General features: G+C 43.4%; 6 protein-coding genes and 1 pseudogene across 8 annotated transcripts in view; 3 read left to right on the forward strand and 4 right to left on the reverse strand.

Annotated features, from left to right (window-relative positions):
* The window catches only part of LOC121548085, a 24743-nt pseudogene extending 20143 nt beyond the window's left edge, over positions 1-4600 (reverse strand).
* A 7105-nt stretch (positions 4601-11705) lies between these two features.
* On the forward strand, positions 11706-134547 carry LOC121548086 (inactive heparanase-2-like). The gene is made up of 12 exons (XM_041859474.1): positions 11706-11971; positions 15274-15428; positions 15749-15863; positions 86119-86288; positions 88784-88955; positions 92437-92484; positions 110264-110357; positions 112354-112460; positions 112672-112786; positions 120486-120631; positions 126340-126486; positions 134300-134547. The coding sequence occupies exons 1-12, from the start codon at positions 11706-11708 to the stop codon at positions 134460-134462; spliced, it is 1698 nt and encodes a 565-aa protein (XP_041715408.1). The 3' UTR covers positions 134463-134547.
* Positions 134548-160430: 25883 nt separating this feature from the next.
* Positions 160431-174690, reverse strand: st3gal7 (ST3 beta-galactoside alpha-2,3-sialyltransferase 7). Its single transcript, XM_041858191.1, has 8 exons — positions 174579-174690; positions 171225-171373; positions 170915-171035; positions 170413-170771; positions 169900-170086; positions 162194-162334; positions 160960-161109; positions 160431-160778 (listed from the first exon to the last, which is right to left on the reverse strand). Exons 2-8 carry the CDS (start codon positions 171365-171367, stop codon positions 160692-160694), a joined length of 1188 nt encoding a protein of 395 aa, XP_041714125.1. The 5' UTR covers positions 171368-171373; positions 174579-174690; the 3' UTR covers positions 160431-160691.
* A 987-nt stretch (positions 174691-175677) lies between these two features.
* Positions 175678-188934, forward strand: ankrd2 (ankyrin repeat domain 2 (stretch responsive muscle)). The gene is made up of 10 exons (XM_041858192.2): positions 175678-175747; positions 175922-175985; positions 182972-183076; positions 186394-186537; positions 186716-186823; positions 187296-187394; positions 187694-187792; positions 188183-188281; positions 188467-188565; positions 188687-188934. Exons 1-10 carry the CDS (start codon positions 175680-175682, stop codon positions 188831-188833), a joined length of 1032 nt encoding a protein of 343 aa, XP_041714126.1. The 5' UTR covers positions 175678-175679; the 3' UTR covers positions 188834-188934.
* A 2080-nt stretch (positions 188935-191014) lies between these two features.
* Positions 191015-202178, reverse strand: morn4 (MORN repeat containing 4). Of its 2 annotated transcripts, XM_041858193.2 has the most exons (5): positions 202020-202178; positions 200857-200935; positions 197039-197153; positions 196858-196967; positions 191015-196721 (listed from the first exon to the last, which is right to left on the reverse strand). In XM_041858193.2, exons 2-5 carry the CDS (start codon positions 200921-200923, stop codon positions 196573-196575), a joined length of 441 nt encoding a protein of 146 aa, XP_041714127.1. In that variant the 5' UTR covers positions 200924-200935; positions 202020-202178; the 3' UTR covers positions 191015-196572. The 2 variants fall into 2 exon arrangements, with proteins under 2 accessions (XP_041714127.1, XP_041714128.1); XM_041858194.2 differs by lacking the exon at positions 200857-200935.
* A 5212-nt stretch (positions 202179-207390) lies between these two features.
* LOC121547091 (titin) lies at positions 207391-255848 on the forward strand. The gene is made up of 10 exons (XM_045209725.1): positions 207391-207487; positions 224981-225046; positions 226884-226963; positions 229007-229139; positions 229371-229700; positions 231688-231784; positions 233821-234858; positions 247193-247476; positions 248108-248121; positions 248809-255848. The coding sequence occupies exons 1-10, from the start codon at positions 207391-207393 to the stop codon at positions 254116-254118; spliced, it is 7449 nt and encodes a 2482-aa protein (XP_045065660.1). The 3' UTR covers positions 254119-255848.
* Positions 255849-266099: 10251 nt separating this feature from the next.
* LOC121547092 (slit homolog 1 protein-like) overlaps positions 266100-288358 on the reverse strand; it is a 238691-nt gene continuing 216432 nt past the window's right edge. For both annotated transcript variants that reach the window (XM_045209881.1, XM_045209880.1), the window contains exons 35-36: positions 285318-285529; positions 266100-266968 (exon numbers count right to left, since the gene is read on the reverse strand). In XM_045209881.1, the coding sequence (XP_045065816.1) occupies positions 266730-266968; positions 285318-285529 (451 nt within the window). In that variant the 3' untranslated portion in view covers positions 266100-266729. The remainder of the gene's footprint in view (positions 266969-285317; positions 285530-288358) is intronic.

Consider the following 288358-nt stretch of genomic DNA (forward strand, 5'->3'; position numbering starts at 1 on the left):
CGCGGCTGTGCTTCCCTTTGTAGTCTGTAATAGTTTTCAAGCCCTGCCACATCCGACGAGCGTCAGAGCCAGTGTAGTATGATTCAATCTTAGACCTGTATTGACTCTTTGCCTGTTTGATGGTTCGTCGGAGGTCATAGCGGGATTTCTTATAAGCGTCCGGGTTAGAGTCCCGTTCCTTGAAAGCGGCAGCTCTACCCTTTAGCTCAGTGCGGATGTTTCCTGTAATCCATGGCTTCTGGTTGGGGTATGTACGTACGGTCACTGTGGGGACGACATCATCGATGCACTTATTGATGAAGCCAGTGACTGATGTGGTGTACTCCTCAATGCTGTCTGAAGAATCCCGGAACATGTTCCAGTCTGTGCTAGCAAAACAGTCCTGTAGCTTAGCATCTGCGTCATCTGACCACTTTTTTATTAGCCGAATCACTGGTGCTTCCTGCTTCAGTTTTTGCTTATAAGCAGGAATCAGGAGGATAGAGTTATGGTCAGATAACTGGTCAGATAAATCCCCGCTTTATCTTAGCTCATTGGTCACCATAGCAGCACCCACCCGTAGTCTGCGCTCCAGCAGGTATATCTCACTGGTCATTCCCAAAGCCAACACCTCCTTTGGCCGCCATTCCTTCCAGTTCTCTGCTGCCAATGACTGGAACGAATTGCAAAAATCTCTGAAGCTGGAGACTCTTATCTCCCTCACTAACTTTAAGCATCAGTTGTCAGAGCACCTTACCGATCACTGCACCTGTACACAGCCCATCTGAAATTAGCCCACCCAACTACCTCATCCCTATATTGTTATTTATTTTGCTCTTTTGCACCCCAGTATCTCTATTTGCACATAATCTCTTGCACATCTAGCATTCCAGTGTTAATACTATTGTAATTATTTTGCACTATAGCCTATTTATTGCCTTACCTCCATAACTTGCTACATTTGCACACACAGTATATATATTTTCTGTTGTATTTTTGACTTTATGTTTTTTACCCCATATGTAACTCTGTGTTGTTTTTATCGCACTGCTTTGCTTTATCTTGGCCAGGTCGCAGTTGTAAATGAGAACTTGTTCTCAACTGGCTTACCTGGTTAAATAAAGGTGAAATAAATAAATAAAATACATTGAAAATGTGAATGTTACTTTGAGCCACTCTACAAAAATACTTTTTATTGAGTAAGGCCCTCTTATCCAACTTATTTTCATAATGAAACCCTTCATTCTGAATTAACCAGATGACCATCTCTGAGCCCTCACGGTCAAGCCAACCGTGTCAATCTGAATAGCATATGAATTAAGCCCTAGTCCTTTTAAATAAGCTCTCATCCTAGTGGACACTGCTGTCTCCGTCCCAAAGCCTCCAGTGTGATTCCTGCTAACAGTCAGAGCACATCAAATCTACTTCTGTTTATCATGCAACACACAGGAGAGAAATGATGCCTGTTCATTTCACCCACTCAACAATCTACATTATTTTATATAGCTGCTAAGGATGTACTGAGTATACACACACACAACCTTCACACACCAACACATGCTCGAGCATGTGCACACACACACACACACACACACACACACACACACACACACACCTGCTTATTCCCCTGGCTGACGGCTGAACGCGATGATTCATACTCTGGTTGTGAAGAGATTATTCTAGCCTCCAGCTTCCTTCAACAGTCTTACATGGATGGAGACACTAAGGACTGTTTACAATCACTTTGTCAAGTCTCTTCTAGTAGCCTAGCAGTTAGAGCATTAGGGCAAGTAACTGAAAGGTCGCTGGTTTGAATACCCAAGCCGACAAGGTGAAAAATCTGTCGATGTGCACTTGAGCAAGGCACTTAACCCTAATTTGCTCCAGGGGCGCCGTACTTCTATGGCTGACCCTGTAAAACAACTTTCACTGCTTTTATAGTACGTTATTCCAGTTCTACTGTGGGATGTGCTGCTTCACTGGTCTCTTTCAACTCACTGTCATTCTATGAATCCCTGCGACGGCTAACAAACACAGGTTATCCAAAGTAAGACAGGAAAATGTACTCACAATAATTTGCATAATCTTGGCACCCAGAACCAAATCAACTAAAACAGTCACGAGCTAATATAATTTGGATAATCTGTAAAACATACAGATAACCTTGCTTCTCTCGCTAAACTCTCCCATTTAATTCCTGAGTAGCTTCAAGGAAGTTGTTTCATGGATTATGGATATGGCTAAAAACTGTTCTCTGACATACAGTAGCCTATACCACTCACCTCCACTTGGACCTGCTGTATCATCTTATATGACTGACTGTTCAGAGCATAACTGGATTTAAATACACCCTGGATTCTCTGCTTTTCAGGAAGAGGGAAGTGGTGTGATGGAATGGGTATGGGCTAACTTGAACACTGCACTTAGCTATAGATCACTTCTGTCAAACCAGCCAGCACCTGCTGAACAATATAATTGTTTTTTTCTCATAGACCATGTGTAACAGGGTGAAGGTGCCTGAATGGCAGTAATCATGTGATTTTAAAACGGTGTGCTCATTAGTCTGTGTGCTCTGATTGGTTGTAGGTATGACTCTGGAGAATGCACCTCCACCTGTTTCCTACAAAGTGATGGTGCATTTCCTACATATTTAACTCTTTATATGATACCTGATTCTGCATTTAAAAAAGTATCTCTACAACAATGTATACTGAACTCAGGTGTGAGTGGGATCTGCCTGGCCCAGGGGTGGACTGGGACCAGAAATCTGCCTTGGAATTTCTAACACACTGGAGAAAAAAGATCCTTGAGGCCCCCACACCGGTCCATTTTTTGTTTTGCCCCCATTATTAGCCAGATAATGATCATTTTGCACACAAAAAAACAAGTTAGACAGGCCAATGGAACAGCCTGAAATGCCAGATGGCCAGTCCACCCCTATCCTGGCCTATTACCTCTCTTGAACTCCTCCAGCATCACATCCAGTTTGGTGTCTCTGAACACACAGTGCATGGGGTGTTTGTAGAACTGGGTGATGGTCTTCAGCGGGGTGCAGTCATCCGGGTCCACGAAAGCCAGGTCTTTGACGAAGAGGATATCAATGATGTTGGACCTGTCGTTCTCATAGACCAGGATCCGGGTGAACCCGCTCTGCATGATTTCAGACATAGTACAGAAGTCTAAAACAGCATCTGAGGAGAGCATATAACAGTCCGCCAGCGGGGTATGAACTTCTTCTACGGTCTTGGTGCGTATCTCCAGAGCGCCCTGGATGATGTTTAATTCCTCTTTGACCAGGTCATGGTAGGGGTCTGTGACGCGCAGCATGGCCACCAGTTTCTCTCTGGTGTAGAAGTTACTGATCTCCTGGTGAAGCATGATGTCTAGGAGCTTGGAGATTGGGTAGGAGATGAGGAAGGAGACCAGCATTAGAAGCCAGGTGGCCCAGATGGTTTTGGAGGCAATGGCTAGGCTGTCTGGACGCCACAGAGTGAGGCAGGATCTCTCCTATGAAGAATATACCAAAGGTGCAGGTAACAAGGGAGGTGGGAGTCATCCCTATAATCTGGCACATCCACCCCACGAAACAGGTGTTGGTCAGCACGTTTCCCAGTACCACAGTACACAGGATGTAGTTGCCATGTTTACACACAGATTCTATCTTGTGCGCATATTTTTGTTCCTTCTCGGTGCCGCTGTTTTGGAGGACGCGGAGCTCGACGGGATCCATGGCTAGCATGCTGATGTTCAGCCCGCTGCAGAGCGCAGAGAGTCCCAATAGTATCACTGCCACCCCCAACTGGAGCCACACATCCGCCTGCGGGGGTTGCACCACTATGGCTAGCCAGAATTCTCTGGTGCTGAAATGCTCCCACTTCACCCCATCAAACGCACACATTGAGTAGTATTTGATCCGCTCATATTTGCACAGGTCTTTGGCGAGCAGCTCCACTATAGAATCAGAATCAAATTCCAAAAAGGTCATCATCAGACAAAAGAAAAACGCACAATAACATTTACGATTATTATTTTTTAAATTAAATCCATGATTCAACAACGACAAACACATGTAACTATTGACTAAATAAACTGACCTAGAACAGAGTTGTGGCTGGACGCAGACCTGAAAGAACCCAGGAGCTCGATGTCAGAACTCAGAGCGTACTCGTCCATGCACGGGTTCCGTTTGGGATGGACCTAAATACAAATGGATATTTTATCACGATATTTAGGCTATTTCATAAAACATATTTCATCTATAGCTTTAGGGGTAAATGGTCAATACACTAAATAAACTGACCAGTCTCTCCCCCTCTCCTCTCTCTCGCTCTCCACCTGGCTCTTCTATGAAGGCTATCCATGGTGCGACAGCGGCAGCTTCTGGTCTCCCACTCCCAGAGTGGTTGTTGGCTCTCTGTGTAACCGAGGATGCTGCATAGTAAACCTGCAGCATGAACCGCGTCCCCTCAGTCGCCTGGAGCAGCCCATCCTGCACAGACAGCTCTCTGGCTTTAGTGTCCTCTGGGCGGACACCAAGCAATCCCTTCGCCGGGGCTGGGAGAAAGAAGAGGAGGATGAGATGGGTGAAGAGGTGAAACGACAGCAGGCGGCAGAGGGACATTGGCAGAGGTTGGGTCACGTGGTCACGGTTTTTACGCGGGCTCTGCTTTAATCAGCATAACAGCTGGAGAGCCACCCACGGAGGAGAGAGAGAAGAAAGGCCAAGAGACACAGAAAGAAAGAAAGAGAGAGAGAGAGAGAGAGAGAGAGAGAGAGAGAGAGAGAGAGAGAGAGAGAGAGAGAGAGAGAGAGAGAGAGAGAGAGAGAGAGAAGAGTGTAAATGCACATTTACAGGGCATGTGCGCACCTTACAAAATCCCATGCAGTACAATGACATAATGTAATTTTGCTTGCCATTATGGTCTAAAAATAGAAGACAGGAAATGCCCTATCGTCAGAGCTACTTCCCAGTGTGACTGTCTGTCGCTCCGTGCAGGCAGAGATCCCAATCATAGAAACACACCAAATAGGCTACTCTACTGTACTGTACTGTCTGTGTGTGTGTGTGTGTGTGTGTGTGTGTGTGTGTGTGTGTGTGTGTGTGTGTGTGTGTGTGTGTGTGTGTGTGTGTGTGTGTGTGTGTGTGTGTGTGTGTGTGTGTGTGTGTGTGTGTGTGTGTGTGTGTGTGTGTGTGTGTGTGTGTGTGTGTGTGTGTGTGTGTGTGTGTGTGTGTGTGTGTGTGTGTGTGTGTGTGTGTGTGCAGTGGTGTAAAGTACTTCGGTCGGTCAAAATACTTTAAAGTACTACTTAAGTCGTTTTTTGGGGGTATCTGTACTTTACTTTACTATTTATATTTTTGACTACTTTTACTTTTACTCCACTACATTCCTAAAAAATATATGTTTTTATTCCTTTAATTTTCCCTGAAACCCAAAAGTACTGTTACATATCGAATGCCCAGGTAGGACAACAATATGGTCCAATTCACGCACCTATCAATAAAACACGTTGTCATCCCTACTGCCTCTGATCTGGCAGACTCACTCAGCACGAATACTGTGTTAGTAAATTATGTTGGAGTGTTGGAATTCGCCCTGTCTGTCTGTAAATTGTGCTGTTTGGTTTGCTTAATATAAGGAATTTGATGTATAGCATTTACTTGTACTCAAGTATTACAATTGAGTACTTTTTACACCACTGTACTCAAGTACATTTGAAACCAGATACTTTTAGACTTTTACTCAATTATTATTTTACTGGGTGACTTTTACTTTTACTTGAGTAATTTTCTATTAAGGTATGTTACTTTTACTAAAGTATGACAATTGAGTACTTTGTTCCACCACTGTGTGTATGTATGTAGTCTCGCTAACACCAGACTGAGTAATAGCGCGCTGTGTAGTCACGTGGGTCGTGCATCAGCCAGGCTTGTGTGTACGTGTACATTTACGTCATTTAGCAGACGCTCTTATCCAGAGCGACTTACAGTTAGTGCATACATTATTCTTTTTAATTTTCATACCCCATGGGAATCGAACCCACAACCCTGGCGTTGCAAACGCCATGCTATACCAACTGAGCTACCTCCCTGCCGGCCATTCCCTCCCCTACCCTGGACGACGCTGGGCCAATTGTGCGCCGCCCCATTGGTCTCCCGGTTGCGGCCGGCTACAGCAGAGCCTGGATTCGAACCAGGATCTCTAGTGGCACAGTTAGCACTGCGATGCAGTGCCTTAGACCACTGCGCCACTCGGGAGACACGTGTAGGTCTGTTAATTTTGTAGGCCTACTCAAAGATCAATGCATCACTGCTTCTCTCTCAGGGGATTTTTTCTCTCACAATCAGCATCCTCCTCATTATTAGAATCATTACCATCCTAATCATAATTATCAGCATCATCATCATCATCACATTGGGTCAGTTTTTCTAGAAACTGTTATACAGTATTCCACGAGATGGCAGTGTAGACTCCCCACCAGCTCTGCAGTCAAATTCCGCTAAAGAGGCTCTTCAGCTGAAGTAAAGTTGTTCATTTAGCCTCCTAATGTGAGTAATGTGATTAAATTTCACATTATAGGCTGTAGACATGAAAGTGATTTAATTCGTACAGTAATACAAGCAGGGTTGCATTTTAAAGCCAATAATAGGTTACGGTTCAATATGTTGGGCCTGAGTCAACACATTATTTATAATTTTCTAATTATTTATAACAACAATTATTATTTATAAATTATTTAGACTTTTCAGGAACCAACCACATTCAGGCCTACGAACAAACACAAACGACATTTTCTTAATTGTAGGCATGGTGCCAAATTCCATTTAAAATATGTTTTCAGATTTTAGTATAGCCTACATGTTAAGCTACTCTAAGCCATAAAACGAGAAATGTAGACAGATTTAGCAAAGCACGCCTTTAATTTGGTTTACTACTCGGATGAATACAAATAAAAAATAAGAACACGCGGGGGCTTGGGTTATGTTAATTTAATAAACAGTGTCGAAAGTTGCATATCAAAAACCATGAATAGAGACCATAGAGACGACAATATTCCTTGTTCCAAAACGAACAAGGAAAATTAATCCTTGTTCCAAAACGTTGTGTCCTGGTGAATGGGCCCGTGGCTGCTCTTTCGTCCAGTTGTAGGCCAACCTCTCTGCCTCTGCTATTCGTCTCCTAAACCAGTAACTTTCACACAAAAGCACGCTTCCCCTCTTCAGGTCCTCACACGTCGTCAATATTCCTAAACGCGAGCGTCAACCGTGCCTTTTAAGCGTTGACCCTTTTCTCGCCTGTTTGAGACAGTTTGCCTACAATCCTGCTTGTGGCGTGTCAGTAAATAGCCTATCCACCCTCGCCCCCGCTCCCTCGCTGCTACCATGCTCCAAATTCACTTTTATTTGCCAAAATATATTTTCTTTTGGAAGCATAATCGAAGTCAGATATCAATCCTTTAAAATAAAATAATAAGCCATATAACCAAAAAAATGTACAGGTCTTATTGATCTCTTAAATTCTGTTCAATTCTTAAAGCTACATACATTTCAACAATATACGTTTTCATATAGGCTATTATTGCTTCACTAACGAAATGGCTTTTACATTTTCGTCTCTGTCGATTTGTTGCATTTTCCAAATGGCCACGTTTTTACCAATAGGCTACAATAAACCTCTATTTTATTTGGTTACAGTTCAGGGGCCTTTGAAAAAGAGCGAGTTTAAATCAGATTATTATCCTTATGGGCCTGAGAAGACGTTAAAAGCTAATACATGTGTTAATGTACATATGGACGGATTTAGATTAGAGATAGAGATATGTAGGATTTAAACCAGATGTAGGCCTATCTTTAAATGCTATGCCATACAGGCTATACCCATCATCCCCTTATATAAAGCCATGCAACCGCATCTAAATGAATGGGAAGATAAACCTCTTGCTTTGCTTAACCCCGACGATAAGAGATGTGTTCGTTGTTCTACTGTCTGTTGCACTTTCCCCCCATGTAAATGACTGTTATTCGTTTATAATATAATATTATTTGGCTATTAGTGCTATTGTTGTTGTTGTTATTATTATTTACATAATTATTAGTATGTTATTATTAGGGTATAGTACTATGGCGGTGTTGTTTACAGTTTTTATTTATTTTCTCAGCTTTGATACAAGGCCAGGGCCTACTTTCTTTTTTTTTGATGAATGGAGTCTAAAAGTTATAGTTTTCCTAAAGTCATAATATTTAACATTTAGTCATTCTTTTGTCAAAACCTTCCGAAAGAAATTACTCAAAGTCAACGATAGGCTACACACACTTCTGATGGCTTATGTCACTGGCATAAATAGTTAGTACTATAAAAGGTGACATGAGAAAACGTTCTACATGTGTTAAAAGCAGCAAAAGAATGTTGGCTGGCCTCCATTATTTTCTAAGTCGAAACGAATTTGACACTTGGCTAATTTTCCTTGCGGTGATTAGAAACACGATAAAGTCAAGCACAGCTCGAGAAATGCACGTCTGTCTGAAGATAGCGCATACCGATTTTTTTTTTAGCACAAAAATCTTGTAAGATTTTTCTATCCTATAAACACTACTTTAATGTTCTTCAATTGTGATATTGTACTAACATAATTGAACTCCAATTGTTTGATGTGGTTTGAGGGTTAAAATTGAGCCAATATATTTCATATAGGCTACAACTTGTTTCTATAATGTTATTCAAGTCTCATATGACAAGAACATAAACAGTGAAGTAGGCTTATAGCGGGCCTTATTGGTTCTTCGTGTTTTTGAGGTATAACACAGTGAAGTAGGCTACTTATCTAATGTAAAGTACTATTTATATTATATTTCATTTAGTTGGAATTTCTGGAAATCTTACAGACTGTGGCTTTATCCCATCTATTTGAGTATGAGAACAATGTTTTTGAACTAATTGCATTCACCTTAGGCTATTTGTCTCCATATTGTACAAAGAGTGGGGCACTAAATAATTGCTATATTTCTCTTTGTGTTCTATTCAACATTTTAATAACAATTCACATGGAAAAAATCTAATCTTTTTGAAAATCACATGCTATGTATACCCCTCAATCCCAAACACTTTACACAATATGTCTTCGACATCTCAAAACGTACATCAAAAGACTCCAAATGACGTCTACTGTATATCTACCATAGACATGCAGTAAAAGACTGTAACTTGAAGAGGGATTTTGGTCGGTTGCCATAGGACCGCTACAGCCGCGGCGGGACATATCAAAGACTCATCTCTTCTCCTGGTGAAGTGATGGATCAAGCGAAGATACCACTGCGATATGGGGAGATTGATATATAGAGGTAGAGACGGTTGGAGAGGATGAAAAGGAGCCAGAGGTTTGCTCCGCGCTGTTAAAGATGCATATTTGGAATAGATGGACAGTGTTCTGTCTTATACTACCATGGGGTGCGTGTCTGATCTTACGCCACATATCTATGGACAGTTGATAAAGCTTTCTCATGATCGATGAATAGCAATAACTGGCTCGTTGCTTTCCAATGTCCAAGCAGCTTAAGGCTTTGTCATGCATGTCGTGTCCATGTTTGGTTCTCCGCATTTCCTCTGTATATCTATGGTCCTCTGTAGCTCAGTTGGTAGAGCATGACGCTTTCATCACCCGGATAGTGTGTTCGATTCCCGGGGCCATCCATACATACATTTTATGCACGCATGACTGTAAATTGCTTTGGATAAAATCGTCTGCTAAATAACATAAACAGTTGAGCCAGGCCTCACGCACTTTCAATAATTTATATAGAGATTTCTAAGAGTTGTTTGAATGTCTTAATGTTGCTGCGTTCAACATGAAGTTGGTCGCAGCAGTCACTAGTTCAAATAGACAATAGAACCTCTTGACTATAACAGGGGGGATTACACAAAGGTTTTTACATATGTTATACTTCCCAATCACAGTGCATCTTTCACTTTCTCCACAGGGAAGTAGGCTACAATCAGTGACCTCAGGCGACCAGAGTCATGAGGCTGAGACGAGCCAGGCCGAGGTGAGGTAAAGTTGTTGGAAAACCACCAGTGTGACCAAGCTGTATGTAAGCCCTGTGATCAAAGAACATCTGGAGAGAGACTTTATTTAAAGCTTTTATAGGTAGGCCTATGTTAAATCTGTAGGCTGTAGAGTTCTAAATTAGTTTTTTTAGATTTTTTTTGGAAGCGCACCAAGTACGGCTGAGTTTGATTGTGTTCTCAAAAGCTCAGGGTTGATCATTGTTAAGCCTGCAAAGCTCGATGAAGTCACGGGTTAAACTGTAAACATATTAGCACAGATCAAACTATGAGAAAACATTAGCCTAGTGATCGCAGCTGTTCTACTTTAATAAAACACAATTGAATACAGATTTGGCCATTACACAGCCTACTTGTGCGTAGAACCAACACAACAACACATTTTATCACATAGCCTAACTAGTCACTTGCCTTGTCTTGTAGGCCTTACTGATCTAGGACCGTACACCAAGGAATGCCCTTTTCGATCATAGTGTATAAAAACCGTTCCGTTCAAATGTTTAAGAACATCAATAGGTCTATTTTTAATGTATTTACTTTGACGTGTATTTGTTTTACTAGGCCTAGGCATCCAACTTTATTTTATAAGATATTTGTGATTCACAGATAATTGGAAAATATAAAATGTTCAGACTTCTACGTGGCCCTGCAATTGTAATTTCTGTGATCAATTAGAAAAAAAATCTACACAAATCCTCACTTATTTCCGAGATCCATGATCGACTAGTTTTTCGCCTAAGTAGGCAATTTCTAGAGAATAATTGTGAATACACTGTTTTCATAACGCTTGTTTTTAATAATTTCATTGGTGACTTATCAGAGAGTGACAAAACATTAAAATCTAGTGTTGGCATTTACAAGTAGGAATTGGCCTACTTTTTACTGGCAAAACGAGGAAATGGTCTTATGGCCTGCACCCTAGGCTAAATAATGCGTCCCTCTCCCAGTTTGTTTTGAAAAGCACCGTTATTTGACGTCTCTCCATTTAGCTTCTTCCTCTGTTGACGTTCTGCGTATAACCCAAGTCCCTCATGGGGAAACCATAACAATAACTTTGAAATCTAAAATAGGCCTACATTCATATGAATGTTATGATTTCATTAAACAATTGTTTTATACACAATTCAATCATTGCAACAGACAAATTGGAATTCAGATTTACATGAAAATTTATGTTTTGTGGCAGGCACAAAACATCAACATTAAGTTCACAAGTCATAAAAACAAGAAATAGTTTGAGTTGTTGAGTTCTGCGATACGCACTTAGAATATTGATAATCAGCTCCCCCTGATCTCTGTTTTCTCTCCTACACCTCAGGGTTAAGTTTGAGCCCTCATACAGTACCTCAGAAAAAAACACTGCTGAGTCCTGGAGCGGGGCGGTGCTGCCTCCTCTCCTCCCTCCGAATCCTGGCCCTCTCTAGCGGGAAGGCTGGCCCAGGGCTTGCGCTCCCCTTTCCAGCTCCCAAAAACACGGAGGGGCGGGGGAGGATGGGGGGGAGGGGCGGGGGAGGATGGGGGTGGGGGGGTGGGGGGGCGCAGGGGGAGACTGAGAGAAAGAAAGGAGAAGAACTCTTCACTCAAAGGAAGAGTAGAGTGCATTCGGACTATAAGGTATAACTAAAGCTTCTCTCACTTTCCCTCAAATCGCAGAGCCAAGCCAGGAAGATGCCCAAACCGACGACATGTCCCTTCTCAGGCTCCCCTCTGTGGCTGGCATCCGTTGCTCTGATGGTGCAGTCGGTGATCTCCACTTCTTCGACCTACCGGAGACCTGCACTGGGCGGCGGGGGGAAGAGAACAGGGTTAATGGAGAGGACGCTGATTCTGCTGGATGTCAACACCCGCAGTCCAGTTCAAGTTCTAAACGACAACTTCCTCTCTTTACAGTTAGATCCGTCCATTATACAGGACGGGTGGCTGGACTTCCTGAGGTAGATTCCCTTCCCAATCAGTCTGCTGTATCATGTTTGGATCAAATGCATTGTTTTTGGTTTAGAGGTCTCCGTTGAGCATGATCGGATTAAATTATATTACTATATTATGATATCAGGGAATCGTTAAACCATTTCAGATAGTTGGTTGATTTGTGCATCGGGCCTTTGTTTAGGTGACATTAGATATGGGGTATATGGAAATATGCAGTGGGGTAGAAATTGTAGCAGGCCTAACTTCATAATAACGTCGTCGAGCTTTACGCATCGATCACACCGACAGTGTCATTGCATTTAGGTACATCAGAAATTCATTCATTTCCAATTGAACGCTGCGTTTGCATTGCAGCATTGTATTGCAGAGGCAGTTGCAGTGCGTTCTGTGTGGTGCATATGTGGAATTTATCGAATGTATGTATCAAACTGTATGCGAAAACGGCTTGACAGAAATGGTAGCAGAAGGTGAATGTTGAACTTTTGTTGCATACATTTCCAGATGATGCTGCATACCATTTTGTGCAAGACACTGTCGGTGTTATCGAGGCGTTACCATTTTGTCTGTATAATATAGTAGCCTATTTTCCCACTTCAGTTTAGACACCTTTTGACACCTTACATCATTCTCCTGTGGCATGCGTGCATCAGCCTACCCACTGGGCACACACTGGCTAAATCAACGTCGTTTCCACGTCATTTAAATGAAATTACGTTGAACCAACGTGGAATAGAGGTTGAATTCACGTCTGTGCCCAGTGGGTACACAGTATGTAACTTATTAACATCTCTTTAACCTAGTGGTGTTAATAATAGGCCTACATAGTTGTGGAATAATACCACTTTCTCATTCGTATCAATGTTTCTGTGTTCTACACAATGTTTATGCGGAGAGAGAGAGAGAGAGAGAGAGAGAGAGAGAGAGAGAGAGAGAGAGAGAGAGCGAGAGAGAGAGAGAGAGGAAGTTCACTGCTGCAACGCACACGTTGGGTGTGGAGGGGAATGGTTTATATTGGTAGTAGTAGTAGGTCTACATGGTGCATATGAGGCTCCCTGAAGACTTTCCGTAAACAGAGGTTTCTTATTTCCAAAGAAAGGTCCACTGTTATTGTCTGGGAGGAGAGAACGAGGTCATGGCATTCTAACCTAGCTGTAAGATCTAAGTATGATTCATTAGAAGTGCAATAGAGTATCAGATTATCTTACTCTATATCGACATGTTTGTAATCATGAAAAACTGTCGGAATTGGCTTCTCAGATATTATTGGAGCCACAGAATGTGGTGCCCTGGAAGGAAACCATTTCAGCTTCCAATCAGCTTTGGCTATTGCGCAAAGTTCTCAGATTTAACCTTTACCAGTCAGTGGGAAACTTTGGGGTCAGGATTTTAGCAAAAATTTAATTCTGGGTTAACTAGATGAAAATTGTTATTCCCAGAAGAATGCTTTCAATCATATGGATCTATAACTTCAGTCGATGCTGTCTATTCAATATCCGTGTATTGCCTGTTTGATTTGTATTATGTCAACCTTCAGCAAGTAAATGTTGTCTGCATCAATTTTATAATAATAATGATAATGATCCTCATCATGAAAATAATAATATTCATAACAATCATAATATTCATAATATCAATAACACCCTCATGTGATTAAACAATTATAGCCTTCTAGCAAGTTTTTGCTTTACTTTGGTTCATACTTTTCACTGTTTTCCTATCTGTCTGTATTCACTGACAATTTCAATGCACATAAAAAAAGAAAAAAGATTCTCGCATATTTATTTATTTAAATTTAGTTTTGACGTTTATATCAACCAATATTTGAATAAACAGGCCTAGTGGAAACTTTGGTGATCGTCAGATCTGATAATTTACCGCTCAACCACCCTGAAGCCATAGGCTAAATTCTGTTTTTTTGGTCGGTCGTTGGATTTTAGAGACATAAAAAGGTATGGAGGGGAATACCTCTCCATATACAAAGCAAGGTGATTTAACTACTGCAATAGTCTACAATTATCATCAAAATTGCACTTTATCGAGTCTGCATGAATTCGGCTAAAATCGCAACATGGAATGCGTCGGCCTATATTCCGCATACAAAAACAACACAATAAGGTAGGCCTTAATGCTAATCCCATAAAATATTATTGAACACTGCATTAAAGCTACAGTACAATTTCCAGTAATTTAAATTAATGGGAAATATTCCCGTAATTTAGAAGAATGTGACATAAATAATATATATAGGCCTACTACAAAACGTTCCTTTTTCTCCATGTTTTTGGTCAAAGGAGATTTTGTAAACAAATAATGACTAGCTTCAAATCTTCTTTTAAAAAGTAGGCTAATGGAATGCCATTCCTTGACTACTACAGAAAACAAGTGCAATTTGTATGTGAAAATGTCTTGCATGGGATTTATTTGCTCCACAGTTTTTTTGGTGGTCCACTCTTGATGATATGCATAAATTACAGTGTGGCTTTGGTCGAAAAGTAGAATATCTCTGTTGCTTATTCCGTGTCCAGTTTGGTAACACAACAGTAGAGTGGAACGTAATCCTAAACACTTTTTCTATCCCAGAGCTGAGAGAGATATTATTGCTAGTTGGTTAACAGCGGCACCGTGAGAGGGTCATAAAAGTCCTGTTATAATGGAAAAGCTTTCATGTCCTACTTATAAGACCATCATGTAAATACGAGTAGGGTTCACTAGCTTGACTCTCAGAAAAACCTATAAGTGAGTAGAATAGTAAAAAAGTGTTTTGAAAGCCCAGTCCGGAAAGCCCATGGCTAGGGGCTTTCCAGATAGGGTAGAACATAATTGTATTATTGTGGGCACAGTGGCACAATCATATAATGTTGCCCTGTGACATCTAAATACCACTCACACCAGTCCTGTGATACATGAAATTGGCTGCATGTCTAGCTTCCTTTTGCTGAATCTGAATGCACAGGGCTAGCAAGCATGTGAATAAAACGGTCATTGTTTTATTACGTTAATTTTTTGTCTTGTGAAAGTAGTTCTCAGCCTCTGTTGAGTATGTCACTAGCGCTGGATATTGCAATGATCATATACCCACTACGGAAATTATTTTCAAAATAACACCAAAGTAAAAGTAATTTCTTCTCAGAGTTGTATTTATAGGTGGTGTATATGCATAATCTTAAATAAATTGTAATCATGTTGAGTTTTTCATGCACGTTTTTTTGATACAGAGCCTTACAAACTGTAAAATATTGTTTAATCAACAACATTTCAGATGTATTTGTGTAACATATTCTTATCAGTCCTCTGTCTCCCTGTGTAGTTCCAAGCGTTTAGTAACCCTAGCCCGAGGACTGTCCCCGGCCTATCTGAGGTTCGGAGGAAAGAGAACCGACTTCCTCCAGTTCCACAACCTGAAGAACCTTGCCAAGTTCAGAGGCCCCGGCCCAGATTACTACCTAAAGAACTACGAAGATGGTGAGTTAGGCATTATGGATTTGATTATTCATTTACAAAAATGTTAAAGACTAATTTTTTTATCTTTATTTCTTGTGTTGTTTTCCCAATTTGATTATAAAATGTTTTGAGATGTTTAAATGTACTTTAGATACAGTTGAAATCTTCTATGGCCATGTTTAACCATAGGCCTATACTTGTTCTGTAGCAATTGAAATTCAAACAAGCTTCATTAGCATGATAAACACATTTAAACTAGAATGAGCCATTCTTGGTCTCTGTGTCCACCCTCAGACATAGTGCGTAGTGACATCGCCCTGGACAAGCAGAGGGGCTGTAAGCTGGCCAACCACCCAGACATGATGCTGGAGCTGCAGAGAGAGAAGGCAGCTCAGATGCGTCTCGTCCTCCTCAAGGAGCAGCTCTCCAACATCTACAGCAACATCACAATAACAGGTAGGAGATCACACACACACACACACACACACACACACACACACACACACGCACACGCACGCACGCACGCACGCACGCACGCACGCACGCACGCACACACACACACACACACACACACACACACACACACACACACACACACACACACACACACACACACACACACACACACACACTGTGTTTAGTTACTCAATCTTGCCAGAGCACGGCGATGTAAAGCATCACCCCTCAGAATGACTCATGTAATTTGTAGAGAAGGGAGGAAGAGAGGAAGCAGAGAGTCCTGGCATTTCAGAATGTAAGGTCTGACTGAACCGTACTATGTGTGTGAGACTGTTGCTGAGTCCCAGTTTCCTTGGCTTCCCAGGGTGGTAACTGAGAACAGTTAGGGGCTGGCTGGCAGTAGGCTGGGAATACAGTATTCTTTTGTAAACACTGCAAATTAGAAATGAAATTGATACAGCTGCATTTAAAGTTTAATTGCGTCATTTTATTCCAGTGTGTGTGTGTGTTTTTATGTGTGCGTGCGTGTGTGTGTGTGTATGTGTGTGTGTGTGCGTGCGTTGGTGTTTATTAGAAATTGTGTGTTACAATACTTTGTGGTACTTACAATACCAGTTGTAGTTCCAAATGTAATGATGGTTATTTCAAAACAAACTATATACTGTAGTTATAGTTCGGTCATTGTTATGGAATTACCAATTTACTGCTAGAACGTCCAGTAAGATACTAAGTAAACAGCAGTCTATCAAAACAAAGCGTAACCCCAGATGCAGTCTGCATTTCTAACTTGTGTGGATCAGATCAACTCTAATGTAGAATGTTGAAGAGAGGAGAGATAAGGATGCAGCTACAATGGCAACTACAGCTGTTTGTGATTTATTAGATTAAAAAATGACTGCGAGCGTGTGTAAAACCCCCCAAGCTAGAAATGCCTGCCATAGATCTGTCTTGAGCAACACACACTGCAACTAAGGAGACATTCATATGATGAAATATCAGGAATATTAAGTGATTATTCAGAAATATTTACCCTTAGAGAACTGATGCCATGACAGATAATTCCACCATGTTCACTGGAGACTTCAAAGATATTAATGTGTACATTAATATGTTTCATATTTCATACATCTTCATATTATCCCAAGTGAATCTGCTAGAATCTGTCTGTTCATCATAAATGATCCACAAAGTGGATTTGCATGAATCAATTTTTACAGTTTTTGCCTATTGCTTACACACTTTTTGCAGAATTTGGCTCATTATGTCAAAACTCAACACACAAGCCAATCAGACATAGCACTTGGAGATTAACAACTCACATATATGCCAAAATGAAACACTGCAATCAAAACTTAACACTCCTTTCTAAAAATGAAATTCTTGCAACAAAACCATACACACACAAGCAACATTTGAATTACTCTTTCATATCACCAGCAACACACTGATGGGCTTTATATAAAACACTGCAGTCTTTGTGTTTCTATTTTTATTGTCATTTTATTGTCATTGTCTTCTGTAAAACTCAAAAGTAGAATTTCTGCAGTAATCAAACAGTATTTACAAAAAAGTTTTTACAAAAAAACTAACATTCTTACAAAAATTCTTAACATCAAATTTAGCAACAAAACAATTACTGGATAAATTGCTATTGGGGGAAAAAACATATACTTGTTTTGTGTGTGTGCGTGTGTGCGTGTGCGTGTGTGTGGTGGGGGGCGGGGGGGCTTATGGATCACGCCTTCTGTTCGGATCTGGCCACAAGACCTCGTCAACATCACAGGCGATGTCCTCGCGGGCTAGGCATCGGGGAAAATATCGCCTTGTGTGCCGAATCCACCCTTGGATTGATCCCACCTCAATGTCTCCACATGCCTCTTCCATTGCTTGCAGAAGAGTCATGCGGGCATGTGGTTGCCGATCATATACTTTCCACCGCCACGCTGAAAATAATTCCTCGACTGCATTTAGAAAGGGGCTGTAAGGGGGCAGGTATAAAACTGTGAAATGATTATGTTTGTTGAACCAATCTCGGACCAGAGCAGCCCGGTGGAAACTAACATTATCCCAGATGACAACAAACCTGGGCTGCTGTGGTCTGTCCTGCACAACTGCATGTAGTGCATCTAGAAATGCAATGATCTGTCCTGTATTGTAGGGACCTAGAGTGGCATGATGATGCAGGACTCCTTGGACACTAATTGCAGCACACAAGGTGATATTTCCCCCACGCTGCCCAGGGACATTTACAACAGCCCTTTGTCCAACTACGTTACGGCCCCGACGCCTGGTTTTAGCCAGATTGAAACCTGCCTCATCCACGTAGATGAACTCATGCGGCAGTTCGGCGGCATCAAACTCCAGAACTCTCTGTAACAGAAAATATTGAATAGTGTTACTGAAAACACATACAGTAACTACAATGTCTATATTTTCACAGAAGTAGGGGCTGGGTTGGGTGAGTATAGACAAAAACTACAAGCTACAGGCAGGGCAGGTGGCAGCATAAACCCTCATTCCCACATCACAATATATAGTATGTAAAGTAAAGTGACACATACCTGCACATAATCATGGCGCAGATCCTTGACCCTGACACTGTTCCTCTCAAATGGCACCCTGTACAGCTGCTTCATTCTGAAGTTATGTTTCTGTAGGATGCGACTTAGTGTAGAAATGCTGACCCTGTTGATATTGTTGAATTCCTTTCCATTTGCAATTATGCGTTGTTGCAACTCACGAAGTCGGATTACATTATTTTCTCGCACCATTTCAATGATGGTAAGCTCTTGTTGTTGAGTGAAGAGCCGTTCCCTTTCACCTTGAGGAGGTTGTCCAACCATTCTGTAGAAAATGATGTCATTGGTTAGGTTATTTTTCACATACTGTACTTTCAAACTGTACACAGTACTGCAACATCACAATGGTATTCCTTTACATATACAGTACTTCACAGCACTACCCATTTTTGTATAGTATAGTTAGTACAGTAATTCTGTAATATAATACAGAATCATGTGACACATACAGTAGGTACAGTCTGGAGTAGAAACTTGAAGATATACCTGTTCTCCAGTCGGAATGTCCTTATTATCGATGCTACTGTGTAGCGACTGAGGTTAGGGTGGACTCTTTGCCCAGCCTCCCTCATGGACAGGCCATGATTTATCACATGGTCCACCAGAGTAGCCCTGATGTCATCTGATATACGTCTCCGCACTGGTCCTCGTCCTCTTCCATGTCCTCTTCCACATCCGACTCCTCTCTCTCTTTGTCCTCCTCTTACTCTGACTCTCATTGCCTCCATGCTTGCAAAGTTCTAAAAATGGCTTACCTGAGGCCTATTTGTAGTGCTAAGGCTCAGACTGATTGGTGTTCTGTTTTCTGTGCAAGTGTTTTCAGGTGTGTATGTAAGTGCATACAATTGCCAGATGAGTTTTGCATTTTGAACAGAGTGTTTTCCCAATGATAACAGGTGATTTCGTTTTTGAACAAAGTGTCTAATGAAAGAAAACGTGTGTAGTGTTTCGCAATAAGTGTGTTACAGAATTGCAAAGTTGACATTGTGTTTAAGCTATGGTTACACTGTGTTTAAGGTATGCTACAAGAAGTTTAGGTATTGAGGCTTTGGTCTAAGCATTCGGTTTTAGTGTGTAAGCAATGGGCAAAAACTGTAATGTACTGTAGTTTATAAAGTATTTCCTTACACATTTGTACATTGATATGCCTAGATCTCCATGAAGTCTATGCAGATCATCCATCATTGTAGAAGTTGTTTATACATACACAGGAGAGGTAAAGCATTTGCATGAATGGCTTTTTAATGCATCTCCACTATTTCAAGTTCTGTATTATCAGACCCTGCTGCTTCCCTTTGGTGAAGAGGAAGACATTAATGGGGGATGTGTGTGTGTGTGAACTGAATGTGAGTCTGTGAGTCTGTGTGTGTGTTTGTGTGTGTGTGTGTGTGTGTGTGTGAGTGTGTGTGAACTGTGTGTGAGTCTGTGAGTCTGTGTGTGTGTTTGTGTGTGTGTGTGTGTGTGTGTGTGTGTGTTTGTGTATGAGTGTGAACTGTATGTAAGTCTGTGTATCATCAGCTGTGTGATTTCAACGGGGCTCTAGCGTACCAGTCAAAACATGGCCTGACTGCACCTATCTTCTAGCACTGAAGAGACACATGGAGGAGAACCATTTGTTCATGTTTAGGTGCAGAGGAGTTTCAGTTCATAAGTTCAGGAGTCACACTGTGTATCACCCTGTACGTTCTCTGTTGTAGACTTGTAACACTGGTCTTATCATGAGATAGTGCTACGACATGGACTAGCAATATCTTCTGGTCCAAATCAAAGGTTTTTCTTCCTTGCTTCGAAGTTGTCTTTGCTCTTTTCCACTGTTGCCCTACACTTGGTTTGGGGATGGATTAGGTCCCAGGGTTTTCTTAAACCTTCTGTGCCATGTCAGTTTGAAAAAAGCGCAGTTCAAATACGATTTGATCGATTGATTTATGATCATTCGTATTGATAAAGAAATAGCATCAGGAGACAAATTCCCTCCGGTTATGCACTACATGAACAAAGCAGTGAATTCATGAGACAGGTAATGACATAGAAATCCTACAATGGATAGTAATTTATAGTGAATTATAGTGACATTTATAGGATAATGATTGAATAGGACCCTATGGAGTGTTCCATCTTTATATATAATTGCTCATGAAGACAATGAATTCTGCAAAAAAAGTTCACTTTCTTTTACACATTACATAAGGAAATGAGTACTTTTTTACTTAACAGACTCTCTTCCCATAAAATAATTCAGGAGAAAGATTTACTTCCGGTCTCTCTCCCTCTACAGTCTGCTGTGTGTGTGTGTGGCATGCGTGTGTGTGTGGGATGCGTGTGTGTGTGGGATGAGTGTGTTGTTATTGAGCAGGTGCAAAGGCTGTGTTATCTCTGTAAATAATAGGCAGTAGAGGAGAAGCAGAAGGACTTTATTTGCTCTAAGCTGATTTACTTGTTCAGGACTTGCTCACAAACGTAACATTTTCATCGAGCAGCTTACAAACCTACTGGACCTTCTCACACAAATCACAGAGGCAAACATACTGGGCTTGATTCTTAAACACGATACTAGCTAGCTTATCATTGTGAAAATGGTATGGCGCTTTCTTCATTTTGCACCTTTCTGCACCTCTTTGCTATTGCTCCTGAACGGACAAATGGCAAATAGCTTGTTGGGGAGCACCAATAATTTCTGTAAGATAAAAGATAGATACAGTATTGGAATGACATCAGCCTTGTATATAGATCTATGTGAACTAAGTCCTCCTCTTCACTCTAGCCTGTGTGTGCTGAGACATGGCTTACATGCTGTGGATGTCTGAGGAATACTGGTTAAGTAAGACCTGTAGTGGTCCAAGTAAAGGCGCAATTAAATGACTTTTTGTTAAGTTTTTACGTTATATGCTGCCTTGAACTGAAAAGCTCATTTGTCAAAGTTTAATTTCGGAACATCCTTTAACTGTAAAGAATTGGAACAAGCCCTCATGGTTACCCTGTCTCTGTAGTGTTTTAGTGGGGATGATAACAGGGCACTGGGGAAGTGTTTAAATAAGGTCTGGCAACAATCAGCCCAACTGTGTGTGTGCGTGGGCATGGGTGTGTGTAGGCAGGTGGCGGACGCAGTCCCTTTAACAGCCCCTCTCCATCCTTTTCCACTCTACAGTCTGACCTCTGACCTCAACAAGCTCTCACAGTCTCACTGCAGAATTAGACGTTCATCACACATCACATTTCGAAGTTGCTCCAAATGTTAAATTTCCAAGTGTTTTTGTAGCTCGTACTGCTCTGTATTGTTCTATTTCTTCTAACATCAAATTTCGAAGTTACGTGTTAAGTTTAGGCAGTTATTCTGAATGGTTAGAGTAAGAGTTAAGGTTTGGGATAGGGTTAAAACTAAAACTAAAAAACCAGTGTCCACTGCTGGGATCGAACACACAACCTTCTGATTGAGAGTCACAGGTTTAAACCCATCCACCAACCTCTAGTAAAACGCAAGCCTACCTCATGATAATAGCGCTCACTGTTGCCCCTAGTGGCCGGGTTTGAAATCATTTCCAGACATCCTCAGGACATAGGATAGACGTCAAATTTCGACGTCAATCTTGAACGACCTGGCTGCTGAGCTAGGCTTGTTAGAGCTGTCAGTAATGGCACACACACACGCACACACACGCACGCACACACACACACACACACACACACACACACACACACACACACACACACACACACACGCCCTCTTGTGCTGTGAAAACATACCAGCTCAGACAAGGCAAGATCAAGGTCACCTTCACCCTTCATCTCCCCTTTACTCCCCCCTGGTCTGCCCCTTTGTCTCCCCTGGCAGTAAATCCAGACCGAACTTCCTCCGACAGTACAGACCCTCTCCTCTCACCCCTAACCTCCTGTCTCATCCTTCCCCCCTAGTCTCTATCTCTGTTAGTCTCTCTGTGTTTCTGTCTCTCTGTCTCTCTGTCTCTCTGTCTCTCTCTCTCTCTCTCTCTCTCTCTCTCTCTCTCTCTCTCTCTCTCTCTCTCTCTCTCTCTCTCTCTCTCTCTCTCTCTCTCTCTCTCTCTCTCTCTCTCTCTCTGCTCTCTCTCTTGAAATTGAATATCTCCACTAATGGGACAGACATATCATCTACTCACTCCCTTTCACATCTTCTGCCCTCTCTGTCCTTTCTCTTTTCTCTCTTCCCCTCTCTCCTGTTCATCCTGCCCTGTTCTTTTCACCTCCTCTCCTTGGCTTGTTTGTAGCTTGTTGTTCTTGCGTAAAAAATTCCATGTTCCAACAGTATGTTATAGGATTTAACTCTACTTTTACTTTAGTTTTGTATATCATTTTTATGCAGTGTTTAGAGCTAATTATTTCCTGTCATGCCACCCTCCTCTCTCTCTCTCTCTCTCTCTCTCTCTCTCTCTCTCTCTCTCTCTCTCTCTCTCTCTCTCTCTCTCTCTCTCTCTCTTTCTCTCTCTCTCTCTCTATTCAAAGGGCTTTATTGGCCTGGGAAACATATGTGTACATTGCCAAAGCAAGTGAAATAGATAATAAACAAAAGTGAAATAAACAATAAATAATGAACAGTATTTACAATGGTGTTTGTTCTTCACTGGTTGCCCTTTTCTTGTGGCAACAGGTCACACATCTTGCTGCTGTGATTGCACACTGTGGTATTTCACCCTCTCTCTCTCTCTCTCTCTCTCTCTCTCTCTCTCTCTCTCTCTCTCTCTCTCTCTCTCTCTCTCTCTCTCTCTCTCTCTCTCTCTCTCTCTCTCTCTCTCTCTCTCTCTCTCTCTCTCTCTCTCTCTCTCTCTCTCTCTCTCTCTCTCTCTCTCTCTCTCTCTCTCTCTCTCTCTCTCTCTCTCTCTCTCTTGACCAAAGGTGACCCTTTGCTTCCCCAACTTAACTTAGGGCCTTTTTACACTACACTACTTTAATGACATGAACTAGGCCTTGTATAGTGTAAAGAGACAAATCTAGATTCAAAGTAGGCCTTGTATAGTGTAAGGAGACAGATCTAGATTCAAATCTCTCTTTATGAGATTTCTCCCACACTAGCTCTATAAATGTAGAATAAATATTGTTAAGATGTGTATTTTATCTAAGCTAATGTACCTAAGTGTTATATCCCCCCCCCCCCCCACTGATGATTGTATCCTAAGGATCAATAATGCATGTGTTCTGTTAACATGGGGTTCCAATAGGGAGGTAAAGAATTAGGAGGCCTCGGTGCAGTGAACGTAGGTGTGAAGTAAAAACAAATACTGTTGCAAGTGCTACTGCTAGAAATGTCCCTTGGTTGGGTGACCTGCAGGGGTGGGGTAAATTACGCAGGAAATCAATAAAAAATGTACCTCATCACAGGTTGTGCAATGGCGAGTGAAATCGAAAATAAATCATCTGGACACGTCTATAACATGCCATTTACATCCAAAATACAGATTTGGTTGTAAAAAACTGTATTTCTCCTTTAATGGTTGAGTAATTTGCCATGTACTTTTGGTCTGTTTTGCCCTATAGTCACTGCCAGTTTGAAAGCCTGTTAAGGCCTCTAGGAGTGCAAGTGATAAAAACCACCAAATATTCATCAATATGCAGTAATATACACTGAGAATACAAAACATTAAGAACACCAGCTCTTTCCATGACAAAGGTGAATCCAGGTCAAAGCTACGATCCCTTATTGATGTCACTTGTTAAATCCACTTCAATCAATGTAGATGAAGGGGAGGAGACAGGTTAGAGATGGGTTTTGAAGCCTTGAGACAATTGAGGGGAGTGCAACTCAATATTAGGAAGGTGTTCATAATGTTTGGTATACTCAGTGTACAATTACCTAGCAGCCAACCTGCTTGCACCAATCCCATGTAATTACAGTAAAATACTGTGAAATACAAACACCATCTCCCCTCAATGATTCATTCATTCATTACGACAACAGTAGCATTTACTTTTTTAGAGTCTTGTAAATATACAGAAATGTACTGGCATCTGTGCTGTTTTTTTACACTCTTGCTTTCTCTCCAGATGCTCCCTTAGTTGATCCTTTCCTCTTGGGGTGCAGCGACCCTTTGCCATGCTCAGTGTTGTCCTAGCTGTCTATATTTTGACAGCACTTAGTTACGACTAACTAACTACTATTATTTATTATTATTATTATTATTATTATTATTAACTACACTCTTAGAAAAAAAGGTGCTATCTAGATCCTTAAAGGGTTCTTCCTAGGTTCCTGCCTTTCTAGGGAGTTTTTCCTAGCCAGCATGCTTCTTCAACTGCATTGCTTGCTCTTTTGGGTTTCTGTGTAAGCACTTTGTGACCTGCTGATGTAAAAAGGGCTTTATAAATAAATACATTTGATTCATTGATTGATTCTCCGGCTGTCCCCATAGGAGAACCCTTTGAAGAACCATTTTTGGTTGCAGGAAGAACCCCTTTGGAACCTTTTTTTCTAAGAGTGTATATTTAGTTGACACCTTGGGTTTCAGACACTTAAACCTTTGACCCTGAAGCGGCGTAAATTCCAGGGCTATGTCCGGTTCCATGTTTTAGGGTTGAGGAAGGTCTATGTTGGTGTAAAAACTTTATGGTGGGATGGTGTTTCTATAGTCTTGTTTCTGTAGGGAAAGAGAGATTTTTTGTGAATCGTCATGTGAGTATTTTTGGACAGCTTCCCGTCACATATTACAGAGGTGAGGGATGGATATGGCGGAACATGCAAGCGTGGGTGGAAAGCAATCATACCGAGTGCATCTGGTGTGTGTGTGTGTGCATCTGGTGTGTGTGTGTGTTTGTGTGTGCATCTGGTGTGTGTGTGTGTGTTTGTGTGTGTGTGTGAGACACAGATGTTAGTACCTGTGAAGAGAATCATGGCTGTTTTTGAAGATGTTAAAGACATTGAGCAGACCTACATTATTTATTATTAATTTAATTATTTTACAGTTCTTGTACACTATATACCAGGTTATTCAACCGGGGTCTGGAGGTACTGCAGGGGGTCTGGAGGTACTGCAGGGGGTCCGTGAAAATAATGAAGGAAAAGAAAGTAACAAAATATATTTTTTATTTCAATTTCTTTATGAATATCTCTAGCAACAACAGAATAAACACATTTTGAATTACATACCTACAGTAGAAAAGAGGAGAATATCGTATTTATTTCCTAACTCCTTATTTCGAGCCAATTACACTCACGCACCAAATAGGCTACCTGTGTGGCAAGAGGAACTGGCTGCTGGTAAGCTTTCTTGACATGGACATTTGTTTATGCCAACACATGGCTAACCATAGTTTAACCAGATAAACAGCTGCTCTTAGCGAAAATGTGTTTGGAGTTACCTTTCTAGCTAATAGGCTACATTAGAGTTTACACTTCGTCTTCCAATTTTATTGTGGGGAGGTCAAAATAATGAAAAACTATCTGCCAAATCTATTCATTTTAAAATGCTGATTACTTCTTCATTCACCTGATGATAAGACATTCATTTATATATTTTTTGCTAACATATGATGGGGTCACTGGGTCGCCAGTTTTCCTGGAAGGGGAAAAGGGTGAAGACCCCTGCGCTATATACATATACTGTACATGCACATGCACACGCACACACACACACACACACACACACACACACGCACACGCACACACACACACACGCACACACACACACACACACGCACGCACGCACGCACACACGCAAGCACGCACACACACACACACACACACACACACACACACACACACACACACACACACACACACACACACACACACACACGGGTGCGGGTGGAGGAAGCCCAATCTGAGCCGCTTCACCGTAGCATCCATCATCCGGACGTTCCAAAATGAGAATAGGTATGTACTGCAGATATAGGACATATCTACTACTTTTACTACTTGACAGGATAACATAAAGTACAGTAAAGACTATAGATTCCAATACACACTGTAAGGGGAAACAAAGTAAGTGTTTCATGTATTAATGTATGTATGAAATTGGGAGCTATACTACTTTGTCACATGTTTATGTTGTACACTGTATTACTGTAGAGTTTACTGTACTGTATGCTATATTGTTCTTGTAGAACTGAAAGACGACCACCACGCTGTGGTAGAACGCGACACACTCAGTGTCAGAGGGCCTTCCTCTGACACCAAGTGCTTAGCACTGGGATTGAACACGCGACTCTCGGAGCCGGAGCTCGCGGCTTACGCCTATCCGCCATCCCTGTCCACAAAGCCCTAGCAAACCGCAAGCCTACGTAATGGTAATAGCCCTCACCGTTGCCCCCAGTGGACGATTTTTAAGTCATCTCCCGACATCCATGTTACCTGGACGGATGTTGAATTTTGCCTGGCTAAACACACACACACACACGCACACACAATTACTTGCTTATGGTAGTCCATCGTATACGATGGTGACTTCCACTTCTGAGTAAACGGTGAGTCCAATCCGAGATCCACAAACAGGTGGGGCATGTGTAGTCTGTGTTGGTGGGGTCATGCATGGCTCTGTGTCTCCTGGGGGACATGGTCGTGCCAGGTGATTCCCAGGATGCGCTGTAGGCATCCTATATGGAATGGCTCGAGCTGCTTGATGTGGCGACTGTAGGGTCAGGACTGTAGAGTCAGGACTTTAGAGTCAGGACTGTAGGGTCAGGACTGTAGAGTCAGGACTGTAGAGTCAGGACTGTAGAGTCAGGACTGTAGGGTCAGGACTGTAGGGTCAGGACTGTAGAGTCAGGACTGTAGAGTCAGGACTGTAGGGTCAGGACTGTAGAGTCAGGACTGTAGGGTCAGGACTGTAGGGTCAGGACTGTAGAGTCAGGACTGTAGAGTCAGGACTGTAGGGTCAGGACTGTAGAGTCAGGACTGTAGAGTCAGGACTGTAGGGTCAGGACTGTAGAGTCAGGACTGTAGAGTCAGGACTGTAGAGTCAGGACTGTAGGGTCAGGACTGTAGGGTCAGGACTGTAGGGTCAGGACTGTAGAGTCAGGACTGTAGAGTCAGGACTATAGAGTCAGGACTATAGGGTCAGGACTGTAGAGTCAGGACTGTAGAGTCAGGACTGTAGAGTCAGGACTGTAGGGTCAGGACTGTAGAGTCAGGACTGTAGAGTCAGGACTGTAGGGTCAGGACTGTAGAGTCAGGACTGTTAGGTCAGGACTGTAGGGTCAGGACTGTTAGGTCAGGACTGTTAGGTCAGGACTGTTAGGTCAGGACTGTAGGGTCAGGACTGTAGCCGGACTGTGACTCTGGCAGCAGTTCCTCTGTGATTTTATCCACCAGCCTGTGTAGCATCACCTTGGCCAGGACCTAGCCAGAAGGGATCTCCCAGCTGTTACCGCAGATGGACCTGTAACCCTTGTTCTTATAGATGGTGAAACTGTTTAGATCTCGCCATTGTTGGGGGACGATATCCCGGTCCCAAACCTCATCGATATACTCCTGGAGTGTTCTGGTGCAGAAGTATCGTCCCTGCTTAAGGAGTTCTGCCAGGATGCTGTCAGCGCCAGGAGTCTTGTTGTTCTTGAGGGAACCGATAGCTGATAACACCTCTTGGAAGGTTGGCGGATGGTTGAGGTCTTGGAGGGGTGGACGGACAGGCAGTTCTTCCAGGGTGGAGTGGTCTGTTGGAGAGCACTGGTTGAGTAGGGCTTCAAAGTGGTCAGCTCACCTCGACAGAATCTGATTTTGGTCCTTCAAGAATAAGTCCGTCAGCTGTTTTCAAAGGTGTGACGGAGCAGCTTCTATGGCCATAGCTAGATTTAACTGAGTTGTAGAAGTTGTACATGTTGTTTTTGTCCGTGTAAATTTGGATTTCCTGTGCCTTGTTCTGTAGAGCATGCAAGGTTGTTGGCACTCAACATTGCTGGCGGAGGGTAGCAGATGTGGGGTTGTTGAGAGTAGCCATGTGCACTTTGTGCATATTGGCAAGTAAGGTTGTGATTGGAGTTCTCATCGAACCAGTCCCGATGTTTCCTACCTCTGTAGCCTATGGAGTGGGCCACTGTCTCATAGAGCACTGAGCTGACAGGGGCCCACTTCTGGTCCATGGGGTCCTCGGTGCTCAGGAGAGGCTCCATCTCCTTCAGCCTTTTAGTGAGAGGGCGACGGAACTTCTCCCTTACTGGTCCCCTCAATTTTGGTGTAAAAGCGTCATGGTGGGATGATGTTTCTATAGTCTGGTTCTGTAGGGAAAGAGAGATATTTTGTGAGTCGTCATATGAGTATTTTTGGACAGCTTCCGGTCACATATTGCAGAGGTGAGGGATGGATATGGCGGAACATGCAAGCGTGGGTGGAAAGCAATCATACCGAATGCATCTGGTGTGTGTGTGTGTGTGTGTGTGTGTGCATCTGGTGTGTGTGTGTGTGTGTGTGTGTGTGTGCATCTGGTGTGTGTGTGTGTGCATCTGGTATGTGTGTGTGTGTGTGTGTGCATCTGGTGTGTGTGTGTGCGTGTGCGTGTGTGTGTGTGTGTGTGTGTGTGTGTGTGTGTGTGTGTGTGTGTGTGTGTGTGTGTGTGTGTGTGTGTGTGTGTGTGTGTGTGTGTGTGTGTGTGTGTGTGTGTGAGACACAGATGTTAGTACCTGTGAAGAGAATCATGGCTGTTTTTGAAGATGTTAAAGACTTTGAGCAGACCTACATTATTTTATGCTACAGTTCACATTCTTGTACGCTATATACAGTTCATTCGGATAGGTATTCAGACCCCTTCCCTTTTCCCACATTTTGTTACATTACAGCCTTATTTTAAAATTGATCAAATAAAGAACTGGCCTCACCGTTGCCCCTAGTGGCCGGTTTATATGTCATCTCCCAACGTCCTGGGTACCTGGATGGACGTCGAATTTTGCCTTGGATCTTTAGCGACCTGGCCAGCACGCACACATGCACACTCACTCTGACCTCATATGGTATCAAATGACATGAAGGTTTACAGTGTGTAATCACTTGTTGGGCTTGTGTAAACATAGCTGTGAATATATGAGACACTAATACTTAAACACAGTCCCTTTGAACTAACACAGGAGTCGTGTGTGTGTGTGTGTGTGTGTGTGTGTGTGTGTGTGTGTGTGTGTGTGTGTGTGTGTGTGTGTGTGTGTGAGCGTGTGTGAGCGTGTGGGTGCGTGCGCTTGTTCGCGTGTGTGTGCGTGTGTTCGTGCGTGTCTGTAGAACCCACACACAACTAGTTGTCCAGATCCCGTCACCTTTGATGATCATTGTAGACATGTACAGTTCCATTACATATCCTCTTTGATAAGTGTTCTTCAGAACCAATCATGAATATCAGGTGATTGGACTAATCTGGAATACTGTCAACAGTTTACTATTGATAATCATAGCAGAATTAAAACACGATTAGTATTACAGTACTACACATGTTAGACAGTCAGCATCGTGGTATGAGCAAAATCTAGATGTGATTAGTAGTACAGTAAGTTAGTATTGCTGCAAGGCAGAGAGAGTGTGTGTGTGTGTGTGTGTGTGGGCGGTGGTGGGGGGGTGCATCTGTGTGTGCAAACAAGTGTACACAGACACACAGAAACAGAGATAGGAATTCTCACATCTGTGAACTGCTTGAAAATGTTGTGATCAAAACGAGTTGGCACTGTTTATGTCAGAAAGGCTTTTTTTCTCCACATGTGAAAATGAAAACATCTTGTGTTCCAGTTTGAAGCTTCAGCATGCTGTTTTCTTCTCTCCCTCCATCCTTCCATCCATCCCTCCATTTTTTTTTAAATCACACATTGTTTTACAAACTGTTTTATCTTTTCACCGTGACAATGTAATGTGACTCTCTAATCAACAGTGTTTTCCTCAGCTTATTGAATATGACATTGGTGGTAGACAGCGCAACCTTCCTCCAAAGCTCCAATAGAGTAGGGCCATCTAGTTTTTAAAGGGACTTTGAGATTCTACTTGTAATTAAAAGCACTATATAAAATAAATATATTATTATTATTATTATTATTATTATTATTATTATTATTGTTGTCTTGGACCGGCCCTAGGCTTCTCTTTGGCCATGGAAACAAAAAAGTATACGTTTTTGGAAGGAACATTGAGTTTCAGTTTGATTTGGACTACTATCTGGTTTTACCTAATCCAGATTCAGATCCCTATCAAAGATATGGAGATTAGAGTGCAAGAAACATGCAAAAAATCTCACACTTTATTTCAGCCGAGCGAGAGAGTGAGAGAGAGAGAGAAAAAAAAAGAGAGAGAGAAAGAGAAAGAGATTGACAGAGAGAGAAAAATAAAATAAAATAAAATTGTATTTACATTTACATTTACATTTTAGTCATTTAGCAGACGCTCTTATCCAGAGCGACTTACAGTTAGTGAGTGCATACATTTTCATACATATTTGTCACATACACGTGTTTAGCAGATGTTATTGCGGGTGTAGCGAAATGCTTGTGCTTCTAGCTCCGACAGTGCAGTAATATCTAACAAGTAATATCTAACAATTTCACAACATATACCCAATACACACAAATTTAAGAATATATACATATATGGACAAGCAATGACAGAGCGGCAAGGACTAAGATACAGTAGAATATTATAGAACAGAATGCAGTATATACATATGAGATGAGTAGTACAAGATATGTAAACATTATTAAAGTGACTAGTGTTCCATTTCTTAAAGTGGCCAGTTATTTAAATAGGCAGCAGCAGCCTCTAATGTGCTAGTGATGGCTATTTAACAGTCTGATGGCCTTGAGATAGAAGCTGTTTTTCATTCTCTCTGTCCCAGCTTTGATGCACCTGTACTGACTTCACCTTCTGAATGATTGCGGGGTGGCTCGGGTGGTTGATGTCCTTGATGATCTTTTTGGCCTTCCTGTGACATCGGGTGCTGTAGGTGTCTTGGAGGGCACGTAGTTTGCCCCCGGTAATGTGTTTGGCAGACCGCACCACCCTCTGGAGAGCCCTGCGGTTGCGGACGGTGCAGTTGCCGTACCAGGCGGTGATACAGCCCGACAGGATGCTCTCAATTGTGCATCTGTAAAAGTTTGTGAGGGTTTTAGGTGCCAAGCCAAATTTCTTCAGCCTCCTGAGGTTGAAGAGGCTCTGTTGCGCCTTCTTCACCACACTGTCTGCGTGGGTCGACCATTTCAGTTTGTCAGTGATGTGTACGCCAAGGAACTTGAAGCTTTCCACCTTCTCCACTGCGGTCCCGTCGATGTGGATAAGGGGGTGCACCCTCTGCTGTTTCCTGAAGTCCACGATCATCTCCTTTGTTTTGTTGACGTTGAGTGAGAGGTTATTTTCCTGGCACCACACTTCCAGAGCCCTCACCTCCTCCCTGTAGGCGGTCTCGTCATTGTTGGTAATCAAGCCTACTACTGTTGTGTCGTCTGCAAACTTGGTGATTGAGTTGGAGGCATATGTGGCCACGCAGTCATGGGTGAACAGGGAATACAGGAGGGGGCTGAGCACGCACCCTTGTGGGGTTCCAGTGTTGAGGATCAGCAAAGTGGAGATGTTGTTTCCTACCTTCACCACCTGGGGGTGGCCCGTCAGGAAGTCAAGGACCCAGTTACACAGGGCGGGGTTCAGACCCAGGGCCTCGAGCTTAATGATGAGCTTGGAGGGTACTATGGTGTTGAATACTGAGCTATAGTCAATGAACAGCATTCTTACATAGGTATTCCTCTTGTCCAGATGGGATAGGGCAGTGTGCAGTGTGATGGCAATTGCATCGTCTGTGGATCTATTGGGGCGGTAAGCAAATTGAAGTGGGTCTAGGGTGACAGGTAAGGTAGAGGTGATATGATCCTTGACTAGTCTCTCAAAGCACTTCATGATGACAGAGGTGAGTGCTACGGGGCGATAGTCATTTAGTTCAGTTACCTTTGCTTTCTTGGGTACAGGAACAATGGTGGCCATCTTGAAGCATGTGGGAACAGCAGACTGAGAAAGTGAGAGATTGAATATGTCCGTAAACACACCAGCCAGCTGGTCTGCGCATGCTCTGAGGACGCGGCTAGGAATGCCGTCTGGGCCGGCAGCCTTGCGGGGGTTAACATGCTTAAATGTCTTACTCACGTCGGCCATGGAGAAGGAGAGGCCACAGTCCTTGGTAGTTGGCCTCGTCGGTGGCACTGTGTTATCCTCAAAGAGAGAGAGAGAGAGAGAGAGAGAGAGAACAATAAAGAAGAAGAATGATAAGAGAGAGTGTTATTGGTAGCGACATGTTTGTACCCTAATACACCCATTATAATATTATAGAATTATTCTAGAGGAATATCTTGGTGGATCAGTTGTGATTTAATCTATCCAACACCATGGCCACAGGGCTTGTTAGATAGAGAGATAGGTATGTTTTCTCACAGAGTAAGACGTTTCACCCTTAAACATTATGGTTATATGATTACCAGGGCTTTGCTTCTACAGTATGCTGCAATAGAATGAAGATGTATCCGAGCCTGGCCAAGATGTAAGTTCAGCGTTTAGCACGATAGACTCTTGATTGCCTGATTTCTGCCATTTCTCTCTGCACATGTGTCTACACACAAAGCCATGCACGCACTAACATACACACATGCATGCACACACACACTTTCTGTTTTTCTTTACGTGGACAACATGCCCAAAGTGTTTATCACAAGTGGACTGAACATATAATTCCATGTGTTCACAATATGCACCCAGCCAGAGTTCCAGGACCCTGCAAATCAATGTCATTTTAATAGCCTCATGCATGTGAGATGTTTGACATGTTTGAAAAGACTCCATTCTCTCCTCATATGGTATAGGTCGCTTTTTTACTTCCAGAAGTATTCCAGGAAACACACTTTTTGTTTCAAATTATAAACAGTTTTTTCAGAATCCACTGAACCGGCATATCAATTTGGCAAGCATGTGGCAGGAATGAACAGCTCCCGGTAAAAGAGACCTGTGTCAATCAATAAAATGTGTTTCTACATTTCAGATGTAAGCTTTAGCCATTCAGTCTCGGGAATGATTTAGTTACTTGAATGAAATGAGCATCTGTTTAGATACATCTTAAAGGCAGAGACTCTCTAGGTCGAGGAAGTGTGTGTGTGTTTGTGTGTTTGTGTGTTTGTGTGTGTGTGTGTGTGTTTGTGTGTGTGTGTGTGTGTTTGTGTGTGTGTGTGTGTGTGTGTGTGTGTGTGTGTGTGTGTGTGTGTGTGTGTATCCTGAGGGGAAACATGCGTCCTGCATTAGGACCAGACACATTTTATTCCTCTAATGTGACCCTCAGCCTGTCAGCCTGTTATTTATGAGCCAGACCTGAACACCATGACTGAAATCACCTCAATTAACTCTACTGTTAATAATGAGAGGCATGTGCAGAGAGGAGTGGTAGTAGAGTGGTGTGGAGAGAGTATTAGGGCTGTGGTAGGATAAAGAGTGTAAGTCGGGACACCTGGGGCTATGGGGTATGGTAGTGTAGTGGAATGTGTATTAGGGCTCAAGTGTATAAGAGAAAGTTGGAAGAGTATGGTGGGAAGGGGACAGGGGAAGAAGGGGACAGTCGTAGGGATTTTGTGTGTAGAACCCTCAAATTCACATCTGAACCTCAACGCCATTTCCACAGCTTTTTTTCATTCTTCCCCTCTAATCAGAGACTGATTTAGACATTGGACACCAGGTGGGTGCAATTAAATATTAGGTTGAATAGAAAACCAGCAGTAGTCCAGACCGTCAAGGGTAAGATTTGAATACCCCCGGTATAGAGGAAAGGAGAGGGGACAAGGAGAGGGGATAAGGACAGGGGACAAGGACAGGGGACAGAGGGGACAAGGACAGGGGACAGAGGGGACAAGGAGAGGGGATAAGGAGAGGGGACAGAGGGGACAAGGAGAGGGGACAAGGACAGGGGACAGAGGGGACAAGGAGAGGGGACAAGGACAGGGGACAGAGGGGACAAGGACAGGGGACAGAGGGGACAAGGAGAGGGGATAAGGAGAGGGGACAGAGGGGACAAGGAGAGGGGACAGAGGGGACAAGGAGAGGGGACAAGGGGACAAGGAGAGGGGACAGAGGGGACAAGGAGAGGGGACAAGGATAGGGGACAGAGGGGACAAGGAGAGGGGACAGAGGGGACAAGGAGAGGGGACAAGGGGACAAGGAGAGGGGACAAGGAGAGGGGACAGAGGGGACAAGGACAGGGGACAGAGGGGACAAGGACAGGGGACAGAGGGGACAAGGAGAGGGGACAGATGGGACAAGGAGAGGGGACAGAGTGGACAAGGACAGGGGACAGAGGGGACAAGGACAGGGGACAGAGGGGACAAGGACAGGGGACAGAGGGGACAGAGGGGACAAGGACAGGGGACAGAGGGGACAAGGAGAGGGGATAAGGAGAGGGGACAGAGGGGACAAGGAGAGGGGACAAGGACAGGGGACAGAGGGGACAAGGACAGGGGACAGAGGGGACAAGGAGAGGGGATAAGGAGAGGGGACAGAGGGGACAAGGAGAGGGGACAGAGGGGACAAGGAGAGGGGACAAGGGGACAAGGAGAGGGGACAGAGGGGACAAGGAGAGGGGACAAGGATAGGGGACAGAGGGGACAAGGAGAGGGGACAGAGGGGACAAGGAGAGGGGACAGAGGGGACAAGGAGAGGGGACAAGGAGAGGGGACAGAGGGGACAAGGAGAGGGGACAGAGGGGACAAGGAGAGGGAACAAGGGGACAAGGAGAGGGGACAAGGAGAGGGGACAGAGGGGACAAGGACAGGGGACAGAGGGGACAAGGACAGGGGACAGAGGGGACAAGGAGATGGGACAGAGTGGACAACGAGAGGGGGCAGAGGGGACAAGGACAGGGGACAGAGGGGACAAGGAGAGGGGATAAGGAGAGGGGACAGAGGGGACAAGGAGAGGGGACAAGGGGACAAGGGGAGGGGACAAGGATAGGGGACAGAGGGGACAAGGAGAGGGGACAAGGGGACAAGGGGACAAGGGGAGGGGACAAGGAGAGGGGACAGAGGGGACAAGGACAGGGGACAGAGGGGACAAGGACAGGGGACAGAGGGGACAAGGAGAGGGGACAGAGTGGACAACGAGAGGGGGCAGAGGGAACAAGGACAGGGGACAAGAAGAGGGGACAGAGGGGACCAGGACAGGGGACAGAGGGGACAAGGAGAGGGGACAAGGACAGGGGACAGAGGGGACAAGGAGAGGGGACAGAGTGGACAAGGAGAGGGGACAGAGGGGACAAGGAGAGGGGACAGAGGGGACAAGGAGAGGGGACAGATAGGACAAGGACAGGGGACAGAGGGGACAAGGAGAGGGGACAAGGGGACAAGGAGAGTGGACAAGGAGAGGGGACAGAGGGGACAAGGACAGGGGACAGAGGGGACAAGGACAGGGGACAGAGGGGACAAGGAGAGGGGACAGAGTGGACAACGAGAGGGGACAGAGGGGACAAGGACAGGGGACAGAGGGGACAAGGAGATGGGACAAGGAGAGGGAACAAGGACAGGGGACAAGGAGAGGGGACAGAGGGGACAAGGAGAGGGGACAGAGGGGACAAGGAGAGGGGACAGATGGGACAAGGAGAGGGGACAGAGGGGACAAGGAGAGGGGACAAGGAGAGGGGACAGAGGGGACAAGGACAGGGGACAGATGGGACAAGGACAGGGGACAGAGGGGACAAGGAGAGGGGACAGAGGGGACCAGACAGGTTGAGTAGTGGACTTTAGGGAGCTGATGTGAACCTGTCTGTTCAGTTCACCACTACAGACTTTGACCACAGATTGAGTCTCTGAACTCTGTTCTCTCTGAGTTTGCGTGGCTTGCCAGGAACCTGCCTGAAAACCAGTAGAGTTATGTGTGAATACCCAGCAGACTCTTGCTGATTGTGTCGTCAATGTAGACCGGAGAGGAGTTGACTAAAGTAGATTTCTTTGCCATGTTTACAACAGATTCTGTATATCACCCTTTGTGTCAAGAATATGTTGACAAAGTTATGACTAACACTTGTGGTTTTGATATGAGGTCTTTCCATTTTAACATTTTAACTCATTAACTTGTACAGAATACGGTACAAAAAAAGAAACGTCCTCTCACTGTCAACTTCGTTTATTTTCAGCAAACTTAACATGTGTAAATATTTGTATGAACATAACAAGATTCAACAACTGAGACATAAACTGAACAAGTTCAACAGAATAATGTGTCCCTGAACAAAGGGGGGGTCAAAATCAAAAGTAACAGTCAGTATCTGGTGTGGCCACCAGCTGCATTAAGTACTACAGTGCATCTCCTCCTCATGGACTGCACCAGATTTGCCAGTTCTTGCTGTGAGATGTTACCCCACTCTTCCACCAAGGCACCTGCAAGTTCCCAGACATTTCTGGGGGGAATGGCCCTAGCCCTCACCCTCCGATCCAACAGGTCCCAGACGTGCTCAATGGGATTGAGATCCGGGCTCTTCACTGGCCATGGCAGAACACTGACATTCCTGTCTTGCAGGAAATCACACACAGAATGAGCAGTATGGCTGGTGGCATTGTCATGCTGGAGGGTCATGACAGGATGAGCCTGCAGGAAGGGTACCACATGAGGGAGGAGGATGTCTTCCCTGTAACGCACAGTGTTGAGATTGCCTGCAATGACAACAATCTCAGTCCGATGGTGCTGTGACACACCGCCCCAGACCATGACGGACCCTCCACCTCCAAATCGATCCCGCTCCAGAGTACAGGCCTCGGTGTAACGCTCATTCCTTCAGTGAAGAGCTCTCAGTGAAGAGCACTTTTTGCCAGTCCTGTCTGGTCCAGCGACGGTGGGTTTGTGCCCATAGGCAACATTGTTGCCGGTGATGTCTGGTGAGGACCTGCCTTACAACAGGCCTACAAGCCCTCAGTCCAGCCTCTCTCAGCCTATTGCGGACAGTCTGAGCACTGATGGAGGGATTGTGCGTTCCTGGTGTAACTCGGGCAGTTGTTGTAGCCATCCTGTACCTGTCCTGATGTTTGGATGTACCGATCCTGTGCAGGTGTTGTTACACGTGGTCTGCCACTGCGAGGACGATCAGCTGTCCGTCCTGTCTCCCTGTAGCGCTGTCTAAGGCGTCTCACAGAACGGACATTGCAATTTATTGCCCTGGCCACATCTGCAGTCCTCATGCCTCCTTGCAGCATGCCTAAGGCACGTTCACGCAGATGAGCAGGGACCCTGGGCATCTTTCCTTTGGTGTTTTTCAGAATCAGTAGAAAGGCCTCTTTAGTGTCCTAAGTTTTCATAACTGTGACCTTAATTGCCTACCGTCTGTAAGCTGTTAGTGTCTTAGCGACCGTTCCACAGGTGCATGTTCATTAATTGTTTATGGTTCATTGAACAAGCATTGGAAACATTGTTTAAACCCTTTACAATGAAGATCTGTGAAGTTATTTGGATTTTTACGAATTATCTTTGAAAGACAGGGTCCTGAAAAAGGGACGTTTCTTTTTTTGCTGAGTTTATATCTCCCTCCAAAATAATAATTTTCCTGTCTTAGACCAGGAAGACAAAATAAAGTTGCTTTCTCTTCTTCGGTTGCAATACAAGTTCACACTCTACAGCTGCTGCCTGCCCTGCCAGCGAATGCTCACACTCAATCGAAGGAGACATTTAACTCAGTGGGTCCTCTCATGGCAAATACCAACATATTAAATCTGCTCACCAGAAATGTGTGTTGCGTAACAGTCTGGCTGGTTGGGGCAGCGGACACCTGTGAAGCTGCAGTGTTATTTCATTTTTATTCCCTCCGTCTGTCTCCCTCTCTCCTCTTCTCCTTCTGTGGTTGTTGAGATTTTTCCGTCTTGTCAGTGGTCGTCCATCATTCCAGGGCTTCCTGCTGAGCCGGCGGTCTGAGGATGGAGGGATGTGTGAGAGAAGGAGAGAAGGAGAGAAGGAGAGAGAGAGAGAGAGAGAGAGAGAGAGAGAGAGAGAGAGAGAGAGAGAGAGAGTATGAGAGAGGGAGAGAGAGAAAGTATGAGAGAGGGAGAGAGAGAGCGAGTATGAGAGAGGGAGAGAGAGAGAGTGAGAGAGAGAGTGAGAGAGAACGAGCATGAGAGAGGCAGAGAGAGAGGGATGTATACAGGTAACTGCCAAAATAAAGGAAACACCAACATAAAGTGTCTTAATAGGGCGCTGGGCCACCACGAGCCATAACAGATTCAATGCGCCTTGGCATAGATTCTACAAGTGTCTGGAACTCTATTGGTGGGATGCGAACACCATTCTTCCACAAGAAATTCCATCATTTAGTGTTTTGTTGTTTTGTTGATCGCTATCTCAGGCGCCACTCCAGAATCTCACATAAGTGTTAAATTGGGTTGAGATCTGGTGACTGTGACACACACACACACACACAGCTGTGTTTTCATGAAAATGGCGTTTAAAAATGTTTAACTATTAAAAATAATTTTTTCCATAACCCCTAACCTTAACCCTAACCCTAACCCTATCACTAACCCCAAAAACCGTAAGCCTAACCCTTAAGTTTAAAATAGCATTTGAACAAATTCAGGCCCTGAAAAAAGTCCTGACTGTTCAAAAAGGTTATTGTTTTCCTACCTTTTTAGAACATTAGGGTTAAATGTTTGGACATTGGGGTCATGATGATGTAGGAAAAGAAGTGCACACACACACACACACACACACACACACACACACACACACACACACACACACACACACACACACACACACACACAGACACACACACACAAACACACTTTAAACACCTATGCTCCTTTGAGACCCCTCTTTCAAAGTCAGTGAGATCTCTTCTTCCAGCCATGGTAGCCAAAATAATGGGCAACTGGGCATTTTTATACATGACTCTAAGCATGATATATATATATATATATATATATATATATATATATATATATATATATATATATCACTACCGGTTGAACGTTTTAGAACACCTACTCATTCAAGGGTTTTTCTTTATTTTTACTATTTTCTGCATTGTAGAATAATAATAAAGACATCAAAACTATGAAATAACACATATGGATTCATGTAGTAACCCAAAAATTGTTAAACAAATAAAAAAATATTTCAGATTCTTCAAATAGCCACCTTTTGCCTTGATGACAGCTTTGCACACTCTTGGCATTCTCTCAACCAGCTTCACCTGGAATGCTTTTTTCACCTGGAATGCAGTCTTGAAGGAGTTCCCACATATGCTGAGCACTTGTTGGTCCTTTTCCTTCACTCTGTGGTCCGACTCATCCCCCCAGAATGCTGTCGTAGCCATGCTGGTTAAGTGTGCCTTAAAATCTAAATAAATCACAGACAGTGTCACCAGCAAAGCACCCCCACACCATAACACCTCCTTCTCCATGCTTTAAGGTGGGAAATACACATGCAGCGATCATCCGTTCACCCACACTGCTTCTCAGAAAGACACGGCGGTTGGAACCAAAAATCAAATATTTGGACTCTAGACCAAAGGACACATTTCCACCTGTCTAATGTCCATTGCTCATGTTTCTTGGCCCAAGCGAGTCTCTTCTTATTATTGGTGTCCTATACTAGTGGTTTCTTTGCAGCAATTCGACCATGAAGGCCTGATTCACACAGTCTCCTCTGAACAGTTGATGTTGAGATGTGTCTGTTACTTGAACTCTGTGAAGCATTTATTTGGGCTGCAATTTCTGAGGCTGGTAACTCGAATGAACTTATTCTCTGCACCAGAGGTAACTCTGGGTCTTCCATTCCTGTGGCGGTCATCATGAGAGACAGTTTCATCATAGCACTTGATGGTTTTTGTGACTGCACTTGAAGAAACTTTTAAAGTTCTTGAAATGTTCCGTATTGACTGACCTTCATGTCTTAAAGTAGTGATGGACTGTCGTTTCTCTTTGCTTATTTGAGCGGTTCTTTCCATAATATGTACTTGGTCTTTTACCAAATAGGGCTATGTTCTGTATACCCCCCTACCTTGTAACAACACAACTGATTGGCTCAAATGCATTAAGAAGGAAATAAATTCCACAAATTAACTTTTAAGAATGCACACCTGTTAGTTGAAATGCATTCCAGGTGACTACCTCATGAAGCTGGTTGAGAGAATGCCAAGAGTGTGCAAAGCTGTCATCAAGGCAATGGGTGGCTATTTGAAGAATCTCAAATATAAAATATATTTTGATTTGTTTAACACTTTCTTGGTTACTACATGATTCCATATGTGTTATTTCATAGTTTTGATGTCTTCACTGTTTTTCTACAATGTAGAAAATAGTGAAAATAAAGAAAAACCCTTGAATCAGTAGGTGTGTGCAAACTTTTGACTGGTAGTGTATATACATACACACACAGATAGTGTACAAAACATTACGAACACCTTCCTAATATTGAGTTGCACCCCCTTTTGCCCTCAAAACAGCCTCAATTCTTCAGGGATGCTGGTGATTATTGACTCCAATGCTTCCCACAGTTGTGTCAAGTTGGCTGGATGTCCTTTGAGTGGTGGACCATTCTTGATACACATGGGTAACTGTTGACGGTGAAAAACCCAGCAGCGTTGCAGTTCTTGACACACTCAAACCAGTGCGCCTGGCACCTACTACCATACCCCGTTCAAAGGCACTTCAATATTTTGTCTTGCCCCTCTGAATGGCATATGGATTTAACAGGTGACATCAATAAGGGAACATAGCTTTCACCTTGATTCACCTGGTCAGCCTATGTCATGGGAAGAGCAGGTGTTCCTAATCTTTTCTCTACACATTGTTTACAGTTCCTTCAGAAAGTATTTACACCCCTTGACTTTTTCCACATTTTGTTGTGTTACAAAGTGGGATTAAAATGGATTTAATTGTAATTTTTTGTCAACGATCTACACCAAATTCTCTGTAATGTCAAAGTGGAAAATGTGTAAAAAAAATTAAGAAAGATAAACCACTAATATATCTTGATTAGATAAGTATTCATCCCGCTGAGTCAATACATGTTAGAATCACCTTTGGCAGCGATTACAACACTGAATCTTTCTGGGTAAGTCTCTAAGAGCTTTCCACACCTGGATTGTGCAACATTTGTCCATTATTCTTTTCAAAATTCTTCAAGCTCTGTCAAGCTGTGTCACGATCGTCTATGTCGTCCAAGTATGACCAAGGCGCAACGTGTCCAAGAAACATGACTTTATTTAGCAAAGTAACCAAAATCCAAAACAAAAGACGACTCAATGAAGTCCACGGTACACAGACCAAAAACGGAACAAAAACCCACAACTCCCACAAGAAAACATACAGATTAAATATGGCTCCCAATCAGAGATAACGAGCCGACAGCTGACACTCGTTACCTCCGATTGGGAGTCATAGACCAAACCTAGACATGAACCCAACAGAAAGGCAAACCTAGAAATACACACAACAGAACTACCAACATAGAAATACACCCCAAATAACGAAAATGAACAACCCTGGCTCAACAATCAAAGTCCATGGAGCCAGAGTGTCACAGTACCCCCCCCTAAAGGTGCGAACCCCGGGCGCACCAACATAAGGACTAGGGGAGGGTCTGGGTGGGCGTCTGTCCACGGTGGCGGCTCTGGCCCCGGTCGTGATCCCCACCCCACCACAGTCACAACCTGCTTCAGTAGCCTCCTCCCAATGACCACCCTCCAACTAACCCCACCTGGACTAAGGGGCAACACCGGACTAAGGGGCAGCACCGGACTAAGGGGCAGCACCGGGATAAGGGGCAGCACCGGGATAAGGGGCAGCACCGGGCTAAGGGGCAGCACCGGACTAAGGGGCAGCACCGGACTAAGGGACAGTACCTGACTAAGGGGCAACACCGGACTGAGGGGCAGCTCCGGACTGAATGGCGGATCCTGGCTGGCTGGCTCTGGCGGATCCTGGCTGGCTGGCGGATCCGGGCTGGACGGCTCTGGCGGATCCTGGCTGGACGGCTCTGGCGGATCCTGGCTGGACGGCTCTGGCGGATCCTGGCTGGACGGCTCATGGCTGGCTGACGGATCTGGCTGCTCATGGCTGGCTGACGGATCTGGCTGCTCATGGCTGGCTGACGGATCTGGCTGCTCATGGCTGGCTGACGGATCTGGCTGCTCATGGCTGGCGGAAGGCTCTGGCTGATCCTGTCTGGCGGACGGCTCTGGCTGATCCTGTCTGGCGGAAGGCTCTGGCTGATCCTGTCTGGCGGAAGGCTCTGGCTGATCCTGTCTGGCGGAAGGCTCTGGCTGATCCTGTCTGGCGGAAGGCTCTGGCTGATCCTGTCTGGCGGAAGGCTCTGGCTGCTCCTGTCTGGCGGAGAGCTCTAGCGGCTCCGGTCTGGCGGACGGCTCTGAAGGCTCATGGCAGACGGGCGGCTTTGCAGGCTCAGTACAGACGGGCAGTTCCTGCGGCGCTTGGCAGACGGACAGTTCAGACGGCGTTGGGCAGACGGGCAGTTCAGACGGCGTTGGGCAGACGGGCAGTTCAGGCCCCGTTGGGCAGACGGGCAGTTCAGACGGCGTTGGGCAGACGGACAGTTCAGGCCCCGTTGGGCAGACGGCAGACTCTGGCTGTCTGAGGCGCATCGTAGGCCTGGTGCGTGGTGCCGGAACAGGAGGTACCGGGCTGAGGACACGCATCTCAGGGCTAGTGCGGGGAGAAGCAACAGGGCATGCTGGACCCTGGGGACGCACCGTAGGCCTGATGCGTGGTGCCGGAACTGGAGGTACCGGGCTGAGGACACGCATCTCAGGGCTAGTGCGGAGAGAAGCAACAGGGCATGCTGGACCCTGGGGACGCACCGTAGGCCTGATGCGTGGTGCCGGAACTGGGGGTACCGGGCTGAGGACACGCATCTCAGGGCTAGTGCGGGAAGCAGGAACAGGACGCACAGGACTCGGGGAACACACAGGAGGCTTAGTGCGTGGTGTAGGCACTGGTGGTACTGGACTGGAGACAGGAGGTGGTGCCGGAAATACCGGACCGTGCAGGCGTACTGGCTCCCTTGAGCACTGAGCCTGACCAACCTTACCTGGTTGTATGCTCCCTGTCGCCTGACCAGTACAGGGAGGTGGAATAACCCGCACCGGGCTATGTAGGCGAACCGGGGACACCATGCGTAAGGCTGGTGCCATGTAAGCCGGCCCGAGGAGACGCACTGGTGACCGGATGCGTGGGGCCGGCCTCATGACATCTGGCTCAATGCTCAGTCTAGCCCGGCCGATACGTGGAGCCGGAATGTACCGAACCGGGCTATGCCTGCGTACAGGAGACACCATGCGCTCTACTGCGTAACACGGTGTCTGCCCGTACTCTCGCTCTCCACGGTCAGTCCAGGGAGTAGGCACAGGTCTCCTACCTGACTTCGCCACACTCCCTTCTAGCCCCCCCCCAAGAAATTTTTGGGTAGTACTCTCGGGCTTCCAGCCTTGCCTCCGTGCTGCCTCCTCATATCGCCGCCTCTCGGCTTTAGCTGCCTCCAGCTCTTCACGAGGACGGCGATATTCTCCCGGTTGATCCCAAGGCCCCTCACCATCCAGAATCTCCTCCCATGTCCATGAATCCTTTATGGGAGTCCATAAATCCTGTGTAGGTAGGTCCTGTTGCCGCTTGACACGCTGCTTGGTCTTTTTGTGGTGGGTTTTTCTGTCACGATCGTCTATGTCGTCCAAGTATGACCAAGGCGCAACGTGTCCAAGAAACATGACTTTATTTAGCAAAGTAACCAAAATCCAAAACAAAAGACGACTCAATGAAGTCCACGGTACACAGACCGAAAACGGAACAAAAACCCACAACTCCCACAAGAAAACATACAGATTAAATATGGCTCCCAATCAGAGATAACGAGCCGACAGCTGACACTCGTTACCTCCGATTGGGAGTCATAGACCAAACCTAGACATGAACCCAACAGAAAGGCAAACCTAGAAATACACACAACAGAACTACCAACATAGAAATACACCCCAAATAACGAAAATGAACAACCCTGGCTCAACAATCAAAGTCCATGGAGCCAGAGTGTCACAAGCTGGTTGTTGATCGTTGCCAGACAATCATTTTCAGGTCTTGCCATAGATTTTCAAACAAATTTAGACCAAAGTCAAAACCGTCACTCGGCCACTCAGGAACATTCACTGTCTTCTTTATAAGCAACTCCAGTGTAGATTTGGCCTTGTGTTTTAGGTTATTGTCCTGCTGAAAGGTGAATTCATCTCCCAATGTCTGGTGGAAAGAAGACTGAAGCAGGTTTTCCTATAGGATTTTGCCTGTGCTTAGCTCCATTCCGTTTTTTTAATGCTGAAAAACTCCCCAGTCCTTAACGATTACAAGCATATCCATAACATGATGCAGCCAATACTATGCTTGAACATATTGAGAGTGGTACTCAGTAATGTGTTGTATTGGATTTGCACCAAACATAACACTTTGTATTCAGGACAAAAAGTGAATTGCTTTGCCACGTTTTTGCAGTATTACTTTAGTGTCTAGTTGCAAACAGGATGCATGTTTTGGAATATTTTTATTCTGTAAAGGCTTCCTTCTTTTCACTCTGTCAATTAGGTTAGTATTGTGGATTAACTACAATTTTGTTGCTCCATCCTCAGTTTTCTTCTATGACAGCCATTCAACTCTGTAACTGTTTTAAAGTGACCATTGGCTTCATGGTGAAATCCCTGAGTGGTTTCATTCCTCTCTGGCAACTGAGTTAGGAAGGACACCTGTATCTTTGTAGTGGTTGGGTGTATAGATACACCATCCAAAGTGTAATTAATAACGTCACCATTCTCAAAGGGATTTTCAATGTCTGCTTTTTAAATTTTACCAATCTACCAATAGGTGCACTTCTTTGCGAGGCATTCGAAAACCTTGCTGGTATTTGTGGTTGAATCTGTGTTTGAAATTTACTAAGGGACTTTACAGATAATTGTACAGTTGAAGTCGGATGTTTACATACACTTATGTTGGAGTCATTAAAACTCATTTTTTCAACCACTCCACACATTTCTTGTTAGCTACGGCAGGTAGCTTAGTGGGTAAGAGCGTTGTGCCAGTAACCGAAAGGTCGCTGGTTCTAATCCCCGAGCCGACTAGGTGAAAAATCTGTCGATGTGCCCTTAAGCAAGGCACTTAACCCTAATTGCTCCTGTAAGTCGCTCTGGATAAGAGCGTCTGCTAAATGACTAAAATTTTAATGTAAACAAGCTATAGTTTTGGCAAGTCGGTTAGGACATCTACTTTGTGCATGACACAAGTAATTTGTCCAACAATTGTTTACAGACAGATTATTTCACTTATAATTCACTCTATCACAATTCCAGTAAGTCAGAAATGTACATACACTAAGTTGACTGCGCCTTTAAACAGCTTGGAAAATTCCAGAAAATGATGTCATGGTTTTAGAAGCTTCTGATAGGCTAATTGACATCATTTGAGTCAATTGGAGGTGTACCTGTGGATGTATTTCAAGCCTACCTTCAAACTCAGTGCCTCTTTGCTTGACATAATTGTATAATCAAAAGAAATCAGCCAAGAGCTCAGAAAAAGAATTGTAGACCTCCACAAGTCTGGTTCATCCTTGGGAGCAATTTCCAAATGCCTGAAGGTAGCACATTCATCTGTACAAACAATAGTACGCATGTATAAACACCATGGGACCACGCAGCCATCATACCGCTCAGGAAGGATACGCGTTCTGTCTACTAGAGATGAACGTACTTTGGTGCAAAAAGTGCAAATCAATCCCAGAACAACAGCAAAGGACCTTGTGAAGATGCTGGAGAAAACAGGTACAAAAGTATCTATGTCCACAGTAAAACGAGTCCTATATCGACATAAGCTGAAAGGCCGCTCAGCAAGGAAGAAGCCACTGCTTCAAAACCGCCATAAAAATGCCAGACTACGGTTTGCAACTGCACATGGGGACAAAGATCGTACTTTTTTGAGAAATGTCCTCTGGTCTGATGAAACAAAAATAGAACTGTTTGGCCATAATGACCATCGTTATGTTTGGAGGAAAAAGGGGGTGCTTGCAAGCCGAAGAACACCATCCCAACCGTGAAGCACGGGGGATGCAGCATCATGCTGTGGGGGTGCTCTGCTGCAGGAGGGACTGGTGCACTTCACAAAATAGATGGCATCATGAGGAAGAAAATTATGTTAATATATTGAAGCAACATCTCAAGACATCAGTCAGGGAGTTAAAGCTTGGTCGCAAATGGGGCTTCCAAATGGACAATGACCCCAAGCATACTTCCAAAGTTGTGGTAAAATGGCTTAAGGACAACAAAGTCAAAGTATTGGAGTGGCCATCACAAAGCCCTGACCTCAATCCTATAGAAAATTTGTGGGCAGAACTGAAAAAGTGTGTGCGAGCAAGGAGGCCTACAAACCTGATTCAGTTACACCAGCTCTGTCAGGAGGAATGGGCCAAAATTCACCCAACTTATTGTGGGAAGCTTGTGGAAGGCTACCCGAAACGTTTGACCCAAGTTAAACAATTTAAAGGCAATGCTACTAAAATACTAATTGAGTGTATGTAAACTTCTGACCCACTGGGAATGTGATGAAAGAAATAAAAGCTGAAATAAATCATTCTCTCTACTATTATTATGATATTTCACATTCTTAAAATAAAGTGGTGATCCTAACTGACCCAAGACAGGGAATTTTTCCTAGGATTAAATGTCAGGAATTGTGAAAAACTAAGTTTAAATGTATTTGGCTAAGGTGTATGTAAAATTCCGACTTCAACTGTATGTGTGGGGTACAGAGATACGGTAGTCATTCAAAAATCATATTAAACACTATAATTGCACACAGAATGAGTCCATGCAACTTATTATGTGACTTCTTAAGCACATTTTTACTCCTGAACTTATTTAGTCTTGCCATAACAAAGGGGTTGAAAACGTATTGATTGAAGAAATTTCAGCTTTTCATTTTTTATTAATTTGTAAAAATTTAAAAAATATATAGTTCCACGACATAATGGGGTATTGTGCGTAGGCCAGTGACCAAAATTCAAAATGTTAATCCCTTTTAAATTCAAGCTGTAACACAACAAAATGTGGAAAAAGTCAAGGGGTTTGAACACTTTTTGAAGGCACTGTACTGAAAGTACTGAAATATCCTACTCAAGTAGAAGTACTGTTACTATAATAACATTTTACTCAAGTAAAAGTAAAAAGAAGGTAATTTAAAAAGTACTTAGAGTAAAAGTAATTTAATTACTTTTAAAAGAAAAACATTGACCTTTTCGCTAAGGTTATGTGAACGTTGTTACACATGATCTTTTCCATGCAATAAATAGAAAAAGTAAGAGAGGAAATACAAAAGTATGTGGACATTTGATAATACAGCGTAATGTTAAAAAAACAATACTGTAGCCGCTACACCAAAACATTTCTCTCTCTCTCTTTGTCTTGATTAATTATGCATCAGATCAGGTTATGGGAGCAGCAGGGAGGTTTAAGGGGGCGATCAATAGCTTAGAGGGAGACAGGAAGAGAGAGAGAGAGAGAGATACACTATATATACAAAAGTATGTGGACACTCCTCAAACTAGTGGATTGGGCTATTTCAGCCACACCCGTTGCTGACAGGTGTATAAAATCGAGCACACAGCCATGCAATCTCCATAGAAACAAATTGGCAGTAGAATGGCCATACTGAAGAGCTCAGTGACTTTCAACGTGGCACCGTCATAGGATGCCACCTTTCCAACAAGTCAGTTCGTCAAATTTCTGCCCTGCTAGAGCTGCCCCGGTCAACTGCAAGTGCTGTTATTGTGAAGTGGAAACGTCTAGGAGCAACAACGCCTCAGCCACAAAGTGGTAGGCCACAGAAGCTCACAGAATGGGACTGTCGAGTGCTGAAGTGCGTAGCGCATAAAAATGGTCTGTCCTCGGTTGCAACACTAACTACCGAGTTCCAAACTGCCTCTGGAAGCAACGTCAGCACAAGAACTGTTAGTCGGGAGCTTCACGAAATGGGTTTCCTTGGCCGAGCAGTCACACACAAGCCTAAGATCACCATATGCAATGCCAAGTGTCGGCTGGAGTGGTGTAAAGCTCGCTGCCATTGGACTCTGGAGCAGTGGAAATGCGTTTTCTGGAGTGATGAATCACACTTCACCATCTGGCAGTCCGACTGAAAAATCTGGGTTTGGCGAATGCCTGGAGAACGGTACCTGCCCCAATTCATTGTGCCAACTGTAAAGTTTGGTGGAGGAGGAATAATGGTCTGGGGCTGTTTTTCATGGTTCAGGCCCCTTAGTTCCAGTGAAAGGAAATCTTAACCCTACAGCATACAAATACATTCTAGACAATTATGGGCTTCCAACTTTGTGGCAACAGTTTGGGGAAGGCCCTTTCCTGTTTCAGCATGACAATGCCGCCTTGTACAAAACAAGGTCCATACAGAAATGGTTTGTTGAGATCGGTGTGGAATAACTTGACTGGCCTGCACAAAGCCCTGACCTTAACCCCATCGAACATCTTTGGGATGAATTGGAACGCCGACTGCGAGCCAGGCTTAATTGCCCAACATCAGTGCGCGACCTCACAAATGCTCTTGTGGCTGAATGGAAGCAAGTCCCCGCAGCAATGTTCCAACATCTCGTTCTGTGAGCTTGTGTGCACAATTTCACGGCAGAGCCGCTGTTGCTCCTAGACGTTTCCACTTCACAATAACAGCACTTACTGTTGACCGTGGCAGCTCTAGCAGGGCAGAAATTTGACGAACTGACCTGTTGGAAAGGTGGCATCCTATGACGGTTCCACGTTGAAAGTCACTGAGCTTTTCAGTATTGGCCATTCTACCTCCAATGTTTGTCCGTGGAGATTGCATGGCTGTGAGCTCGATTTTATACACCTGTCAGCAACGGGTGTGGCTGAAATAACAGAATCCACAAATTTGAATGGGTGTCCACCTACTTTTGTATAAACAGTGCATTCAGAAAGTATTCAGACCCCTTGACTTTTTCCACATTTCATTACATTACAGCCCGATTCTAAAATGTTTAAAGAAAATGTTATCCTCATCAATCTACACACAGTACCCCATAATGACAAAGTGAAAACATTTTTTTGGAAATTTCAGCAAATGTATTCAAAATTAAAAACAGAAATACCTTATTTACATAAGTATTCAGACTCATTGCTATGAGACTCGAAATTGAGCTCAGGTGCATCCTGTTTCCATTGATCATCCCTGAGATGTTTCTACAACTTGATTGGAGTCCACCTGTGGTAAATTCAATTGATTGGACATGATTTGGAAAGGCACACACCTGCCTATATAAGGTCCCACAGTTGACAGTGCATGTCAGAGCAAAAACCATGCCATGAGGTCGAAAGAATTGTCCCTAGAGATCCGAGACAGGATTGTGTCGAGGCATAGCTCTGGGGAAGGGTACCAAAAAATGTCTGCAGCATTGAAGGTCCCCAAGAACACAGTGGCCTCCAAGATTCTTAAATGGAAGAAGTTTGGAACCACCAAGACTCTTCCTAGAGCTGGCCGCCCGGCCAAACTGAGCAATCGGGGGAGAAGGGCCTTCGTCAGGGAGGTGACCAAGAACCCAATGGTCACTCTGACAGCGCTCCAGAGTTCCTCTGTGGAGATGGGAGAACCTTCCAGAAGGACAATCATCAGCATTGGTGCACAAAGGCAGGCTCACATATCCAGATTAGTGACCAGAAAGAGCTTGTTTTAATTTAAAGTCTATTTTGGGTGGGTTATAATTATATACCTCAGTGGCGGTACTGGCTATATGTCTAAAGATAGATGTAACATCACACTACCTTCAGTACTTAGCTAGGGTGAAGACGTAACATTTCCTGCAAATTAATTACGATATTTGCGCTGAAGAAGTCTATATCGGTCCGCTAATACTGGAGTAGTAAAGGCCCAGTGCACTACTTTTGTGAAAAAAGTTTACCAACATTTGTAACTTGAGTCTGATAATTATCTGTACAAAACAGTTAATCTGATAATACTTGTGAAATATAAAAATTATTGCTTGATATGTATTTTCCAGTTTCTTTAAATACTTTGCAAATGCAACTTATTTCTATGTGAAAACTGAAATGGTCTATTAATTCCTTCTCCATTTTGGTAGACACACTTACTCATAGCAACTTATAGTAGTGAGTGCATATATTTTCATACTTGTCCCCCATGGGAATCAAACCCACAACCCTTGCATTGCAAGCACCATGCTCTACCAACTGAGCCACATCATCATGTCACATCCTCACAAACCACTTGACGTCTCAATGTACTCAATTACTGTATTATGCATTGTTTTTCTTCATGGTGATGGAAAGTCTACAGGTACAAACCTAGACGACCAGCCTATGTACAATACAGTAGTGTACATTTACATTAAGTTGATTGTAAGGATGGTAAATTAATACTGCACAGAAAGTGGTTGTTTTTCATGTTATTTGATGAAGAATAATATTTAATTTGATGTGGATGTTTTGTGTCTTTGCCCATAACTTTGCACCTTTTGGTGTAAATGTTTGAGGACAGGATTTTGCTCTTTCTGTATTCCATTAGAATGACAATCACAGAGAAAGGGACAGGGCAATAACTCTTACAATTCCAACTATTGAATCCTGCAAGATTCTGTTCTTAATTATACAACTACCATTTTTTCCAAAGTGGAGATGCTGAAAGAACTGATATGTTTTTTTATTAATATATATTTCTTATTCAGGTGTTTCAGGGGGTGTTGCAGCACCTTCAGCACCCCTACTTTCAGCTTTCAGCTCAAAATGCAGGTGTAAAACATTTTTGGCTGTAATGACAGGTTACATTTGCGCAGCGATTGTGTGCACGTGTTCATCCTGTGCAAGTGTGCATGTGCGTGCACGGGGGTCGCAAGCGCTGAACCACTCCTTTTGGGGGGTCGTGGGTCAAAAAGTTTGAGAATCACTAAGCTAGCGAACAGAGTGCTGATTTGCTGGGCAGCGCAAACATCAAATGGTAGGGAGAGAGGATTGCCATAAATAAATATGCAGCTCCAAAAATTGTTAGGAGATCAAGAATATGAACTGTTTACTTTGCATGCTCACCAGCAATGGGCATCAATCAACAATTACTAGTATAGGCCTACTGGTCTTTTGGTATGCCAAAATTGCTTGAAATTAATAATTTACTTATGAAGCTTGCATTTGGAATTTGTTATTAAAATTCATTATTACATAATCAAAATGTCTTGTAGACAAAATTATGAAAAGTGCTGTCTGGTAGCCTCAAAAATAGACAAAGCTTTCGTGACCTTGGGACTATAAGGTTCTATCTGCGCAAAGCATAGTTCTGAGATATTGAGCATCCAAGTTTTCACATCCCAGATTTCAGAACAGTTTTGTAGTGAATTCTTCTTTCATAACCCATTAAGGTCCTCACCTTAAAGTTACCTAAAGTGCAGAGTATCAAAATCCTGAGACATTTGTAAATCATTTCTTGAAGGGGTGGTGCAATTGCAGATAGAACCTGAAATGTCAATCTGGGTTCAGCCATAAGGTTCTATCTGACACTTCTGAATTAGACATGTTCCGTTTTTAAGAAGACTGTAGCTATTTTATGAAGATAGCCAGAGCACATCATCAAATATATTAAGTAACGTATTTTGATCATCAGACAAAATTATTGTCATCCCTGAACAACTCTGTGATAACATCATTTACTCGACTTGAGACTCGAACCTTGTGACTTGAGACATGCTTGTGACTCGAATAATAGACTTGGTCACACCTCTGCTGTGTAGCAAAGTGAAAAGAAGGAAGTCTGTGTTAAAAAATCCACTCCAAGTCATCCATTCTGTTTGCAATAAGGCCATTCATTAATACTGCAAGACAACACGGCAAAGAATGTAAAAACTACAGGCTTGGGTCAAATCCAATACTACACAACACTGAGTGAAACCCTCTGTATTTTTCAGTATTATGGTGGCAGCACCATGTTATGGGTATGCTTGTCACCGGCAAGGACTGGGGAGTTTGTCAGAATCAAAAGGACCATGTAAAGGAGCAAAGCCCAGGTAAAAAGTTGTCGTCTGAAAACCTAACCCTGAGTTTCATTTTTCAGCTGACAATTCCACATATTTTAATGCCAAAGACACACCAGAATGGCTTTCCAAGAGGTGTTGAGTGTTGCTGGGTGGTCCAGTCTCAGTCCTTACTTAAATTGGCTGGAAAACAGAGGTTTGAATATTGCTGTCCATCAATTTACATTTACATTTTAGTCATTTAGCAGACGCTCTTATCCAGAGCGACTTACAGTTAGTGAACACATTTCTTTTTTTATACTGGCCCCCCGTGGGAAACGAACCCACAACCCTGGCGTTGCAAACGCCATGCTCTATCAACTGAGCTACATCCCTGCCGGCCATTCCCTCCCCTACCCTGGACGACGCTGGGCCAATTGTGCGCCGCCCCATGGGTCTCCCGGTCGCGGCCGGCTGCGACAGAGCCTGGATTCGAACCAGGATCTCTAGTGGCACAGTTTGCACTGCGATGCAGTGCCTTAGACCACTGCGCCACTCAGGAGTTAATGATTCCCACCATCTTGAGCAATTTTGACAAATACAATTAAATGTTGCCCTAGAGTTGTGCAGAATCTTACTAAAAATGATTCACAGCTGGAATGGCTGTCAAAGCTGCTTACAGCAAGTATTAACTCTGTGGTGTGAAGACATACGCAATCATCTTCGTTTTTGTCATTTTTACACATTTGTAAAATGTTCTATAATGTCTCTTTCACTTTGATTATATGCAGTAGGTTGTGTAGATCGGTAAAAAAAAAATCTAATTTATTCCCTTTTTGGATGTAAGTTTAAGGCAACAAAATATGAAGACTGTGTAAGGGGTGTGTAGACTTTCACTAGCGACTATATATATATATATATATATATATATATATATATATATATATATTAGAGCGAGAGAGAGAGAATGAGATGGGCTAGCGAGAGAGAATTCAGACCTGAAACCCACTCCCCTAAACCTGAACTCTAATCTGTTCCAAACATATGGGATGTTAGCACGGCAGCATGCCCATCCACAGATCCAGCGATCAAACAGAACAGTATGGGTCCTCATCCTTGACTCACAGAGACCTCAGATGAACTGTGATTCCATCCCAGACGTCTAACCGATGCTGACGGTTCCGAACTCTCAATCCAACATTGGATCATTGACGCTGTCTGTCAATGCTAATGGTTGACGCTAGGTCCAGTGGTTTCACTCATATATCTAGATCAACTGGAGTGAGAAAAACCCCAGTGACCTCACCATTCGAGCCAGAGAGAGCAGTCTGTTAGTCTTCATTATCATACCCCTCCTTCCATGTGTTGTCCTCTCCCATTACCATCATGCCTTTGATCCAAACTCATTTATCATTCTCCGCTTGCCAGGCACAACCTGATATCCTGATAGCATTTCTAGAAAGCTCCATCCTGCTCCGTCTCTGCTCTGTGTCCAGCTGGCTCCCTGTACAGGACTAAACTGTGTTAAAACTGGCACCAACGTCCTTCGCTAATGGCCAAGTCTGAAGCAACAACCATCCCAACAACTCAGCAGTGAGGACTCAGTCTCTCTCACTCACAGAGTTCCTGGAAATGTCCACTGTGATGCGCAGGTCTACTAACAGAAGAAATGACACTTCAGACCACAGGAGCCACAAGGCTGCCTGTCACACCCTGGCTCTGGGGACGCTTGTATGTTGAGCCAGGGTGTGAGTGTTCTTTGTTTATTCTAGTTCATGTATTTCTATGTTGGCCAGAGTGGTTCTCAATCAGAGGCAACGAGTGTCAGCTGTTGCTGCTTGTCTCTGATTGGGAACCATATTTAGACAGGCTGTTTTCCCACAGTGTTTGTGGGATCTTGTTCCTGTGTAGGTTTGTGTTTTGCACCTTTGGACGTCACGTATTGATTTGTTGTTTTGTTCGTGTAATCATTTAATAAATAAGTATGTTCACCTTCCACGTTGCGCCTTGGTCCTCTGTATCCGACGATCGTGACAGAAGATCCCACCAACACTGGACCAAGCAGCGTGTCCAGGAGCCAACGCCTGAGGTATCGCTAAAGGACATCAACCTCGACTGGGTCAAGCCGCGGGAGGAGGAGAGAGGCTGGACTTGGAAGCAGAGGAGCGAAAGTCTGGCGAGAGCTATGGAGGCCTGGCCCACGGGGAGGAGAGACCCCCAGATTTTTTTTGGGGGGGGGGCTCACGCCGTGGACGACGGGGCAGCAGGAGGCCGCGATAGAGCGGTCCAGCGGGTTTGCAGAGGAGGCCGCCAGGTTAAGGGGGCCACTGGTCACAGAGGGGAGGGAAAGTGTAGAGGCACGGCGAGAGGTACTGGGGTGTGTTACCAGTCCGGTTCGGCCCATTCCTGCTCCCCGCACCAAGCCAGTGGTGCGCGTCGTCAGCCCGGCCCGGCCCGTTCCTACTCCCCGCACCAAGCCAGTGGTGCGCGTCGTCAGCCCGGTCCGGCCCGTTCCTGCTCCCCTCACCAAGTCGGTGGTGCGCGTCGCCAGCCCGGTCCGGCCTGTTCCTGCTCCCCACACCAAGCCAGTGGTGTGCGTCGTCAGTCCGGCACAGCCCGTGCCTGTTCCACCGGTGCCTGGTCCGGCACCGGTCAGCTGCTCCACGCCGGAGCTAGAGCAATCCGCTCCACCGGTGTTCAGTCCAGCTCCGGCCAGCAGGGCCAGACCGGACCAGGGGTACTTTGGGGGGTTGGAGAGGGAGTGGGAATCATGCCCGGAGCCGAATCCGCCGCCAAGGCGGAGTGCCCACCCGGTCCCTCCCCTGTGGTATTTGGTTGGCGCGATCAGAGTCTGCGCCTTTGGGGGGGTACTGTCACGCCCTGGCTCTGGGGACGCTTGTATGTTGAGCCAGGGTGTGAGTGTTCTTTGTTTATTCTAGTTCATGTATTTCTATGTTGGCCAGAGTGGTTCTCAATCAGAGGCAACGAGTGTCAGCTGTTGCTAGTTGTCTCTGATTGGGAACCATATTTAGACAGGCTGTTTTCCCACAGTCTTTGTGGGATCTTGTTCCTGTGTAGGTTTGTGTTTTGCATCTTTGGACATCACGTATCGATTTGTTGTTTTGTTCGTGTAATCATTTAATAAATAAGTATGTTCACCTTCCACGCTGCGCCTTGGTCCTCTGTATCCGACGATCGTGACACTGCCATTATGGGCTTTAACTAAAGATGCACATAATGTTACCAGACAGTATCGCAGACAAATGAGTGAATTTTCCCATGGATCTTATAACAGTATGTTTTGTCTCTTTGTAGAATATTATGTACATTCCCATCAGGTCTGGCATGAGGAGTCCGATGGGAATGGAGCGGACTGTAGTTAATTTGTTTACGTTGGTTGTTTACAACCGCAAGACAACCTGCAAGGGCATAGTTGGCACCTGAGTTATAAATGCAAAGGCACGATTTGATGTGTGTTTTCTGGTTAGAGACGACAGAGCTGGTTAGAGACGACAGTATAAAAAAGTATACTACTATAAAAGAAGACACCTGTACCATGTCAGATATAGATTTGAAATGTATTCAATCTTGAGTTTGCATCCAAATATTTCACTTCATATACAGTGAGGGAAAAAAGTATTTGATCCCCTGCTGATTTTGTACGTTTGCCCACTGACAAAGAAATGATCAGTCTACAATTTTAATGGTAGGTTTATTTGAACAGTGAGAGACAGAATAACAACAACAAAAAAATCCAGAAAAACGCATGTCAAAAATGTTATAAATTGATTTGCATTTTAATGAGGGAAATAAGTATTTGACCCCCTCTCAGTCAGAAAGATTTCTGGCTCCCAGGTGTCTTTTATACAGGTAACGAGCTGAGATTAGGAGCACACTCTTAAAGGGAGTGCTCCTAATCTCAGCTTGTTACCTGTATAAAAGACACCTGTCCACAGAAGCAATCAATCAATCAGATTCCGAACTCTCCACCATGGCCAAGACCAATGAGCTCTCCAAGGATGTCAGGGACAAGATTGTAGACCTACACAAGGCTGGAATGGGCTACAAGACCATCGCCAAGCAGCTTGGTGAGAAGGTGACAACAGTTGGTGCGATTATTCGCAAATGGAAGAAACACAAATGAACTGTCAATCTCCCTCGGCCTGGGACTCCATGCCAGATCTCACCCCGTGGAGTTGCAATGATCATGAGAACGGTGAGGAATCAGCCCAGAACTACACGGGAGGATCTTGTCAATGATCTCAAGGCAGCTGGGACCATAGTCACCAAGAAAACAATTGGTAATACACTACGCCGTGAAGGACTGAAATCCTGCAGCGCCCACAAGGTCCCCCTGCTCAAGAAAGCACATATACAGGGCCGTCTGAAGTTTGCCAATGAACATCTGAATGATTCAGAGGAGAACTGGGTGAAAGTGTTGTGGTCAGATGAGACCAAAATCGAGCTCTTTGGCATCAACTCAACTCGCCGTGTTTGGAGGAGGAGGAATGCTGCCTATGACCCCAAGAACACCATCCCCACCGTCAAACATGGTGGTGTTTTTCTGCTAAGGGGACAGGACAACTTCACTGCATCAAAGGGACGATGGACGGGGCCATGTACCGTCAAATCTTGGGTGAGAACCTCCTTCCCTCAGCCAGGGCATTGAAAATGGGTCATGGATGGGTATTCCAGCATGACATTGACCCAAAACACACGGCCAAGGCAACAAAGGAGTGGCTCAAGAAGAGGCACATTAAGAACCTGGAGTGGCCTAGCCAGTCTCCAGACCTTAATCCCATAGAAAATCTGTGAAGGGAGCTTAAGGTTTGTGTTGCCAAACGTCAGCCTCGAAACCTTAATGACTTGGAGAAGATCTGCAAAGAGGAATGGAACAAAATCCCTCCTGAGATGTGTGTAAACCTGGTGGCCAACTACAAGAAAAGGGTTTTGCCACCAAGTACTAAGTCATGTTTTGCAGAGGGGTCAAATACTTATTTCCCTCATTAAAATGCAAATCAATTTATAACATTTTTGACATGCGTTTTTCTAGATTTTTTTGTTGTTATTCTGTCTCTCACTGTTCAAATAAACCTACCATTACAATTATAGACTGATCATGTCTTTGTCAGTGGGCAAACGTACAAAATCAGCAGGGGATCAAATACTTTTTTCCCTCACTGTACATCACAGAGGAGTGAAATATAACAAAACTGTTTGACATAGAAACACTGGATTTTCAGCGGGTTTAAAACAATTATGTTGATCAATTATGAAATAATGAAATATATTAATAACATTCCACGGGCTAGCCTGCACCAGCTCAACACAGGCTAGCCTTCACCAAGCCCACACCAAGCTCAAGATGAGCCAGCCCACACCAACCCCAGCACGGGCTAGCCCACACCAAACCCAGCTTGGACTAGGCCACACCAAGCCCAGCATGGACTAGCCCACACTAAGCCCAGCTACTTCATAATGTAGAGTTGGGGGGCTCATTCGAATATTTGGGGCGTGGTTTGCACACAGTTATTTTTGTGCAACCATTACTGAGAATGTTTTTCCAGTTGAAGTGTTCTGTTGTGTGATGCAAATGTCTTTTGATCTTGTACACTGCCAATGAGGAAGTCTTTAAAAAGGCGCAAATAAGTGCATGTGACAAATGAGAAACATATCAGTATCTCTTGTAAAAAATATACACTGAGTGTACAAAACATTACGAGCACCTTCCTAATAGTGAGATGCACCCCCTTCTGCCCTCAGAACAGCTTAAATTCGTCGGGGCATGGACTCCACAAGGTTTCAAAAGCGTTCCAAAGGGATGCTGGCCCATGTTGACTCCAATGCTTCCCACAGTTGTGTCAAGTTGGCTGGATGTCCTTTGGGTGGTCGACTAGTCTTGATACACACAGGAAACTGTTGAGCGTTGCAGTTCTTGACGCAAACCGGTGCGCCTTGCATCTACTACCATACCCCATTCAAAGGCACTTAAATATCTTGTCTTGCCCATTCACCGTCTGAATGGCACACATACTGTACACGATCAATGTTTCAATTGTCTCAAGGCTTCAAAATCCTTCTTTAACCTGTCTTCTCCTGTAAAATCTACACTGATTTAAGTGGATTTGTGGTGACATCAATAAGGGATCATAGCTTTCACCCGGATTCACCTGGTTAGTCTATGTCATGGAAAGAGCAGATTGTCATTCTGATACAATGTTACACATTCACTAAATATCTTTAATGCTTGAAAATGATTCAATTTATGCACTACATTAAATTGTAATTCTAAAATTCTTATTAAATAGTAGATAAAACTGATAAATTGGCATTGGGTGGGCAATAAACATAGGGACAATACCATAGCCCAAATGGCCCCAAAATGGGCAGCAGATCCAAAGAATGGGCTTATTTCAGGCGAGGTGAGGGCCGCCTGCTTTGGGGCCAATGTGGAGCTGATGAGTAATGTTGCATCGTCCCTATGTGGGCAGACCACATATTGTATCAGAATGACAACCAAGTTGTTACTATCAAACATACACTGAGTGTACAAAACATTAACAATCTGCTCTTTCCATGACATAGACTGACCAGGTGAATCAGTGTGAAATCTATGATCCCTTATTGATGTCATCTGTTAAATCCACTTCAATCAGTGTAGATGTTTTAGCCCTCATTGCTTTGAATAAAATTGGAGGAGGCCTGCAAGAGAGAACCAGGCCAGGAGCTGGAAAATGGGGATTACTAAAACAGCAAACAGCAGTCTGCCAATACTACATTCTAAGTAAACGAAAAGGAGTCCAGAATAGTAAGGTGGACTGTAGATCTATCCTTCATATCAAAAGAGAACACACATAAATCTGAGTTGAACTTCTGTTGTTTCAATCTATTTTTACTCCCCGTTTATGACCAATCGCCAAACGAAAACTTGTTTATTTTCGTCAGCTGTTTCCAAGGTTAAATCAGGTTATAGTAGTATACTGTTGTGTACTTTAGGTCTATAGCGGATGGCTATATGGAAATCCTGTACCAAGAAGTCACCCCGGATCCAGAAATTCCTTGGCTGAGGGAGACAGACAGGAGTCAGAGACAGAGCCCTTTCAGCCCAGCAAAACTCAGCAGGAGTACCAGAACATTAGACTGATGTTTGGATGGCCAGCATCTTGGGAAGGTATTTGTAAAGGAGGTGAATGTTTGGAAAAATCCCCTTTTCGCTTCTTAACTTTTTCTCAGAAAACATCTGGTGGAAATATGGGTCGCCAAGCCAACCCAGCTCTGTTCCTGGCCTTGTCATAAAGGGTTGCCATGGAAACCCAAACGGTACTGATGGGTATCGTGACCTGGGATTGGCCAAGGCAGGCCACCCCCTGTAGTTACTGGCCAATGAATTGGCAGGACATTTCTCTCTCCAGCTGTACTACACTCTGTGTAGGGACCTTGAGGAGTACTGGACTGGAGGTGATTGTGTAACACTACGGCAGCGATCCTCACACATTACTAAACCATAATTACTTCTTAAACATCTGAAATGCAGGATGGTACTTTGCTAACCTTTCGACCCTTAACCTTGCCCTGGTAATAAGCTTGCATTTACATAACTTGAACTTTAACTGAAGCTAAAATAAAGACTGTGGATATCTCTTGAGTGGGACATAATGATGATGATTAGAGTTATTATTCCTTGTCATTGTGTGTGTGTTGTGTTTGTGTATGTTATGTGTGTGTGTGTGTGTGTTTGGTTAGGAGGTCTGCTATGTACAGTTGAAGTCGGAAGTTTACATACACTTAGGTTGGAGTCATTAAAACTCGTTTTTCAACCACTCCACAAATTTCTTGTTAACAAACTATAGTTTTGGCAAGTCGGTTAGGACATTTGTGCATGACACAATGAATGTTTCCAACAATTGTTTACAGACAGATTATTTCACTTATAATTCACTGTATCACAATTCCAGTGGGTCAGAAGTTAACATACACTAAGTTGACTGCGCCTTTAAACAGCTTGGAAAATTCCAGAAAATGATGTCATGGCTTTAGAAGCTTCTGATAGGCTAATTGACATAATTTAAGTCAATTGGAGGTGAACTTGTGGATGTATTTCAAGGCCTACCTTCAAACTCAGTGCCTCTTTGCTTGACATCATGGGAAAATCAAAAGAAATCAGCCAAGACCTCAGAAATAAATGTGTAGACCTCCACAAGTTTCCAAACACCTGAAGGTACCACGTTCATCTGTACAAACAATAGTACGCAAGTATAAACACCATGGGACCACACAGCCGTCATACCGCTCAGGACGGAGACGCGTTCTGTCTCCTAGAGATGAACGTACTTTGGTGCAAAAAGTGCAAATCAACCCCAGAACAACAGCAAAGGACCTTGTGAAGATGCTGGAGGAAACAGGTACAAAAGTATCTATGTCCACAGTAAAACGAGTCCTATATCGACATAACCTGAAAGGCCACTCAGCAAGGAAGAAGCCACTGCTTCAAAACCGCCATAAAAAGCCAGACTACGGTTTGCAACTGCACATGGGGACAAAGATCGTACTTTTTTGAGAAATGTCCTCTGGGCTGATGAAATAAAAATAGAACTGTTTGGCCATAATGACCATCGTTATGTTTGGAGGAAAAAGTGGGTGCTTGTAAGCCGAAGAACACCATCCCAACCGTGAAGCACGGGGGTGGCAGCATCATGCTGTGGGGGTACTTTGCTGCAGGAGGGACTGGTGCACTTCACAAAATAGATGGCATCATGAGGAAGGAAAATTATGTTGATATATTGAAGCAACATCTCAAGACATCAGTCAGGAAGTTAAAGCTTGGTCGCAAATGGGTCTTCCAAATGGACAATGACCCCAAGCATATTTCCAAAGTTGTGGCAAAATGGCTTAAGGACAACAAAGTCAAGGAATTGGAGTGGCCATCACAAAGCCCTGACATCAATCCTATAGAACATTTGTGGGCAGAACTGAAAAAGCATGTGCGAGCATGGAGGCCTACAAACCTGATTCAGTTACACCAGCTCTGTCAGGAGGAATGGGCCATAATTCACCCAACTTATTGTGGGAAGCTTGTGGAAGGCTGTGATGAAATAAATAAAAGCTGAAATAAATAATTCTCTCTACTATTATTCTGACATTTCACATTCTTAAAATAAAGTGGTGATCCTAACTGACCTAAGACAGGGAATTTTTACTAGGATTACATGTCAGGAATTGTGAAAAACTGAGTTTAAATGTATTTGGCTAAGGTGTATGTAAACTTCCGACTTCAGTTGTATCTGTACAGTCTGCTATTCCTATTCTCATCCATCATACACGGATCAAAGACCCATTCTCAGTACTGGCCTGGAAATCAAATGTGGCTATATATAACATGAGGTAAATGGTAAAAAATTATTGTTTGGTGGTTTGGTTTCTGTGTTTTGTTGGCTTTGTTGTGTGTGTTTTTTATGACCTGTTTTGGCCTTGGTTTGGTGTTTTTCTGTGATTTTAAATAATAATTAATAATATTTTACTGAGTGTTGGTGTTTTTATTATATGTGTTTGGTGGTTTTAGTTTTTTTGGGTTTTGCAGTTTTGCTAAGCTCATATTTGAAGAGCTGCAGGCATTATATGGAAGTTTTCAGGTCAAGCTCTTTGATGCTCTGGTGTAGAAAGCCTCAGGGTGATTCTCCTGCTGGAGCTCTCCTTAACACGACTGCCCCTCTACAATTACAGAGTAATCATACCTCAATTACAGCATCACCACAGGCTCACAGAGGCTCACAGAGGTGTGTGTAGGGGGAGAGAGGTGTGTGAGGTGTGTGGGGACGTTAGGAGGGGTGTTTGTTATGGGATAGATCTGATCTATGAAGTGTTTGAAGCTTTAATAGTAGGCTTTTTGAAGGCGTCATTGTGACAAATTTGTGTTAGTAAAACTGTCAGGTGTGTCCCCTCTGACTCTAGCCTCTGGTCTCCCGTGTTATGACGTCTAAGTGGTAACTGTCCGGTTCCACTCTGTGATTATGGTCTAGTTTTGCCAAGATGTTCTCCATCAAGCTGTTTTTTAGTCCGTGACTAAGCTTAGTCCAGTTAGGAAATCGTTTTGAAATGCCCATCTCCTTTTTTCACACAGTTGCTGTTGAAATATACTTCTGAAAACCCAGAGACCAAGGACGACCACTGTAAGCAGGTGTCCATCCAACCATTTAATGCAGATTAATTACCTGACGCATGAAGCCACGACCGGGCTGATGGAAACAGGAAATGCCGGTAAAATTTTTGAAATGTCGACAGATAATTTGTCTGTTTGACGTGGAGGGGTCTTTTTGTGTCGATAAATTACGGTGGAAACACCTTTATGGGCAAATATTGATATAATAACCATCATATCGAAATAAACTTGGAGTCACGCAATGTTATGTTGTGTGGTCCTCCCATGACGACTCAGGAAAGCATGCAGTTTATTAGACTACAGATGAAATCAGTTATGGTGAGCTTCACAGGACGTTGAAATTGCACGGTGATGAGCTTGATGCTCCTTTCAATAAATATATTGAGGGTCTTATTCTGTAAACATGATGATCGATGTTTGGCTGCCATTTGACAAATAAAAATAATTTAGACCCGCACTATATTTGTGAGCGGTAAGCTAGAGCGCACGTGCCAAGACCAGAGTGGGCAAATTTGCTATATAATGCAACAGTTTTTGTGAAAGAAAACATCAGTAGAGTTGAAAATGCGATGGAAACCGAATTAACTTGTATTTTTTATTCGGTACATGGGAATATAACCACAAAATAAATGTTGATGTTCACTGCGTCATCATGCACAACCTTTTATCCATATTAGGTCAGTTTGATGGAAACAAATCTCTGGTGGGAAAATGTTTTATGCAGATTTTACAATATTTGTATGAAAATCTGTCGCCAATTGGATGAACACCTAACCACAGACAATGATTACCTGCATCTCCCGTAACACCAGTCTTGGGATTTGGGACCCTTTGATTTGATATGATCGCTGTTAGTTCTGTATCTATAATATTTATTTGAGTCTTGTTGGGGACTGAGAGTACAGATTGTTTAATCTTGTTGGAGTGTGAGAGTACAGATTGTTAAATCTTGTTGGGGAGTGAAAGTACAGATTGTTGAGTCTTATTGGAGAGTGAAAGTACAGGTTGTTTGAAGTAAGTCACAAACTAATCTAATTTAAAAACTCAATCTGAAATCATTTTCAGAATGTCATAACATGCACTGCACAGAAAACATATTTTCAGTCTGACTCTTACTGATTTTGCCAGACAGCCTAGTATAGTGATGAAATACTTTGATTTTTAAAAAACGGTTGACAAAACATGAAATGGTATCATATCATCTGGCCGTTGAGGACTTTCAGACAAACGCAGCAATTCGGCTCATCTTTACAATGTCATGACATTGCCAATAAAAATACATAAATAAAAATTAATAAATAAATAAAATAGAAACAACTTAATCCAACAACAAAGGAACTGTTTTCTCTTCTCATGGGAGAATATGTTGCTATACATGTTGGTTTCTTTCCCAGCCAAAAAGAGCAGGGTCATAAGTACCTTCAGCTGTAGTTCTTCCTTGAACACACACACGCACAAACACACGCACACTGGGCAGTCCTGGGCCAGAGCTAGAGACATGAGCTGGCCTCTCAGTGGATTACTGATTTGTGTGGGAGTGAAGACAGAGAAGTGTGCTAACATGTCACCCCCCCACACCACAAACACACACACACACATACACACACACACACACAAACAGAGGAAGGGGTCACACACTAGGTTAGTCGCAGCAAATCCACAGACATAGAAACACACAGACAGCTATGCCTGGCTCTACTGAATTGAAAACAGGTGCCCACGTAGCTTACATTCTTCCATCCAAAATACACAAGTGGTTTGACCTACGTGGTATAACCAGGGTATTTGTATGTGTCTCCAGGACCAAGTTTGAAGACCACAGAGAGTCGGTTCAATGAATAGCTGAGTTAATTTTTCCAGTCTTTATTAATGACCTGCCGCTGGCTTTTAGTAAAGCCTGTGTGTCTATGTATGCGAATGACTCAACAATATACACGTGAGCTACTACAGTGAGTGAAATCACTGCAACACTTAACAAAGAGCTGCAGTCAGTTTCAGAACGGGTGGCAAGAAATAAGTTAGTCCTAAATATTTTCAAAAACTAAAAGCATTTTATTTGTGACAAATCATTCACTAAACCCTAAACCTCAACTAAATCTTGTAATGAATAATGTGGAAATTGAGCAAGTTGAGGAGACTAAACTGCTTGGAGTAACCCTGGATTGTAAACTGTTATGGTCAAAACATATTGATGCAACAGTAGCTAAGTTGGGGAGAAGTCTGTCCATAATAAAGCGCTACTCTGCCTTCTTAACAACACTATCAACAAGGCAGGTCCTACAGGCTCTAGTTTTGTTGCACCTGGACTACTGCCCAGTCGTGTGGTCAGATGCCACAAAGAGGGACTTGGAAAAATGACAACTGGCCCAGAACAGGGAAGGACGGCTGGCTCTTAAATGTACACGTAGCGCTAACATTAATAATATACATGTCAATCTCTCATGGCTCAAAGTAGAGGAGAGATTGAATTCATCACTACTTGTTTTTGTAAGAAGGGGTGGGGGGGTCAATGCAAATAGTCCGGGTGGCCATTTGATTAAATGTTCAACAGTCTTATGGCTTGGGGGTAGAAGCTGTTAAGGTGTCTTTTGGACCTAGACTTGACACTCCGGTACCGCTTGCCGTGTGGTAGCAGAGAGAACAGTCTATGACTTTGGTGTCTGGAATCTTTGAAAACTTTTTGGGCCTTCCTCTGACATACACACTATTCAAACACGTACACCTGGATTGTAGTTAAGTAATTGTAATTGGTTGTAAAATATATTTTAATGTTTAAACATTTTATTATAATGTATATTATTGCCTTCATTTATGCTGGACCTTAATATTAAGGTTTTGATAGCTGGAAGACTCTAGGTTCTGTGTTTAAAAAGGTCATACCATGGATAATTGAGCTATTTGATATAGAATTGTAGGACCCCTTTAGGCATAAAACTTTTTTAGAAAAAAATAATTTGATAAAATATGGAATTTAATACTATAGCCCATAGAAACACATTGAATAACAACACATTCATGAATGGCAAAGAAAAATGGTACAAAAATAATACATAAGGAATAAGGTTTTGAAGTGTCTGTCCTATATCTAGGAGATATAAGAAAGTTCAGTACAGTGGGGAGAACAAGTATTTGATACACTGCCAATTTTGCAGGTTTTACTACTTACAAAGCATGTAGAGGTCTGTAATTAGAGGTCTGTTTTATCATAGGTACACTTCAACTGTGAGAGACGGAATCTAAAACAAAAATCCAGAAAATCACATTGTATGATTTTTAAGTAATTCATTTGCATTTTATTGCATGACATAAGTATTTGATCACCTACCAACCAGTAAGAATTCCAGCTCTCACAGACCTGTTAGTTTTTCTTTAAGAAGCCCTCCTGTTCTCCACTCATTACCTGTATTAACTGCACCTGTTTGAACTCGTTACCTGTATAAAAGACACCTGTCCACACACTCAATCAAACAGACTCCAACCTCTCCACAATGGCCAAGACCAGAGAGCTGTATAAGGACATCAGGGATAAAATTGTAGACCTGCACCAGGCTGGGATGGGCTACAGGACAATAGGCAAGCAGCTTGGTGAGAAGACAACAACTGTTAGAGTAATTATTAGAAAATGGAAGAAGTTCAAGATGACGGTCAATCACCCTCGGTCTGGGGCTCCATGCAAGATCTCACCTCGTGGGGCATCAATGATCATGAGGAAGGTGAGGGATCAGCCCAGAACTACATGGCAGGACCTGGTCAATGACCTGAAGAGAGCTGGGACCACAGTCTTAAAAAAAAACATTAGTAACACAATACGCCGTCATGGATTAAAATCCTGCAGCACACGCAAGGTCCCCCTGCTCAAGCCAGCGCATGTCCAGGCCCGTCTGAAGTTTGCCAATGACCATCTGGATGATCCAGAGGAGGAATAGGAGAAGGTCATGTGGTCTGATGAGACAAAAATAGAGCTTTTTGGTCTAAACTCCACTCGCCGTGTTTTGAGGAAGAAGAAGGATGAGTACAACCCCAAGAACACCATCCCAACCATGAAGCATGGAGGTGGAAACATCATTCTCTGGGGATGCTTTTCTGCAAAGGGGACAGGACGACTGCACCGTATTGAGGGGAGGATGGATGGGGCCATGTATCGCGAGATCTTGGCCAACAACCTACTTCCCTCAGTAAGAGCATTGAAGATGGGTTGTGGCTGGGTCTTCCAGCATGACAACGACCCGAAACACACAGCCAGGGCAACTAAGGAGTGGCTCCGTAAGAAACATCTCAAGGTCCTGGAGTGGCCTAGCCAGTCTCCAGACCTGAACCCAATAGAAAATCTTTGGAGGGAGCTGAAAGTCCGTATTGCCCAGCGACAGCCCCGAAACCTGAAGGATCTGGAGAAGGTCTGTATGGAGGAGTGGGCCAAAATCCCTGCTGCAGTGTGTGCAAACCTGGTCAAGACCTACAGGAAACGTATGATCTCTGTAATTGCAAACAAAGGTTTCTGTATCAAATATTAAGTTCTGCTATTCTGATGTATCAAATACGTATGTCATGCAATAAAAAGCAAATTAATTACTTAAAAATCATACAATGTGATTTTCTGGATCTCACAGTTGAAGTGTACCTATGATAAAAATTACAGACCTCTACATGCTTTGTAAGTAGGAAAACCTGCAAAATCGGCAGTGTATCAAATACTTGTTCTCCCCACTGTATATATATATATAGGCAACATGTAAAGTGTTGGTCCCATGTTTCATTAGCTGAAATAAAAGATCCCAGAAATGTTCCATACTCACAAAAATACAGATTTCTCTGTACTTTTGGGTACAAATTTGTTTACATCCCTGTTAGTGAGTATTTCTCCTTTGCCAAGATAATCCATCCACCTGACAGGTGTGGCATATCAAGAAGCTGATTAAACAGCATGATCTTTACACAGGTGCAACTTGTGCTTGGGACAATAAAAGGCCACTCTAAAATGTGCAGTTTTATCACACAACACAATGCCACAGATGTTTCAAGTTCTGAGGGAGAGTGCAATTGGCATGCTGACTGCAGGAATGTCCACCAGAGCTGTTGCCAGAGAATTGAAGGTACATTTCTCTACTATACGCCGCCTCCAACGTCATTGTAGAGAATTTGGCAGTACGTCCAACTGGCCTCACAACCGCAGACCACTTGTATGGCATCGTGTGGACGAGCGATTTGCTGATGTCAACGTTGTGAACAGAGTGCCCCATGGTGGTGGTGGGGTTATGGTATGGGCAGGCATAAGCTATGGACAACGAACACAATTGCATTTTATCAATGGCAATTTGAAGGCACAGAGATACCGTGACGAGATCCCTAGGCCCATTGTCGTACCATTCATTCACAGCCATCACCTCATGTTTCAGCATGATAATGCACGGCCCCATGTCGCAAGGATCTGTACACAATTCCTGGAAGCTGAAAATGTCCCAGTTGTTCCTTGGCCTGCATACTCACCAGACATGTCTCCCATTGAGCTTGTTTGGGATGCTCTGGATCGACGTGTACGACAGCGTGTTCCAGTTCCTGCCAATATCCAGCAACTTCGAACAGGAGGAGTGGGACAACATTCCACAGGCCACAATCAACAGCCTGATCAACTGTGTGCGAAGGAGATGTGTCGCTGCATGAGGAAAATGGTGGTCACACCAGATACTGACTGGTTTTGTGATCCACACCCCTAACTATTTTTTAAGGTATCTGTGACCAACAAATGCACATCTTTATTCCCAGTCATGTGAAATCCATAGATTAGGGCCTAATTAATTTATTTCAATTGACTGATTTCCATATATGAACTGTAACTCAGTAAAATCTTTTAAATTGTTTCATGTTGCGTTTATATTTTTGTTCAGTATATATACAGTACTACCAGTCAAAAATGTGGACACAATTACTCATTCAAGGATTTTTCTTTATTTTTACTATTTTTTACATTGTAGAATAATAGCGAAGAAATCAAAACTATGAAATAACACGTATGGAATCATGTAGTAACCAATAAAGTGTTAAACAAATCAAATTCTTCAAGATTCTTCAAATAGCCACCATTTGCCTTGATGACAGCTTTGCTCACTCTTGGCATTCTCTCAACCAGCTTCATGGGTAGTCACCTGGAATGCATTTCAATTAACAGGTGTGCCTTATTAAACGTTTATTTGTGGAATTTCTTTCCTTCTTAATGCATTTGAGCCAATTAGTTGTGTTGTGACAAGGTAGGGGAGTATACAGAAGATAGCCCTTTTTGGTAAAAGACCAAGTCCATATTATGGCAAGAACAGCTCTAATAAGCAAAGAGAAATGACAGTCTATCATTATTTTAAGACATGAAGGTCAGTCAATACGGAACATTTCAAGAACTTTGAAAGTTTCTTCAAGTGCAGTCGCAAAAACCATCAACCGCTATGATGAAACTGGCTCTCATGAGAACCACCACAGGAATGGAAAACCCAGAGTTACCTCTCCTGCGGAGGATACGTTCATTAGAGTTACCAGCCTCAGAAATTGCAGCCCAAATAAATGCTTCACAGAGTTCAAGTCACAGACACATCTCAACATCAACTGTTCAGAGGGGACTGTGTGAATCAGGCCTTCATGGTTGAATTGCTGCAAAGAAACCACTACTAAAGGACAACAATAAGAAGAAGAGACTTGCTTGGGCCAAGAAACACGAGCAATGGACATTAGACCGGTGGAAATGTGTCCTTTGGTCTGGAGTCCAAATTGGAGATTTCTGGTTCCAATCGCGTGTCTTTGTGATACGCGGTGTGGGTGAACGGATGATCTCTGCAGTTCCCACCGTAAAGCATGGAGGAGGAGGTGTTATGGTGTGGGGGTGCTTTGCTGGTGACACTGTCTGTGATTTATTTAGAATTCAAGGCACACTTAACAAGCATGGCTACCAAAGCATTCTGCAGCAATACGCCATTCCATCTGGTTTGGGCTTAGTGGGACTATCATTTGTTTTTCAACAGGACAATGACCCAACACACCTACAGGCTGTGTAAGGGCTATTTTACCAGGAAGGAGAGTGATGGAGTGCTGCATCAGATGACCTGGCCTCCATAATCACCCGACCTCAACCAAATTGAGATGGTTTGGTTTGAGTCGGACGGCAGAGTGAAGGAAAAGCAGCCAACAAGTGCTCAGCATATGTGGGAACTCCTTCAAGACTGTTGGAAAAAAATTAAAGGTGAAGCTGGTTGAGAGAATGCCAAGAGTGTGCAAGGCTGTCATCAAGGAAAAGGGTGGCTATTTGAAGAATCTCAAATATAAAATATATTTTTATTTGTTTAACACTTTTTTGGTTACTACATGATTCCATATGTGTTATTTCATAGTGTTGATGTATTCACTATTATTCTAGAATGTAGAAAACAGTAAAAATAAAGAGAAACCCTTGAATGAGTAGGTATGTCCAAACTTTTGGCTGGTACTGTATATATACATTTCCTGGGCTCAGCACAACTCCCAGGTCTTTTACTGCAATAACTCTCCCCACAAATACAGAGGACTTCAGCTTTATGGACCGAGTGCTATAAGTATTCTGTTAATGGTTGGAAAGTTCCAGGAACTTTCAATAAATTCCCTGGTTTTCCCAAAACCCGGTTGGAGTATTCCCTGAACCAGGAGGGAATAAGCAGGATATCCGGAATCCTCCAACCAGGATTTCTGGAAAACCAGGGAATTTATTGAAAGTTCTCATTAGAATATTTGTGGGCGTGGTTTGCACACAGTTCTTTTTTTACAACCATTACTGAGAATGTTTTTCAAGTTTAAGTGTTCTGTTTTGTGATGCAAATATCTTTTGATATTGTACACTGCCAATGAGGAAGTCTTTAAAAAGACTCGAATAAGTGCATGTGACAAATGAGAAACTTATCAGTTTCTCTTGTAAAACTATACACTGAGTGTACAAAACATTAGGAACACCTTCCTAATATTGAGTTGCACCCCCTTCTGCCCTCATAATTGCCTCAATTCGTTGGGGCATGGACTACAAGGTGTCGAAAGCGTTCCACAGGGATGTTGGCCATGTTGACTCCAATGCTTCCCACAGTTGTGTCATGTTGGCTGGATGCCCTTTGGGTAGTGGACCATTCTTGATACACACGGGAAACTGTTGAGTGTGAAAAATCCAGCAGCGTTGCAGTTCTTGACACTCTCTAACCGGTGTGCCTGGCACCTACTACCATACCCCATTGAAAGGCACTTAAATCTTTTGTCTTGCCCATTCGCCCTCTGAATGGCACACATACACAATCCATGTCTTAATTGTCTCAAGGCTTCCCTTCATCTACATTGATTGAGGTGACATCAATAAGGGATCATCGCTTTCACCTGGATTCACCTGGTCAGTCTATGTCGTGGAAAGAGCTCCTAATGTTTTGTACACTCAGTGTATAGCTAACTGATGTTGTATCTTAGAGCAGCTGTCATTGCTTTCACCACTTTATTCTAAACAAAATAAAATAATATTTTATTTGTCACATGCTTTGTAAACAACAGGTGTAGACTAACAGTGAAATGCTTACTTTCGGGCCCTTCCCAATAATGCAGAGAGAAACATTTTGAAAAAATAATAACACAAGGAAAAAATACACAATGAGTAACGATAACTTGGCTATATACACGGGGTACCAGTACCGAGTCCATGTGCAGGGGTACGAGGTAATTGAGGTAGATACTGTAAGTACATATAGGTAGGGGTAAAGTGACTAGGCAACAGGATAGATAATAAACAGTAGCAGCAGCGTATGTGATGAGTCAAAAGAGTTAGAGCAAAGAGGGTCAACGCAGATAATCTGGGTAGCTATTTGGTTAACTATTTAGTAGTCTTATGGCTTGGGGGTAGAAACTGTTCAAGGTCCGGTAGGTTCTGTTGTTCTGGTTTCCTCTGTCAGGCTACAGGGATTTTAAGATGCAGCTGGAATTGGTGTGTGTGTTTGTGTGCACAATAGTGAGTGAATTTGTGTGAATTAATGAATTAATGTAATAATGAATTAATTAATGTAATGGCCACCATTCTCTCTCCAACCTCTTGTTGTGGGATTCATGTTGAACCATATTGAAGTTTAAGAATGACTGTCATTTTCCCAGTCAGCTGGAACCAACTAGCATCAACATACACACACACACACACACACACACACACACACACACACACACACACACACACACACACACACACACACACACACACACACACACACACACACACACACACACACACACACACACACACACACACACACACACACACACACACACACACACACACACACACACACACACACATTATTCCTCTAACGTTGTTTGGCTGCACAATCCAAGCTTTGGAAAGTCATATTGAATTCATAAAGACATTTTTAAAAAATGTTTCCAATTGATGTCTCTAAACAGTTGTCTCTCCTGTCTGCAGCGGTCTATAAGGTCTGAGGTTTGATCTGGGTTTAAAATGAACCAGAACCCCTCCCTCAAGGCTGTGTGTGTGTGTGTGTGTGTGTTTGATTTGGGGGGTCAAAACATCCAGCTTGACATGTTGTGGTGGGAAATCACTGTGTTTCTGGATGAAATGAGAAACAGAGGCACACAGAGAACAGACAAAACTCAGACTGATGACTTTACTGGGGGAGAGAGATAGAGACAGAGAGAGATAGGGAGAGAGAGAGAGAGAGAGAGAGAGCGCGAGACAGAATGATGGAAGGATTCAAAAGAGAGAGGGAGACAGAGAGTAAGACAGAAACGGCACAGGACGTGTGTGATGGTGAAAGAGGGAGTGTGTGATGGTGAAAGAGGGAGTGTGTGATGGTGAAAGAGGGAGGAGTGTGTGATGGTGAAAGAGGGTGTGTGTGATGGTGAAAGAGAGAGTGTGTGATGGTGAAAGAGGGAGGAGTGTGTGATGGTGAAAGAGGGTGTGTGTGATGGTGAAAGAGGGAGTGTGTGATGGTGAAAGAGGGAGTGTGTGATGGTAAAAGAGAGAGTGTGTGATGGTGAAAGAGAGAGTGTGTGATGGTGAAAGAGGGAGGAGTGTGTGATGGTGAAAGAGGGAGTGTGTTATGGTGAAAGAGAGAGTGTGTGATGGTGAAAGAGGGAGTGTGTGATGGTGAAAGAGGGAGGAGTGTGTGATGGTGAAAGAGGGAGGAGTGTGTGATGGTGAAAGAGGGAGTGTGTGATGGTGAAAGAGGGAGTGTGTGATGGTGAAAGAGGGAGTGTGTGATGGTGAAAGAGAGAGTGTGTGATGGTGATAGAGAGAGTGTGTGATGTTGAAAGAGGGAGGAGTGTGTGATGTGAAAGAGGGAGTGTGTGATGGTGAAAGAGGGAGGAGTGTGTGATGGTGAAAGAGGGAGTGTGTGATGGTGAAAGAGGGAGTGTGTGATGGTGAAAGAGGGAGTGTGTGATGGTGAAAGAGGGAGTGTGTGATGGTGAAAGAGAGAGTGTGTGATGGTGAAAGAGAGAGTGTGTGATGGTGAAAGAGGGAGGAGTGTGTGATGGTGAAAGAGGGAGTGTGTGACGGTGAAAGAGGGAGGAGTGTGTGATGGTGAAAGAGGGAGGAGTGTGTGATGGTGAAAGAGGGAGTGTGTGATGGTGAAAGAGGGAGTGTGTGATGGTGAAAGAGAGAGTGTGTGATGGTGAAAGAGAGAGTGTGTGATGTTGAAAGAGGGAGGAGTGTGTGATGGTGAAAGAGGGAGTGTGTGATGGTGAAAGAGGGAGTGTGTGATGGTGAAAGAGGGAGTGTGTGATGGTGAAAGAGAGAGTGTGTGATGGTGAAAGAGAGAGTGTGTGATGGTGAAAGAGGGAGTGTGTGATGGTGAAAGAGGGAGTGTGTGATGGTGAAAGAGGGAGTGTGTGATGGTGAAAGAGAGAGTGTGTGATGGTGAAAGAGAGAGTGTGTGATGGTGAAAGAGGGAGGAGTGTGTGATGGTGAAAGAGGGAGGAGTGTGTGATGGTGAAAGAGGGAGGAGTGTGTGATGGTGAAAGAGGGAGTGTGTGATGGTGAAAGAGGGAGTGTGTGATGGTGAAAGAGAGAGTGTGTGATGGTGAAAGAGAGAGTGTGTGATGGTGAAAGAGGGAGAGAGAGAATAAGTGTGAGAGAGTCCTTGTGGCCTTGTTTTTCACTGCATACCTGCTGCGACTAGGCCTTTGTGATGTGTGTGTGTGTGTTTAAACACTGCTGGAGCAGTTCCTTTACCGCTAGGCTACCTGCCGCCCTTAGCACAGTTCAGTTCACACTCATCTGGTCCAATAACCCTATTCCGCTATAACGCATTGTATTGTCTGTTATACAATAGAGTCAGTGGCTCGACAAACAAACACAATCTGATGCATACATGTGCTGTTGTAAATCAGCTGAAGTATCCCTTTAATTGTAGAAAGAGAATGGCAGATACTAATGCTGTGTCTATTTCCCTGGTTTCATTGACACATCTCCAGCTACTAAATCACTACAAGGCTTAATCAATGGATCATGCCGTGAACTGGAAACACGTCTACACTGTTACTGGGAGATGATTGTGGACTACAGAAAAAAGAAGAGGACTGAGCACGTCCCTATTCTCATCGACAGGGCTGTAGTGGAGCAGGTTGAGAGCTTCAAGTTCCTTGGTGTCCACATCACCAACAAACGATCATGGTCCAAACACACCAAGACAGTCGTGAAGAGGGCATGACAAAGCCTTTTCCTCCTAAGGAGACTGAAAAGGTTTGGCGTGGGTCCTCAGATCCTCAAAAAGTTATACAGCTGCACCATCGAGAGCATCCTGACTGGTTGCATCACTGCCTGGTATGGCAACTGCTCGGCCTCCGACCGCAAGGCACTACAGAGGGTAGTGCGTATGGCTCAGTCACTGGGGCCAAGCTTCCTGCCATCCAGGACCTCTATACCAGGCGGTGTCAGAGGAAGGCCCTAAAAATGGTCAAAGACTCCAGCCACCCTAGTCATAGACTGTTCTCTCTGCTACCGCACGGCAAGCGGTACCGGAGCGCCAAGTCTAGGTCCAAGAGGCTTCTAAACAGCTTCTACCCCCAAGCAATAAGACTCCTGAACATCGAATGAAATGGATACCGAGACTATTTGCATTGCCCCCCCACTGCTGCTACTCGCTGTTTATTATCTATGCATAGTCACTTTAATAACTTTACCTAAATGTACATATTACCTCAATGACCTCGACTAACCGGTGCCCCCGCACATTGACTTGGTACCGGTACGCCCTGTATATAGCCTCCCTATTGTTATTTTTACTGCTGCTCTTTAATTATTTTTTACTTTTATTTCGTATTATTTTATATTGTATTTTTTTGTGTGATTTTTTTTGGTATTCTTTCTTAAAACTGCATTGTTGGTTAAGGTCTTGTAAGTAAGCATTTCACTGTAAGGTTTACACCCGTTGTATTCGGCGCATGTGACAAATACAATTTGATTTGATTTGATTTGGGCCTCTCTGGCCACGCTACTTTTGAAATTGTTTTGTCCATTCTAATGACAAAACAAGTTTTCAGGTTCAATTTCTCATGTCTGTTTGGGATAATCTCTGTACTTTTTGTAGTAGCTATGGCTGAACAGAGGAAGACTGTGTGCGTGGGGGGGGGGGGGCTTATTTAAAAGGTTATCAGCAGTAATCATAGTCGGCTTGGGTGGGATGTGTCGTTTCTAAAAACGGAAGTGTGTGTGTGTGTGTGTGTGTAATGCAGAACTGTAGAAATGAGGCGTAGCACCAGACGATGCTCCAGACCTCCACAGTGCTGCTATCAGATATACCCTGACAATATCCAGGCCCCGCTGTTTCCATTACACACGACAAACTGGGTCTGGGGATTTTTAGGTTACATTTACTGTACTTCAGTCATTTAGCGGGCACCTTACTGTACAGAATAGAATAGAAACACAATGGAATAGAATATAATAGAATTGAATAGAATAGAAACACAGTAGAAAATAATACAAACACAATGGGGTACAATTTAATAGAAACACAGTGGAATGGAACAGAATAGAAACACAATGGAATATAATAGAATATAATTGAATAGAAACACAGTAGAATAGAATACAAACACAATGGGATTCAATTGAATAGAAACACAATGGAATAGAATAGAATAGAAACACAGTGGAATATAATACAATATAATAGAAACACGATCGAATGGAATAGAATAGAAACACCGTTGAATAGTATAGAATACAAACACAACGGAATATAATATAATAGAATAAAATTGAATAGAAACACAGTGGAATATTTAAGTTTCGAGGATATATTGGCACGGTATATCCTCCAAACACCGGCTTCGAGGGCATTATCACTTTTATACAACAGGTTACCAACATATTTTGGTCCTCTGTAGCTCAGCTGGTAGAGTACGGCGCTTGTAACGCCAAAGTAGTGTGTTCGATCCCCGGGACCACCCATACACAAAAAAAAATTATGCACGCATGACTGTAAGTCGCTTTGGATAAAAGCGTCTGCTAAATGGCATATTATATTAAAATAATGATTGCCATATTTTCATTAAAGACGTTATTTTGATGAATTTATTCATACTATTTAATCCTTCCACAAGATATAGTCCCGACATAAATCTAGGGTTGCTACCCAAGACGGCTGGTTGTTCATTCTATTGGTTCGGTTGCCAGAGACGCGACCCAGTCGTTCAGTCTTTTTGTTCTGTATCTATGGACAGGGGTTGTGGTATATGGCCAATTTACCACGGCTAAGGGCTGTTCTTAGGCACGACGCATCGCAGAGTGCATGGACACAGCCCTTAGTCGTGGTATATTGGCCATATACCACAAACCCCCGAGGTGCCTTATTGCTTAATTATACAACGGGGTGGTTCTAATCCTGAATGTTGATTGGTTAAAATCGCATTCCAGCCGGTGTCCATTCCACAAGTTACCGCCGGCTAAATCTATGACGTTAAAATGCCTCAACTTCGTCTCGGGCCTAACAACACCCGTGCCAATATATCCTCCAAACACTGGCTTCTCGGGCATTATCACTTAAATAGAAACACAATGGAATAGAATAGAAAAGAATAGAAACACAATGGAATATAATAGAATAGAATATAATAGAAAAACAGTGGAATATAATAGAATAGAATAGAATAGAATAGTATTGAATAGAAAAACAGTGGAATAGAATAGAATAGACTCACATGGCTAACTAAATGATAAGTAAAGATCGCTACATGCACATCACTGTGACAGCTAGAGGTCTTTGTGTTATCTGAAGTAGCTGCATTGACAAAATGGCTGCATTATTCATCCTACCATATTGTATCATTTACGTAATTCAGGGCTTTGGCTATTAATTTGAATCTTTATAAGCTGATACATGTGCTAGCCTTAACAAAGCATTGAGCTGTCATTCTTTGACAAATTATATTGACAGAGAGAGAATTCCTTAAATCAGTTCTCGCCAAGTCCTGGTTTTTAGCAGGGTTAATCTGGGGAATATAAGTGGCTCTCTGAGCCGTGTGTGTGTGTGTGTGTGTGTGTGTGTGTGTGTATGTGTGTGTGTGTGTGTGTGTGTATGTGTGTGTGTGTGTGTGTGTGTATGTGTGTGTGTGTGTGTGTGTGTGTGTGTGTGTGTGTGTGTGTGTGTGTGTGTGTGTGTGTGTGTGTGTGTGTCTGCAAAATGATGAAACACTTGCAGGAACTACTGGAGTCCTTTAGGGAGAAACATCAGGAGTTTCCAGAAACAATTGCTGCAGGTTTCCAGAGACCATGGCTGCTTAATCTCTAACGTACCATTTATCTCAATAAAACAGGATTAGTTATAGCTGTTAAACTTGGTCACACTTTAAACTAACCCCAACTTATAAAGGCTTTATAATGCATACATAAAGTATTCCTAAACAAACTATAAATGCTTCACGAATCATCTATAAACTAATGTGATACTGTATAAATGGTGTGTAAAGTGTGATATAACAGCTCCCTATGTAGGGTGTATTGCCAAATGTGACATAACCCACTATGTGAATCCCTAAAAATGCTGTGCTTTATAACGTGTGAGAGAATGTGTTCTGACCACACTCTGACTCTTCAACATAAAATCTATATACATATAGATATTGTGTACTTTAGGCTATATAAAGCCTTTATAACTTGTGGTTCGCTTAAAGTGGGACCTTAACATTTAGGCAGATGAGTGCCGACAATGCACAACCGCACACAACGCACTCGCACACATGCATGAACACACACACACACACACACACACACACACACACACACACACACACACACACACACACACACACACACACACACACACACACACACACACACACACACACACACACACACACACACACACACACACACCCTAGGGAGCTGAGTTCAGGATACCTCTGTAATGTCATTAGCTTATTGGACCAGTCTGGACCTCATCACAGACCTATAGCTTCAGGGTCTCCCTCTCTCTTCCCCTCTCTCCTTTTCTCCTCCCTCTCTTCCCCTCTCTCCTTTTCTCCTCCCTCTCTTCCCCCCTCTCCTCCCTCACTCCCCCTCTCCTCCCCCTCTCCTCCCTCTCTCCCCCTCTCCCCCTCTCCTCTCTCCTCCTGTTCTCCCCCTCTCTTCCATTTCCCCTCTCCTCCCCCTCTCCTCCCTCTCTCCCACTCTCTTCCATTCCCCCTCTCCTCCCCCTCTCCTCCCTCTCTTCCATCTCCCCCTCTCCTCCCTCTCTCCCCTCCCTTCCATTTCCCCCTCTCTTCCATCTCCCCACTCTCCCCCCCTCTCCTCTCCTCCCTCTCTCCCCTCTCTTCCATCTCCCCCTCTCCTGCCCCTCTCCTCTCTCTCTCTAGCAGCCTGCTTTCTGTCCCCCCCTGCCTTTGTTACAGCCTCTGTCTTAAATGAGTGGTGTGTAGAGACAGCCTCTATCATATGAAGCATTTTGTATCATCATGATGGTGTGGCCGGTCCAATATCTTGAAAACTTGACTGCTGACCTGCAAAACGTTTTGGGACTGTATCAACAGTTCCCCTTTAACCACTGATACAGCTGAGAGAGTATGCTAACTTTACCCTCGCTAGGACCTCTCACATGGTACCACTAACTCAAACATAAAGCCCCTTGAATCCACCAATTCCACCACCCCTCCTCCACCCATCCTGCACCCGAATACCCGAGACCCGATCCGGGACCCGAGCGCGTCCGGATCCAGAATTCTAAATAATGTCACAGATCTGGATCGGACCTGATATGATTGTCAGGGGTCTCGGTTATGTGTAATTTTAACAGACTTGTCCGGAAGGGCCCATGCATTTCCGAACGCCACTTCTGCAGTAGAGAGAGAGAGTGAGAGAGAGTGAGAGAGAGAGAGAGGGAGAGAGAGAGAGAGAGAGAGAGAGAGAGAGAGAGAGAGAGAGCGAGAGAGAGAGAGAGAGAGAGAGAGAGAGAGAGAGAGAGAGAGAGAGAGAGAGAGAGAGAGAGAGAGAGAGAGAGAGAGGGGAGAAATACTACTACTTCATCACCGACTTCAACCCAGAGTCTGAGTCAACAAAGCCTCCTTCACTCATGCTGCCAAACATGCCCTCGTAAAACTGACTATCCTACCGATCCTTGACTTCGGCGATGTCATTTACAAATTAGCCTCCAACACTCTACTCAGCAAATTGGATGTGGTCTATCACAGTGCCATCTGTTTTGTCACCAAAGCCCCATATACTACCCACCATTGTGACCTGTACGCTCTTGTTGGCTGGCCCTCACTACATATTCGTCGCCAAACCCACTGGCTCCAGGTCATCTATAAATCACTGCTAGGCAAATCCCCGTCTTATTTTAGCTCACTGGTCACCATAGCAACACCCACCCGTAGTCTGCGCTCCAGCAGGTATATCTCACTGGTCATCCCCAAAGCCAACACCTCCTTTGGCCGCCATTCCTTCCAGTTCTCTGCTGCCAATGACTGGAACGAACTGCAAAAATCTCTGAAGCTGGAGACTCTTATCTCCCTCACTAACTTTAAGCGTCAGTTGTCAGAGCAGCTTGCCGATCACTGCACCTGTACACAGCCCATCTGAAATTAGCCCACCCAACTACCTCATCCCCATATTGTTATTTATTTTGCTAATTTGCACCCCAATATCTCTATTTGCACATCATCTTTTGCACATCTATCATTCCAGTGTTAATACGAAATTGTAACTATTTTGCACTATGGCCTATTTATTGCCTTACCTCCATAATTTACTACATTCGCACACACTGTATATATATTTTCTGTTGTATTTTTGACTTTATGTTTTGTTTATTCCATATGCAACTCTTTTTTTTTTTTTTTAATTTTATCGTACTGCTTTGCTTTATCTTGGCCAGGTCGCAGTTGTAAATGAGAACTTGTTCTCAACTGGCTTACCTGGTTAAATAAAGGTGAAATAAATAAATAAAAAAGTATCTCAGAGCCTTCACAGTCAGCCCACTAACACCTCTCTCAGACCACAGTAAAATCACAGTGTATCTGAGAAGAGCAGAACCCAACCATGAAGCATCACGGCCCAATAAATGATATGGTACTAAACAGGCCTATAGATGTGCAAACAGTTCAGAAATCTACCAAAAAGCAATTAGTAGCCAAAAAATACAATCTCTCCTAGACAACCTTTTAGCCTTAACATTCTCCTACAGCAATGAAGGTGTAAATTTGGCCGTTTGGAACATAAACTTTATATTTGACAAATTAGCCTCCTTGGCTAATCTAAAGAAACATAAGAGCAAACCAAAAATAATAGATAATGAAAAATGGTTTGATAGTGATTGCAAAAATCTAAGAAAGTAATTGAGAAATATATCTAATCAAAAACACAGAGACCCAGACAACAAAAATATATGCCTTCAATATGGGGAAACACTGAAGCAATACAAACACACCCTAAGAACAAAAAAAGGAACAGCACATTAGAAATCAGCTGGATGTGATTGAGGAATCCATAGAATCAAACCACTTCTGGGAGAATTTGAATAAATGAAACAAACCTCATAATGAGGAATTGGCTAACCAAAATGGGGACATGTGGAGAAATCACTTTGCAAACCTCTATAGCAGGGTTCTTCAATTCCGGTCCTGGAGGGCCGAAACACTTCTGTTTTTTATTTCTACCTGGTAGTTAATTGCACGCACCTGGTGTCCCAGGTCTGAATTAGCCCCTGATTAGAAGGAGAGGATGAAAAACAGAGGTGTTTCGGCCCTCCAGGACCGGAATTGAAGAACCCTGCTCTACAGCAATATAACAAAGAGCCCAGAACAACAAGATATACAAGAAAAATTACAAATCCTTGAATCAGCAGTCAAAGACTATCAGAATCCTGTGGATACCCCAATTACAGAACAAGAATTATTGGAAAAACTTTGCACTCTCCAACCCAAAAAGGCCTGTGGTGCTGATGGTATTTTAAATGAAATGATCAAATATACAGACTACAAATTCAAATTGGCTATACTCAAACTCTTCAACATTATCCTAACTGCAGGTATTTTCCCCGATATTTGGAACCAAGGATTGATCACACCAATCTATAAAAATGGAGACAAATTTGACCCAAATAATTACAGAGGAATTTGCATTAACAGCAACTTGGGGAAAATTCTCTGCAGTATCATAAACAGCAGACTACATAATTACCTTGATGAACACAACGTCCTAAGCAGAAGCCAGATTGGATTTTTTTTAAATTATCGTACAACAGACCACATTTACACCCTCCACACTCTAATTGACAAACAAGTAAACCAAAACAAAGGCAAAATCTACTTGTGTTTTGTAGACTTCAAGAAAGCATTTGATTCAATTTGGCACAAAGGTCTTTTTTTTACAAACTAATAGAAAGTGGTATTGGAGGGAAAACATACGATGTTATTAAATCAATGTACACTAAAAACAAAAGTGCGGTTAAAATCGGCAACAAGCAAACAGACTTCTTCTCTCAGGGACGTGGAGTGAAACAGGGCTGCCCAATAAGTCCAACACTATTTAACATCTACATTAATGAATTGGCAAAAACATTAGAAGAATCGGGCAGCACCTGGTCTCACCCTACACAACACTGAAATCAAGTGTCTGCTGTACGCAGATGACCTGGTGCTACTGTCTCCCACTAAGGAGGGGTTACAGCAGCATCTAGATCATCTGCACAGATTCTGTCAGACCTGGGCTCTGACCGTTAATAAAAAAAAACGAATATAATGATATTTCAAAAAAGGTCAGGAAATCAGGATGACAAATATAAATTCTATTTGGACACAGTTCTATTAGAACACACCAAAAATCACACGTATCTAGGACTAAGTATCAGCAACACAGGTAGCTTTCACATGGCTGTGAATGAGCTGAGAGACAAAGCAAGAAGAGCATTCTATGCCATTAAAAGGAATATTAAAATCAAAATTCCAATTAGAATCTGGCTTAGAATTTTCCAATCAGTTATAGAACCAATTGCTCTATATGGCAGCGAAGTATGGGGTCCGCTCTCTAATACTGAATTTACCAAATGGGACAAACATCCAATCGAAATACTGCATGCAGAGTTTTGCAAGACTGTATTGCAAGTGCAAAGAAAAACTCAAAATAACGCATGTAGAGCAGAATTGGGCCTATACCCCTTCCTTATTCAAATAGAAAAAAGAGCCATCAAATTTTACAACCATCTAAAAACAAGTGACCCCAAATCATTCCATCACACAGCTCTACTATGTCAAGAGATGAAACAAGAGAAGAGTCCCCTCAGCCAGCTGGTTCTGAGGCTCAGTTCACTAACCAAAACCAACCTCATAGAGCCTCAGGACAGCACTCAGAAAATCTGGCCCAACCAAATCATCACAAAGCAAAAATAAAAATATATCACCTATTGGAAAGACACCACAAAGAATCTAAGTAAACTTCAATGCTATTTGGCTCTAAGCAGACAGTACATGGTGGCAGACCACTATCTGACCACTGTGACTGATAGAAAACTGAGGAAAACAATGATGAAAACAATGACTAGGTACAGACTCAGTGAGCACAGTCTGGCTATAGAGACCGGTCGTCACAGGCAAACCTGGCTGCCCAGAGAGGACAGGCTCTGCCCCCGGGGAGAGGTAGAGACAGAGCTGCATTTCCTAATACACTGTGACAAATACTCAGACCTAAGAGAATCTTTCTTTCCCAAAATTATCATTCAGTACAAAGAATTTGAAACTATAAAAGAGGAAGAAAAAAACAAATAATTATTGGGTGAAAAGCCAAAATGTGCAATTGAAATGAAAAGTGTAATATAATGTCAATAATTGGCTTTCATACCATGTAATGTGTCTTCTCAGTCATGTTGAGACTGATCGACTACTATTGCTTTAATGTATTGTTATTCTCATTAATATTGTTGTTGTAGTTGCTGTTAATGGTAATCCCATTTCCACTACTACTATTATTATTGCTGTTGGTCCCACCATTTTTGTTATATGTATACTTTGACAATGTAAGTAATTTCACTTGCCATGTCAATAAAGTCTATTGAATTGAATTGAATTGAATTGAATTGAATTGAATTGAATTGAATTGAATTGAGAGAAATTGTCTAATTTGTTGTGCTGCTGCTGCTCTTGCTTTGCACGAGAGTGGAGCATGGCTCATGTAGCTTGTTATTGGCCAATCATAAGTCATCAAAACGGCAATAGCCTACAGTCATAGAGCCTCAGTGTGTAGCAAAAGTTAGGAGATATCTAATCAATGGAAGGTGGAATTAAAATGACTGAATTCAAAGTTAAAGGAGAGGATAGGCTACAACGACCAAGAGCCAACAGGTAGGCTGCTACTTAATATTCTGAATGGAGTTGTTGTTATTTGTAACTGTAGGATGAGAAAGCACATGCACTGCAGCCTCAATTAGCCTAGTTAGCTAACATTAGCTAGCTTAACTAGCTTCTCCCGGTTTGATGCAATCAAGACAGGTAATACGTAATCATATTTGATGATAAATAACCTAGCTATGGCAGCAATTAGTCTACTATAGTTTGAGTCGGTTTGGTGTCTCTTGTCTCTCCCTCCCTGCTCCCCATGTCACTGGCTCACAGTACGGCCCCTCCCCCGCCTGCTAGAGCCCCGCCTCTCTCCCTCCTCTCACGCTCCGGTTAATAAAATAGCTTTTAAAAATAATTTTCTGCTGCTTCCCTCACTCAGATCGGCTCGGACCGGGTCTGGATCTGACCAGGTTTATACGGAACGGGTCTAGTTGTCCTCGGGTCCGTTCGGAACGGGTCTCTATATTTAAAAAATATATATTTATGCATATCGGGTCCGGGTGGGAAAGCCGCAGGTCCATTTCGGAACGGGTCCAACTTTTTGGACCTATGAAGACCTCTAGTCCATAACACCACTGCATAGCACACACACACACGCACACACACACACACACACACACACACACACACACACACACACACACACACACACACACACACACACACACACACACACACACACACACACACACACACACACACACACACACACACACACACACACACACACACACACACACACACAAGACAATTCACATGTCAAGGGCATTCCTTCACCATGTGTGGACAGAGCTATGTAATTGTACACATATAAAACACAGCCTTTTGAACCATATCAAGTTCACAACTATCTTTAGAGATATGTTTTTTTTTTCTGGACGTTTCAGTCCAGATTTTTATTATAGCCATATCTGCTCAGCAGGCTGCCATTCAGCTATGCCCTTCACCTGCTCTTCATCAGCAGGCTGGTATATCCATCAGTACACGTCACCACACACACACACACACACACGGACAGATATTGCCTCAAGCACTCCCATGGGTGTTGTATAGGCCTGGTCAGATGTATGGTTGGAATTATCAGCCAGTTAAATATCAAATGTTCACAATACAGGTGAGGTGGACAGTAGTATTGTAGTAACATAGTACTGTAGTATTGTAGTAACATAGTACTGAAGTATTGTAGTAACATAGTAACATAGTACTGTAGTACCATAGTACTGTAGTATTGTAGTACCATAGTACTGTAGTAACATATTACCATATTACTGTAGTATTGTAGTACCATAGTACTGTAGTAACATAGTATCATAGTGCTGTAGTATTGTAGTACCATAGTACTGTAGTAACATAGTACTGTAGTGATGTAGTACTGTAGTGATGTAGTATTGTAGTACCATAGTAATATTGTAGTACCATAGTACTGTAGTATTGTAGTACCATAGTACTGTAGTACTGTAGTATTGTAGTACCATTGTAACATAGTACTGTGGTAATGTAGTACCATTGTACTGTTGCACTGTAGTAGTTTAGTACCATAGTAACATAGTACTGTAGTAATGTAGTACCACAGTAACATAGTCCTATAGTATTGTTGTATTGTAGTACCATAGTAACATAGTACTGTAGTATTGTAGTACCATAGTAACATAATACTGTGGTACTCTAGTACAATAGTAATATAGTACTGTATTATCATAGTAACATAGTAATGTAGTAACATAGTACTGTAGTGTTGCAGTAGTGTAGTGTTGTAGTAGTTTAGTACCATAGTACTGTAGTATTGTAGTGTTGTAGTACCATAGTACTGTAGTATTGTAGTACCATACTAATGTAGTATTGTAGCACCATAGTACCATAGTACTATAGTACCGTATTATCATAGAAACTAAGTACTGTAGTATTGCGGTACCATAGTACTGTAGTACTGTAGCACCCAAGTCATAGACTGTTCTCTCTGATACCGCATGGCAAGGGGTACCGATAGGCCAAGTCTGGAACCAACAGGACCCTGAACAGCTTCTATCTCCAAGCCATGAGACTGCTAAATAGTTAACCAAATAGCTACCCAGACTATCTGAATTGACCCCCTTTGCACTAACACTTTTGACTCATCACATACACTGCTGCTACTGCTATCCTGTTGCCTAGTCACTTTACCCCTACCTATATTTACATATCTACCTCAATTACCTCATACTCCTGCACATTGACTTGGTACTGGTACCACGTGCATATAGCCAAGTTATCATTACTCATTGTGTATTTATTCCTCATGTTATTCTTTTTCAATTATTTGTAAGCATTTCACTTTTAGTCTAAACTTGCTGTTTACAAAGCTTGTGACAAATACAATTTGATTTGATTGATTTGAGATGATGAGTCAGGGTTAGAGGTTAGAACTAGGAGCAGGAGTTTTCTGGACGGGTCACTTAGTTTTGATAAATAATTAAATCTGTGATAGGTTTGTACCTACATATATTTCCATAGTCCAAAATCCATCTAGCCATCTAATGTGGAGTTCCCACCACATTGGTTACTATCCTATAGTGGTAGGGGTTAAGTGCAGATTTTAGACAGGGCACAGTTGTTTTAGACAGGCTTCAGATGTACTTAGCATACTGGAATATAAATGTCCCAAATGTGTTTTCAATGTTTATAAATAATTATTTGTAATACAGTTAGCCCGGCCACAGTATGATTGAAAGTTACCTTGAATATTTTGAAAAGAAACAAAGTTACAACTGCGTCTGGTTTGCTCCCAGCCAGGTCTTTAGACAAACTGTACAACTTTGCCGAGTGTGCTGGTCTGCATCTGGTCCTGGGGCTCAACGCCCTGCAGAGAAACCCTGACTCCTCCTGGAACTCCTCCTCAGCCCTCAGCCTACTCAAATACAGCGCCGGGAAGAAATACAACATTTCCTGGGAACTGGGCAACGGTCAGTATCTACTACACCACACTATATACTATATTTAATATATTATACAATTTATGCTATTTAATACAGTAGAATTATAAAGCATTGGGCAACACTGTACTTAAAGGGGGTATACGCATTGAAACACCTTTATGAAACAATTTCTAACACTTTTATGAGAGTCGCGGTATCATTCAAAACAACCAACATAACACATTTATTCAACATCATTCATAAGGAGTTTTCACACAAAAAAATACATATTTATTTATCCATTGTACACAGAAATGTATATTTACAGCCACAGAGCCCAACCCAAGTGTAACCCTAAGAACTCATGTTTTTGGCCTGTAAACAAGCGGTAGGCCAACCCTGGAACAGGGTTGGGCAGCCCCACTGTAGGCATAACATGACATTTAATGGTTCTCCTGGCCAGAACTCCCTCTAGGTCAGGTATTCTGTTTACTTCAGATCCGCCTTCTCTTGGATATTGTCACGGGGAAAAAAATCATAATTCAAAAAGATAATACTGATCATTCCCAGCAGCATCCTGTAACATTGAAAGTTCACGAGAGAGGATACGAAACACTCAATGCACAAAGTCACCAACCGCTGACACTGTGCTGCTGCCAGACTGTTATGTGAATAGTGCTGTGGCAGCAAAAATACACATTTCCGTTGTACAATAGCTAAATAAAGATTTTTTGAGGGCACTTTTATTTGGAAAAAGCCTTATGAATGATGTTGAATACATGTGTTATGAAGAACAGAACTAGAATACGTTTCTATATTATGAAGCTTGTTATGAATGATACTGCAATAGGGATAAAGATGTTATGACTGGTTTCAGAAAGGTGTTATGACTGGTTTCATTAAAGGGTTATGACTGGTTTCATAAAGGTGTTATGACTTTTTTCATAAAGGTGTTATGCATGGTTTCATAAAGGTGTTATGACTGGTTTCATAAAGGTGTTATGACTGGTTTCATAAAGGTGTTATGACTGGTCTCATAAATGTGTTATGACTGATTTCATAAAGGTGTTATGACTGGTTTCATAAAGATGTTATGACTGGTTTTATGAAGGTGTTATGACTGGTTTCATAAAGCTGTTATGACTGGTTTCATAAAGGTGTTATGACTGATTTCATAAAGGTGTTAAGAATACCTTATGTATAACCCCTAGCGTCTATACCCCATGCAATATGAAAATAGCAATAGCAATTCCATGATATAAACAGCACATACATGACAGTATAATAGACTTCCCAGTACATTGATTACTTTTAGCTGCTCTGGTAAGGAATTTGATATCATTGGCAGTGCTCATGATAACAAAAACAAAAAAATACTTGTGCTGGCCAAAGCCTTGCAAGTGCATGCAGATTTCAATGACTGCATCATTTGTAAGTTTTGACTCTGAGTCATGATTGAAAGGAAGCCTTTCAGAGAGTGAAGAGAGAGTAGAGAGAGAGAGAGAAAGAACGAGACAGAGAGAGAGCGAGAGAGAGCGAGAGAGAGAGAGAGAGAGAGAGAGAGAGAGAGAGAGAGAGAGAGAGAGAGAGAGAGGGAGAGAGAGAGAGAGAGGGAGAGAGAGAGAGAGAGAGCGTAGAGAGAGGGAGAGAGCATAGAGAGAGAGAGAGGGAGAGAGGGAGGGGTGAATATTTAGGGATGATGAGTGGTTTTAAAAAAGAGAAGTAAACAGCTGATGACTTGCTATGCTGTGCATCCTCGACCCCTGCCAAAATGACAGATACAAACGCTCTCGCCAGAAGGTAGAAACTGTAGGGGTCAATGTGGGATTGGGTTTAGCTGTTGTGATTTTCTTTTCTCTCCAACACTCTTGTGTTGGACAGCATTAGAATGACACATGCTGTGTCTCGCTGTAATACTGTGTAGTTTTGTGTTCCATTCAAGGATGACGTTAATTGTCAACGATTTCCCCTTAGATAGGCCAGCTGCAACGTCAAAATTGGCTATGTTGTAAAAACTCATGAAAACAAAAATGTGCTTTTTGGTCTTAATTTAAGGTTAGGGTTAGGCATTAGGGATAGCCGTGTGTTTAAGGTTAGGGTTAAGGTTAGGGTTGGTTTAAAATCAGATTTCTTTACTTTGTGGCTGTGCCAGCTAGTGACCACTCTATAGAGCTGCCTCGAAAACAAGATTCATGACTAAAAACGCTAACCTGCATATAAACATGTCAGTACTGCCCACAGTTGTGTTTAGTAGCAGGCTGAGCTATAGAGGGGGATGGCGTTTACGTCTTTAAACTGCTCACTTATGGAGCAAAGATACACCTCCAGTGTGGAAAACTATCTCACGAAAGTCTCCAGAAACAGGATTCAACTGGGTAAAGAAGCTAGCAGAATCTATTGACGAATGAACCTGAATGAAGGTCTGTTATGTCTCTTTGTTTTAAAAATTAAATATTTGCTAATCAGTTTAATGGAGACTGTAAGATGGTGGATCATAATGTTTCTATCACTTTAATTTCATCCCTCTCTCCATCTCTCTCCAGAGCCTAATGGCTACCGAAGCATGGTGGGTCAGACAGTTAACAGTACCCAGCTAGCCAATGACTACACCCTGCTGAGAACACTACTGCAGTCTGTACGCTACTACAGCCGAGCACACCTCTATGGCCCTAACGCTGGACGACCACGCAAGAACGCCATTCTGCTGCTCGACGGGTGAGTCGCCTCAGTGACGCCGTTTTGATTATAGGTGTATTGTGGATTGTCAATATAGTCCTGAACTATAGTATAGAACTATCTTTTACAGTTTGAACAACACACACACACACACGAACACACGAACACACGCACACACACACACACAGGCCCAGTGTTTATGTAGAGGTCTCCAGTCTGATGGTCCCAGGCCCTGGTCTAGTTAAATAGGCTGTCAGCTGAATAGAGTGTCAGCGGATTAATAAGGTGGCTGAATGATGTCCCACCTGTCCTCTCCTCTCTCTTCTCTCCTCTCTCTCACAGACCAGAGGATCTTTGTCTAGACCTCATACACATTTCTACCCCTCTATCTTAGATTCACTAATGGAACTTGCTATAAATAGGGGACTTGTTAGGTTAAATAGTGGATTTTTTATATGTTACGTGGTCCTCTGTAGCTCAGCTGGTAGAGCACGGCGCTTGTAACGCCAAGGTAGTGGGTTCGATCCCCAGGACCACCCATACACAAAAAAAATGTATGCACGCATGACTGTAAGTCGCTTTGGATAAAAGCGTCTGCTAAATGGCATATAAAAAAAAAAATTACATGGTGGATTTTATCCACTCCGCAAAGATTGGATTTGGCAGAGCAGCATTCTAGACCAGAGCATAGCTGTAGGATGATTATGCAATCAGGGCAGCTAAAATACATCTGTTTGATGTAAATGTTTTGGCAAATATTTTCTGTAGATATACATCAACATACAGTATAACAGTAATGTTAGCAATACTCTCACTATAGCATGTAACAGCTGAGCTGATGAGTTTGATTTAGAGAAAGTCTTGGAAGATCATTTCACACATTTGTGAATTAGTAGGGAGATACTGTAGGACAACATATCCTGTGTGAAATGGTCTTCCAAGAGATTCTGAAAATCAAACTCATCAGCTAAACCCCAAAATAGACTATATTTGAAAATAACAATAATTTCATACCTTGATTACATTGAGACATGATCACGTCTCCTTTTTTTGTGTGTGGGAATACTTGGGAACAGATTTCCTAAATTAAGCACATTTTTTGCTGAACTCCTGAATTTATTTTGACTAAAAAAAAAAAAGGAATGAAAAATGTATGCACTCACTAACTGTAAGTCGCTCCTCTCCCTCCTCCTCCTCATCGTCTCCCTCCTCCTCCTCCTCCTCCTCCTCCTCTCCCTTCTCCCTTCTCCTTTCCCCCGGTCTTTCCTCTGGTCTGTCTCTGTCTCATGGTCAGGTGTGTGTGTGTACAGTGGGGAAAAAAGTATTTAGTCAGCCACCAATTGTGCAAGTTCTCCCACTTAAAAAGATGAGAGAGGCCTGTAATTTTCATCATAGGTACACGTCAACTATGACAGACAAAATGAGAAAAAAATCCAGAAAATCACATTGTAGGATTTTTAATGAATTTATTTGCAAATTATGGTGGAAAATAAGTATTTGGTCAATAACAAAAGTTTCTCAATACTTTGTTATATACCCTTTGTTGGCAATGACACAGGTCAAACGTTTTCTGTAAGTCTTCACAAGGTTTTCACACACTGTTGCTGGTATTTTGGCCCATTCCTCCATGCAGTTCTCCTCTAGAGCAGTGATGTTTTGGGGCTGTCGCTGGGCAACACGGACTTTCAACTCCCTCCAAAGATTTTCTATGGGGTTGAGATCTGCAGACTGGCTAGGCCACTCCAGGACCTTGAAATGCTTCTTACGAAGCCACTCCTTCGTTGCCCGGGCGGTGTGTTTGGGATCATTGTCATGCTGAAAGACCCAGCCACGTTTCATCTTCAATGCCCTTGCTGATGGAAGGAGGTTTTCACTCAAAATCTCACGATACATGGCCCCATTCATTCTTTCCTTTACACGGATCAGTCGTCCTGGTCCCTTTGCAGAAAAACAGCCCCAAAGCATGATGTTTCCACCTCCATGCTTCACAGTAGGTATGGTGTTCTTTGGATGCAACTGAGCATTCTTTGTCCTCCAAACACGACGAGTTGAGTTTTTACCAAAAAGTTATATTTTGGTTTCATCTGACCATATGACATTCTCCCAATCCTCTTCTGGATCATCCAAATGCACTCTAGCAAACTTCAGACGGGCCTGGACATGTACTGGCTTAAGCAGGGGGACACGTCTGGCACTGCAGGATTTGAGTCCCTGGCGGCGTAGTGTGTTACTGATGGTAGGCTTTGTTACTTTGGTCCCAGCTCTCTGCAGGTCATTCACTAGGTCCCCCCGTGTGGTTCTGGGATTTTTGCTCACCGTTCTTGTGATCATTTTGACCCCACGGGGTGAGATCTTGCGTGGAGCCCCAGATCGAGGGAGATTATCAGTGGTCTTGTATGTCTTCCATTTCCTAATAATTGCTCCCACAGTTGATTTCTTCAAACCAAGCTGCAAACCAAGCTATTGCAGATTCAGTCTTCCCAGCCTGGTGCAGGTCTACAATTTTGTTTCTGGTGTCCTTTGGCAGCTCTTTGGTCTTGGCCATAGTGGAGTTTGGAGTGTGACTGTTTAAGGTTGTGGACAGGTGTCTTTTATACTGATAACAAGTTCAAACAGGTGCCATTAATACAGGTAACGAGTGGAGGACAGAGGAGCCTCTTAAAGAAGAAGTTACAGGTCTGTGAGAGCCAGAAATCTTGCTTGTTTGTAGGTGACCAAATACTAATCTTCCACCAAAATTTGCAAATAAATTCATTAAAAATCCTACAATGTGATTTTCTGGAAAAAAACATCTCAATTTGTCTGTCATAGTTAACGTGTACCTATGATGAAAATTACAGGCCTCTCTCATCTTTTTAAGTGGGAGATCTTGCACAATTGGTGGCTGACTAAATACTTTTTTCCCCCCACTGTATGTCTGCCACACATGTTTGTTTAGAAACAGAGGCTAAGTGAACGGAGATAACATCAGTGTCAGATAAAAGATGTAACCAAGAACAAATATATTTAACTGGTGAGAGTTGTGCCTTTCTGACAAGCTGTTTAGATAGAAGGATCTGGACATGCCAGAAAGACTCTCATACCCAAATATGGAGAGTTTCAGGTTGAGACTAACCGGTCCACTTGTCTTGTTAATGTTGTGTCTCCTTCGCTCAAACAGTTAGAAATACACACACACACACACACACACACACACACACACACACACACACACACACACACACACACACACACACACACACACACACACACACACACACACACACACACACACACACACACACACACACACACACACACACACACACACACACACACACACACAGACACACACACACACACACACACACACGTATATTGACAGCCTGGTCAAGAGGCACAGCAATATGAGACTAATCAAAAGTCATTGTTTTATAAAAATGCTTTTTATTTCTGTCTGTCATTCCAAAATGCGGTGCTAGTATTTCAGTGGTGTTGTAAACTGAATCAGCTGATTCATCTTTTGTGTTTTCGTTCCCAGGTTCATGAAGAACGCTGGTTCTGTTGTGGACGCTGTAACGTGGCAACAGTAGGTATTTTACCCCTTTTTCTATCCTATATCTGCAAACCCATATCACTTAGCTTCATACACATATTCCCTATATAATACTAATAATAATAACAACAACAACAATAATAATAATAATAATAGTTCTCATTCTTTAAACGTCTTAAAGGTTGTGAAGCAGAATAAAAATAGTTTCCAGTCAAGCTATTTTCAGGGTGGAATGTTTCGATGGCTTTTATCAAATTCAAGCTATAGTGAGAACCTGTACTCCCTGTTCAACCATGACTGCATGGCCAGGCACGACTCCAACACCATCATTAAGTTTGCAGACAACACAACAGTGGTGGGCCTGATCACCAACAACGATGAGACAGCCTATAGGAAGGAGGTCAGAGACCTGGCCGTGTGGTTTCAGGATAACAACCTCTCCCTCAACGTGATCAAGACAAGGAGATGATTGTGGACTTCAGGAAAAAGAGGACCGAGCACGCCCCCATTCTCATCGACGGGGCTGTAGTGGAGCAGGTTGAGAGCTTCAAGTTCTTTGGTGTCCAAATCACCAACAAACTATCATGGTCCAAACACACCAAGACAGTCATGAAGAGGGCACAACAAAGCCTATTCCCCCTCAGGAGACTGAAAAGATTTGGCATGGGTCTTCAGATCCTCAAAAAGTTATACAGCTGCACCATCGAGAGCATCCTGACTGGTTGCATCACTGTCTGGTATTGCAACTGCTCAGCCTCCGACCGCAAGGCACTACAGAGGGTAGTGCGTACGGCCCAGTACATCACTTGGGCCAAGCTTCCTGCCATCCAGGACCTCTATACCAGGCGGTGTCAGAGGAAGGCCCCTAAAATTGTCAAAGACTCCAACCACCCTAGTCATAGACTGTTCGCTCTGCTACCGCACGGCAAGCGGTACCGGAGTGCCAAGTCTAGGTCCAAGAGGCTTCTTAACAGTTTCTACGCCCCCAGCCATAAGACTCCTGAACAGCTAATCAAATGGCTACCCGGACTATTTGCATTGTCCTCCCCCCCACGCCATCTTTTACGCTGCTGCTACTCTCTGTTTATTATCTTTAACTCTTTAACTCTACCTACATGTACATATTCCCTCAATTACCTCGACTAACCGGTGCCCCCGCACATTCACTCTGTACCGGTACCACCTGTATATACCCTCGCTACTGTTATTTTACTGCTGCTCTTTAATTATTTTTTACTTATTTTTCTGGAAACTGTATTGTTGGTTAAGGGCTTGTAAGTAAGCATTTCACTGTAAGGTCTACACCTGTTGTATTCGGCGCATGTGACAAATACAATTTGATTTGATTTGATTGGAACCAGCTGCTGAAGAATTTCATTTGGGCAAAAGATCGCCCTCTCCTCGACTCCTCCTTCGTCTCTCCTCCGTGACCCGGAAACCGATAAGTGGTCGAGTGGTCGAGGAGAGTGTCAATTAGTTAGTAGGTGAACGGAGGAGTGTCCTCGCCTCCTCGATAGCCTCCTCCTGCCGATAAAACACAGAAGTATCCTACCTGAGTACTCCGCAGAAGAGTTTTGAGATCCGCCACACTCCCTTTGAATCAGATGTTGTTTACTCGGAGGAGATAAAATCATGCACATATTTAAAAAACGATATGCTACTTATTATTTTATGTATAACATGTCTAGCACAACTAGTTAAATGTCTTTTTACTACATTACGCATTTTATTTGGGATTCCACCCCTGTAAACGTCATTTGTATGTTGACACGCAAGTGAAGAAGGAGAGTCTCATTTTATACAAGCGTATTTGTTTCCACATTTCCTTTTCCTCCCCTTCTCTCCTCGGTTATCTTTGAAAGTGAGGAGAGGATGGAGGACAGAGGAGTTGAGCAAACCAACCTCCCATGGTTTTGGATTGGTATTTCTCTCTCTCTCTCTCTCTCTCTCTCTCTCTCTCTCTCTCTCTCTCTCTCTCTCTCTCTCTCTCTCTCTCTCTCTCTCTTTCTTGCTCTCTCTTGCTCTCTTTCCCCCCCTCTCTCTCTCTCTCTCTCTCTCTCTCTCTCTCTCTCTCTCTCTGTGTTTCCTATTTTTTCTGTCTTGTGGTGTCGTTCTTGAAGTGGCTGAGCGGCTAAAGACATGTCAGCATGTTGTTGTGGTTTGTAATTAACATTGTTTTACAGGGAGGCTGTTGTTGACGTTCTGAGAGAGCTAAAGAAATGACATTCATTGTCAGAATAAGTCAAATAGTCTGTGCAGTAGTTTCAAAATAAGGGAATGCCGCTGTTTCGTGCAAGGTAATCACATATTTCTCTCATTATCACACACATGCACACACACACACATACAGACACATACACACACACCACACTGCCAGAGCAGGGCCTCGTTAAGGCCAAGATCAGGCTAATTAATGGAAGGGGAAAGTTTAGTACAACACAACCCACACTAGTAAAGGCAAACCATATGCTTTCACACACACACACACACACACACACACACACACACCCTGCCAATTACCCTCTTTACTCCACAGGACTAGGTTTCTGCCACTGAGCTAAAGACATAATTTGTTCCTGCCAGCCAGACTGCTTGACAGGCTGACTCTGTAAACCAACTTTAACCAATAAAAGCCCTGAAAAGATGCCACTCTGAACAACAGTGCAATAGGCTTGCATGATGCCTAAGACCTGAAGACTTGTTTTAGCTACTGGAGTGATTCTGTCTTGTGTTTTTCTAAAGAGAGAAAGTTGCACCAATCCATCCATAACAGCAGTGCTTTCTATTAGATGGTACATATTTGATACAGTTTACACATTGGAGTAATTTAGCATGTAACAGCATGCTACATGTAAAGAACACAAAACACGTGTTACACATGCTAGAGTGTGACTGTAACCAGACAGTTCACCACGCCTGTTGTCTTCCTCTGTCTGGCTCCGTTAGAGGGTTAGCAATGTAACACTAATCATCCACGCCTCTTACACACAGACATGTACACACACACATACATATGTACACGCATGCACGCACACATACACACACACACAGGCACGTGCACACACACACACACAGACCTATACAGACCTACCTTCTCAAACTTATGCTAACTTACGCATCTCTACAGTTCATGTCCTATATTCCCTTTCTCCAGTACCTCCAGTTCTCCCCCTGTCACTTCCCGTGTGTTTTGTCTACATCCTCATTGTGTGGTTGTGTTTTGTCTACATTCTCATAGTGTGGTTGTGTTTTGTCTACATCCTCATAGTGCAGTTGTGTTTTATCTACATCCTCATAGTGCAGTTGTGTTTTGTCCACATCCTCATAGTGTGGTTGTGTTTTGTCTACATCCTCATAGTGCGGTTGTGTTTTGTCTACATCCTCATAGTGTGGTTGTGTTTTGTCTACATCCTCATAGTTTGGTTGTGTTTTGTCTACATCCTCATAGTGTGGTTGTGTTTTGTCTACATCCTCATAGTGCGGTTGTGTTTTGTCTACATCCTCATAGTGTGGTTGTGTTTTGTCTACATCCTCATAGTGCTGATGTGTTTTGTCCACATCCTCATAGTACGGTTGTGTTTTGTCTACATCCTCATAGTGCGGTTGTGTTTTGTCTACATCCTCATAGTTTGGTTGTGTTTTGTCTACATCCTCATAGTTTGGTTGTGTTTTGTCTACATCCTCATAGTGTGGTTGTGTTTTGTCTACATCCTCATAGTGCGGTTGTGTTTTGTCTACATCCTCATAGTGTGGTTGTGTTTTGTCTACATCCTCATAGTGCTGATGTGTTTTGTCCACATCCTCATAGTACGGTTGTGTTTTGTCTACATCCTCATAGTGCGGTTGTGTTTTGTCTACATTCTCATAGTGCGGTAGTGTTTTGTCTACATCCTCATAGTGCGGTTGTGTTTTGTCCACATCCTCATAGTGCGGTTGTGTTTTGTCTACATTCTCATAGTGTGGTTGTGTTTTGTCTACATCCTCATAGTGCGGTTGTGTTTTGTCTACATCCTCATAGTGCGGTTGGGTTTTGTCCACATACTCATAGTGTGGTTGTGTTTTATCTACACTCTCATAGTGCGGTTGTGTTTTGTCTACATTCTCATAGTGCGGTTGTGTTTTGTCCACATCCTCATAGTACGGTTGTGTTTTGTCCACATCCTCATAGTGTGGTTGTGTTTTGTCCACATCCTCATAGTACGGTTGTGTTTTGTCTACATCCTCATAGTGCGGTTGTGTTTTGTCTACATTCTCATAGTGCGGTAGTGTTTTGTCTACATCCTCATAGTGCGGTTGTGTTTTGTCCACATCCTCATAGTACGGTTGTGTTTTGTCTACATTCTCATAGTGTGGTTGTGTTTTGTCTACATCCTCATAGTGCGGTTGTGTTTTGTCTACATCCTCATAGTGCGGTTGTGTTTTGTCCACATACTCATAGTGTGGTTGTGTTTTATCTACACTCTCATAGTGCGGTTGTGTTTTGTCTACATTCTCATAGTGCGGTTGTGTTTTGTCCACATCCTCATAGTACGGTTGTGTTTTGTCCACATCCTCATAGTGTGGTTGTGTTTTGTCCACATCCTCATAGTACGGTTGTGTTTTGTCCACATCCTCATAGTGTGGTTGTGTTTTATCTACATCTTCATAGTGTGGTTGTGTTTTGTCTACATCTTCATAGTGTGGTTGTGTTTTGTCTACATCTTCATAGTGTGGTTGTGTTTTGTCCACATCCTCATAGTACGGTTGTGTTTTGTCCACATCCTCATAGTTTGGTTGTGTTTTGTCTACATCCTCATAGTGTGGTTGTGTTTTGTCCACATCCTCATAGCGTGGTTGTGTTTTGTCTACATCCTCATAGTACGGTTGTGTTTTGTCCACATCCTCATAGTGCGGTTGTATTTTGTCCACATCCTCATAGTACGGTTGTGTTTTGTCTACATTCTCATAGTGTGGTTGTGTTTTGTCTACATCCTCATAGTGCGGTTGTGTTTTGTCTACATCCTCATAGTGCGGTTGTGTTTTGTCCACATCCTCATAGTGTGGTTGTGTTTTATCTACACTCTCATAGTGCGGTTGTGTTTTGTCTACATTCTCATAGTGCGGTTGTGTTTTGTCCACATCCTCATAGTACGGTTGTGTTTTGTCCACATCCTCATAGTGTGGTTGTGTTTTGTCTACATCCTCATAGTGTGGTTGTGTTTTGTCCACATCCTCATAGTGTGGTTGTGTTTTGTCCACATCCTCATAGTACGGTTGTGTTTTGTCCACATCCTCATAGTGTGGTTGTGTTTTATCTACATCTTCATAGTGTGGTTGTGTTTTGTCTACATCTTCATAGTGTGGTTGTGTTTTGTCTACATCTTCATAGTTTGGTTGTGTTTTGTCCACATCCTCATAGTACGGTTGTGTTTTGTCCACATCCTCATAGTTTGGTTGTGTTTTATCTACATCCTCATAATGTGGTTGTGTTTTGTCCACATCCTCATAGTGTGGTTGTGTTTTGTCTACATCCTCATAGTACGGTTGTGTTTTGTCCACATCCTCATAGTGCGGTTGTGTTTTGTCCACATCCTCATAGTGCAGTTGTGTTTTATCTACATCTTCATAGTGTGGTTGTGTTGTGTCTACATCCTCATAGTGTGGTTGTGTTTTGTCCACATCCTCATAGTACGGTTGTGTTTTGTCCACATCCTCATAGTGCGTTTGTGTTTTGTCTTAGTGGGAGTATTGCTCCATTAATAGGAGCATAAAGACTGTGTATAGAAGAGTGGACACTCAGCGGGGGGACTGAGGTTATTTACAGCTGGATGGAGAAAACAGAGAGAGCTGCGAGAGGAAAGAAAGCGTAAAGACGGCAGGAGGGTAATGGAGATTAGTGTTGCTCTCCACACTTTATTCACTGTCCCGCTGGACTCGTAAATCCTGAGGGCCCATTTCCCTGGAGGGACACGTTTTATTCAGTGGTAGAGACCCTCAAACACACACATGCCCGGCATGAACACACACACACACACACACACACACACACACACACACACACACACACACACACACACACACACACACACACACACACACACACACACACGAGCGCACCCTTTGTCTCTTGTCTCGCTCTCTCTCTCTGTCCTTCTTTCTCTCTCTCTCTCTCCTTCTGTCTCTCCTCGTTCTCCCTCCTTTCCTCCTTATCTTGTAACTTTCTTTCTCTTCTCTCTGACATCTTAAAACTTAAAATCTGGTATTTATCTACATCTCAACCATTCCACTACATAATCCCTACTCTGCTCTACTGCTCTGAGACTGGCACGTCAGAGAGAGAACCATTGTACAGGGGGGACAGAGAGGGGGGATAGAGGGGGGAAAGAGAGGGGAGAGAGAGGGGAGAGAGAGGGAAAGAGAGGGGAGAGAGAGGGGAGAGAGAGGGGAGAGAGAGGGGGAAAGAGAGGGGAGAGAGAGGGGAGAGAGAGAGGGGGAGAGGGGGAGAGAGAGAGGGAGAGGGGAGAGAGAGGGGAGAGAGAGAGGGGAGAGAGGGGAGGGAGAGAGGGGAGAGGGAGAGGGGAGAGGGAGAGGGGAGAGAGGGGGGAGAGAGAGAGATGAGAGAGAGGGGAGAGAGAAAGGGAGAGAGAGCATAGCGAGAGATATAGAGAGGGAGAGATCAAAAGTGAGCAAGAGAGAAGAGAGAAAGCTAAGTTAGAGAGGAAACATGGCCATGCCATTAGGAGACATTCCAGCAGTACCCAGAATTGTTTAAATATTTTTTTAGAATATATTAATGGTAAAAACATAAGCACACACAGGATGTTTAAGGAAATGTATTGATTGTATTCTAAAACCGTTAAACTGTAAATTTTTTAAAATTTATTTTTTGGTCATTTAGCAGACGCTCTTATCCAGAGCGACTTACAGGAGCAATTAGGGTTAAGTGCCTTGCTCAAGGGCACATCGACAGATTTTTCACCTAGTCGGCTCGGGGATTAGAACCAGCAACCTTTCGATTACTGGCACAATTACTGGCACAATGCTCTTAACCACTAAGCTACCTGCCGCCCATGTACATCAACAAGACATGGTAAACCTGAGGCCAGAAGCCCATATTTGGGCCAGCAGAGAGAGAGGTAGGGCTGTAAAGGGTATTTAGTGAGGATGAAACATGGCTGAAGAAACAACAGAGACAACTTGATCTCAGGAATGGTCCAAAACCCAGATCTTTGACAGTCATCGACCAAAACCTGCATCTTTAAACTGTAAGGTAAGTTAACCTTGAATAACCTTTCTAATCATTATAACCGCCGTTATAACCCAGGTAGTTTGGGTCCTGGATGCTGATTGGCTGAAACAGCATTCCAGCCCTGTATATACCAGACAAAATACCATGGGTATTAGGCAAAACTACTTGTTTATTGTTATATTTATGTTGGTAACAGGTTTATAATAGCAATTAGGCACCTCAGGGGTGTGTGGTATATGGCCAATATACCACTGCCAAGGGCTGTATCCAGGAAGGCATTCCGCTTTGCAAAAGAACATCCCTTAGGCGTGGTGTATTGGCTAATATACCACACCTCCTCTGGGCTTATTGCTTAATTATAGCCATGTCATGGGTTGGGAGGCATCCCCGGGAACGTGTCAAACATTCATGAGATTTTAGAGAAGGTGCCATTTTTACTTTCTCACAACATCTCTACTAACATTCTGGGAATGTAGTGGTAACCAGAAATTGTTTTGCCGGGAAGTTAGTTCAGTGTTAGATAGCATTCTTTTTTCAAGGCTTACACAGCATCTGGTAATACAGTATATTATGGATGAATGAATAAAGCGTTACAAAAATATTGCAGTTACTGCCAATGTCCACTACACTCTTAGAAAAAAGGGTTCCAGAAGGGTTCTTAGCTTGTCCCCATAGATGCGTTAAAGAGGTCAATGGGGATAGAAGAAGGACGCCAGATTGGCTCATATCAAGTAATTCCGGTCCTAGAGCGGAAATTTTTGTTTAGGTTCCACCTCGAAGACTGACACAGGCTGCTAATACATATTCAGGAATTGGGGGTGGGAACATTGTGGTGATTTCCACGTGTAGCAGAGAAATAACAACAAATAATGCACTGACTGACAGCTGTCAGTGTAACTAGCTAGCATGCTAACCTTAGCTAACTAATTAGTGCTGAGCGATTAACCAACTTTTGTTTTTGGTGATTAAACAACTAATTGACTGACATCGGTTCAATTACTTGAACTCAATTTATTTATTTTTGTGAGCCCACTTTATGCCCCGTTTACATCGTGACGTATTTAATTATGTCGTACGTCATCTTCATTCAAGATTGTGCTACTACTGGACAGCCAACGCAAGACAAGATGGAGTAGAGCCTAGTCTCTCGTCAAAGATCGCATTTATTTTGGGAGATTGCAAAATATGTCCTTTTCAGTTGATAAAACATGTTTAGTTTAGTTTTCCTCAAGTTGTTTCTATAACCTTCTAGCAAGTCAAGCTATCTTACAAAGCAGCTAGCTAAAAGCTAGGCTATACTGTAGCTAGTGACCTCCACCTAATAATTATCATAAAAAACAAACGTCATTACCATCACAATAAACTAAAACGGGAGGTAACAGTCATAAAGCATAATTGGCTTAACAGCCAATATGTATTATTTGTAACATATTATTAAAATAATGCTCAGTTATACGAATGGGTAATTGTTTGCAAGTTGCTAGCTATCCTATAAACCCATCGTTTAAAACCACTTATTTTCATCTTCTTCTGTGGTTTGGTAACTTCCTTTTCTTTAACGGACTCTGGCCAGATTGAAGACTACGCAGAGTTTGGAAAAATTAAAAGTATGCGGCATTCATCCCGACACGAAGCCTTCAACCACAAGGGGGCGTTGTAATTCCCTTTCGTTGTGGACGGTCCCCATTCAAATGAATGACATCCGGCGCAACATAACGGAGTGCTTATGGTTAATGTGAATGAGGCATAATATGCCTGCTATGTTAGGTTAGATACATACAGACTGCATAGACCGCATGAGAGAGGAATGTAGGCTACACAACACAACGGTTGTGAAAGTATGCCCTATCTACTTTGAAGAACTAGTAAAATGATTTTGTCAGACAGATCTGCAGCATACTTAGGCAGACTAGCTAAATAGGATGACTAAAAGCAGTACAGTATGGGGAGCACAGAGATGGCTGACTGCTACTGCCTGCGCAGACATGAGATGATGACTTTAAGGAATTAAAAATAATAAAACAAAGTCATATACACAACTGAAATATTGTATTATTTCATAGTAATTTCCTATTTTTCTATTGATGTCTATCCAATGTGGACCTGACAGAGACAATGGAATATTTTAAATGTTTTGACAATTGAATGTTTATTATATTGGGCTTTGGAATTCCCATTAAAATAATTGTAATTTCATTATTTCATAATGCATTTAATGTTTGTTTTTTAATAATCAAAAAACATAATTTTTTAAATAATCTAACCGAAACCGAACCGACTTCAAAAAGCACTAATCGCTCAGCACTATAGCTAATGAAAGTTATGTGAGCACCATTTCAGTTGACAGAAAGTCGTGAAAATATTTATTTCAGAAAAAGACTACCAGTGTCAAGAGGTGAGTCTCAGCTAAACAGTGCCTATACAAGCTGTTGATATTGAGGGTTGACGTTTGTCTGACTCTTGCCGTTTGATCATTGCAGTGAAACTGTCAGATTCCAGACTTCCAGAATATTTGGACATGATCAAATATCTATATTCTTTGTTCTCTCGGTTATCATTTCAGCAAGCTAGCTAGCTATATTTCAATACATGATCTAAACTGCATCCGCGAATCCACCATATAAATAGAGAGAATATAAGCTACAGTAATATGGATATTTACATTTACATTTTAGTCATTTACCAGACGCTCTTATCCATAGCGACTTACAGTTAGTGAGTGCATACATTATTTTCTATTTTTTCATACTGGCCCCATGTGGGAATCAAACCCACAACCCTGGCATTGCAAACGCCATGCTCTACCAACTGAGCTACATCCCTGCCAGCCATTCCCTCCCCTACCCTGGACGACGCTGGGCCAATTGTGCGCCGCCCCATGGGTCTCCCAGTCGCGGCCGGCAACGACAGAGCCCGGGTGGGTGGAGATTTCTTTTTAGGTCAATGGAATGGTAGAAAATGAGCAAACCCTGCACACCCGGGGCACCAGGCCATGCAATTTGCATAAAAAGTTTGTGGTCAAAACCATTCATCTTTCGGCGACGGGGGGAGCGGGGTTCTAAAATGCAATCAATATCACGCAATTTTACTATTTATAAAATGGCCATATATTCTTTTAATGCTAACTAGCTGAAACAATAAGCGACGTTTGACAAATTGTCCAATGGATTATGATAATTTTCTGGTAAATAAAGGGGAGGTGCAAAAACATTTACCATTGAACTAACTAGAACATACCCGGCTGCTATTGCATTGGTGTCCCAAAGAAACGTCAACGGTAAACAGCCTGAGTGAACTATCTTCATTTATCAACCATCTTTGCCAAAGATTATCTATTATGTTGCTCAGCTCAGTCACGACTCGTGAACTTTGCAGGTGTTTCTGATTAATAAACAATGCCATACTGGTGGGCGGTACCATTCAAATAAAACCCAGCCCTGAAACTAAACATTGGGGGGAAAATAATATACACGTCATTTCATAGTAAAATACACATCATTGGCACGAATTCGCACAAAGAGGGCAGTTCGGTTTTGTCACTAAAATTATGACTTATTGACTTACATCGTTGTGCAGAATCATGGGTAAGCTCTGGCCATTGTTTTTCAGCTCAAAAATAGATGATCTTAGAACATTCCTCCGTACAGAATCTTGCCAGATACTTGATATCCTTCATCTGTGCTTTTGGACTGCCCTCTTTAATTCAAACCACAGGTTTTCAATGTGTTTCAAGTCTGGAAACTGAGATGGCCATTGCAAAATGTTGATTTTGTGACCAATTAACCATGTCTTGCTGGGTTATTGTCTTGCTGGAAGATCCACTTGGACCAAGTTTCAGCCTCCTGACAGAGTCAACCAGGTTTTGGGCTGAAAGGTTGTGGTACTGGGTAAAGTTAATTATGCCATTGACCTTAACAAGGGCCCCAGGAACAGTGGATGCAAAATAGCCTGATAACATCAAAGATCCACCACCATATTTTACAGTAGATATGGAGTTTTTTTTAAATGTATTTTTTATTTAACTTTTGTTTATTAAGGGGAGCCCAATTGAGACCAGGGTCTCATTTTCAATGGTGACCTGAGAACAAACAATTCACAAATCAACGTGATAATTCAATAAAACAGCAAAAATAGAAACTACAAAATACAACAGATACACTACGTTTCAACATCACAAATAAATTATTACAATCAACCAAAACACCCGCAAACCTCAGTGAATACATTCCTCATCAGCGTTCTAAATTTCCCTATTGGTACCAGGGATTCAAGATGTAATGAGGATCGTAAATTATTCCAAACATGGGGGGCGTTAAAACTAAAAGCAGATTTACTTAGGTTGGTAGAGACACAAGGGACCTCAAGAGTTAACCAACTCTGTGAGCAGGTTTGGTGCATTTTATTTTTATACTTTAACAGAGAAGTGAGATATGTTGGAAGCTTGCACAGCAGAGCTTTGTAAATAAAAATTGAGAAATTAAGTGATCTAGGGGAATTTAGAGAGGTCCAGTCAACCTTCTGATAAAGGATCCAGTTATGAGTATTAAACCTGTTTCGTGTGATAAAGCGAAGGGTGCTATGGTACACTGCATCCAAGGGTTTTAAAGTAGTGGCAGCTGCACTTTGATAAATGGTGTCAAAATAATCAAGAGCTGGCAGGACGGTTGCCTGTACAACCTGTTTCCTAATGTTTAGGGAGAGGCATGATCTAGTTCTATAAAATAAGCCTACTTTAAATCTCAGCTTCTTAGCTAGCTCATCCGTATGTTTTTTAAACGTAAATGTTTTGTCAATCCAAAAGCCCAGATATTTATAGGCATTAACCTGCTCGATGAGATAACTATCCAATGCATAAATGTGTAAACCACCTGAAATATTTATACTAGAATTATAGAACTTGACTTGATACCATCAGAAAGCACACATTGTGTCCTGTTTGACAGATACAGTAATTCCCAAATCACATGCAAGACGCCTGGTCGAGGCCCATTAAAGACAACCTTTGAATGAATAGGGGATGGTCGACAGTATCAAGGGCCTTGGATCTATACATATGGCAGCACAGTGATTCCTATGATCTAAGTCAGAAAGTTATCTAGGTAAATTCTAGCTCAGTTATCTAGTTCAGAAGGATCCCCGCCTTTGTGAAGTGGGAGGACATGCACCGCCTTCCAGATCTTAGGGATAGCACCAGAAGTAATTGTAAAAAAAAAAATATATATATATATATCTGTGTGAAAGGTTCTACAATGAAGGGGGCCGAAAGCTGCAGTTTAAAGGGATCAAGCTACCAAGCTATATGGAATTGTTTTAAGAAGGTCATACCAAGGATCATTTTGCTATTTGATATTGAATTTTATGACCCCTTGAAGTATCAGAAATATATAAACAATTTATTGGATACAAAATTATTTTGGGCCTTACTGCTACTATATTAGCCAATACAAATCCATTGAATAACAGATTCACTACATGGAACAACAGATTGTCCCCCCAAGAAATCTAAAGGAAGTTAAGGAGGAAACCTGGCACCATCCCTACGGTGAAGCACGGTGGTGGCAGCATCATGCTGTGGGGATGTTTTTCAGAGGCAGGGACTGGGAGACTAGTCAGGATCGAGGGAAGAATGAACGGAGCAAAGTACAGAGAGATCCTTGATGAAATCCTGCTTTAGAGCGCTCAGGACCTCAGACTGGGGCGAAGGTTCACCTTCCAACAGGACAACAACCCTAAGCACACAGCCAAGACAATGCAGGAGTGGCTTCGGGACAAGTCTCTGAATGTCCTTGAGTAACTCAGCCAGAGCCCGGACTTGAACCCGATCGAACATCTCTGGAGAGACCTGAAAATAGCTGTGCAGTGACGCTCCTCATCCAACCTGACAGAGCTTGAGAGGATCTGCAGAGAAGAATGGGATAAACTCCCCAAATACAGGTGTGCCAAGCTTGTAGGGTCATACCCAAGAAGACTCGAGGCTGTAATCGCCGCCAAAAGTGCTTTAACAAACTACTGAGTAAAGGGTCTGAATACTTACAGTGAGGGAAAAAAGTATTTGATCCCCTGCTGATTTTGTACGTTTGCCCACTGACAAAGAAATTATCAGTCTATAATTTTAATGGTAGGTTTATTTGAACAGTGAGAGACAGAATAACAACAAATAAATCCAGAAAAACGCATGTCAAAAATGTTATAAATTGATTTGCATTTTAATGAGGGAAATAAGTATTTGACCCCCTCTCAATCAGAAAGATGTCTGGCTCCCAGGTGCCTTTTATACAGGTAACGAGCTGAGATCAGGAGCACACTCTTAAAGGGAGTGCTCCTAATCTCAGCTTGTTACCTGTACAGTGAGGGAAAAAAGTATTTGATCCCCTGCTGATTTTGTACGTTTGCCCACTGACAAAGACATGATCAGTCTATAATTTTAATGGTAGATTTATTTGAACAGTGAGAGACATAATAACAACAAAAAAATCCAGAAAAACGCATGTCAAAAATGTTATAAATTGATTTGCATTTTAATGAGGGAAATAAGTATTTGACCCCTCTGCAAAACATGACTTAGTACTTGGTGGCAAAACCCTTGTTGGCAATCACAGAGGTCAGACGTTTCTTGTAGTTGGCCACCAGGTTTGCACACATCTCAGGAGGGATTTTGTCCCACTCCTCTTTGCAGATCTTCTCCGAGTCATTAAGGTTTCGAGTCTGACGTTTAGCAACTCGAACCTTCAGCTCCCTCCACAGATTTTCTATGGGATTAAGGTCTGGAGACTGGCTAGGCCACTCCAGGACCTTAATGTGCTTCTTCTTGAGCCACTCCTTTGTTGCCTTGGCTGTTTGTTTTGGGTCATTGTCATGCTGGAATACCCATCCACGACCCATTTTCAATGCCCTGGCTGAGGGAAGGAGGTTCTCACCCAAGATTTGACGGTACATGGCCCCGTCCATCGTCCCTTTGATGTGGTGAAGTTGTCCTGTCCCCTTAGCAGAAAAACACCGCCAAAGCATAATGTTTCCACCTCTATATTTGACGGTGGGGATGGTGTTCTTGGGGTCATAGGCAGCATTCCTCCTCCAAACACGGCGAGTTGAGTTGATGCCAAAGAGCTCGATTTTGGTCTCATCTGACCACAACACTTTCACCCAGTTCTCCTCTGAATCATTCAGATGTTCATTGGCAAACTTCAGACGGGCCTGTATATGTGCTTTCTTGAGCAGGGGAACCTTGCGGGCTATGCAGGATTTCTTCACGGCGTAGTGTGTTACCAATTGTTTTCTTGGTGACTATGGTCCCAGCAGCTTTGAGATCATTGACAAGATCCTCCTGTGTAGTTCTGGGCTGATTCCTCACCGTTCTCATGATCATTGCAACTCCACGAGGTGAGATCTTGCATGGAGCCCCAGGCCGAGGGAGATTGACAGTTATTTTGTGTTTTTTCCATTTGCGAATAATCACACCAACTGTTGTCACCTTCTCACCAAGCTGCTTGCCGATTGAGAGGTGGTCAAATACTTATTTCCCTCATTAAAATGCAAAATCAATTTATAACATTTTTGACATGCGTTCTTCTGGATTTTTTTGTTGTTATTCTGTCTCTCACTGTTCAAATAAACCTACCATTAAAATTATAGACGGACAATTTTTTGTCAGTGGGCAAACGTACAAAATCAGCAGGGGATCAAAAAATAAGACACCTGTCCACAGAAGCAATCAATCAATCAGATTCCAAACTCTCCACCATGGCCAAGACCGCACTCCACACTTCCCTTTCCCACCTAAACGAAAGGAACACCTACACTACCGGTCAAAAGTTTTGAAAACACCTATTAATTCCAGGGTTTTTCTTTATTTTTACTATTTTCTACACTGTAGAATAATAGTGAAGACATCAAAACTATGAAATAACACATATGAAATCATGCAGGAACCAAAAAAGTGTTCAACAAATCAAAATATATTTTATATTTGAGATTCTTCAAATACCCACCCTTTGCCTTGATGACAGCTTTGCACACTCTTAGCATTCTCTCAACCAGCTTCATGAGGTAGTCACCTGGAATGCATTTCAATGAACAGGTTTGCCTTCTTAGAAGTTAATTTGTGGAATTTCTTTCCTTCTTAATGCGTTTCAGCCAATCAGTTGTGTTGTGACAAGGTAGGGGGGGTATACAGAAGATAGCCCTATTTGGTAAAATACCAAGTCCATATTATGGCAAGAACAGCTCAAATAAGCAAAGAGAAACGACAGTCCATCATTACTTTAAGACATGAAGGTCAGTCAATACGGAACATTTCTTCAAGTGCAGTCGCAAAAACCATCAAGCGCTATGATGAAACTGGCTCTCATGGGGTGGCAGTTAGCTTAATGGTTAAGAGCGTTGTGCCAGTAACCGAAAGGTCGCTGCTTCTAATCCCCGAGCCGACTAGGTGAAAAATCTGTCGATGTGCCCTTGAGCAAGGCACTTAACCCTAATTGCTCCTGTTAGTCGCTCTGGATAAGAGTGTCTGCTAAATGACTAAAATGGGAGAAAAAAAAGTAAATGAGGACCGCCACAGGAATGGAAGACACAGAGTTACCTAAGTTAATTAGAGTTAATTGCACCTCAGATTGCAGACCATATAAATGCTTCACAGAGTTCAAGTAACAGACACATCTCAACATCAACTGTTCAGATGAGACTGTGTGAATCAGGCCTTCATGATCTAATGAATGCAAAGAAAACACTACTAATGGACACCAATAATAAGAAGAGACTTGCTTGGGCCAAGAAACAAGAGCAATGGACATTAGACAGGATGAAATTTGTCCTTTGGTCTGGAGTCCAAATTGGAGATGTGGGTGAACGGATGATCTCCGCATGTGTATTTCCCACCATAAAATATGGTGTGGGGGTGCTTTGCTGGTGACACTGTCTGTGATTTATTTAGAATTCAAGGCACACTTAACCAGCATGGTTACCACAGCATTCTGCAGCAATACGCCATCCCATCTGGTTTGGACTTAGTGGGACTATCATTTGTTTTTCAACAGGACAATGACCCAACATACCTCCAGGCTGTGTAAGGGCTATTTTACCAAGAAGGAGAGTGATGGAGTGCTGCATCAGATGACCTGATCTCCACAATCCCCCGACCTCAACCAAATTGAGATGGTTTGGGATTAGTCGGATCGCAGAGTGAAGGAAAAGCAGCCAACAAGTGCTCAGCATATGTGGGAACTTCTTCAAGACTGTTGGAAGCTGGTTGAGAGAATGCCAAGAGCGTGCAAAGCTGTCATCACGGCAAAGGGTGGCTATTTGAAGAATCTCAAATATAAAATATATTTTGATTTGATTAACAATTTTTTGGTTACTACATAATTCCATATGTGTTATTTCATAGTTTTGATGTCTTCACTATTATTCTACAATGTTGAAAATAGTAAAAATAAAGAAAACCCTTGAATGAGTAGGTGTGTCCAAACCTTTGACCGGTAGTGTATGTGGGAACTCCTTCAAGACTGTTGAAAAAGTATTCCTCATGAAGCTGGTTGAGAGAATGCCTAGAGTGTGCCAAGCTGTCATCAAGGTAAAGGGTGGCTACTTTGAAGAATATAAAAAAAAACTTGAATGAGTAGGTGTTTCCAAACTTTTGACTGGTACTGTATATATATTTTTTTGTTGATAAAACATTGTATTTGGCTTTACTGCTATTAGCCCATAGAAACACATTGAATAACAGATTCATACATGGAAAAACAGAAAGTCCCAAAAGAAAAGATCAAAGGAAGTTTGTTTTAAAGTGTCTGTCCTATATCTGAGAGATATAAGAAAGATAAGGATTTTTGTATATTTTGTACCCATATTTAACCTTTTTTGGGGCACTAAACTACTTCCATATACTTCCATTAGTTTTTTTAACTGGTACCGGGCTACCTTCATACGAGTCTTGTGAGGCTACAGGCGTTTTTAAACTGGTACCGGGCTACCTTCATACGAGTCTTGTGAGGCTACAGGCGTTTTTAAACTGGTAACGGGCTACCTTCATACGAGTCTTGTGAGGCTACAGACATTTTCGTGAGAAGACCGATTTTCAGGATGTCTCATGGTCTGACAAACATCGCTGTAGGTCGGCCACATTTGAAGGCCACAATTGGTGGAAGCGGTGGATTGAGACGCAGACCATGCAAACAAATATTTGTACTATTATGCTAATTTGATTTCAGCGGGGGTGCGGACATCGACTCCAGGGGGGCACGTTATGAATTATCTTATGAAACATTCAAAAATGATGTACAATTTGTGTGAATAACTACTGTTTATTACTGGCCGTTATTATAAAGCGTTGAAAAGAGTTTGAGTTTGAGTTTGTGTGTACCATAGAATCAGACTTTGGCCTTATGAGAATGAGTTGAATATACTTCCTGATAAGTGCAAACTCTGTTTAAGTTGCAACGTGTAATAATGTAGTGAGGGCATTTGGCATCAAATTTTTTTAAAAGTGTAAACAACCTAACCATCATGTCACAAAAGACGTTACCCTGTGCATTTATCAGAAGTCACCTGTATTCTCTGTGTGTGTGTGTGTTATTGTTGTGTCTGTAGTTACTACATGGATAGCAGAGTGACCAAAGTAGAGGACTTTCTGAAGACTCGCCTGCTGGACACCCTGACTGAACAGATCACTAAAGTACTCACGGTGAGAGAAAGGCAAGGGTTGACACAAGGTCTCAGGCAGTGTCACTCATCATGTAAGAGTGGTTCAACAAATCACCTCCGTTACACGTGCCTCTGCTGATCACCTGCCCTGCTTCTCCCCTGCTCCCCTGCTGCCTGCTCCGTCCCTCCATAGGCCCTACCTCTGTATGGACACAATTCTATGGATCTCAACTCTCAGATCTAGAGCAGGAACTTCCCTCAGAGAGAAAAAGAAGGCCATAAGAACCTGTCTGTCTGTCTGTCTCTGTAGGGTGGGTCGATCGTGCTCACAATTAAGTAATAATTGCTACTAACACTATTTCCAATATAGTCACTGAGTCTCTGAGCTGGTAGAAAACACCCAACTCTTCTCCATTGTAAAAGAGAGGGAAGGATCCTCTCAAAGGCTATTTACCCTCACTGACCCCCCCAAAGCCCATTAAAACAATCAAAGAATGATGTGTGCCGCCCTACTGTGTGAGTGTGTGTGTGTGCGTGCGCATGTGTGTCAAATCAAAATCAAATCAAAGTTTATTTGTCACCTGCAACAGGTGTAAACAGCACAGTGAATTGCTTACTTGCAAGCTCTTCCTCAACAATTCAGTATTCAATATCAAAGGTAAATAAACTGATCATCCAAGCGTGTGTGAGCATGCTTGTGCTGTATGTGCTTGTGCATATTCGTGTGTCTGTGTATGTGTGTGTGTGTGTGTGTGTGTGTGTCCATTTGCTGCCAGTACTAATGGTTATCTGGAAGCTGTTTAGAGCAGAGAGAACAGGTCCTCGGGACAGAGATCCATTTACCTGGGTTAGCTGTTTACAGCAGAGAGAACAGGTCCTCGGGACAGATCCATTTACCTGGGTTAGCTGTTTACAGCAGAGAGAACAGGTCCTCGGGACAGATCCATTTACCTGGGTTAGCTGTTTAGAGCAGAGAGAACAGGTCCTCGGGACAGATCCATTTACCTGGGTTAGCTGTTTAGAGCAGAGAGAACAGGTCCTCGGGACAGATCCATTTACCTGGGTTAGCTGTTTACAGCAGAGAGAACAGGTCCTCGGGACAGATCCATTTACCTGGGTTAGCTGTTTACAGCAGAGAGAACAGGTCCTCGGGACAGATCCATTTACCTGGGTTAGCTGTTTAGAGCAGAGAGAACAGGTCCTCGGGACAGAGATCCATTTACCTGGGTTAGCTGTTTAGAGCAGAGAGAACAGGTCCTCGGGACAGAGATCCATTTACCTGGGTTAGCTGTTTAGAGCAGAGAGAACAGGTCCTCGGGACAGAGATCCATTTACCTGGGTTAGCTGTTTACAGCAGAGAGAACAGGTCCTCGGGACAGATCCATTTACCTGGGTTAGCTGTTTAGAGCAGAGAGAACAGGTCCTCGGGACAGAGATCCATTTACCTGGGTTAGCTGTTTAGAGCAGAGAGAACAGGTCCTCGGGACAGATCCATTTACCTGGGTTAGCTGCTGAAGCTGGCTCCGGGCCAGCAGGATGGGACTAAAGTTGGAGGAGATCGACTGTCCAGTTCAGCTCAGTCCAGAGGTTCGATCAATCGTATTATTTTTTAAACTAAATTAAACGTTCTAACCTCACATTGCGGTCACTGAACAAAGGACATTCTCATTACTCCTTTTTTTCTCTCTCTTTCTTTGATCTCATCCCTATTTTTCTGTTGTGTATCCCCCTTTCTCCACCATCTCTCTCTTTCCTCTCTCTCTCTCTGTCCCCCTCTCTTTCCTCTCTCTGTCCCCCTCTCTTTCCTCTCTCTCTCTCTCTGTCCCCCCCTCTCTCTCTCTCTCTCTCTCTCTCTCTCTCTCTCTCTCTCTCTCTCTCTCTCTCTCTCTCTCTCTCTCTCTCTCTCTCTCTCTCTCTCTCTCTCTCTCTCTCTCTCTCTCTCTCTGTCCCCCTCTCTCTCTCTCTCTCTCTCTCTCTCTCCGTCCCCCCCCCCTCTCCTCTCTCTCTCTCTCTCTCTCTCTCTCTGTGTCTCTCAGGTAGTGAATAGCCATGCTCCTGGTAAGAAGGTGTGGTTGAGTGGAGTAGGTCCGGCGTGGTCTGGAGGAACCAATAACCTCTCTGATACCTATGCCGCTGGCTTTCTGTAAGTACAGTCAATCAATCTATCTATGAATGAATGAATCAACCTGTAAATCAATCAACGTATCACCTCACTCAGGCATTATTCTCACTTGTTTGTGTGTGTTTGTGTGTGTGTGTGTTTGTTTGTGTGTGTGTATGTGTGTGTGTGTGTGTGTGTGTGTGTGTGTGTGTGTGTGTGTGTGTGTTTGTTTGTGTGCGTGTATGTGTTTCAGGTGGCTGAACACTCTGGGTATGGCAGCGATGCAGGGGATTGACGTGGTCCTGCGACACTCGTTTTTTGACTATGGATACACACATCTCGTAGACCAGCACTTCAACCCACTACCGGTTAGTCTCACACTCTGCTCTCCTTATCATCGTGAAGCAGCACTGGACAAATCATTCCTTTATATTCTCACTGTATAACAAGGGAAAGTTCATTGGAGGTATTGCCACTCTGGTTAGCTACTCTTAGTCCAGTCTTCAGTGTGGCTTTGGGCAGCTACTCTAGGTTCATCACAGTCCTCTGTGGCACCTCGCGTTCTTTCCCCAGTGTTCTTTCCCGTGGGAGCTATTAGGCCAGATGAAAGGCGTTTAGTGGTGTTGACTGGCTGGACGAGGGGGCGAATCACTGTGGAACCATAGCCCTTTGTCAAGGACCAGGATGGTGTCACGACTCTCCCCTTCCCCCCATCACAAAATGTTTGCCCCTCTGTGTGCAGCGCTGGGCTGGTGACAGATCTGCACAACCTGAGCTGTAGATGCCACAAAAGGCTGCTACTCCCCCCTCCGGTACTGTCTGCAATGGCGCAGTCCAGCCCTGGCTCTCACCACTGCCTTCTGCGGTTGGGATTGGACCACGCTGGATCAGGGGTACAGGACTATGCTCAGGGCAAGCTTTATGCCCAACTAACCATTGGCTGGATGACAAGTTGATTAGTTGAATAAGGGGTTTTAGTGCTAGGCTGGGAAAAAAGCCTGCACACCGTGTGGGTCACCAGAACCAGCACTGAAGGAGTGTTTACTTGTTAAGGGTTCTGCCAGAGATTGAGACATCCAAGACTCTTTGATCCAGACAGAGTCAGTGATACTGTAAGGGGTGGTGTGAGGTGTGACCCAGGTACGGTGCAGGATAGACAATAGGCTGTAGGCAGAGATGGTGAAACAAGGATCTTTACTGGTGGTCCCAAAGCCACGATACAAAACAACGGACTTAACACGATAAAAGAAAGGTGGAGCAAATAAGTCTCCAAAAACAGGCTGACAGCCAAAATACAAAATAGTAACTATGACTGAAATAATAAAGAAACAGGGAGAACACTTCTCAAGTACCTGTACATACTTCTCCGATCAGACACTGATTAGTACTGCTGAGCATAGAGAAACTAGCAGAGAAAACTGAGCAAGGGAACACAGGGAAGTGAGGGCATAAATACACAGGTGAACAGGTAGACACAGGTGACACCAATAGGATGATGGTTAGTCCAGACTGTGAGTAAGGAGGTGCCTAAGGTTGTCGGAGGAGGACACCTAGTGGGTCGCTCCGGAAGTGCGACCCCCTACTGCAACATGATTCAATGCTACTGTGGCGCCAAGTTGTTAACAATGATTTATCAACAACTGGTGGATGACTAAAGAAGATGTGGAGAACTTCTTACTTTATTTAGCTGCTGCAGGGATGGGTGGTGTTCATTAGGGAGACGTCTCTAGTCAACGCTCCAAAGCTAGAGGATATAAATAATATATAATTAAGAATAATTCAGATTTTTTCAAACTGGGACCATTACTGGTGTCTATACCTGATGCAAAGCATGAAACATTTACTGTGTAGACCTGACATTGGGAGGTCTTGGCAGTGGCTTTCAACACATTTTTAAAATGAATTAAACGCTTTAAAAAAAGTGTTTTTAAACACTTATTCTGCTTCTACCAACCGCACTAACGATTCAATAAGAACTATGAACCGTACATGATACAGACAACATCTTGGTATCATTATACTCCTTATTGTGTGCTCTAAAATATGTAGTATGTCTTGATTCTGAAATAATTTTTTACACATTCATTTATTCAACATTAAAACATTAAATATGAATATCTCAAAAGTACCCTTTTTGATTTTGCTCATTTTAAAACATATTGTTTGGAACGATATACACTACATACATAACATTTGTTAAAGTAGGAGGCACAGAGCACCAGGTGTCCTTGGGAAGTCTATTTCCCGCTGTGAAGGCGAGAACAGCCAGTTTTTTTGTGACTGCTCAGGGTAGACAGCCTATTGTTTCTGATATATATTACAGAGATCAGCACTTCTAACTGGTCCAGGCACTAGACAGAAAATAATCATGTCCAGAACTCTGATATACACTGAACAAAAAAATAAATGCAATATGTAAAGTGTTGGTCCCAAGTTTCATGAGTTGAAATAAAAAATCCCAGAAATTGTCCATACCCACAAAAAGCTTATTTCTCTCAGATTTTGTGCACAAATTTGTTTACATCCCTGTTAGTGAGCATTTCTCCTTTGCCAAGATAATCCATCCACCTGACAGGTGTGGCAAGAAGCTGATTAAGCAGCATGATCATTACACAGGTGCACATTGTGCTGGGGACAATAAAAGGCCACTTTAAAATGTGCAGTTTTGTCACACAACACAATGCCACAGATCTTTCAAGTTTTGAGGTAGTGTGCAATTGCCATGCTGACTGCAGGAATGTCCACCAGAACTGTTGCCAGAGAATTTAATGTTAATTTCTCTACCATAAGCTGTCTCCAACGTCGTTTTAGAGGATTTGGCAGTACGTCCAACCGGCCTCACAACCGCAGACCACCTGTAACCATGTCAGCCCAGGACCTCCACATCCGGCTTCTTCACCTGCGGGATCGTCTGAGACCAGCCACCCGGACAGCTGATGAAACTGAGGAGTATTTCTGTCTGTAATAAAGCCCTTTTGTGGGGAAAAACTAATTCTGATTGGCTGGTCCTGGCTCCCCAGTGGGTGGGCCTGGCTGCCAAGTGGGTGGGCCTGTGCCTTCCAACGCCTGGCTGCACCCCTGCCCAGTTAAGTGAAATCCATAGAGTAGGGCCTAATGAATCTATTTCAATTGACTGATTCCCTATATGAACAGTACCTCAGTCAAATCTTTGAAATTGTTGCATGCGTTTATATAGTTTTTCAGTATAGATGTAGAATTTTAATTTGATCACCCTGTTGCAGGAAATGTAAAACGTGTTTTTGGCCCAGCACATGTGAAGATGTTTGGGATGTGACCTCAGCTTAGGATATTAACCTGCTTCATGGGTGGTTTGTCTGTTAAACTGATATGGGCCTCCGTCTGTTCTCCTCCTCTCCTCCCTGTTTATAGGTCCTGGTATGCCTCTCTTTTCATTATTTTTATTGCTCTCACCCTCCTTCTTTCTCTCTTCTACGAGATCATGTCCTCTCTCTCTCTCTCTCTCTCTCTCTCTCTCTCTCTCTCTCTCTCTCTCTCTCTCTCTCAGCTGTATACATTGTTGGATACACCCCTGGATTTCTGACACGTGCTAGGCTCTGTCTCTCTCTATAACAGTAAAACGTTACGTATGTGGCTAAAGTGCAATCCCAGTTCATGTAATTACACTACACTGTAGCTGCCAAAGAGTGTGTTTACTGTGTGTTTATTCCAATTATTTACTCTCTCTAGGATTCCAGAGTTTAAAGACACAGAAGGCTGTTGAAAAGATACTGCTCTGGTTTTCTGTGTTTTCTGGTTGATAAAATGGTTATGTTGCTGTGTGTTACTATTATTTACTGCAGGTTTCCACATTGCTTTTATACCTGCCCCTAATTAAAACGGACTGCACATTGTTAACCCCTCTCTTAATACAGTCACTGTAAATAAAAACATTAACCCTCCCTAATTAGAAGCATTCTAACACTAATGGCCAAGCCCTTGTACTGACAGCCTAACGGTTAACCTTGCACTTTTATCTGTAAAGGCTGCAGAGTTAACAAGGTCTCAGTCTCATTTAGCCAGCTCAGGTAGATGCTCAGGGATTCTTTTTTTCTACTCTCTCTCTCTCCCTCCCTCCTCATCTCCCGGTCCACTGCTGTTTCTTCATCCTTCCATCTTTCCCTCGCTCCTTCCTTTTCTACCTCTCTACATCCCTCCCTTCTCACTAGGTAGATGCAGAGGATTCTCCCCCCATTCATCTCCTCCTCTCTATTGACTGCAACGTTTCAAACACAAGGTCTTTGCCATCCAGTTGTTTCTCACATCTATACTTTCTATACACTGCACCTGGAAGTGTCTGCTACTTGTACACTACCCAGTTATCACATTTGGTTCCTTGGAAGTTGTGGGAACATATGATTTTGGTTTCACATTAGTTGTGGGAACGAAGCCCTACGTTTCCTGGGAACATTACATTTACATTGCAGGGAGGTTCTGATAATGTTTTACTCTGGTTGCTTAAACGTTTTCCTGGGAGTTTTTTTTTAAAGCTCTGAGAATGGAAATTAAAGGTTATTTGGAGGTTTTTGAATAACTTCCTTAAAACTTTGACTGAATGTTTCAATAAGACTTGTAATAACACTGATAGCTTATTGTGGTTTAACTTTTTTGAACTCCAAGCACAGATTTGCTTAGGCATTAATCATGCAAACATAAATGTTTTATTGTGACACAGCATCAGTGCGATTCGAACCTATAATCTTCTGTTCACTATCAATGGAATTAGTCCACTGCGACACCAGGATGGAGCTAGCATGCTATGGGTATTTTACGCATACAAAGCTGTTCATTTTAGTTTGTTCAAACAGACCCCATTTCAAAGGAAACAAGCACTCATTAAGATCAGGTGTGGCCAATTAGTGGGCACGGCTAACACACCTAATCACACTTAACAAGATAGAGGATAGAGAGTTTTGTTGATGCTGAGAATGGAATGTATATGTTTTTAAATAACATTCTTAGAATGTTCTCTGAACATTACAAACATTTTCCTGTGTTTTTCAAGAAAAGTTTTCTTACGTTCTCAGAACAATTTGAGAACATTACTTTAAATAGAACCATGAGGAAACCTGTAGGAAACGTTATGCTGAAGTACTGAAATTCCCACAGAAGAACATTGTTTCTTAATGTTTTCTCAGAACATTCCCAATGTCAAACCAGTTGGAGAACATTCCTAGAACATTACCTAATTTGTATTTTAATTACATTTAACCATGTTTGAACTTTTAGGAAACATTCTGTTAAAGTAATGAAATACCAAGAAAAAAACTTTTTTTTGTCAAGTTACTTAAATGTGCTGAAAATGTTCCAAAGCCAAGCAACTATACTGCACCATTCCCAGAAAGTTGTCGGGAAGGTAGTATGAAAAATAATCACAGGACAACAAAGCTCTAAGAAACATATGGTTCTCAGAACGTTATGTGCTAGCTGGGTACTTATAAACTGATCTCTTCAAACTATACCCCATTCTCAGGGTGGACTATCCACTATCCTTCCCTGAGTGTATTCTCTCCCTGATCCTCTCCCTGCTCTCCAGATGTATAACTGGGCACAGCCTTTAGACATCTCATTGACATCTCCATCTCTCTCTGTTAGTAAATCAGATACACACGATTGCCTGGTTAAACCTGCTCGTTAATCACAGCTCTGACTGATCAGACAGAGACAGACCTCTGTGGAGGTCAGGAAGTTTCACTGACCTAATGGGTTTTGTCTCTTGGAAACCAGGTTAGGCAAATCTATGTAGACTGATAGACTCATAGAATATGAGTCTCTAACATAGAATACCAGGCTTCTTTACAGACAGACACAGTGTAAAAGGAGAATAAAATAGTGTCCCCAGTGTTTGATATTATCTCTCTTTCTAGCTGGCTAGAGAGAGGCACTCGTAATCACAGTCTACACTCCAAGGCTCTCACCCCAAGAACCACAGTCTACACTCCAAGGCTCTCACCTGAAGAACCACAGTCTACACTCCAAGGCTCTCACCTGAAGAACCACAGTCTACACTCCAAGGCTCTCACCTGAAGAACCACAGTCTACACTCCAAGGCTCTCACCACAAGAACCACAGTCTACACTCCAAGGCTCTCACCCCAAGAACCACAGTCTACACTCCAAGGCTCTCACCCCAAGAACCACAGTCTACATAGTCTAAATATACAGATTTCTTCATAATAGTGTCTGCTCTGTTCCTAGCGGCCCCTGTCTATAGCCCGGTCTATAAGCCTGTCTATAGGCCTGTCTATAAGCCTGTCTATTTGTCTGTCTATAGCCAAAATTGTACACTTCTGTTCTGTACTCTTACAGTACTCTGGGCTCTCCCAATAGCGGAGCAGCAAATTAAGTTAAAGCTTGGCCTGCTGGAAAAAAATAAACCCTTAAATGTTGCCATATGCAGGATTGCATGGGAACTTCCTGACACACACATGTTGTTCAGAACCTCTGGTGAGGTGTTGAGTCTGGGGAGAGGGGAGAGGGGCATGACAGGGGAGAGGAAAGGACAGGAAAGGAGAGGAGAGGAGAGGAGAGGAGAGGAGAGGAGAGGAGAGGAGAGGAGAGGAGAGGGGAGGGGAGGGGAGGAGAGGAGAGGAGAGGAGAGGAGAGGAGAGGAGAGGAGAGGAGAGGAGAGGAGAGGAGAGGAGAGGACAGGACAGGACAGGACAGGACAGGACAGGACAGGACAGGACAGGACAGGACAGGACAGGACAGGGGAGAGAGAGCAGAGAAGAGAAGAGGAGAGAAGGGTAGAAGAGTAGAGAGAAAAAGAGGAGGTGCAGAGACCACTGTAAAGTTGTGTGCTTTGCTCTGCAAGTGGGTTGGCGTGTGAATACATGTCCAAGGCTCCCATGTCTTTGCTGAGAGGGCAGGGTAGTGTGCTATTCTATTGTATTTTTCATTTCAGAATTTCCACCATGTTTTTTTCCAGGCATATTTCAGTTACATTTTTTGACTTTCATTTTATTAGACGTTCACATCCATCCTGCAGCTAAACAAACATAACAAAGACTAGTAATAGCTCCTCACTGTGGGATCCAATAGTATATATTATATTGTCTCTTTCAATAAAGACTGAAGCATCGGTATCCAGCTTCTAACCCTGGTCTGGGCATCATTGTAACTAGACACCAGTGCAGCCTCTCTGCGATTCCCACGTGTTCTTTTACTACTTTTAATTGAGGTGAATACTGTTATAATGTGAGATTTGCATTGAACTGGACACTTGTAAACACAGAGGGCTCAGCATTCAGTTGATTCTCTCAACACATTCTGTGGTGTGTTATAATATGATTCTGTTCTATACAACTGTTAGACATAGGGGAGTGTTTTAGCACCTTTGCAACTCTACAACCCACTGTTCTGACATACTACATGTACAACCAGGTCTCCACCTCCAGGACATTTAGCCCATTACAGTCTAAGACCTGTCTAAGCCGGAGGAGGGGGGAGGGGGGGTTGTTCTACTAAGCTATATGGAATTGTTTTAAGAATGTCATAACAAGGATCAAAAGGAAGTTTGTTCTGAAGTATCTGTCCTATATCTGAGAGGTATAAGAAAGATCAGGAAACATTTCCTTTTTTAGTTTGTACCATTTTTCAAATGGTACCAGGGGACCTTCAGATGAGTCTTGTGAGGCCTGTGGGCGTCCTAGAGCAAAACAACTGACATGTAGAGGGGTCATAATAGTTTGTAGGCCAAACCGTTTGGGTGCTACAGACGATTTTGTGAGAAGGTCTGACAAACACCGCTCTCTGTCATCTTTCACCGCAGATGTGGATTGAGACGCATCCAAGGCAAAAAAAAACAGATATCTCTAGCTTAAACTGACGGATGTTTATGGGGATTTCTGTATTATGCTAATTAGAGTTACGCGGGGGCGCCGACATCGACTCTAGTTAGCCTGACCTTATATAGTTGTTGACATGTCAATGGCCTCAGTGGAACACTATGGAACAGGGAATATCACTATGGTAGCTCATGCTTACTTTGGCTTTGCACTGTGTAACAGGTGTTTGTGTGTATGTGTGTATGTGTGTCCGTATGTTCCAGGACTACTGGTTTTCACTGGTGTTCAAGCGTCTGGTGGGTCCCAGAGTGTTGGCGGTGCGGGTAGCAGGCTTACAGAGGAAACCACGGCCAGGAAGGGTCATACGAGACAAACTACGCATCTACGCACACTGTACCAGCTTCCACAAGTAAGTGCTGCAGCCCTATACCAGCTTCCACAAGTAAGTGCTGCAGCCCTGTACCAGCTTCCACAAGTAAAAACTATTGCCATACACTGTACCAGCTTCAACAAGTAAAAACTACAGCTATACACTGTACCAGCTTCCACAAGTACAATTTTGTAAGTACAATTTTGGCCTAAGGACAAAGATTAGCAGGGTGGCTAAAAAGCACTCAAAGCTCAGACTTCTATGGCTTGTTCCATTTTCCTTACCTTTGTGTTACATTCTCAATAGCTTCACAGACACCTGAGGCACGGTGTCTAGTCACGGTGTCTAGTCTCTCCTGTACTATAGCCCATTAACAAGCCACTCTAGCCATGATAAATCACATTAATTACCCAGTCTGCCACGATTCTGCCTATTCAGCTCATAAATAACTGTCATCCAGACATCTCCGTCTTTCAGAGAGGCCAGGCCATAAAACTTAACAGGTATCACTTATCAGGTGTGTGAGGGACTCTTCTCTTCGTCGAAGAGGCGGCGACAGTCCTTTATCCCAGCTCGGATTGGTTGGAGGGGGTTTTGGGGGAGTGTGAGGGGAGATGGAGGTACAATAGGGACGTCTGTCCCAGAATAGATAAAGAGCAGCACCGTCCCCCTGTTCCCCCTGTTCAAGGTTATCATTTAACCCAGCCGTATGTAGTGTAACAGGTCAGCAGCAGAGCTTTCAGCACCAGGCTAGACTTACTGCCCTCCGTCCTACCTATACACACACGGCTCAGTTACATCTGTTCACTTGGCTCCACACACTACATTATCTAAATGTAATAACTATGTTCTATATTTTTATTGAATATACAATAAACACATATAAGCGTTTATCAGTCTTCCGTCTTTGCTGGTGAACATTTTATTTGATCTCTATCCCCAGGTCAAAGCCATTGGATGTGTCTCTGGGCTATTCCATCTCAGTTGCAGGTGTGGTGTAGAGAGCAGTAGCGTAATGATACACTCAAGGGACTCGGTATCTACTGATACAGATACAAACACACCTCACATCTGATCTGTAACCCATGGTGTGGCCTGTTGACAGATCTGCAGAGATCTGAAATAGTTGTCATCCAATGCTTTCCATCTGGCACCTGGAAGGATAGGACGGTGACTATCGCCTCTTATGATGGGAGCCCGTAACCCCTGGCACAGAACTTATATCTGGATCTCAACATTCATCCTCTTTTCACCAGTTAGCGGTTTCAGTACTCTTTTGCCATTAAGGGTATTGTATTCTTCTAGCCAGTTAGCCATTTAGCGGTTTAAGTACTATTTTGCCATCAAGGGTATTGTATTCTTCTAGCCAGTTAGCCAGTTAGCCCGTTAGCGGTTTCAGTACTCTTTTGCTATCAAGAGTATTGTATTCTTCTAGCCAGTTAGCCAGTTAGCCCGTTAGCGGTTTCAGTACTCTTTTGCTATCAAGAGTATTGTATTCTTCTAGCCAGTTAGCCAGTTAGCAGTTTCAGTACTCTTTTGGTATCAAGGGTATTGTATTCTTCTAGCCAGTTAGCCAGTTAACGGTTTCAGTACTATTTTGCTGTCAAGGGTATTGCATTCTACTAGCCAGTTAGCTAGTTATCAGTTTCTAGCTTTCCAGACATTCAGTGGTTAGCATGGTCTGTTTCACTCTGAACTAATGTTCCAGCATCAAACAACGTGAAGGGTTGTTTACATTCCTGCTTCTAATACCTCAGAACCTCATCGTTTTGAAATCCTGGACTGTCTCTATCCCTCTCTCCATCTCTCCGTCTAATCTATCGGTATCTATCCCTCCATCTCTCTCTCTGTCTGATACATCCCAGCCCTGAGCGATGTTTGGCATAAGGCTTCAATAGTTGAGCAGAATAAATACTCCTGGGCTGACCGATTACACTGTCTGACACAAAGACAGACATACAGACAGACTTTGGTTTCTGTATACAGAATTGACCAACCCTGATTCTAATCTGTTCTCTGTCTATGTGTCTATGTTAGCATTTTTCAAGTCACTTGAATCGGCTCTCTGTGGTTCTGCTCAGCGTTTCCTTGTTGTACGATGAGGTGTAGAAACAGAGAGTGAACAAAAACCTGAAGCCGTGGGAGATGGAGAGCGAGAGAGATGATGGAGATAGAGAGATGGAGAGATTGCTAATCAGAGAAGGATTGCCAGTCGGCCTGTCTGACAAAGCCCAACCCTGACCCTTAACAATGTGGTCCTCTGAAACATATGGTACACCCACACACCACACACACACACACACACACACACACACACACACACACACATACACACGCACACACACACACACACACACACACACACACACACACACACACACACACACACACACACACACACACACACACACACACACACACACACACACACACACACACACACACACACACACACACACACACACACACACACACACACACACACACACACACACACACATACACACACACACACACACACACACACACACACACACACACACACACACACACACACACACCCTGAAACATATGGGACCACTCCAGTTGTGTTGATCCAGCCTTCACATTAGACAGCTTATTACATTTTATCATGTTTTTCTTATCTTTCTCTGGTAGATATTTACCTTTGGCAAAAATCCCCTAAATCCTCTCCCCAGCACTCACAACACACGCAGTGTTGTCTGTGTAATTCTAGGAGGTCAGTCACACACTTTCACACCCTCCAATTGATCCCTAATGTGATGTGAGTAGGGACTACAGGTCTTAGGTCTTGAGCATATCAAAACATATTAGATCCCTTCAATCTCATCATATACCACAGTGTTATGAAATGTACTGTAAATATCTAGAAAAGGGGCCAAGAGGGCAATGGAAGAATAACATAAAATACCGTTTTATATGGATTTATATACTAAAAATAAATAATAGGTTTAGGATTCTTATAAAGATAAATAATAGATTACAGTGGGTTTATGGAATGCTTCGAACACGTTGATTTACCATTTTACCATTGTTATTCTTTCACGAGAGTGTTTTGATCCTGTTATTACAGTTTTTGCCTATTGCTTACACACTTTTTGCAGAATTTGGCTCATTATGTCAAAACTCAACACACAAGCCAATCAGACATAGCACTTGGAGATTAACAACTCACATATTTGCCAAAATGAAACACTGCAATCAAAACTTAACACTCCTTTCTAAAAATGAAATTCTTGCAACACAACCATACACACACAAGCAACATTTGAATTACTCTTTCATATCACCAGCAACACACTGATGGGCTTTATATAAAACACTGCAGTCTTTGTGTTTCTATTTTTATTGTCATTTTATTGTCATTGTCTTCTGTAAAACTCAAAAGTAGAATTTCTGCACTAATCAAACAGTATTTACAAAAACGTTTTTTTACAAAAAAACAAACATTCTTACAGAAATTCTTAACATCAAATTTAGCAACAAAACAAAAGTAAAAAAACAAATCAATTACTGGATAAATTGCTATTGGGGGAAAAAACATATACTTGTTTTGTGTGTGTGTGTGTGTGCGTGTGTGTGTGCGTGTGCGTGTGTGTGGTGGGGGGCGGGGGTGCTTATGGATCACGCCTTCTGTTCGGATCTGGCCACAAGACCTCGTCAACATCACAAGCGATGTCCTCGCGGGCTAGGCATCGGGGAAAATATCGCCTTGTGTGCCGAATCCACCCTTGGATTGATCCCACCTCAATGTCTCCACATGCCTCTTCCATTGCTTGCAGAAGAGTCATGCGGGCATGTGGTTGCCAATCATATACTTTCCACCGCCACGCTGAAAATAATTCCTCGATTGCATTTAGAAAGGGGCTGTAAGGGGGCAGGTATAAAACTGTGAAATTATTATGGTTGTTGAACCAATCTCGGACCACAGCAGCCCGTTGGAAACTAACATTATCCCAGATGACAACAAACCTGGGCTGCTGTGGTCTGTCCTGCACAACTGCATGTAGTGCATCTAGAAATGCAATGATCTGTCCTGTATTGTAGGGACCTAGAGTGGCATGATGATGCAGGACTCCTTGGACACTAATTGCAGCACACAAGGTGATATTTCCCCCACGCTGCCCAGGGACATTTACAACAGCCCTTTGTCCAACTACGTTACGGCCCCGACGCCTGGTTTTGGCCAGATTGAAGCCTGCCTCTTCCACGTAGATGAACTCATGTGGCAGTTCGGCGGCATCAAACTCCAGAACTGTCTGTAACAGAAAATATTGAATAGTGTTACTGAAAACACATACAGTAACTACAATGTCTATATTTTCACACAAGTAGGGGCTGGGTTGGGTGAGTATAGACAAAAACTACAAGCTACAGGCATACTGTACTTTCAAACTGTACACAGTACTGCAACATCACAATGGTATTCCTTTACATATACAGTACTTCACAGCACTACCCATTTTTGTATAGTATAGTTAGTACAGTAATACTGTAATATGATACAGAATCATGTGACACATACAGTAGGTACAGTCTGGAGTAGAAACTTGAAGATATACCTGTTCTCCAGTCGGAATGTCCTTATTATCGATGCTACTGTGTAGCGACTGAGGTTAGGGTGGACTCTTTGCCCAGCCTCCCTCATGGACAGGCCAAGATTTATCACATGGTCCACCAGAGTAGCCCTGATGTCATCTGATATACGTCTCCGCACTGGTCCTCGTCCTCTTCCATGTCCTCTTCCACATCTGACTCCTCTCTCTCTTTGTCCTCCTCTTACTCTGACTCTCATTGCCTCCATGCTTGCAAAGTTCTAAAAATGGCTTACCTGAGGCCTATTTGTAGTGCTAAGGCTCAGACTGATTGGTGTTCTGTTTTCTGTGCAAGTGTTTTCAGGTGTGTATGTAAGTGCATACAATTGCCAGATGTGTTTTGCATTTTGAACAGAGTGTTTTCCCAATGATAACAGGTGATTTCGTTTTTGAACAAAGTGTCTAATGTAAGAAAACGTGTGTAGTGTTTCGCAATAAGTGTGTTACAGAATTACAAACAAAGTGCAAAGTTGACATTGTGTTTAAGCTATGGTTACACTGTGTTTAAGGTATGCTACAAGAAGTTTAGGTATTGAGGCTTTGGTCTAAGCATTCGGTTTTAGTGTGTAAGCAATGGGCAAAAACTGTAAGGCTTTTCTCTGTCTTTAAAGTGTCTATTCTCCTGTTTGGTTATTTAAGGTTCTATTGTGCTTGGCAGAGGACGATACTATAAAAGACCTTACAGATCAAGATAGAGATAGTGAGAAGAAGGGAGTGAGAGAGCAACCAAAGGTAGTCTAGTCAAAGAACGTTCTCTCGCTCTTTCTCTCTGTCTCTGCAGTGGGGGGACGGGGGGGGGGGACGGGGGGGTTGATGCTTAGTGTTTTGGGACTGATTCATATCAAATCAAATCAAATTCTATTGGTCACATAAACATGTTTAGCAGATGTTATTGCAGGTGTAGCAAAATGCATGTGTTCCTAGCTCCAACTGTGCAGTAGTATCTAACAATTCACAACAATACACTCAAATCTAAAAGTAAAATAATGGAATTAAGAAATATATAAATATAAATATATAAATATTCATGAGATTAGAAGAAGAAGAAGAAGACCATGAAAACCAATATTTGTGTTTACCTTTACTGGCTTTTAAATTTATAAAGCTTCTCTTATCTTCTATTCCTTCCAGTCATAACTACGTGAGAGGATCCATAACGATCTATATCATCAACCTGCATCGGTCGAGGAAGAAAATCAAGCTGGCGGGAACCTTACGTAACATGACTGTCCATCAGTACCTGCTGCAGCCCTACGGGACAGACGGGCTACATGCCAGGTCAGTACATAGCAGGGGCCTGACAGACACTCACACATACATACGCACTCTCTCCTTTCTCCTCACTCTCTCTCTCTCTCTCTCTCTCTCTCTCTCTCTCTCTCTCTCTCTCTCTCTCTCTCTCTCTCTCTCTCTTTCTCTCTCTCCCTTTCTCTCTTTCTCTCTCTCCTTCCATTTCTATATACTCTAGCTGTCTCAGTGATCATATGTGTATCTACGGCTAACATTTAGGAGTTTCCCCACGAGGAATTTTTATATAGAAATGCAGCTCATTTACTGCATTTCTATACAATACAAAACACTTTAAAATGCTATTTGGGGAACAGCAAAAACTTACTTCATCCTTCTAGCTGGCTAAGTACTACTAGCCACAGCCCTTCAACGTTATGCAATAGAAGTCTCTGCCGGCAGCTAGCCACCTGACTGACATATCTACAGTATAAGCGACTATTTACCAGTTGTGCACTCATTCTCCGAGAGTTGTTTTTTGTTTGTTTGGGAATGTCTGAAGACACGGCAGGAGTCGCAGGGTGGTTTTACAATTGCCTTTTGTCCGGCATCTCGCCAACACACTATCAGCAGCATCTTTAGACTAACTGCCTATTGAGCCGACTGTGAGATGGGGTAGTTCGTTTCACGTCTCAGGCGCTCAGCCTGTGCTGCGAGAGCGCGTAGTTAGCCGTTTGAGAGAGTGGTGAATGTGCTGCTAAAAAGGCAAATCCGGGAGGGAAATCCAGGTGATGCAGGCGAACATAACGAACAAACCACTGTTCATGATTCCACTCGTTCGCAAAGAGGCAAGCGCGATTAGAACTGTCCGATCAAGAGAATGGCGCCGGAGGGGATGGCTGCCGTTTTACGGGCTCCTAACCAGCTTTGCTGTTTTGTGTGTTTTTTCGCATTGTTTGTAACTTATTTTGTGCATAATGTTGCTGCTATTGTCTCTTATGACCGAAAAGAGCTTCTGGATATCAGAACAGCGATTACTCACCTCGAACTGGACGAAGATTTTTTCTTTAATGGGTTCGACGCAAAATATATACTGTTTCTCTGAGACCAGGCCCAAATCTCCGTCATTCGCGTGAAGAAAAGATGGAGGTACAGGGGGCGGAGATCAGGGTGCCTTGTGAGAATTTGTCGGCGAGTGGGTAACCTGCCTCTACCATCCGTTCTATTGGCCAACGTGCAATCACTGGAAAATAAACTGGATGGGCTCCGTTCGAGACTATCCTACCAACAGGACATTAAAAACTGTAATATCTTATGTTTCACCGGGTAACCTGCCTAAATGACTACTGCCCCATAGCACTCACGTCGATAGCCATGAAGTGCATTGAAAGGCTGGTCATGGCTCACATCAACACCATCATCCTGGAAACCCTAGACCCACTGCAATTCGCATACCGCCCGAACAGATCCACAGACAACACAATCTCAATCGCACTCCACACAGCCCTTTCCCACATGGATAAAAGGAACACCTATGTGAGAATGCTGTGCATTGACTACAGCTCAGCGTTCAACACCATAGTGCCCACAAAGCTCATCACTAAGCTAAAGACCCTGGGACTAAACACCTCCCTCTGCAACTGGATCCTGGACTTCCTGACGGGCCACCCCCAGGTGGTAAGGGTAGGCAACAACACATCTGCCATGATGATCCTCAACACGGGGGCCCCTCAGAAGTGCGTGCTTACTCCCCTCCTGTACTCCCTGTTCACTGATGACTGCGTGGTCAAGCACAACTCCAACACCATCATTAAGTTTGTCGACGAGACAACGATGGTAGGCCTGATCACCGACAACAATGAGACAGCCTTTAGGGAGGAGGTCAGAGACTTGGCAATGTGGTGCCAGGACAACAACCTCTCCCTCAACGTGAGCAAGTCAAAAGAGCTGATCGTGGACTACAAGGAAAGGAGGGCCGAACACGCCCCCATTCACATCCATGAGGCTGTAGTGGAGCGGGTTGAGAGTTTCAAGTTCCTTGGTGTCCACATCACCAACAAACTATCATGGTCCAAACACACCAAGACAGTCGTGAAGAGGGCACGACAACACCTTTTCCCCCTCAGCAGACTGCTCAGCATCGACCATAAGGCGCTACAGAGGGTAGTGCGTATGGCCCAGTACATCACTGTGGCCAAGCTTCCTACCATCCAGGACCTATATACTAGGCGGTTTCAGAGGAAGGCCCAAAAAATGGTCAAATACTCCCGTCACCCAAGTCATAGACTGTTTCTCTCTGTTACCGCACGGCAAGTGGTATCGGAGCGCCAACTCTAGGTCCAAAAGGCTCCTTAACAGCTTCTACCCCCAAGCCATAAGACTGCTGAACAATTAATCAAACGGCTACCCGGACTATTTACATTGACCTCCCCCCCTTTGTTTTTATACTGCTGCTACTCACTCTTTATTATCTATGCATAGTCACTTTGCTCCTACATACATGTACAAATTACCTAGACTAACCTGTACCCCCGCACATTGACTCGGTACCGGTACCCCCTGTATATAGCCTCGTTATTGTTATTTTATTGTGTTACTTTTTATAAAAAAGTTTACTTTAGTTTATCTAGTAAATATCTCTTGAACTGCATTGTTGGTTAAGGGTTTGTAAGTAAGCATTTCACGGTAAGGTCTACACCTGTTTAATTCGGCACATGTGACAAATAATATTTGATTTGATTTGATTTGAAGAATATACGCGTTCTGAGCTTTGATCAACGCTGGGAGGAATATTTAGATGTTGTCCTGTAATTGATTTTGTTTACTGTGTACAATAGGCTCTATATTTTTAGTATAATATTTTTTTTCAAATTAGAAAACATTATCGAGGTCCAGATCTCGGTGTCCTCGTATGTAGTTACAAACCCATGCACACACGCACAGACACCATGACCCACTGACCTGACAAGTCCAGCATACAGGAGAGAGACAGAGAGACCTAGGTTATCATAACACAGCTGTCCCTCTAGCTAACCTCCCTATGGGAAACAGGGTGGGGGGTTGTCCTTTAATAGGGAGGTTTGGAAGATAGGATTTGGGATCTCTATCAGAGAAACGTGCATCTCTACTGAAGCATTTTTGGTTCCACTTTAAATAAACCGCAACTTTAAAGTCTCAAGCCTTCATAAACCCTTTATAAGGCCTCCATACTGTAAATACGTAGTGCTGGACTGAAGCAAAAACCTGCATAGCCCTGCAGCCCTCCAGGACCATAGTTGTCTAGATACTATACAGCAGGGTTCCCCCAACTGGCGGTAAGTGGGCCTTTTTTTTGCCCCCGTCAGTTTTCGGAGAATTTTGATTTATTATTATTATTATAAAACATTTAGAATTGTCATTGTTGGACATAAAAGACTGTAAAAACACCAGAAAAGTATTATTTGTTTGTGGAGGTTAGTGAAGCCTGTTATTCTGTGATGAGGTGGTGATGAAGGAGTCAGGCACAGGAGGGTAAATCACAGAACAACAGGCTTTAATCCGCAAAATACAGGTTTACGCAGAAATGCGTCAAACACACTCTAGGGCACAAAACAGGCGCACTGGAAAATACAAGGCACACGGGAAAAATACTCCTGTCGATAAACAATACACGAGTTCCACCGAGCTTCACTAACCTCCACAAACAAACAATCCCCCACACAGACAAGGAAGCAGAGGGAACACTTATACAATGACTAATGAGGGAATAAGGACCAGGTGTGTGTGATTGAAGACAAGACAAATGGAGTGAAGATAAATGGATCGGCAGTAGCTAGTAAGCCGGTGACGCCGAACGCCGAAACCTGCACGAACAAGGAGGGGAGGCAGCCTCGGCGGAAGTCTTGACAATGTTGTTTATCGTTGGACGTATTTACAGTAGGAGCAAATGTTCAGGAGAGGGAAGGGGTCAGTCATGATGTACACACACACATGCACACACACACACACACACACACACACACACACACAGCAAAGAGACATCAAACATCAAAACCTCCATGGTTGAGAATTGGCCATAAAATCCGATTAGCATAATAGGTTTGTCCTGGCTTATTGAAATTGAAAAGTGAACGGTGTGGACCGTGATAAGAAACATCTGCTGGTACCAAAGGCCTTCCCAGAGGGGATGGTTCTGGTCTGGATCTGGTTCTGGTGTGATCTGGTCTGCTCCCCCAGAGCCCTCTGGGCAGATTAGCTGTTCTATCAGTTCCAGTGGCCAAGCACAGCCCAAAATCCATTCTCCCCTTTTCTCTCTTTTCTACCTCACTGTTACCATTCCATACCAGTAGCACTGCTCCGCGTTGCGTCGTGCCAAATAACAGCCCTTAGCCGTGGTATATTGGCCATATACCACACCCCTTCTGACCTTATTGCTTGATTATCTCAACACAATCATCCTTCTTCTCCTCCCCTTCTCTCTCTCTCTGTCTGGCAGTAATCCATCCTTCCACAGTTCAGCCTGGTATTCAGACACAAGGCTGATTCTGCAATAACGGTCTAATGAGTGTGTGTGTGTGTGTGTATTTCTACGTGCATGCGCGCATATGTGTGTGCTGTAATAACAGGTTAATGATGAGGATGTGTTAGTGGTGTTACAAGGGATTATAGTGGTTGTTAATAGAACCGTAAGCAGCGGAGGGGAACGCCGGCTCTGTTCTGGAGGTCTTACTGCTTTCACTCAGCATAGGCAGAGCAGTGGAGACTTTTAATATTGTTTGAGCAACTCCAGATGTCTATAAATATGACTACAACGCAACAGCCAGCCCTATATATGCAGGTCTGGCCACAGGAAATAGATGTAGGTATTAATGTGTTTTAGCATGGCTTTGCATTCCCTAGATTTAACATTTTGGTCATTTAGCAGAAGCTCATATCCAAAGCAACTTACAGGAAGAATCAGGGTCAATTGCCTTGCTCGGTGATTCGAACCAGCAAACTTTCAGTTACTGGCCCAACGCTCTTAACCTGTAGGATACTGCCACCCCAATACAAAGTGAAATGAACCAGTGAAATGTTACGAAGGGTGCACAAAGTTAAAGGATTAGTTGAAATTGAGGCTAACCAATTGTGAAAAATAATGTAATCCATGGAATACCCCAAAATGCCCTTACGTTTGCCATTATATTTTGGTCTCAATAAATCTGGTAAATCAGCCAATGAGGTGCTCTCTACAGGGTTTAATGCAACCTGGTAAATATTGCTTTTTCACAGAACAACACAGGGGAGCCCGAACTGGACTGTAGTCCAGGGGTCTTCAACCTTTTCTTGCCCAGGGACCCCCCTCCCAGGCAAACCGGCGACCCAGGGACCCCAATCATATGTTATGTCTTGTCTTATCATCAGGTGAATGATAATGGCAAGGAGAAGTAATCAACATTTAAAAATGAATAGATTTGGTAGATGGTTTTTCATTATTTTGACATCCCCACATTAAAATTTGAAGAGGAAGTGTAAACTCTAACGTAGCTTATTAGCTAGAAAAGGTAACTCCAAACACATTTTCGCTAAGCGCCGAGCAGTTACACAAAGGTTAACCATGTGATTGCAAAAATGTATGTCCAAGTCAAGAAAGCTTACCAGCAGACAGCTGCACTTGCCACACTGGTAGCCTATTTCAGGGTGCTTTTTCAAAGCCTACACTACCAGTCAAAAGTTTAGACACACCTACTCATTCAAGGATATTTCTATATTTTTTAGATTGTAGAATAATAGTGAAGACATCAAAACTATGATATAACACACATGGAATCATGTAGTAACCAAGAAAGTGTTCAACAAATCAAAATATATTTTATATTTGAGATTCTTAAAATAGCCACCCTTTGCCTTGATGACAGCTTTGCACACTCTTGGCATTCTCTCAACCAGCTTCATGAGTTAGTCACCTGGAATGCATTTCAATTAACAGGTGTGCCTTCTTAAAAGTTAATTTGAGCCAATCAGCTGTGTTGTGACAAGGTAAGGGGGGTATACAGAAGATAGCCCTATTTGGTAAAAGACCAAGTCCATATTATGGCAAGAACAGCTCAATTAAGCAAAGAGAAATGACAGTCCATCATTAATTTAAGACATGAAGGTCAGTCAATACGGAAAATGTCAAGAACTTTTAAAGTTTCTTCAAGTGCAGTCGCAAAAACCATCAAGTGCTATTATGAAACTGGCTCTCATGAGGACCGCCACAGGAATGGAAGACCCAGAGTTACCTCTGCTGCAGAGGATAAGTTCATTAGAGTTACCAGCCTCAGAAATTGCAGCCAAAATAAATGCTTCACAGAGTTCAAGTAACAGACACATCTCAACATCAACTGTTCAGAGAGGACTGTGTGAATCAGGCCTTCATGATCGAATTGCTGCAAAGAAACCACTACTAAAGGACACCAGAAGAAGAAGAGACCTGCTTGGGCCAACAAACACAAGCAATGGACATTAGACCGGTGGAAATGTGTCCTTTGGTCTGGAGTCCATATTTGAGAGTTTTGGTTCCAACCACCGTGTCTTTGTGAGATGCGGTGTGGGTGAACGGATGACCTCCGCATATGTAGTTCCCACCGTAAAGCATGGTGGAGGAGGTGTTATGGTTTGGGGGTGCTTTGCTGGTGACACTGTCTGTGATATATTTAGAATTCAAGGCACACTTAACCAGCATGGCTACCACAGCATTTTGCAGCGATACGCCATCCCATCTGGTTTGGGTTTAGTGGGACTATCATTTGTTTTTCAACAGGACAATGACCCAACACACCTCCAGGCTGTGTAAAGGCTATTTTACCAAGAAGGAGAGTGATTGAGTGCTGCATCAGATGTAATAATCATGCTGTTTAATCAGCTTCTTGATATGCCACACCTGTCAGGTGGATGGATTATCTTGGCAAATGAGAAATGCTCACTAACAAGGATGTAAACAAATTTGTGCACAAAAATGTCTCTGAGTCTTGTTTTTCCCCCTGAGAAAATTGTACAAAATTGTCCTTTATTCTTTATAACCGTGTTATTCATTTGCTATTCCACTGTGTTTAACGTCGTTTAGGCATGGAATTGGAAACCTCATTGTATTGGATTCATTAGCGTTCACGTTCAGTTAGCTAGTGGACCGCTGACTTACTACAGGCCCCCACTCACAGACGACGGGACAGGAAAACATCTATGGGAATCTGGCAGTCTCATGAAAATACAGCATTGTTGCAAAATCTAAGTAACATGTTTCTGATGAATGTTGTTTATGTTATTTCGTAGGGCTATGTATTTATGAATATCCAGTCTAATCCCCACTCCCAAAGGGGTTGAAAATCTTCTCGGTGCTCTCTGGTGCAGACTTCAATGAGTTTGTGATCAGTTCCATGCCAGTTAGTTGTATTAGACTAGGAATTCACCCATGGTAGTGCATATCAAGTCATGAATTGCCTGGAATTTAGCAAAAAGAAACCCCAACCTAGCCACTCTTCCATCTAGATAAGAAGGATCACATCTGTCACAAAACCTGTCCTAGTGTCAAGAGGCTGCCATTATGTAACTTTAGCGCCCCCTAGTGTTCAGATGACTGTACGTGCAGCCTCAGAATGACTCCTGCTCTACCAGTCCAGCTTTGAGCAGAAGTGAAACCCTAACTCCTCTCCCACCCTTCTCTCTCTCCCCCTCTCTCCCCCCTCTCTCCTATCCTTCTCCTCTCTCTCCCCCCTCTCTCCTATCCTTCTCCAACTCCACTCTCTTCGTCTCTCCAACTCCACTCTCTCCGTCTCTCCAACTGCACTCTCTCTGTCTCTCCAACTTCACTCTCTAACTCCACTCTCTTCATCTCTTCTACTCTCTCTCTCATGTCTTCCTTCAGGTCAGTCCAGTTGAACGGAGAAAGGTTGTTGATGTTGGACAACGAGACGTTCCCAGAATTGAAGCCTCAGACGCTGCGGGCAGGGAGGACGATAGCCATACCCCCTATGACCATCGGCTTCTACGTCATCAAGAACATCAACGCTTATGCCTGCCGCAGATAATCCTCAGCGTACTCCTCCTCACCTTTCACCCCTCACCCATCACCCCTCATCCTTCACCCCCACACTCCTCACCCTTTACCCCTCACCCTTCACCCCCACACTCCTCATCCCTCACCCTTCACCCCCACATTCCTCACCACCTACCCTTCACGTCTCACCCCCACACTCCTCACCCTCACCCTTCACCCCATACTCCTCACCACTCACCCTTCACCCCTCACTCCCACACTCCTCACCCTCAACCTTCACCCCAATACTCCTCACCACTAACCCTTCACCATTTACCCCCACACTCCTCACCCTTTCCCCCTTACACTCCTTACCTCACACCCTAGCCCTCACCCCTTACCCCCTTCCCTCACCACTCACTCCTTATCCCCACGCCCTCCTCCTCACCCCATCACCGCCCACACCGTTGCCTAGTACCGGACCACCCCCTCACCCCTCACCCCTCACTCCTTCATCCCTAGTCCCTAGCCCTTAGTTTCTACCTTCTGGTTCCTTATCACTAGTCCCTAGTCCCTGGTCTGACTCAGAAAGGCTTGCCCTTTGTCCCAGACAAGGGTTGCACTGAATACCTTTCAATAGCTCTCTACACCAACTCCCCATGTGCTACAAAACGGACAGTGATGATTCTACTATTGTGATTTTGTATTGTTTTGTAAAAAGTTATTGAGTTTTGTTATTACAGAACTGCTATTTCAGAAGGTTGTATCATCATCCATGTCCAACAAGACTTATTGTCCATGTCTTTGATCATCAGATCTACTAATGGTCACTCAGATTTGAATCTGCCAACAACTCTTATTCTTTCCCCTTAAAGTCCTTTCAACTCTCTGTTGTTGATACTCTGATGCTCCTGGCAAATGGAGAGACAGAAAGAAGAGAAAACCTGAAGAAAATACAACCAGTCAACCGCAGGACATGTGTTAGCTCCAGCAGCCATGTCTGCTGTCTGATTGAATCATCACTGTGTGTGTATGGTGTGGTATGGTGTGGTATGGTATGGTGTGGTGTGTATGGTGTGGTGTGGTGGGGTGTGGTGGGGTGTGGTGTGGTGTGTATGTTGTGGTGAGCTGTGGTGTGGTGTGGTGTGGTGTGGTGCGGTGTGCGTGCGTGCATGCGTGTGTGTGTGTGAGAGTGTGCGTGAATACCCCTGCTGACGAGCCTGTCCTTGTCTACCATGTCCCTCGGAGATTTGGTTTCTAAATCAGCTTGGCTTACATCTATACCTAAACTGTTCATTGGCAATTGGGAATCTCTTTGTTGTATTGTCGTGGGTTTGTTGTCTGAAGGACAGTTGAAGACAGCAATGCACAGCAGAATGTCCATCTTCAGACAGAAAAGAAAGGGAGAGTCGGTTAATGGTTGATGTTTTTCTGTAACAGGAAAACAACAAACATTGCATTTACGGTATGGCTCTCTAGCAGCAGAGAGCTGGGTCACTATGAACACGTTACTAAAACACTATTCTTGTCAATCAACCTCCCGTTCAGATTCATCACTACAAGTCCATTCAGATTCATCACTACAAGTCCATTCAGATTCATCACTATAAGTCCATTCAGATTCATCACTACAAGTCCATTCAGATTCATCACTACAAGTCCATTCAGATTCATAACTACAAGTCCATTCAGATTCATCACTACAAGTCCATTCAGATTCATCACTACAAGTCCATTCAGATTCATCACTACAAGTCCATTCAGATTCATCACTACAAGTCCATTCAGATTCATCACTGCAAGTCCATTCAGATTCATCACTGCAAGTCCATTCAGATTCATCAGTACAAGTCCATTCAGATTCATCACCACAAGTCCATTCAGATTCATCACCACAAGTCCATTCAGATTCATCACCACAAGTCCATTCAGATTCATCACTACAAGTCCATTCAGATTCATCACCACAAGTCCATTCAGATTCATCACTACAAGTCCATTCAGATTCATCAGTACAAGTCCATTCAGATTCATCACCACAAGTCCATTCAGATTCATCACCACAAGTCCATTCAGATTCATCACCACAAGTCCATTCAGATTCATCACTACAAGTCCATTCAGATTCATCACCACAAGTCCATTCAGATTCATCACTACAAGTCCATTCAGATTCATCACTACAAGTCCATTCAGATTCATCACTACAAGTCCATTCAGATTCATCACCACAAGTCCATTCAGATTCATCACTACAAGTCCATTCAGATTCATCACTACAAGTCCATTCAGATTCATAACTACAAGTCCATTCAGATTCATCACTACAAGTCCATTCAGATTCATCACTACAAGTCCATTCAGATTCATAACTACAAGTCCATTCAGATTCATCACCACAAGTCCATTCAGATTCATCACTACAAGTCCATTCAGATTCATCACTACAAGTCCATTCAGATTCATCACCACAAGTCCATTCAGATTCATCACTACAAGTCCATTCAGATTCATCACTACAAGTCCATTCAGATTCATAACTACAAGTCCATTCAGATTCATCACTACAAGTCCATTCAGATTCATCACTACAAGTCCATTCAGATTCATAACTACAAGTCCATTCAGATTCATCACTACAAGTCCATTCAGATTCATAACTACAAGTCCATTCAGATTCATCACTACAAGTCCATTCAGATTCATAACTACAAGTCCATTCAGATTCATCACTACAAGTCCATTCAGATTCATCACTACAAGTCCATTCAGATTCATCACTACAAGTCCATTCAGATTCATCACTACAAGTCCATTCAGATTCATCACTACAAGTCCATTCAGATTCATCAGTACAAGTCCATTCAGATTCATCACCACAAGTCCATTCAGATTCATCACCACAAGTCCATTCAGATTCATCACCACAAGTCCATTCAGATTCATCACTACAAGTCCATTCAGATTCATCACCACAAGTCCATTCAGATTCATCACTACAAGTCCATTCAGATTCATCAGTACAAGTCCATTCAGATTCATCACCACAAGTCCATTCAGATTCATCACCACAAGTCCATTCAGATTCATCACCACAAGTCCATTCAGATTCATCACTACAAGTCCATTCAGATTCATCACCACAAGTCCATTCAGATTCATCACTACAAGTCCATTCAGATTCATCACTACAAGTCCATTCAGATTCATCACTACAAGTCCATTCAGATTCATCACCACAAGTCCATTCAGATTCATCACTACAAGTCCATTCAGATTCATCACTACAAGTCCATTCAGATTCATAACTACAAGTCCATTCAGATTCATCACTACAAGTCCATTCAGATTCATCACTACAAGTCCATTCAGATTCATAACTACAAGTCCATTCAGATTCATCACCACAAGTCCATTCAGATTCATCACTACAAGTCCATTCAGATTCATCACTACAAGTCCATTCAGATTCATCACCACAAGTCCATTCAGATTCATCACTACAAGTCCATTCAGATTCATCACTACAAGTCCATTCAGATTCATAACTACAAGTCCATTCAGATTCATCACTACAAGTCCATTCAGATTCATCACTACAAGTCCATTCAGATTCATAACTACAAGTCCATTCAGATTCATCACTACAAGTCCATTCAGATTCATAACTACAAGTCCATTCAGATTCATCACTACAAGTCCATTCAGATTCATAACTACAAGTCCATTCAGATTCATCACTACAAGTCCATTCAGATTCATCACTACAAGTCCATTCAGATTCATCACTACAAGTCCATTCAGATTCATCACTACAAGTCCATTCAGATTCATCACTACAAGTCCATTCAGATTCATCACTACAAGTCCATTCAGATTCATAACTACAAGTCCATTCAGATTCATCACTACAAGTCCATTCAGATTCATCACTACAAGTCCATTCAGATTCATCACCACAAGTCCATTCAGATTCATCACTACAAGTCCATTCAGATTCATCACTACAAGTCCATTCAGATTCATCACTACAAGTCCATTCAGATTCATCACTGCAAGTCCATTCAGATTCATCACTGCAAGTCCATTCAGATTCATCAGTACAAGTCCATTCAGATTCATCACCACAAGTCCATTCAGATTCATCACCACAAGTCCATTCAGATTCATCACTACAAGTCCATTCAGATTCATCACTACAAGTCCATTCAGATTCATCACTACAAGTCCATTCAGATTCATCACTACAAGTCCATTCAGATTCATAACTACAAGTCCATTCAGATTCATCACTGCAAGTCCATTCAGATTCATCACTACAAGTCCATTCAGATTCATCACTACAAGTCCATTCAGATTCATAACTACAAGTCCATTCAGATTCATCACTACAAGTCCATTCAGATTCATAACTACAAGTCCATTCAGATTCATCACTACAAGTCCATTCAGATTCATAACTACAAGTCCATTCAGATTCATCACTACAAGTCCATTCAGATTCATAACTACAAGTCCATTCAGATTCATCACTACAAGTCCATTCAGATTCATCACTACAAGTCCATTCAGATTCATAACTACAAGTCCATTCAGATTCATCACTACAAGTCCATTCAGATTCATCACTGCAAGTCCATTCAGATTCATCACTACAAGTCCATTCAGATTCATCACTACAAGTCCATTCAGATTCATCACTACAAGTCCATTCAGATTCATCACTACAAGTCCATTCAGATTCATAACTACAAGTCCATTCAGATTCATCACTACAAGTCCATTCAGATTCATCACTACAAGTCCATTCAGATTCATCACTACAAGTCCATTCAGATTCATCACTACAAGTCCATTCAGATTCATCACTACAAGTCCATTCAGATTCATCACTACAAGTCCATTCAGATTCATCACTACAAGTCCATTCAGATTCATAACTACAAGTCCATTCAGATTCATAACTACAAGTCCATTCAGATTCATCACTACAAGTCCATTCAGATTCATCACTACAAGTCCATTCAGATTCATCACTACAAGTCCATTCAGATTCATAACTACAAGTCCATTCAGATTCATAACTACAAGTCCATTCAGATTCATCACTACAAGTCCATTCAGATTCATCACTACAAGTCCATTCAGATTCATCACTACAAGTCCATTCAGATTCATAACTACAAGTCCATTCAGATTCATCACTACAAGTCCATTCAGATTCATCACTACAAGTCCATTCAGATTCATAACTACAAGTCCATTCAGATTCATCACTACAAGTCCATTCAGATTCATCACTACAAGTCCATTCAGATTCATCACTACAAGTCCATTCAGATTCATCACTACAAGTCCATTCAGATTCATCACTACAAGTCCATTCAGATTCATCACTACAAGTCCATTCAGATTCATAACTACAAGTCCATTCAGATTCATAACTACAAGTCCATTCAGATTCATCACTACAAGTCCATTCAGATTCATCACTACAAGTCCATTCAGATTCATCACTACAAGTCCATTCAGATTCATCACTACAAGTCCATTCCCATGTACAGGTATGTTATGCTGCTAGCCTTTATGATAAAAATGAAATATTAATATTAATAATATTAAATACTACTTATTATTGTTTTGTACAGAATTCCCTTAGTCGGTGTATCATCATTCTATTTGAATATGTAATATACATAAAAGCGTGTTAATTACAGGAGATGCATGCTTGAAGTATTTACTTACATATAATTGTAATTTAAATCAAATGTATATTTGAATGTAATTATTTTTTATGTTGAGGAAACTAAATTGAACTGGTACCTTTTTGGGTGAGACTAAAACAGAACCCTAAGTCAATCAAAAATGACAGCATAATGCATGGTACGGTGTACTGTAACTATTCTTTAGTGTAACTTGAAGTTCATCATCTTACAAGAGATACTGTACCGTGTACGCATGGGGTTGGGAGAGATGAAACATTTTGTTTTTCAGAACATTTCGCCTGAATGTGTTAAATAATAATAAGCATATGTTTTCCTCCTGAATGTGTTTCATTGTTCATGTAGAGTTGTTCATATTTCCTTTTTTAAAAGAGCATTATTTTATTGTGTAAAGTGTGCAATTGAGCATTATTTTTTGGAAAAGAAAATATATACAGCGATATTAAAATTATTACAATAACGTTAATTGTAATAGGTGTTTCCATTGTGATACTGCTTTACTTTTGTTTGGGGGTTTTGTTGATATAACAAAGCACATACTGTATACAGTAGAAGATTTGCAAAGTCCTATTGGTAAAATCCTACTGCAGCTATAGGCAAAGTAGACCTACTTAGTCCTAGATTTAATCGGATCAAGCGTTAACCGGGCGATAGCCGACAGCCACATAGCTGGTATTTTGGCGGTGTCGGTGTCGGAGGTGTAACTGAGTTGGAGCTGCCAAAACTGTGAGCAGCTAATCTTGTGATCCTCGTCACGAAGCCACACCCATCCCACTCGAGTTAGAAGTTCAGAACGAGAAAGTGTAGGCTATATAGAAATAATGACGCTCGAATTGAAAATTATTAAACGAAATAATGAGGATTTTTATCAGCCTAATCGAGGTGTAGATTACATCTCACATTCCAGTGTTCGAACTTGTTAACAAGGCTGCATGGGATTTCTCTTAATACGACTCCGTGCAGCCAATGGCAATGTCCACTTTAGGTATAATTCCGGGAGCCGCTTGTGGATTTGACAGCCCTAACGCACTTCCACCTCTGACACCATCAAAATATCAGCTATGTGGATGTCAGCTAAAGCGGATCTGATTGAATTGGGCCGTTAACACAAATAGTATCGGCACGCAACTGTACCTGTCTGGTTACTACTAATGTATGGCTAAAACTATGCCAAAGCACATTTTTCTGTGTTAATAGTATTACTGAATAATAGCATTAAAATGCCCTAGAATTAAATAAATCAACATTCCATGATCTCGGCAAGGTTACTGAGTGTAAATGGAGAGAAGGGAGGAGAAGAGAAAAGACGGGGCAAACAGGACCACGAGTTAGTGAGTCGGAGGTGAGAGGATGAGAGGATCTATATGAGTTAGAACTGCTCTTGTTAAAGCAGAGAGAGCACTCACAGTGACAGTAGGAAGCAATCAGAATGCACTCACACACACACACACACACACACACACACACACACACACACACACACACACACACACACACACACACACACACACACACACACACACACACACACACACACACACACTTTCTCCTTATTTCTCCCCAGTTCAGCCAGCCGGTGAATCAACTAACGTAGCATCAAAGAGTGCCGCCCATGTCTCCAGTCCCGGCACTGGAATACTCACAAAGAGAGCCAGGGGTCACACACAGACACACACACACACACACACACAAATGCACACACACACACACACACACACACACACACACACACACACACACACACACACACACACACACACACACACACACACACTCACAAACAAACACACACACACACTCACAGCCCCCAGCAGATGTAGGGCAGCTGGAATCGGGCTTTGTTGTGGGGAAGGAGGGCCCTGCCCTGTCCTGTCCTGTCAGAGAGAGGTAGAGAGCCAGTGGTTGATGGGAAACATTCGCTGGGCTCGGCCCTGCCAGGCTGAGTCAGTCCCCAACGCTTCAGAACCAGGTTAGGAGAGAGCTAGTATGGGCTGTGGTGGGATAGGAGTGGACCATAGACCAGACACTGTACTGTTTAGAGTTTACGCTGCTGTGAAAAAAATTATATATATATATATATATATATTCTAAGTGACTGGATTTCCACCGAATCAAGATTGTCAGAGTTGGGCTTGAGTACAACAGTATGTGGCGCTCATGTGATAGTTGAACAGTGTACTGTTTTTCATTGAACATTTTGAAAGTGTGATATTGTGTTGGCAGTCATTCAAGAGTCATGAACCTGATCACTGAACTGCGGCATGCACAGATATGTGAACTTTATTTTGCTTTTATATATTTATCACAGACCTGTTCAGAAATTAGCCTGAAGAACCCAGTCTACATCCCACATATGGTTAATCTTAAACGGGCCAACCTGGTTGACTTGTAAACAGAATACCAGACTCATTCACACCTGGATTTAACCAGCAGTCCTTGTAAGAGAAAGGAGTTATCTCTCTCTCTCTCTCTCTCTCTCTCTCTCTCTCTCTCTCTCTCTCTCTCTCTCTCTCTCTCTCTCTCTCTCTCTCTCTCTCTCTCTCTCTCTCTCTCTCTCTCTCTCTCAAGCATACACACGCATGCACATATGTGTGTGTGTGTGTGTGTGTGTGAGAGAGAGAGAGAGAGAGAGACACACACAAACATACACAACCAAGAGAGAAATAGCCCAGACACACTGATCTCAGGACACATATTCAAAGTGTAAACCGGGCCTGGCATTTCTCAGGAAAACAACATCAGAGGGATGCCACAGTTGATTTGATTACAACTCCCACGACTCTGACACACATACAGGGATGAGCTGACACAAACAGTTTCTGCCAAGAACTTGACTTTTCAAAGTACTACAACTTGTATTTCTCATGGCTGAATTCATTGGATAAAAGAAGGAAAAAGACTTCACATAGTCAGATTACCTGTAGTGTACTGAAGTGAACACTCAACCTATAGCTCATTACATTTTACACTATCCAGATCTGACCCATCTAACCCGCTCTCATCAGGCCATTGTGGGAAACTTCTGTTTGGAAAGCTCAACTTCTTCAAAAACAGTACATTGTGATAATAACCTCTGCGTCCTTTGAGCCAATCTGATGGTGACACGGTTTAGTACACTACGGTGGTGTACTGGATACCATTGCGTGACAGAGGCTCTTTAGCAGAGGTAGCTGTAACCATACCCTGGCTAACTCTGTTTATACTGTGTGATCCGTTTTGAAACATGCGAGGATGCCTTTCTTCTGCTAGCCAACATGGAGGACTTTGCTGTGTTTACTCTGTGTAAACAGTTGTCAGATTAAATAAGACTTCCATGAATGTCCAATCGCTGGAAATTGATGGTACAGATTAGGCTGTGCACTAACAACATTTGAACCCCTGGCTAGCATGGACAGTGAGACCAAAGCAAGGCTAATAAAACATAAATATTGATGTTAAAATGCAGCTAGAATAACTCAATGCTTTCCTTCTCTCTGGTTGGTAGACCCAGACATATAAATGGTCTGCCAGATTCTAAACTCAGATTATTATAGAATGTTCCCGCAGATTAGTTCTGCCTATGAATTTATATATTTTTAAAAGATAATTTTCTAGGAAACAAGGAACATTCTGAAATTCCCCACGGCCTTAATTTGCGGGTGTGTGTGTGTGTGACTGCTCAACGATAGTTGCATAATCAAGGTTACATTTGTAAAACTCTGAACATCCTTTCTAATAATAATGATGTGCCTCTCTTGACAATGAAACGAATGATTCTGCTCCATGTATTGGCTAGGCTTCATCTCATCTGATATAGCACTGTACACCTATTACTCTTACAAGGAAGTAAATGAATGATGAATGAAATCTCTCTCCACACACAGACAGACAGACAGGCAGACAGACAGACAGACAGACAGACAGACAGACAGACAGACAGACAGACAGACAGACAGACACACACACACACACACACACACACACAGACACACACACACACACACACACACACACACACACACTACCATAATACATTCCAGGAATACCAGATCATTATAAAACTGTCAGAATCATATCAGTCTAGTCTTCAGCACATGACTTTAACTCGACTCAATTACTACCCTAATGAAAGGATTACCATTTCAGCGTCTGGCAACCTACGTCAGCACCTTTGCAGTTTCAAATATTATTTTACTTATTTTATTTTAGGCTTCTTCAAAGAAAATATACATGTAGTGATGTCCTATGTTTTTTTGTGTGATTGTATTGTAATTTGAAATGAAATAATATATATATATATATTTTAAATATATACAGTGGGGGGAAAAAGTATTTAGTCAGCCACCAATTGTGCAAGTTCTCCCACTTAAAAAGATGAGAGAGGCAACTACGTCAACTATGACAGACAAAATGAGAAAAAAAATCCAGAAAATCACATTGTAGGATTTTTAATGAATTTATTTGCAAATTATGGTGGAAAATAAGTATTTGGTCAATAACAAAAGTTTCTCAATACTTTGTTATATACCCTTTGTTGGTAATGACACAGGTCAAACGTTTTCTGTAAGTCTTCACAAGGTTTTCACACACTGTTGCTGGTATTTTGGCCCATTCCTCCATGCAGATCTCCTCTAGAGCAGTGATGTTTTGGGGCTGTCGCTGGGTAACACAGACTTTCAACTCCCTCCAAAGATTTTCTATGGGGTTGAGATCTGGAGACTGGCTAGGCCACTCCAGGACCTTGAAATGCTTCTCACGAAGCCACTCCTTCGTTGCCCGGGCGGTGTGTTTGGGATCATTGTCACGCTGAAAGACCCAGCCACGTTTCATCTTCAATGCCCTTGCTTATGGAAGGAGGTTTTCACTCAAAATCTCACGATACATGGCCCCATTCATTCTTTCCTTTACACGGATCAGTCGTCCTGGTCCCTTTGCAGAAAAACAGCCCCAAAGCATGATGTTTCCACCCCCATGCTTCACAGTAGGTATGGTGTTCTTTGGATGCAAATCAGCATTCTTTGTCCTCCAAACACGACGAGTTGAGTTTTTACCAAAAAGTTCTATTTTGGTTTCATCTGACCATATGACATTCTCCCAATCCTCTTCTGGATCATCCAAATGCACTCTAGCAAACTTCAGACGGGCCTGGACATGTACTGGCTTAAGCAGGGGGACACGTCTGGCACTGCAGGATTTGAGTCCCTGGCGGCGTAGTGTGTTACTGATGGTAGGCTTTGTTACTTTGGTCCCAGCTCTCTGCAGGTCATTCACTAGGTTCCCCCGTGTGGTTCTGGGATTTTTGCTCACCGTTCTTGTGATCATTTTGACCCCACGGGGTGAGATCTTGCGTGGAGCCCCAGATCGAGGGAGATTATCAGTGGTCTTGTATGTCTTCCATTTCCTAATAATTGCTCCCACAGTTGATTTCTTCAAACCAAGCTGCTTACCTATTGCAGATTCAGTCTTCCCAGCCTGGTGCAGGTCTACAATTTTGTTTCTGGTGTCCTTTGACAGCTCTTTGGTCTTGGCCATAGTGGAGTTTGGAGTGTGACTGTTTGAGGTTGTGGACAGGTGTCTTTTATACTGATAACAAGTTCAAACAGGTGCCATTAATACAGGTAACGAGTGGAGGACAGAGGAGCCTCTTAAAGAAGAAGTTACAGGTCTGTGAGAGCCAGAAATCTTGCTTGTTTGTAGGTGACCAAATACTTATCTTCCACCATAATTTGCAAATAAATTCATAAAAAATCCTACAATGTGATTTTCTGGAGAAAAAAAATCTCAATTTGTCTGTCATAGTTGACGTGTACCTATGATGAAAATTACAGGCCTCTCTCATCTTTTTAAGTGGGATAACTTGCACAATTGGTGGCTGACTAAATACTTTTTTCCCCCACTGTATATGCCCAAATGCGCGGCGTCCTATGTAAACGCTATACTGTTGAAGTTGGAAGTTTACATACACCTTAGACAAATACATTTAAACTCAGTTTTTCACAATTACTGCATTTTTTATCCTAGTAAAAATTCCCTGTCTTAGGTCAGTTAGGATCACCACTTTATTTTAAGAATGTGAAATGTCAGAATAATAGTAGAGAGAATGATTTATTTCAGCTTTTATTTCTTTCATCACATTCCCAGTGGGTCAGAAGTTTACTCAATTAGTATTTGGTAGCATTGCCTTTAAATTGTTTAACTTGGGTCAAACGTTTCATGTAGATTTCCACAAGCTTCCCACAATAAGTTGTCAATAAATTAAATGTAATACAATGGCAATCCGGGTTATATGTTAAAATCCTCCGCATGAACTGCCGACATTATTACGCATATTAATTGTTAATGATGGAAAATAAGATATGCAAGATATTTGAATAGATATATATTTTTTAATAGTTATATACACTGCTCAAATAAATAAAGGGAACACTAAAATAACACATCCTAGATCTGAATGAATGAAATAATCTTATTAAATACTTTTTTTCTTTACATAGTTGAATGTGCTGACAACAAAATCACACAAAAATTATCAATGGAAATCAAATTTATCAACCCATGGAGGTCTGGATTTGGAGTCACCCTCAAAATTAAAGTGGAAAACCACACTACAGGCTGATCCAACTTTGATGTAATGTCCTTAAAACAAGTCAAAATGAGGCTCAGTAGTGTGTGTGGCCTCCACGTGCCTGCATGACCTCCCTACAACGCCTGGGCATGCTCCTGATGAGGTGGCGGATGGTCTCCTGAGGGATCTCCTCCCAGACCTGGACTAAAGCATCCGCCAACTCCTGGACAGTCTGTGGTGCAACGTGGCGATGGTGGATGGAGCGAGACATGATGTCCCAGATGTGCTCAATTGGATTCAGGTCTGGGGAACGGGCGGTACACAGCATCAATGCCTTCCTCTTGCAGGAACTGCTGACACACTCCAGCCACATGAGGTCTAGCATTGTCTTGCATTAGGAGGAACCCAGGGCCAACCGCACCAGCAAATGGTCTCACGAGGGGTCTGAGGATCTCATCTCGGTACCTAATGGCAGTCAGGCTACCTCTGGCGAGCACATGGAGGGCTGTGCGGCCCCCCAAAGAAATGCCACCCCACACCATGACTGACCCACCGCCAAACCGGTCTTGCTGGAGGATGTTGCAGGCAGCAGAACGTTCTCCACGGCGTCTCCAGACTCTGTCACGTCTGTCACATGTGCTCAGTGTGAACCTGCTTTCATCTGTGAAGAGCACAGGGCGCCAGTGGCGAATTTGCCAATCTTGGTGTTCTCTGGCAAATGCCAAATGTCCTGCACGGTGTTGGGCTGTAAGCACAGCCCCCACCTGTGGACGTTGGGCCCTCATACCACCCTCATGGAGTCTATTTCTGACCGTTTGAGCAGACACATGCACATTTGTGGCCTGCTGGAGGTCATTTTGCAGGGCTCTGGCAGTGCTCCTCCTGCTCCTCCTTGCACAAAGGCGGAGGTAGCAGTCCTGCTGCTGGGTTGTTGCCCTCCTACGGCCTCCTCCACGTCTCCTGATGTACTGGCCTGTCTCCTGGTAGCGCCTCCATGCTCTGGACACTACGCTGACAGACACAGCAAACCTTCTTGCCACAGCTCGCATTGATGTGCCATCCTGGATGAGCTGCACTACCTGAGCCACTTGTGTGGGTTGTAGACTCCGTCTCATGCTACCACTAGAGTGAAAGCACCGCCAGCATTCAAAAGTGACCAAAACATCAGCCACGAAGCATAGGAACTGAGAAGTGGTCTGTGGTCACCACCTGCAAAACCAGTCCTTTATTGGGGGTGTTTTGCTAATTTTCTATAATTTCCACCTGTTGTCTATTCCATTTGCACAACAGCATGTGAAATGTATTGTCAATCAGTGTTGCTTCCTAAGTGGACAGTTTGATTTCACAGAAGTGTGATTGACTTGAAGTTACATTGTGTTGTTTAAGTGTTCCCTTTATTTTTTTTAGCAGTGTATATATATATATAGAGGTGACAGCATTGGAAATGCTTTTGGCGGTAAATCTGCTTCTGTTTTGTGGGTGGCACTGTATGCTTTTTTCGATGGATGGGTCCTGGCCTCTCGGGGCCCTAGGGATCCGGAGGGACGTGGGTGGAATGCCGATTACTGGGATGACGGCTCAACTTGGGATGGGGAGGGGCTTTAGCGGGGGAATTAGTGGAGAACAATTGAAGGGTTACTTAGTAGCAATGCAAATATCACGGTACAGCTATATGGACACTCAATCATTACGGTATTTTTTATTGGTAAATTTACAAACATATATAATGATAAATAGACTTGCAACTTGTATCTCATTATGTTGTATGGTGAAGTAAGTATAGCCAGTTATAAGTGTAATGGCTTAGCTGATAATAACAAAAGAAGAACAATATTTACATGGCTCAAAGAGAAGGAATATAATATCTATTGTTTACAGGAAACTCATTCAATAATTCTAGATGAAGTTGCGTGGAAAAAGGAATGGGGGGGCGAAATATACTTCTCCCATGGGCAAAGAAATTCAAAAGGGGTGATGATATAAAAAAGTCATTTCGATCCGAATGTGCAAATTGTCCAAATAGATACACAAGGTTGATGGATTATTTTAAATATGTTATTGGACCATAAACTGATATGTCTCATTAACCTTTACGGACCAAATAATGATGATCCACACTTCTTTTACTATATATTATAAATCATCAACCCTGCAAGCAATTCAAGACAATATTATTATGGTGGGGGATTATAATACTGTTTTAAATAGCTCAATGGACCGTAAAGGAAATCACACCACAAACAATCAACCACATGCTCTTAAGGAAATTGTGAATGTCATGGATACATTAGAACTAGTAGATATATGGAGGCTTAAATATCCTGATCTAGTGAGATATACATGGCAGAGACTCAATCAAGCTAGTCGTCTTGACTTCTTTCTTATCTCATTCTCGTTGGCACCAAAAGTTTTTATAAGTGTTGATAGGGGACAGAATGCGGTCGGACCATCATATAATTGGCATATACATTACTCTTACTGAATTTCCACGTGGGCGAGGATATTGGAAATGTAATCAAAGCCTATTGGATGATAATTTATTTTTAACTAGGACAAAGGAATTTATAACTGACTTTTTCCGACATAACATAGGTACAGCAAATCCCCTTATTGTATGGGACACCTTTAAATGTGCCTTTAGAGGCCATGCAATTCAGTACTCATCTCGAAAACAAAAGCAATTTAGGTCAAAAGAGTTTATACTAACAAAGGAAATAGAAAGTCTAACAGAACAGATAGATGGCAATAAAAACTGTAACATAGAGGCTCAGAATAAATTAGAGGAAAAACAAAAAGAAATGGAGAAACTTATTCAAGAAAGATCAAGTGTAATATATTATAAAAAATAAAGCAAACTGGATGTAATATGGGGAAAAATGCACCATTTTTTTTTTATCTTCAACATAGGAATGCTACCAAAATAATTTAATGAAACTGGTTACAATTGACGGAGTCACCCATGATTCACCAAATTATATTTTGAAGGAGGAAACAAAGTACTTTAAGCATATGTTTTCGTTTCAGTCGCCTCCATCTCCTCTAACTGAAGCTAATTGTAGAGATTTTTTTGCTATTGATAATGTAAAAATCAACAGCCATACAGAAAGACTCATGGGAAGGTGAAATTATAGAGGAGGAACTTCTGGATGCAATTAAAGACTTTAAGTCTGGGAAAACTCCAGGGTTGGATGGCATACCAGTCGAGGTATACGAAACCTTTTTTGATATACTAAGAGGACCGTTATTAGCATGTTTTAACCACTCCTATGTACAGTGGGGAGAACAAGTATTTGATACACTGCCGATTTTGCAGGTTTTCCTACTTACAAAGCATGTAGAGGTCTGTAATTCTTATCATAGGTACACTTCAACTGTGAGAGACGGAATCTAAAACAAAAATTCAGAAAATCACATTGTATGATTTTTAAGTAATTAATTTGCATTTTATTGCATGACATAAGTATTTGATACATCAGAAAAGCAGAACTTAATATGTCGTACAGAAACCTTTGTTTGCAATTATAGAGATCATACGTTTCCTGTAGGTCTTGACCAGGTTTGCACACACTGCAGCAGGGATTTTGGCCCACTCCTCCATACAGACCTTCTCCAGATCCTTCAGGTTTCAGGGCTGTCGCTGGGGAATACGGACTTTCAGCTCCCTCCAAAGATGTTCTATTGGGTTCAGGTCTGGAGACTGGCTAGGCCACTCCAGGACCTTGAGATGCTTCTTACGGAGCCACTCCTTAGTTGCCCTGGCTGTGTGTTTCGGGTCGTTGTCATGCTGGAAGACCCAGCCACGACCCATCTTCAATGCTCTTACTGAGGGAAGGAGGTTGTTGGCCAAGCTCTCGCAATACATGGCCCCATCCATCCTCATTTTACTTTTACATTTTAGTCATTTAGTCATCCTCCCCTCAATACGGTGCAGTCGTCCTGTCCCCTTTGCTGAAAAGCATCCCCAAAGAATGATGTTTCCACCTCCATGCTTCACGGTTGGGATGGTGTTCTTGGGGTTGTACTCATCCTTCTTCTTCCTCCAAACACGGCGAGTGGAGTTTAGACCATAAAGCTCTATTTTTGTCTCATCAGACCACATGACCTTCTCCCATTCCTCCTCTGGATCATCCAGATGGTCATTGGCAAAATTCAGACGGGCCTGGACATGCGCTGGCTTGAGCAGCGGGACCTTGCGTGCGCTGCATGATTTTAATCCATGACGGCGTAGTGTGTTACTAATGGTTTTCTTTGAGACTGTGGTCCCAGCTCTCTTCAGGTCATTGACCAGGTCCTGCCGTGTAGTTCTGGGCTGATCCCTCACCTTCCTCATGATCATTGATGCCCCACGAGGTGAGATCTTGCATAGAGTCCCAGACCGAGGGTGATTGACCGTCATCTTGAACTTCTTCCATTTTCTAATAAATGCGCCAACAGTTGTTGCCTTCTCACCAAGCTGCTTGCCTATTGTCCTGTAGCCCTTCCCAGCCTTGTGCAGGTCTACAATTGTATCCCTGATGTCCTTGCACAGCTCTCTTACCTTGGCCATTGTGGAGAGGTTGGAGTCTGTTTGATTGAGTGTGTGGACAGGTGTCTTTTATACAGGTAACGAGTTCAAACAGGTGCAGTTAATACAGGTAATTGGTGGAGAACAGGAGGGCTTCTTAAAGAAAAACTAACAGGTCTGTGAGAGCCGGAATTCTTACTGGTTGGTAGGTGATCAAATACTTATGTCATGCAATAAAATGCAAATTAATTACTTAAAAATGTGATTTTCTGGATTTTTGTTTTAGATTCAGTCTCTCACAGTTGAAGTGTACCTATGATAAAAATTACAGACCTCTACATGCTTTGTAAGTAGGAAAACCTGCAAAATCGGCAGTGTATCAAATACTTGTTCTCCCCACTGTATATATATATATATGTATGTGTATGTGTATGTGTATGTGTATGTGTATGTGTATGTGTATGTGTATGTGTATGTGTATGTGTATGTGTATGTGTATGTGTATGTGTATGTATGTATATATATAGTGTCACTATGAGTTAAAACGTCTCTCTCTCTCTCTCTCTCTCTCTCTCTCTCTCTCTCTCACTCTCTCTTTCTCTCTCTCTCTATCTATCTATCTATCTATCTATCTATCTAACCTGGCCATATTAGTCTATGTGTTCCTGGATGCGTTAGAGAAGCGTCTGAGTGAAGGTCTGGAGGTCTCAACTGCCCGAGGCCAGACCCCTATGCAGGACCTCTGCAACAAACTGGAGAAGCTCATACAGGTGTGTGTAGTGTATACAGTCCTAGCTGTATATGGAAGCGTCATGTCATTTAAAAAAAATTCTATCCTCAGTGACTTAAAAAAAATGTCTATCCTCAGTGACTTAAAAAAAATGTCTATCCTCAGTGACTTAAAAAAAATGTCTATCCTCAGTGACTTAAAAAAAATGTCTATCCTCAGTGACTTAAAAAAAATGTCTATCCTCAGTGACTTAAAAAAAATGTCTATCCTCAGTGACTTAAAAAAAATGTCTATCCTCAGTGACTTAAAAAAAAATGTCTATCCTCAGTGACTTTCAACGTGGCACCGTGTAGCTCAGTTGGCACTTGCAACGCCAGGGTTGTGGGTTCGTTTCCCACGGGGGGCCAGTATGACAATGTATGCACTCACTAACTGTAAGTCGCTCTGGATAAGAGAGTCTGCTAAATGACTAAAATGTAAAATGTAAAATGTCATAGGATGCCACCTTTCCAACAAGTCAGTTCGTCAAATTTCTGCACTTCTAGAGCTGCCCTGGTCAACTGTATTGTGAAGTGGAAATGTCTAGGAGCAACAACGGCTCAGCCGCGAAGTGGTAGGCCACACAAGCTCACAGAACGGGACGCCAAATGCTGAAGCGCGTAGCACGTAAAAGCCGTCCGTCCTCGGTTGCAATACTCACTACCGAGTTCAAAAATGTCTCTGGAAGCAATCCACACAAGCCTAATATCACCATGCGCAATGCCAAGCGTCAGCTGGAGTGGTGTAAAGCTCGCTGCCATTGGACTCTGGAGCAGTGGAAACGCGTTCTCTGGAGTGATGAATCACACTTCACCATTTGGCAGTCCGACGGACTAATCTGCGTTTGGCAGATGCCAGGAAAATGCTACCTGCCCCAATGCACATTGCCAACTGTAAAGTTTGGTGTAGGAGGAGTAATGATCTGGGGCTTTTCTTCATGGTTCAGGCCCCTTTAGTTCCATTGAAGGGAAATCTTAACGCTACAGCATATAATGGCATTCTAGATGATTCTGTGCTTCCAACTTAGTGGCAACAGTTTGGGGAAGGCCCTTTCCTGTTTCAGCATGACAATGCCCCCGTGCACAAAGCGAGGTCCATACAGAAATGGTTTGCTGAGATCGGTGTGGAAGAACTTGACTGGCCTGCAAAGTGCCCTGACCTCAACCCCATCGAACACCTTTGGGATGATGGAAAGCCGACTGCGAGCCAGGCCTAATCGCCCAACATCAGTCCCCGACCTCACTAATGCTCTTGTGGCTGAATGGAAGCAAGTCCCCACAGCAATGTTCCAACATCTAGTGGAAAGCCTTCCCAGAAGAGTGGAGGCTGTTATAGCAGCAAAGGGGGGACCAACTCCATATTAATGCCCATGATTTTGGAATGAGATGTGCGATGAGCAGGTGTCCACATACTTTTGGTCATGTAGTATAGCAGTTGTAGCCTACTGCCTGCCCAATGAGTCCTATGCACTCACAATGGCCGTTGCGCATTTCGCACGCTCTGTATCTCAAGCCATATGAATATCTTTGTTGTAAAATGGTTGCTAGGCCTATAGAGCTAAATATTGAGAGTTGAGAAAGACACATCATACCTACAGAAAGCTGAGAACCTCATCTCTTCAACCAGCCATGTCGCTCAAGATCCACTGCGAAATTAGACGTCTGTCCAGATAAGCAGGACGTCAGGAGATGACGTCAAAACCGGCCACTAGGTGGGCGCTATTACCATTAAGTAGGCTTGGGTTTTGCTAGGGTGTTGGCGGATGGGCGTATGTCACGAGCTCCGGTTCTGAGGGTCGCGTGTTCGATCCCAGTGCTAGGCTCTCGTAATTTTTTTTATAAACGTGATTTTCCTGTGTTTTATATATATTTCTATGAGGTTGGAATTATACTGTTAAATTGTGAAAATTCTGATAATGCCCTTTTAGTGTAAGAGCTGTTTGAAAATACATTTCAGCATGTTTTGGTGGGATGGAGTTTTGACATCACCATGCGGTAAATTAGTTAATAGCCCAATAAGAAAGGGAGTTCTAAAACTCTGCCGATAACAGCTAATTTTCAGTTTTCCCCACCCCACTCAGACCACCCCTTGACAGTCCTAGCAAAATTCTTGCTTGAGAAATTGCCCTATGCTAAGAAGCAATTTTTGCTTATTTTTTACCTTTTTAATTGTAATGATTTGATATTGAGATAAAAATGGCTGTGTTGGGTTTAACCCTTAACACAACCATTCAAAATTAATGCCTAAACTTAACTGTGGGGTTGTTTTTGTTTTAACCCTATCCTAAACCTTAACCCTAAACTTAACCATTCAGAATGAATACCTAAACATACGGTAACTTTCGAAATGTGATGTTTATGGACAAGGGTATGGACGTCTGACTCTGCAGTGAAACTGCTGTCTTTTTCCCGCAATTGGATTTTGAAATCTTATATCCTACATTCACAGCCTACACATACATGTTTTTTCTCCTGTAGCGCGGAGGAGAGGGAGAGGGTGGCTGGCTCATCACAGCAGCAGGCCCCAGTGAAACAGCCACAGGGCAGGGCAGAGACTTTCATTACAGGAATCATAAGGATAATTCACATTACTGTTTGACCAAATCATGGTTTTTGCCTCTTAAACAAAATAAGACGTTTGGAGTGAGGTGACCATGTAAAATGTGCAGCTCACACCAATGCAACCAACTAAAAATGTAACTCGCACAGCCAAGTCAAAGGGTTGCAAAATGTGACTAAATGGTCGCAGTCTTGAACCCTGCAATATGGTAATAGCTTTACCTTACCTTCTTATAGTTTACATGAAATGATCATCACATTGCTTACCCAATGTCAGAGGAAGGTACCTGATGGGTCCATTTGGCAAGATGTGTATCATTACCAGTTAGCTCAGAACTATGAACCCTGTCCCTAGCCTGGTCCCCTGGTGTCATAGTATGAAGAGTCAGCTTCGTGGGGTCTACAGACAGTGTTTCATCACAGAGAACACAGTTGGAGGAGGGAGTCCACGGTGTCTATCACCCAGTCTACAGGGGAGAGCTCTCACCATGGTGCAGTATGTATGGGGCCCAGTACTAGTACCTGTCACAGTACTAGTACCTACCCCCCTCTCCAGGGAGAAGTTGATGGACTGGAAGGACTTCCTGTTGTTGAAGAGTAAAAGGAACATCACCATGGTGTCATATCCTGCCTCACAGTAACCCCGCTCCCTGGAGCCATGTTAGAATATCAAATGGTATCCTATTCCCTATTTTTGTGCTCCCAATATTATGAGGTTAGAGAACAGCCTCAATTCATCAGGGCATGGACTCTACAAGGTGTTGAAAGCGTTCCACAGGGATGCTGTCCCATGTTGACGCCAATGCTTCCAACAGTTGTGTAAAGTTGGCTAGATGTCCTTTGGGTGGTGGATCATTCAAATAAAATGTTATTGGTCACATGCGCCGAATACAACAGGTGTAGACTTTACAGGGAAATGCTTACTTATTATGCCCATGGCCAACAGTGCAGATTTAAAAAGTAAGACAAATATTTGCTAAATAGAATAAAAAGGAAATAGTAACACAATAAAAACAATAACGAGGCTATATACAAGGAGTACCGGAACCGAGTCAATGATACACATGGGAAACTGACTGTGAAAAACCGAGCAGCGTTGCAGTTCTTGACCCACTCAAACCGGTGCGCCTGGCACCTACTACCATACCCCGTTCAAAGGCACTTAAGTATTTTGTCTTGCCCATTCACCCTCTGAATGGCACACATACACAATCCATGTCTCAATTGTCTCAAGGCTTAAAAATCCTTCTTTAACCTGTCTCCTCCCCTTCATTTGCACTGATTGAAGTGGATTTAACAAGTGACCTCAATAAGGGATCATAGCTTTCACCTGGTCAATCAATGTCATGGAAAGAGCTGGTGTTCTTAATGTTTTGTCTACTCAGTGTATATCTCAAGTGGTTTCAGTGTTTCCCCGTTTCCATAGCATGTTGAGAGTGATAGAAGCTGACAACTATCCATGGGGTATGGTCTGCCCTGGTGTCATCACATACAGTATGTCATTTCTACTGTATGTCTCTTATCTGCAGGAGTAGAATGTCCTCATGCATCTAGTTAAAATCAGTTAAAATCAGTTAAGGTCAGTTAAAGTCAGTTAAAATCAGTTAAGGTCAGTTAAAGTCAGTTAAAATCAAAGCAAATGCTGCTACAGTAGTTCAGACCACATTGGACAGATATTTATGACAATAGTTCAGTGTATTTAACTATGAAATAGTTGAGTGTATTTAACTATGAGATAGTTGAATGTATTTAACTATGAGATAGTTGAATGTATTTAACTATGAGATACAGTGAGGGAAAAAAGTATTTGATCCCCTGCTGATTTTGTACGGTTGCCCACTGACAAAGACATGATCAGTCTATAATTTTAATGGTAGATTTATTTGAACAGTGAGAGACAGAATAACAACAAAAAAATCCAGAGAAACGCATGTCAAAAATGTTATAAATTGATTTGCATTTTAATGAGGGAAAAAAGTATTTGACCCCTCTGCAAAACATGACTTAGTATTTGGTGGCAAAACCCTTGTTGGCAATCACAGAGGTCAGAGGTTTCTTGTAGTTGGCCACCAGGTTTGCACACATCTCAGGAGGGATTTTGTCCCACTCCTCTTTGCAGATCTTCTCCAAGTCATTAAGGTTTCGAGGCTGACATTTGGCAACTCGAACCTTCAGCTCCCTCCACAGATTTTCTATGGGATTAAGGTCTGGAGACTGGCTAGGCCACTCCATGACCTTAATGTGCTTCTTCTTGAGCCACTCCTTTGTTGCCTTGGCCGTGTGTTTTGGGTCATTGTCATGCTGGAATACCCATCCACAACCCATTTTCAATGCCCTGGCTGAGGGAAGGAGGTTCTCACCCAAGATTTGACGGTACATGGCTCCGTCCATCGTCCCTTTGATGCGGTGAAGTTGTCCTGTCACCTTAGCAGAAAAACACCCCCAAAGCAAAATGTTTCCACCTCCATGTTTGACGGTGGGGATGGTGTTCTTGGGGTCATAGGCAGCATTCCTCCTCCTCCAAACACGGCGAGTTGAGTTGATGCCAAAGAGCTCGATTTTGGTCTCATCTGACCACAACACTTTCACCCAGTTCTCCTTTGAATCATTCAGATGTTCATTGGCAAACTTCAGACGGGCCTGTATATGTGCTTTCTTGAGCAGGGGGACCTTACGGGCGTTACAGGATTTCAGTCCTATGGTCCCAGCTGCCTTGAGATCATTGACAAGATCCTCCCTTGTAGTTCTGGGCTGATTCCTCACCGTTCTCATGATCATTGCAACTCCACGAGGTGAGATCTGGCATGGAGCCCCAGGCCGAGGGAGATTGACAGTTCTTTTGTGTTTCTTCCATTTGTGAATAATCGCACCAACTGTTGTCACCTTCTCATCAAGCTGCTTGGCGATGGTCTTGTAGCCCATTCCAGCCTTGTGTAGTTCTACAATCGTGTCCCTGACATCCTTAGAGAGCTCTTTGGTCTTGGCCATGGTGGAGAGTTTGGAATCTGATTGATTGATTGCTTCTGTGGACAGATGTCTTTTATACAGGTAACAAACTGAGATTAGGAGCACTCCCTTTAAGAGTGTGCTCCTAATCTCAGCTCGTTACCTGTATAAAAGACACCTGGGAGCCAGAAATCTTTCTGATTGAGAGGGGGTCAAATACTTATTTCCCTCATTAAAATCCAAATCAATTTATAACATTTTGGACATGCGTTTTTCTGGGTTTTGTTGTTGTTATTTTGTCTCTCACTGTTCAAATAAACCTACCTTTAAAATTATAGACTGATACTTTCTTTGTCAGTGGGCAAACATACAAAATCAGCAGGGGATCAAATACTTTTTTCCCTCACTGTAGTTGTTGAGTGTATTTAACCCAGCTGATGTTACATACCCAGAGGAGTTACTGCAGTGTTGTGGTACTGAATCTCTGTGTTGTGAGATGTATTGACACTAACCCGCGGATATTACGTACCTTGAGGAGTTCCCAGGCCTGATCCATTTCATCTACGTTGACCGCACCGCTGGTCAGATGATCGCTCCCTCTCTCAACATCACAGACCGCGCCACCTCTGAGCTAGGAAAGGGGCCGCTGGGTAATTTCATCAAGGGCAAGGTTAGACTGCATCATCTACACTGGGTCTAGAGGATTGTCTGAGAGTTAGCCGCTAGTTTGGGATTATAATAAACTAAAATAGGCTCAAATGTTGCCTTAGTGAATGTAAAGCTGGTTTGATATTTTCAGTAAATGTATGATTCCTGTCTCTCTGTCTCTGTCTCTCTGTAGGTATGGGGTCTGGTTAATACATCGCGCCTTTACCTACAGAAGGGTTATTCCACTGTCACTCTGAGAGATGGAGACGACTTCTTCTGCTACCTCCTTTGGTTCAAAAATGAAATGGTAAATTACCTCTACTATGTTGGGTACACCAAGCAGGGTTTTCGCATTGGAATGTTCTGGAATGTCATTGTGTTTGTCTGACCTTTGACCCCTGACCAATCAGGGCTAGAAGTGAAGCTGGAAGTGAAGTATCTGCCAATCCTGCTTGATGACGCCGTCCCCATCGGAATGCTAGCCTGGGACTACTACAGGTGAGGAGGAGTGTGTGTGTGTGTGTGTGTGTGTAATGAGTTTTCTTGTAGTTCTGTAGGTATTAAAAGTGTGTGTGTGTGTGTGTGTGTGTGTGTGTGTGTGTAATGCATTTTCTTGTAGTTCTGTAGGTATTAAAAGTGTGTGTGTGTGTGTGTGTGTGTGTGTGTGTGTGTGTGTGTGTGTGTGTGTGTGTGTGTGTGTGTGTGTGTGTGTGTGTAATGCATTTTCTTGTATTTCTGGCTGTATTACAAGCCTGTGTGTGTGTGTGTTCCCCTCCACAGGAAGCTGGTGCTCTACTACAGTAAGAGCCACCAGTGGGAGGTGGTGAAGCGTTATGAGCTGCTGACGGTCCATCTAGGACAGTGATCATCAACTAGACTAGATTTTTTCTTGAGCAGATGGTCTGGGGGCCGTAATATAATTACAGATCAATTGTAGACTACAAATTGACCGCAATAATCTCAAACAGATATAATATTTGACTAAAACATATTCATTTCAAACCTTGCTTACATTTGTATACGGTCACATCTCTTTATTATGCGGGGGAATACTTTGGAACAGATTTTCCAAATTAAAATCAGTTTGAGCTGATTTTCTGGTGGTTTTACATTTTGTATGTCAAACAATGAAAATGCTATATATATATATATACACAGTGCATTCTGAAAGTATTCAGACCCCTTCCCTTTAACCACATTTTGTTACGTTACAGCCTTATTCTAAAATGGATTACATTCTTTTTGAACCACTAAATTAAATACATTTGTAATATGTAGGCAGGTTAAATGTACATATTGTAGAGGAGCAGGACAAGGTCAGCATGGATGTCTCAGCTCCATATGAGACATTAGTGGAGCCCTGCACATTTCCTCCCACACACACGCTACACACACATGCAAAAAAAAGATTTCTCTCTCTCTTTCTCTCTCCAGATTGATCTATTCCACTCTCAGGACCTTGCCATCTGTGGCGAAAATCAACTGAAGGTAGACTTGCCAATGATCGAGTGTATTAATGTATTACCTAGGGGACCAGGGAGATTGCAGGAAGGGCAAAGTCATCTCAACCTGTTTGCCTTGACTACGTCATGAGAGTATTGACATAAATAAAGATTGTCTTGTAAAAGCTTGACTTTACCGAAGATACTACAACGTGTTGAGGTAGGGGCAGGTTGTGGAAGGTACTACAATGTACTGATGTAGGGGCAGGTTATGGAAGGTACTGTACTACAACGTGTTGAGGTTGGGGCAGGTTATGGAAGGTACTGTACTACAACGTGTTGAGGTTGGGGCAGGATATGGAAGGTACTGTACTACAACGTGTTGAGGTTGGGGCAGGTTGTGGTAAGTAGTGCAGAGGTGGTCAATATTTTGTTCTTAAAGGCCCAGTGCAGTCAAAATTCTGTTTTTCCAGTGTTTTGTATCATATTGTACAACAGCTGATTAATCTAACACTGTAAAAGTGTGAAAAAATGTGTTCAGTGTTATTTCCTGATAGTTGCTGGTTGAAAATACAATCTACACAGGACCTTCTAATGAGCAGGTTTGCATGGGCGGGAGTTTCTGCTTTCCATGGTGACATCACCATGCAGTAAATTAGTTAATAGACCAATAACAAAGAAAGTTGCAAACCTTTGCCAATAACAGCTAGTTTTCTGTTTTCCCCTCCCACTCAGACCACTCCCAGACATTTCATTTTAATGGAAATCTATTACAGTAAGGTACTTAATTGTTACACAGAAATTATTTGATATTGATATAAAAACAGCTGCATTGGGCATTTAATATCTAATAATAATATATGACATTTAGCAGACACTTTTATCCAAAGCGACTTACAGTAATGTGTGCATACATTTTTATAGTGCGTAATATAGTAAATAATAATAATAATAATAGTACATTCTTCAACTAAGCCTTGATTGGTTGAATCATCATAGTAGGGACCAGGGGTTGCTAAGAAAGGTCACTGGTTCGAATCCCCGAGCCGGCAAGGTGGAAAAATCTGCCGTTCTGCCCTTGAGCTAGGCAGTTAACATACCAACCACAACTGCTAGAACTGGGTCCATCCCTGGTACTGTCTCTCTGTCACAGTGCCCCTGTGAGGTCAGTCAAGACGCCTGCAGCCAATAGCTCTCTGAGGAAGAGTTTCTCAGCGCTCACATCATGTACCACCTGGACAAAGACAATCAATACAGGAAGATACTTAGAGACTTTCATTAGAAAAATATATATAATTAAAAAGTGCTTCTCTGACCTGGACCTTACAAGTAGCACAAGCTAACAAACGTTTTATGGGAACAGCAAACAATCAGTGTTTGCCGTTCTCGCTCTCCACTGCTCCTATTTAGTGTACCTGGGCCTTCATGGCGTCCATACATAGTCTCTCGTAGTAGTGCAGTCTGGCACTGGGATGCTGCAGGTCATAACCAAACCCTGCCAGGCTCACCTCATCACACAGCTGTAGGGCCATCACCACCGCACTGGCACCTATCGTAGGAATCAACTAGAGAGAGAAGACAGGATGGTAAATAAGTGTTTATTAAGGCCAACTCGTGTTCAGACGACACCAATCTAAGAAGAAACATTTCCACCCAAGGGTTAAACAAACCATATAGAGAGAGCCATTCAATTATTGCAGCATTCATCCATTGGGTATGCATTTGCAGGTAACTGCCAAAATAAAGGAAACACCAACATAAAGTGTCTTAATAGGGCGCTGGGCCACCACGAGCCAGAACAGCTTCAATGCACCTTGGCATAGATTATACAAGTGTCTGGAACTCTATTGGAGGGACTCTATTCCATGAGAAATTCCATAATTTGGTGTTAAAACGCTGTCTCAGGCGCCGCTCCAGAATCTCCCATAAGTGTTCAATTGGGTTGAGATCTGGTGACTGAGATGGTCATGGCATATGGTTTACATCATTGTCATGCTAATCAAACCATTCATTGTCATCTTATAGAGGCATAGCCATGGTAGCCAAAATAATGGAAAAACAATGGCCTGCCCAGCGTTTTTACACATGACCCTAAGCATGATGGGATGCTAATTGCTTAATTAACTCAGGAACCACACCTGTGTGAAGTACCTGCTTTCAATATACTTTGTATCCCTCATTTACTCAAGTGTTTCCATTATTTTGTCAGTTACCTGTATGTCCTTTAAAAGTATTATGTTGCTGTGTGTATCAGTAGTACTAACCTTCCTCTGTTGCTGTGTGTATCAGTAGTACTAACCTTCCTCTGTTGCTACGTGTATCAGTAGTACTAACCTTCCTCTGTTGCTGTGTGTATCAGTAGTACTAACCTTCCTCTGTTGCTGCGCGTATCAGTAGTACTAACCTTCCTCTGTTGCTGTGTGTATCAGTAGTACTAACCTTCCTCTGTTGCTACGTGTATCAGTAGTACTAACCTTCCTCTGTTGCTACGTGTATCAGTAGTACTAACCTTCCTCTGTTGCTGTGTGTATCAGTAGTACTAACCTTCCTCTGTTGCTACGTGTATCAGTAGTACTAACCTTCCTCTGTTGCTGTGTGTATCAGTAGTACTAACCTTCCTCTGTTGCTACGTGTATCAGTAGTACTAACCTTCCTCTGTTGCTGCGTGTATCTCTGCAGTGCCAGGCCCGTTTTGTGCATGATCTCTGGGTTGAGTATCTGGATGTTCTCCGGCTTCAGAGGAATGTTCTCCACCACGTCTCTCCAGAACCACAGCTTGGACCACCAGCTCTAGACAACACAACCACAGGAAGCAGAACCAGTTCGGAAACAGCTCTACACAAACATAGACAGGGTTGGGGAGTAACTGAAAACATTTAATCAGTTACAAAAATATTGTAATCAGATTACAGATACTTTTGAAAAACTAGATTATTACTTCTTGGATTACTTTTTAATTCAGAAAGGATGTTTCCGGGGAAAAAATACATTATGACACCTTTCTGTTTTCTCAATAACATTAAATTCAGCATTTAAAAATGGTGCAAGTTTAAAGAACGACTGTCCCTAAAAACCAACTAATCCCTTTGAAAATGGCCTATGTGGCATCGATATAAGTCAAAAACATTTATTCTAGTGTCCAAATTGACTGCAAAGTGCAAATAGGATAATTTTGGTCATAAAGTCAGTCTCGTCAAAAACAGAGTTTTGAACCCTAGTGCATCACAACAGATAAATGAAAGTTGGGCGTCACGTCCTGACTCAGGGGACGCTTATATGTTGAGTCAGGGTGTGTATATTCCTTGTTGTGCCTGTTCTATGTTATTGGATCTAGTATGTCTAGATCTATGTTGGCCGGTGTGGTTCCCAATTAGAGGCAGCTGTCGCTCGTTTTCTCTGATTGGTGACCATACTTAGGCAGCCTATTGGCACTAGTGGGTTGTGGGATCTTGTTCCGTGTGAGGTTTGTTGTGTGTTACCTTTGGACATCACGTTTCGTTGGTTTATTGTTTTGTCGTTGTTTATTAAGTTTAAAATAAACATGTATGCATATCACGCTGCGCCTTGGTCTGACCCGTCTATGAACGAACGTGACAGAAGATCCCACCAAACACGGACCAAGCAGCGTGCCCAGGAGGACCGAACACCCTGGACAAATTTTTTGGGGGGGCTAAAGGGGTGGTCGGGGAGCGAGAGAGAAGAGCCCCGACCACTGCACCCGGTTGGTTTCCAGATTGGGTCCCCACGACCATGGGAAGAGGAGTGGGAACAGTATTATACTGAGGAGTCGGAGGATGACGACGACGACGAGTTTCTGTTCCCTAACTCGTGGGGGCTCCCGGAGGAGTCCTCACAGGAAGAGGAGTGCCGACGACAGAGACCCGAGAGGCAACCCCAATAAAAAAAATTGGGGGGGCACACGGTGTGGACGACGAGGCAGAAGGAGGCCGCGACAGGGCAGATCTGCAGGTTAGGAGAGGAGGCCACCAAGTGCTATTGGTTCAGAGGGAGCAGGAGTTATTCGGTCAGAGGGAGGCGCTACAGGAAGCTAAAAGGGAGAAGGAAAAGGTAGAGGCACGGCGAGAGGAGCTGGTTAGGCAGCAGAAGGAGCGGGGGTTAATAAAGGAACCCAGTCCTGCTCCTCGCACCAAGGAAGTGGTGCGTGTCGCCAGTCCGGTCCGGTCCGGCCCGTTCCTGCTCCCCGCACCAAGCCAGTGGTGCGTGTCGCCAGCCCGGTCCGGCCAGTTCCTGCTCCTCGCACCAAGACAGTGGTGCGCGTCGCCAGCCCGGTCCGGCCCGTTCCTGCTCCTCGCACCAAGCCAGTGGTGCGCGTCGCCAGCCGGTCCGGCCTGTTCCTACTCCTCGCACCAAGCCAGTGGTGCGCGTCGCCAGTCCGGCCCGGCCTGTTCCTGCTCCTCGCACCAAGCCAGTGGTGCGCGTCGCCAGCTCGGCCTGTTCCTGCTCCTCGCACCAAGCCAGTGGTGCGCGTCGCCAGCCCGGCCCGGCCTGTTCCTGCTCCTCGCACCAAGCCAGTGGTGCGCATCGCCAGCCCGGCCCGGCCTGTTCCTGCTCCTCGCACCAAGACAGTGGTGCGCGTCGCCAGCCCGGCCCGGCCTGTACCTGCTCCTCGCACCAAGCCAGTGGTGCGCGTCGCCAGCCCGGCCCGGCCTGTTCCTGCTCCTCGCACCAGACCAGTGGTGCGTGGTCCGGCACCGGTCAGCTGCTCCACTCCGGAGCCAGAGCAGTCCGCTCCACCGGTGCCTGATCCAGTTCCGGTCAGCTGTTCCACTCCGGAGCCAGAGCAGTCCGCTCCGCCGGTGCCTGATCCAGCTCCGGTCAGCTGCTCCACTCCGGAGCCAGAGCAGTCTGCTCCACCGGTGCCTGATCCAGCTCCGGTCAGCTGCGCCACTCCGGAGCCAGAGCAGTCCGCTCCACCGGGGTCGAGTCCAGCTCCGGTCAACGGCTCCACTTCGGAGCCAGAGCAGTCCGCTCCACCGGTGCCTGATCCAGCTCCGGTCAGCGGCTCCACTCCGGAGCCAGAGCAGTCCGCTCCACCGGTGCCCAGTCCAGCTCCGGTCAGCGGCTCCAGTCCAGACCATGACGTCAGCCCCTCTCCAGGTTTGGGGTCTCCCACACCAGGGTCCAGACTGGGCCTGGCGTATCGTAGGAGGAAGGAGAGGGGAAGCAATGCGCCTAGGTCTAGACCAGACCAGGGGCGCAACAGGGAGGCGAAGAGTGAGAGGTCGTCACGCCCCGAGCCGGAATGCCCACCCTGCCCCTACCCTGTTATGTTTATGTTGTGCGGTCGGAGTCCGCACCTTTGGGGGGTACTGTCACGCCCTGACTCAGGGGACGCTTATACGTTGAGTCAGGGTGTGTATATTCCTTGTTGTGCCTGTTCTATGTTATAGGATCTAGTATGTCTAGATCTATGTTGGCCGGTGTGGTTCCCAATCAGAGGCAGCTGTCGCTCGTTGTCTCTGATTGGGGACCATACTTAGGCAGCCTATTGGCACTAGCGGGATCTTGTTCCGTGAGGTTTGTTGTGTGTTACCTTTGGACGTCACGTTTCGTTGGTTTATTGTTTTGACGTTGTTTATTACGTTTAAAATAAACATGTATGCATATCACGCTGCGCCTTGGTCTGACCCGTCTATGAACGAACGTGACATTGGGTTTGGATTACAATTAACACAGGTTTGGTTTTACGGCCCCCTAACCAATTGTGCTATCATGTGTGTTTTTTCACGTTATTTGTCATTTATTCTGTACATAATGTTTCTGCCACCATCTCTTATGACTAAAAAGAGCTACTTGATATCAGGACAGCGATTACTCACCTCAAATTGGACAAAGATTTTTTCTTCAATGAGTCGGACGTGAAGGATATTCTACAGACACCCAACAAGGCCCAAATCCTCGTCATTCGCATGAGAAAGAGACAGAGATATTGTGGACGTAGGTGAGGGTGCCTTGTAAGGATCCGACGGCAAGCGAGTACTCTGCATCTACCATCAGTCCTATTAGCCAACGTACAATCATTTGAAAACAAAACAGACGACCTACGATCACGGATATCCTACCAATGGGACATTAAAAACTGTAATATCTTATGTTTCACCGAGTTGTGGCTGAACGACGACATGGATAACATACAGCTTGCGGGATATATGCTACATCGGCAGGATAGAGCGGCTGACTCCAGTAAGACAAGGGATGGCGGTCTGTGTATATTTGTAAACAAAAGCTGGTGCACGAAATCTAATACTAAGGAAGTCTCAAGGTTTTGCTCGCCTGAGGTAGAGTATCTCATGATAAGCTGTAGATCACACTATTTACAAAGAGAGTTTTCATCTATATTTTTCTTGGCTGTCTATTTACCATCACAAACCGATGCTGGCACTAAGACTGCACTCAATGAGCTGTACAAGGCCATAAGCAAACAGGAAAACGGTCATCCAGAGGCAGCGCTCCTAGTGGCCGGGGACTTTAATGCAGGGAAACTTAAATCCGTTCTACCTAATTTCTACCAGCATGTTACATGTGCAACCAGAGGGAAAAAAACACTAGACCACCTTTACTCCACACACAGAGATGCGTACAAAGCTCTCCCTTGCCCTCTATTTGGCATATCTGACCATAATTCTATCCTCCTGATTCCTGCTTATAAGCAAAAACTAAAGCAGGAAGCACCAGTGACTTGGTTAAAAAGGAAGTGGTCAGATGACGCAGATGCTAAGCTACAGGACTGTTTTGCTAGCACAGACTGGAATATGTTCCGAGATTCTTCCGATGGCATTGAGGAGTACATCACATCAGTCACTGGCTTCGTCAATAAGTGCATCTATGTTTTTTCACGTTATTAGTAATTTATTCTGTACATAATGTTTCTGCCACCGTCTCTTATGACCAAAACGAGCTTATGGATTTCAGGACAGCGATTACTCACCTCGTATTGGACGAATATTTTTTTCTTCAATGAGTCGGACGCGAAGGATATTCTACAGACAACCGACAAGGCCCAAATCCCTGTCATTCGCATGAGAAAGAGACAGAGATATCGTGGACGTAGGTCGGGGTGCCTTGTACATACCCCAAGCAGAAGCCATGGATTACAGGCAACATCCGCACTGAGCTAAAGGGTAAAGCTTCCGCTTTCAAGGAGCGGGACTCTAACCCGGATGCTTATAAGAAATTCCACTATGCCCTCCGACTAACCATCAAACAGGCAAAGAGTCAATACAGGACTAAGATTGAATCGTACTACACCGGCTCCGACGCTCGTCGGATGTGGCAGGGCTTGCAAACTATTACAGACTACAAAGGGAAGCACAGCCGCGAGCTGCCCAGTGACACAAGCCTACCAGATGAGCTAAATCACTTCTATGCTCGCTTCGAGGCAAGCAACACTGAAGCATGCATGAAAGCATCAGCTGTTCCGGATGACTATGTGATCACGCTCTCCGTAGCCGATGTGAATAAGACTTTTAAGCAGGTCAACATTCACAAGGCCGCAGGGCCAGACGGATTACCAGGACGCATACTCCGAGCATGCGCTGACCAACTAGCAAGTGTCTTCACCGACATTCTCAACATGTTCCTGACTGAGTCTGTAATACCAACATGTTTCAAGCAGACCACCATAGTCCCTGTGCCCAAGAACACTAAGATAACCTGCCTAAATGACTACCGACCCGTAGCACTCACGTCTGTAGCCATGAAGTGCTTTGAAAGGCTGGTCATGGCTCACATCAACACCATTATCCCAGAAACCCTAGACCCACTTCAATTTGCATACCGCCCCAACAGATCCACAGATGATGCAATCTCTATTGCACTCCACACTGCCCTTTCCCACCTGGACAAGAGGAACACCTACGTGAGAATGCTATTCATTGACTACAGCTCAGCGTTAAACACCATAGTGCCCTCAAAGCTCATCACTAAGCTAAGAACCCTGGGACTAAACACCTCCCTGGATCCTGGACTTCCTGACGGGCCGCCCCCAGGTGGTAAGGGTAGGTAACAACACATCTGCCACACTGATCCTCAACAAGGGGGCCCCTCAGGGGTGCATGCTCAGTCCCCTCCTGTACTCCCTGTACACCCATGACTGCATGGCCAGGCAGCACTCCAACACCATCATTAAGTTTGCAGACGACACAACAGTGGTAGGCCTGATCACCGACATCGATGAGACAGCCTATAGGGAGGAGGTCAGAGACCTGGCCGTGTGATGCCAGGATAACAACCTCTCCCTCAATGTGATCAAGACAAAGGAGATGATTGTGGACTACAGGAAAAAGAAGAGGACTGAGCACGCCCCCATTCTCATCGACGGGGCTGTAGTGGAACAGGTTGAGAGCACCAACAAACTATCATGGTCCAAACACACCAAGACAGTCATGAAGAGGGCACGACAAAGCCTATTCCCCCTCAGGAGACTGAAAAATTTGTCTTTGCATGGCCCGGGTGGTAACCTAGTAGGTGTAAAATAAAGAAATTCCTGAAACTAGATCCCCTACATACTGGTCTTGACAAGAAGAAAAATTACTTTTGCACTTTTCAACCAATCCAGTAAATGTGGAGGAGGATTTAAGATGGAGTGCCGCCTTGTTAACGTCCAAAAGCGGAAGTTGATTCACAGGCTATATTTCCATTTCCCCTGAAAACCGGATCTCAGCAAAGGCGGGGGCAGATCTCTCCTTAGAGGACCAATGGAATGGTTGAAAATGAGTAAACCCCACCCACCCGTGGCACCGGGTCAAGCAAAACGAACTCGCCCACTGGAAAGTCTTCCCCAGACAGTGTTTAGTACTTGCCCTTGCTCAGGAAATATCTACTCTAGTGAAAATGGGCTTCCATAAAGTTGTTCAACAATCTTCGGCAGATGGCCAGGATATGGATTAAATCTGACTAGCTTCTACTTGGGGTGTCAACCGTCAAACCTGAGACTGGTGTGTTATTGGTAAGTAGCTACATTTTGTTTATAGCTAGCTAGCTCTCGAAAACTTTAGGCGGCATTCTGCATTCTCCCTACAGTTCTCAGACATTAGCTTCGCCTACGACTGCCTCATGTGAACTACAATCCCGTTGCTGTGTTTAAACGTTTAGAAACATCAATAATCATTGCTTGAGATACGGCTTTCAAAACATATGGCCCTTCTCTTTCATCAGTGAGAAAGAATCTTTCAAATAAAAAGAATACACTTACTGTAGCAGTTTTGCACAGATCCATACTGCTATGGGTGCCTCCATCTGACAAAACTACACTTCTGCTACACTTCCCAAGTTACACTTACACATATTTGTGCGGAGCATACTAGATAGCTAATTTGCATAATGGTACCCTCTTGTCATCCGTAAACAAGCGCTGTAACCTGGAGATATGGCCGTGTGGGAACACTAACCCTATCAAGGTGAGTATCAATTTAACCTTTTGTTTTTTGAAAATTATTTCTTGCTGATATGAAAAATAAGGACCTTATGCTTCCAAAACCGTACCACAAGCAATGTTCAGATTGAGCATCGGGGCTCTTAACAAAACTCCCCCTACAGAAAATGCCTTCGTCCAATGAATCTTATGTGTAATGTAATGGAACTGAGAGTCACGATCAAGGGCTAGCTAGCTACATGTCATTCTTTGGTAGGCTATGCCACTAGGATACTAGGCTATAATACTTTGATGTAACTAGCTAAATACATAGCCTCTCCTTAACGTATAACGTGAGAGGAAGATTTGCATAGCTAACGTTGAACCTGAAGACAGCTTTGATCCCTGCTAGCTAACATTAGCTAGCTAGCTAGCTCATAATCAAGCAAACCTGACATGTTTGATGCATGTTGGCAGCTTTCTTTAAATAATGTTTAAACTCGAACTGGCTAGCTACTGTCCTTGTAGGTTTTGATTGAATGGCAAAGACACACCCAACAAACACCCACATCAAACCACACCCCCAACTCATGGCCACTAGCATTTCTTAATGACCATTGATGAAAAACAAGGCCAAATCTGGAAGTGCAGTTGACCTTTAGGTTTGTTTCACCTAAGCGAGTCTGACAACATGTCAGAGACCACTATGATAGCATACCAAATGCAGTAACTGAAAGTATTCAGATTATGTTTGGGTAATCCAAATGTTACGTTACTGATAAAAATCTTGGACAGGTAAGTAGTAACTGTAACGGAAAGTAACCTACCCAACCCTGTCCATGGACAGCAGAACGTAGAGAAGCTACTCTGGAAGTCATTTTCTGTCTGCAAAACTGCACTAAAACTTCTCAAGCCACTGTGTCTCTGACAGGGAAACAAACAGACAAACAGGAAAACAAACAGTTAGTAAACACATTCCCACCAGAGGCTGTTTGGTGATGATGGAGGTGAGCCAGTCCAGGTCCAGGCACTTGAAGACCACCAGTGTAACCAAGGAGGTGTGTCTGTACTCGCTGGAGGAAAGGGGAGCTCCCTCTGGGTACATCAGACGGACGGTGGTCCTGGAGCCTGCGTCCCTCTCAAACCCTGACACTGGGGCGTTGTTCATCCTGAGAGGACAGAGAGGAGTGTGAAGGGGAAGGAGAAAGAGGAGGGGAAGGAGGCAAGAGAGGAGAGGAAGGAAAACACAGCTTCAGACAATCAAAATCAAATCCAGTATATCCCCTTAGTTACCAGGAAGTTGTAGAGGTTAGTTTGGTTGCTTTGATGTATTTACTTTAGCCGTCTGGAAAACTAAAAATGGGATTGGTTGTAATATCAGAAACAGATTGTCGTCTAGGTGATACAGTAGGGGGTCCTGGAAAATATTATCTGATTTTTAAAAATTGTGCTTCTTTTACAATTACATTGATTGTTTGTTTGATTGGTCACTCACCTGATGATGACATCATACTGGTCGATATGGGATCCCAGGTTGCTGCCATGTAGCACCCCTCCGCTACCCACCACAACACACCTCCTACAGCACCCACTCTCACCTCTCCCCTCCAGGTATGGGGGCAGGCCGGGGTGGGTTAGAGAGGCCAGGGCCCTAGCCACACTCTCGTCACAGCCATGGAGGCCCAGAGGAGGAGGCAGGTCCCAGGGAATAGGCCTGTCTGCTGCTACCCCCTGCTGGAGGAACACAGGGATGTCCTGGAGGTCTGAGGAGGAGTCCAGGGAGAGGAGACGAGACACACACCGGCCTGGCTGGCAGGGCTGCACAAGCAGGGAGGCAGAGCGGTTTAGTATGACCTGGAGGAGAGAGAAGAGGGGGGAGTTTTGTAAGACCTACAGCACAGACTAGAGTAAGAGAAATCAGTTCATTACAAGAGAGCAGTTTAATACACACAACCACCAAATACATGTATTCATATGCATTTGTGTGTGTTTAGTACCATGTCAGTGTGTTGGCTGTCGTTAGCCCCTGACAGAGGGTCTGAAGGTATAAGAGCAGGGACCAGGACAGCAGAGTAGCATCCCACCAGCAGCACCAGACTCAAAGCTAGGTTGTTAGTCCTGGAATAGAAAGGATATACGTGAATGACAAAAACACACACACACACACACACACACACACACACACACACACACACACACACACACACACACACACACACACACACACACACACACACACACACACACACACACACACACACACACACACACACACACACACACACACACACACACAGAGAACCATACCTGCTGAGTAGCATTTCCCTGGTGTCAGGTCTAGGTCTCCTGTGTGTAACTGTAACAGGTGTTATCTCAGTGAAGTCAACGTCAGGCAGCAGAGGAGAGCTGCAGTCATCTGGGTCCTCCACACTCTGTTTCAGAGTCACCATGCTGACCTGGGGTCAGACCAGGGAAAGGTAGGATTAAGGTTGGAGTTGTGGCTAGGGTTAGGGTTCAGCCAGAGTGTGCCCAGGTAGCAGGGGTGGCAGGTAGCCTTGAGGTTAGAGTGTTGGGCCAGTAACTAAAATGCTGTTGGTTCGAGTCCTAGTGCTGACAAAGCGAAAAAAGCTGTTGATGTGCCCCCTTTTATTTTTTATTATACTGGCCCCCCATGGGAAACAAACCCACATCCCTGCCGGCCAAACCCTCCCCTACCTTGGACGACGCTGGACCAATTGTGCGCCGCCCATGGGTCTCCCGGTCGCGACCGGCTGGGACAGAGCCTGGACTCAAACCAGGATCACTAGTGGCACAGCTAGCACTGCGATGCAGTGCCTTAGACCACTGCGCCACTCGAGCAATAAATGCATTTCCGTTACAGGACAAATAGAAGCATCCCCCAAATTATTATAGGGTTAGTGTCACACCAGGAAAGGTTAGGGATGAGATCCTATTCTCCTGTGCTTGTCCTGAAATCCATGAAAACTATCCAAACTAAGACATTGATGAACATTGACCTCATGATGTGCTGTAGACCACACTATCAACCAAGATAGTTTTCATCTATATTATTCGTAGCCGTCAACTTACCACTACAAACTGATGCTGGCACTAAGACAGCACTCAACGAGCCGGGGACTTTCATGCAGGGAAACTTAAATCCATTTTACCTCATTTCTACCAGCATGTCACATATGCAACCAGACTAGAATAAAATCTAGACCACCTTTACTCCACACACAGAGACACATGCAAAGATCTACCTCGCCCTCCGTTTGGCAAATCTGACCATAATTTTATCCTCCTGATTCCTGCTTACAAGCAAAAACTAAAGCAGGAAGTACTAGTGACTCGCTCAATACGGAAGTGGTCAGATGATACAGATGCTACGCTACAGGACTGTTTTGCTAGCACAGACTGGAATATGTTCCGGGATTCATCCAATGGCATTGAGGAGTATACCACCTCAGTCACCGGCTTCATCAATAAGTGCATCGACGACATCGTCCCAACAGCGACCGTACGTAAATATCCCAACCAGAAGCCGTGGATTATAGGCAACATCCGCTCGAGCTAAAGGCTAGAGCTGCTGCTTTCAAGGAGCGGGACACTAATCCGGACGCTAATAAGAAATCCTGCTATGCACTCAGACGAACTATCAAACAGGCAAAGTGTCAATACAGGACTAAAATGTAATCCTACTACACAGGCTCTGACACTCGTCGGATGTGGCAGGGCTTGCAAACTATTACAGACTATAAAGGGAAACACAGCTGCGAGCTGCCCAGTGACGCAAGCCTACCGGACGAGCTAAATGCCTTTTAGCACGCTTTGAGGCAAGCAACACTGAAGCATGCATGAGAGCACCAGCTGTTCCGGACGACAGTGTGATCACGCTCTCCGTAGCCGATGTGAGCAAGACCTTTAAACAGGTCAACATTCACAACGCTGCGGGGCCAGACGGATTACCAGGAAGTGTACTCAGAGCATGCGCGGACCAACTGGCAAGTGTCTTCACTGTAATAGGTTGATGTTTGTCTGTAATACCTAGATGTTTCAAGCAGACCACCATAGTCCCTGTGCCCAAGAAAGTGAAGGTAACCTGCCTAAATGACTACAGCCCTGTAGCACTCACGTCAGTAGCCATGAAGTGCTTTGAAAGGCTGGTCATGGCTCACATCAACACCATCATCCCGGAAACCCTAGACCCATTCCAATTCGCATACCGCCCCAACAGATCCACAGATGACGCAATCTCAATCGCACTCTACACTGCCCTTTCACACCTGGAAAAAAGGAACACCTATGTGAGAATGCTGTTCATTGACTACAGCTCAGCGGTCAACACCATAGTGCCCACAAAGCTCATCACTAAGCTAAGGACCCTGGGACTAAACACCTCCCTCTGCAACTGGATCCTGAACTTCCTGACGGGACGCCCCCAGGTGTTAAGGGTAGGCAACAACACATCTGCCACACTGATCCTCAACAGGGGAGCCCCTCAGGATTGCGTGCTTAGTCCCCTCCTGTACTCCCTGTTAAACCACGACTGCGTGGCCAAGCACGACTCCAACACCATCATTAAGTTTGATGATGACACAACAGTGGTAGGCAAGACAAAGGAGCTGATCGTGGACTACAGGAAAAGGAGGGCCGAACACGCCCCCATTCACATCGACGGGGCTGTAGTGGAGCGGGTCGAGAGTTTCATGCTCCTTGGTGTCCACATCACCAACAAACTATTATGGTTCAAACACACCAAGCCAGTCGTGAAGAGGGCAAGATAACACCTTTTCACTCTCAGGAGACTGGAAAGATTTGGCATGGGTCCCCAGATCCTCAAAAAGTTATACAGATGCACCAACGAGAGCATCCTGACTGGTTGCATCACCACCTGGTATGGCAACTGCTCGGCATCCGACTGTAAGGCGCTACAGAGGGTAGTGCGTATGGCCCAGTACATCACTGGGGCCAAGCTTCCTGCCATCCAGGACCTACTGTATATACTAGGTGGTGTCAGAGCATTGCCCAAAAAATTGCCAAAGACTCCAGTCACCCAAGTCATAGACTCTGCTACCGTACGGCAAGCGGTACCGGAGCGCCAAGTCTAGGTCCAAAAGGCTCCTTAACAGCTTCTACCCCCAAGCCATAAGACTGCTGAACAATTAATAAAATGGCCACCCGGACTATTTACATTTACCCCCCCCCCTTTGGTTTTACACTGCTGCTACTCACTGTTTATTATCTATGCATAGTCACTTTACCCCTACCTACAAATTACCTTGACTAACCTGCACATTGACTCGGTACCGGTACCCCTTGTATATAGCCTTGTTAATGTCATTTTATTGTGTTACTTTTTATTATTTTTGACATTCGTTTATTTAGTAAATATTTTCTTAACTCTATTTCTTGAACTGAATTGTTGGTTAGGGGCTTGTAAGTAAGCATTTCACGGTAAGGTCTTCAGCTGTGTTAGTCGGCGCATGTGACAAATAACATTTTATTTTATTTGACTGAAGGTTGCTGTTGCTAGCTAACTCCACACAGCCACTAGACAACTTAACAATGACATATCTCAGTGACAAACTTGGCTAAATAAAGGTTGAATAGATCAATTCAAAAGATTGTACATAAGAAAAATTGAACAAAAATACCTACCTAAAGACTAGGGGCTCAGAGATGTTAGAGAAAGTCTGTAGACAGCAGTCTCCGTAGTGTTCATCTTCTGTCCTCCATGCTCTAGTGACGACAAGAAGGCAAATGACTCTAATCAGCTAAAATGGCTGCCAAGCTAGACTGCTATTACACTAGACTGAATATGTCCCTAACTGCTGATCTAAGGTCAGTTTTGCATTTGTACTACTTGTGGTAAACGTTAAGATTAGGGTGAAGGTGAGCTGATTCTAGATCTGTGTCAGAGAGAGTGTTATGCTGTTTATGCACCTGTGAACTCTGCCTTCTCCTCCCTAACTGAAAATGAATCATTCACCTGCTGTTAAACAGTAACAGTCAGTCTCACAGGAACAACAGCCAGTGTGTGTGTGTGTGTGTGCGTGTATTGAGGCTTGTAATGTGTTCTGATGATGTCACACACACCCAGCCTAAGTAATAACTATATTTATTTGCTGCTCTCTAATGTCCTCTTAACCTGAGATTTATATCAATCATCATGACTCATCCTGTTGGATCACACATTTATTAGAGCTCAGATAAGTAGCATGCTCTGGTGGTGGCCTACTCACTATGGTACCCTGACCTTTCCTATCAACTGCTTTTCAAAGGTGTACATGTGACAGTGTGTGTGTGTGTGAGTGTGTGTGTGTGTGTGTGGGGGGGGTGGGGGGGGTTATGGATGGGGGTCGGGGAACTGTGAACAACATTTGTAACATACAAACGCTTTTGTTATAGACTGATAAATCTACTGATATTTGTGTCAAACCGCGGCGCCGGTCTCTGATTGGTTGCTTCACGGTATGAGCCTTGCAGATATTTACAAGGTATCACTTGACTTACTTATAAATAACGTAATCCTCCAAAACTGTGTGTTTACAGGCCTGGAGTCTGGAGGCCTAGTAAAACGACAGCTAACAGGGCTGGCACAGGGGCTGTGCGTAAAAGTAAGAGCTTGTGGAACGAATGCACCCTGTGCTCATGACTCCAGAGCGTGTGTGTGTGTAAGGGGGGGTCACAAGCATACACGCATACATACACACACACACACACACACACAGTAGTAGACCTGTCTACTAGGGTTTCACAATGCCCCTCGTGAGCCTGGCATTCCAATCAGGAAGTATAAGACCACCCGGACTGCCACATCACAGCTGGTAACCAACCGGTCCCCTGAGCAGGCAGACTGATGTTTAGACAGACAATCTGTTTGCTATTCAGCTGTTAGAACTGTTAGATATAGATTGGAAGTGAGGATTGGGAAGTTGTTTCAACCACAGGTTGTGTTTCTGTTGTTTTGTTTCCATTTCAACCCTGAACGAACACCCCAGTATGGAGGAGGATGTGCAGTGGACTACCAATGTGAAAGCAGAACTGGATCACAAGAAATCTGAGGTAGGGGGAAATGATCACTTATTTATCATGTTTTAAATTCAAGATGCATTCTACTGGTAAATGGGTAACATGTCATTGCGTTATCATAAACAACAATGGTGTATTAAAAAACACATTCCTTACCCCAGGACACTTCAAAGGGTGACTATCCAGGAAAACAAAGCAAAGGGAGCACTCTATTGGCTAGTGGGACACTTTCCTGCAAGGCTATGCCTCAGACCTTTTCCTAACCAAGGTTCTAATGAAGGTGGATGAGAGCATCAAGGCTGAATCCAATTCATTACATAATAGACAAATGTTTTACATTGAGAAAGTTGCCTTAGAGCTCAAATAATGCCATCATATTTAGCCATAGATGAGTATGGGGCGGCAGGTAGCTTAGTGGTTAAGAGCATTGCGCCAGTAACCGAAAGGTTGCTGGTTCTAATCCCCGAGCCGACTAGGTGAAAAATCTGTTGATGTGACCTTGAGCAAGGCACTTAACCCTAATTGCTCTGGATAAGAGCGTCTGCTAAATGTATTTAAATGCAGCTGTTTTTTTATCTCAATATCAAATAATTTTTGGGTAACAATGTACAAGAATTTCTCTACACCCGCAATAACATCTGCTAAATATGTGTATGTGACCAATAACATTTGATTTGATTTTGATTAAGTACCTTACTGTTTCAACTAAAATGGTCAAAAATAAACAAAAATAGCTTCTTAACAAATAGCTTCTTGGAAAATTTCTCAAGCAATAATTATGCTAGGACTGTCTGGGAGTGGTCTGAGTGAGGAGGGGAAAACTGAAAATGATCTGTTATTGGCAGAGAGGTTTGGAACTCTTTCTTATTGGTCTATTAACTAATTTACAGCATGGTGATGTCACCATGGAAGGCCAAAACTCCCTCCCACCAAAACAGGCTGAAATTTCAGGCGTTCTATAGCTCTTACATTGAAAGGGCTTTATCATAATTTTCACAATTTCACAGTATTATTTCAACCTCACAGGAAAATCTCTGGGCCTTTAAAACAATCACATATCCTACTGTACATATTAACATAGACACACACGTGTACACACACCCACACATACACACACTTGCACTAGCTGGTGTTAATCGTGTGTGAGGTTGAGTGACCTAAGCTAGCCTTTGCTGTGACTGTGTGACCCATTGACTGTATAAGAATGGACAAAGCCATCAATGACATCACACCATTCATTCCTATGTGAAGACTCAATGGCGCATTTAAAGCTCAGGAAGTCGGTTTTAGCTTGCTAAGATGGCGTCTCTTCCGGGGGGATTCTTAAGACATAAAATGCGCAGTTTGTGCTACTTCAGGAAGTGACATAGCAGGCTGCGACCAGGGGAGAACGACTGTCCCCTCTCAAGTATCTCAAGTTGAAGGCCGACCGCGGACTGCAGGCTGCCGGTAGCAACAAAATTATCTTTATAACTTCTTCTGTGTGCAATTTTAAAGTAATCGGTTCAAGGACATACATCTGGTGTAGAAGCAATTACTGATACCGTGACTGTCTTCTGATTTTTATTTTATTCACACAAATATTGACCATGAAGATTGCCATTTTCCCATTCACTGTATTGGGGGAGCCTGCTTTCTGCAAACAACAGGCTGCAGTTCTTCGGTCAGCCATGAACTTCATGGCTTCAATGAGAGGAGGCAGTTCTCCCCCTGGTGTGACCTACAGTTATCTGAGGTATCTATAACCACGAGACCCTTTGCTGCTTCTGAAATAGTTTACAGCTTATTAACTTAACAGCCTGACCTCTGACATCTGACCTACAGTACCCGATGTAAGCTACCACCAAAGAAAACCGACTGCAGCCTATCTATAGTACATTGCTACATCTTTACAACTAATACATGAAATCAAGTAATTTCTTAATTATAAATAAAGTAATGTCCTTGATTATACATGTATTTTGTTTCATAGACTTTCATAGACATTTGTATGCCATGGTGTCTGCAAGGATTTTACTTCAGGATTTTGGTCTATATTTGTTCATGTTTCACCATTCTAATATCAACATTTCAGTTTGCAATGATTAATTTAAATATTCCATGCAAAAATACATTATATTGAATGGGCAGGTGTTCTAGTAGATTCCTCTATGATCCATGCCCCTCAACAGGTTTGATACTGCCTCCAGGGAGGGATCAAAGTTAAATATTTCCTTCCTCTACAAGCAGACAACACCTAGGGCTTATTTGGGATTCACAGATTTTAATTAATGACTTAATTTACACTTTCTTACAACCAGCAGTTCAGCACTAGAGGGCAATTAGCTTGTTAGTTATAAATTATATTCAGAATACAACCACTAATCTCATGTTACAGTTTTTTTTTATCACTTTAGTGCAGGGGTGTCAAACTCATTTTAGCTCAGGGGCCACATGGAGGAAAATCTATTCCCAAGTGGGCCGGACCGGAAAAATCATGGTATATATAACTTAAAAACAACAACTTCAGATTGTTTTCTTTGTTTTAATACGATCAACATACATCATAAAGCTGGAGCCTGAGGACAGTGTGTCCAAAATAGTACAAGCACAACATCACTATTAATCATAAAACACGTCAAGTTTATTTGAAAATTCTAAAGAAAAAGAACACACAAACACACAATGCCTCAGTGATTAACAGAACTGTTTCACAGATCACAGAACTATATCAGGGTGTCATTTCTCAGGCAGAAATGTAGATAAAAATAATGAAATCCTGTTGACCAAACAAGTGCAAGAACCACAGAGTCAAGAATAGGTTAAATATACAAATAAAATAAAATCAATTAAAAACAATAGCACATCAACATAAAAACATATAAACATAAAGCTGGAGCCTGAGGACAGTGTCCAAAAGCACAACATCACTATTAATCATAAAACACCTCAAGTTATTTGAAAGTTCTGAGGACAAAGAACACACAAACACACAATGCCTCAGTGATTCACAGAAGTATATCACAGATCACAGAACTATATCAGGGTGTCATTTCTCAGGCAGAAATGTAGATAAAAATAATGAAATCCTGTTCCCCAAACAAGTGCAAGAACCACAGAGTCAATAATAGGTTAAATATACAAATAAAATCAATTAAAAACAATAGCACATCAACATAAAAACATATAAACATAAATCTGAAAGCGTTGCTCAAACTCCCGTAACAGTCCAGTTATTTTATCTTTGAACCGCTTCATGTCTGCCACATGTTGGGTCGCGCACACATTTTTCAGACAGGGGAAGTGAGCTGCATCACCACCGGCAAGTTGCGTCTCCCACAATGACAGCTTCAACTTGAAAGAACGTATGCTGTCATAATACTGCGTGACAACTTTGTTGCGCCCTTGCAGCTGTTTGTTCAAGTTATTCAGGTGCTCTGTAACATCCACCATATATGCAAGGTCCGGCATCCATTCTGCGGAATGAAATTCTAACCCTGGTTTGCCCTTTTCTTCCATGAACTGTTCAATTTCTTCTCGTAAATCAAAGAAACGCCTCAGCACAGCACCTCGGCTTAACCATCTTACCTCAGTGTGGTATGGCAGGCCATAGATGTGGTCTTTCTCTCTGAGAAGGCTGTCAAACTGACGGTGATTCAGGCTTCTGGATCGGATGAAATTAACAGTTTGGAATACCACCTTCATGACGTTATCCATCTTTAATGACTTGCAACACAAAGCCTCCTGGTGCAAAATACAGTGAAAAGTAAAAAAATCACGTCCTCCATTTGCAGATTGCACTTTCTCTCTGAACTTTGTCACAACGCCTGCTTTTTTCCCGATCATTGAGGGCGCACCATCTGTAGCCAGGCTGAAAGCGCGGGACCAGTCCTCTCCGACCCTGTCCAGCGCGCCGACGAGTGCGGTAAAAATATCAGCTGCTGTCGTTGTATCTGTCATCGGCACCAACTCCACGAACTCCTCGGTGATGGTCAATGTGTCATCAACTCCGCGGATGAAAAAATGGCCAGTTGTGCAACATCTGTAATGTCCGTGCTTTCATCAATTGCAACCGAAAACGCAATAAATGACTTTACTTTTGCTTCAACTGGCTGTCCAAATCCACTGAAAGATCGGAAATCCTGTCTGCAACTGTGTTTCTTGTCAGGCTGATATTTGCAAAAGCCTGCCGCTTTTCAGGGCACACAATCTCCGCTGCCTTCATCATGCATGTTTTTACAAATTCACCGTCACTAAATGGTTTTGAAGCCACTGCGATTTCATTAGCAATGAGGTAGCTAGCTTTCACTGCAGCGTCACTGATGTCTCGGCTGTGAGTAAACACAGACTGCTGTTTCTTCAGACCCGCCAACAGTTCATTCACCTTCTCTCATCTCCGCTGTCCTTGAAAGTTGTCATATTTGTCGGCATGAAGACTCACATAGTGGCGACGAAGGTTATATTCTTTCAGCACTGCAACATGCTCTGAACACACCAAACATACAGCTTTCCCATTCAATTCCGTGATTAAATAGGATGACCATTTTTCTTGGAACACTCTGCACTCTGCGTCCACTTTTCTCTTTTTTGACAGAGACATATTGGGGCAATGAGGGTGCCAAAGCACATAATGTTAAAAGTAGAAGCCGTAATAAATATCGCGGGCAAAACAAAGTAGCTCATTGGCTGCACGTGCTTGACCTACTTGCTCTGCCCCGGTATAAACAGTTTGCTTGCTTAACACAATTTATATTGCGCCATCCAGTGGACGCAATTGGAACAGCAGTTTATTTTGTTGAAAAATTGCAGCGCATTTTTATACTTAAAAAAAATATATTATTATTATTATTTTTATTTTTTATTTTTTTTAAATCATCTCGCGGGCCGGATTAAACCCGTTTGCGGGCCTGATCCGGCCCGCGGGCCGTACGTTTGACACCCCTGCTTTAGTGCAATATTCACAAGTATGCTGTACATTTTCACAACTCTTAGTACAAAACACAAAACACATCATCAGACAGGCAGTTGTTTCAAAAGTCTAAGCACATCTTCAATTGACTAAGTATAATACACAAAATCATACAGTAACTTTTTCACAAACTCAATCAGTGTCATCTAGAAATACATGTTTTACATTGCATACATGTTCATATGAAGTAATTGTCTTTCACAATGCAATGCTCACATTACTTTTGATATGATTCTCTTCTCTTTTGTTAAAATACATTTTACTATTACTTAATCCGACTGCTCTTTATTGATCGTCACTTAAACGTTTGGTAAACCTATAGATTTTACATTTAAACTGGTTTGTCTACTACAGATTTTGAGAACTACATAATGAAAATGTACGTCTGTAAAGTAGAAACATAAAAAGTGTAATAAATATACCTGAATGTACTACTATGATGATGACTATTATGATTTGACTTAACAGTAAATGTAAAAAAAGATCTGTTATTGACAAGATCAGAGATGTACTGGATGTAACAAATCAAATCAAAGTTTACTGGTCGTGTACACAGATTAGTAGATGTTACAGCAGGTGCAGTGAAACGCCTGTATTTCTAGCTCCTACAATGCATAAATAAATACAATACCGATGCGAAAATAATCCAGAAATTCCAAAACAAGAAAGAAATGCATCCCTATACAGTAAACATGTATCTGGGGTGTTTTTGATGGGGAGGTTTCACACTGCTTTACTAAAATGTCATTGGCCAATACAGTACTTTAACATAGGCCAATACAGTACTGTAATAATGACCAATACAGTAGTATATGCCATTTACGTAGCAGACACTTTTATCCAAAGTGACAACAGTCAGTCCACACATTTTGGTATGTGACCCCAGTGGAAATCGAACCCACAACACTGGTGTTGCTAGTGCCATGCTCTTACTAACTGAGCCACACAGGACCACTACAATACAATACTGTAAAATACAATACATGATTACGTTACAGTTGGAAGGTGTATGATTGCCATCCCAATGACCACACCACCCTCCTTCAGGCCATGAATGAGGCATGCAATGACATCAATCCAGACCTATGTCAGGCTTGGAATAGCCATGCCAAAAGGTTTTTCCCCCAGGAGCATGAACAATTAAGATATTTACTGCGGTTTCGATGAGAACCTATGGCCAAATGATCAAGACAGGCTTGATGCAAACTAGTGCTGCTAAACATGATGTTTCATTTGATTACATTGTGAAATATGTTTCAATGATTACATTTACATTTTAGTCATTTAGCAGATGCTCTTATCCAGAGCGACTTACATGAGCAATTAGGGTTAAGTGCCTTGCTTAAGGGCACATCGACAGATTTTTCAACTAGTCGGCTTGGGGATTAGAACCAGCGACCTTTCGGTTACTGGCACAACGCTCTTACCCACTAAGCTACCTGCCGCCCTTTGATCGCACATGGGATAGAAATTATGGAAATGTCATGTTTAGTCAATTGTAATGGGTAGTGTATTGCCTAATGTGAAAACAGTGTAATGTACTGTACTGTAGCTGTAGCTTAATACATTCAAAGGGCAATTTTTAAACATGTATCTTACATTTTTTGCTATTGGATTAGCTGGTTGTTAAAATAACTAAATCATTATCGTTATGTTGTGTTTTGGTGATTAAACCAATCTACTCATTATATTTCACAGCAAACATATTTTGGATCAATGGTTGTGTGGTGAAAGATGTCTGCAAACAAAATGGATGCACAATGAAAGGTTTTGAATGTAAAACTGGCTGCTTTACAAGTGTTGCCAGTTTGGAGTTTTGTGCGAACAGTTTTTAAAATTAACCACATACTTGTGAAAATAGTACCAAAGCAATTTTAAAAAACTGTAAACATAAGTACTCTTACTGCAGGCACAGAAGGATTACGCCAGTTTTCTACAAATGGAAAATAATATTTTGCTTGGCTTTCTATTTTTGCATTTCTGTTTTAATTGTAAAGTATATTAAGGTGTGTTTTTCAATTCACTTTAGATAGAGTTACGATTTGAATATAATTTCTATGTTATTAACCAGCGTCGCAGAGCGCGAGCGATGAAGCTGGGACATATAAAGTGGGACACACCTGAACAGGAAGAACCAGGCAGTGAACCCACCAATCACAACGTTGAAAGCATCCAGGTAAAGTAAAAGTAAAAATAAGTAAACTGCTCATACATTTGGTGTCACACCCTGGCTCTGGGGACTCTATATGTTGAGCCAGGGTGTGTAGATTCTATGTGTTCTTGTTCTATGTCGGTATTCTAGAGTTGTGTTTTCTATGTTGGCCAGTGTGGTTCTCAATCAGAGGCAACGAGTATCAGCTGTTGCTTGTTGTCTCTGATTGGGAGCCATACTTAAGCAGCCAGTTTACCCACAGTAGTTGTGGGATCTTGTTCCTTTTGGTTTGTTCCGTGTTGGTTGTGTTTAACCTAGGACGTCACGTTATTGTTTTGTTCTTGTTATCACTATCGATAATAAAGTATGTTCGTTCATCACGCTGCGCCTTGGTCTACTCCGTTCAACGATCGTGACAGAAGATCCCACCATACCAGGACCAAGCAGCGTGTCCAGGAGCAGGCAGCCTGGACATGGGAGGAAGCGCCGGGTAAGGAGCTGGAGAGGTTGGCGATGGCCCAGGTGGGCCAATTGTGGTCCAGGGAGGACATGCTCGGGGGAAAAGGGCCATGGGCTAAGGTTAAGGCCCTGGCAAGAGAGGAGCAACGGCGTCAACAGTGTTGTCGTCGGACGGACGAGAGGCAACCCCAATATTTTTTTAGGGGGGGGCACACGGCATGGGCGACGGGGCAGCAGGAGGCTGCCACAGGGCGTATTGGGAGATTAGGAGAGGAGGCCACCGGGTTTGGGGGGCCAGAAGGCAGGTTGGCGGAGCCTGGATGGAGAGCAGAGCCAACTCCCCATACTCAGGCATGGCAGCATGAGACTGGGCAGGTTCCGGGGTATGCGGAGCTGCGTACTGTGCCACGAGTGGTCCGGCATAGTCCGGTACGTCCTGTGCGAGCACCCCGCACGTGTCGTGCGAAGGTGGGCATGCAGCCAGGACGGAGTGTGCCGGCTCAGCGCTCGTGGCCTCCAGTGCCTCTCCTCGGTCCCGGATATCCTGCGCCAGTGTCACGTGCTGTTATGCCAGTACGGGTACACAGCCCTGTACGTCCTGTGCTGATGCCTCACACAGAGTGTGTGAAGGTAGGCATTCAGCCAGGACGGGTTGTGGCAGCTCTTCACTCCAGGTCTCCTATCCGTCTCCACAGCCCGGCCCGGCCTGTTCCTGCTCCTCGCACCAAGCCTCCAGTGCGCGTCGCCAGCCCGGCCCGGCCTGTTCCTGCCACTCGCACCAAGCCTACGGTGCGCGTCGCCAGCCCGGCCCGGCCTGTTCCTGCCCTTCGCACCAAGCCTACGGTGCGCGTCGCCAGCCCGGCCCGGCCTGTTCCTGCCCCTCGCACCAAGCCTACGGTGCGCGTCGCCAGCCCGGCCCGGCCTGTTCCTGCCACTCGCACCAAGCCTACGGTGCGCGTCGCCAGCCCGGCCCGGCCTGTTCCTGCCACTCGCACCAAGCCTACGGTGCGCGTCGCCAGCCCAGCCCGGCCTGTTCCTGCCACTCGCACCAAGCCTACGGTGCGCGTCGCCAGCCCGGCCCGGCCTGTTCCTGCCACTCGCACCAAGCCTGGGGTGCGAGTCGTCAGCCCGGTAAGGCCCGTTCCTGCTCCACGCACCAAGCCAGGGGTGCGAGTCGTCAGCCCGGTAAGGCCCGTTCCTGCTCCACGCACCAAGCCAGGGGTGCGCATCGTCAGCCCGGTACGGCCCGTTCCGGCTCCACGCACCAAGCCAGGGGTGCGCATCGTCAGCCCGGTCCGGCCCGTTGCTGCTCCACGCACCAAGCCAGGGGTGCGCACCGTCAGCCCGGTCCGCCCGTTCCTGCTCCACGCACCAAGCCAGGGGTGCGCATCGTCAGCCCGGTCCGGCCCGTTGCTGCTCCACGCACCAAGCCAGGGGTGCGCATCGTCAGCCCGGTCCGGCCCGTTCCTGCTCCACGCACCAAGCCAGGGGTGTGAGTCGTCAGTCCGGCACAACCCGTGCCTGGGTCACCGGTGCCTGGTCGGGTACCGGTCAGCTGCTCCACACCGGAGCTTAAGCAATCCGCTCCTACGATGTCCAGTCCAGCTCCAGCCAGCGGGGCCAGACCGGACCAGGGGCGCTACGGGGGGATTATTGGAGGGTGGTGGGCAAGCCCGGAGTCGGAACCGCCTCCGAGGAGGAATGCCCACCCAGCCCTCCCCTGTTTGGTTTAGGTTGAAGCGCGGTCGCAGTCCGCGCCTTTGGGGGGGGGGGTACTGTCACACCCTGGCTCTGGGGACTCTATATGTTGAGCCAGGGTGTGTAGATTCTATGTGTTCTTGTTCTATGTCGATATTCTAGAGTTGTGTTTTCTATGTTGGCCAGTGTGGTTCTCAATCAGAGGCAACGAGTATCAGCTGTTGCTTGTTGTCTCTGATTGGGAGCCATACTTAAGCAGCCAGTTTACCCACAGTAGTTGTGGGATCTTGTTCCTTTTGGTTTGTTCCGTGTTGGTTGTGTTTAACCTAGGACGTCACGTTATCGTTTATTGTTTTGTTCTTGTTATCACTATCGATAATAAAGTATGTTCAACGATCTACTCCGTTCAACGATCGTGACATTTGGTTATGTATTCACCCTCAGTTACATTATAGTCTGTGAATCCTACATTCTATATCCAGCAATAGTTTATTGTCAATAAATTTTATTTAGCTCTCTTTTACCAGGCTTGTTATTGAGACAATATTTAATTATATTCACCTTTATTTTACACACAACCTACTCACATCTATCTCAAGAGGCTGTTTATATTTCCCCAAGGTTGGTTATTGCCAACAACATTGCTCTATTACCAGATATTTTGTTGAAAGCATGTGCTCGTTTATGATCACAACCAGGCTATGAGGTTACCATGCTATGAATGTATCTGGGCATTAGCCACTTCAACATGAGCCCCTGGCATCTCTGCTTTTACAGGCACCCTGACCCTCTCACACCCTCGCCCCTTCTATGCCCTGTAGTAAATCAGGTGTTGGCTAGCTACTGTTCAAACAGCTGTTGGTTTACACCAGACCCAGAATAAAGGAAGGGATGCCAGTCACTCATACCAGACTCTAGGGCTGGTGTATGAAGAATGAGTGAATAGTAATACTTTTAATAGTTAAGACAATATTACATATACTACCATGATAAATGTAATCTGTCTTGTGTTTTGGCAGTCGTATTCTTTATTGTTGTTGTGTCAAACTGTTGAGAGAGAGAGAGACAGAGAGAGCGAGAGAGAGAGAGAGGAGAGATACTGTAACTGAACTCAACTGCAGCAGATAACTAACTGTGGTAATGAGAGCTGATTCTGAGTCAGTCTGTCATCTTGTCTCCCCTAGGCAGAGGACAGAGAGAGGAATTCATTTTCAGAGGGGGAGATAGTTGATCAGGGTGGACCAGAGAGCATCCAGGAGATCTGCCAGAGGAGGAAGTTGAAGAAGAAGACTCGGTCCTCATCCAAGGTGGCTGTGGACGTGCCTGTGGTGAGGCAACATATATATATATTTTTGGAGCAATATTTATCTTTCAGATTTCCAGTTTTATGTATAAATGATGACCGGAACAATGCAGAATACTCTGATTGTCATTTTTAAGAGTGGGACCAGGGTTTGCTGGATCAGTTGATAAGTCCCAGAGAGTCTGTGTGTTTGTGTTGGTCAGTTAGGACCTGTAGACACTTTTGACTTCATGAAGGCAGTGACTCAGGGTAAACTCAAAGTGGTGGAGAAATATCTGGAAGATGGAGGAGACCCCAACTTCAGTGATCAGGTAAGTAATAGTCTCTATGGTATATGGTCTACTTAGGACCTGTGTTTTGGTTAATCATGTCACATGATCTGGATTGTAACCTTTATTACGCTTTTTCATCAAACTGACCACTTTTCCTTAAATGTCACATGGTCCAGCACCATCCTCAGACAATTGCTTTCATTTTTGATCTAATTCTCATGTCTGGAAAAGGCTTAAAATAAAGGTTAAAATCCAGGTCATGTGACATGATTAACCAAAACACAGGGCGCTGGGTATACTTCACAAAATATATTTATTTACTTGTTGAAAGATCTGGCCTCAATAGTTCAAAGTTCATTTCAACTGTAAATTGAAATGATTGTGGCCTAGCTATCTGCCATGGCCTTGCAGTACTGTAGAAGTAGCACACAATACAAAAAATAAAAAATTGTACCTTTAACCTCAGACAAATATAATTTTAACAGTCTTACATAACTAAATATTTTTCCAGTTAAGGAGGACAGCACTGCACTTTGCCTCCATCGAAGGACACTCTACCGTTGTCCAGAAGCTTCTAGAGAAAGGAGCTAACGTCAATTCTAAAGATCGGGTGAGAGACTCTTGCCATTACTACTGTATGTTCTATAGTCAATGATAAAAGCTGTGAAATGACATAATTGACATAATTGTGTTTTTAACTCCAATACTAGGGAACAAATTGACTATTTTTTATCACACGTACAGTATGTAACCTAACCTCTTAGATGTAACCTCTATATAACCTCAAGTATTGTGCTCATAAATGGATAATTGATTAGGTTAGGGCTGTGGAATGGAAAGCTAGTGATGAATCAGTTGTTAAGCCTCAGACATTGTAGAGTGAAGGCGGCCATGTTGTGTGTGTTCCAGCTGGAGTCCAGAGCTGTTCACTGGGCCTGTAGAGGAGGAAGCCTGGCAGTCATCAAGGTCCTCCAGAAACATGGAGCTGACCTCAACATCAGAGACAAGGTGAGACGTGGGTGGGTGTGTCATGATGCATTTGTGCGACTATAGCTACTGACATTTCGTTCATTATGGAGTTACCCAGCTAATAGAATGGCCATCTACCCATAGCCTTATCATTTCACCAGTCCAGGGTTGTCCTCAGTGGGGTTCAGATATATTAAGAACAGACATGTTTCTCTGTCCTTTGACATGTAGAATTGGGAAGATTTCAGCTACAAGGAATTGTTATCTGCAACGTCTTTCACGAAGAGGAGATGAGGAGAGATGTGCCCATGGTGGCTCTAACTCACTCTCTCTCTCTCTCTCTCTCTCTCTCTCTCTCTCTCTCTCTCTCTCTCTCTCTCTCTCTCTCTCTCTCTCTCGCTCTATCTCTCTCTCTCCCTCTCTCCATAGCTGATGGCCAGCCCTCTCCATGTGGCCACCAGGACAGGCCATGCTGATGTAGTGGGATACCTGCTGAACAGCGGAGCAAAAATCAACGCCAGAGACAGGGTAGGATGTCATGCATTCTCACTGCATCATACCTGGTCTAATATGATATTGTAAGTCAGTTTTGGTGAAATACAATAAACAAACATCATTGTTACGATATGGCTCAACATTATCTTGGTTGTCCTCATATTGTCCTCATTATCTTCCTGGTCCTCATAGTGTAGTATTGTAATTGTGTATTCCAGGAGGGGGACACTCCGCTGCATGATGCTGTGCGCCTGGGCAGATATAAGATACTCAAGCTGCTCATTGTTGGAGGGGCTGACACCAGGCTCAAAAACCATGTGAGTATCACATCTTCTCAAATAAAACTGGAGGTTGGCATTGACATTTTCTATTCAAATGTGTATTTTTGCGTCCGTGTGTAACTGTTTGTTCAGTCATGCATGTGTCTGTGTGTTTCAGGAGGGATTTACAGCAGTGGAGCAGGTGAAAGAGTGGCAGTTTGACACCAAGGAGACTCTGGAGAAACTGGAACAGCTGAGGGAGGTGGGTCTGGTATCCCCACTGTTACCTCCCTTACCAGACCACCAAATCAGCCTTCAGCCCTAAACCTCCACATCCCCACTGTTACCTCCCTAACCAGTCCACCAAATCAGCCTTCAGCCCTGAACCTCCACATCCCCACTGTTACCTCCCTTACCAGACCACCAAATCAGACTTCAGCCCTAAACCTCCACATCCCCACTGTTACCTACCTTACCAGACCACCAAATCAGCCTTCAGCCCTAAACCTCCACATCCCCACTGTTACCTCCCTTACCAGACCACCAAATCAGCCTTCAGCCCTTAACCTCCACATCCCCACTGTTATCTCACTAACCAGTCCACCAAATCAGCCTTCAGCCCTGAACCTCCACATCCCCACTGTTACCTCCCTAACCAGTCCACCAAATCAGCCTTCAGCCCTGAACCTCCACATCCCCACTGTTACCTCCCTAACCAGTCCACCAAATCAGCCTTCAGCCCTGAACCTCCACATCCCCACTGTTACCTACCTAACCAGACCACCAAATCAGATTTCAGCCCTGAACCTCCACATCCCCACTGTTACCTACCTAACCAGACCACCAAATCAGCCTTCAGCCCTGAACCTCCACATCCCCACTGTTACATCCCTAACCAGTCCACCAAAACAGCCTTCAGCCCTGAACCTCCACATCCCCACTGTTACATCCCTAACCAGTCCACCAAATCAGCCTTCAGCCCTGAACCTCCACATCCCCACTGTTACCTCCCTAACCAGTCCACCAAATCAGCCTTCAGCCCTGAACCTCCACATCCCCACTGTTACCTCCCTAACCAGTCCACCAAATCAGCCTTCAGCCCTGAACCTCCACATCCCCACTGTTACCTACCTAACCAGACCACCAAATCAGATTTCAGCCCTGAACCTCCACATCCCCACTGTTACCTACCTAACCAGACCACCAAATCAACCTTCAGCCCTGAACCTCCACATCCCCACTGTTACCTACCTAACCAGACCACCAAATCAGCCTTCAGCCCTGAACCTCCACATCCCCACTGTTACATCCCTAACCAGACCACCAAATCAGCCTTCAGCCCTGAACCTCCACATCCCCACTGTTACATCCCTAACCAGTCCACCAAATCAGCCTTCAGCCCTGAACCTCCACATCCCCACTGTTACCTCCCTAACCAGTCCACCAAATCAGCCTTCAGCCCTGAACCTCCACATCCCCACTGTTACCTCCCTAACCAGTCCACCAAATCAGCCTTCAGCCCTGAACCTCCACATCCCCACTGTTACCTCCCCTAACCAGTCCACCAAATCAGCCTTCAGCCCTGAACCTCCACATCCCCACTGTTACCTACCTAACCAGACCACCAAATCAGATTTCAGCCCTGAACCTCCACATCCCCACTGTTACCTCCCTAACCAGTCCACCAAATCAGCCTTCAGCCCTGAACCTCCACATCCCCACTGTTACCTACCTAACCAGACCACCAAATCAGATTTCAGCCCTGAACCTCCACATCCCCACTGTTACCTACCTAACCAGACCACCAAATCAACCTTCAGCCCTGAACCTCCACATCCCCACTGTTACCTACCTAACCAGACCACCAAATCAGCCTTCAGCCCTGAACCTCCACTTCCCCACTGTTACATCCCTAACCAGTCCACCAAATCAGCCTTCAGCCCTGAACCTCCACATCCCCACTGTTACCTCCCTAACCAGTCCACCAAATCAGCCTTCAGCCCTGAACCTCCACATCCCCACTGTTACCTCCCTAACCAGACCACCAAAACAGCATTCAGCCCTGAACCTCCACATCCCCACTGTTACCTCCCTAACCAGACCACCAAATCAGCCTTCAGCCCTGAACCTCCACATCCCCACTGTTACCTATCTATCCAGACACCAGCATCTCAGCCCCTGACTGGGTTCAAAGGGCTTAACTTCAACTCCCATCCTGGACAGGCACAGTATGTGCAGGCTTTTTAGTCCTGCAAGACTTAGCCCTGCACTCTTAGAAAAAAAGGTTATATCTAGAACCTAAAAGGGTTCTTCAGCTGTCCCCATAGGAGAACCCTTGGAAGAACCCTTTTTGGTTCCAGGTAGAACCCCTCTGAGCTCCATATAGAACCCTTTCCACATAGGGTTGTACATGGAACCCAAAAGAGTTCAATCTGGAACCAAAAAGGGTTCTACCTGGAACCAAAAAGGGTTCTCCTATGGGGACAGCCGAAGAACCCTTTTGGAACCCTTTTTTCTAAGAGTGTGTCTCTCAAATGTAAATCAAAACTAGACGTTGAAGAGAGGTCTGTGCCCAGTGGGCTACCATATATTTGATCAAGTCATTTCAATGCAGACCCACAGTCATAGCAAACTCTCATTATCTTGTTTTCTGGTTATATATGATGTAACAGGATCGTACAAGTTATATTCTCAACTCTCCTAGTGTCTGCATGGCTCTCAGGAACATAAACCAAGCACTTTTACTTACTGTATGTGTTATATAATATTTTTCCTATATACTCATGCCCCTTATGTAAATGGTATTTGATTCATGTGTCATGTTCAGTGTGTCTTTCTAGGACACGAAAGGCTAAAGTTCTGAGATTAGTTCTGTGTACCGTTATAGCAGCGAAGGTGAGACTGCTGCTTTCATGTCATCTGCTTTCACTGAAAACACAAGTCCTTTCAGCTGAGCAATGTGGTGCTGGTGACTTGTTCAAACCTTTAGCCTACTTTGGACTTTAAAAAAGCAGCTCATTGACGATTCTCTCCTAAAGCGCTTTAGAAACCCTGAAAAGCTGTGTTCCTGCATTAGAGTGACCCACTGGGCACACACTGGTTGAATCAACGTTGTTTCCACGTCATTTCAATGAAATTATGTTGAACCAACGTGAAATAGACGTTGAATTGAAGTCTGTGCCGAGTGGGGACACTATCTTGCCATATAGGCTAGTCACCATATATTCAATGTAAATTGCAGATCATCCATCTGAGAATCCAAGATGTACAGTACATTCACTGCTGGCTTTGCTCTCCAACATTACACCATCCATGAGGATATTAAATCAACAAATTACGTACAAATGTATGTCCAAGTGCGTTGTTGTTGTTGTTGTTAAAAGTCTTTATGCGCGGTATTTCATGAGCAGATGAAAATGCTACCAATGCAGTAGGCCCATGTGTTGTTTGCATCATCATAGCTTTATATCAGCATTAGGTTTTGATTTGACACTGCATTTGGTTCATCCTCCACCATTATTACAGTCATTTTAAAAGTGACTGTCCATCAGCAGTTGTTCTGCGTTTAAAGGTCACTGAAAAACGGTTCATTTTTACAGAGGCTAGAGTTACAGACAATGTTTATTAAACACTGGTTCTATTGTCTCTGTGGTACCCTAAGGGTGGATGGGATGGTTGGGATGGCTGTTTTTTCCTTTGTTAAACCCCAGGATTGGGTTAGAGATGTGTGGACATACTTCAGTGGGTTCAGTGGAGATATTTTCCTGTTGTCATCATACGTACAGTCCTGCCGGAGGGAAAACGATCTCTTGCTCAGGGATAGAGCGGTCAGATGTCTGTTGGTTTGATTACATGGACGTGTGTCTCTGAATAGTGGAAGGGCTTAAGGCAGTAGTAACAATAGTATAAGCCCTCTGAATCTGAGTTCACTGTACCTTTGCCAATAGGTCTGGATAACTGCAGGGTTGTTGGTTCAAGCCCCACTCCAAAGGTTCTCCCTCAACCACTACAATGGTATCGATTTGAGTGCAATGCCTGAAAAGCACCTTAAAGATAAAGCTATTCATATTATTAGTAATCCTCACCTGACAGAATATGTCCCTGCCTAGATGATATTAACAGGTTAAACTTTGACCTCTGAGCCCTCGGGGGACATCATTGCCATAGTGACAGTATGTTGAGTATGGACTATGTACATAAAAGATGCATCCAAGCGTGTTGGTTTTGTATATCAGATCGTGTGTGTATGCCAATGTTATTTAATAATTACAGTAATATATTTAGCTTAGCAAACCTTTAAATCAACTGCATATGTATAACTTACCATATAGTGTCCTCCTAACATCCACACATGAAGCTTATTACAAATAAAATACAGCAGATTTCAGAATTCATTTTCTGTCTTGCAATATGCCAAGTTGACCACATGATGTCATACCATAGTCCTCAATCATTAAACATCAAGGTCGCTCCATGGCCTTCAACTTTACACAAGCACACTAAAACTATGATACTTGATACTGCATATCTTATACGTCTCCTTCTTCTTCTCTTCTCCTGAACCTCGTCTGCTCTGACAGGAAAGAACAGCACTGGCACAGATCAAAACTATTTCCTATTAGGTCTCCACCATATTGCTCTCTTCTACACTGTATTTACAGTTAGTGAAAATGGAGAGGAGACGAGGAGGCCACTTTAGAATATTGCGATGAAGGAGAGGAGACCACCATAGACTATTGGGCTGAAGGAGAGGAGACCACTATAGACTATTGGGATGAAGGAGAGGAGACCACTATAGACGGAGTGTATTTCTGATAATGATGGTCTCATTATAGACACGTCTGCTTCCCAAATCCTCTGTTTATCTAATCATTCCATTGTCTTTAGTAAAGGCTCTAGTTATCCACCGACAAAACCATATATTTACTCCTTCAGAGTAAACGGTTAACGTACAATGGATTCATTTGGGATCATCACACTATAGCCATGATCAATCCTAGTAGAATACAATTCAACCCCACAGAATACAGATACCAACCGTCCTATGACTAATAATGACAAGTATCATAGGTGTGTAACTAATGGTTAATAAAGTGCCACTAGCCTATAAAGTGTCACTTGTCCCCTAGCAGAGATATACTGTAAGATACACATGTAAAGCAATACACACCATAGAGAATAAACAGCCTGCTATCGGATCAACCATGTCCTTCCCTCATGTCTTGACAAAGGCCTATAGCCTATGTGACAGAAATGTTGCATTTGTTATATGTTGGTTTTTAGAAGTATACGGACTGTGCACGAGTTCACTCTTCCCATTTCCCTCTATCCATTTCTTTAAAGCTAGACTCTTTCATTGAAACAATAACAAAGCGTACTCCCCACCCGTTTCGCTAAAAAGCTAAGGGAGGGTCTGGAGAAATGTAATCACTCTCAAATTCATAGACAGCGCTATGGATTCAAGGACTGACCATCCATGATATCAAATGTATAATTTTAACTATGTGTTGAGGCTATACAGTGTTTGTTTACATGTACGTTAAACATTACAGTAAAACAAGTGTATATTTGGGTTATGATGGGTTCTGACAGTTAAACTAAGCACGAGGCATTTATAAGTTATATTCATCAATAATCAATGATGTAGCAACTAAGGATTCATGCCTGTCAAAATCATACTGTTGAACCTACTCTCTCCTTTCAAATGTTAGAGTGGAAAAACACTGGACTCAGAATAATTTGTGTTGAATCCCGTCATCACCACAGCATGTGTCACAGAGGATAGTATTTTGTGTGTGTGAGCCTCATTAGGATGTCAGGCTCCTGGATGCACCCTCAGGGCAAATGGAGCGGTAGGAGAGGGGAGGAGAGGAAGAGGATGGGAGGGGTTATGGAGGGAGGACGAGAGGAGGGATGAGGGTAGAAGAGGTTGAGAGAGGAGGAGGGAAAGGAAGAAGAGGATGATAGAGGGGAGGAAGGAGGTCTTCTATGAATTTTCATCCTCCTCAAATGAACAGTTCCCCTGTTTAGACCATTTCTCCAACACACCCTGTTAAGGCAAACGGGAAATGTGTGTTCGACCTACAAGACAAACATATCAATAGGTCATTATTCACATATTGTAGATAAGTCTCAGTATAGGACTAGTTTACCAGAGCGATGCCTATATGATCAATAGCTGAAAAATGAAACGCTTGATTCTTTAAATAGTGCCATTATTCACATATTGTAGATAAATCTCAGTATAGGACTAGTTTACCAGAGCGATGCCTATTTGATCAATAGCTGAAAAATGAAATACTTGATTCTTTAAATAATGCATTTTCATTACGATCATACAGCTTAATGTTGTAGGTGAGAACCACTAATTAGTGAATAATAAATGAATCATGTTTTGGGACATTTTCACGTTGTCAAAACAATACATCTGCGGGGTCAATGTTTTGTTCGAGACCTAAAGTGAGACCGATTCAAGACCGGAGCAAATTTAGTTTGAGTCAAGACCAAGACTGGGGGGCGAGTGCTAACCTGAGAAGCAGCCTGTCAGTGTTATCATAAAACAGGGCTGTTCAATGCGGGTCCTAGAGGGGCCAAACACTTCTGGTTTTCATCCTCTCCGTCTAATAACGCACTAATTCAGACCTGGGATACCAGGTGAGTACAATTAACTACCAGTTAGAAGAAAAACATTTTAACGCGTTTTGGCCCTCCAGGACTGGAATTGAACAGCCCTGTCATAAAGATATTTCAAGACAAAAGAGAACAATGTGGCCTGCCAGGCTCCCACACACATGCATTAAGACATAGATTAAAGAACAAGTAACAGCTAATTTACTTGGATACTTTTCATTCTACTTGAATAACAATCATACCTGTCGTTATCCTATTGTCACGTTCAGTAACATTAAGCAACCTCCTGACCTGAACAGGCATCAGATGAAGTATGGAATTAAGATTGCCAGCAAGCAGTGTTTTCCTGTTCTAAGGTGAGATGCTGTGATTGTGTTGTGGGTTTCATTGCAGAAACACGGTCATTGTTGTAGTTCTAATTATTTACATTTCAGACACTGTAGGCTTATGTTATGGTCCCAATTTTTGTTGCTGAACTTTGCTAGTCCTGACTGACAAACACAGAGACCAATCCCAAGGCTGTGTAGTCAGTAGCCCCTCCTAGCAGAGCAGGCAGGCATTTAGTTTGCCCATGTCCATCCAAGGTATATTCTGGGTGAATTCACACAACCACAGTTCCACACAATGAAAGGCATCCCAGTTTCCCTTTACGTCGCTTGTTGAGGTGATAGCAGAAGTCTATGTATAGAAGAGCCATAACGGTGTACAAAAAACACAAAATGGTGTGTAGTATAGAGCCATAAACCTAGTGAGGGCACCAAGGCAGAACAGGGCAGGGAGAGCATAACAGGGTTGGGGTCAATTCAGAATTGAATTCATGCCGTGAAATTCAAAATTCAATTTGAAATTGGCCACACCCCACAGGAAGCAGACTTTGAATTGAAGGAAGTAGACATTTAATTCAAACCAATTCAAAGAAATTGAACGTTTCATTCCTTTGACATATATTTTACCAAAAGCATATACAACTTATTACTGCAAAGAAAACCACATTTAAAATATTAACTTGATTATAACTCAAAGAGGTCATGTTAGGTTTAACCTACAGTATGTTATACATAGTGTTAGTAACTGTACATTGTGCATAGGCCAAGTGATGTGTAGAATAAATGAGACATTTGAATTTGAATAAAATAAATTGAATTAAATTCTACTTCCTTTAATTCAAATTAAATTCTGCTTTCTGTGGGGTGTGGCCAATTCAAATTCAAGAATTGAATTGGAATTAAAGACCGATTCGCAACTCAATTTACAATTGACCACAACCCTGGTGCATAACCCTGTTGTTCATCCCTGAGTGCCTGTATGAGGACATTGTACCCTGGCCATGGTTGAGCCCCATTGTTCCACCATTTTGGATCTAAAAGGAGTCCAGTTGCTGAACGGCTAGCCACTCCTCATAGTGTCCTGGTGGGGTCTGGGGTGTCTGCAGGGTCATAGAGCCAGACTGCGGGCGGTGGAGGCGGCTCCCTGTGCCTGCAGTACCACCCCTTGGCACTTCTCCCTCTTCTGCAGCTTGTGGTTCTCAAACAGGCCCTCTTTACGCGGCACACCATGGTTCCCATCTGGAAACGTCAGTAACCCTGGACAACACAGACACAAGATGTAGGATGAGATGCTGATTGGAACACTAAAAATAATAACAGCTAGATGGGGTAGGGGTTGTCTTTGTTTTGCAACCGTTACTCCTATTAGAGACTTGTGGTTTGATAAACTTACCATATCCCGCCACACGTCCACTCTTGAACTCCCCTTCAAACTTCATCCCATCAAAGCGACTGAAGACCCCGGCTCCCTGGAACTTCCCCTGGGCAAACTGCCCCTCATACCTAGGGATGAAGAAAAACAAAATATGAAATAAAGAAGATGTACACACACACGCGCACACGCGTACACACACCTGGATCCGTCTGGGAAGAGGAGCACCCCCGAGCCTTGGAACAGTCCATTCTCAAACTGTCCCGCGTAGCATGTTCCATCTGAGAACTTCAGCTGGCCCATTCCATGTCTACGACCTGATGGGATGGGGGGGGAGAGGGTACAACAGAACGAGACATCCTTTAAGTTATTAAACACACAGACAGAAAATACAACAATCTGAGCTGTTAGATTACTTTAGAAATGCAGCATTTCTTCTTTCCTTCCTTCCTTATCATCAAATAATTCAACCTACTGCATGGCCCAATGCTCTTGTAATAGGCTTCTTGATCGTTGAATAATATGTGCTTCTTGGCACGAGTCCTGTATACACACTATTTTGAACTGTAACCTTCCTTCCCTATACGAACTAGAGGTTTAGTATATTAGGATACCATCTGCCTACTGCCTCGAGGTCTAATCCAGCAGGTTTAGTATATTAGGATACCATCTGCCTACTGCCTCCTCAAAGCGGTCTAATCCAGCAGGTTTAGTATATTAGGATACCATCTGCCTACTGCCTCTTCAAAGCGGTCTAATCCAGCAGGTTTAGTATATTAGGATACCATCTGCCTCCTCAAAGCGGTCTAATCCAGCAGGTTTAGTATATTAGGATACCATCTGCCTACTGCCTCTTCAAAGCGGTCTAATCCAGCAGGTTTAGTATAATATAATAATATGCGATTTAGCAGACGCTTTTATCCAAAGCGACTTACATGCGTGCATAAAAATGTTTTGTGTATGGGTGGTCCCGGGGATCGAACCCACTACCTTGGCGTTACAAGCGCCGTGCTCTACCAGCTGAGCTACAGAGGACCACATATTAGGATACCATCTGCCTAAAAGCGGTCTAATCCAGCAGGTTTAGTATATTAGGATACCATCTGCCTACTGCCTCAAAGCGGTCTAATCCAGCAGGTTTAGTATATTAGGATACCATCTGCCTACTGCCTCAAAGCGGTCTAATCCAGCAGGTTTAGTATATTAGGATACCATCTGCCTACTGCCTCAAAGCGGTCTAATCCAGCAGGTTTAGTATATTAGGATACCATCTGCCTACTGCATCCTTAAAGAGGTCTAATCCAGCAGGTTTAGTATAATATAATAATATGCGATTTAGCAGACGCTTTTATCCAAAGCGACTTACATGCGTGCATAAAAATGTTTTGTGTATGGGTGGTCCCGGGGATCGAACCCACTACCTTGGCGTTACAAGCGCCGTGCTCTACCAGCTGAGCTACAGAGGACCACATATTAGGATACCATCTGCCTAAAAGCGGTCTAATCCAGCAGGTTTAGTATATTAGGATACCATCTGCCTACTGCCTCAAAGCGGTCTAATCCAGCAGGTTTAGTATATTAGGATACCATCTGCCTACTGCCTCAAAGCGGTCTAATCCAGCAGGTTTAGTATATTAGGATACCATCTGCCTACTGCCTCAAAGCGGTCTAATCCAGCAGGTTTAGTATATTAGGATACCATCTGCCTACTGCCTCAAAGCGGTCTAATCCAGCAGGTTTAGTATATTAGGATACCATCTGCCTACTGCCTCAAAGCGGTCTAATCCAGCAGGTTTAGTATATTAGGATACCATCTGCCTACTGCCTCAAAGCGGTCTAATCCAGCAGGTTTAGTATATTAGGATACCATCTGCCTACTGCCTCAAAGAGATCTAATCCAGCAGGTTTAGTATATTAGGATACCATCTGCCTACTGCCTCCTTAAAGAGGTCTAATCCAGCAGGTTTAGTATATTAGGATACCATCTGCCTACTGCCTCAAAGCGGTCTAATCCAGCAGGTTTAGTATATTAGGATACCATCTGCCTACTGCCTCCTTAAAGAGGTCTAATCCAGCAGGTTTAGTATATTAGGATACCATCTGCCTACTGCCTCAAAGCGGTCTAATCCAGCAGGTTTAGTATATTAGGATACCATCTGCCTACTGCCTCCTTAAAGCGGTCTAATCCAGCAGGTTTAGTATATTAGGATACCATCTGCCTACTGCCTCAAAGCGGTCTAATCCAGCAGGTTTCTAACAGGGATTCCTACTTCAGAATCTGTCTGCGAATGATCTACCACACACACGCGCAAAATAATTCAAGGAATTAATGTGTATCTGCCACCTGTATGATCCAATACAGAATGTATGAGGCTGTTCTCCCCATATAACCCTAAGAATGTGTACTTAGCCAATCATCTACAGGTCAGATACAAGAAGGTTTAGGGTATTTATTCCACATTTTACAGTAGATGTTACGGTATATAAACTGCAATCCTGCTCTCTTAACATTCTTTGACCTTGCATTGGACTTCTATACTCATTAAAACTGTGGACACGGTTTATATTGGGCTCCCGAGTGGCACAGCGGTCTAAGGCACTGCATCTCAGTGCTTGAGGCGTCACTACAGACCCCCTGGTTCGATTCCAGGCTGTATCACAACCGGCCATGATTGGGAGTCCCATAGGGCGGCGCACAATTGGCCCAGCGTCGTCCAGGTTTGGCCGGTGTAGGCCGTCATTGAAAATAAGAATTTGTTCTTAACTGACTTTCCTAGTTAAATAAAGGTAAAATAAAAATAAATAAATAACATGGCTGTGTTGTTTGAGGGAGCTGACCTTTTAAACAAAAAGTATGTTTTAACGATCTCAAGTTTTGAAATATTCTTGTGAATTTTATAGTTCCTCCTGGTAGATGTGTTTGGCTGTTCTGTTGCTTGACCTTTGTCTCCTCAACAGGGGTTGAGTCTGAGTTTCCAGTGTGTTTCCTAAAGCGGTCCAAGGCCTAATCCTGGAGATTTGACAGAGCAACAGGAGGTCGGCCTTGACGTGATGGGTCATGGGTTAAAGGCTAGTTAGGATTTGGCTTAATAGACTACGTGTGTGTGTGTGTGTGGTCGGAAATAATAAGATCAAACACTTTTGGAAATGGGGAGACTATTCTGTGCATTTGTTTCTATGTTTAAAAACCTAGTCCCGTGCCTTACAGAAATAAGAAATGACAGGAAAAAGACAAAGGGTTGTTGAGTTCACAGTATTCCCCCAACCTCCACCCTCTCACTGGTATTCATCCTGCCCAGATTATCCCTAATTACTGACCAACTAAATACGTACAGTTAAGACATAGAGAAACAGACACAGGATACTGTTAGTTAAGACACATAGAGAAACAGACACATGGTACTGTTAGTTAAGACACATAGAGAAACAGACACAGGGTACTGTTAGTTAAGACCCATAGAGAAACAGACACAGGGTACTGTTAGTTAAGACACATAGAGAAACAGACACAGGGTACTGTTAGTTAAGACACATAGAGAAACAGACACAGGGTACTGTTAGTTAAGACACATAGAGAAACAGACACAGGGTACTGTTAGTTAAGACACATAGAGAAACAGAGCCACGGGAGATTGTTAGGTAACATACTATGGAGTCAGAGACTCCAGGGAACTGCTTAGAGATGCTAGCTGCTGGTAATGAGGCTGTAAGGATGTTATATTCAACAGCTCTGTGGATGAAAATATCTGGCTGATGCTAGCCCCAGAGGATATTACGTTCAGATTATTGATCCCATGAATTGAATAACCTCTGGACTTCAGTGTGAAGGGTTCGTAGGAATATTAGAACACAAAACAGATTAGAGAATCACCATACTCTCATATATACATGAAGGCCTACATACCAGTATAAAGCATGATGCATTGGCGCCATATTGATCAGCCACTATATGTGCCTACTATATAATGATGTCAAATGAAGTGAACTTGAAAAAGAAGGTTAAGAGAGGAGATGCCTTGCCTTCTTTCCACTCCCCGTGGTACTCCTCCCCAGTGGTGTAGGTGAACGACCCTCTCGTCAGAGTCATGGCTCCTCCGCTCTGCGCGTGCACACACACACGTAAATAGCACTTCTAGGACACTAGCTGTCTTAACGTAACCCTGACGTTAGTGTGACCTCACAGAAGTACACTATGTTAAAATCAAGGGAAGAGAGGGCTGGGGAGAGGAGGGGAGAGAGGTATGGTGAGAGGGGATATAGGGATGGATGGGGAGAGGAGGGGAAAGAGGGATAGTGAGATTAAGGGATGGGGAGAGATTGAATGATAGGCAGAGGAGGCTGGGGAAAGAAATGGTGAGAGGAATGGAGAGAGGTGAGATCAAGGGATAGGCTGAGGTCGAGGGAGAGGAGAGGGATAGGTGAGCGAGAGGGAGAGGGGAGGGAGAGGATGGGCAGAAGAAAAGGATGGGGAGAGAGAGAAGGGATGAGGGAGGTGTGGGGGCAGAGGACAGGTGCTGAAGTCCAGAGGAACAGCAGGGAAGAGATCAGATCGATAGCTCTCCAGATACAGTACTATCAAGTCAAGTATGCACACTTGAGGTGGGCTAACTAGCCTATGGACAGTGCATCACATAAATCTAAAGCAGGGACCTCTACTGGACTTCAAAAGGTTCACCCACACAGACAAAGGAAAACTGGGGAATGTGTTTCAGAAAAAGGATTGGCAAAGCTTCCCCTAATTTTCAATAATTTCTTATCAACTTGCAGCAGGAATATAACCTAATCATTCAGAGAACTTGAGAGGGAGGCTATTTGCTGCCACATTACCATTAGCATGTGAGACAAAATGCTGCCACTGATGTAATTCAAGTATGAACCCGTTGACACTGGATGAGTAATAAATTATTCAATCACTCTCGTCTATATGTAAATTAGGCTACAGTGACACCACTCGCCCAATGTAGCTATATTCTCACCTGTAAAACACCTATCGAGTAATCCTAGGTGATCACACGTCTGCCTTCAAACATGTTGTCAAAATTCGTATTATTATGTCGCCGGCGTATCGTCTATCATGCCTGTATATTACAGTAGCTACAGTAACTGAGCCAATTTGGACAAGTCCTGAACTGCATTCTATTGACAGTGTACATAGCCTACAATCAAATGACCAAACGGTTTACCTGTGCGCTACCTTCTCTGTCTCTGGAGCATTGGAATCCACCTTTACGACATTAACGAGTTGGTTTGGCGAGAAGAGAGGAGAAGCGCAATTCGGCTAGTGAACATTATTAGCCTGCCGCTATAAGCTTCAGAGTTCCTGACGCGGACGGTATGGCATCACTATGCACTCACACAGTCGTGCTGTTCTATTGCAGGGCTTTGGCTGCCGCTCATTTAAACCTGTTCTGATTGGCTTGATTTGTTACACGCAGTGGTTCCCAAACTGTGTGTGTGTGGGGGGGGTTGGCACGAGGGGTCGCAGGGTGGCACTAGGTCACCCCCCCAAAACAAAAACATATATATATACACTGCTCAAAAAAATAAAGGGAGCACTCAAACAACACATCCTAGATCTGAATGAATGAAGTAATCTTATTAAATACTTTTTTCTTTACATAGTTGAATGTGCTGACAACTAAATCACACAAAAATTATCAATGGAAATCAAATGTATCAACCCATGGAGGTCTGGAATTGGAGTCACCCTCAAAATTAAAGTGGAAAACCACACTACAGGCTGATCCAACTTTGATGTAATGTCCTTAAAACAAGTCAAAATTAGGCTCAGTAGTGTGTGTGGCCTCCACGTGCCTGTATGACCTCCCTACAACGCCTGGGCATGCTCCTGATGAGGTGGCAGATGGTCTCCTGAGGGATCTCCTCCCAGACCTGGACTAAAGCATCCGCCAACTCCTGGACAGTCTGTGGTGCAACGTGGCGTTGGTGGATGGAGCGAGACATGATGTCCCAGATGTGCTCAATTGGATTCAGGTCTGGGGAACGGGCGGTCCATAGCATCAATGCCGTCCTCTTGCAGGAACTGCTGACACACTCCAGCCACATGAGGTCTAGCATTGTCTTGCATTAGGAGGAACCCAGGGCCAACCGCACCAGCATATGGTCTCACAAGGGGTCTGAGGATCTCATCTCGGTACCTAATGGCAGTCAGGCTACCTCTGGCGAGCACATGGAGGGCTGTGCGGCCCCCCAAAGAAATGCCACCCCACACAATGACTGACCCACCGCCAAACCGGTCATGCTGGAGGATGTTGCAGGCAGCAGAACGTTATCCACGGCGTCTCCAGACTCTGTCACGTCTGTCACATGTGCTCAGTGTGAACCTGCTTTCATCTGTGAAGAGCACAGGGCGCCAGTGGCGAATTTGCCAATCTTGGTGTTCTCTGGCAAATGCCAAACGTCCTGCACGGTGTTGGGCTGTAAGCACAACCCCCACCTGTGGACGTCGGGCCCTCATACCACCCTCATGGAGTCTGTTTCTGACCGTTTGAGCAGACACATGCACATTTGTGGCCTGCTGGAGGTCATTTTGCAGGGCTCTGGCAGTGCTCCTCCTGCTCCTCCTTGCACAAAGGCGGAGGTAGCGGTCCTGCTGCTGGGTTGTTGCCCTCCTACGGCCTCCTCCACGTCTCCTGATGTACTGGCCTGTCTCCTGGTAGCGCCTCCATGCTCTGGACACTACGCTGACAGACACAGCAAACCTTCTCAGCTCGCATTGATGTGCCATCCTGGATGAGCTGCACTACCTGAGCGACTTGTGTGGGTTGTAGACTCCGTCTCATGCTACCACTAGAGTGAAAGCACCGCCAGCATTCAAAAGTCACCAAAACATCAGCCAGGAAGCATAGGAACTGAGAAGTGGTCTGTGGTCACCACCTGCAGAACCACTTCTTTATTGGGGGTGTCTTGCTAATTGCCTATAATTTCCACCTGTTGTCTATTCCATTTGCACAACAGCATGTGAAATGTATTGTCAATCAGTGTTGCTTCCTAAGTGGACAGTTTGATTTCACAGAAGTGTGATTGACTTGGAGTTACATTGTGTTGTTTAAGTGTTCCCTTTATTTTTTTGAGCAGTGTATATATATATACAAAAGTATTTGGACACCCCTTCAAATTTGTGGATTCGGCTATTTCAGCCACACCAGTTGCTGACAGGTGTAAAAAACAGAACTACCGAGTGCTGAAGCGTGTAGCGCATAAAAATCGTCTGTCCTCTGTTGCAACACTCACTACCGAGTTCCAAACTGCCTCTGGAAGCAACATCAGCACAAGAACTGTTAGTCTAGAGTTCATGAAATGGGTTTCCATGGCCGAGCAGCTGCACACAAGCCTAAGATCACCATGCGCAATGCCAAGCGTCGGCTGGAGTGGTGTAAAGCTCGCGTTTTTGAACTCTGGAGCAGTGGAAACGCGTTCTCTGGAATGATGAATCACGCTTCATCATCTGGCAGTCCGACGAACGAATCTGGATTTGGCGAATGCCATGAGATCGCTACCTGCCCCAATGCATAATGCCAACTGTAAAGTTTGGTGGAGGAGGAATGATGGTCTGGGGCAGTTTGTCATGGTTCGGGCTAGGCCCCTTAGTTCCAGTGAAGGGAAATCTTAATCCTACAGCATACAATGACATTCTAGACGATTCATATCTTCCAACTTTGTGGCAACAGTTTAGGGAAGGCCCTTTCCTGTTTCAGCATGACAATGCCCCGTGCACAAAGCGAGGTCCATACAGAAATGGTTTGGCGAGATCGTGTGGAAGAACTTGACTGGCCTGCACAGAGCCCTGACCTCAACCCCGTCGAACACCTTTGGGATGAATTGGAATGCCGACTGCGAGCCAGGCCTAATATCTATATATCCATTTATATATATATATATATATATATATATATATATATATATATAGTACCAGTCAAAAGTTTGGACACACCTACTCATTCCAGGGTTTTTCTTTAATATTACAATTTTCTACATTGTAGAATAATAGTGAAGACATCAGAACTATGAAATAACACATATGGAATAATGTAGTAACAAAAAAAGTGTTAAACAAATTAAAATATATTTTATATTTGAGATTCTTCAAAGTTGCCACCCTTTGCCTTGATGACAGCTTTGCACACTCTTGGCATTCTCTCAACCAGCTTCACCTGGAATGCTTTTCCAACAGTCTTGAAGGAGTTCCCACATATTCTGAGCACTTGTTGGCTGCTTTTCCTTCACTCTGCGGTCCAACTCATCCCAAAGCATCTCAATTGGGTTGAGGTCGGGTGATTGTGGAGGCCAGGTCATCTGATGCAACACTCCATCACTCTCCACCTTGGCCAAATAGCCCTTATACAGCCTGTAAGTGTGTTGGGTCATTGTCCTGTTGAAAAACAAATGATAGTCCCATTAAGCGCAAATCAGATGGGATGGCGTATCGCTGCAGAATGCTGTAGTAGCCATGCTGGTTAAGTGTGCCTTGAATTCTAAATAAATCACTGACAGTGTCACCAGAAAATCACCCCCACACCATCACACCTCCTCGTCCATGCTTCACGGTGGGAACCACACATGCGGACATCATCCGTTCATCTACTCTGCTTCTCACAAAGACACGGCGGTTGGAACCAAAAATCTGAAATTTGGACTCATCAGACCAAAGAACAGATTTCCACCGGTCTAATGTCCATTTCTCGTGTTTCTTGATCCAAGCAATTCTCTTCTTATTATTGGTGTCCATTAGTAGTGTTTTCTTTGTTGCAGCAATTCAACCATGAAGGCCTGATTCACACAGTCTCCTCTGAACAGTTGATGTTGAGAAGTTTCTGTTAGTTGAACTCTGTGAAGTATTTATTTGGGCTGCAATCTGAGGTGCAGTTAACTCTAATGAACTTATCCTCTGCAGCAGAGGTAACTCTGGGTCTTCCTTTCCTGTGGCAGTCCTCATGAGAGCCAGTTTCATCATAGCGCTTGATGGTTTTTGCGACTGCACTTGAAGAAACTTTCAAAGTTCTTGAAATGTTCTGGATTGACTGACCTTCATGTCTTAAAGTAATGGTTGACTGTCGTTTCTCTTTGCTTATTTGAGCTGTTCTTGACATAATATGGACTTTGTCTTTTACAAAATAGGGCTATCTTCTGTATACCCCCCCCCCACACACACACACACACACACCTTGTCACAACACAACTGATTGGCTCAAATGCATTAAGAGGAAAGAGATTACACACATTAACTTTTAACAAGGCACAATTGTTAATTGAAATGCATTCCAGGTGACTACCTCATGATGCTGGTTGAGAGAATGCCAAGAGTGTGCAAAGCTGTCATCAAGGCAAAGGTTGGCTACTCAAATATAAAACATATTTTAATTTGTTTAACACTTTTTCGGTTACTACATGATTCCATGTGTGTTATTTCATAGTTTTGATGTCTTCACTATTATTCTACAATGTAGAAAATAGTACAAATAAAGAAAAACCCTTGAATGAGTAGGTGTGTCCAAACTTTTGACTGGTACTGTATATATACTGTATATATTTTTAAGGAACTCAGTCTAGCTTTCAGATAACTCTTGAAAGTTGTAATAGTAGAATGCACAACGTGCAATTTCGAAATTGGGTAGTGCATCATCAGTTTTCCTCTTGTCATGTCAGTCATTGCATATCTTAGAGAGCTATTTATAACTTGTCAGAAATGTCTGTTAACGTTTTTTAGTTAGGTTTTTTTAGCCCATAGATTTTGTTGTAATGTTTGAGTTACTCAAATATCATAATAACATTAGACATGGCAAAATGTAGAGAATTGCAAGAAAATGAGCTTTAAAACTGCAAAAAGGTCTCTCCATCAACAAGAGGGGTGTGAACAGTTTGTGTCATGAACAGTGCTTTTGCCCATAGAAATAGACGTGGCGCTCACGCAGAGGGGGGAGCGGAATGTTCCCCAATATTGTAAGGGGGGCCAGAGTGAAAAAGTTTGGGAACCCCTGTGTTACAGCACTCTGCCAGACATGTTTCTATGGTGCAGTGAATGAATGCTGCATTTTAAAGGTCCTATTTCAATGAGTAGCCCAAATATGTGTAGGCACAATATTGTAGAATAAAGAAATTGCCTAATTGAATAGGCAAACATTTATAATAGTCATTAATTCCTTATTTCAATTGTGGTCTAACTGACAGGCCTTACCATAGTACAGTAATTGCATTTTAAAACATAAATACATCAACTTTTATTTTACGTTCTTTAAAAAAAAGAAAATGTATGTTTCTTTCAAAAGTCAAAGGCTACTTATTATTCTGTAGGCCTAGGCTAAATTATCTCTCAAAAGAAAAGTTAGAAAGCAAAGTAAGGCAGTCTTCTATTCACGATTAAAAAATTATTAATGTTACTATGTTAACTTGTAGGGTGTGACAGCGCAGCTGAGCTTTGACAGCATTGTAGTGCGCACTGGGTAGTGCGGCTATTCTTCATTGCGTGCGCGCTCATCTTAATGTTAGCGCTTCCTCTCTGCCAACGCGCGCGTTCCCGAGAGTAATCGGTAGAAAATGGCGAGTCTGTGCAAGAGGCAGCAATGCACGATCGAGAGGCGAGGCTTTCGGCAGGATCTTGATTCGTGGCGGCACAAACTCATTCATTGTGTAGGTAAGGATGTTCAGAAATTCACGCCGAAGGGACAGGTGGGTTTTCAGGTACCATTTTCTGTATTTGTTCATTTCTTCGCTATCTACGTTGCTCTAAAATTCGGGCTGTGACCATCAGGGGCAACACAGAGCGACTTTTTTTGTCCTCAACTGTTCTATTTCCTCTCGACAGTCACTGTTGAGCGCAATGTAATATTGTTTACATCGGAATGCAATTTCATGGCTCTATGTTATACGTTTACTATTTATTCATGCATTTTTATGTATCTGTTATCTGTGTATTTGTGGTTTTTTCTGTAGTTATAATTTGTTTAAAGGGCACTGTTAGTTGTAGAGGGAGTGTCAAACCGAACAGGAATGATGCCTCGACCAATGAGCGCAGATTCCGTTTCATTGAGATGCGCGCTCCCGCGTGATTTTACTGTATTTTGGTTGGGGGAGGGCGATACTCGGGGGTCAACGAGCTTTCCTCCAAATCATCTCTCGGTAGCGCGCATTGCTGCAATGAGGAAGTAAGGTTAGACCCTCTGAGTGGGGGGAATTTGCTCCTTGGAAACGAAGCTAGTCAGGCAGCACTTTTTGGCTAAACTAAATTCTTATTTCCTGCAATGTTTGTCAACATTATGTGTATTCTACTCCACTAGTCTGAAACTGACTTGCAACACCTATGGATCAGTGTGTTCTTGCTCCAAGAAGTGGGATTAGTTTTTTTGGCATTGCATCAACCTTACCTGTAATTACCTACTAATCTGGGGTGTATTCATTATGCCGATTCTGTTGCAAAATGTTTCTTAAACATAAGCAAACGGAACGAAACCGGGAGGGGCCTGCCTGCATTTGTCCAAAATAAACTATTTTAGTTGTTTGGACTAATGATTACACCTCAAGTACTATTAGAATCCCCTAAACTGCCTTTGTATCCGTGTGTGTGCACGTGTGCCCTGTGGAAATAACCAGGCCCAATTTCTCAGTGACCGACTCACCTACTTATAGAAGGAGTTGAATATACTGGCCAAAGAATTGCAACAATTTGTACATCTACTGCATCGCAGTGCTAGCTGTGCCACTAGAGATCCTGGTTCGAATCCAGGCTCTGTTGTAGCCGGCCGCGACCGGGAGATCCATGGGGCGGCGCACAATTGGTCCAGGGTAGGGGAGGGAATGGCCGGCAGGGATGTAGCTCAGTTGGTAGAGCATGGCGTTTGCAAGACCAGGGTTGTGGGTTCGATTACCACGGGGGGCCAGTATGAAAAATAAAGTATGCACTCACTAACTGTAAGTCGCTCTGGATAAGAGCGTCTGCTAAATGACTAAAAATGTTTAAAAAATGAAAGTGGGTCAAATGTGTTGTTTGTTTCACTCTCTGCTGTTCTTGTACAGTGCATTTGGCCAAGCTTGAGTTCAGCATGCACGAAACGGGAGAAAATATTTTGTTCTCATTGAAATCAAGTCCAAGAAGCGGTAGGTCTGTTCAATTTGCACTATTTCTATGCTTCCCGTTTTTAAGTTTAGTTTTACTTTCGGTTTTGTACACCAGCTTAAAACAGCTGAAAATACAATATTTTTGGTTATGGAAAATATATTTCACAGCAGTTTAGATGGTACAATGATTCTCTACAATATACTTGCTAGTTTTGTCATACAAACTAAAATTAGGCAAACTATTCAAATTTTAGCATCCAGGAAATGGAGGAGTGATTTCTGCATAGTGCATCTTTAATGCAGTGCAATGGGAGGGGAAGAGAGAGAGAGGGAGGGGGGAGAGTGGGTGAAAGAGAAACAGAAAGGTCATTCTTGCTATGGTCAGCCTTCCATCCTTGACCCACAACTGTCCTGTTGTTCCCCTGCTGCTATGCTACAGTATGGAGGCCTGGGGAGCAGACATCATAACAACATCCCCATTATTACCTAAAGTCAAGACAACACAAGGCTTTTGTTTAGGTTTTTGGTGGAGAGACGAGAGTAGCACCACCGCCCTGCTCAAACTGAAATTGACATTTTGTTCCATGTTTTGTGTGGTTTTCATGTGAACACTAAAGTCATGGAGAGGAGAGTGATTGTCCAAAAGAACAGCAGAAACTATTGTCTTTCTGTGTCTACCAGCCTCCGTATGCAAACGTGTGTGTCTTCACTGTACATGAATCCTCTGTCTTGTTTTGGCAATGTTTTGCATTCTAAATGGTTTGGAATAGCCTAACAAGAACCATGAACGCCAGTGAAACATGGAAAGCCAATACAGATTCTATGGCGGAGAAAAAGTTGATTGGAGGGGGGGTTCTACCAATTTCAGATGGGACAACTGAACTGACCTATTTTACTGCAGGGAGCGGGGTAACAAATCGCTGTGGATTAGGCTAGATGTGACACTCAGTCAGGCTAGTTGGAATCACACTTCACTGCACCGCCCAAACCCAGAGCTGTGGTAGAGGACAAGGCAGGTAGCCTACCTCTAAAATCCCACCAGTATTGGGTTGTAGCCTAGTTCTAGATCTCTGTGGTAATGTTGAGTGTTCTGAGTTATAGTGCAGTGTTTATTTAGTCTTTCTCTGTTACAGACAGGGTCGAAAGGCTTCCTCAAAGCCACAGTCTCTGTACAACCATAGAGCTTTCAGCTGAAGCCACGGCTAGTCCTAATTCTTTAGGATTCCCTTTTGAAGAGGAGTGTTTTAGGGCTAGGGGCTTCAGGGCTAGGTGGAGGACCCCACCCCGCCTAAACAATGGTAGGGAAACACTGTTGTGGCATCTACAAACAATGGTAGGGAAACGTTGTTTAGTGGATGTGCTTCTGTGATCCTGTTCTGAGAGGTAGGCTAGCTTCTCCTTCCATTGGGGTGACCCGGGCCTGTGTTATTACAGAGGGATGTGCTTAGACTACCAGTGCGCAGGCTCTACATATTTACAGTAGTGAAAATGTGTTCCATTTGACAACAGTTATAAACCGTATAGCCGTTTCATCATCATGCGTTGAATAAACTGCTTATATCAGTCTTATATGAAATCATACTTCATCCATAGTTATGCAGCCCTGCCCAATTTGCAGAATTCTTCAGAATTTCCACAATAACTAGGCCTACATAAGAAACCATTTCTCGCTCTCTCTGTGAATGAACAGGCAACGCCTTCAGCACACATCCCTGCTAAAGCATTTTCTTAATGGAAAGCAGAGTCCCCCCTTACCCACCAATCATCCTTTATTATAACCAGTATCTTTTCACAAAGGAAATGGAATGATGCTCTTCATCTTTTTACAGGTAGCCTGCATTGTACGTGGTTAGGTTGCTTTGTATCATTTAGCACCAGGGTATTCAACCGGGGGGCCGCGGCTCCCTAGGGATCCGCAAAAAAAATATTTTGAAAAAAAGCTTTTATGACTCGCTAGCAAAAACAGAAATTAATTTTTAATTACGTACCTACAGGATAATATCTTCTTTCTATTAATGTCAACTTTATTTCTCAACACCTAATATTGAGCAAATTAATTACTCATTGGAGTATCTGACATAGCCTATTCACAGGTCCTTTTTCAAAGCCTATCAGTTCGGCAAGTGCTGCTGGTAAGCTTTCTTGACTTGGACATTCTGTTTTACCAACACATGGCTAACCTTTGTTTAACTCCTCTGCTCTTAGCAAAAATGTGTTTGGAGTTACCTTTTCTAGCTAATAGGCTACGTTAGAGTTGACACTTCCTCTTCCAATTTATAATGTGGGGAGGTCAAAATAATGAAACTATCTCCCAAATCTATTCATTTTAGAATGTTGACTACTTCTCCTTGCCATTATCATTCACCTGATGATAACACAAGACATGTGCATGGCTCTACATTAATGCTTGTCTGGGATATGTTTTTAATTTTTTATGTCGGACAAGAATATACATTTCAAGTCAAATAACATTTCTTTATAAAGCCCTTTTTACACCAGGAGATGTCACAAAGTGCTATACAGGAACCCAGCCTAAAACCCCAAACAGCAAGCAATGCAGATGTAGAAGCACGGTGGCTAGGAAAAACCCTCTAGAAAGGCAGGAACCTAGGAAGAAACCTAGAGAGGAACCAGGCTCTGGGGGGTGTCCAGTGCTTTTCTGGCTGTGCCGAGTGGAGAGGAACCAGGCTCTGGGGGGTGTCCAGTGCTTTTCTGGCTGTGGAGAGGAACCAGGCTCTGGGGGGTGTCCAGTGCTTTTCTGGCTGTGCCGAGTGGAGATTATAAGAGTTACATGGCCATTAAGGCCAGATTGTTCTTCAAGATGTTGGACATTTTAAATTGTCTGGGAAAAAGAATCACATCACAATATCAAACAATTACTCCGATCAGAGCCAACACTGGAATATTATTCAAATAAATGTTTAATGTACATAAAATAAGGTGATATACATATTGGCTACAGCCTCATGTCCAAACCGATGCTGACATGAGGGAGGTGCCAAAAAATGTAGCCAAACTTTAATGAGACTTTTAATTACATAAATGTAGGCTAAACGCCAGTCATGTTAGACAAATATAATGAAGGGTATTTAATTTCCAAAGGCTTGATTCTGACATACTCAAGGTACGGTTTGTTCAGGTCAAATGGTCACAAGACCAGAGAGTGAAGGACAGTGCCTGTTGCGCACCGCACATCACCCACCTTGAATCTGAGCAGAGGCTTGTTTAAAACCTGGACATTTTTATGTAATTTAATGAAGCATGTCTTACCTTGTTTCAAAGTAGCCTAGCCAAAATACGACCATAAAAATGGTGAGGGATCTTTTTAATAAACATTTCATGTCATTGAAACCAGCATTTTTCTCATGTTATATTGGTTTTCAAACCAACATTATTTCATTGTCCAGCAGCCAAAGGCGAAATCATTTAGTCGACTGGTGGATTGTTTGGTTGATAGGCTGTTGGTCGACTGGGATTTCTTTAGTCGAGCAATCGCAATTTTTTATTTTTTTTTCATGGTGCACAAGACACCTGTCGGATTGGCGCCTGTCTCAGTGGTGGTGCAGTCCACTTTAAGACGTGATAATGAAATTGTATATGGTTATATTATGTAAAAATAATGGTGCAACAGTAATAAATCTAATATTATTTTATAACATGCGCTTTCTCCCACGTTGGATTTGGTCACTGTCCGCAGTTCTGAAACAATCTTCAGTGTGCCGTAGAATTGGCACCATTCCCTATGTTGCTATGTGCATATTAGCAAAGTTAACCAGCATATTGGGATCGAGAACAATGCGGAGGCAGCAGCAGCAGAGATGAGGAAACAGCCCATGCCTAATTGTCTAAGAAAATTGAGGAGAGTGGAAACCCACATTTAATTAGGTCTATAATCAATAGCCTAACTGTTAAATGTGCATGGCTTTATAAATCATCCATATATATCCACAGAAATAAGACAGATCTTGCTTCTGTTCCCTGTTTGAGTTTTTGTTTAATAGCCTACTGATTTCGTGTAATCTAACAGCACCTGTTTGTCACACTTAATATGCACGCAGCTCTCGCTCCTATACCCTCCTTTTTCTTGATATCCTTATTTTTATTATTACAATTATGATCATCATTATAATAATAAGTAATATCGTTATCTTTAGTAGGCTTTGTATAGTAGCTTTGTATAACCACCATCGAGCTGTAGGCCTAAGAGCGCATGCTGTTTAGTCTTATTACCGTAACTTACTTAGGCCTATATTTCAATATATAGGCAAATGTATCATTCATTCGTTCATGCCATCACACAGCATACATTCATGCTTTGAAATGCAATCAAGCATTTTAGTTTTTAAATGAAATAACAAAGGGTACTTTGAATAATTAGCCTAAACACTAAATCAACCACAATTCACGTATGCATGCAATGGTTTTGTCTGCTGTAATAAAGGCTTTGTTTATATATAAAGTTTGGACACACCTACTCATTCAAGGGTTTTTCTTTATTTGTACTATTTTCTACATTGTAGAATAATAGTGAAGACATCAAAACTATGAAATAACACACATTGAATCATGTAGTAACCCAAAAAGTGTTAAACAAATCAAAATATGTTTTATATTTGAAATTCTTAAAAATAGCCACCCTTTGGCTTGATGACAGCTTTGCACACTCTTGGTATTCTCTCAACCAGCTTCATGAGGTAGTCACCTGGAATGCAGTTTAATTAAAAGTTAATTTGTGGAATTTCTTTCCTTCTTAATGCGTTTTGTTTGAGCTAATCAGTTGTGTTGTGACAAGGTAGGGTTGGTATACAGAAGATAGCCCTATTTGGTCCATATTATGGCAAGAACCGCTAAAATAAGCAAAGAGAAATGACAGTCCATCATTTCTTTAAGACATGAAGGTCAGTCAATCCGGAAAATGTCAAGAACTTTGAAAGTTTCTTAAAGTGCTGTCGCAAAAACCATCAAGCGCTATGATGAAACTGGCTCTCATGAGGACCGCCACAGGAGGATAAGTTCATTAGTTACCAGCCTCAGAAATTGCAGCCCAAATAAATGCTTCAGAGTTAAAGTAACAGACACATCTCAACATCAACTGTTCAGGGGGGACTGTGTGAATCAGGCATATTTTACCTTTATTTAACTAGGCAAGTCAGTTATGAACAAATTCTTATTTACAATGACGGCCTACACCGGCCAAACCCGGATGACGCTGGGCCAATTGTGCGCCGCCCTATGGGACTCCCAATCACGGCCGGTTGTGATACAGCCTGGAATCGAACCAGGGGGTCTGTAGTGACACCTCAAGCACTGAGATGCAGTGCCTTCGACTGCTGCGCCACTCGGGAGCCCATGGTTGAATTGCTGCAAAGAAACCACTACTAAAGGACACCAATAAGAAGAGACTTGCTTGAGCCAAGAAACATGAGCAATGGACATTTAGACCTGTGGAAATCTGTCCTTTGGTCTGGAGTCCAAATTTGAGATTTTTGGTTCCAACAGCCGTGTCTTTGTGAGACGCAGAGTAGGTTCACGGATGATCTCCGCATGTGTATTTCCCACTGTAAAGCATGGAGGAGGAGCTGTGATGGTGTGGGGGTGCTTTGCTGGTGACACTGTCTGTGATTTATTTAGAATTCAAGGCACACTTAACCAGCATGACTACCACAGCATTCTGCAGCTATACGCCATCCCATCTGTGTATTAGCTACACGATTAGGCTGTTCTCGGGTCTAAGCAATATAGCATAGGCTAGGATCATTGCTGCTCTGTACCCCTTGCCCTGTATGCTTGGCTTTAGTGTGCTCTGATGGTCAGAGCATTTTGTATCTCTCCTTGGGCCCTGTGTCTGTAGCCATGAACTTTATATCTGCATTGAGCCTTGCTCTAGCATGTCCTTTGTGCTGTGTGTGTGTAAGATCAGCTGCACTGCTACATGTGAACATTATATGACAAAGTTTACATCATATTATAAAGCAAGTGCTACTTTTTAAGCATGAGAAGACCCTAAAACGGATTTATTGTTGTCCTCTGTTGTTATGACGACCGGCCCCAGACCATCACTTGTGTGTGTGTTTTAGTTATGCTGATTCCTTTCTGGTGATCTAGGCTGAAGGAGAGACGCTCCCCAATTTGGCTTTTGTTAAGATCACCTCTGTGTTGCTCTCTCTGAAGGCTGCTTAGGGGAGAGGAAATGTCAGCCATAACCGTACACTGTCTGGAGTAGAGAACAGTGATTGGGAGAGGGAGGGAGCATAGTACACTGCCCCTAAGTGAGAGGAGAGGCTGTACCTTGATGATGAAATGTTTGCATACTATTAACATTTGGAGAGATGTGCCTCAGTGCATGATGTTGTAACATTTTCACCAGCTCAAACAAGCTGTGGTGTAAGGTCTTAGACACTTAATGTCACTGCTTAGAAATTGCCAGGATTTTAAAGTAGGCCCTCAAAGTCCCTTATTTTTCTTTTGAAATTCATGAATAGGATTTTGATTCACATAGGCTACTGAATCAATTGACTTAAAATAGAAATGACTCTAGTCTTGCTATAGCTGCTATTGTTTCAAATATGTAGGCTGATTATTTTGATGCCATCATCCAGCCATCATAAATGATCAAGCCAAAGCTGCCCCATGCACGCACGCACGCACACTCACAGAAATATAACTATCCAGTATCATCAGTCTGATTTCATTTTCCTGTCAACTCGGCAAGAAACTCTCGAACACCCTTATCAACCCCTAAACACTCATACGCACACATACACTAGGGCTGTGAATGTTGAAAACATTTAAATCACAGTGCAGTTACACAACTACCACTAACAGGTCCTGATCATCACCATGAAGTGAAAAAATATATATACAAATACCTAACGCAACAATGCTGTAACGTTAGCAGGAAAAGGCTATTTTTATTGCTACTTTATTAACCGGAGCTGTAATGCATGAGGTAGAGCGAGAGGCTCGAAGCAGAGCAGAGCATCAATGTAAGTGACGGGGGGAGAGAGGTGGTAACCAAGTAGACTAACTTATTGCTAGTTATTTATCTCATTTGATTACATAGTACCCGTCTTGACTGCATCAAAGAGAGAAGCTACTTAAGCTAGCTAGCTATGCTAATTGAGACCACAACTTGAACTGTGCGTTTTCTCCCCTTCCAAATCCTACAGTAAATAACAAAAACTAAATTTAAGATCATTAAGTAGCAGTTTACCTGTTGGCTCTTGGTGTTGTAGCCTGTCCATGTTAACTTTGAGTTCAGTCATTTTAATTCCATCTTCCATTGATTAGGCTAGATATCTCCTAATAACCTTCCACACAAAGACTAGCTCCGACTGTAGCCTAGTGCCGGTTTGATGACTTGTGATTGGATAACAACAAGCTACATGTGCCACTCTTGCGAAAAGCAACAGCAGCATAAATGATACAATTGTCTCTCTGTGGGAAGCGCGATGTAGATTGCAGTTTAATTTTTTTTTTCTCCATTTGTCACAACTCTAACACACAGGCAGGCACACACACACACTGACATAAGCTTTGTTACACGTGTATATTTCTCCATGTGTGTTTTTATCTGTAGGTTTCTGGGCTTGCTGGGGGATTGGACTTGCCTGGCAGGCATTGATGATGCCAAGGATTATGTAATTTGAATGAGTGGGTGGTTCCTTCACTGCAAAGCTAGTCTGTTATTGGACCGATGCCTTGTCACTCAGGTTATTCCATTTACAGTGCATTCAGAAAGTATTCAGACCCCTTGACTTTTTCCACATTCAGCCTTGTTCTAAAATGGATTAAATAAAAACATTTCCTCATCAATCTACACACAATACCCCATAATGACAAAGCGAAAACAGATTTCTTTAAAAATGTAGGCACATTTCTTTAAAAAAACAGATACCTTATTTACATAAGTATTCAGACCCTTTGCTATTAGAATCGAAATTGAACTCAGATGCATCCTGTTTCCATTGATCATCCTTAAGATGTTTCTACAACTTAATTGGAGTCCACCTGTGCTAAATTAAATTGATTGGGCATGATTTGGAAAGGCACGCACCTGTTTTATATAAGGTCCCACATTTGACAGTGCATGTCAGAGCAAAAACCAAGCCATGAGGTCGAAGGAATTGTCCGTAGAGCTCCAAGACAGGATTGTGTCGAGGCACTGATCTGGGGAAGGGTACCAAAAAATGTCTGCAGCATTGAAGGTCCCCAAGAACACAATGGCCTCCAACATTCTTAAATGGAAGAACCACCAAGACGCTTCCTAGAGCTGGCCGCCCGGCCAAACTGAGCAATCGGGGGAGAAGGGCCTTCGTCAGGGAGTTGACCAAGAACCCAATGGTCACTCTGACAGAGCTCCAGAGGTCCTCTGTGGAGATGGGAGAACCTTCCAGAAGGACAACCGTCTCTGCAGCACTCCACCATTCAGGCCTTTACGGTAGAGTGGCCAGACGGAAGCCACTCCCCAGTAAAAGGCACATGACAGCCAAAAGGCACCTAAAGACTCTCAGACCATGATAAACAAGATTCTCTGGTCTGATGAAACCAAGATTGAACTCTTTGGCCTGAATGCCAAGCGTCACTTCTGGAGGGAACCTGGCACCATCCCTACGGTGAAGCGTGGTGGCAGCATCATGCTGTGGGGATGTTTTTCAGGGGCAGGGACTGGGAGACTAGTCAGGATCAAGGGAAAGATGAACGGAGCAAAGTATAGAGATCCTTGATGAAAACCTGCTCCAGAGCGCTCAGGACTTCGGACTGGGGTGAAGGTTCACCTTCCAACAGGACAACGACCCGAAGCACACAGCCAAGACAATGCAGGAGTGGCTTCAGGACAAGTCTCTGAATGTCCTTAAGTGGCCCAGCCAGAGCCGGAATTGAAACCGATCGAACATCTCCTGGAGAGGCCTGAAAATACAGGACACCTGTGATTAGGGCAGAAGGAGAGGAAAAACACAAACAGACACAGGATACTTGTATCCGTAACACTCCCACCCTTAAAAGAGCAAACCACAATGGTTTGCGACACACGTACCATCACAACACCCAAAATTCAAAGACCCCCCCACTACAGGTGTGCCAAGCTTGTAGCGTCATACCCAAGAAGACTCAATGCTGTAATCACTGCCAAAGGTGCTTCAACAAAGTACTGAGTAAAGGGTCTGAATACTTATGTGATATTGTATTTATACATTTGCATACATTTCTAAAAACGTGTTTTTGCTTTGTCAGTGTGTAGATAAAAAAAATAAGGCTGTAACAAAGTCAAGGGGTCTGATTGTTACTTTCCGAATGCACTGTAAATACCACTTCCTGTTTTCATTTAGAGGAAGTTACACAATGAAACTGAGTTTAAGTAGGTAATTACTCTGTTAACCAACAATAACTTTTGACTCACAACCTCTTCCCTCAGTACTTATCTGATGAATATGTAACTGTAGGCCTAATGTTCAGAACCGTAGTCTCATCAACGCAGTATGTCATTCATTAGGCTACATGCCCAAAGAAGCTGATAGCAGCCTATACAGTGACAGCCTGTAGCCTAGTATCTTGTGAATTTTAAGCTCACTTAACCAGTATTATCGTTTCTGTATTAGTAGTTAGCTTATTGTGGTAGTCCAGTCTTTTAGATTAGGATAAAGTTGCCCGTAGACACTCATCCGAGGTCCCATTTATAGGTTTCCCTTAAATAGTTTAGATTAAGATTTGGGGGGTTAAACTGATCCTAGATCTGTACCTAAGGGGAACTACTACCCAGAGCTTTACTAAAAGGGGATTTCAGTAGTTAAGTGCTTCTGGGAGGGGAGAGGGTGTCACTCCAAATCTCTGCCCACATCCTCAACCCTGATTGGTTAGAGATATAGGTAGGAGAAGGCTAAGGGAGATTGAGTGGTGAGCACACTGTGTAGCTGCATGGTAACTACAGACAGACATGCTGCAGCTGCTTCCTCATAGTAGCTTAACTGTTTTCATGCACTCCTACATTATAGCTTATATGCACCACTCAGGAGCTCATGTAACATTTAGCCTAAGTGATCTTATACACAACCGCCTTTTGTGATGTAGGAGAGTTGGTCTCAGTAGGAGAGTTGGTCTCAGTATAACTTTCAAAATACAGAAATACAGCCGGCTGTATTTCTGTGTTTTGAAAGTTCTGTATCTTGAAAACTTGAATGCATACATGCAAAACATTTTGGGACTATATCATCAATGGACTAATGAAACAAATACAAAAATAGTATTTGGGTGAAGTTTTCCTTTAAGGCACGGACAACAGTGGCGTTTGCCGGCCGAGAGTACTTAGGACCTCTGAACAGAGTGCCGGCTGTAATTTGCTGTCCGGGTGCAAACTGATTCTACATATAAAATCGTGAGAAAATGACAGCAGTCTGACTTCCACCAGCGGGGTGGTCCCTAAAACACATCGCGCCGAATGAACGACAGATCACCATTTTGTGCGGTGTGTGTGGTCCCTTACGAAACACATCAACATTTAGCTACACTATGTGATATTGGCTCACTTTACCAGTCTGTTTGAATAAGATACTGGCATTTTGTATGGTTCATCCAGAATCCTGCCATTCCTAATGGTCAACAATTTACTTTCATTTTGATATGGGACCACCGGCTGAACTATAGGCCTATATTAACACCATCAGTGTCTCTAGCGTTTTTACGTTATTTATTTAACCAGGCAAGTCAATTAAGAACAAATTCTTATTTACTATGACGGCCTGGCAAGAGGCAAAAAGGGGTCTCCTTTTTGCCTCTTGACTGGGGATTAAAAAAACAAAAATCAAGCTAATTGGCTTCCATCTGTGATCAATTGTAGTGACTTTGATTAGTTCAGAATAAAAGCAGTTGTTCATAGAGGACTAGTAGTGCAACTCAAAGCAAAGAATCCACTATGGGCGGACAGGTACTTTCAAAAGATCTACGAGAAAGTTGTGGAAAGGCACAGGTTAGGGGATGGATATAAAATGATTTCAAAGGCTTTATCTATCCCTCGGTGCACAGTTAAGACCATTATTAAGAAGTGGAAGGCGTATGGCACCACCCAGACCCTGCATAGATCAGGCCGTCCCTCCCAACTGGATGACCGGGCAAGGAGGAGACTGATCAGAGAGGCTACCAAGAAGCCAATGGCAACATTGAAGGAGCTTCAGGCCTTTATGGACAAGACTTGTCAATGTGGCATGTGACCACAATATCACAAGAGCTCCACAAATCTGGCCTCTATGGGAGGGTGGCAAGAAAAAAAACACTCCTCAAAAAAGGCAACATCAAGTCTCGTTTAAGCACATTGTAGATTCCGAGGCCAAGTGGCAAAAGGTGCTCTGGTCAGATGAGACCAAAATTGAACTTTTTGGCCTGAACGCAAAACGATATGTCTGGCGAAAACCCAATACGTCTTTCCACCCAAAGAACACCATGCCTACAGTGGTAGCATCCTCGTGTGGGGGTGTTTCTCTTCAGCAGGGACTGGAGCACTTATCAGGATAGAAGAGAAAATGGACAGTGCAAAATACTAACAGTTTCTTGAGGAGAACCTGCAGCCCTCTGCCAGGAAGTTGAAAATGGGAAGATGGTTCACGTTTCAACATGACAATGACCCAAAGCACACCGCCAAAGCAACCGTACAGTGGCTGAAGGACAAGAAGGTGAATGTCCTTGAGTGGCCTAGTCAGAGCCCCGACCTTAAATCCCATCGAATCTGTGGAATGACTTGAAGAGTGCAGTCCATGAGCGGTCACCATGCAATTTGACTGAGCTTGAACAATTCTGCAAGGAAGACAGGGCAAATAAAGTATATTGAGTTTCTTCAGAATTGTCTTTATTAACCTAGGTGTTGCTATTAGGCCTAATCCTAGTAAAATCATTATTGTTGTGGGTATGATTGATCACCTCTTTTTAAAGTAGGTATAAAGTCTCCTGATTATCAAAAATTGTTTCTGTGTTATATAGCCCAGTAGTTGTGGTGGTTATTAGTGTTCTAGCACCCTGTTGTGTGTTGATACTGACAGCCCTTTTAAAGGTGCTAGACATAGCATTTTTGGGGGAATTTTAGCATTGTAATTTCAGAAAATTGTCATAGTATATATTGTGGAACCCGCCAGTGTTGTGATTGGCTGTGATATCCACCTATTGATTTCTCCCGCCGGAACAGCGTTTGTTGTCAAACTGGGAAAGCTGGTCTGACTTTGTGGCCGTGTTATCTAGTGGAAATCGCTCTGTCATTTTCTTTTCTGCTAAAATTCTACACTGTTCACTCAATTTCAGTTTATGTGCGAAAACAACCTCTGGTGGACCAAAACTTCTGTTTTGAAGCTGGTGGACCAAAACTGAAAGTAACTTTAGTTTTGGTCCACCAGCTTCAAACAGCTGTAAAAATGATATTTTAAAAGATATTTCACAACAATTTAGATGGTACACTGATGTCCTACACTATTCAGCGCTTGTTTTCTCACCAACTAAAATTGAGTGAACAGTGTAGAATTTTAGCAACTAGGAAATTACTGATTTCCACTAGCTTTCCCAGTTTGACAACAGATGTGGCTCCGCCGGAAGAGAAATCAATAGGCAAATTCCTCAGTCAATCACATCACTTGCGGGTAAATAATACTGTGAAACACTATCATTCCACTATTAGCGACAGATATATTATGGACATTTCCTGAAGTTACAATGCAAAAAAAATATAATAAAATATGTGTAGCACCTTTTTAATAGTGGGTCACTGTCTCATGTTTAAATGCCCTGAAATGAATTCCTGAACAGCGGATTGATTTAATGCCTCTGATCTGTCAAACCAAAGTGGATGACCTATTTTCTCTCCCTCCATCTCATTCTCTGCCTCTGAAATGTTCCCGAAATGGGATTGGATGGTTGGGTTAGCTAGCTGCTGCAGATGAAGTCCTGTTAACACAGAAACGGCTCATTCCACCTGCTTCAGCTAAGGGCTATAGCTGTATTTTACAACTTTATTACTTTTTCCTCATGTTTTGTTCTGAAGTAGGGGGTTGTAATTGGGGGAATGGGAGCGAGGCAAGGTTGTAAGTGATGGCTAGGTTAAGTCCTGTGCACTAACCCAGAAACCGAAGAACTCTGCTCTAGCTGGATTGATTGGTTAGATTTGACCACTTCTCTTTTTTTGTTTAGGCTACCAGTTTATTTTTTCACGTTCTTGAGGAGGTGGTTGGAATTGGAGGATTTTAAAAGTGGTTTTAAACTAATGACTCTGACTGGTTGAAGAAGAGAATGGGTGGCGAGTTGGGTTGATGACTTGGATCGTAGGTTCGTTCCGCTCGTGGAAACATTAGTAAGTATGAGTATTTTTAAATGGACTAACAACATGTTGTGTACTGTCACAGTATCTTCCGGTAACATAACTTGTGGAAAGTGTTTAGGAAGTGTGACTTGGGCTACATAAATAAGCAAATGACAACATGTTGATTTTATCCTAGTAGAGTAGACTACTAAAAATGGACATACCTTTACACAGCCTATGCAGCAACTCTGTCCTCGATTTGCCATTGTACCAAAACAACATAATGGTAAACGACAATTAGCCTAAATACAACCTAATGTTTTTTTTTTATTTTTATCCTGCATGTAAGGGTTTTGGAGCTATGGTGAGGGTCTTTACAAGGGCATGTTGTGTGGGTTTTGGAGCTATGGTGAGGGTCTTTACAAGGGCATGTTGTGTGGGTTTTGGAGCTATGGTGAGGGTCTTTACAAGGGCATATTGTGTGGGTTTTGGAGCTATGGTGAGGGTCTTTACAAGGGCATATTGTGTGGGTTTTGGAGCTATGGTGAGGGTCTTTACAAGGGCATATTGTGTGGGTTTTGGAGCTATGGTGAGGGTCTTTACAAGGGCATATTGTGTGGGTTTTGGAGCTATGGTGAGGGTCTTTACAAGGCCATGTTGTGTGGGTTTTGGAGCTATGGTGAGGGTCTTTACAAGGGCATATTGTGTGGGTTTTGGAGCTATGGTGAGGGTCTTTACAAGGCCATGTTGTGTGGTTGTCAAGTGGAGGGATGTTGCCTCTGACCTCTTTGCCGTATCAATGGGATTAACCATGTAGTTTAGGATGTAGTACATTGACTTGCACAAGGCTGCTTGGATACTTATCATATGTTTTGTAGTGAAAGGTGCTCAGCCAAGTGAGACGACCACTCTGTCTCTATAGGTGAGTGAACTAACTCCAGCTGTGACTTTAGAGGTTGAGACAAGGGTCTTGTGTTCAGTATATAGCCTAGCCTACTAATCGTGTGTCAGTCAGTCAGTGCTGGCACAATAATTGTGTAATCAACAATCATGGATAAGAACCTTGAACAAAAAAATATATTTTGTCAATTGTTAATATATTCATTTTAGGGGGTAACATTTTATTTTCATGTTGATAAGTTAACCCAGTATATGTTTTTAATTTTTACATGAAGAGGGTAGGCTAAGGTTGGTAATTATTTTACGAGCAGAACGTCACGATCGGGAGGAAAAGCTTCATTTTCAAACATTCCAAGCGTTCAAAACCATTCACGTTTGAGACCAAAGCTGTGTGGTACTCATTATGCTAAGTATGTCGTAGCAAATTTGTTGAAGATTCATTACAAGCTCAACATTATTTTTTTCTACAAAAATGACAGTTATGACAATCGTTACCCAATCGTCATAGCCCTAGTGTGTGTGTCCCGTTGCCTTTGATCAGTACAGTATGTCCAGAGCAGTCTGATGTTGGACAGGACGGATAGTAGTAGTAGTAGTAGTATTTGCTGACTGACAGACCCCAGGGCTGAAGTACAGGAGAGTATATTTTACCCATCCCTCTCCTCTGACCGTTGCCCCAACATGTTAACACACCCAACTGTGTAGTGTTTCTTGCTTGGCAACTGGCAGACCCTTGTGCCTGTTATATCGTTAAAGTCTAAATGTACGTGCATTCTGTTTTAATGTGTGTGTTTTTTTAGATTTGTTGAGGGGGGGCTTCAAGATGAAATGGAAAGTCTGTGTGGTTGTGGAGAATTAGGCTAGCTAGGCGTATATAGAAGGTATTGGTGTTTGATCACTGAGAATGTCAAAGATTCCCAGTAATTGACATTTTGGAGGAAAGCTACATTTTAATGACCCTTCGAATCCAAAATTATACTTTTGTTACATTGTTTGCTAGCTAAGCTGGTTAGCTAGCGCTGTCTCATTGCCCACCAAACGTTGCTAACGCTAACTAGCCACTTAATATAGCATGTTATATTAGTTAACTAAGTTAACAATGTTATGAATACGACTCCCATCTGCTGTCGACATCAGGATGCGATTTGAGAGCACTAGTTGGCTCCAAAACGTGGTTATAGGGCTCCCGAGTGGCGCAGCGGTCTAAGGCACTGCATCTCAGTGCTTGAGGAGTCACTACAGACCCCCTGGTTCGATTCCAGGCTGTATCACAACAGGCCGTGATTGGGAGTCCCATAGGGCGGTGCACAATTGGCCCAGCGTCGTCCGGGTTTGGCCGGTGTAGGCCGTCATTGTAAATAAGAATTTGTTCTTAACTGACTTGCCTAGTTAAATAAAGATTAAAACATATATAGCTTTGATGGCATGCTGACAGGGAATTCGGAGCCATTTAGTGGCTAGCTACACTACAAACATAATTTTACCAGGTTCCTGTGAAGCAATTGTAATGACAGTCCTCCACAGAATACCCAAGAGTTTCCTGATTAGCAAGGGGTAGTCTGTGTTTAATTTCATTGTGTTTGAGATCATTGTGAGGGGATTTCGCCAGTGGTTGAATGGGGAATTGGGCTTTCTAGGAAAATGTCAGAGGTTGCAACAATAATCAAGGCTTAGCGAAGGGACAATTGGGCCCATTGGCAGAAGACTAGGGCCTATGTGTACTTACTCTATCATACATTTCCAGTGAATGCAATGGGACACATCTTCAGAGAAACTGTAGTCCACATGTTTTTGGGCCTCCAATGGTTTAAAATTCCACACTTGTAGAATTCGCATTTTGGCGATTCGTGTGTTTATGAAATGTTCTGTTTATTCATGGGATGCATTGTTCTGTTTCCACAGGTTTTGAGAGCATTCTAGAAGGGTTGTTTGGGTCGGGGTTGGTGGAGGACCTAACGTTATTTAAAGGTGAGTCCATATGTTGCACTGACTGACACACAAACCAACATCATCACAGTTACGCTCATTAAAACCTAAATGATGTCCATCCCATTCATAACTACAAATAGTTGTTCCAAGACTCCTGAACTGAAGCCTGCGTTGATTTTTGTAACAATTCCAGAGTCCAACATGTCAAGAGGTGCAGGCCTAAGTATTCAGTAGGCCTATTTACAATGCAGTGCTATTGTACCATGTGGTACACTTCCACATTCACTCCTCCCTGTGAGACAGTTCTCTTGGCCACTGGAAAGAGAGGCATGCTTTGTCTACATATGAAGTTGGAGTTTGGAGCCAATGTAAAGTTCCAGTACAGTTATTTTAGACATTTACTGACACAATGAAAGGCGTTATTTGGGGTTTTGACGACTTCTGCTTGAGAGCTGTAAACGACTAGACGGGACTACAATACCATTTGTGTTGGTTTGAAGCAAAAGAACAATACGATCCCTACCAAGAAAATGATGGGGAAGTTAGTTGGGTTACAAAAATAAAACGGGACTTCAGCTAGAACTAGAAGAATCGGGGCTCTATTCAATTTGTCATAATCACCAGGAGTGAACTTGTGCTGCGCTTACACAGGCAGCCCAATTCAGATTTTTGTTCCACTAATTGGTCTTTTGACCATACAGATCAGCTCTTTTGGGGAAAGATATTGTATGTGTGTAAACGCAGCCTGTGTGTCTAGGAGTCAAAAACCTCCTAGTACTGCAAGAACGCATTCTTGTGCTCAACAAACCATAGAACTCAAATGTGCTCTCTCTTCTGACAATAATGTTACCAATTTGAATTAAATATTACTACCTATTCTTAATTTCTATACTTTATGAAGACCGGAGTTCATTTATATAAAACAAATATTGGATTTTATGTTAATGTAACACATTGCTTATAGAAGATTGAGAAGACAATATGAACTTTGGAGAGTGGTTGATGATAACCTGACCATGAAAGCCTATTCCATCAGACATTCTTTATTTCTCTATTTAATATAGATGATTTAATAGGCCCTCTAGACCTAGTTCAACAGTGAATCAATATGAAACTGCCCAACGCCTCTGACTTGGTATATTATCGTACTCAATTATTAAGGTATGCTCTTTGCTGGAGGTTAGTAGGACTCAAAGCAAATGGATTTCCATGGCAACCGACCAACCATGCACCAATTCGCGGTCACTGACCCCATTTGGTAACTTTCTTTGTGTTAATGGTCTGAGATGAATTCCTTGAGCTTGTGTCTGTACATGTCCTTAATCTTTTCTAAATTCACCCTCCCCATGACTCTTAAATGAATCCCCAAGGGGTGCACGTTTTGGTTTTTGCCCTAACACTACACAGCTGATTCAAATGATCAAAGCTTGATGATGAGTTGATTATGTGAATCAGCTGTCTAGTGCTAGAGCAAAAAACAAAACATGCACCGCTTGGGGTCCCGTGGACCGAGTTTGGGAAACCCTGCTCTAATCTCATTTTAGGTATTCATGTAAGCAACCAAACAATCAGTTGTGAATATTGTGCATAATATAGTCATATAACTTAGGAATCACATTCACTGGAAAATACTTGTTGTATTACCAGTCAATTGTTAGTGTGTCAATGTCTACTCATGTTTTGTCTTTCTACAATAAGTGGTTGAGTCTGACATCTGTGATCCTTATAAGTCTAGTGAACTGTGTCAATGTAGCCAAGATTTCTAGAGGTTTTCTTCTGTTGCCTTGTTTTTCACCACCATCTTAGATGTCTTTTGTCATACTGCACCATACCCCGTCCTTTCCTTTCTAAAATGTCTCTTCTCCTGGATCCACAGACTGTGAGCCTGAAGGCGTGTCAGACTGGTCATTTGACGAGAACTGCCTGTTCTGTTGCTTAAGACGAGACAAAGTCAAGGTAACGACTTTTCTTTTCACATATTTCTCTTCCTCTATTCTGTCTTCTGCTGTTCCACCCCTAGTTGAGTATGCCTGGTGCATTGTCACACTACAAAAGCAGCAGCAATATTGTCATTTAGAAACACCTTCTTGTTTTTGATTGAATGATTAGATGATTAGAAATTGAATCATTCAACAGTCTCTCTCACAACTGTTGTAAATGTACCTATCTGCAGTGAAGTGGTATTAATATTTTTGAAAGAGAGAAGGTTACAAAGAAGCACCTTCAAAACTGAATGTGGAACAACTAGGACTAGGCTGTATGAATAGGTATTATTCTGAAAGAGACCTAGAGGAAGTAGCTATAGCCTCATTTATTCTGAAAGGGAGAACGTTTCAGAGCACATTCAGACCTTGAGGAACTAGACTGTGTTATGAATTGTTAGTATTCTGAAACATGGAACTGGCTTTGAGGCCAGATTTGTATTTGAAGGCCATACATACTGTATAGAATCTAATGGAGGCGGATTGGAGGGAGGTTTGCTGAAACTTCACCCAGCAACTGGACCTTAGCCTATAGAGAAGCAGAGCTGTGTCCAATAAAGCAGATCTGCACATAAAGATAAATAAAAAGAACAAACTGCTCATCCTCCCGTACCTCCTGCCTACTGTACTCATCTAGGAACTCTGTCCGGCTTTCAGCTTACTCTTGAAAGTTGTAATAGTAGAATGCACAAGGTGCAATTTAGAAATTGGGTAGTGCGTCATCAGTTTTCCTCTTGTCATGTCAGTCATTGAGAGCTATTTATAACTTGTCAGAAATGTCTGTTAACGTTTTTTAGTTAGTTTTTTTAGCCCATAGATTTTGTTGTAATGTTTGAGTTCCTCAAATATCACACGAATACACATTAGACATGGCAAAATGTAGAGAATTGCACGAAAATGTGCTATAAATCTGAAAATAATTATCTGAACCCCATGACGACAAAATGTGTAGAATTACAGTAAATAAGCTTTAAACATGCTAAATTTGATCTCCGCCAACAAGAGGGGTGTGAACCGTTTGTCATAAACAGTGCTTCTGTACGTAGAAATAGACGTGCCGTGCGGATGTTCCCCAATGCTGGAAGGGGGGCCTGGGTGAAAAGGTTTGGGAACCCCTGATCTAGGAGAACATAGACATTGCCCCTAACTACAGATACAGGCCAGGGTCAAATATTTTTGATCTCCCTAATGGTTAAAGCCCCCATGCATTCGAGGCATTTTTTTCAAACGGCTCTTACACATGAGGGGCATATCATCATTTTCACAATTTCAGAGTTATTTTGACCTCATAGTTTGGAAATATCATTTAAAAAAACTGGGAAATCATGTATTTAACGGCACTGCTCCTTTAAGGTTACCATAGGGGTTGGGGGTAATCTGATCCTAGATCTGTGGTTAGGGGAATCTTCGATCTACCACAAGCATTCTGCTAACCCACACAGCACATCCTTAGCTTGCGCTGTGACAAATCTGCTGCAATTATTCAATAACCTTTCCAGAGATCCACTGGTATGAGCACCGTGTAGGGGTCTGTATAATGAAGATGATGACAGGTGCTCTTAGAAGACACTCACCAAGATGATGTTATATTAATTTGTCATATGCCACATCAGGTCTCTCATGCAGCAAAGGTATTTCTATATTTTTTATAAAGTGGTTGGTTCGAGCCCTGAATGCTGATTGGCTGACAGCCGTGGTATATCAGGCATATGCCATGGGTATGACAACATTTATTTTCACTGCTCTAATTACGTTGGTAACCAGTTTATAATAGCAATAAGGCACCTCGGGTGTTTGCTGTATATGGCCAACATACCACGGCTAAGGCACTCCGCGTTGTGTGGTGCGTAAGAACAGCATGTAGCAGTGGTATATTGGCCATATACCACACCCCCTCGGGCGTTATTGCTTAAGTTCATGTCTACCATATGCCACAGCATGTCAATGCTACTGCTAAGGTGCTATTCCAGTTGTTTCTCCGTCACTAAGCTGTGTTTCTGTTTCTCTCTTCTCCCAGGAGCACTTAGTTGGCCTGAGCAACCAGGGGTTGGAGAGCGGGGCTAAACCCCTGCTGGTCAAAGACCAGACCAAGATCAGCAGACTCGAGAAACAAGCAGAGGAATTCCTTAATGCAGTCCTCTACAAAAAAGGTACGTCTTCACTTACCAAGAACAGTGTTTGTTACAGTAATTTCTGTAAGATTGTGTATCGACAGGAACATCTAACAGGAATAGGCTATGTCTGGAAGTGGACCATATGTGTTCTTAGTTACATTTGAGAAAACTGTTGCTATGATTGAGATGGCTTTCGCTCACAGGCTTTAGGGTCAACTGTCTCTACAGATATCTTTGTAACGTTATTTTTCCCTCTCCCTCCCTCAGATGTCCCCAGCTTCTCAGACCCGCATATTCCAGTAGTGGCTCTGGAGATAATGCAGAGGATGATCCGCCAGTTTGCTGCAGAATATACCTCAAAAACCAGCTCCTCTTCTCAGGACAGCCACTCCGCTCCCAGGCCTGCTCCCCACCCAGACCAAAGCCTGCCTCCTCCCCCCTCGCTGCCCACGGTGCCCCCTGCTGCCAGCCCCGGTGGTACTGCGACCGCCTCCGTACCCAGCCAGAACCCTGTCCTCTCCAAGCTGCTGATGGCTGACCAGGACTCGCCTCTCGACCTCACTGTCAAGAAGCCTCTGCCACAGCCTGTAGAACAAGGTACCAGCAGATGCACTAGTGCTGGTAGTAGACTGACCCAGCAGACACACTTGTACTGGTAATAGATTTGATGAAAAGTAACCTCTTCCTCACTGTCAAGAGGTTGCCGCCACAGCCTGTAGAACAAGGTACCAGCAGATTCACTACCCTACTGTACTGCACACTAGGGTTGAATGGCGGGAACCCGGTTACCGAGATTTACTGGGATTTACCGCCCAAAACCACTCCCTTTTCCCAGGATAAATAACTGCGAGAAACGGGTAAATTATAATAAATTATTTATATGAACAGCATGGCGTAAAATGGAACTGTTAAATAATATGTAATGTCTAAATCTGGCTTCTCTACGGCCTCTGCATGATGAATCAATGCTCAGAGTGGGGACAGACCGACCATCTCAGTATGGAGCGCAGTTCACAATGCATGTAGACCCTATCATCTCATCATGGTAGGCCTACATTTGCTGAAGCATAGCCTTTGATACAGTAATATTAAGACCGAATGCGCATCTAATTTATCTCCATCTGGCTTTCGGGGGTCACCTTGTTTTTTTTTATTGTAAAGATTATACTTTTTTAAATTGCAGGTGCAGAGTTTTAAAACAGCCTATCACTCGAATATCGTTGCTTTAAATCAGTGCACGCGAGAACACTCTCTCGCAGTCTTTCTCTCTCTCCATCACCTCCATTCAAATTGCATCGAAAATAGATAATCCTGTTCTAGATTTATATATAGCCCTATATATTGATGTCATAGCCTACCTCTTCCAGGTAATACATTCAATGCAGTATTAGTCTTATATTTAGCTAATTAATGATGGGTTATACATAATAAGCTTCTAATTTATAGCCTCTGTCTCTTGCGCAATATGCAAAAACACCTGTGCTCTGCTGGCCTCTCCTTAAAAAACGCTCCTTAGCTCTTGGAGTCCCATGCAGGAAAAGCTAGACTAGAATAGCTTGCTGGACCACATTTTTTTAAAGCATTTCTTATACCAATAGACTATTCGAAGAGGGACGCAAGCTCTTTTTTGCTGAGTGTTAAATACTGCAGCCAATAGAACTCATGGATAGTTTGAAAGAAGAGTGAACGCGCGATGGCGGTAGGATATAGCAGTTATTTATTCAGACCCATAACCATTCAATCTTCGTGAAGAGAAGTGAAAGCGTCTCTCTAATTTTAGTCCTATATTATTCAAGGATGTCTTTTAGAATGATTTAAGATAAATGAAATAAGTTTCGTTGTCCTTAACTGTTGAAAGCGAAGAAGGAATGAAGCAACAATAGAGAGTGAAACAGGAGGTAGGCTAATAACATAAGGGGAATTTTTATGAACGGTGTATATATGCATCAGCCTACTAATTATATAAATACGCCTAATTCACTATCCTATACTTGTAACTTTGTAGGCCAGATGTGCTGCACCAGAATCACATGTTCTCTTCAGCTTTATCATGGCTTGAACTATGTGTAATTTCAGTCCATATAATACAATGCAATACAGTAATACAGTTCACACTCAAAAAGATTAGCCTACTGGAGCTAGTTTCATTTATTTACCCAAGAGAGCATATAGCTAGCTACATCTATGGGCTTTTATGTTTTTCTGTCGTGCGTAATTTGCAGTAGCCTATATCATATATGTATTGGATTTTTGGGCTTGGGCTCATTAAATGTAATTAATGTAAGGCTCATAAAATGTATTAAATATATGGCTTATCAGGCTCCGGTAGCATCAGGTTTGAATTTTCATGCTAATCAAATCTCTAATCAAATCCAGACATATTTATATGCTTTATAATGCTTTTGAATGACCCTTCCGGTTTTGGCGGGAAATACCGGGTTACCTGGGAGAAAAGTGATTTATTCTCTGGGTGGAACATTTTGTAAAATACAGGGTAAATATTCAACCCTACTGCACACATACTGCACACCTGACAGAATGGCTCTTGCTTTCTAAGTTACTAACCCTTGTGTCCTGTTCCTAGATGGAGTCCTGGACCTGTCACTCAAAAAGGGACGGGCCAGAAGCAGCACATCATCGCTCCGCAGCCCTCACCTTTCCCAGACGTCCACCCTTAGAGGGTAAGACAAACTTCCTGTTTCTACTTCCTGTAGGGCTTTACCATAACTCACTCCCCAACCTGTTCAAACAACAGTTTATAACAACCTGTAGGAGCTCATGAAGTGATGGTCACCAACTCTGGTCCTGGAGAGATGCAGGGTGTGCATGTTGATTTGACTGTGTGACAACATTTAAAGTGATTTCACATGTGCATCTTCAAGAAGGACATCTTGAAGGAAATGCTTTGGTATCAGGAGACATTATATACATTATTATTATTATTATTGGATTCCTTTTAAATACACATGTAGTTAAGATTCCAATGGATTTAAGAAATAAGCTAAATAAACCCCTAATCAGTAGAGCTTTCCATTGTACTAATTACACAACGTTGTGTTCAATTATTTACATTGACCTTAATTTCAAGGTCAAAAATAATTTTAAATCTATAATTCAGTAAACTCTGTTGTGTTTTGCCCTAGGGCAATGCCTCGTGATATCATCACACAGTGGTATGGACGTTAATGCATTTGAAATGGAACGCGCCGTAATTCAGTTTTAATTTGGATTAATTAAGCGCCAGTTGCTCCGCTCTCTAGCTGCCCTCCTCTCTTTAGGAGGAGCGGAAAGAGGGAGGGAGTGGGAGGGGAGGGGAGGAAGAGAGGGAGTGACGGGAGAGAGCCAGCTGCTTGTGAATATCTCGTTCAGAATGTACAGCTCTGTATGCAGAGATCCACAGATGTAGAGGTCCATATATCTAGTATCTACCACTCTCTCTTTCTCCCCTCTCTCTCTCTGATATATTTCAAAGCTGAGAGGTGAGATGGAGAACTGATTGAAGGTGGTGGGAATGTTTAGAAGTGCAAAAAAAGCAGACGCCTGTCAAGTCAAAATATGATATTGGCTTACGCCTCCTAGTGCATTAGCAACAGTTAGCAACAGTTAAGCGCATGCTTATTTTATTTGCCTCTGTGTCCGTCATTATGTCATCACAAATCGCCTTATCACAAATCGATCAATCATTCACCTGTCAATTTAATGTTGGCATGTTCAATCAATAAGACCTGATGATTTGCTATGTTCCATCACACATACTGTGTGTGCCTTCTTGAGTGATAACCTTGCAGATAAGTATTTCCGATTTTTTTCTTACAGTAACAATATTACTCAGGTTGATGTTTTGAGTGTTTATGTGCAGTAAGTAGCCCTATAACATCCCATACTGATGGCTTACTCTTTTATTGCTGTGCTTGTTCAGTGGTAACGTCACTCACTAAGGGCTATAGCTACGTTAGCATTAGTCATTTGGTAACACAGTCATCGTGCCCTGCTCTGCTATTAAATGCCAGACTGCCTTACTGCAATGACCAACATGCCCTCCTCCCTCCCCTGCCCTATCTGAACAGGGCTAATGACCAACATGCCCTCCTCCCTCCCCTGCCCTATCTGAACAGGGCTAATGACCAACATGCCCTCCTCCCTCCCCTGCCCTATCTGAACAGGGCTAATGACCAACATGCCCTCCTCCCTCCCCTGCCCTATCTGAACAGGGCTAATGACCAACATGCCCTCCTCCCTCCCCTGCCCTATCTGGACAGGGCTAATGACCAACATGCCCTCCTCCCTCCCCTGCCCTATCTGAACAGGCCTAATGACCAACATGCCCTCCTCCCTCCCCTGCCCTATCTGGACAGGGCTGGACATTATTAACTTTTTCTTAGATTTTCTATTTTTCTTTTGATTTATTTTCTTTGCCCTGCATATCCTTTTATTTTATTTTGTTTTCTTATTGTTATGTTGACTGACGCATAATTTGTAATAAAAATAAAATGCAAAGCCAAAATAAACACATGAGCCTTTTTTGTTCTTAAAAGGAGCACACACTCACACACATATGATGTTACCTAAGCAAGATAAAGTGATGTTACCTAAGCAAGATCAACCAATAAAGGAGTGGCCAACATCCTCCCTTCCCCAACCCATCCTCCCCTAGAGAGAGAGAGAATAAAGCACTGTGCAAGCTCTGCTTACACCCAATTTCCTTCCATCCAATCAGGCGTTCCCTGAGTGCTGACGGACAGGCCGGGCTGCCTATGTGGAGCCTGCAGGATGGGAGGAGGAGGAGGAGGAGGGAGAATTTCAGCCACTCCGTCCCTTTAAAGCCCACCTCACCTCTCTGTCATGCCCTGCACATCAAACAGGAAGTGAACCAGGATTCCGATCCAGAGTTGTCTCCCAACCACAACCAGACGTCCAGACCCTTCGACCACCTCTCTCTCCTTTCCAGGTACGGCTCTCCGTCCTGGGCCTCCAAGACCCACTTCGGGGCCCTCCTAAAGCTCCGGGCCAACAGCGGAGCTGGGGACCACCTCAAAGACCTACCCAGCTTGCTGGAGGCTGCGGGGCTCTTCACGAAGTCCCCCTCCTGTGGGAAGGCAGTCCTCCAGGAGGCCCCGAGAGACCAGGGGCTCTCTCTGTCCTACTCCCCGACCGTCGGCCTCAAAATCCCCCAGGTGAGAGGCCTAGGAGGCCTAGGGGTGGACCTCTCCTGGGGCTCCCTGAGCTCTGATCCCTACAGCCTCCCCAGCCACCACTGTGAGAACAGCCTGGGGAAGAGGCAGAGGTCCATCCTGCCCAAACACGGCCGCCGGGGAAGCAGTGGAGGAGAGAGGGAGTACTTGGGTTCATCCGACGCAGACCGCCCTGCCTCTGGGGGGCTGTACCCTACCTCTGAGCCCGAGGCAGACCTCAGCAACAAGCAGCTGAGGAAGAAGAGGGGACGATACCGTCAGTACAACACAGAGCTGCTAGAGGAGGCTATAGGAGTGGTGATGGGGGGGAAGATGAGCGTGTCCAAGGCTCAGACCGTCTATGGGATCCCTCACAGCACTCTGGAGTATAAAGTCAAGGAGCGCCTTGGCACCCTGAAACACCCGCCCAAGAAGAAGCTGAAGCTGATGAGCCGCATGGAGGAACTGGAGGATACGGAGGCCCCAGAGGGCCAAGAAGCTGTGGATGCACCCCTGGACCTTCTGGAGTCTGTGTCAGTGTCCGGAGAGAACGGCAGGCTCAGTACAGGCCACTCACCAGACGAGTAAACTCACGTCTGAAAGCGATGCAGTACTTGATGATGATGTGATGTTTTTACCCAGTCCAGGTAGTCGTTTGCATTTGCCAGACAGTGGCAATGACTGAGGAGTCTATCAGGGGAGGACAGCTCCTAATAATGGCTGGAACAGAGCAAATGGAATGGCATCAAAACATGTTTGATGTATTTGATACCATTCCACCTATTCTGCACCAGCCATTACCACAAACACGTCCTACCCAATTAGGGTGCCACCAACCTCCTTTAGAGTCTATATAGCTAGTACACAATTAACCAGTTTAGTATGTTGATTTATTCCAAATGCACTTATACTTACTCTGCGATCAATCCCGTGAATCAATCGAACCTATTCTTAGCTCTTTAATTGTTTTAATATGTTTGTTAAGCCTACTATAAGTAGCTGTTGTCAAAGTCAATAAGACACAAAATTGTCTCTCTGCACTCTTTTAGATTGCCCCTCGACATTGTTCTAGACATTGTTGAAACACTCCATATTTGAAATATGTTTTGGGAGTGTTTTTATGAAGTTTGTTTGTGCTATCCTTATACAGTACAACCTTTTTTTAAATGGTTCAACCTGAAAAACTGCTTTAGATACGGTGTGAACATAATCTAATATTTTTACTCATTGACTAATGTGATGTGTTGGCAAAATTGCAATTGGAGCAATCCCAAATGTCTGCACAGTTATATTTTGTTCAGTGGCGCCCCTTACTGTCCTCTAGGAGTACTCTAGTTATTACATCACTTAGGGCTAGACCAGCGGCCTCCGACCCAGGTCCTGGAGAACTACAGGATGTGCATGGTCTTATTGTAGACCAGCTGAAACAAAAGCTTGCAGACCTTGTAGCACCAAGGTTGGAGACATCCGGGTTGGAGACACCAACCTCATGTATTTGTTTGTGTCATAAGCATGATGCATGCTCAGCACTCGACAAGTTATATAAAATCAAGGCTTAATCTCTTTCCCTGTCACTGTTCAGCAAATGCACACCTGAGATTGAATAGACCAAACTAAAGCAGGAAGAATATGCGGTTGCAAGGATGCACGCAACCCTTGTATACTACTGAAAATCTTAATGTAAAGTTGTATGTTTTTGTTTGTTGGGAGAACACATTCCCCTGTCCGCAATTTCACCTCCTCCTTAGTTACCAACCAAACCTCAGAGCTATAGACGGGTTGGTTGTTTATCAACAAAATCGCCGCGTGTGCAACTTTGGGGCAAGAGAGACTGGGTTGGCTTAGATTGTTGACAACATGTAAAATATATATTTAGTCTCCAACGTTTATTGAAACATACATTTGCACAATGAGCACTTCTCTAAAATACATCGTTACAGTTGTTGGTTAGCTAGCTAGTGAATTTTAGCCATATTAGCATAGATGTGACATCAGTCAAAACATCTCAAAACAAGACATTGTATCAAGAAGGAGATCAAACTAGCTGAAACAAGCCACCTACAATTCCCCATATGACAGTTTCTTGTCATTGTTGCTAGCTATCTGGCCATCCAGAATCACAACACACGGACTTCTGCCCCAATGAAGCGTGCACTTCGTTTGTAAGCTAACCGTCTATACTCTCCAAAAGCACGCCAGATTACAACCACTCAGATATGTCACGTTCTGCTGTGTAGTGTGACTGGGACATTTCGTTACATGTGTTCACCCGTAGCCTTCGCCACAACTCAGGATAATGTTTGTGTGGGGCTGCAGTACTTGTGTGAATGTGTAGATCTTTATCAGAAATGTATATACTATGTTAGATATCTATACACAAACATACCTCACTCTCAGATATATATATATATATATATATATATATATATATATATATATATATATATATATATATATATATATATATATATATTAATATATCCTACTTATTTCCATGCCTCTTGTATCGTACTCAGAATCATCTGAAAAAGGGGACATTTTGTTTTTTCATCCGCAAACAGACCTTTTTGGGATGTCTTACCATTGAATGACAAATATATGCACCCGACTCTTATCAGGTGTTCTCACAACCTACCTTAACCAAGCATTTATTTACCTGTTTGAGCCTTCTGGACATTTTAAATCTGTGTGGCGCTGCAGTTAGCACAACAAACTTCAGGTGTGAAGTCTTGTAGTCTCGTTACCTCTAGGGATGACTGTCCCTGCTTAACAGAAGAAGGCAAGGACAAGGGACAGGTGGAAATGTTCATTCTTAAACATTTTATTTTTTATCTTAACTATGTATTGAAAGATTGATTTTGTTCACGTGTTAGATTGCAGCTTTAAGGTACAGTATATCAATGCAGTAAATTGTTGAGTCTCAACACAGGTTTCGCCATGTGGCCCATAGCACTAAGGAAATTCTGTGGAGAAGTGTAGCATATGCTGAAGCATAGATACTTTGGCCATTGCAGTTTAAACATCATGATGCTTTTAGAAAACATCACATAATTCAATGGATGCCGTATTTGCTCCTCCTTGGTAATACCGACCAATAACAGTTTATGGGAATCTCAGAATTGTACACAATGTTTACTTATCTAATTCTAGAATCAGAACTAGAATCCAAATACTCATTGTGAATAGAATGCTCGGAAGCAGCAATATGGCGTCCCGCTGTGAATTTGGCCAAACTACTCCTGATTTATATATGTACACTACTACTTACCCTATCGACAGTTATACCTCAGGACATTTCAGAATGTTGGATCAAGCCCCTATGGTCCTTGTATAAGGTTTATATTACAGTACTGGTTTTATTAGTCATCAGACAGGTTTTATTAATACCTTTATAGTTAACAAGACTGTAAGATATATTTATTTCTTACTCTTGACCCAGTAAGTTCTTATCCAACATTCTTGAGACTCGGCTAGATGTAAATTAGATATTTAGACGAACATTTGAGTTACAAGTTTGACTTCGGCCTACAGTGAACACAGAGCTACAAACTCTTAGAGATTCTTGCTAAAACTTAGCTGATATCACATGAAATGCAAAAAAACAAGAACTTCCCTTAGGCAAGGCTGGCCCTACTATCTCCTTTCAGACATAGCATTTCAGAATCTCTGACATTTCCTTTCAGGTGTATATAAGTATGGTGAAAATAAATATAATTGACTACTAGGTAACTAATTGGTATGAATCTACTGTAAATCCTACTTTTTTAAATGTGCAATGTATATATGTAGAAATCTTTTGAACTTGCAAACCAACTGTGATAACCCCCGAGTAGAGACATACAGTGGCTTGCGAAAGTATTCATCCCCCTTGGCATTTCTCCTATTTTGTTGCCTTACAACCTGGAATTAAAATTGATTTTTTGGGGCGTTGTATCATTTGATTTACACAACATGCCTACCACTTTGAAGATGTAAAATATTTTTTATTGTGAAACAAACAAGAAATAAGACAAAAAAAAAACAGAACTTGAGCGTGCATAACACATTCACCCCCCCAAAGTCAATACTTTGTAGAGCCACCTTTTGCAGCAATTACAGCTGCAAGTCTCTTGGGGTATGTCTCAATAAGCTTGGCACATCTAGCCACTGGGATTTTTGCCCATTCTTCAAGGCAAAACTGCTCCAGCTCCTTCAAGTTGGATAGGTTCCGCTGGTGTACAGCAATCTTTAAGTCATACCACAGATTCTCAATTGGATTGAGGTCTGGGCTTTGACTAGGCCATTCCAGGACATTTAAATGTTTCCCCTTAAACCACTCGAGTGTTACTTTAGCAGTATGCTTAGGGTCATTGTCCTGCTGGAAGGTGAACCTCCGTCCCAGTCTCAAATCTCTGGAAGACTGAAACAGGTTTCCCTCAAGAATTTCCCTGTATTTAGCGCCATCCATCATTCCTTCAATTCTGACCAGTTTCCCAGTCCCTGCCGATGAAAAACATCCCCACAGCATGATGCTGCCACCACCATGCTTCACTGTGGGGATGGTGTTCTTGGGGTGATGAGAGGTGTTGGGTTTGTGCCAGACATAGCGTTTTCCTTGATGGCCAAAAAGCTCAATTTTAGTCTCATCTGACCAGAGTACCTTCTTCCATATGTTTGGGGAGTCTCCCACATGCCTTTTGGCGAACACCAAACGTGTTTGCTTATTTTGTTCTTTAAGTAATGGAGCTTTTCTGGCCAGTCTTCCGTAAAGCCCAGCTCTGTGGCGTGTACGGCTTAAAGTGGTCCTATGGACAGATACTCCAATCTCCGCTCTGGAGCTTTGCAGCTCCTTCAGGGTTATCTTTGGTCTCTTTGTTGCCTCTCTGATTAATGCCCTCCTTGCCTGGTCCGTGAGTAGTGGTGGGCGGCCCGCTCTTGGCAGGTTTGTTGTTGTGCCATATTCTTTCCATTTTTCAATAATGGATTTAATGGTGCTCCGTGGGATGTTCAATTTTTATTTTATTTTTTATAACCCAACCCTGATCTGTACTTCTCCACAACTTTGTCCCTGACCTGTTTGGAGAGCTCCTTGGTCTTCATGGTGCCGCTTGCTTGGTGGTGCCCCTTGCTTACTGGTGTTGCAGACTCTGGGGCCTTTCAGAACATGTGTGTGTGTGTGTGTATGTATATATGTATATACTGAGATCATGTGACACTTAGATTGCACACAGGTGGACTTTATTTACCTAATTATGTGTCTTCTGAAGGTAATTGGTTGCACCAGATCTTATTTAGGGGCTTCATAGCAAAGGGGGTGAATACATATGCACGCACCCCTTTTCCGTTATTTATTTTTTAGAGTTTTAGAAATTTGGACTATTTTGTGTATATATGTTCATTACATGAAATCCAAATAAAATCAATTTAAATTACAGGTTGTAATGCAACAAAATAGGAAAAACGCCAAGGGGGATAAATAATTTTGCAAGGCACTGTATGCTTCACAGTAGTTACAATAGATTTGTGTTATGATTTCAATTTATTGTAATTGGGCATCTGAAACGAATCAAGATGACATCTTTGTTTTGAGGATGAGTCCATTTTATTAGTGAATTAGATGGGACGGACAACAAAAAGGTAAACAAATCAAAGTGAATTACTTTAATCAAATTAAACTAACAGTTGCAAGGCTTTTCTGTGTTACCATGACAATCATGGAGCCTTGCTCCTAGTTAATCGTCTGCCATAAAAAAAATAGAATGCCATTATAAGTCCAAATACTGAGACAAGATTAGACTATTTGGAGAGAAAGTTTTGCATGCTGTCCATTCTTGCACATTACAACAACAAAAAGTTGCTGTGTTAACACAACCCTTGTGGAACCTGTGATTTAATGTTAAAATTACAAAAATCTACAGAAGCAAATCTGTTGGTTTCTGCTACCTCATCTCTAGAAAAGGACTGAACCTGCATCAAATAAATCTAATTTCTAGAGGCAATGGTGTATTGTATGTAGCAACATCTCATAAACACAAGCCAGGGATATGGGCCAAAGCTTTCTTGCAGTACAGGTTGATGTGTTGAACTCTGCTAGCTATTTGTTGACTTGCTGCTTTAGATGTATGCCGTAATCTTGCAATTGTTGTCAACGGTTTTGTGATTTTCCGTCCATGGCACATCAGGTTAAGTACGCTACGGAATAATTTATGTATGGAGATGACGTGAAAACCACATGGCAAAGGTTGACATAAGCAAAGATTATCTTGGATAAGACTGTTCTTGGATGAGACTTTTCTTATATAAGACTACTGAAAATTAAGGACTGGGTTGGTACACTTTTGTGAATATTTCAAGATTCTGTAAAAGTTTCATGCACCCTACTTGACTCATTCATGTTTTAATGGTGAGGGTGTTAATGTTTAATCGTGCTTTTAGATCTTCTTTCGTTGTTTGGTTTTTGTCTGTAAGAAAAAAAAGTTTCTGCTGTGTTTTGGATTGAATAGCTTGTAGCCATTCTTCCCAATTAGTCAAATTTGATTCGACCCTTCACCCACGATAATGCTTCAATAAAAAGCTTTTCAGAAGCTTGCACACCCTTCAAGTCAATGTGTTGAAGATTGTTCATGACATGATAGTTGTAGTCCTTTAACTCCTGCAATATTTATATAAATAGTCTTAACACTAATTATACCAAACTATACTCAGAGACAGATTTTACAGATGCATACAGTGCATTCGGAAAGTATTCAGACCCCTTGACTTTTTCCACATTTTGTTACGATACAGCCTTCCCTCATCAATCTACACACAATACCCCATGATGACAAAGTAAAAACAGGTTTTTAGAAAATTGTGTACATTTATTAAAAATTAAAAACGGAAATATGACATTTGCATAAGTATTCAGACCTTTTACTCAGTACTTTTTTGAAGCACCTTTGGCAGTGATTACAGCCTCGAGTCTTCTTGGGTATGACACTACAAGCTTGGCACACCTGTATTTGGGGAGTTTCTCACGTTCTTCTCTGCAGATCATCTCAAGCTCTGTCAGGTTGGATGGGGAGCGTCGCTGCACAGCTTTTTTCAGGTCTTTACAGAGATGTTTGATCGGGTTCAAGTCCGGTCTCTGGCTACGCCTCTCAAGGACATTCAGAGACTTGTCCCGAAGCAACTCCTGCATTGTCTTTGCTGTGTGCTTAGGGTTGTTGTCCTGTTGGAAGGTGAAGCTTCGCCACAGTCTGAGGTCCTGAGCGCTCTGGAGCAGAATCTCTCTGTACTTTGCTCCGTTCATCTTTCCCTCGATACTGACTAGTCTCCCAGTCCATGCCGCTGAAAACATCCCCACAGCATGATGCTGCCACCACCATGCTTCACCGTAGGGATGGTGTCAGGTTTCCTCCAGACGTGATGCTTGGCATTCAGGCCAAAGAGTTCAATCTTGTATTCATCAGACCAGAGAATCTTGTTTCTCATGGTCTGAGAGACTTTAGGTGCCTTTTGGCAAACTCCAAGCAGACTGTCATGTGCCTTTTACTGAGGAGTGGCTTCTGTCTGGCCACTCTATCATAAAGGCCTGATTGGTGGAGTGCTGCAGAGATGGTTGTCCTTCTGGAAGGTTCTTCCATCTCCACAGAAGAACTCTGGAGCTCTGTTAGAGTGACCATTGGGTTCTTGGTCACCCCCCTGACCAAGGCCCTTCTCCCCCGATTGCTCAGTTTGGCCGGGCGGCCAGCTCTAGGAAGAGTCTTGGTGGTTCCAAACTTCTTCTATTTAAGAACGATGGAGGCCACTGTGTTCTTGGGGACATTTTTTGGTACCCTTCCACAGATCTGTGCCTCGACAAAATCCTGTCTCGGAGCTCTACGGACAATTCCTTCAACCTCATGGCTTGGTTTTTACTCTGACATGCACTGTCAACTGTGGGACCTAATATAGACAGGTGTGTTCCTTTCCAAATCATGTCCAATCAATTGAATTTACCACAGGTGGACTCCAATCAAATTGTAAAAACATCTCAAGGATGATCAATGGAAACAGGATGTACCTGAGCTCAATTTCGAGTCTCATAGCAAAGGGTCTGAATACTTACGTAAATAAGGTATTTCTGTAAATGTTTTTATAAATTTGTAAACATTTCTAAAAACCTGTTTTCGCTTTGTCATTATGGGTTATTGTGTGTAGATTGAGGACATGTTTTATTTCATCCATTTTAGAATAGAATAAGTCTGTAACGTAACAAAATGTGGGAAAAGGAAAGGAGTCTGAATACTTTCTGAATGCACCGTATATTAAAACCTCCTATATACAAACAAATATATTGCTTATTGATGCATAGTAGTTTTATATTTCGCTCTTATCACAGATCCAGGGAGGGAGGCGACAGCTGATGTCAAAACTACTTTTCTCATTTTCTATTCCTCTGTTTTGACTGGATGTTGACCAGGATATGGTCTATGTTCCATATGAAACACGGTCTTCAGAAAGGCCTTTGATTAAAGACTGTGTGCTGATGTGTACATACAGTTTGGGGTTGTTGTAGATAATTCGCTTTGTCTACTGATAAAAGGACTTGTATATTAATTCAATTTCTGATTACATTAACTTCAATATACCTTTTTTTTTTTTTTCAACTTCCAAATACCTGTTTCTATTTAGGTAAGTGTATGATGGAATGAGATTTTGCATGATTGCCAGTGTGTGGCTTGAAGGCAGCACGTGTTGTATTGTTGGATATGTGAAGTGGAATTGGTTGGATCCTGTAGGTGGACTGGTTGAAAACACTGGTGTATGCAAGGCAAATTATTGTCACAGACAACCTTTGAGACTTGAATTCTTAGTCAACCGGCCATGATCTATACAGTGGCCAACTTAAGATTTGTGTAACTAACTCATGGATACCATGTGTTCTTAATGTTTGCTAAATCATTTTTACTCCCTCTACGTATTATAAGGTAAAAGACACGGGTGCATTTCCATCTGTGTGTTTTTGTATGTGTTTGTGAAATATGTTTCCCTTCTGTTGTTCTTGCTGCTGTTGTCTCTTGCTCTATTTCTGCTCCTCTCCCCCTTTTTGTTGAGAAAACACATATGTGTGAATTGTCATGTACATATATTCAGATTACCGTGGTCAGATCTTAACTCACAATGTTGAAGGAAAAGTGGAGAGAGCGAGACATGGAAACCCTCAGGGACAAAACACAACCCACACTCCTTCAGGTACTGTCTACACACTCTTAGACATAGCAGCGACTTAAAGTCCTGTAAAAAAAAAAATATATATATATACCACAAACACACAAACGGGTCAGATACTAATTTACAAGTGGATTGTTTTTGGGCTTTTTTTTTTTCTTTGACTGAAGGTGGTGCCGTGTTTGAGACCCAGAAAACATCCAATTGAATCTCTGCAGTGTTTATTTCTTATTCTTTTTAAAACACAATGAATGTCAATGTAAACTCTGTTCAGGTAAGATGTTAGCCAAACATGTTTTTTAAGATGCATTTATCTCTCCTGCTCACAGTGCCTCAGACACCATAGTTATCACACTCAGTTGGTAATTAACTACTGTTTAACATAATACATTTGAACCTACTCTCTGAGCATCTGTGGAAAATGTGAATCCTGAAAAAAAAAAAAAAAAGGTTATACATTCAATCATGCATTTTGGTAGGCCTAATTATAAACTGATGTAGATGGACACCTCGTTAGTCGAACCTTTACCGATTTTTAACACAATTCTTCTGAGTGCAAGGTATCGTCAAAAAATTGGTCTTTCTGTGTATGTATCGATTGAACAGATGAAGAGATTCTCACTTACAATTCCCTTTTGTTGGGAAGATTTATTTTGTTAATGTTCTCTTTTTAATTAATAAATAAATTAATTAATTAATAAGCCATTTAGCAGACGCTTTTATCCAAAGCGACTTACAGTCATGCGTGCATATTTTTTTTTTTTGTGTGTATGGGTGGTCCCGGGGATCGAACCCACTACCTTGGTGTTACAAGCGCCGTGCTCTACCAGCTGAGCTACAGAGGACCACACTTTGAGCAGTCCTTCCTATTCCTTCTCTCTAAGCCCACTGGACTTAGATCTAGTCTTGGTAGTCTACATGTTGCTACTTATCTTTGGTTTAACAGCTCTACGGCTTTTAGATTAAGACTGTACTATATGGAGTCTGTAATAGCAAGTTATTCCTTTTAAAACGTTTGAAAGCAGCTCTTTTCAACCCTATACTGTGGACTAATTGTGATGACTTGCAATGCTTGGAACCATACACTTCAAACAGAAAGGATTGGGAGGCTTTTCAAAAATAATAGAATTCAAATATTTCATACCTTATTTCCAGCTTTAGTGTGCTATAAGCAATTTGGTTTCATGTGAAATGCCTCGGATTCATTAGTCTCAATGGTTTATGTATTCAGATGCTCAGATAACAGGTACACCTAAACCTAAATGGACCTCATTTCAATAATTGCCATTTACACAGTTTGGCAGACTCATTTTTTTCTACTGTAATTTATTTATGAATGTAGTTTTTTTTGGTATTATAATAATAATAATAATAATAATAATTATTATTATAACTTCTTGGCTATGGTCAAGTGTCTTTGTAGTAGAGAGAACTTAATGATCACTAAGTTAATTTGATTGCACTGGTAATTTTTCATATTTTGATTTGACAACTTTAATAAAATATGACTTTGCCTCTTATATATCCCTTATAATATTTAAACTGAAGTGGTTGATATGATCTCGATTTCGTGTATGTTGCATTGAACCTGGGGCACCAATGATTAATTGTCTTTGTGCATGTGTAAGAATTTACTCGATGTATCCTGTAATGAAAGAAACAACATTTTGAAAAAGAGATTACCTGTAACAATGTAACAGGTCAGATTCACTGGACAAAATAATCACTTTTCAAAATCCCCTATTCTTCTAATAAATTTTGTGTGAAAATGTAATGTTCTCTGTCGTCTTTTTCAAACAAACACTTTTAGCGTAGTATTTTCACAATTTCGTAATTGGCTCGATTTTCGTTGTTGCTTCATATAATTAGTAGATTAATATACATTTTAAATGCTGTGGATCTAATTTATACGCTCATACTCATCGTTTTCAAATGTCTCATTAGGCCCACCCTGTGAATACTCTTATTTTGCTAAAGACATATTTAACACTGCTCATGAGTTGTCATTCCTCCCACACACTTAGAAACCATGGCTGGTAATAAAGGACTCAATATCAACCCAATTAATGACTCAATTCTATTTTTATATAACTAGCACAATATTTCAGCCTTAACTCTTGTTGCTGTATGGCGTGTCAATCGTATCAAGATGGAAACATTTTACACCAGCAATGTGGATGATGAGTCATGTTTATGAAATAATTACTTGGGAATGGTGTCACCAAGATGGACCAACAGACGGGCTTTGATGTTGATGATGATGACTGCTTCTTTTTTGTAATGGATCCATGTTCATTCTATAGATAGAATTTTAGGATATCCAGGACTGCTTGAAATGCTGACATGGACAAGTGAAATCAATACGTTTGGTTTGGGATTTACAAAAACCAAACTTAATTGAATTATGGATCAGTTACTGTTCCCCAGTTTTATATCCTGGCAGTTTTTTTTTTTTCCCTTCTCATTTATCTCCATATAAATTTTCTCTTAGCACTTAGCCCAACTGAGTATGTTGCATTTTCATAACATTTATTTCTGAACTGTAGGAAAACAATTAATTTAGATGGGTGCTGTGAATACTTTATTCATCTCCATGGGGAAAGTGATTTGCCTTAATGCATTTAGCCTGCTGTATGACAGCTTTTTAAGTACCTACAGCTAGGGTTGGGCGTTATCCAGATTTTCAAACCTTCATATCGTGCCTGTGCCATCCTGGGTTATATTGTATTACTGGTGGTGCATACAAGGGGCGCTATTTTTTTTTTAAACATAAAGATGGCCCAAAAAACGTCAGTTAACAAAATGCTAACAAGTACTAAGGAATTCCCATAGCGGATGCTAGGTAAATGCTAACGAGTGCATGCAAACTAATTGCAACGACAAACAACCCAGCTCATGTTATGCACATTTCTCAAAAGGCTGCTCGGTTTGCTGCACACACAAAACAATATTAGACAGTAGGGATCTTAATCCAGGAGGGGATTGTCTCTACTGTGACCAAGATTCAAGAAGCTTGATATTGCAAGCTAGCCACTTGGCTAGCTAGTTAGCAAACCAAATACATTTACATTTTACATTTTAGTCATTTAGCAGACGCTCTTATCCAGAGTGACTTACAGTTAGTGAGTGCATACATTTTCATACACAGCTGGAGATAATTTATTTGGCATATCTTAGATAGTTACTTAATAGTTTTAAGATGTATAGCTGGTAAACATGAGGTAGTGAATTTCTAAATTGATCACCTCAATATGTTGCGCTGCAGAGGAATCACTCGCCTCATTAAGCTTCTGTTGCTGGTTGTGCTTCTTTGTAAACAAACACGACTGGCTCAATCAGCTGTTTTGGTCATAATGGAAAAATAATCGAACAGGTGAAATGAAGAACGCAATCTGCTTTATCTATAACCTAGTGCACAAGTTGACTTCAGGTATTTATTGGAAAAAGTAGAAATATCCATATTTATTTTTTAAAAACTAAATTATTCTACTGTATTGAAATCATACCATGGGTATTTCAAAATACCCCGGTATACAAGGCATAATGCCCTACCCTACCGATAGCTATAACTCTCATTATCATCCATGTGGTATGGTCTTCATATGTTTTAACCTTGAGTCTGACTTATTTTTTTCCTTCTAATAACTTCCATTGAAAATAAATGTAATATGCTTTTGGACACCTTTGTAAGTCTACGTGTATATTCATGACAAAAATATAAACATCCTTGTCCTGTTTGTCTTGCAGTGAATGTCTGGAGCTGAGTACCGCAAAGGCCAGGGACCTGCAGTCTACCTCCACGCTGGAGGAGTTCATGACCAAGCTCTGTCTCCACCACCAGAGGCAGATTGTCGACGCTCTGGGCTTCCTACAGACAGAGGTCTGTATAGGCATTACTCTCATTGTGCATTTGAATTTGGTAAAATTATATAGGAAGTTATTGTCTCTGAAAGGCAATCGCAAATCACACACAACAGAGGAAACATGCATAATACGTAAACAAGAAGATACCGTACATCACAGCAGAGGAGGCAAAAGAAACTGAGTCACTGTCGAGTGATTGTTTTGTCCAGAGCCATGTATATAGAGAGTTGGGACAACTTTTTGAATTCTGTTCTAATTCTAGACATTCAGTTACACAGTATTATTTAAATATTCCCTATGTAATGTTAATGCAGCGCTAACATGACAGCCATAGTGTTGTAGTCATAGCCCCTGTAGTAATTTAATAGGATTTCTATGTCATAAACCCTACAAGTTCCAGAATGGTACAATAATGGGAGCCATTTTGGTCAGGGAGAAGTCCAAACCAGTCTAATTTGGAATTAATGGCAGTAGAGGTATAGGTGATGCATTTCCTGCTTTTACTTATACAGGAAAATAAAAGGCATTTAGTATTTCAGAAATTGTCACACGAAATTATTGTTCTATAATTATAAATACAGTTTATACAGGTTTTATACCAAATGTGTAGCAATATTTTTGTTCTATATAAATGGCCTCTAAAACAGGGTTCCCCAACTGCCTGTGATTTTATTTGGCTCCCCAAGTTTTCCGAACATTTTTATTTATTGTATTTTTTTATTATTGCTTTACATAAAAGACTATAAACACTGGCAAATCAGCTCCAAGTGATTTTAATTTTGGAAATCTGTTCCAAAGTATTCCCACGCATAGTAGAGAGATATATTTGATCATATACAAATGCCAACAAGGTTTGAAATGATTATGTTTTAGCCAAATATTATATCTGTTTGGGCTTCTTGAGGTCAATTTGCAGTCTACAAATTATTTGTAATTATGTTCCGGCCCCTTGACCATCCACTCAAGAAAAGATCGTCCCACAGCTGAATCTAGTTGATGATCCCTGCTCTAAAATATATATAAACAGACCATAAATGTCTAAATGTTTGTTTTTCTTGGAATGCTGTGTGTTATTATATGATACAATATCAGTACTTGTTGGATTTACAACTTGTCTAAGTCCTATCATCAACTGATTTCAGCCAGTGTGTGGCTGTGGATTGACTGCATTGTTTGTATGGAATGTTGGCATATTGGCAGTTTGAAAACATTTGGAATAATTGCACTAAAACTGTCTGGCTAGCTAGCTAGCAAACATAATGTGCAAATAATATTTTACATTGTCTTATCACAGCACTGGCTGACCATGGTTGACCAGCTTCCTTACCAAAATGACTGCCCTTTTATACTGTCATAAGTTTAATGTTCATTCTAGTATTCTAATTCCTAATTATATGGTTGTAATGTAAATGCAACAATTCCATAAACCTCTCAATGGCTCTGGTTTTGTAATAACTAAGCTGAGGTATTGAATAACCCCATGGTGGTTCTTGTTCTAGGTCAAGGCAGTATCCTCCTCCAGCACTTCACTAGCTTCTGCCTCCAAACCCTCTTGCTCAGTGGAGCATGGAGCCCTCCAGGGTCCTAGCCCTGCACCCTGCCTGGAGACCCCGGGGAGGGCTGGCCAGAAACTTCCCCTGGCTTCCACTCCAAAAGGATCGACAGAGGGGCGAGAAACAGTTGGTAGCAGGTTGGTGGCCCCAGAGCAGACTGCTGTGTTACACAATTTGTCTGGGGCCGCTGGGCCGGCCTTGGATCTCCGTAAACCTGTCCCAGGGGAGTCTAAGGCTTTGGCAACACTGTTCAGAAGCACAGATGACAGTGTAAGTAAACATATTAGTGACCATGCTCCGCTAAAGATCAAAATCATGAAGTCCAGCAGCCTGGCTGATGGTAAGAAGCTATCCTGTGTGCTCACCACCTCTCTTCCTGCTGGCGCCGGTACTTTGGAAGAACAGCAGGGCATTTCTGACTCCTCAACCAGAGCAGATATTTACAGCGCTGGACTCGGCTCCTCTGTGAAAAGGCACGATCATGCTGATCGCTCAACAAGACAAAGAGGCTCCTTTGAACATACCAAAGACACGCTGGTCAAACAGAGTCCACCCGAAAAGACCACCAACAACATACCCCCAGTTTCCCCCGGGACAGCAAGGAAGACCATAAAGGGGTCTTCCTACCATCGGCCTAGGGACACTTCCTCAGTGTGTCGGTTTGTAACCGACCCTGATCTCGGCCACTGCGACATAGTCTACATCGACAAACCAATAACAGAGTGTTTCCGGGAACGGCAGCACCGACTGCTCCCCCGCCGCAACGCCAGGAAAAGCACCAGAGGTCACATGTACGTGGAGGAAATGTGGGAGCTGAAGACTGTCCGTACATTAGCCAGGACGTCCGCCCGCAATGATAGTGGCAACTGTCCCGCTCCAATGCCAGAGCTCATCACTCTGGTCACCCCTAAACAGGTGCTTGGCAAGCCTGAGGGTGTACCTCTTGTGGATATGCCCTTTGTTGGAGGTTTTGTGGAGACGGTCAGTCAGAAAAGTCCTTCGGAGCATCCAGCTGAAATTGAGGGGGCTGGAGATGTAGAGGCTGCAGCAGCATCAGCCAGTGAGATGGCGCTAATCGTTGAGACTAGTCAGACAGACCCGAGTCAGTGCAAAGAGCAGACTGCCCCTCCACCTCCTTCACAGAGTCCCCCAGTGGAGAACGAGCAGAGTGCAGGGACAGACTCGGAGCAGCCAAGGCAGAGCGTAGCACCAGAGGATATTCTAGATCAGACTGTGGTCGAGACGGCAGATCAGGATGTAAACAGTGTACACAATTACATAGTTTTAAGTGAAAACCCAGAGCAGTTGTTGATGGGGAAAGATGTGAACTCGTCACATGATAAGACATCAGAAGAAGAGCTTGTCCAGGATATGCTGCAGAGTGTGCCAGAGGGCCAGAACGTTGTCATTGAAACCCAACAGGAATCCGCATCACTGACCTCTTCCCTGGAGAGCACTGAAGACAAAGAGGTAGTGAGTGCAGGTGCAATTGACAAAGAGCAGGCAGAGCCTCTGGAACCGCAAAGTTCAGTTGACCAGAAACTGTCTGCGGGCTCTGGAGGAGAAGCAAAAGCTGGCATGGAGGTTCCCGCAGAGAGTGAAATGATAGAGGTGCAGGAAACGGGCAAGGTTGAACCAGACTTGGCTCCAGGCGACGGTAACAATGTGCCTGAAGAGAAAAAGACACATGTTGATTCGTCCTCTAAAATGGTAAATGATGCAGTTGTGAAAGAATTGCCTCTCAGGCGTTCTGAAAAACAGGGTATTCCAGCACGGGTGATTCCTTCAAGGGTGAAGGAAGCTGCAGTGATTGATACAGAGAATATGATTATATGTGGATATGTGAATGGTAGACCTATTGCACATTCTGACAGATGTTTGCGTGAACGGCCAGCTAAAACCACCCCAGAGTCTACTCCTACTAAGACTAAACGCCCCAATAAGGCGTCTCTGAAACAGACTGAGAACCCTTCTGAGAACGTGTCTGAGATTCCACAAGTCTCACCTGAGACTCCTCTCACCCCGGTCCCTGCTGGGGAAAGTGTCAAAAGCCCTTTGTCGAAGCGCCTCACCAAGGCCTCCCTGAAACAATCCGAGAAACCTTCTGAGAACACGCCAGAGGTTCCTCAAGTCTCACTCCCTTCTGCCAAAACCCCTGTGTCCATACGGCCCAAAAGAACCCCTAAAGCTAAAACCACTCAGAACCTGCCTGACACAAAGATCCCTGCGGAAGCAAGCCAGAACTTGCCTGACACAAAGACCCCTGCGGAAGCAAGCCAGAACTTGTCTGAACCAAGGACCCCTATTGCCCCTATAACAGCAAGCCAGAGCATTCCTGACACTCCTCCAGTCCCAGACACACCAGTCAACTCCCCCAGGAGCCCTGAGTCCAGACAACCCCTCAGATCTGCCAGACTGCAACAGGCAGCAGCTGTCGCCTCCCCTCTCGTCCCTGTCGCCTCCCCTCTCGTCCCTGTCGCCTCCCCTCTCGTCCCTGTCGCCTCCCCTCTCGTCCCTGTCGCCTCCCCTCTCGTCCCTGTCGCCTCCCCTCTCGTCCCTGTCGCCTCCCCTCTCGTCCCTGTCACCTCCTCTCTCGTCCCTGTCGCCTCCCCTCTCGTCCCTGTCGCCTCCCCTCTTGTCCCTGTCGCCTCCCCTCTCCTCCCTGTCGCTTCCCCTCTCCTCCCTGTCGTGCCTCATCCTGTTGAAGGGGCTGTTACTTTCATTGTGCTCCAAGAACCATCTACCTCCCTCCCACTCCCCTCCACTGAGCTTAACCCTCCTCTCCCCATTGGCTCTCCTCTTCTTCCGATCGTCTCCCATCTTTTCCCTTCATCTGATCAGAACAGTGCAGTTACCCAGAGCTCTGCAGAGCTGAAAGTTGAAAAAGCTCAGCCAGCTCCAAAAGCCAAACCCAGCGAGACACAGAAAACAGCAGAGGAAACTAGGGTGCAAACTAGACCAAAGCTCAGGTCGTCAATGATGGTAGCAAAGGAAGTTGAAGTTGACATGGTTGAGAGTCAGCAAGTTAGCAGTGAGGGTTCTGCTCTCACAGAGGGTACAAGCATTAAAAAGAGTGAGGCCCAAGCACAAAGTAGTCCACTAAGAAGCAAGAGACCTCTCAAAAAGGAAGGAGAAGCAAGCAAATTGGCTCAACCTAAGGAGGGAGAATCAAGCAAATTGACTTCCCTGAAGAATTCAGAGGAACCAACTTTGCTGAAGAAGGCAGAGGCACCAACTTCAATTGATAACAAAACTTCATCTGAAGATTCCAGCAGGTCTTCTGTCAGCAGTGCTTCAGAAAAACCTGGGCGAATGCCTTTGAGGAGTGAGAGTAATAAAACTGACGTGGCCAGCCAGTCCATTACCCCGGCAACCCCACCGACCCCGGTGGAGAACAGGAAGTCAGCTTTGAGAGTGCAGAGGTCGCCCACGCCCTCGACCAGTGCTCCAATCACAGCTGAGAAATGGAGTGAAGTGGCATCTCCCATTAGGCTGAAATCCCCAGTGAGACTCTCATCACCCATCAGGTTCAAACCAGAGAGGATCATCAAGTCTCCATTGAGGGATTCACCTTTGCTGGTCAGTTCCCCTCTGCCATCCAGGTCAGTCACTCCTCTCCTCCTTCCCAAGTTGGAGCTCCCAGTACAGACTCGAAACAAGTTCCTGGAGTTACTAGACGTAGAGGAAAACCAACAGAAAATCTCTTCTCTGAACACCAAGTTCGAGAAGATGCATAGAGGCTGGGTCCAGATTGACAAAGAGGGACATCCAACGCCCAGACACAAAAACAAGGCAGACAGACAGGCAGCAATATGGAAGAGTAAGCGCAGGGTCCGCAAGCCCAAGTCTTCGGATCATCAGAGGTACTCACTAGTCCAGATGCTTTTCAAGAACGATTTGGACCTAGCCAGTATTTGCCGCTGGTACATGGAGTCAACAGAAACCCAATCCCTGGTCATCGTAAAGAAGGTGAACACGCGTCTTCCCTCTGAGACCCAGCTGCTCTTCCCCGGTATGTCCCAAAGGCCGTCCCAAGGGGTCTTCCCTAGCCTTCAGGCCGAGCGCTTGAAGAAACACTTGAAGAAGTTTGCCATGGCTTCCCCTGTGAAGAGCAACCCTAAGAGTCAGAAGCTGATCGCTAAAGCCCTGGAGCAGGAAGTCAGTACAAGTACGCCCAAAGGGAAGGAAAAGAGAGAGCTGACTACAGCCACTCGGATCTCCACCAAAGCCTATGTTTCCTCTGCAGAGGCACAGGCACAACCAGCCGACGGCCAGAAGGCCTCAGCGAAGGCCAAGAACCCAGCCAGCGCCCGGATCCTGAGGAAGTACTCCAATATAAGGGAGAAGATGCAAGGTCAACAGAGCTCCAAGAAGCCGAAAAGGGCCCCAAGAAAAGAGCTCGAAGCTTCCAAAGTCAAACCCTCTAAACCCCCAAAGACAAAATTGGCAAAACCAATTAAATTGAAACCGGCCACTGCCCAGAGGCAGAAATTATCGGTTTCTGTTGATAAAAGTGTAAAGGAGCCAAGTGTAGTCAAAACAGAGCGAGCGCAGCCATCTCCTAGTAGAAAGACTCCAGCAAAAGCTGCTGTCCAGCAGAGATCAGTCAAGAGTAGCAGCAGCAGTAGAACCTTAAGGGATCTCGGTAGGAAAGAGAGTGCATCACCACAGAGGTCTCCCCAAAGAGTGATGACCCCAAAAGCACAGAAAAACACCCCTGCTCCTGCCACCGTCCCCAAGAATGACTTTAACAAACAGCAGGTTGGAGCAGAGAAGGCAGGAGTGGATAAGACTATTGCAACAAAAGCAGGTGAAACAAAAGGTCAAACAAAGAGACCCTCTCAAAGTAGAGTCTCTGAGACTAAAGTCACTGAAAGTAAAGGTGCTGAGAGCAATGGTGCTGAAAGTGCTGCAGAGACTCAACAGAACATGGACGTCAAAACACCAGGTTCTCCTGACCAGGTTCTCACAAGGTCACAGAGGAAGATGGAGGCCACTCCACCCCCCTCTGTCCCTCAGAGTGCAAGCCCTAAGCCTGCCACTAAGAAAGCAAATGAACCTGCTCAGAGTGGAACTCCTAAAGGTGCCACAAAGAGAGCTCTGGAGCCTACACATACTGTTAGTGCAAGCCCTAAGCCTGCCATAAAGAGAGGCAATGAACCTGCTCAGAGTGGAACTCCTAAAGGTGCCACAAAGAGAAGCCAGGAGAGCCCACAGACTCCAGCCAAGCGCACCAGGACATCCCTACAGAAATAAAGCTTGTGCACAGACGTGGACTGTAACAGCCATGCTGGTGATATTTTTATTTTTATCTGGAATATAATAGAAAGGACTGGTAGTACCTATTTTTGTTTGTGCTACTCAAGCTGTGTTGGTAAATTATCGTTTGGAGGGAGATCGACATGCTGTAGAAAGAGGAAAAATACTGGTTTTGTCTTGTTTAGTCTAACTGGGCTGGAGATGGAGATATCTGCATTGTAAACATGTAAGCCATTTTATTTTTTGGTTTGATGCAGAGTTGATTAGTTATTCAGACTACAGCATGTCGAGTCCTCCACCTTTGTTTGTCCAAGTTTTTTATATTCAATAGTGTCTATACCACGGTTTGAAAAATAGTGCGGTTTAGTGGCAATGGCATGAAAACATCAGCACCATGTTGCTACGAAAGAAATGATGATGTTCTCTGACTGCAACACAGCATGGCTAGCCAATCGTTCAGTTTATAATTAGCCCAGGTTTCACCTGAACATTCTCTTAGAATTATAGCCTATATTCATCAATGTCTCCCACCCATCTCGCAATCAGAGTTGTGTTTGTGACTTTTTGATCAGGTGCCTTATTTATCAGATGTAAAGTAAGGAGTTGATAACAGGTGAAGCCTCAGTTCTCAGCCAGACACATGTACTGTGGGAAGAGGGAGAAAGGGAGCTTTCTGGACCTGGTGCAGGTCTGCTCACGTTGTCATGTTGTGGTCCTTCACATGTTAAACTCTTCTCCAGTTATTGTGTAGAGCTGGTCGTTTTTTTCAAGGCCTGCACCAGATTTGTGGATCTGTGCGTCTTCATGCACAACTTCCCTTCATGTGTTCAGCCCCCCATGTTCCCGACTCTCCTCCGTCTTCCTGCTATAAAAACCACCCAGCTTCTCATCATGGGCTGTTATTCCGAAGAGTTCTCTTTTCATGTCTTTTTGTTGTTTTAGATTCTGGGGATATTTATTTTCAGAGATGTAGCCTTATAACCGATGTTATCGTAGCTGTGTTTAACTTTCAAATACTGTCCAAGTTAACAAAGGAGGGTTTTTTTCCGTTGCAATCCGTGTGAGATATTTACACCTGCCTCGTTATGTTGTAACTCTGATCCTTCTCATCTTATTTGATTCCCGTTAAAGTTTAATGGTCTGGTGTGATCATTACCTGCTATTGCATGCTGTAGCTGCCTGTAGCGTTTACATTTATCAAAATTCTTGTTACTCCAGTCTTTCACCTGTGCAACAACAGCCCACTCTTGAAATGCAGCCTTCACCTCAGCTACTTCTTATTAAAAAGCTATTTTGTTTGTTTTTTCTGAGCTAGCATTTGTTGCCGAAACTTCTTTAACTAAGACTATGCATGCACGTTACCGTGCCCCTCTGTGTGTTGAACTGTATGAGCATTAACGACTTAAGATATGAACCCTTGGAAGATGTCATTGGTCACCTGTTTTGGAAGGGGGTTTGCTGTTTGAGAGCAGATACCAGGGAATGACGCTACATGGAGCCACACGTATCTAATGTTGGCTGGATATGTTTTATCTTGTATGGTAGTGTTTGCCATTTATTTGGAATATATTGCAGTATACTGACCCCTGGTGGCCATATGAGAACTGTTGAAGAAAATGCTTCTACTTTTCAAATATTTGTATGATCAGTAAGTACTATACTGAACAAAAATATAAATGCAACATGCAACCATTTCAAAGATTTTACTGTTACAGTTCATATAAGGAAATCAGTCAATTTAAATAAATAAATTAGGCCCTAATCTTGGATTTCACATGACTGGGCATGGGCGCAGCCATGGGTGGGCCTGGGAGGGCATCGGCCCACCTACTAGGGAGCCAGGACCTGCCAATCAGAATGAGTTTTTCCCCACAAAAGTGCTTTATTACAGACAGATATACTCCTCAGTTCCATCAGCTTTCCGGGTGGCTGGTCTCGGACGATCCCGCAGGTGAAGAAGCCGGATGTGGAGGTCCTGGGCTGACGTGGTTACACATAGTCTGCAGTTGTGAGGCCGGTTGGACGTACTGCCAAATTCTCGAAAACTACGTTGGAGGCGGCTTATGGTAGAGAAATTAACGTTAAATTATCTGGCAACAGCTCTGGTGGACATTCCTGCAGTCAGCATGCCAATTGCGCGCTCCCTCAAATCTGTGGCATTGTCGTGTGACAAAACTGCACGTTTTAGTGGCCTTTTATTGTCCTCAGCACAAGGTGCAACTGTGTAATGATCATGCTGTTTAATCAGCTTCTTGATATGCCACACCTGTCAGGTGGATGGATTATCTTGGCAAAGGAGAAAGGCTCACTAACAGGGATGTAAACAAATTTGTGCACTAAATTAGAGAAATACGCTTTTTGTGCGTATGGAACATTTCTTGGATCTTTTATTTCAGTTCATGAAACATGGGACCAGCACTTTACATGTTGCGTTTATATTTTTGTTCAGTATATATCCAAATGTTATAGAAATAGCCTGTCTGCCATGTGTTATTTTTATTTCTCAGATTATTATGATATTTTGTTTCAGGAAGATGTTTTCATTGTGCGACGCTTCCGTACTTCAACAATAGCTTGACCTCCGTTTGTGTATGTCAATAGAAAGAAGACACATTTTAGCACAGTTATTTTTATCATGGTTATTTCACGTATTAATCATTTGTAAATGCAAAAAGGTATAATTCATGTTTTATATTGTTATTTAAGAAATCCCTGTAGGTAAATACATACAGTAGACCTAAATTAAGCAGCCCACCAAATATCAAACTTGAACATGTTTTATTCTTTACTGTGGATATTTATAGTTCTTGATTTTGTACATTGGAAAATAAATAACTGATTTATCTGTGTTAATCCCAATATTGAGATGTCTTTTAAGTTGTTGACATTGTATTTTTGCTGGATTAGATATAAAGATGTTTGAATTTTATATTTAGTTTCATGCCTCGTTTTTTCCATGCATCCATCTTCAGTGGTTAGCTTTCACTAATCTACTGTCAGTCATTTTGAGGTATAACTAATACAACTATATTCCTCACTTTAATCTTATAAAATATGATTCTCATATGTTCATACCATCATGGAATTACAATTAAAATGGCACACTACTCATCCTCATTGTGCCTTCAGAAAGTATTCACACCCCTTGACTTTTTCCACATTTTGTTGTTACAATTTTTTAAATGGATTAAATGTAGAGTTTGGGTCACTGGCCGACACACAATACATACCCGGTAATGTCAGTGGAATTGTTTTTAGATTTTTTAAAATTATTAATTAAAAATGAAAAGCTTAAATGTGTTGAGTCAATAAGTATTCAACCCCTTTGTTATGCCAAGCCTAAATAAGTTCAGGAGTAGAAAACTTTGCAATAATAGTGAAGGACTACCTCATCTCTGTACCCCACACATACAATTACCTGTAAGGTCCCTCAGTCGTGCACTGAAATTCAACCGCAAAGACCAGGGAGGTTTTCCAATGCCTTGCAAAGGGCACCTATTGGTAGATGAGAAGAAGAAAAAAGGTGTATCAATACACCCAGTCACTACAAAGATACAGGCGTCCTTCCTAACGTAGTTGCCGGAGAGGAAGGAAACCGCTCAGGGATTTCACCATGAAGCATCCTGCTTGCTTTAAGGCACTAAGGTAAAACTGCAACAAATGTGGGAAAGAAATTAACTTTATGTCCTGAATACAATGCTTTATGTTTGGGGCAAATCCAACACATCACTGAGTACCACTCTTCATATTTTCAAACATGGTGGTAGCTGCATCATGTTATGGGTATGCTTGTCAACGGCAAGGACTATAAAAAAATAATAAACAGAATAGAGCTAAGCACAAGCAAAATCCTAGAGGAAAACCTGGTTGTCTGATTTCCAACCGACACTGGGAGACAAATTCACCTTTCAGCAGTACAATAACCTAAAACACGAGGCCAAATCTACACTTGAGTTGCTTACCAAGATGACATTGAATCTTCCTAAATGGCCTAGTTTACAGTTAGACTTAAAACTATACTTGAAAATGGCTGTCTAGCAATGATCAACAACCAACTTGACAGAGCTTGAAGAATTTTTAAAATAAATATTGTACAGTAGTGGTCAAGTTTTGAGTGACACAAATATTAATTTTCACAGTCTGCTGCCTCAGTTTTTATGATGGCAATTTGCATATACTCCAGAATGTTATGAAGAGTGATCAGATGAATTGCAATTAATTGCAAAGTCCCTCTTTGCCATGAAAATGAACTTCATCCCCCAAAAAAACATTTCCACTGCATTTCAGCCCTGCCACAAAAGGATCAGCTGACATCATGTCAGTGATTCTCTCGTTAACACAGGTGAGAGTGTTGACGAGGACAAGGCTGGAGATCGCTGTCATGCTGATTGAGTTAGAATAACAGACTGGAAGCTTTAAAAGGAGGGTGGTGCTTGAAATCATTGTTCTTCCTCTGTTAACCATGGTTACCTGCAAGGAAACACGTGCCATCATCATTGCTTTGCACAAAAAGGGCTTCACAGGCAAGGATATTGCTGCTAGTAAGATTGCACCAAAATCAACCATTTATCGGATCATCAAGAACTTCAACGAGAGAAGTTCAATTGTTGTGAAGAAGGCTTCAGGGCGCCCAAGAAAGTCCAGCAAGCGCCAGGACCGTCTCTTAAAGTTGATTCAGCTGCGGGAACGGGACACCACCAGTGCAGAGCTTGCTCAGGAATGGCAGCAGGCAGGTGTGAGTGCATCTGCACGCACAGTGAGGCAAAGACTTTTGGAGGATGGCCTGGTTTCAAGAAGGGCAGCGAGGAAGGCACTTCTCTCCAGGAATAACATCAGGGACAGACCGATATTCTGCAAAAGGTACAGGGATTGGACTGCTGAGGCCTGGGGTAAAGTCATTTTCTCTGATGAATCCCCTTTCCGATTGTTTGGGGCATCCGGAAAAAAGCTTGTCCGAAGAAGACAAGGTGAGCGCTACCATCAGTCCTCTGTCATGCCAACAGTAAAGCATCCTGAGACCATTCATGTGTGGAGTTGCTTCTCAGCCAAGGGAGTGGGCTCACTCACAATTTTGCCTAAGAACACAGCCATGAATAAAGAACGGTACCTACACATCCTCCGAGAGCAACTTTTCCCAACCATCCAAGAACAGTTTGGTGACGCACCTTGCCATAAGGCAAAAGTGATAACTAAGTGGCTCGGGGAACAAAACATCGACATTTGGGTCCATGGCCAGGAAACTCCCCAGACCTTAATCCCATTGAGAACTTGTGGTCAATCCTCAAGAGGCGGGTGGACAAACAAAAACCCACAAATTCTGACAAACTCCAAGCATTGATTATGCAAGAATGGGCTGCCATCAGTCAGGATGTGGCCCAGAAGTTAATTGACAGCATGCCAGGGCGGATTGCAGAGGTCTTGAAAAAGAAGGGTCAACACTGCAAATATTGACTCTTTGCATAAACTTAATGTAATTGTCAATAAAAGCCTTTGACACTTATGGAATGCTTGTAATTATACTTCAGTATACCATAGTAACATCTGACAAAAATATCTAAAAACACTGAAGCAGCAAACTTTGTGAAGACCAATACTTGTCATTCTCAAAACTTTTGACCACGACTGTACAATCCAGGTGTGCAAAGCTCTTAGACTTACCTAGAAAGACTCACAGCTGTAATCACTGCCAAAGGTGATTCTAACATGTATTGACTTGGGTGTGAATACTTATGTAAATGAGATACTGTAAATTTGCAAAAGTTTCTAAAAACATGTTTTCACTTTGTCATTATGTTTTTTTAAAAGTTTTTTTTAAATCCAGTTTGAATTCAGGCTGTAACACAACAAAATGTGGAATAAGTCAATGGGTATGAATATTTTCTTAATGCACTATACAGTGCTATGAAAAAGTATTTGCCCCCTTTCTAATTTTCTCTACTTTTGCATATTTGTGATACTGAATGTTATCAGATCTTCAACCAAAACCTAATATTAGATAAAGGGAACATAAGTGAACAAATAACACAACAATTACATATTTATTACATTTATTTCATAAACAAAGTTATGCAACACACAATTCCCCTGTGTGAAAAAGTAATTGCCCTCATACACTCAATAACTGGTTTTGCCACCTTTAGCTGCAATGACTCCAACCAAATGCTTCCTGTAGTTGTTGATCAGTCTCTCACGTCGCTGTGGAGGAATTTTGGCCCACTCTTCCATGCAGAACTGCTTTAACTCAGTGACGTGTGGGTTTTCAAGCATGAACTGCTCGTTTCAAGTCCTGCCACAACATCTCAATTGGGATTAGGTCTGGACTTTGACTAGGCCATTCCAAAACTTCCAATTTGTTGCTTTTTAGCAATTTTAATGTAGACTTGAATGTGTGTTTTGGATCATTGTCTTGCTGCATGACCCAGCTGTGCTTCAGCTTCAGCTCACAGACGGATGGTCTGACATTCTCCTGTAGAATTCTCTGATACAGAGCAGAATTCATGGTTCCTTCTATTAAGGCAAGTCGTCCAGGTCCTGAGGCAGCAAAGCATCCCCAAACTATCACACCACCACCACCATGCTTGACCTTTGGTATGATGTTCTTACTGTGGAATGCAGTGTTTGGTTTTCGCCAGGCATAATGGGACCCATCTCGTCCAAAAAGTTGACTCAAGTTTGCCAAAAAGCACCTGGATGATCATCAAGACTCTTGGAAGAACGTTCTATGGACAGATGATTCAAAAGTATAACTTTTTGGACGACATGATTCCAGTAATGCCTGGCGAAAAACCAAACTCTGCATTCCACAGTAAGAACATCATACCAAAGGTCAGGCATGGTGGTGGTGGTGTGATGGTTTGAGGATGCTTTGCCGCCCAGGACCTGGACGACTTTGCCTTAATAGAAGGAACCATGAATTCTGCTCTGTATCAGAGAATTCTACAGGAGAATGTCAGACCATCCGTCTGTGAGCTGAAGCTGAAGCACAGCTGGGTCATGCAGCAAGACAATGATCCAAAACACACATTCAAGTCTACATTAAAATTGCTAAAAAGCAACAAATTGGAAGTTTTGGAATGGCCTAGTCAAAGTCCAGACCTAATCCCAATTGAGATGTTGTGGCAGGACTTAAAACTAGCAGTTCATGCTTGAAAACCCACACGTCACTGAGTTAAAGCAGTTCTGCATGGAAGAGTGGGCCAAAATTCCTCCACAGCGACGTGAGAGACTGATCAACAACTACAGGAAGCATTTGGTTGGAGTCATTGCAGCTAAAGGTGGCACAACCAGTTATTGAGTGTAAGGGGGCAATTACTTTTTCACACAGGGGAATTGTGTGTTGCATAACTTTGTTTATGAAATGAATGAAATAAATATGTAATTGTTGTGTTATTTGTTCACTTATGTTCCCTTTATCTAATATTAGGTTTTGGTTGAAGATCTGATAACATTTAGAATCACAAATATTCAAAAGTAGAGAAAATTAGAAAGGAGGCAAATACTTTTTCATAGCACTGTACATGCTTTAAAATAAAATAATTAAAAACGTATTCCAGCTCAGGTAACTCAAGTCATGCCACTCAAACTGATTTCGAACCCCCCCCCCCCTTACCACATACACAAGCTCCATTCAAACCAATGAAGAGACACGTTAGAGTCTGTTAAAAGTACACACATTAAAGTTTAATGAATGAAAAGTGGAAGAGGTTCAGTAAACATTTTGTCGGTGGCGATAGATACTACATACATTCAGCATCACTGGGACTTCAGTTCAATCCCACCATCACACCTGCGACGGAACACAACTAAAGCAACCGAAGTAGCACATCTGTAGGAAATAGTATTTGTGATAAAAACATTTTGCACCGGTTCAATACAACAGAGACACAGTGTCTTTCACAATGAAATTATACTGAGTACAGTTCTCTCTCCATGGATGGTGGTTGAGTCTTGAAGGGTTTCACACTAGACCAAAATGAATCGGTCTGAATTGCAACGAACTATATCCATATTTGCAAATGTGAAAGTCCTTTTTTTGAGAACTGTGATGAACTGATGTTGAAACCTGGGAGGGATAGAGCTAAACGTTTATCTAAAGGATGAGATGACAGTTCATCAATATCATACAATGTGGACACCTTAGGAAAACCTCAGGGGTATACAAGACTAAGGGCTCTATTCAATCAGATCCGCTTTAGCCGACATCCGAAGAGCGGTTATTTTGGCGGTGTCGGAGGTGGAACTGCGTTAGAGCTGTCAAATCCACAAGCAGTTCCTGTCATTCTACCTAAAGCGGACATTGCCATAGAGTCCTAATACCCATAAAACCTAGCGGTCAAACAAGGAAGTGGTTCCAATCGTTTTTTCCACCATTCATTTTTTCCATAGGGGATTTTAGAAACATTTCAAATAACGTCTGTGTTTTGTGTAGGCTTACCCTGGTGTGACGTTTTGATAACTGTGTAAATATCTCTAGGACAAGGTGATTTATCAATATATTTGCCTGTATTTATCCCCCCAAAATGAAATGCTAATTAGCTACTAATGTTGCTATCATAAAGAACTACAAATGCCATGATGATCTGGACGAGACTGCTGAATCGAGGCAAAGGTTATAATCTCTGGATTAACTATCTAATGTTAGCTACATTTAGTAATGAATAAATTGGCTACATTTCTTTAAAATGACAATTCAATGAACTGTCAAGTTTTAAATTGACACAATGCCTGTTAGTAAAGGTGTCAGCCAGAGATTACGTGCAGGAGCTTGTAGGGATTTGTAGTCTTGCATGATGTCTACTTTTATGAAATTAGCATTTTCGAATCTGAGAGTAAATAGAGAATAATATATTGATAAGTCACCTTGTCCGAGAGAGATTTACATGCTTATCAAAACATCATGCCAGGGTAAGCCTACACAAAATACAGCCCTTATTTTAAGTGCTTCTAAAATTCCCTATGGGAAAAATTATTGGTGGGAAAACGTTTAAACCATTTCCCTGTTTGACAACTAGGTTTTATGGGTATTATAACACCTCCACTGTGGGACTCTATTGGCTGCACGGAGTCCATTAAGATAAATCCCATGCAGCCTTGTTTACAAGTCCGAACACTGGAATGTGATATGTAATTTACACCTCGAGAGAAATTCTGATTTTGTTAAATGATTTTCAATTTGAGCGTCATTATTTCTATATAGCCTACACTTTCTCGTTCTGAACTTCTAGCGCGAGTGGGACAGGTGTGGCTTCGTGACAATGATCAGGAGCAGCTGCTCACCAATTTGAGAACTCCAACGCAGTTACACCTCCGACACCTCCAGAACATCAGCTATGTGGGTTTCGGCTATCGCCGGTGAACACTTGATCTGATTGAATCTAGGCCAAGGTTAACATGGGGGCAAACATGGAGTCCACTGCAACAGGACGCTCCGGGTAGAAGTTGCTCTTAAGCACAGATCTAGGGTCAGCTTTCCCTCCCCAAAGTTTTGCCTTAATCAAAACAAAAAAAAACGAACCCTAGGTCAGTGTATAGGGTCAACTTCATCCTACTCCACAGTCCTGTAGGTCTCTCACTTAATAAACACAGAGGATGTGGTGTCTTTATATCTTTATACTGGGAACTAAACAGGATAACGGCTGAACCATACCACTTCACGAGTGAGCTCAGTTCATATTTATCTATAAACATTTATACATTCAGGTTGGATTGTTCTACTCTGCACCTGGCACCTTTTTTCATCTCTGAATCTTGTTATATAGCCAGTCAGAGTAGAGACATTTAACTGTACATGTAAAAATGGACATAACACTCTTTTAGGATTGGTATAGGTGGATCCAATTGCAAATGTACAGAAAGATGGCAGGTCTACAGTTTGCTGTCATTCAACCCATGCCACCACCACAGTATAATTGTAAGATGGCAGCATTTTTGTGCACGTCCACAATAAGTAAGCTTCCTACAGCAGCTTAGTTTCAGTTAACTGTGACTGTTTCACTTGAATCTTATAATTACTTCTGTCTACGACGGAAAATGTCCCCAATTAAAAATGACAGAAATTCAACCGAACACTTCAACAAAATCAACACGAGGATCAAAACCTTTTCACTATATTTCAGAGTATGGTATGGTAAATACAGGAAAAATCCATTTCAGAGCGTGAGGGGCATCTCTCTCATTTGCATTTTAACTCCACCCACTCGGGCCCAACAGCCAATGAGGAATGTGTCTGAGCCAGAGGGGACGAAACACTGTCTTAACTGGCTATTAAGTAATATCACAAATACCTTACAGGTTTTTTTTTTTGTTAGACTAGTTTTTATTTTAACTAGTGTTTCATTTTTTGAAAATAATTTTTGGAAATCTGCAACAATTATTATGCCTTTTATACTCTACAGGAAAAAGTCTTAAGATGAAATAAATTAAAACAATTAAACAAAACAGCAGACAGACTTTTAAATGAATTAGATGTCATATTCACATGGAAGACAACATATACAATATTAAACGTGTTTTTATATCAATACTGCCTCCTATAGAACAAGGCCAACCATTCGCTTCCTTGTTTTGGACAATTACAAACTAGCTTGTTTGAGCAAGTTAAATAAACAAATGAAAACCGCTAGGGAACCAATCAAATGCCATCCTGCCCGTTCCAATAGAAGCTTCCAGAAAACACAGATTTACTTTACTTTAACATATAAAAATACTATACCAAAATGAAATACAAATATATATTAGAATCTGTTAGGCATTTCTGTATAAAGAGAGGGCTAAAGGAGTTAGGTTACATCGGAAAACAAAATATAATGCAAAACAAATAATTGAAATTAGACATAAAACAATCAAAAAATAATATTCTGCACCTTTGTTCTGTAATAATAAACATCATGATAATAAAAAGCTCTACATATCCATTTGCAAACTTCTCCTCACATGCAACAGTTTGCACACATTTAATACTGTAGGCATTGAAGGACCTAATCATCCTCCTGCTCAAAGGGGGAGGGCTTATGCAAATCATCCTGAGGCAATGCATGATGGGGGTATAGCTTATAGCCTATAGTAGGGAAATGGAGGGTCCACCTGCATCACAATGTGTACTGCTTCTATTGAAACGACCCTTCTGCTCAGACAAGACCATTCTCTTGTGTGTGTGTGTGTGTGTGTGTGTGTGTGTGTGTGTGTGTGTGTGTGTGTGTGTGTGTGTGTGTGTGTGTGTGTGTGTGTGTGTGTGTGTGTGCGCGTGCGCTGTGAAGGGCACTGATTCTCAGTGCTGGTATTCAGTGCAGTGGTGTTATCAGTAAAGAAAATAATGGACATCTCTTGTTCTAAAGACTCCAGGATAGAGTGTAATAAGCTTCGGGCTAGACCAGCTATAGCCCGACCGAGCCCTAGCTCTAGCCCTAGCTCTGCTCAGCCCTGCACAGCTCAACTACAATCCAGCTAAGCCCAACCTTATTTGGCTCAACTCACAGCCCAGGCAAGCTTATACCAGCCCACTCCAGCTCCAGCCCAGCTCCAGCCCAGCCCTGCCCAGCTCCAGCCCAGCTCCAGCCCTGCCCAGCTCCAGCCCAGCTCCAGCCTAGCTCCAGCCTTTCCCAGCTCCAGCCCAGCTCCAGCCCTGCCCAGCTCCAGCCCAGCTCCAGCCCTGCCCAGCTCCAGCCCAGCTCCAGCCCAGCTCCTTCCCAGCTCCAGCCCAGCTCCAGCCCAGCTCCAGCCTAGCTCCAGCCTTTCCCAGCTCCAGTCCAGCTCCAGCCCAGCTCCAGCCTAGCTCCAGCCTTTCCCAGCTCCAGCCCAGCTCCAGCCCTGCCCAGCTCCAGCCCAGCTCCAGCCCTGCCCAGCTCCAGCCCAGCTCCAGCCCTTCCCAGCTCCAGCCCAGCTCCAGCCCAGCTCCAGCCTAGCTCCAGCCTTTCCCAGCTCCAGCCCAGCTCCAGTCCAGCTCCAGCCCTGCCCAGCTCCAGCCCAGCCTAGTTCCAGCCCAGCTCCAGCCCAGCTCCAGCCCAGCTCCAGCCCAGCTCCAGCCCAGCTCCAGCTCAGCTCCAGCTCAGCCCTGCCTTGCCTAACCAAACTCAACTACAGCCCAACCCCAGTCTCCTCCCTCTCTTTCAATATCTCTGTCCCTCTTCCCTCCTGCCACCCTGACCAGGCCAGACGCTACATTACACACACTGCCATCAGGAAGAAAAAATGAGAGATGGTGCTTAGGCTATCTGAGACCTAATGGATGGATGGCCAAGGGGCCGAATGTTTAGACCATGTGTGTATAAGGGGTTGGTTGATGCCTTGCTCTGAATGCAACACCTTTGACATCTTTAGAACCCTTCGAAACAATGTTGCAGATACAATGGTTTGGTTGTTGTTGTTGTTCACACTTCTCCACGTTGTTGTTGATGTTTTGTTTACTCTGTGTTTCTGTACGTCACACACCCATGGAAAGGGGGGGAAATGTCCAATTTTAGAAACATTGTTGTCCATAATACATAGATAGAGGTTTTTATATATATTTCTTTATACTATCTTCTCTTATTTCTTCGTCCTCTTTCTCTCTCTCTCTCTCTCTCTGTGGTGCGCTCGGTGGCAGAGGCGGTAGCAGGTTTGTGTGAAGCGTGCTACATACAGCCCACGCAGCCACACTTGATGGTCTTCTCCACTTCCTCGCTGAACGATCTTCCGTCGCTGCACTCAAAGGTGTATTTCCGACGTTTCATTCGCTGGCCGGCGCAGCAGGCACCCGTGTCGCAGGCGCCGGAGCACTCTACCCAGGAGACCATGCGTGTGGTCTGACAGATGGTGTATCCACGCTGCACCTGGTAGAAGTCCCTCACAGGCTCCCCTCGACACTCTGACTCTGTAGGGAGAGGAAAGATAGAGACACTCTGACTCTGTAGGGAGAGGAAAGATAGAGACACTGACTCTGTAGGGAGAGGAAAGATAGAGACACTCTGACTCTGTAGGGAGAGGAAAGATAGTGACACTCTGACTCTGTAGGGAGAGGAAAGATAGAGACACTGACTCTGTAGGGAGAGGAAAGATAGAGACACACTGACTCTGTAGGGAGAGGAAAGATAGAGACACTGACTCTGTAGGGAGAGGAAAGATAGAGACACACTGACTATGTAGGGAGAGGAAAGATAGAGACACTGACTCTGTAGGGAGAGGAAAGATAGAGACACTGACTCTGTAGGGAGAGGAAAGATAGAGACACTCTGACTCTTAGGAGGATAGATAGAGACACTGACTCTGTAGGAGGAAAGATAGAGACACTCTGACTCTGTAGGGAGAGGAAAGATAGAGACACTGACTCTGTAGGGAGAGGAAAGATAGAGACACACTGACTCTGTAGGAGGAAAGATAGAGACACACTGACTCTGTAGGGAGAGGAAAGATAGAGACACTGACTCTGTAGGGAGAGGAAAGATAGAAACACTCTGACTCTGTAGGGAGAGGAAAGATAGAGACACTGACTCTGTAGGGAGAGGAAAGATAGAGACACTCTGACTCTGTAGGGAGAGGAAAGATAAAGACACTCTGACTCTGTAGGGAGAGGAAAGATAGAGACACTCTGACTCTGTAGGAGGAAAGATAAAGACACTCTGACTTTGTAGGGAGAGGAAAGATAGAAACACTCTGACTCTGTAGGGAGAGGAAAGATAGAGACACTGACTCTGTAGGGAGAGGAAAGATAGAGACACTCTGACTCTATAGGAAGAAAGACAGAGACACTGACTCTGTAGGGAGAGGAAAGATAGAGACACTGACTCTGTAGGGAGAGGAAAGATAGAGACACTCTGACTCTGTAGGGAGAGGAAAGATAGAGACACTCTGACTCTGTAGGGAGAGGAAAGATAGAGACACTGACTCTGTAGGGAGAGGAAAGATAGAGACACTGACTCTGGAGGGAGAGGAAAGATAGACACTAACTCTATAGGGAGAGGAAAGATAAAGACACTCTGACTGGAGGGAGAGGAAAGATAGACACTAACTCTATAGGGAGAGGAAAGATAGAGACACTCTGACTCTGTAGGCAGAGGAAAGATAGAGACACTGACTCTGTAGGGAGAGGAAAGATAGAGACACTCTGACTCTGTAGGAGGAAAGATAGAGACACTCTGACTCTATAGGGAGAGGAAAGATAGACACTAACTCTATAGGGAGAGGAAAGATAGAGACACTCTGACTCTGTAGGGAGAGGAAAGATAGAGACACTCTGACTCTGTAGGGAGAGGAAAGATAGAGACACTCTGACTCTGTAGGAGGAAAGATAGAGACACTCTGACTCTATAGGGAGAGGAAAGATAGAGACACTCTGACTCTGTAGGGAGTGGAAAGATAGAGACACTGACTCTGTAGAGAAAGGAAAGATAGAGACACTCTGACTCTGTAGGGAGAGGAACGATAGAGACACTCTGACTCTGTAGGGAGAGGAAAGATAGAGACACACTGACTCTGTAGGGAGAGGAAAGATAGAGACACTCTGACTCTGTAGGGAGAGGAAAGATAGAGACACTCTGACTCTGTAGGGAGAGGAAAGATAGAGACACTGACTCTGTAGAGAAAGGAAAGATAGAGACACTCTGACTCTGTAGGGAGAGGAACGATAGAGACACTCTGACTCTGTAGGGAGAGGAAAGATAGAGACACACTGACTCTGTAGGGAGAGGAAAGATAGAGACACTCTGACTCTGTAGGGAGAGGAAAGATAGAGACACTCTGACTCTGTAGGAGGAAAGATAAAGACACTCTGACTTTGTAGGGAGAGGAAAGATAGAAACACTCTGACTCTGTAGGGAGAGGAAAGATAGAGACACTGACTCTGTAGGGAGAGGAAAGATAGAGACACTGACTCTGTAGGGAGAGGAAAGATAGAGACACTCTGACTCTATAGGAAGAAAGACAGAGACACTGACTCTGTAGGGAGAGGAAAGATAGAGACACTGACTCTGTAGGGAGAGGAAAGATAGAGACACTCTGACTCTGTAGGGGGAGGAAAGATAGAGACACTCTGACTCTGTAGGGAGAGGAAAGATAGAGACACTCTGACTATGTAGGGAGAGGAAAGATAGATACACTGACTCTGTAGGGAGAGGAAAGATAGAGACACTCTGACTCTGTAGGAGGAAAGATAGAGACACTCTGACTCTATAGTGAGAGGAAAGATATACACTCTAACTCTATAGGGAGAGGAAAGATAGAGACACTCTGACTCTGTAGGGAGAGGAAAGATAGAGACACTCTGACTCTGTAGGGAGAGGAAAGATAGAGACACTCTGACTCTGTAGGGAGAGGAAAGATAGAGACACTCTGACTCTGTAGGGAGAGGAAAGATAGAGACACTCTGACTCTGTAGGGAGAGGACAGATATACACTCTAACTCTATAGGGAGAGGAAAGATAGAGACACTCTTACTCTGTAGGGAGAGGAAAGATAGAGACACTCTGACTCTGTAGGGAGAGGAAAGATAGAGACACTCTGACTCTTAGGAGGATAGATAGAGACACTGACTCTGTAGGAGGAAAGATAGAGACACTCTGACTCTGTAGGGAGAGGAAAGATAGAGACACTGACTCTGTAGGGAGAGGAAAGATAGAGACACACTGACTCTGTAGGAGGAAAGATAGAGACACACTGACTCTGTAGGGAGAGGAAAGATAGAGACACTGACTCTGTAGGGAGAGGAAAGATAGAAACACTCTGACTCTGTAGGGAGAGGAAAGATAGAGACACTGACTCTGTAGGGAGAGGAAAGATAGAGACACTCTGACTCTGTAGGGAGAGGAAAGATAGAGACACTCTCTGACTCTGTAGGGAGAGGAAAGATAGAGACACTCTGACTCTGTAGGAGGAAAGATAAAGACACTCTGACTTTGTAGGGAGAGGAAAGATAGAAACACTCTGACTCTGTAGGGAGAGGAAAGATAGAGACACTGACTCTGTAGGGAGAGGAAAGATAGAGACACTCTGACTCTATAGGAAGAAAGACAGAGACACTGACTCTGTAGGGAGAGGAAAGATAGAGACACTGACTCTGTAGGGAGAGGAAAGATAGAGACACTCTGACTCTGTAGGGAGAGGAAAGATAGAGACACTCTGACTCTGTAGGGAGAGGAAAGATAGAGACACTGACTCTGTAGGGAGAGGAAAGATAGAGACACTGACTCTGGAGGGAGAGGAAAGATAGACACTAACTCTATAGGGAGAGGAAAGATAGAGACACTCTGACTCTGTAGGCAGAGGAAAGATAGAGACACTGACTCTGTAGGGAGAGGAAAGATAGAGACACTCTGACTCTGTAGGAGGAAAGATAGAGACACTCTGACTCTATAGGGAGAGGAAAGATAGACACTAACTCTATAGGGAGAGGAAAGATAGAGACACTCTGACTCTGTAGGGAGAGGAAAGATAGAGACACTCTGACTCTGTAGGGAGAGGAAAGATAGAGACACTCTGACTCTGTAGGAGGAAAGATAGAGACACTCTGACTCTATAGGGAGAGGAAAGATAGAGACACTCTGACTCTGTAGGGAGTGGAAAGTTAGAGACACTGACTCTGTAGAGAAAGGAAAGATAGAGACACTCTGACTCTGTAGGGAGAGGAACGATAGAGACACTCTGACTCTGTAGGGAGAGGAAAGATAGAGACACACTGACTCTGTAGGGAGAGGAAAGATAGAGACACTCTGACTCTGTAGGGAGAGGAAAGATAGAGACACTCTGACTCTGTAGGGAGAGGAAAGATAGAGACACTGACTCTGTAGAGAAAGGAAAGATAGAGACACTCTGACTCTGTAGGGAGAGGAAACGATAGAAACACTCTGACTCTGTAGGGAGAGGAAAGATAGAGACACACTGACTCTGTAGGGAGAGGAAAGATAGAGACACTCTGACTCTGTAGGGAGAGGAAAGATAGAGACACTCTGACTCTGTAGGGAGAGGAAAGATAGAGACACTCTGACTCTGTAGGAGGAAAGATAAAGACACTCTGACTTTGTAGGGAGAGGAAAGATAGAAACACTCTGACTCTGTAGGGAGAGGAAAGATAGAGACACTGACTCTGTAGGGAGAGGAAAGATAGAGACACTGACTCTGTAGGGAGAGGAAAGATAGAGACACTCTGACTCTATAGGAAGAAAGACAGAGACACTGACTCTGTAGGGAGAGGAAAGATAGAGACACTGACTCTGTAGGGAGAGGAAAGATAGAGACACTCTGACTCTGTAGGGGGAGGAAAGATAGAGACACTCTGACTCTGTAGGGAGAGGAAAGATAGAGACACTCTGACTATGTAGGGAGAGGAAAGATAGATACACTGACTCTGTAGGGAGAGGAAAGATAGAGACACTCTGACTCTGTAGGAGGAAAGATAGAGACACTCTGACTCTATAGTGAGAGGAAAGATATACACTCTAACTCTATAGGGAGAGGAAAGATAGAGACACTCTGACTCTGTAGGGAGAGGAAAGATAGAGACACTCTGACTCTGTAGGGAGAGGAAAGATAGAGACACTCTGACTCTGTAGGGAGAGGAAAGATAGAGACACTCTGACTCTGTAGGGAGAGGAAAGATAGAGACACTCTGACTCTGTAGGAGGAAAGATAGAGACACTCTGACTCTATAGGGAGAGGAAAGATATACACTCTAACTCTATAGGGAGAGGAAAGATAGAGACACTCTTACTCTGTAGGGAGAGGAAAGATAGAGACACTCTGACTCTGTAGGGAGAGGAAAGATAGAGACACTCTGACTCTGTAGGGAGAGGAAAGATAGAGACACTCTGACTCTGTAGGGAGAGGAAAGATAGAGACACTCTGACTCTGTAGGAGGAAAGATAGAGACACTCTGACTCTATAGGGAGAGGAAAGATAGAGACACTCTGACTCTGTAGGGAGAGGAAAGATAGAGACACTCTGACTCTGTAGGGAGAGGAAAGATAGAGACACTCTGACTCTGTAGGGAGAGGAAAGATAGAGACACTCTGACTCTGTAGGGAAAGGACAGATAGAGACACTCTGACTCTGTAGGGAGAGGAAAGATAGAGACACTGACTTTGTAGGGAGAAGAAAGATAGAGACACTCTGACTCTGTAGGGAGAGGAAAGATAGAGACACACTGACTCTGTAGGAAGAGGAAAGATAGAGACACTCTGACTCTGTAGGAGGAAAGATAGAGACACTGACTCTGTAGGGAGAGGAAAGATAGAGACACTCTGACTCTGTAGGGAGAGGAAAGATAGAGACACTCTGACTCTATAGGGAGAGGAAAGATAGAGACACTGACTCTGTAGGGAGTGGAAAGATAGAGACACTGACTCTGTAGGGAGAGGAAAGATAGAGACACTCTGACTCTGTAGGGAGAGGAAAGATAGAGACACTCTGACTCTATAGGGAGAGGAAAGATAGAGACACTGACTCTGTAGGGAGAGGAAAGATAGAGACACTCTGACTCTGTAGGGAGAGGAAAGATAGAGACACACTGACTCTGTAGGAAGAGGAAAGATAGAGACACTCTGACTCTATAGGGAGAGGAAAGATAGAGACACTGACTCTGTAGGGAGAGGAAAGATAGAGACACTCTGACTCTGTAGGGAGAGGAAAGATACAGTGAGGGAAAAAATATTTGATCACCTGCTGATTTTGTACGTTTGCCCACTGACAAAGAAATGATCAGTCTATAATTTTAATGGTAGGTTTATTTGAACATTGAGAGACAGAATAACAACAAAAAAATGCAGGAAAACGCATGTCAAATATGTTATTAATTGATTTGCATTTTAATGAGGGAAATAAGTATTTGACCCCCTCTCAATCAGAAAGATTTCTGGCTCCCAGGTGTCTTTTATACAGGTAACGAGCTGAGATTAGGAACAAACTCTTAAAGGGAGTGCTCCTAATCAAATCAAATCAAATCAAATCAAATGTTATTGGTCACATGCGCCGAATACAACAGGTGCAGACATTACAGTGAAATGCTTACTTACAGCCCTTAACCAACAGTGCATTTATTTTTTACAAAAAAAGTAAAAATAAAACAACAACAAAAAAAGTGTTGAGAGAAAAAAGAGCAGAAGTAAAATAAAGTGACAGTAGGGAGGCTATATATACAGGGGGGTACCGTTGCAGAGTCAATGTGCGGGGGCACCCGGCTAGTTGAGGTAGTTGAGGTAATATGTACATGTGGGTAGAGTTAAAGTGACTATGCATAAATAATTAACAGAGTAGCAGCAGCGTAAAAAGGATGGGGTGGGGGGCAGTGCAAATAGTCCGGTAGCCATGATTAGCTGTTCAGGAGTCTTATGGCATGGGGGTAGAAGCTGTTGAGAAGTCTTTTGGACCTAGACTTGGCACTCCGGTACCGCTTGCGTGCGGTAGCAGAGTGAACAGTCTATGACTAGGGTGGCTGGAGTCTTTGACAATGTTGAGGGCCTTCCTCTGACACCGCCTGGTATAGAGGTCCTGGATGGCAGGAAGCTTGGCCCCAGTGATGTACTGGGCCGTACGCACTACCCTCTGTAGTGCCTTGCGGTCGGAGGCCAAGCAGTTGCCATACCAGGCGGTGATGCAACCAGTCAGGATGCTCTCGATGGTGCAGCTGTAGAATTTTTTGAGGATCTGAGGACCCATGCCAAATCTTTTCAGTCTCCTGAGGGGGAATAGGCTTTGTCGTGCCCTCTTCACGACTGTCTTGGTGTGGTTGGACCATGATAGTTCGTTGGTGATGTGGACACCAAGGAACTTGAAGCTCTCAACTTGTTCCACTACAGCCCGTCGATGAGAATGGGGGGCGTGCTCAGTCCTCTTTTTTTTCCTGTAGTCCACAATCATCTCCTTTGTCTTGGTCACGTTGAGGGAGAGGTTGTTGTCCTGGCACCACACGGACAGGTCTCTGACCTCCTCCCTACAGGCTGTCTCATCGTTGTCGGTGATCAGGCCTACCACTGTTGTGTCGTCGGCAAACTTAATGATGGTGTTAGAGTCGTGCCTGGCCATGCAGTCATGGGTGAACAGAGAGTACAGGAGGGGGACTGAGCACGCACCCCCTGAGGGGCCCCCGTGTTGAGGATCAGTGTGGCAGATGTGTTGTTACCTACCCTTACCACCTGGGGGCGGCCCGTCAGGAAGTCCAGGATCCAGTTGCAGAGGGAGGTGTTTAGTCCCAGGATCCTTAGCTTAGTGATGAGCTTAGAGGGCACTATGGTGTTGAATGCTGAGCTGTAGTCAATGAATAGCATTCTCACGTAGGTGTTCCTCTTGTCCAGGTGGGAAAGGGCAGTGTGGAGTGCAATAGAGATTGCATCATCTGTGGATCTGTTGGGGCGGTATGCAAATTGGAGTGGGTCTAGGGTTTCTAGGATAATGCTGTTGATGTGAGCCATGACCAGCCTTTCAAAGCACTTCATGGCTACAGACGTCAGTGCTACGGGTCGGTAGTCATTTAGGCAGGTTATCTTAGAGTCCTTGGGCACGGGGACTATGGTGGTCTGCTTGAAACATGTTGGTATTACAGACTCAGTCAGGGACATGTTGAAAATGTCAGTGAAGACACTTGCCAGTTGGTCAGCACATGCTCGGAGTACACGTCCTGGTAATCCGTCTGGCCCTGCGGCCTTGTGAATGTTGTTCTGCTTAAAAGTCTTACTCACATTGGCTACGGAGAGCGTGATCACATACTCATCCGGAACAGCTGGTGCTCTCATGCATGCTTCAGTGTTGCTTGCCTCGAAGCGAGCATAGAAGTGGTTTAGCTCGTCTGGTAGGCTTGTGTCACTGGGCAGCTCGCGGCTGTGCTTCCCTTTGTAGTCTGTAATAGTTTTCAAGCCCTGCCACATCTGACGAGCGTCAGAGCCAGTGTAGTACGATTCAATCTTAGTCCTGTATTGACTCTTTGCCTGTTTGATGGTTCGTCGGAGGTCATAGCGGGATTTCTTATAAGCGTCCGGGTTAGAGTCCCGTTCCTTGAAAGCGGCAGCTCTACCCTTTAGCTCAGTGCGGATGTTTCCTGTAATCCATGGCTTCTGGTTGGGGTATGTACGTACGGTCACTGTGGGGGACGACATCATCGATGCACTTATTGATGAAGCCAGTGACTGATGTGGTGTACTCCTCAATGCTGTCTGAAGAATCCCGAACATGTTCCAGTCTGTGCTAGCAAAACAGTCCTGTAGCTTAGCATCTGCGTCATCTGACCACTTTTTTATTAACCGAGTCACTGGTGCTTCCTGCTTTAGTTTTTGCTTATAAGCAGGAATCAGGAGGATAGAGTTATGGTCAGATTTGCCAAATGGAGGGCGAGGGAGAGCTTTGTATCCGTCTCTGTGTGTGGAGTAAAGGTGGTCTAGAGTTTTTTTTCCTCTGGTTGCACATTTAACATGCTGGTAGAAATTAGGTAGAACGGATTTAAGTTTCCCGCATTAAAGTCCCCGGCCACTAGGAGCGCTGCATCTGGATGAGCGTTTTCCTGTTGATTTATGGCCTTGTACAACTCATTCAGTGCAATCTTAATGCCAGCATTGGTTTGTGGTGGTAAATAGACAGCTATGAAAAATATAGATGAAAACTCTCTTGGTAAATAGTGTGGTCTACAGCTTATCATAAGATACTCTACCTCAGGCGAGCAAAACCTCGAGACTTCCTTAGTATTTGATTTTGTGCACCAGCTGTTGTTTACAAATATACACAGACCGCCACCCCTTGTCTTACTGGAGTCAGCCGTTCTATCCTGCCGATGTAGCGTATAGCCCGCTAGCTGTATGAAATCCATGTCGTCGTTCAGCCACGACTCGGTGAAACATAAGATATTACAGTTTTTAATGTCCCGTTGGTAGGATAACCGTAATCTTAAGTCGTCCAATTTGTTCTCCAATGATTGAACGTTGTCTAATAGGATTGATGGAAGAGGCAGTTTACTCGCTCGCCGTCGGATCCTTACAAGGCACCCCGATCTACGTCCACGATATCTCCGTCTCTTCCTCACGCGAATGACGGGGATTTGGGCCTTGTCGGGTGGGCCTCGTTGAAGAAAAAATCTTCGTCCAATACGAGGTGAGTAATCGCTGTCCTGATATCCAGAAGCTCTTTTTGGTTATAAGAGACGATGGCAGAAACATTATGTAAAAAATTAATTACAAATAACGCGGAAAAACACACATAATAGTACAATTGGTTAGAGGGCTGTAAAACGGCAGCCATCTTCTCCGGCGCTGTTAATAGAGGCATGTTACCTGTATAAAAGACACCTGTCCATAGAAGCAATCAATCAATCAGATTCCAAACTCTCAACCATGGCCAAGACCAAAGAGCTCTCTAAGGATGTCAGGGACACGATTGTAGACCTACACAAGGCTGGAATGGGCTACAAGACCATTGCCAAGCATCTTGGTGAGAAGGTGACAACAGTTGGTGCGATTATTCGCAAATGGAAGAAACACAAAATAACTGTCAATCTCCCTCGGCCTGGGGCTCCATGCAAGATCTCACCTCGTGGAGTTGCAATGATCATGAGAATGGTGAGGAATCAGTCCAGAACTACACGGGAGGATCTTGTCAATGATTTCAAGGCAACTGGGACCATAGTCCCCAAGAAAAAAATCGGTAACACACTACGCCATGAAGGACTGAAATCCTGCAGCGCTCGCAAGGTCCCCCTGCTCAAGAAAGCACATATTCATGCCCGTCTGAAGTTTGCCAAGGAACATCTGAATGATTCAGAGGAGAACTGGGTGAAAGTGTTGTGGTCAGATGAGACCAAAATCGAGCTCTTTGGCATCAACTCAACTCGCCGTGTTTGGAGGAGGAGGAATGCTGCCTATGACCCCAAGAACCACATCCCCACTGTTGAACATGGAGGTGGAAACATTATGTTTTGGGGGTGTTTTTCTGCTAAGGGGACAGGACAACTTCACCGCATCAAAGGGACGATGGACGGGCCATGTACCGTCAGATCTTGGGTGAGAACCTCCTTCCCTCAGCCAGGGCATTGAAAATGGGTTGTGGATGGGTATTCCAGCATGACAATGACCCAAAACACACGGCCAAGGAAACAAAGGAGTGGCTCAAGAAGAAGCACATTAAGGTCCTGGAGTGGCCTAGCCAGTCTCCAGACCTTAATCCCATAGAAAATCTGTGGAGGGAGCTGAAGGTTCGAGTTGCCAAACGTCAGCCTCGAAACCTTAATGACTTGGAGAAGATCTGCAAAGAGGAGTGGGACAAAATCCCTCCTGAGATGTTTGCAAACCTGGTGGCCAAATACAAGAAACATCTGACCTCTGTGATTGCCAACAAGGGTTTTGCCACCAAGTACTAAGTCATGTTTTGCAGAGGGGTCATATACTTATTTCCCTCATTAAAATTCTAATCAATTTATAAAAATTTTGACATACGTTTTTCTGGATTTTTTGCTGTTATTCTGTCTCTCACTGTTCAAATAGGAGGAAAGATAGAGACACTCTGACTCTGTAGGGAGAGGAAAGATAGAGAAACTGGCTTTGTAGAGAGAGGAAAGATAGAGACACTCTGACTCTGTGGGGAGAGGAAAGATAGAGACACTCTGACTCTGTAGGGGGTGGAAAGATGGAGACACTCTGACTCTGTAGGCAGAGGAAAGATAGAGACACTCTGACTCTGTAGGAGGAAAGATAGAGACACTCTGACTCTATAGGGAGAGGAAAGATGGAGACACTCTGACTGTAGGGAGAGGAAAGATAGAGACACTCTGACTCTGTAGGGAGAGGAAAGATAGAGACACTGACTCTGTAGGAGGAAAGATAGAGACACTCTGAATCTATAGGGAGAGGAAAGATAGTGACACTCTGACTCTGTAGGAGGAAAGATAGAGACACTCTGACTCTATGGGGAGAGGAAAGATAGAGACACTCTGACTCTGTAGGGAGAGGAAAGATAGAGACACTCTGACTCTGTAGGGAGAGGAAAGACACTCTGACTCTGTAGGAGGAAAGATAGAGACACTCTGACTCTGTAGGGAGAGGAAAGATAGAGACACTCTGACTCTGTAGGGAGAGGAAAGATAGAGACACTCTGACTCTGTAGGGAGAGGTAAGATAGAAACACTCTGACTCTGTAGGGAGAGGAACGATAGAGACACTCTGACTCTGTAGGAGGAAAGATAGAGACACTCTGACTCTGTAGGGAGAGGAAAGATAGAGACACTGACTCTGTAGGGAGAGGAAAGATAGAGACACTCTGACTCTGTAGGAGGAAAGATAGAGACACTCTGACTCTATAGGGAGAGGAAAGATAGAGACACTGACTCTGTAGGGAGAGGAAAGATAGAGACACTCTGACTCTGTAGGGAGAGGAAAGATAGAAACACTCTGACTCTATAGGAAGAGGAAAGATATAGACACTGACTCTGTAGGAGGAAAGATAGAGACACTCTGACTCTATAGGGAGAGGAAAGATAGTGACACTCTGACTCTGTAGGAGGAAAGACACTCTGACTCTATAGGGAGAGGAAAGATAGAGACACTCTGACTCTGTAGGGAGAGGAAAGATAGAGACACTCTGACTCTGTAGGGAGAGGAAAGATAGAGACACTCTGACTCTGTAGGAGGAAAGATAGAGACACTCTGACTCTAAAGGGAGAGGAAAGATAGAGACAATCTGACTCTGTAGGGAGAGGAAAGATAGAGACACTCTGACTCTGTAGGGAGAGGAAAGATAGAGACACTCTGACTCTGTAGGGAGAGGAAAGATAGAGACACTCTGACTCTGTAGGAGGAAAGATAGAGACACTCTGACTCTGTAGGGAGAGGAAAGTTCGAGACACTCTGACTCTATAGGAGGAAAGATAGAGACACTCTGACTCTGTAGGAGGAAAGATGGAGACACTCTGACTCTGTGGGGAGAGGAAAGATAGAGACACTCCGACTCTGTAGGAGGAAAGATAGTGACACTGACTTTGTAGGGAGAGGAAAGATAGAGACACTGACTCTGTAGGGAGAGGAAAGATAGAGACACTGACTCTGTAGGGAGAGGAAAGATAGAGACACTGACTCTGTAGGAGGAAATATAGAGACACTCTGACTTTATAGGGAGAGGAAAGATAGAGACACTCTGACTCTGTAGGGAGAGGAAAGATAGAGACACTCTGACTCTGTAGGGAGAGGAAAGATAGAGACACTCTGACTCTAAAGGGAGAGGAAAGATAGAGACAATCTGACTCTGTAGGGAGAGGAAAGATAGAGACACTCTGACTCTGTAGGGAGAGGAAAGATAGAGACACTCTGACTCTGTAGGGAGAGGAAAGATAGAGACACTCTGACTCTGTAGGAGGAAAGATAGAGACACTCTGACTCTGTAGGGAGAGGAAAGTTCGAGACACTCTGACTCTATAGGAGGAAAGATAGAGACACTCTGACTCTGTAGGAGGAAAGATAGAGACACTCTGACTCTGTGGGGAGAGGAAAGATAGAGACACTCTGACTCTGTAGGAGGAAAGATAGTGACACTGACTTTGTAGGGAGAGGAAAGATAGAGACACTGACTCTGTAGGGAGAGGTAAGATAGAGACACTGACTCTGTAGGGAGAGGAAAGATAGAGACACTGACTCTGTAGGAGGAAATATAGAGACACTCTGACTTTATAGGGAGAGGAAAGATAGAGACACTCTGACTCTGTAGGGAGAGGAAAGATAGAGACACTGACTCTGTAGGGAGAGGAAAGATAGAGACACTCTGACTCTGTAGGGAGAGGAAAGATAGAGACACTCTGACTTTGTAGGGAGAGGAAAGATAGAGACACTGACTCTGTAGGGGAGAGGAAAGATAGAGACACTGACTCTGTAGGGAGAGGAAAGATAGAGACACTGACTCTGTAGGAGGAAAGATAGAGACACTCTGACTCTGTAGGGAGAGGAAAGATAGAGACACTCTGACTCTGTAGGAGGAAAGATAGTGACACTCTGACTTTGTAGGGAGAGGAAAGATAGAGACACTGACTCTGTAGGGAGAGGAAAGATAGAGACACTGACTCTGTAGGGAGAGGAAAGATAGAGACACTGACTCTGTAGGAGGAAATATAGAGACACTCTGACTTTATAGTGAGAGGAAAGATAGAGACACTCTGACTCTGTAGGGAGAGGAAAGATAGAGACACTGACTCTGTAGGGAGAGGAAAGATAGAGACACTCTGACTCTGTAGGAGGAAAGATAGAGACACTCTGACTCTGTAGGGAGAGGAAAGATAGAGACACTGACTCTGTAGGGAGAGGAAAGATAGAGACACTGACTCTGTAGGGAGAGGAAAGATAGAGACACTGACTCTGTAGGGAGAGGAAAGATAGAGACACTCTGACTCTGTAGGGAGAGGAAAGATAGAGACACTCTGACTCTATAGGGAGAGGAAATATAGAGACACTGACTCTGTAGGAGGAAAGATAGAGACACTCTGACTCTATAGGGAGAGGAAAGATAGAGACACTCTGACTCTGTACATTTACATTTTAGTCATTTAGCAGACACTCTTATCCAGAGCGACTTACAGTTAGTGAATACATATCTTTTTTTTTTTTTATACTGGCCCCCCGTGGGAATCGAACCCACAACCCTGGCATTGCAAACGCCATGCTCTATCAACTGAGCTACATCCCTGCCGCCCATTCCCTCCCCTACCCTGGACGACGCTGGGCCAATTGTGCACCGCCCATGAGTCTCCCGGTCGCGCCGGCTGCGACAGAGCCTGGATTCGAACCAGGATCTCTAGTGGCACAGTTAGCACTGCGATGCAGTGCCTTAGACCACTGCGCCACTCAGGAGACTGTAGGAGGAAAGATAGAGACACTCTGACTCTGTAGGGAGAGGAAAGATAGAGACACTGGCTTTGTAGAGAGAGGAAAGATAGAGACACTCTGACTCTGTGGGGAGAGGAAAGATAGAGACACTCTGACTCTGTAGGGGGTGGAAAGATGGAGACACTCTGACTCTGTAGGCAGAGGAAAGATAGAGACACTGACTCTGTAGGAGGAAAGATAGAGACACTCTGACTCTATAGGGAGAGGAAAGATAGTGACACTGACTCTGTAGGGAGAGGAAAGATAGAGACACTCTGACTCTGTAGGGAGAGGAAAGATAGAGACACTGACTCTGTAGGAGGAAAGATAGAGACACTCTGACTCTATAGGGAGAGGAAAGATAGATAAATATAAATAATAAATATGCCATTTAGCAGACGCTTTTATCCAAAGCGACTTACAGTCATGCGTGCATACATTTTTGTGTATGGGTGGTCCCGGGGATCGAACCCACTACCTTGGCGTTACAAGCGCCGTGCTCTACCAGCTGAGCTACAGAGGACCACATAGATAGCGACACTCTGACTCTGTAGGGAGAGGAAAGATAGAGACACTCTGACTCTGTAGGGAGAGGAAAGACACTCTGACTCTGTAGGAGGAAAGATAGAGACACTCTGACTCTGTAGGGAGAGGAAAGATAGAGACACTCTGACTCTGTAGGAGGAAAGATAGAGACACTCTGACTCTAAAGGGAGAGGAAAGATAGAGACAATCTGACTCTGTAGGGAGAGGAAAGATAGAGACACTCTGACTCTGTAGGGAGAGGAAAGATAGAGACACTCTGACTCTGTAGGGAGAGGAAAGATAGAGACACTCTGACTCTGTAGGAGGAAAGATAGAGACACTCTGACTCTGTAGGGAGAGGAAAGTTCGAGACACTCTGACTCTATAGGAGGAAAGATAGAGACACTCTGACTCTGTAGGAGGAAAGATAGAGACACTCTGACTCTGTGGGGAGAGGAAAGATAGAGACACTCCGACTCTGTAGGAGGAAAGATAGTGACACTGACTTTGTAGGGAGAGGAAAGATAGAGACACTGACTCTGTAGGGAGAGGAAAGATAGAGACACTGACTCTGTAGGGAGAGGAAAGATAGAGACACTGACTCTGTAGGAGGAAATATAGAGACACTCTGACTTTATAGGGAGAGGAAAGATAGAGACACTCTGACTCTGTAGGGAGAGGAAAGATAGAGACACTCTGACTCTAAAGGGAGAGGAAAGATAGAGACAATCTGACTCTGTAGGGAGAGGAAAGATAGAGACACTCTGACTCTGTAGGGAGAGGAAAGATAGAGACACTCTGACTCTGTAGGGAGAGGAAAGATAGAGACACTCTGACTCTGTAGGAGGAAAGATAGAGACACTCTGACTCTGTAGGGAGAGGAAAGTTCGAGACACTCTGACTCTATAGGAGGAAAGATAGAGACACTCTGACTCTGTAGGAGGAAAGATAGAGACACTCTGACTCTGTGGGGAGAGGAAAGATAGAGACACTCTGACTCTGTAGGAGGAAAGATAGTGACACTGACTTTGTAGGGAGAGGAAAGATAGAGACACTGACTCTGTAGGGAGAGGTAAGATAGAGACACTGACTCTGTAGGGAGAGGAAAGATAGAGACACTGACTCTGTAGGAGGAAATATAGAGACACTCTGACTTTATAGGGAGAGGAAAGATAGAGACACTCTGACTCTGTAGGGAGAGGAAAGATAGAGACACTGACTCTGTAGGGAGAGGAAAGATAGAGACACTCTGACTCTGTAGGGAGAGGAAAGATAGAGACACTCTGACTTTGTAGGGAGAGGAAAGATAGAGACACTGACTCTGTAGGGAGAGGAAAGATAGAGACACTGACTCTGTAGGGAGAGGAAAGATAGAGACACTGACTCTGTAGGAGGAAAGATAGAGACACTCTGACTCTGTAGGGAGAGGAAAGATAGAGACACTCTGACTCTGTAGGAGGAAAGATAGTGACACTCTGACTTTGTAGGGAGAGGAAAGATAGAGACACTGACTCTGTAGGGAGAGGAAAGATAGAGACACTGACTCTGTAGGGAGAGGAAAGATAGAGACACTGACTCTGTAGGAGGAAATATAGAGACACTCTGACTTTATAGTGAGAGGAAAGATAGAGACACTCTGACTCTGTAGGGAGAGGAAAGATAGAGACACTGACTCTGTAGGGAGAGGAAAGATAGAGACACTCTGACTCTGTAGGAGGAAAGATAGAGACACTCTGACTCTGTAGGGAGAGGAAAGATAGAGACACTGACTCTGTAGGGAGAGGAAAGATAGAGACACTGACTCTGTAGGGAGAGGAAAGATAGAGACACTGACTCTGTAGGGAGAGGAAAGATAGAGACACTCTGACTCTGTAGGGAGAGGAAAGATAGAGACACTCTGACTCTATAGGGAGAGGAAATATAGAGACACTGACTCTGTAGGGAGAGGAAAGATAGAGACACTGACTCTGTAGGGAGAGGAAAGATAGAGACACTCTGACTCTGTAGGGAGAGGAAAGATAGAGACACTCTGACTCTATAGGGAGAGGAAATATAGAGACACTGACTCTGTAGGAGGAAAGATAGAGACACTCTGACTCTATAGGGAGAGGAAAGATAGAGACACTCTGACTCTGTACATTTAAATTTTAGTCATTTAGCAGACACTCTTATCCAGAGCGACTTACAGTTAGTGAATACATATCTTTTTTTTTTTTTATACTGGCCCCCGTGGGAATCGAACCCACAACCCTGGCATTGCAAACGCCATGCTCTATCAACTGAGCTACATCCCTGCCGCCCATTCCCTCCCCTACCCTGGACGACGCTGGGCCAATGTGCACCGCCCATGAGTCTCCCGGTCGCGCCGGCTGCGACAGAGCCTGGATTCGAACCAGGATCTCTAGTGGCACAGTTAGCACTGCGATGCAGTGCCTTAGACCACTGCGCCACTCAGGAGACTGTAGGAGGAAAGATAGAGACACTCTGACTCTGTAGGGAGAGGAAAGATAGAGACACTGGCTTTGTAGAGAGAGGAAAGATAGAGACACTCTGACTCTGTGGGGAGAGGAAAGATAGAGACACTCTGACTCTGTAGGGGGTGGAAAGATGGAGACACTCTGACTCTGTAGGCAGAGGAAAGATAGAGACACTGACTCTGTAGGAGGAAAGATAGAGACACTCTGACTCTATAGGGAGAGGAAAGATAGTGACACTGACTCTGTAGGGAGAGGAAAGATAGAGACACTCTGACTCTGTAGGGAGAGGAAAGATAGAGACACTGACTCTGTAGGAGGAAAGATAGAGACACTCTGACTCTATAGGGAGAGGAAAGATAGATAAATATAAATAATAAATATGCCATTTAGCAGACGCTTTTATCCAAAGCGACTTACAGTCATGCGTGCATACATTTTTGTGTATGGGTGGTCCCGGGGATCGAACCCACTACCTTGGCGTTACAAGCGCCGTGCTCTACCAGCTGAGCTACAGAGGACCACATAGATAGCGACACTCTGACTCTGTAGGGAGAGGAAAGATAGAGACACTCTGACTCTGTAGGGAGAGGAAAGACACTCTGACTCTGTAGGAGGAAAGATAGAGACACTCTGACTCTGTAGGGAGAGGAAAGATAGAGACACTCTGACTCTGTAGGGAGAGGAAAGATAGAGACACTGACTCTGTAGGGAGAGGAAAGATAGAGACACTCTGACTCTGTAGGGAGAGGAAAGATAGAGACACTGACTCTGTAGGGAGAGGAAAGATAGAGACACTCTGACTCTGTAGGGAGAGGAAAGATAGAGACACTGACTCTGTAGGGAGAGGAAAGATAGAGACACTCTGACTCTGTAGGGAGAGGAAAGACACTCTGACTCTGTAGGAGGAAAGATAGAGACACTCTGACTCTGTAGGGAGAGGAAAGATAGAGACACTCTGACTCTGTAGGGAGAGGAAAGATAGAGACACTCTGACTCTGTAGGGAGAGGAAAGACACTCTGACTCTGTAGGAGGAAAGATAGAGACACTCTGACTCTGTAGGGAGAGGAAAGATAGAGACACTGACTCTGTAGGGAGAGGAAAGATAGAGACACTGACTCTGTAGGGAGAGGAAAGATAGAGACACTGACTCTGGAGGGAGAGGAAAGATAGAGACACTGACTCTGTAGGGAGAGGAAAGATAGAGACACTGACTCTGTAGGCGTAAATATAGATATTTGTATCAAAGACAAGTGACAACAGAGACAATCTAAGTAAACTAGGATGCCAGACAGTCCCCAATGAGAAAAACAAACTCTCTCTATCTCCTATCTGCATCATGGAGCTCTCTGGTGTATCCACAGTAGTAATAATTGTGTGTGTGTGTGTGTGTGTGTGTGTGTGTGTGTCTCCTACCTGCGTCACAGAGGTTGCCGATGTATCCGGCCTCACAGTGGCAGTAGGCATCTCCTGTATCAGAGATCTGGCAGCGTCCGTGTTTGCAGTTGTTGCTGTGGCAGGTGTTAAACAGCTCCCCCTGCTGGTTACACAGGGCACCCCGGTAACCCTCCACACACTCGCAGCGGTACGACTGCAGGTCAAAGGGAATACACTTCCCATGCACACACCTAGGGAGAGGGAATATAAATTAATCATTCAATCATTATGCACTACATGACCAAAAGTATGTAGACACCTGCTCCTCTAACAAAATCATATGCATTAATATGGAGTGAATGCACCAATTTGTAAGTCGCTCTGGATAAGAGCGTCTGCTAAATGACGTAAATGTAAATGTAAATGAGTTGTTCCCCCCTATGCTACTATAAAAACCTCCACTCTTCTGGGAAGGCTTTACACTAGAAGTTGGAACTTTGCTTTAGGGACTTGCTTCCATTCAGCCACAAGAGCATTAGTGAGGTCAGGCACTGATGTTGGGTGAATATGCCTGGCTCACTGTCAGCGTTCCAATTCATCTCGAAGGTGTTCAATGGTGTTGAGGTCAGGGCTCTGTGCAGGCCAGTCAAGTTCTTCCACACCGATCTCAACTAACCATTTCTGTATGGACCTTGCTTTGTGCACGAGGGCATTGTCATGCTAAAACAGGAAAGGGCCAAACTGTTGCCACAAAGTTGGAAGCACATAATCGTCTAGAATGTGTCATTGTATGCTGTAGGGTTAAGATTTCCCTTCACTGGAACTAAGGGGCCTAGCTCGACCATTAAAACAGCCCCATTATTCCTCCTCCACCAAACTTTACAGTTGGCACTATGCATTCGGTCAGGTAGAGTTCTCTTGGCATCCGCCAAACCCAGATTCGTCCGTCAGACTGCCAGATGGTGAAACGTGATTCATCACTCCAGAGAACGCGTTTCCACTGCTCCAGAGTCCAATGGCGGCGAGCTTTACACCAGTCCAACCGACGCTTGGCATTGCGCCTGGTGATTTTAGACTTGGTGCTTGGCCATTGAAACCCATTTCATGAAGCTCCCGACAAACTGTTATTGTGCTGACGTTGCTTCCAGAGGCAGATTGGAACTTGGTAGTGAGTGTTGCAAGCAAGGCCAGGCGGATTTTACGCGCTACGCGCTTCAGCACTCAGCGGTCCCGTTCTGTGAGCTTGTGTGGCCTACCACTTCGCGGCTCCGCTGTTGTTGCTCCTAGACGTTTCCACTTCACAATAATTGTATACACCTGTCAGCAATGGGTGTGGCTGAAATAGCCAAATCCATTAATTGGAAGGGGTGTCCATATATTTTTGTATATACAGTGAGAGAAAAAAGTATTTGATCCCCTGCTGATTTTGTACGTTTGCCCACTGACAAAGAAATGATCAGTCTATAATTTTAATGGTAGGTTTATTTGAACAGTGAGAGACAGAATAACAACAAAAAAATCCAGAAAAACGCATGTAAATTTTTTTATAAATTGATTTGCATTTTAATGAGGGAAATAAGTATTTGACCCCCTCTCAATCAGAAGGATTTCTGACTCCCAGGTGTTTTTTATACAGGTAACGAGCTGAGATTAGGAGCACACTCTTAAAGGGAGTGCTCCTAATCTCAGCATGTTACCTGTATAAAAGATACCTGTCCACAGAAGCAATCAATCAATCAGATTCCAAACTCTCCACCATGGCCAAGACCAAAGAGCTCTCCAAGGATGTCAGGGACAAGATTGTAGACCTACACAAGGCTGGAATGGGCTACAAGACCATCGCCAAGCAGCTTGGTGAGAAGGTGACAACAGTTGGTGCGATTATTCGCAAATGGAAGAAACACAAAAGACCTGTCAATCTCCCTCGGCCTGGGGCTCCATGCAAGATCTCACCTCGTGGAGTTGCAATGACCAAGAGAACGGTGAGGAATCAGCCCAGAACTACACGGGAGGATCTTGTCAATGAGCTCAAGGCAGCTTGGACCATAGTCACCAAGAAAATAATTGGTAATACACTACGCCGTGAAGGACTGAAATCTTGCAGCGCCCGCAAGGTCCCCCTGCTCAAGAAAGCACATATACAGTGGGGAGAACAAGTATTTGATACACTGCCGATTTTGCAGGTTTTCCTACTTACAAAGCATGTAGAGGCCTGTAATTTTTTTATCTTAGGTACACTTAAACTGTGAGAGACGGAATCTTAAACAAAAATCCAGAAAATCACATTGTATGATTTTTAAGTAATTAATTTGCATTTTATTGCATGACATAAGTATTTTATCACCTACCAACCAGTAAGAATTCCGGCTCTCACAGACATGTTAGTTTTTCTTTAAGAAGCCCTCCTGTTCTCCACTCATTACCTGTATTAACTGCACCTGTTTGAACTCGTTACCTGTATAAAAGACACCTGTCCACACACTCAATCAAACAGACTCCAACCTCTCTACAATGGCCAAGACCAGAGAGCTGTGTGAGGACATCAGGGATAACATTGTAGATCTGCACAAGGCAGGGATGGGCTACAGGACAATAGGCAAGCAGCTTGGTGAGAAGGCAACAACTGTTGGCGCAATTATTAGAAAATGGAAGAAGTTCAAGATGACGGTCAATCACCCTCGGTCTGGGGCTCCATGCAAGATCTCACCTCGTGGGGCATCAATGATCATGAGGAAGGTGAGGGATCAGCCCAGAACTACACGGCAGGATCTGGTCAATGACCTGAAGAGAGCTGGGACCACAGTCTCAAAGAAAACCATTAGTAACACACTACGCCGTCATGGATTAAAATCCTGCAGCGCACGCAAGGTCCCCCTGCTCAAGCCAGCGCATGTCCAGGCCCGTCTGAAGTTTGCCAATGACCATCTGGATGATCCAGAGGAGGAATGGGAGAAGGTCATGTGGTCTGATGAGACAAAAATATAGTTTTTTGGTCTAAACTCCACTCGCCGTGTTTGGAGGAAGAAGAAGGATGAGTACAACCCCAAGAACACCATCCCAACCGTGAAGCATGGAGGTGG

Source organism: Coregonus clupeaformis, chromosome 31, assembly GCF_020615455.1.
Source record: "Coregonus clupeaformis isolate EN_2021a chromosome 31, ASM2061545v1, whole genome shotgun sequence".
Taxonomy (NCBI): domain Eukaryota; kingdom Metazoa; phylum Chordata; class Actinopteri; order Salmoniformes; family Salmonidae; genus Coregonus; species Coregonus clupeaformis.

Excerpts from the sequence above, each read along its gene's own strand:
- LOC121547091 (XM_045209725.1), top strand. The coding sequence starts at position 207,391 with ATGGCGAGTCTGTGCAAGAGGCAGCAATGCACGATCGAGAGGCGAGGC. Across the intron at positions 229,140-229,370 it reads TGCAGTCCTCTACAAAAAAG|ATGTCCCCAGCTTCTCAGAC; the intron begins GTACGTCTTCAC and ends TCCCTCCCTCAG. Across the intron at positions 234,859-247,192 it reads ACAGGCCACTCACCAGACGA|TGAATGTCTGGAGCTGAGTA; the intron begins GTAAACTCACGT and ends TTTGTCTTGCAG.
- morn4 (XM_041858193.2), bottom strand. The coding sequence starts at position 200,923 with ATGACTCTGACGAGAGGGTCGTTCACCTACACCACTGGGGAGGAGTAC. Across the intron at positions 197,154-200,856 it reads CCACGGGGAGTGGAAAGAAG|GTCGTAGACATGGAATGGGC; the intron begins GCAAGGCATCTC and ends CCATCCCATCAG. Across the intron at positions 196,968-197,038 it reads CTCTTCCCAGACGGATCCAG|GTATGAGGGGCAGTTTGCCC; the intron begins GTGTGTGTACGC and ends CTTCATCCCTAG.
- LOC121548086 (XM_041859474.1), top strand. The coding sequence starts at position 11,706 with ATGCCCAAACCGACGACATGTCCCTTCTCAGGCTCCCCTCTGTGGCTG. Across the intron at positions 15,864-86,118 it reads CAGCAACATCACAATAACAG|GTCTTTAGACAAACTGTACA; the intron begins GTAGGAGATCAC and ends GCTCCCAGCCAG. Across the intron at positions 120,632-126,339 it reads CACTGTACCAGCTTCCACAA|TCATAACTACGTGAGAGGAT; the intron begins GTAAGTGCTGCA and ends TATTCCTTCCAG.
- st3gal7 (XM_041858191.1), bottom strand. The coding sequence starts at position 171,367 with ATGGTGACTCTGAAACAGAGTGTGGAGGACCCAGATGACTGCAGCTCT. Across the intron at positions 170,772-170,914 it reads ACAGCCAACACACTGACATG|GTCATACTAAACCGCTCTGC; the intron begins GTACTAAACACA and ends TCTCTCCTCCAG. Across the intron at positions 170,087-170,412 it reads CAGTATGATGTCATCATCAG|GATGAACAACGCCCCAGTGT; the intron begins GTGAGTGACCAA and ends CTGTCCTCTCAG.
- ankrd2 (XM_041858192.2), top strand. The coding sequence starts at position 175,680 with ATGCCCCTCGTGAGCCTGGCATTCCAATCAGGAAGTATAAGACCACCC. Across the intron at positions 183,077-186,393 it reads ACAACGTTGAAAGCATCCAG|GCAGAGGACAGAGAGAGGAA; the intron begins GTAAAGTAAAAG and ends TGTCTCCCCTAG. Across the intron at positions 186,538-186,715 it reads TGGCTGTGGACGTGCCTGTG|TTAGGACCTGTAGACACTTT; the intron begins GTGAGGCAACAT and ends TGTGTTGGTCAG.